The sequence below is a fragment of the Hyaena hyaena genome, unplaced genomic scaffold (assembly GCF_003009895.1).
Source record: "Hyaena hyaena isolate Hyena2069 unplaced genomic scaffold, ASM300989v1 scaffold_450, whole genome shotgun sequence".
NCBI lineage: Eukaryota > Metazoa > Chordata > Mammalia > Carnivora > Hyaenidae > Hyaena > Hyaena hyaena.
In genome coordinates, this window is record NW_024081084.1 from 567,325 (window position 1) to 814,076 (window position 246,752).

A 246,752-nucleotide genomic window follows, 5' to 3' on the forward strand; every position below is an offset into this window, starting at 1 on the left:
TGGTACTGAAGTGTGTGGCTAGGTACTAAATAGCAGATATTTGATAGATATAACTATTATAGTTTTACTGCTTCTGCTAAGCAGTGTGCTAATGACTGAGAATAAATATCTCTCTGTACTGAAGGGAATTTCCTTTCCTCTTTGAATTCACTGTTCTAATGAAAGGGGAGATATGTGGTTGATCACCTAAAATTGTATCTCAGAATATTTTAATTTTTATAATATGATTGTACATAGATAGTATTGTGATCAAGAGAAGAAATATATACATAGCCTATTTATATATATGTGTGTACATAGCCTGTTTATATGTGTGTGCGCACACACACATACCCCAATTTATGTATTTATATATGCCCCAACTTGGAAAGAAAATTGTCTTCATCCCTTCCTTCCACTCGCTCTTTTCTATAAAGACACAAATAGTTTTGTTGAGCACCTACTTTACACGAGCTGGACATAAGTGTTCCGGGGGTATAGCAGTGAACAAAACAGAAATGGCTCCTGCTGTTTAAAAGCCTATTCCAGTGAGACAGACAGATGTAAAGAACTAAGGGAATTAATTTTGTTAAGTTAGTGCAAACATTAAAAAAAGAAAGAAACCAAACACCTTTCAGCATGACATTTCTCAAAATGGGCAAACATTTAGTACTTGTTTCTCCTTCCAAGTTATAGCAGCTTACTGAGACTTTTAATAAAAAGTTCTTAACACAGCAGACCTATCCTATTTCAATGATCTTAAGAAAATAAAATCCATTTCAAGATTAGAACTGAGAAGTTGCAATCGGACCGGCTTACTGTAGCTGTAATTAACTTTGTGTGACAGTGGCCTGTAAGGCCAGTCTGTATTATGTGATGAGGAAGTAACTCCCACTTGCCTGCTGACTTAATTGTGCCTTTGAGCCCTTCTTGAAACCTCATGAGTTTCCTTTTATTCTATTTTTGGATTTGGTTTTCTTTACCATATGCCAAAGATAACCTTCATCATGGTGAATATCTTTCTGACAGAAGCAAGTGCACCTCGGTGCTGGCCACACTGTGTCTGCCCTGCGTAGAGGCTCCGAATATCAGACAGCACAGCCAGGACACACAAGTGTTCCCAAGACTCCTGTCTTGCTCTGGTAGCTTTTTCCAAATAATTTTCCCCCAAATTAAAAAAAAATCAGCTTCATTGCAGTTTGTTTTTATATTTTATTTTTGAAGATCATTATAGGATTTTAAAAAGTAGTTGTAAGAGTAAAGAAACCCTAATCCATGCAACACATGTTAGGTATGTGACTTGAGGCGAGGCTCTTAATCTGTTAGGCTTTCCCTTTCCTCATCCATAAAATAAAAGGTCTCACCGAGATCTTTTCTAAGCTCCTTTTTAATTCCCCTAAATTTTATATTTCTATAATTCCATGAACTCTTTTTTCTTAAATTTTCTTATTTCTACATGTTATTCAAATATAAAATGGTATTTTTCTGCTCCAATTCACTTCTATGAAAAACTCATGAATAATGTGTAAAGCATATGCTGTTTATTTAAAAGATTTATTTTGAAATAAACACCGTATATCTTGGCTTTGCTCTTCTATACTTATTTTTTTAATTCTTCTGTCACAAATGTTTGAGTCCCTCAATTAATGTATTTTTTACAAAATTTTTATTCAACATTAGAATTCTGCTTTTGAACTAAGCAGCCTGGGAAAATATATTTTGTGCTAAATCTCTAGCCTAGAACCTGAGGGCCCGAGATCATGGATAGGTTTCAAAGGTTGCATGAATCACTTGAAATTGTAGGTATAACATTCATTGGATGTGCCTTGTATACTTATATGGGCAGAGAGCTATCATCAGATTATCAAAAGAGCCTGCAATCCCCCCAGATTTAAGAACAATTTACTTCAGGAAGATCAAAACAGTGTTACTTTGAGAAATTCTTGGTAGCAGTTAACACAGCCATGGGATCAGGGTGGATAGGAATGATCAGCATACAGTCCCTTTTGAGAAGAGTATGGGCTCTGTCAAGGACCACAGATGCAAATGCTGAAATGTCATTTTAAATGAAATAAAGGTAATTCAGTGCCTTTTTTGTTGTTCTTTTGTTGGTGGTGTGTCAAACTTTTCATTTCTTCCCCCTTTCTACCTTATGTCTAGCATCAAATTTTGATATGTAGTAATGTTTGATTATCTTTGCTAACTAAGAAATTCACTTTGTAGTCAATACAAAGTACTCTTATAGAAGTTGTATATTTTAGAGGCTAAGGCACTTAAGTTTTGAGAACGATATTAAAATGAGCGTGACTAAGTATTACAAAATAGAATGATCTGTCCCTGTACTTTGGAGGGTTTAATTATATATAAATACTGGGTCTTGGAACCAAAAAAATAAAAACAGAAACAAAACAAAAGAAAACCCCAAAAAGCATGCAAGCACAAAAAGATCTGGAAATATTATGTCAAATATGTTGAAAAATATTGATATGAGAAATTGACCTTCATTCAAAATTGCTGGGGGTTACTTTTAATTACTTTTACCTTGAGTTGCTTAAGAAAAAGATACTCAGACATATTTGGAAAATGCTGGGCTGCTATGTTTTTGCACTGATGTTTGTAGTTCTATGTAAATGGTACCCCCTGGAGCTGTGCTGTGATGACTATGGGTAAATGCTATATACATCTTTTTTAGCCTGTTAAAAGCTCTGAGAAGCCATACAGTAACAGTTTAATTTTGTTTATTGATTACACAACTTAAAAAATTTTGTATCTATTAAAATTTGGTGAGGCTAGGGGCACCTGGGTGGCTCAGTTGGTTAGGCATCCGACTTCGGTTCAGGTGAGATCTCATGGTTCATGGGTTTGAGCGCAGCATCCGGCTCTGTGCTGACAGCTCAGAGCCTGGAGCCTGTTTCGGATTCTGTGTCTCCCTCTCTCTCTGCCCCTCCCCCACTCATGCTTGCACACGCTCTCTCTCTCTCTCTCTCTGTCTCAAAAATAAACTATAAAAAGTTTTTTAAAAAATTTGGTGAGGCTAGTGCTCTACAGAGCACCAGAAAATTATTATAGGTAAATTTTACCAGATATCTTACTCTTTTTTTTTTTAATATTTTTATTTATTTCTAGAAGAGAGAGAGAGAGAGAGAGAGAGAGAGACAGCATGAGCAGGGGAGGGTCAGAGAGAGAGGGAGACACAGACTCTGAAATAGGCACCAGGCTCAGAGCTGGCAGTCAGCACAGAGCCCGAAGCGGGGCTCGAACCAACGAACCGCGAGAACATGACCAAAGCGAAAGTCGGACGCTAAACCGACTAAGCCACCCAGGCCCCCTACCAGATATCTTACTCTTGACGTATAGAATCCTATCTATATACCTTGCAATGTTCAATTCAGTTTAATGGATTAGGCAAATACCTAGGCAGTTTTACCAGAATCACTATAAATTTTTGGTCAAATAGTGGTAGGTACATTTATCAAGCAATTACTGTGTACAAGTCACAATTCTAGTTATATGATAGATGCTATTGCTATGACTTATTTTATATATGAGAAAACTGATATATGGAGAAATCAGATGACTTGATAAGATTTGGCTCAGTTAACCAATGGTAGAGGCAGAAATGAATATAGATGGTTTCACTATTACCTATGGAACATAATCCATTTGTACCCCCCCATCTCTAATTCTTATAGCAATAGAGTGCTATTTTTATAAGAGGTCATGGATGCTTGGAGGACAAAAGTTATGCCCTGAAATAACATGGTCTTCCCTTTCCCCACTTGCCCTACTCATGGGGTCTCTCAGTTTCCAAAGTTTCCAAAGGTTTAGATGGGAGGACTTTTTACTTATTATCTTCACCCATGTATCTCATTTTCTTGTTTTTCTCTTTTTCACTGTGCATTTTAGTTTTAATGTTTATTTTTAAGAAAGAGCATGAATGGGGGAGGGACAGAGAGAGAGAGAGAGAGGATCCAAAGTGGGCTCTGTGCTGACAGCAGAGGGCTGGATCAGGGGCTCAAACTCGCAAGCTGCGAGATCATGACCTGAGTCAAAGTTGGATGCTCAACCGACTGAGCCTCCCAGGCACCCTTTCACTGTGCTTTTTAAAATGTTAACTTTAGGGGTGCCTGGGTGGCTCAGTTGGTTAAGCATCCGACTTCGGCTCAGGTCATGATCTCGCAGTTAGTGGGTTTGAGCCCTGTGTCAGGCTCTGTGCTGCCAGCTCAGAACTTGGAGCCTGTTTCAGATTCTGTGTCTCCCTCTCTCTCTCTCTGACCCTTCTCTGCTCACGCTGTCTCCGTCTCTCTCTCTCTCAGAAATAAATATAACATTAAAAAAATTAAAATGTTAACTTTAGACAGATTCATCTCTCCTTATAACTTGACTTCCTTTAGGCCCAGCTGAATTCCTTTGAGGACCCAGTCAACATGATTGGTTTAGATAATGGCTCAGGGAGGAGGTGTTGGGAAGTGACTGTATATAAAATGGGAATAGAAAGTGGCATTCAAGTTCTAAAGACTCCAAAGAGATGGGGAAAGTGTTTTACCTCCTTAAAATCTTGCTTATTTTTGCTGTTTATGGAGTGGAAGTACTGGAGTACATGAAACGGGGATGCTCATGCGTTCCCCTAGATGTGACGAGTTGTTTTATTTAATGCCCAAATGAGGGCTTACACAGATATTTAAAACTTTTTACTGAATTATACACACAATAAAGTGCATGCATCTTATCTGTGCAATAAGTGAATATTTCTATGTGTATATACTTGTGTAACTTTTCAACACTTAAGAAAGACCCCTCGTGCCCCTTCCCAGTCAGTGCCCTCCCTTACACAGAGGTAACAATTATTCTAATGTTCAATACCATAGTTTAGTTTTACCTGTTCCTGAGCTTCATCTAAATTGAAATCATTCACTATTAACTTCTTAGTGTCTGAATCCTTTTGATTATCATTATATCTGTGGGATTCATACACGGTCTTGCATGTGGCAGCAGCATTTCATTCTTTTTTGTATGTAGTATTCCATTATGTGAATATATACTAAAATTTACTAACCTATCTACTTACTATTGATGGATATTTGATTATTTTAATTTTTGGCTATTATGAATTACACTGATATGAACATTCCTACGTATTTTTAATAGACATATGAATTCTCTCTTGGATATATACCTAGGAGTGAAATTGTTGGGTTGTAGGGTGTACATTCATTTTGCTTTAGTATCTTTTGCTCGAGAGCTTTCCAAAGTGGTTTTCTTTCCCCCAATAATATATGAGAGTTCTAATTTCATCACATACTGACCAATTCTTGCTATTGTCAGTCTTACATTTTAGTCATTCTGGTGATTGTTTAGTGATACAAATATTCCATGCCCAGTGAGGAAGTCAAAATTAGGTATATGTAGTTTATTTTTCAGCTCGACAAGTATTTATTTTGAGCTTATGTTCAAGGTGCTAAAATGTACTTCAAGCTTATAGTCTAAACTAAATCATGTTTTGCTTGTTAGAGCATAAAATAATTTATCCTGTAAATGTTTACTAGTACTTGCTAAGTATTAGTATTTGTATTTGTAAGTATTAGTGTTTGTTTGTATGTGATATATTAAGATTTCCTTGTAAGTGATATCTCTGCTTTCATTTTTAGTCTTCTTTATCCATTCTCCTATTAGAATGTTTTTCCTAAAAGCTAGGTCTCATCACTTAAATTTGTTTTCCTAATTAGACAATTGTTTTCAGTTGTTTTGGGGCAAGATCAAAACTCTTCAGCATGTCACTAAGACTTTGTCATAGTCTAACCCTGGACAATATTTCTAGCTTCATATTTTGCCACCTGTCACAGGTATGCACACAATTTTCCATATACCCTGAATTACTTCCATTTTTTCTGAACCCAATGTGACATTTCGTACTTTTTGCATTTGGTATATCTCTTTATGTTTCTCTTCATTAAAGATTTGGAGGGAGGTTTACCTCTTTTAGGAAGCCATTTCTGATCTACCATTTATGTCTGTGCTCCATGTATTCAGAACTCTACATTCTGCTCATAGAATGTTAGAATTTTTGGTTCATTTATTTCCTCTATTAGACTGTGACCTTCTTGCAGCCAGAGCTGCTGTTATTTCTAAATAGATGATCAATTAATATGTAGATGAGCTGGAATTTCAGCCACTCACCATATAGGATTTTTATAGATGAGCAGGATGGAATAACGTATTTATTTCTAAGAGGTAGAGCATATAGCAAAGGCACGAAGGTGGGAATTAAATTGTACGTATGGGAAATAGGAGAAATTAGTGGGAGGGCATTGAGAAGGGTGACCTGTGTTGCAAATACTTGACTACAGTGGATAGTTTACACTGAAGAATACAGTAATAGAGATTTAGGGATGAGGTCAGATTATGGAGAGCCTTAGAAATCTGATAGACATGGTTAGACTTGATGTAGATAGCAAGAGGTCACCATTATAGGTTTTTGAATAGGAGAAAGATGTGATGAAAGCAAGTTTAAAGGCATATTATTTTAGTGGCAATCTGAAGAGTGGATTTTAGAGGAAGGGTTAGAGTCAGATGAAATAGAAGACTTTCAAGATAAGGTAGGTGAGATGATGAGAATTTAGACAATGGTAATGGCTGCATGGATACAGATAAAGAGAGAGGTACCCATAATATTTTAAAGGCTATATTGCTATGACTTATCAATAGACTGATATATGACTTCTCTTTTTTTAAAACTCTCCTCCATTCTGTAACAAGCCAGAGGAGTATTGGCTTACCCAGTTTTACTTAAAGAATATCAAATTGCAGCCTTCTCTCTTGGTCTTATGTGAAGTTGATGTCACTTGAAATACTTATTCTCATTTACTATCCACCCAAATCCATTTATAACTATCATAGAGAACATAACAGGCTCACAGTCTTCCTTTCCCTACAGTTGGCTGCTAACATTCATGCTCATGACTCATATAATTCCTCACTGTCAGCACTTTACATGAGCTGTGCACTGTTAAAGGCTTAATCATCATGTGGCATAAATCCACCTAGAATTAGAAGCTCACTGAATTCCGAAACCAGGATGGGTACATATGTAGTTCATATTCATATTGGGAATGAGAATCTGAAGCCAGAAACATTAAGTGACTTACCTAATGTAACATAGCTAGTTAGTGCTAAGTCTTCTGGATTTTAGTTCAGAATGCTTTCCACTAATTATATCATAATATATTTTGTAATCCTGAATTTTTATGTTACAGAACCTGATTAGCTTTTTGTTAGATCAAAAATGTGGTGACTGCTCCTTTCATTCCTGTACTTACTGAACAAGCTCCTGGTCTTTACCATGATTCCTATCTTCAGGAGCTATTTTACTCCATGAAACACCTTCTCACTACATATGACTGCTTGTTTGGTCTGTAGGACATTTATAGCTATTTTAAAGTTTATTTATTTTGAGAGAGAGTGTGTGTGTGCATGAGTGGGGGAGGGACAGAGAGAGAGAGAGAGAGAGAGAGAGAGGATCCCAAGCTGTCAGCACAGATCCCCATGTGGGGCTCGATCAATTCCTTGTACCATGGGATCATGACCTGAGCCAAAAATCAAGAGTCTGACACTCAACCGACTTAGCCGTCCAGGTGCCCCTTTTTTAAAAATTGTAGTATTATTATTTAATTAATTTGTTAAAGTTATTTTTTTAGTAATTTCAACATGCAATGTGGGGCTCAAAGTGATGACCCTGAGATCAAAAGTCTCTTGCTTCTCTGACTGAGCCAGGCAGACATCCCCCATTTATAGCTATTTTAATGCTTTCCTTACTAATATGCCAAACTTTCTCATCTTTTTAATAATTTTGATGTGATCACTGTGGCTCCATTTTCCTCTTCACAATTTCTGTGTTTCTTTCCTAAAATGCAGATCTAATGAGAAAAAAGTCATGCATTTATGTTGACAAAAACCACTACAGTTTCATGCTGTTGGTTCTTAGTATCACCATACTTCCTTGTCTCCACATTGAGCTAATATTTCTATTTTTCTCTACTTTTTATTAAACTGTAGTGTATGTGTGTGTGTATATATACATTATATATATATAAAAATATATATATTTCAATATACATTGAAAGAATGAAGACCCTCAGGAACAATCAGACTTACTTTCTTTTTTTATTTTGGCTTTAATATGTCACTTTATCCTTACTTTGTCCTTTTTCCCAAAATGAATTTTGTAAAAAACTATTTTCACTTTATGGAAAACAGAATTCCATGTCAAATATATTTTAGAAGTATTTTATATTCCTTTCTTGAATTGAGTAAGCTCTATTGCAAGGTCTCTAAGAAATTTAATAGTAAAGAGTTTTATAATTTTACTTCATCCAGTGTTTTCAAATTTACTTGTCTATGGAACCATTTTTATTCTAACATTCATTAATATCCATCAGTACTAATATACTGTAAAGTGAGTGTAGAAGATGTTTTTAGAGTTCTGTACTTACAAGAATGGTGGTTACTACAGGAGAAAGACAGTTGGTTGGATGAGACTCTAATGGGAAGACAAGCAAATTCACTTTTTAGTTCTAAGATTGAGATGATGGCATATTCATGGAAGTTTATGGATTTAACCCAGTGATCTGCTCTTTTTTGTTCATCTGATTCTGTAGAACAAACCACCCTCAAATTAGTAAACAATCATTTTATATGTTCATGATTCTGTAATCTGGGGTGTTTATCTGGATGGCTTTTTAGCTATTCTTGAAGGTTCTCATCTGGAGTTGGCTGGGGTCTGGACTCCGCCAAAGTGCTGAGTGGCTGGCTTTTTTTTCTCCACTCTCTGTGTCCCCCACATGGTGTCTCTTAATGGTGTTTGCTGTAGGGTAGACAGACTTTTTACATGTCAGTGCATGGTCTCCAGCAGTGCAAAAGTGGAAGTTGTCAGGGTTCCTGAAGGTGTGGGTTCACAATTGGCACAACATCTTATTGCTTCAAAGCAAGTTACAGGTCTAGCTGAGATTCAAGGTGAGGGAACTACAGAAGGTTGTGAATACAGAGTAGCATGGTTTATTTGGGGCCACCCTGCAGCAGACTGCCACAGATGCCATAGAGAAAATGGGACAGAGAGTAGATTGGCTTGAAAAAGAGGTTTTAAAATTTCTGATTTTATTATGTTTTTTACACTAGACCATTGATGCAGGGACCGTATTTGGTTTACTGTTATATTCCTAGACCTTTGCACAGTGTAAGGTACTTAGGAGGAATTCCATAAGCCTTTGTTGAATAATGAAAATTTAAAAGGGAAGAGCAGAAGGTTAAGTATTGAACCTACAGAAATGATTCACAGAGTGAGATTATAGGGAACAGTTAGAGAACCAAAGGGAGAATTTCAAAGGAAAGAATGGTGGATGATAGTATTCATTGTAGCAGAAAAGTCCTGGAGAACTAAGGTAGAGAAAAGCTTAGGGGCTTTTACTAGAGTTCCCTGAAGCTACAACTATCATTCTTTATTTTGTCTGCCTTTGTTGGTTGGTGGAAATGTTTTTAGAGATAAAGTTTTTAAATCTCTAGCCAAATTTTGTGCTTTTAGGCATTTTAAAGTATAATGGCTCCACAGATTCAATATTATGGTAATTAGACTGAAAGAAGTATAATGCTTAACACATAACTAAAACATTTTTTATAACATGTTATCATTTTGTAAAATATAAATATTTAGGGAAAATAAAACTAATAAGATTAGAATAGGCAGACTGTAGAGTTATGATCAGAAGTAGAAATCATATCCATTTTTTAGAATTGAAGTATAATTGAGAGACAACATTATATTCATTTCAGGTGTACAACATAATGGCTTGACATTTGTATACTTGCAAAATGATCACTACATGAAGTCTATTGCTGTTACCATACAAAGTTGCAGAATTTTTTCTTGTGATGAGAACTTCTAAAATTTACTTGCTTAGCAACTTTCAAATTTTTGATACAATATTTAAAAAAAAATTTTTTAATGCTTATTTTTGAGAGAGACAGAGCGCAAGTGGGGGAGGGGCAGACAGAGAGGGAGACACAATCCGAAACAGACTCCAGGCTCCAAGCTGTCAGCACAGAGCCTGACATGGGGCTTGAACTCATGAACTGCAGGATCATGACCTAAGCCGAAGTCAGACACTCAACCTACTGAGCCACCCCTGCACTTCTCAATACAATATTATTGACTACACCTCTCATGCTGTACTTTACATTCCCGTGGTATTTATTTTATAGCTGGAAGTCTATATCTCTTGATCCCCTTTGCCCATTTTGCTCAACTCCCCTCTACCCTGGCCACCGCTAATCTGGCCTCTGTCTATGGACTGGGTTTTGTTTTGTGTTTTAGATTCTTCATATAAGTGAAATCATGTGGTATTTGTCTTTTTGTGTCTGACTTATTTCACTTAGCGTTAATACCCTCTAGACCCATCAAAGTTGTTGCAAATGACAAGATTTCATTCTTTTTTTTATAGCTAAGTAGTATCACACTATATATATGTATACATATTGAATTTAACATTGTATTGAATATATTGTGTTGAATATATATACACACATACACACACCACATCTTTTAGGTTGTTTCTGTATCTTGGCTATTGTAAATAATGCTTCAGTGAACATAGGGGTTCATATAACTTTTCAAATTAATGTTTTCATTTTTTCAATAAATACCCAGAAGTGGAATTGCTGTATCATATGACAGTTTTATTTTTTTGAGGAGCCTCTCTAATATTTCTTATACTGGTTGCACCAGTTTACATTCCTACCAACAGTACATGAGGGTTCTCTTTTCTCTACTTCCTTATGATACCTGATATTTTTTGTCTTTTTGATCCTAGCCATTGTGACATATGTGAGGTGATATCTCATTGTGGTTTTGACTTGCATTTCCCTGATGATTAGTGATGTTGAGCATCTTTTCATGTTCCTGTTGGTCATATGTATGTCTTCCTTGGGAAAATATCTATCCAGATCATCTGCCCCCTTTTTAAAGTGGGTTGTTTGCCTTGTTGCTGCTGAGATGTGCAAGTTCTTTGTCTATTTGGGATAACAATCCCGTATTGGATATATGTTTTACAAGTATCTTCCTCCATTCAGTAGGTTGCCTTCTTATTTTTTGATGGTTTCTTTTGCTGTACAGAAGATTTTTAGTTTGATGTAATCCCATTTGTTCATTTTTGCTTTTGTTGCCATTGCTTCTAGAGTCAGATCCAAAAAGTATCTCTAAGACCAATGTCAAGGAGCTTGTCATCTGTATTTGCTTCTAGGAGTTTGTAATGGTCTTCATTGAAATCATCAATTCATTTAGTATTAATTTGTGTGTATTGTGCAAGATAGTGGTCCTGTTTCATTCTCTTGCATGTGACTGTCCCGTTTTTCCCATCACTATTTATCGAAGAGATTATTCTTTCCCTATTATATATTCTTGTCTCCTTTATTGTAAATTGCTAGACCATATATGTGTGCATTTATTCATGGGATCTCTATTCTGTTTCATTGATCTTTGTGTATGTTTTTATACCAGATCCATTCTGTTTTGATTACTGTAGTTTGAAATTAGGTAGTATGATGCTTCCAGCTTTGTTCTTTATCATGATTACTTTGGATATTTCAGATCTTTGTACAGGTTCCATACAAATTTTAGGATTGTTTGTTCTAGTTTGTGAAAAATGCTATTGTAATTTTGATAAAGATTGCATTGAATTTGTAGATTGCTTTGAGTAACATGGATATTTTTAGCAATATTAGGTCTAATCCATGAACATGGAAAATCGTTCTATTTATTTGTGTCTTCTTCAATTTTTCATCAGTATCTTAGAGTTTTCAGTGTACAAGTCTTTCACCTCCTTAAACTTAGGTATTTTATTCTTTTTGATGTAATTGTAAAGGGAATTATTTTCTCTTTCTGATTGTTATTACTTTATAAAAATATGTCAAATTTTTATATATTGATTTTGTGCCCTGCAACTCTATAGAATATGTTTATTAGTTCTCACAGTTTTTTGGTAGAGTCTTTAAGGTTTTCTATATGTAAAATCATGTCATCTGCAAATAATGACAGTTTTCTTTTTTTCCAATTTGGATGCCTTTTGATTTTCTTTCCAGCCTAATTGCTCTGGGTAGTACTTCCAATACTGTGTTGAATAAAGGTGGTGAGAGAGAGAGAGAGAGCCTCCTTTCTTATAACTGATTTTAATGAAAAAATATTCAGAATTTTGCCATTGAGTATATTAGCTGTGGGCTTGTCATATATGGCTTTTGTTATGATGAGGCATAAACCCTCTTTGCTCATGTTTTGAGAGGTTTTTTTAATTGTTAATGGATATTGAATTTTGTCAAATGTTTATTCTGTGTCTATTGATATGATTGTATGATCCCCCCCCCCCNCCCCCCCCCCCCCCCCCCCGTTAATGTGTAGCCTTGTGATTCATTTGCAGTTGTTGAAACATCCTTGCATTTCTGGATTAAATCCGACTCAATCATGCTGCATGATCCTTATAATGTATTGTCTATTTTAGTTTGCTAATATTTTATTGAGGATCTTTGCATTTATATTCATCAGGGATATTGGCCTATAATTTTTTCATGTGGTATCTTTGTCTTTTTGATATCGGGGAAATGTTGGCTTCATAACATTACAAAATGGGTTTGGAAGCATATCATCCTCTTCAATTTTTTTTGGAGTTTGAGAAGGATAGGTATTAAATCTTTGAATGTTTGATAGAATTCATCAGTGAGGCCATCTGGTCCTGCACTTTTGTTTATTGGGAGTTTTTTGATTACTGATTTAATCACCTTACCATTAATTGGTTCATTCAGATTTTTTGTTTATGATTCGATCTTGGAATATATGTTTCTAGGAATTTATCTATTTCTTTTAGTTGGCCAATTTGTTGGTGTCTAATTGTGTATAGTAATTTCTTATGATCCTTTGTATTTTCTTTGTATCAGTTGTAACTTCTCTTTTATCTCTGATTTTATTTCAGCCTTCTCTCTCTCTCTCTCTCTCAGTGAATGTAGCCAAAGGTTTATCAATTTTTAAAATTTTTTTGAAGAACCACCTCTCAGTTTCATTGATCTTTTCTACCATTATGTGGGGCCTGTCTTTGTCTTTTATTACAGTCTTTGTGTGTCTGACACCAGTATAGGTAGCCTTGCTTTCTTTTGCTTTCCATTTGCATGGTATTTTTCCATCCCTTCACTTTTAGTTTTGTGTGTCCTTACATCTGAGAATGAGTCTTTGGTAACTAGCATGTAGGTGGATCCTGTTTTATTTTTATTTTTATTTTTTTTTTAAATATGTTCAGCCACTCTATTTCTTTAGAAAATTAAGTCCATTTACATTTAAAGTAATAATTGATAGGTATATAATTATTGTCATTTTGTTAATTGTTTTTTGTCTTGTTGGTAGCTCCTTTCTCTTCCTTTTTTGTCTTGGTTTATTCCCTTGCTGTTTAATGAATTCCTATAGTGTTATGCTTAGATTTTTTTCCTTGTGGGTTTTTGTTTGTGGTTACCATGGGGCTCATGTATAACAGCCTATATATATATAAATCTATTTTAAGTTGATAACAAGTTAAGTTTGAATGCATTCAAAAACTTTACATTTTTATCCACACCCTCTCAATGTTTTGTTTTATGTGTTTGATGTCACATTTTACATATTTTTATCTTGTGTGTTCCTTAACTAATTATTGTGCTTATAGTTATCTTTAATACTATTGTCTTCTAACCTTCATACAGACTGATATGTGGTCAATCCATTGTTTTAGTGGTAAGATTTTTACCATTATCAGTAAGAATCTTTTTATATACATTTTTTTCTCGTTACTAATTACTGTCCTTTTCAGGTTGAAGAAGTTCCTTTAATATCTCTTGTAAGGGTAGTTTAATGTTGATGAACACCTTTTGCTTTTGTCTGTCTGGAAAGCTCTTTCCTTCAATTCTGAATAATAACCTTGCCTGGTAGAGTATTCTTAGTTTGAAATTTTTGCCACTCAGCACTCTGAATAATTCAAGCCATTCCTTTCTGGCCTGCAAATTTCCTGCTGAGAAATCTGCTGAAGCCTTATGGGGATTCTCTCTCTTCTTAAAAGTTTTATTTATCTATTTTGAGAGAAAGAGGGAGCGAGAGAGGGAGAATCCCAAGCAGGCTCTGCACTGGCAGTGTGGAGCCCAACATGGGGCTTGAACTCATGAACAGTAATATCATGACTGGAGCCAAAACCAAGAGTTGGATGCTTAACTGACTGAGCCACCCAGGTACCCCTCATGGGGGTTTTCTTCTACATAACAAGTTGTTTTTCTGCTACTTTTAAGATTCTCTCTTTATCCTTAAGTTTTGATATTTTACTTATAATGCATCTTGGTGTGGGTCTTTTTGTGTTCATCTTGTTTTTAACTCTCTGGGCTTCCTGGATCTAGATGTCTGTTTTCTTCACCAGGTCAGAGAAGTTTTCAGCCATTATTTCTTCAAATAGGTTTTCTTCCCTAAATCTCTTTCCTCTCCTTTTGAGACCTCTATAATGCAAATGTTATTTACTTGATGTCCAAAAGTCCGTGAAAAGCTATGTCATTTTTTAAAAATTCTTTTTGCTTTTTGTTTCTCTGTTTGGGGGAGTTCTGCCTTCCAGTTCACCAATTCTGTCTTCTGCTTCATCTAGTTGGTTGTTGAATCCCTCTAGTGTATTTTTCAGTTCAGTTATTTTATTCTTAAACTCTGTTAAAGAATAAAATAACTTCTCTTTGGTATTTTCTTACATTTTCTTTGTTGAAGTCCTTGCTACATTCATTCGTTCCTTTCACCAGTACAGTGACCATGACTTTGAACTCTTTATCAGATAGTTATTTGTCTTTTTTCATTAAGGTTTTTATTTCAGAGGTTTTATTTATTTCTGAGAGAGAGAGAGAGAGAGAGAGACAGATAGACAGACAGCGTGAGCAGGGAAAGTTCAGAGAGAGAGAGACACAGATTCTGAAGCAGGCTCCAGGCTCTGAGCTGTCAGCACAGAACCCCATGCGGGGCTCAAACCCACGAACTGTGAGATCATGACCTGAGCCGAAGTTGGACGCTTAACCGACTGAGCCACCCAGGAGCCCCTATTTCAGAGGTTTTATCTTGTTCTTTCATTTGCAGTCTGTTCCTCTGTCTCCTCATTTTGCTTGACTCCCTGTTTTTTTCTATGTATTAGGCAAAAAGACTGTTTCTCCCAGTCTTGTAAGAGTGACTTTGTGTAAGAGGAGAGCCTCTTCGCTCTTAGGCATCTCTCAAATATTTGTGATTGTCTAAACAGCCTAATTTTTTCCTAGTAGGTCCCTGTTGTTGACGGTTTGATAAGACATGTGAATGTCCAGAGGGAGGGATATTAGTCAGCACCTAATTTGAAGCTGATTGGAAGTAAGACCCTTAGGCAGTAGCTTTTAAGGTATGCAAATATATATAGTCCGGTGGGACTACAATCATAGGCTCTGCTGGCCTCCAGACTAAGTGATCTAAAGGTGTCCCCTTAACAACAGTTGTCAAAATCCAGGCTTTATTAGTTAATGAGCTCCTTTCTGGGAGGTACCAGTGAACTGTACTGAGGTCAAGTGAAAGGTCAAATATAGTATCCCCCAGACTATGTTCCCTGTGAGGACTTTTGTATCCTCTTGATGTGTGGTAAACTTGAAGACTACCTCTCGTGCTGAAGCTCCAACTCAAGTAGATCAGCCTTTGCATAGGGAAGACTGGGAGTATGTTTTAATCTGTTTATTGCCTTGGGGGTGGTAGCTTGTCAAGAACCATTTCTGCAATTGTTTTAGATCTATATGGCCCAGAAATGCAATCACCTTGGAATCACATCCAGGCAATCAAGGGATGTCCTCTGTGTGTTGCATAGCTTGACAGTCTTTGGTGGGGGTGTACAGGGGTGAGGTGCTTACTCACCTGGTTTATGCAGGACTTCAGGGAATGGCATGTGGATGTGAATTGTGGACACTAGAGTTAACAGGTTAGGGAGAAAGCAAAAATGGTGTCTGCTGTGCCAGCGCTAACAGGGTAGAGGGAGAACAGCAAAAATGGCACCCATCAGCATCTTCATCCCGCGAGAGTTCCAACAGGGTCTTGTCCTTCCAGCAGATGTTTTATTATTAGCAAAAAAATCTTCTTCACTTATGATCTAGGCAGTATTCAAACTGATGCTTCTGCACTGGTCTCAAGGTGAGTGAGTCTGCATGTTGAGCCCCTACAGTCCCATTGGTTTTTAAAATCAGATGTTTTGGGAGCTCATCTTTTCAGCGCAGGTCCCAAGAGTTGGGGTGCCTGACATGGGGCACAAACTCCCTTCCTCATCAGGGAGAAGATCCATAATTGTGAGATCCCTCCTGACTGTTGTTTGTAGTGCCAAGGGTGGAGGTTTTGGCTATATAGTGTCTCTGCCTCTCCTACCTGTTTCATTGTGACCCTTTTATTCTTTATTATGGAGGAGCTTGTTTAAGTAGTTTTCAGGTCTTTCTCAGGGAATTTGCCATATGTAGCTGTAGATTTTTTGTGTCTATGGGAGGAGGAAAGTTCAAGATCTTACTTGATTCACCATATAACCTCACACCTGTCAGAATGGCTATTATCAAGAAGACAAGAAGTGTGACAAGTGTTGGTGAGGATGTGGAGAAGAAGGAACCCTTGTGCACTGTTGGTGGGAATGTAAATTGATGCAGCCACTGTGGAAAACAATACGGATGTTCCTCATAAAATTAAAAATAGAACTACCATATGATCTAGAGATTCGACTTCTGGGTATTTTTCTGTGGAAAATGAGAATACTAATTTGGAAAGATAATATGCACCCATATGTTCATTGAAGCATTATTTACAATAGCCAACAATGGCCAAGATATGGAAGCAACCAAAGTGTCCATCAATAGATGAATGGATAAAGAAAACATTATATATATATATATATATATATATATATAATTATACTCAGCCATACAAAAGGGTGAGTTCTTGCCATTTGTGACAACATGTACAGACCTAGAAGGTGTTATGCTTAGTGAAATAGTCAGAGAAAGACAAAGAGTGTAGGATTTCACTTATATATGGAACCTAAAAATATAAAACAAATGAACAAATCAGAAACAGACTTAGAAATACAGTGACTAAACTAGTAGTTGCTAGGGGAAGGAAAGTTGGAAGGTAAGTGACTAGGTGAAGAGGATTGGTACAAACTTCCAGGTATAAAACAAATAAGTCATAGGGATGTAAGTATGACATAGGGAATATAGTCAGTAATATTGTAATAGCTTTGTTGGTGACAGATGGTGACTAGATTCATTGTGATGATCATTTCATAATGTATATAAATGTCAAACCACTATGTTGGATACCTGAAACTAACATAATATTGTATGTCAACTATACCTCAAGAAAAGGATAAAATTTACAATTTGGGTGTACAACTCAGTGAAGTACATTTACATTTTTGTGCAACCATTGCCACTATTGATATTTAGAACTTTTCCATAATCACATTCTGAAGTTCTGTAGCCATTAAACATTAACTCCCCATTTTTTCTTTCCCCCACAATCTTTGGTAATCACTCTTCTGCTTTCTTTCTCTATAAATTTTACTATTCTAGGTTGCTCAAAAAAGGAGAATCATACAGTTTTTTCTTTTGTGTTTGGCTTCTTTTACTTAACATATTTTCCAGGTTTACCTGTGTTCAAACATGTATCAGATTTCTATTCCTTTATATGGTGGAATGATAATCTATTGTATGAATATATCACATTATATGAATATATCACAATTTGTTTATCCATTCACCTATTGATAGATTTTGGATTGTTTCTACCTTTTGGCTATTGTGGCCATTTCTTTTCCTTTAGGAGCATAGTAATTTTGTATTTCCCCCATCCTTGCAGTCTATTTGAGTTCTCCATATTCCTTTTTTTAGTTCTGCTCATTCAGAACATTTTCTGGAAGAGTGCCCTGGAGAGAATAATAAAAAGTATGTTCCCAGATATAGCTAGAAAGCAGGACCATCTTGGAGAAGGGCTTGAACAAGGACATGAGAGAAGATATTTGTCTGGGGATAGGGTTTTATAAAAAGAAAAGGAAAGACTTATGTCACTTAGGTAGCTGTATGAACTTGGAAAAGATACTTGATCTGTCTGAACCTTGGTTTTCTTAACTCTAAAATATAGAAATAATATTCATCTCACAGGTTTAATGCTGGGATCAAATGCTCAGAAATTGTTAGTAAATAAAATGAAGTTTCTGCATGTGTGTTTTTGTTCTTGCATCATGCATAGTGAATTTTCACAAGTATGGGTCAAAGACTTGGGATGATAGAACTTAAAATACAGGTTTGTTAAATAGTCATTCAAGATGCTGGAGAGAGGATAGCAGAAACAGGTAGTCATCTTCCAGCATTGCTGATTATGAGTTCCAAAAAGGGGCAGTTAAGGAGTCATGTATTATGTATGTAAAGCTTCTGTAGGGAGAGAAAATAAGCAACAGGTTCACACAGGGACTCCACAGAGAAACAGTTGCAAGCATTGACTTGCAAATGAGCTTCTTATCCCCTGGGAAACTCAATTTTGCTAAATCCATGGTGATTACCAGCAAGGATTCTTTTTTTTTTATTTATGGTTAATGATTCTTTAAAACAACACAGTAGATAATTTAAAAACTGATAGTAACTACCATTTATTGAGGGTTTATCATGTTCTAGACCTTGTGTAAGTGCATTGCCTGTGTCATCTCCTTTCAATCCTCACAGTCATTCTGTGAAGTGTGTCCCATTACCAATCCCAGACTAAGTAATTTGTCTAGTATTACACACTAGTAAGTGGTGAGGTTGGTATTTGATCTTGGGCTTTTAGCTTAACTTAACTGGGCTTTTAGCTACTATACAAAAATTAATTTTCTCCTTTTATATCCTGATAATTATGATCCATGTTTATTTGGCTTAATTCAAATTATATTTACCCAAAACGTCTCACAGAGCTTCTCAACTACTTTATCAAGAAGTTACTCAATATACTCAGGTTATAAAAAGTATAATCAGGAAGGTGAGAATGAGAATAGTGACAGATGATGACTTGACTTATTGTGGTGACCATTTTGTAATGTATACGGATATTGAATCACCATTGTATACATGAAACTAATACAATATTGCATGTGCAATTCTTTAATTAAAAAAGAATCAGTATTATACTTACTGTTCACTTTTCTCTTTTATTAGAAACTAAGAACTTCCTACATTTCTAAGGAGAGAGACATTATACATCAAAATGATTCAAGGTCAAAGATGTAGCTTTAGACTCGAGAAGATGTTATGAAGTCATTAAATATTATATTTTTCAAGAAATATTGTTATTAAGTTTTTTTCCCTCTGGAAATGTGAACATTAGAGCAAAGGCATAACCTTTGAATTCATTGATCTAGTATATATGTATTAAACATCTACTAGAGATTATGTACTATAAAGGTTTGTAGTATTAAGAAAGACACAGTCTTGTCTTCGTGGAGGTAAGAGTCAGGTGGTGAGAATGGGTAAGCAAGTACTATAATAAAGTACAAGGTCCTGAGGGCACAAGAGGTAGGTATGAACAAGAAGATGGAAAAGGGAAAACTAGAGGAAGCTGAGTTATCTGAGGTTCAGGGAGGAAATTATTAAAAATAGAACAAATAAAATTAAAAACTGTGTAACAAACTTGGAAAAAGATTTACAACATATGTGCTATCAAAAGTTGATATTTTTAGTACATAAACCACTTTTGTAAACAATCTTAAATCCCCTTGGCTGAGACTTGAGTGAAGTTTACAAAGCACACTGTCACTGTCCTTGTGGAAGAATAAAAAGAACAACAATAACAAAAAGAATAAAGAGAACAAGTAATTCTCAAAAAAATTGCAAATAGCCTCAATAGTAACAGAAATTTTAAATGAATACAAAACTGAGATATAGTTTTTCAAATATCAATTTATTAAAGATGAAAAGATTGATAGTAAATAGTATTGAGGCAAGGATAAGAGAAAGAGACACTGCCATTTACTTACTTACAGGTACCAATTAGATTCTTTCTTCTTAGAAGATGCTTTGGCAACATGTAATGGAAGTATTAATTTCTTCTGTCAGAGAAATTTTACTTGCAGTAATTTATTTAAAGGAAAAAAAATAGGGGTGCCTACGTGGCCCAGTTGCTTAAGCTTCTGTGTTTAGCTCCAGTAGTGATCTCCCTGTTCGTAAGTTCAGCATGGGACTCTGTGCTGACAGCTCAGTGCCTGGAGCCTGCTTCAGATTCTGTGTCTTTCTCTCTCTCTGACCCTTACCTGCTTGCTGTCTCTCCCTTAAAAATAAACATTTAAAAAATTATAAAAAAAAAAAATCAGAAGTATGAGCAAAATTTTGAGTAGGGGCTATATCATAGCACTTGTTTACACCAGCAAAATAATTGGAAATCACTTTAGTTAATTAATTAGGTATGTCCTTGTGATTGATTGATGTTCTGCCATTAGTTTTAGGCTGGAGAAGACTTTTACAGAAAATAACAGAAAGTATGAATGATGAATTCCTAGGTGAAAAAAGCCACACACACATACACATATACACATATGTTTCTGTATATTTAAATATTATAGGACATACATAAAAATATTTGCAGTGGCTCTCTCAATGTTAGAACTTCAGGTACATTTTTCTTTGTGCTCTTTGTTTTCCATGTTTTCTGTAATAAACAAGTATATTTTAGTAATTAGGAAGAAAGGAATAGATATGACTTTAAAATAATATCTTGGATTTATAAATTGGAATGATCATACAAGCCAATTTAGCAAATGCCAGTTCCTTTATGTAATTAAATGAATTATAATAATTTAAGACTTTAATATAGCCTTTCCTAATTTCACTAGTTTTGCTCTCAAATCTATACTTTTTCCAAAGAAAATGTCTTGCAGATGTTTGTTATGCAATGTATTCATGTTAAGAAACATGGTAAGCAATGTTCATCTTCCCCCAATGTGATTATTTTTTTATTGTTCATAAAAACAACAGTATAATTATATTTTGTTTAGTGATAAGGATGAAAGGAAATGGGCTTAATTATAGTAAGAAAATTACTTCTCAAGAAAGTCTAAAAAATTTTTGTTCTTGAAGTAAACACTAAATAGTGTTACCAAGGAAGAATTCTCCATTCTCTGTCTTATCTAAAAATAGAATAGAAAAATTATCTGCTTTAGAAGGCTTTGCTGTTAATCTTCACTAAGGTAGAATCGTTTGGCTTAATGACCCCTTGCAATTGCTTATAATTTTGTCATTTCATTTTAAAGCTTGAATAAGAAATATTTTCATTTTTTTGTATCTAGAATAATGAAAAGTATATCTTTGAATAATTATAAAGTTGTTGACCCAAATAGAATCTCTAAATTTGTCTCTTGTGTGAAGTTGGAATTGTATTAGTACTTACTGAGGTTTAATAGCTAAGACCACAACTGTTATGTTCTACTTACTTTCCTAAATTTATTAGATAAAACTGATTTATAATCAAACTATATTTTAAAAATTGTTTTGGAACTATTTCTTTAGTGTTAAGGACAATATGTATATTTTGTTGTTTAGTAGAAATTGACTAAAACATCTTCTGGCACTTTTGTGTCCTTTAGTCTTCCATTCACAACTAACAAATAGCTTACATTCACTATGGATGAATGGAATTTTGTGGTTGGCTTCCATAATTAGGAAAAATTATGAAAACAAGTAAAGTGCTGCCCTATCAGAGATTATTGATTTTCTGGTAATTAAGACTTAAATATCATAGACTTTTAAAAGTGAGATCTTTCCAGGTTATGGTACATTATTTTATTAATGCTTTGCGGCACCAAATTTTTCTGCTAGTAAAACCAACACTGTAGTGGGCAAGCCAACTATGCAATTTAAGTATGGCAGGCCATTGGCGGAATCGTGAAATAAAACAAATACCTTTTTGCACCTTTCACCTTTTCTTTTGGTGCATTCTCATTCCCATTCTTATCTGGTTCTTTCTGGCATGCTCTGCCCTAAGTACCCCATGTTCCCAGGCTACTTAAAATGTTCTTGTTCTTCAAAGAAAGCATTGGATATGGCATATACTAATCTTCAAAATGAAATTAAAAGTTCAATCTAAGCAACATAATTTCTTAAGCCAGTGAAATATGGAATGACAGCTGATGCTGAGAAATTCAGGCACAATGGCCTTTCTCCTGTGTCTTAAATCACAGTGTGTGAACCCACCCAGTCTGTCTCTGTTGTCCCCAAATAACTAATACAGAACCTTGCTTATTTGGTGTTTTTTATACTTATGGCAGGTGCCATTTGTATACAAAATAATCTAAGATCAACACCATAGAATGGATTTTCTTAAACTTGAATTTGAAAGAGGTGATGACCATACTAATATAGATAATAATTTTATTTTCATGTGAATATAGGTTATGTATGTTTGTATATATACAGACTACACATATTTTAAATTGTGCTTCATTTTCTGCAGTCAGATACGATGCAGTGAGATACAAGCATAAACTGTCATTGTACGTAGAGAAAATGAAAAGTACATTCATACAAATATAGCCCGAGTTTATTCCCTTAAAAGAGGAAAATGAATTGAATTAAAAAATGAGAATCTATGTTACTATGGATATGTAATTAATAATTGTCATCATTAAGAAAAGATAAATATTATTGAGCTTTTATGTACTCAATTCTATGATTTTAGAGAATCCTAAAATATATTTCCTGCTCTCAGGGGATTTATAATCTCCTTGAGGAGATAGTCTTTCATTTGATTTTTGTTTATGCAAATTAAAAATCCTTTCTCAAAAAATCTTTTCAGGAGTTTATAGGCTAAGAAATAAAATATGAACGTAAATGTTATGAAACACATTTATCAATGGTAAACTGTCATAATAGAAAGTCAAATAAAATGAAATGTGTTTGGAGGCCGCATGCATAGGCTAAATGCCAAATGAGTAAAGTTAATGACACAGCATTTTAGAGAGAGGAGTAGCCACCTAAGTACAGGGCAGTTGAGGAAAATTTCATTCATGAGGTAGAAGACTTAAATTCTCCTTAAAAGAAAAGAAAGCTAAGTGGAGCCTACATTAACTCCAGAAGAAATTCTTGTAAACCTATAGTTTCGCTTATTGGAATCGGACCTCTTGCTTTTTAAAAAAAATTTTTATTTAATTTTTTAAAAAAATATACATCCACGTTAGCATATAGTGCAACTATGATTTCAGGAGTAGATTCCTTAATGCCCGTTACCCATTTAGCGCATCCTCCCTCCCGCAACCTCTCCAGTAAGCCTCTGTTTGTTATCCATATTTAAGAGTCTCTTATGTTTTTGTCCCCCTCCCTGTTTTTATATTATTTTTGCTTCCCTTCCCTTATGTTCATCTGTCTTGTATCTTAAAGTCCTAATATGAGTGAAGTCCTATGATATTTGTCTTTCTCTGACTGATTTCACTTAGCATAATACCCTCTAGTTCCATCCATGTAGTTGCAAATAGTAAGATTTCATTCTTTTTGATTGCTGAGTAATACTCCATTGTGTGTGTGTGTGTGTGTGTGTGTGTGTGTGTGTACGTATATATATATCACGTCTTTATCCATTCATCCATCCATGGACATTTGGGCTCTTTCCATACTTTGGCTATTGTTGATGGTGCTGCTCTAAACATTGGGGAGCATGTGTCCCTTTGAAACAGCACACCTGTAACCCTTGGATAAATACCTAGTAGTGCAATTGCTGGGTAATAGGGTAGTTCTATTTTTAATTTTTTGAGGAACCTCCATACTGTTTTCCAGAGTGGCTGCACCAGTTTGCATTTCCACCAGCAGTGTAAAAAGAGATCCTATTTCTCTGTATCCTCGCCAACATCTGTTGTTGCCTGAGCTGTTAATGTGAGCCATTCTGATGGGTGTGAGGTGGTATTTCATTGTGGTTTTTATTTGTATTTCTCTGATGATGAGTGACATTGAACAGTGTTTCATGTGTCTATTGACCATCTGGATGTCTTCTTTGGAGAAGTGTCTGTTCATGTCTTTAGTCCATTTCTTGGGTTATTTGTTTTTTTGGGTGTTGAATTTGATAAGTTCTTTATAGATTTTGGATACTAACTCTGTCTGCTATGTCATTTGCAAATATCTTCTCTCATTCCGTCGGTTGCCTTTTAGTTTTGCCAATTGTTTTCCTTTGCAATGCCAAAGTTTTTTATTTTGATGATGACCTCTTGCCTTTTTAAATCAGCACTTTTCAGAGACTTTAACAAATTTTATGTAGCTATCTAGAAATATAAAATTATGTAATTACTCAAAGATACATATAGATAATGAAATATTGCAGTACATTTTCCTATAGGCTGAAATTTTGAATGTTGAACATATTTGACTCATTTCATTCTGAGAAAAATATTTCTTATGTGCATCATGATAGATTTTTGTTGCAGTGAGTTGCACCCCAAGTATTGAATAAGAGGTAGTCACAGTACCTTGTGAGAATTAAATCTTATAGCCAGCACTTAATACATAAAGATATGAAACATTGCTTTAAAGTGACCAAATGATTACCAAATCTAGAAAACGTTTTAATTTTTAATTTTTTGAAGTTAATTATTTATTTATTTTGAGTAGAGGAGGGACAGAGAGAGGGGGACAGAGGATCGGAAGTGGGCTCTGTGCCAGCAGCAGAGAGCCTGGCATGGGGCTCGAACTCATGCACTATGAGATCATGACCTGAGCTGAAATCAGATGCTTAACTGGCTGAGCCACCTAGGTGCCCCTAAAAAAGTTTATTAAAACCAGTTTGAGTATTAACATTGCTAAAGAAAGACTATTTAATCTGAAGGGAGAATAGTAAGCAGCCAAGAGAGCATGGACAAAACAAGGCCACTGGGGCAAATGTTGATAGTCTCCTTCAAGTCTGATATAGGCAATCGAGTGCTTCACCTATGCAATACCTCCAATGACCTACCTAGATATAGGGAACATATTTACTTTACACAATCAAGTATTTGAATATTATAGCTAACTCATCTAAGTTTGACGCTATACTTGGTAAACAAGTCATTATAATTCAGCTTTTCATGGTGATATACTAGAGAGACTATTAGAGACTATTAGAGAGACTATTAGAGACTAGAGAGACTCAGTAGTCATATATTACATATTAATCTTGGCAAGTAAACAAAATTGTATTCCTAAGGGTGCATGTTTAAGGGAAATATTCAAAACTTGACACATTTACTAAGGTAATGCCAATTTTAAGGACTTTTGAGAGAGAGCTGGCTTTTCTAGGTGATACTTTCGTTTTAAAAAAAGTTTTTTAAGTTTGTTTATTTTGAGAGAGAGAGCGAGAGAGAGCACATAGGGAAGAGACAGAGAGGGAGAGAGAGGATCCCAAGCAGGTTCTGCACTGTCAGCACAGAGCCCAACGTGAGGCTCCATCTCACAAACCATGAAATCATGACCAGAGCTGAAATCAAGAGTCCAACACAACCTACTGAGCCACCAGGTGCCCCGCCTTCTTTCCTTTTATTACTCCCCTTTCTTACAATCTCTAATCATTTTGTTTAGAACACATGTGACTTTGAGACACATCATTTATTACATATGACTTGATGTTATAGCTGCTTAGTATAAATAAACCAGATCTGTGGGGTCACGGGAATCAATAATTTGAACTTAGAAATTAACCATGAAAATCTTCACAAGGATCCAGGCCCCTCAACTTTCATAAAATTTGTATGGACAACTCCTATGTTTGCACTGTTATTACCTGTGCACTTCCTCCCCCACCCCCAAATATATTTCAAGTTTCTAAGGCCAGATCCATATTTTACTTTTTATAGACCTCATAGTGCTAAGGCAGCACACAATAAAATGAGTGCAAATCAGAAAGTATAGCAGATTGTTTAAAAAATAGAAGAAAAAAAGGAATAGAGCCTTTCTGTTTCTGTGTATACTTTCTTATAGGAAGAGATTTATTTTAGAAGAAAAGGAAAACCGAACATTGTAAGGGCAAAGAACTCCAGAGAGAAACATGGAAACACAGCAAACTGTTTTGTTGTGACTGTGACCAGAATTATTCAGATTCTTGTTTGATCTGAGCTTGGTACTTCACTTACTTAATTTGAAACAGGATTTAAAACCTTCTTAACCCCATTTGATACTTAAAAGTAACCTTCAGTCAACAGAAAATAAATTTGCAGAATTTCTCTTTATACAGGTAATTGTTTTAGTTTAAAATTACTGCTGGATGTAAATGATATTGAGATAGCTTATTTAAAAATTGTAGTTTGTCAACACCGAATAATTTTTTTGTGTTCTTATGTCCTGTATTCAAAGTCATTATGGCCTTTAGACTATATTTCAATAATCTGTTTAAATCTCCATGTATCTATACACAAAAAGAATCAAATGTGAAATTGTAAGCAAAAATATTTCTGTATGTGAATATGATGTAGGAATTACTTTTTGTCCTCTGTGTAATAATGGTAAGATAATTGAAGTTCGATAAAATGGAGACTGAATAAATATTATAACTTTCAGATACAGAGAAATTAAGAATCCTAAGGTCAGTTGAGTGGAGAAGAGTTTTTCTTCCTTCCCTATTTCTGTGTTTCTAAATTTTTCTGATTTGTGCCACAGACTGAAATTGACTATTAGCATACCTGTAATCAGTATTTATTTTGCCCGTTAATTACAAAGTGACTCTTGTTGCTGATGTTTTATTTATACTGCCTTATTTGCTCTTATATACCCAGCTGGGATTGCTTTTGGAGGGAAGGAGAGAAAAGTAATGTTGATTATTTTTAAATTTTATTTTCTTGATGATTTTGTGTTTAGGAGGTATGATTTTGGCCATCCTCTCAATCTAAAATCCCAGTGATAATAACTGTTAACAATTTAATGGAATTCCTTGAAGACTTTTAGGTATATATTTAAAACTACATATGTTTAACAAAACATTTGTTGGCTAATATTTAGAGTTTTCCAAATATTTGCTATTATAAATATTGCATAAACATCATTGCAATTCTTTCTTTGTGCTTTCACTCATTAGGACATTTTATAGACTATGTTCCCAATAATTAAAATTTAAAATATTATTATGGCTGTATTTACAGTCAGGCTTAAGGAGCATTCTTTCATTAAATTAAAAAAAACTATATAAATATTTAACAGAACAAATATTTGGTGACAGCAAATATCATGGCAGACATTTATTGTTTTTCCTTTGATTGGATTATCTTTGAAACTGCTCTTCTGTTTGCCATAAGAGCACCAGTTTTGAAAGAGCCATCCCCAAACAGGTGTATTATAGTGGTCTGAAAAATGACAATCGGACTTCATTCTTTCATTGATTCTATAAATATTTTCAAGTACGTATTAAGTTCAGGGAACTGTATTAAATTTTATATGAAAGTTAATCATACATAAGTTTTTGTTTTAAAAAGCTTAGTAATTGAGAATGAGAGTGAAGATAAGGCCATATGTAACTTAAAAAGAAAGCACAGGGGTTTCAGAGAAGGGAAGTTGAGGATTCCAGAGCAGAGAGAGAGAGAGAGAAGTAAGACTTCTCATTTGATCAAGGAAGACTTCATGGACCACTGTGTCTTCCTAAATTTTGGTCAAAAGATAGGAGCTAGATCTATGGAATGAGAGAGAAGCATGCATTCTAATAACAACAGCGGTTGTTAAATATTTATTATGTTGTAGGTAGGCACTGGGTGAATTAAGCACTATATATTTTTAATTCCTTTAATCCCCAAAGAATACTGTGTAGACAGGTACTGTTGTTATCTCCACTTTACTAATAGGAATCGGAGGTCCATAAAAGTTTTATAACTTGTAAAATATGCTACACTTAAAAAACGATGGCACCAAGATCTGCACATAATAGCATGAACAATGCTGAAGACTCTCAGGTACAGAAAGATTATTGTGAATGGTGATCTATAGGATATAGGTGGGACATTGGACAACTAACAGAGAGGGTCACTAAGATTGGAAAGGTCTGTCAGGGTAAGATTACGGAGGTCATCAAATACTAGAGTAGGACATTTATAGAGTTTTTGACTAGATAGTAACACAATAATTTTAGATAGGATGAATTAATAAAGACTAAACAAAGTTGCTGGATTTGGTAACCAGCTGATCATTAACATATTGATTACATTTATTTAGTAATTACCTTCTGCCAGGATTGTGAGGTAAATGTTTCCAAAGTTGAGAATAACGAGGGTAGAAAAATGGCCATTGGATATACTAAGGGGAAAGGAACTGATTATATTTTATTATGTACTTCCCCCTCTAACTTTAGCATATCAAGTTTTAAATGATTCATTGATTCTTCTTTCCACTTTCTTAATCTTTTATATTGGTAGGTTATGTTAATTGTCTTATATATTTCACCTTACAAACAATTTTATGAAATATGTAACATTATTAACTATAATTTATAGATGAGAAACTGAAATTTGGAGCTTAAGCAAGTTGCTCATGGACTCTAATTGAGAAATTAAAGAATTAATCAAAGTTTGCCTGACTCCCAAGCCACTATGCTATAAAAGTTGTATTATATATACAACTAAAAAAAAAATCTGTCTACATAGTTATCTGGAGTGTCTACATTGCTGTGTTCAGGTATTAAAAGCTGTACTCAATTATGTATATACTTTTGATTGTTTTATAATCTTATACCATTTTTCTTTCGTGTCTTTTTGGTGGGGGGGGGCGGGGAAGGAATACTAAAACAAGCCAGCTTTCTTAGAATAAGAGCAAAGATTTATTCACCAAATACTCTGTGCCAGGCAGTGTTTTAACTGCCTCATATATGTTAATTGTGAGGATTATCATTACTTCATATGTAAGGAATGAGGCAGGGAGGTCCCAAGGTCATAGAATTAGGATGGGACATATAGTCTGACTCTATATCCTGTGCTTTAACTATAGACTTAAATGTTTGGCAAATAAAGGGTGGGCTATGAGCTGTTTTAATTTTTCTCAGTGTTTTTTTGCCATTAAAAATTATATTTATGACTTGTGACCCAGTCTACATTAGAATTAAAAAGGACAGTCCTGTCTTCAGTTCACCATAACTATTACTTTAAGTACAATGTTAGTATTGCCAAGATTACATTTTAATAATGGGTAAATCTATTAGAAAATTTCACTCAAAAGATCGTTATTTTATAGATTTTTTTAAAGAGTTGTATCTTTTAAAGATCAAACACATTGTGAATTTTTATTTATGTTTCCCCCCCATATACTTGACACTGGAATAAGTGGGGCCTGGAGAAAATAAATGTACACACAACAGTATTTGTCTTTACATATGGTACTTTGGAGACTTAATGGTTCTCCTGAGTGGTTTCTCGGCTAAAGGTATGCTAGATAACCATTTGAAAGATTTCCTAAGACTACAAAAATCCATCTTTCTGTTTGTATGTTTTGTGTTGCATATTTTGTAAGAGCAAAATAACATTGCACTAGATGAATGATTCTTCCTCTCTAGATTGATTCATTTCATAGATGTCACAGAGAAAATGTAAACACTAATTTCATATTTATAATTACATTTTTTAATTGAAGTATAGTCAACACAATGTTAGTTTTAGGTGAACAATGTGATTTGACAATTCTGTGCATTAGAATAGAATTCTATTCTTGCTCAGCACAAGAAGGCTAGTTACCATCTGGCACCATACATGTTATTATGGTATTATCGACTATATTCTGATGCTGCATTGGTTTTTAATTAGTTAGCCTTGCCATATTTTAGTAACGTTTATTCCAAGGTTGCTGTTTTGCTTTACAATCTTAGTGTATGTTCCTTACAGACCAGTGTTATGTCTTTGTGTATCTGTATAGAAACAGGGAAGCTTATTTTTTCTAGGTTTTTGTTACTGTTGTTAGAAAATGTATAAACATAACCGTATTTGGTTAAATTATCCTTAATTTAAGTCTTTGTCTAAATGTATGCCTAGTTTTCATTTATTTTCATATTAACATATTGACACTATTGTTCTACATAAAGTTTTATGATAATACCCAGTTCTGGCAAGACAGTGAGGAAATAAGATTTAAAAAAATTTTTTTAATGTTTTTAATTTATTTCTGAGAGAGAGAGAGAGCGTGAGCAGTGGAGGGTCAGAGAGAGAGAGAGGGAGACACAGAATCCACAGCAGGCTCCAGGCTCTGAGCTAGCTGTCAGCACAGAGACCAATGCGGGGCTCGAAACCCACTAACCTTGAGATCATGACCCGAGCCGAAGTTGGACGCTTAACCAACTGAGTCACCAGGCACCCTGGAAATAAGATATTTTTGTTGGAGAATGTAAATGGATATAACACTTCTGGAGGGTAATTTGGAAATTTTTATCCCAAAACTACAAAAATGTTTATCTCTTTGCTCCAGTAAGTTTACTTATTGTAATTTATTCTAAGGAACTAGAGGATATGTATAAGGCTGTTTCTAGAAAGGTGTTTATTATGCTATTATTTATAGTACTGAAAATTGAAAAGAAAAACCCAAAATGTCAGGATTAGGGATTTGGTTAAATTGTGGTACCTCTATTTGATAGAATACCATTTAGCCATTAAACATTGTTATTGAAAAGTTTTTTCATTTTCTTCATATAACATTGGAGCAGGTGTGAGAGCTGATTTGCCAGAAATGGTCTGTATCAGCTTTAACTCAATAGAAATAGCATGAATATAAACAGTCACACACATGCATATTCATAAATGATAGGCAAGGCACATCAAGAATTTTTAAAGTGTTGATAATCTAATAGAAGTAGATTTGAATATTTTTGTTAAATTAGAGCAGAAATATGAGTACAGCATCACAAAGACTGAGATTTGGTGGATAGTTTTTAGTGGAAAGAGGAAGCACATGAGAAACAAGAGTAGTTGTTCAACTTTAAAATAGTTCTCAGAAATTTTTCCTGTATTCATTAGAAAAATATGGACTCTGATGTATATATATGTGTAAAATCAGTCACATTGGGGGATATCTTTTAAAATTCATTATTTTATCTATTTTTTCAATATATGTTTTACATAGTTGATTTTATACCACGTAAGTATATGTGGGATTTTTCACTTAATATTCTATAATGTATACTTTTCTTTGTCATTAACATCTTTCATAATATTCAGTGGTTCACATGGCATTTCATTTTTGTTATAATTTAATTAACCTTTTCCTGTGTTCCTATTTTTTCACTTCTTATAATGTGGCACCAAACGTCTTTGTGCATAAACCTTAATCTGCCTTATTTCCTTTGGACAGATTCTCTGAAACTGGATATACTGGAAAAGATGAAATATTAAGAAAAAAATTTTTAATGTTTATTTTTGCGAAGGAGAGAGACCGAGTGTGAGGGGGGAAGGGTAGAGCCCCATGTGGGGCTCGAACTCACAAGCCATGAGATCACGACCTGAGGTGAGCTGAAGTCGGATGCTTAACCGACAGAGTCAACCAGGTGCCCCAAGTATGAAGTATTTTTAAGGGTCTTAATACACTGCCAAATTACTTTGAACTAATTTACACTTTCTATAGCAGCAGTGTATAAAACAAAGTGAATTACTTAGGTTTTTCAGAGATATTCTGAAATATCTTATAATAACTTATTCTGAAATAAGTTATCATTAAGTAAAAATAAAAATAGATGCTCTATGATAAAAATATAACTTTAATATATCTAATTAAATTTAATATAAAAAACTTTTGGTTCTTATAGATACATTTCTGAAGTATTTACTATGTTTTTCAACCTATCAAAAGCATATGAAACAATATTAGAATGGAAGTTACCTTATTGAAGATAAAGTACATTATTACAAAGATATAATTAAAAGACATAGTGATTTTATCGTGGAAAATGAACCAGGAATTCTGAATTCTGGCCATGGTTCCGCTACTAACTAACCTTGGACAAGTCCCTTCACTTCTCTAAATTTTAGTTACTTTATGTGGAAAACGAGGGCATTGGATCACATAGTTCTTGAAAGGTGAAAAACAGAAGCTAAATATGCATTAATCATTGTAAAGCTCTTGCTGTGTTTAAGATGCTGATCCTTTATTTTTGATGTGGTCTGATATTCAACAAATCATTAAATACATGAAATTACTTTGATTTATGCTTTTTACCATTTTGGCTCTTTCTTCATTCAGACCAAAGAGTTCCTTTATTATGCTTTGGTTATTCTTCATTCCTTTTATCAAATCTTTGTTAGATTTGTTAGGAAAAATACAGAAGCATTGTGCTTTACTAATACAAGAATATCTAAATAATACTGCTATGAGTAGCACATTGTATGAATATGTTTTTCACAGAGGAATGGTCATCTAAAAAATCGATATCTATTAATTTTAGTTGGTTAATCCATGTAGAATTACAATTAAATGGGTCAAGTAATAAATTATAAATAATTTTTCCACTTACGTGACTTTGCCAACTAGATGGTAGAGAAATTAAAAACTTTGTATTCCAGATTTCATATTTTTATTGCAGAGATTAAGTGTGTAAACACTGAAGAAAATTAGATTTTATATACTAATTAACAATGTCCATGAAAACAAAGTTTATATCCATGTTATGACAAAATATATGAAGGAAAAACTCAATGTTCTGCTTATTTCTCATTTATTTAGTCATTTATGGTAACTTTGTTATATGCATTATGAGAAGACACAGAAGGATGATAAAATGAACCTTCTCACAATTTTCTGGCTATTTTATAAAAACTAAACATGTGCACATAAGGATAAATAAATACAACAGAGCATGTGATGAAAGTATATTGCCTGTCAAAATGAAATCTGTAATAATATAGGAGGTTAGAAACTAATCTTACATTTCTCTCTCCCTTATTTTTCATAGTAGATTCCCCAATTCTATCCCTTTTAACTAAAAAGAAATATCTAGAATCTATCAATTTCTTTCTATTTCTACTGTTACTACTTTGTTTCAGCCATCATTATCCCCTGCCCAAAAGTATATAACTTGTCTCTCTGCCTCCAGTTTTAAAAGTTTTACACACTTGATTCTATGCCACAGCCAGGGTCTTGTAAAACTGAAAAACTGCTTGTTTGATGGCTTCTAATTCCCCTAAGGATAAAGCTTAGTGGTTTCTAAGCCCTAAATGGCTTCTAAGACTTCCTGTGATTGGACTTTGGCTCAGTCTTCTAGCCTTGTCTCTCCCTTCTGTCCAACTTACACTTCATAGTCCAACTACCCTGTGTTTGCCGTTCCTTGAATGTGACCTGCTCCCACTCCTCTGTTTCAGTAGTACCTCCTTAAGGTGATACTCTCTGATCCCTAGACCAAGGTCAGACGCCCTGTTACTGCTCTTACATTGCTTCCTATTTCTACTGTTATAACAAATCATGTTAAAAATATGTTTAATTAATCAGCTTTTGTGATGGTGTATTATTTGTTGTCATGATGCCTCTAGCACGTATACAGTTTATGACACATAGAAGATGTTTGATATTTTATATATGAGAGCGTGAATATATAAAGGGAGATGATATAGCTTTGGAGGGTCTTATTCAGAAAATACATCTACAAGAATGAGTCCTATCTTGATTACAATAACAGTAAATATTGCATAGACACAATAAGAGGTTAAACTGTTTCTCTACATACTATTTTTCACCCAAGCATGTGATTGTATACTTATAGTGGAATTGCAATACTTCACAAGTCCAGTTAGAAGTAATAACTTCTCGAAAGGGATAGTGTGGATCAGGCTATTAAAGAAGCCAAATGTGTTTATTTTTTAAAGAATTGTTTACATTTAAGGTGTAATAAGTGTTTTCCCCAGATATATTGAGATGTAATTGACATATAACACCGTGTAAGTTTAAGGTGTATAACATGTTGATTTGGTACATTTATATATAACAAAATAATTATCACTATATTGCACCTTTCAAGTATGTAATACTATAATCATAGTCACTATGCTGTACATTAGATCCTCAGAATCTATTTTATATTCTAAGTGGAATTTTGTACTCTTTGACCAACATTTCCCCTTTCCTCTCCGTTTCCTTCTCCCTCACCCCTCAGCCTCTTAAAGAAGCCCAGTCTTTAAATTCATCTTGACTAGTCTTCATGATAATACATATCATGCACATCAAATGTTCTGAGTGGGAAAAGGGAAAGGATACTGAGTTATTAGTCTATACTTATCTAAGCATTTTCTGTAAGCACTTTAGCTATCATTAAATTTCCTTTAGTTTGTTTCACAGGTTTATAAACAAAGTGTTCATAAGTATATAAATGAAGTGTTCATTAACTCAGGCTCTACATAATGTGAAGGCTGTCCTAGGATACTATGTTGTACTTGGTGTCCTAATTTTGAATTCAATTAAATTGATTACAATTTTAGCCTATTTTTTTATTTCTAAAACAGAATCTTTTGTTGCATGGTAAAGAAAACATTTCCAATATTACACTGTGTGTTAACGAACTGGAATTTAGTATTTAGAGCCCGCCACAAAAGAAAATATTTCCATTTATAATTTTACAGGATGTTGCTTTTCTGTTATCAGTCTTAAATTGGCGATTCTACGAGGTTGTGATGAAAGAAAGCATTATAAGAAACTTGCTGAAGACAAATAAAATACAGTGAAAAATCACAATAAAAATGCTAATAGCTTACGGAAGTTTGTTTCCTAGGTTTAACCGTGAAATTTTGGAATTTGATAAAAGCCGATTATCTTTTGCGTATTAAATGCTTTAGAAGATATTAAAATATAAAAGATATTTTGATTTGAAGCACGTTGGTTTAATGAATATGAGATAAAAGTGAAGTTTCTAAGAATTAAAAGTGAATATGTGTTTACCTATTTATTGACTGTTAAACACAATTTTCAAAGATTATTAGAATAAAAATTATTCATTTTAAGGACTTCTAATTCTGATGGGTTGGATGAGTGATGATACATATGGTTTGGAGGGAAGATTCTTTTAAAAGAGAGGACAATTTGCTTATTAAATCATTATCTAAAGCTTAGTCATGTACGAAGAAAACTGCCTAATAATTAAGAGTTGATATTTTAACATGGTATTTGCTAACAGACACATTTGATACTTAATTATGTAGAACATTGCTTATTTTTTTTAAAGGATTGACAAAACCAAACTCTTCTTGGCAAGTGAAATTTTTATAGTAGCAGAAGTGGGAAATCTAAAGGATGTGGCTCATTCTCTGTTTGGATGATGCAGAATTGCTCCAAGCAGTAAGCTTACTGTTTTCAGACAGCATTAGCAGCTTCAGCAAATACAACTGTGTCATCGTCCCTTAATACGGGGGTGTCTGTAACCGCAAAGGGGAGATGATAAACAATATATGAGATTTGATATCTTCTTGATGGCTTAAACAGATACTGATGGACAGATCTGCTGTTTGATGTTTTCTTCACTAGCCCTGAAGATGCTGAAACATAGAGATGGCTGTGATTATCTTTTATAAGACAGGAAATGCAGTCTTTAGGGGTTTCTGGAAATAGAAAGGTCATGCAGTCTGGAACCTGTGAGCCTTTTCAATCTCTAAGTCATCAGGTATGCTCTCATGATTTATGATACTGTTAGATTGTAGAGTTCTTGCTTTTTATAGCTCTTAGTCATGTAGAATATATTATTCAATGTGATTGTTTATTATCAGATTTTTCTTAGGAGATTTGGATAAGTGATATTTATAGTAATAGATGCCAGCTGAACAATATGAATTTTAGAAATGCATATGTGTCTGTTTGAGTTCATGTTTACTTTAGGTGTCTTTTTTTTGAGGGGGGGAAGTGAGGAGTAAGGAAAGAGATCCTTTATTTGTAATTAAAACCAAGGTTTGGGGCTCTCCAGATTTTTTCGGATTAAGCCTGAATACAGTCATGTGCATCTCTTATTTCAAATAAAAATAGCACAATTTGTTCAATCTGATAAGGATACATCATAGCGGGCTGCTTATAGATAGTGAGATAGTAAAATTTTTCTGACTGGAATTTCTTAAGCATAGAAATAGATATTGCTACCATTGTAGTGTACAACCACACAGCAATACAAGTTTGATGAGTAGAATCATATTTACCAGCCTCTGAGCTCTAAGCTAATTTCCTGAAATTTATATTGCACTATCTGAATTGTTTTAAAAGGCCTAAGTTTTAATTATTTCTCAGATGTATTGAAATAATGATACTCTTATTCCTCTTAATGTAGATGTCTGCTAAGGCATTTCTTGTAGCTGAAAGCAGATGATAAATCTGTTTTTTGTTTTTGCTTTGTTGTTCTTACAAAGAATGCTTGTGACATTGAAGCTTGTTTCAGATTTTTTGATATAGAGATACTCCACATTAGCTTACTTTCATTTTCAAAATGAAAAGACTTGACTACATTAAACATGTTAATTACAAAGAATAGGGAATCATCACAGCAAAGAATTGGGATTTATATGTCCATTTTATCCTGAAACTGTGCTATTTATTTTAAACCTTTTATTAAGTTACAATGCATTTAGCTTGGTTTTGTTATAGCATATATTCAGAATTGCATACTTGGGTAAGACACTGTTCCTGTGTTTGTTCCAATTTTGAAGAAAAGGATATTTTATTTTTTTATATTATACATATTCCTTCCTTAGTTTTAGAGGACTTCTCAGATATTTGACCAGATATGCCATATTAAATAAGCAAAAAGAATGTTTCAGCATTTCTCAACATATAGTTTTGTTTTCATGATTTTGTAGCATGATTAGGTCTAATGCCTCATTGGTGTGATGCTATAGTAATAAAAATAAGTATGTTTATCAAAAGACAGAAGTAGGAGTCTGAAACAGTGATTTGCTTCAATTAAGGGGTTGGTTTCTCCTTTTTAATTAAAAACACATTAAAAATTATACCTACTGATATTGGCTATAATTTATATGTTATTCAGGCTACTTAGCCAGCTTATATTCTTATTAGTAGGGAAGATTGCCATATTCTTAAGCTTGATTAGTTTTGGAATGATTTGGATATACCTTTTAGTTGCTACAAAACCTGTTTAATCTGTTAGAATTTATTTCCAGTATTTGCATGTATTAGTCACTATGAGTACATTCTGTTTCTTGGCATTGCTTTGGGATTCCTCTAGGTATTGGTTTTACAGCATTCTGCTATTTTTCACTGTATTTATGACCTTTCAAAAGAACTAAACCATAAACATTTTTGGTTACTTTCCTTTAGTGGCATGTAAAGGACATCTCAAGAATTTTGTAAGGTAAAAAAGTTACTGCCTTAGAGTTGTCATTTCTTTTACATATTGGAGAAAAAGTTCTCTCTGTTGCTATTGTCAGAATGCATTACCTTACAAGTAAAGATTAGTCAGAATGTCATGGACAGTTAAATTTAATGTCAGCCCTAACCGTTTTACCTGCGTGGCCAGATTATCTTGACCTTTAGAATGGAATTGATTGTATGTCTGCCCAGTAATGATTAGTCGTCTGCTTTTTACAATGGCTGCCTCTGTCTTTCCTATTTTACATGAGCATTTCATTTTACATAATAAACGTTTCTAAAGGTAAGCTATCTATAAGCAACGATTTGAGTAATTGTTCAGTTTAGTCAACAATATGTGGAAGCTGAACATTTGCACAATACTGTATTTGACGTTGTAAGAAATACAGGAAAGAAAAAGTTGTGTCTTGCTTTCAAGGAGATTCTGAGAAAATGTACACAATAAGCCATGTTCATGTTTTGAATTGACTTTTCAAAGATGGTCTGTTACAATCAGTTTTAATTTAATTTATAAACTAATGAAGCCTTGGATGAGTTACATATAACTCATTTTCTTTTCATGTAAGTTTCTTGGTATTAGAGAAATAAAAGATTGTACAATGTGTCCAATTAAGCATTTCATAATTTTAACAGCTGCATTAAATTCTTTTATAATGCATAATTTATTGTACCAAGGCATTATAAAATATTTTTGTATGTTTTATAAGCCACAATTGGCAACTTATGTTGAGAGTAAAGGTGGATGTAGCCCGTTGGCAGGAAACAGAAGCAGGGACCTTAAGACTTAGCTCAAAAGAGGGATGTGACCAGTCCAGTCTAATTGTGTATTATGGAAAGAGGCTTTGACTTCATAGGGATTAAACTTTGGAAATCCAGACTAGCACGTTCCAGAGCGTTTGATGCTAATTAGGTCACTAGGGAGTTTTTTTCAATAAAATGGGGGAAATGAGAAGGAACTGAGAGAAACTTGTATGGATGTAGGCCTTAGCCAGCTGGCTGTTGGACTTCGAGGCACCACTTCTTTTCTTTTTCATACCAGCATTCTGGCTACAAGTAGCAGGGAGGTGGGTAGAGTAGACACAAAACCGTTGTTTTCCCCAGAATCCTAAAGTGGGACATGCTGCCCAGTAGTGCCTCCAAAGTGCTTGTTTTCTTGTATTAGAGCAAGAGAAAAATTGACACACAAATTCTTCTGATTTGTAAAAGCTAGCTGGCTGAAGTTAGAGGTGGTAAGTATGGTGGTTGAGTATGTGGACTGCCATGTTCACCGGGTTCAGAGCTTAGCTATACCGTTTACCAGCTATATGATCTTGGACAAGTTACTTAATCTTTCTGGGTATCTGTTTGCTCATTTGTAATATAGGGGTAATAATGGTATCTACCTCAAAGAATGGTTGTGAAGATGAAGTGAGGCAATATATATAAAACATTTGCAAAACTACCTGGTATTCATAACAAACATTATTGCCAAAATTATTTGTTGACAGACATTAGTATGTACATTCTCTGAGCTAGGATGGGCTATCGACAGGTGTGAGTAATAGTAGTCATGTAGTTTAATTTTGTTACCTGTCCTTTGTTCTCCTTATCAAATATATTCAGTCAAAAACCTATGCTTTACTGAAATAAAGATAGCTATAAAATTGTAAACAAAGGAAGACATCCTATATCTGATTAAATTCTAACATTTATTGACTATAGGAATTGTGATTTGATGAAAAATGTTGTGTTTAAAGGTTTTTTTTTTTTTTTTTTTTTTTGCATCTGCTTACTAGGCTGACTTAAGTTTCTATTTGTATTCTGTGTATAGATTCTTTGCTTTCTTCTATTATGCCAACTACTTCATTCATGACAAATAAGATTACTGGGCCTTAGCAGGTCTTCCTTAGTTGTAGTTGAAGGTTAAAATTTAGGAGTAAATATCCAGATTTAAGAGATATAATAGAGAAGTTATATAGTTTAGACTTAATGACCTGAGTTATTTTTTTAATCATTAAAAATGTCCAGGGGGCCCCTGATTGGCTCAGTCAGTTAAATGTCCAACTTCGGCTCAGGTCATGATCTCGTGTTTCGTGAGCTTGAATCTGCCATCAGACTCTGCTGTCAACATGGAACCCAATTTGGATTCTGTCTCTCTGTCTCTTTGTTCCTACCCTGTTCATTCTCACGTGCGCGCGCTCTCTCTCTCTCTCATAAATATTTAAAAAAAATGTCCAGGACAAAAACCTTCACTGACAGTTAGACACACTTGTTTTATTTGTTTTAATTTTAATTTTATTGGTTAATGATTTTATTCTCGACGAAGACTAAAATGACATGTGTTATAAATACAGTACTGTAGGTGAAGAGACCAATTCAAGTTCCTATTTGATAGAGTATGTTATTTTGAATTGCTTGTGTTTATTTACTGTAAAAATGTCTATAGTTGACCTCTGAACAATGTGAGGGGTGGGGTGGTGCTGACCCCCTTGCACAGTTGAAAATCTGTGCATAACCTTTACTTCCCTAAAACCTAACTGCTAATAGCCAGCTGTTGACTAGAAGTCTTATCGATAACATAAACAGTCAATTAACACCTATTTTGTATGTTATATGTATTACATTCTGTATTCTTATAATAAAGTAAGCTAGGGAACAGAAAATGTTGTTAGGATAATCATGAGAAAGAAAATATATTTATAGTACTGTACTGTATTTATATATAAAAAAATCTACATACAGGTGGACCTGTGCACTTCAAACCTGTGCTGTTCTGTCAAGCTCTAGAGTCCAAGTGAGTAATTGGATATTTGGATGAAATATACATGCTTAAGTGTTACATTTTATGATATCATTGCATTTTAGTTCTCTTGAGCAATTTTCTCAATGTGCAGCTATTTCTTTCATATTGGCACAGGGTCAATCAAACCTAAGCACAATGCAATTTCTCCAAACAAATATACAAAATACTATGACGTTCTAGAAGCACAGTACTGGGGAGAGATATAAAGACCAATAAGTCCCTGCTTTATGAAGTGACAGGTAGTGATTCATAAACACTAAATACAAGGCACTACAGCAGAATGTAGAAAGTAGTGAGTGCCTTAGAGATTCAAAAGAGAAAAGAAACATAAATCATGATGCTGTGAATTCAGTGGGCAGAATATTTCAAGCTGAGTGGGGAGGGGAGAGGAGAGAAGAGTCTAGATGAGGAGTTAGGGAAGTCTGGAAAAGGCAGCATTTGAGGTAGAACTTGAAGACTGGCAAAGATGGGGAAAGGTCCTTTGGGGCAGAAGAAACAACATGGACAAAGACCGAGGCAGAAGGGGAGGCAGAAAGCAAATAATATGTTTGACTAGTATGGACTAGTTCATTTTGGCTATCGCCTGGTGGGGTAATTCAGGACAACACAGGAGGGTTTGTTGGGACCAGATAGTACAGAGTCTTGAATGTTAGGTTATGATTTCTAAACTGAGAATATGTCTATGCTGATCTACTTATTCTTAGGAGAAAATAAAATAAAAAAACCAAAAGAGCAGCACCTATATTTTGCAGTCATTCTTAGAGCTCAAACCCTCTTGAGACTTTGAAAATGAAAATTAAATTCCTGAGTAGATTTAGTAGTTAGTAGACAAGGTAGGGGGTAGAAGCAAAATGAAGGATTTTAATAAAATTCTCTATCAAAATTCCACGTGAGAGCATTTCTGTCTATCCAGAACCACTCAAAAGTCCTAGATTTCAGATCCTAAGAGACCTCCTGCTTGTCCCTGATGTAAACTCTATTTTATTGGTAAGTAATCTGATTTAGCCTTGGCTTTATTTTTGACATTTCATAGACCAAGGACAATCTAGAGGGATCATTTTAATACAATGAATATACATGTCACTATGGTGAATATTTGGATAATAAGGACTTTGTTTTAGGGAAAATTGGAACAAGAAATTCTGTGTATAATCATGGAAGTCTCAGGGATATTTTAGCTATACTCTTCATTTAGAAATGATAATATAAACCATCATTGCTAAATACTTTTAATATCGCCTTTAAATCTCCTCCATACACCAGAAGCATTTCAGTATTGCCTGTGGTTAGTAAAAAAGCTGGGTAACATCCAAGAGCAGATTTCCTTTAGATGTGACAGCTGGGGTGTGACTTTGTTATCAGACCCAGGAAGATGATATTTGTGCCTGGGAATTGTGAAAGGATTGGAATTGAATACCCTTACTTAGCACATTATCCATATAAAGTATGTCAGAAGTGAAACTCATGGAATACCACCAGTGTGTGTAAAAATGAAACCGGACACAGTAGCTCTTCTGGCTCTATTTTTAACAGACCCATATAATTGAGAATATTCTGTTTGTTTCTGTAGAGGTCTGAATTACTCGAAAACCTCATTTTCTAGGTCTTGTGAGGTTTTTACTATTAATCCTTATGACTTCACATTGCCTGGGAAAAGGTAATGTTTATAGTAGGGATCCAGTAAAATTTGATTACTTGTTTTAGAATGATAGATTCATTTCTGGGAGAAACCATTAGAGATCATTGGGCTTTGGGTTGCTTTAAAACTTTTAGACATTTAAACATTTTTTTTCCTCAAAAGAAAAGTAGATAAAAGAAATTTAGTGATACGATCCTTTCCCCACCCCAAGCGTTTCAAAAATGATAATTAAGAATGTAAATAAGAATAAGTTAAAGATAATTGAATATTTCTTTATCAAAATCTTCTTTCTAAAAGGCAAAAAGAGCCTGGTTTCAATGAAGCACATTGCAAAATGTGCTGCATATAAATGTGTACATCTATTCGGATTCCATTTATTCTAAAAAAGTTATTCAATTTCATAAGAATTTGAGTCTATTGCATATTATAAAGGGAGACAGTATAGCATAGTACTTAACAGCTGGAGTTATCAAGCTGGATTCCCTTTGTTGGATCCCATATCTCCACTTTACTGGTAATGTTTATTTTAGGAACATGACTTGATCTCTATTTTCCTCAGTATTGTTGTCTGTAAAATTGGGGTGCTGATGTATTAATGTTTAGATTTCTAATGAAACAAATTGAATTAATTAATGCAAGTAAAGTACTTGAAACAGTGCTTAGCTTAACAAATAATAGTTACTGTAATTACTCCCCACTGGACTAAGTAAAGTTGAGGAGAAAGCTAAAAAAGCCTACAAAAGATATAAAACAAATCCATTTCTTCAAGGAACTTACATTATGTATACACACACATATACACACATATTTAGGACACAGGTGTGTATCCGTACATACACATTATACTTTAATTATATATGGTATACTAAGTAAGAAACTAAGTAGCTTGACTAAGATTAAGATTGCCAGCAAAGAATATGATGTTCTAGAATTTAAACTGGAAAGTCTAGCTCTAGCTTCTGGTCTTAACCACTTTGTTTTACTGCTTAGAATCATATAAATTTGAATTAGATAGCCATGTATATGTTAGTATATTCTAAATGCCAAATTGAGAGAAGAGATGTCAAGGCAAACAGACTTCTAGGGAAGACTTCTTGGAAGAGGTGTTAACTGACTTTCATTATACCCTTTTTTGGGTTTCTCTTCCACTACAAATAATACATGTAAAGTCATTAGCACAGTTCCTGCCATAGTGCTCAATAAATTATAGTCATTATTGCCATAATCTTTCTGATAATTTCTTCTTTATCTCCCCTAATTGGTGCAATGTATTGTTTGAAAATCATGTAGTAATGTATACTCATGACTTAAATTACCAACCAGTGATTCTTAATTGTGACTATGCATCAGAATCAAATGTATCGCTTTTTAAAAACATTTAGTCCCCAAGCTTATCTCAGAAATACTGAAGTCTATGGAGATAGAACCCAGGCTTCTATATTTACAAAAAAGCTTTCCAAGTGAATATCAGAAGCAGCCAAAACTGAGAACTGCTGCTATACATGGTGATTTTAGAATAGAACGGGAGGGGTCTCTGGGTGGCTCTGTTGGTTAAGCGTCTGACTTCAGCTCAGGACATGATTTCACGGTTCATGGGGTTGAGCCCTGTGTTGTGCTCTGTGCTGATAGCTCAGAGTCTGGAGCTTGCCTTGGATTCTGTGTCTCCCTCTTTATGCCCCCTCCTCTGTGCACGCTCTCTCTCTCTCTCTCTCTCTCTAAATTAAACATTAAAAAAATAAAAAAGAATTTAGAATAGAATGGAATTGAGTAGAATAAATAGAATTCCAAATCTGTAATACAAGTAAAGTACTTGCATTCTACATATCTACATTCTAATCTCTGTCCAGTGTTCTAGACATTGCATCTTGTTAGACATCTCTGCTCATCTGTCTTACAAACACCTCAAACTTGGTATGTCCCAAACCAACTTACTATTTTCTCTTTAAAACCTTTGTCTTCCATAGCATGATGACCTGATAATTTTTTTCAACTTTTTTTTTTTTTTTTAATCCTAACCTTACACCCAGTTACTCACCAAGTTATGTAGATTCTTTCTCTTAGGGAATCTAAAGTTTACCCTTTCTTTCCATAGTCTTGACCTTGGTGTGATTTCATATTCATTTTTCACCTGGACTATTGTAATCATTGTAATCATTTCTTAAATGAGATTTCTTTTTGTTCCTGCTTCCCATCCCCAAAGTAACCTACTCATCATCATTCAGCTGCCTTAGTACTCTTTCCAGAATGCAAATTACCTTCAATATAATTTTCAGAAAATTATCAGAAAATGAGAACATACAGTATTTGTCTTTCTCTGTCTGACTTATTTCACCTGGCATAATGCCCTCACTCCTGGGGTATAACTCAGTGGTAGAACATTTGACTACATAATGCCCTCAGTCCATCCAACAACATATGCTGTCACAAATGGCAAGATTTCCTTCTTTCTCATGACTGAATAATATTCCACCATATTTTACCCACTAACCTATGTTGGACTTTTAGGTTATTTCCCTGTCTTGGATATTATGAATAATGTGACAATGAACATAGGAGTGCAGATATTTCTTTGAAATCATGATTTTATTTCTTTGGGATATATACCTGGAAGTGAAATTACTGCATCATATGGTAGTTCTATTTGTAATTTGAGGAATGAGGAAGTGACCTTTAAACTTAACCATCTTTAATTAAACTTAGTCTACATTCTGTTAGTTAGATAGAGACAGACTCTCAAATCTTTAAAATGCTCTCCTTTTTGCCTAGAATGCTTTTAGCCCCTCATTTCTCTTTGTTTTTGCCTGGCTAACTATTTAATATGCCTCAAGATTTATTTAGATTAAGCACTGCCTGCAGTTGAAACATTCCTATTCCTTTAGAGTGATTAGGTGGTTTTCCCTAATGTTCCTCTGGATCCCAGTATGTACCTTAATTGAAGCACAATGCATTCTACATTGTAGTCATTGATTTTCCTGTCTTGACTGTGAATGGTTTCAGGGCAAAGGCACTGTCTCATTTATTTTATTATTTATTATTTATTCATTCATTCATTCATTTTGAGAGAGTATAAGTGGGGGAGGGGTAGAGAGAGAGATGGACAGAGGATCTGAAGTGGGCTCTGTACTGTCAACACAGAGCCCAATGTGGAATCAAACTCACGAACCCCACGAGATCATGACCTAAGCTGAAGTCGGACCCTTAACCAACTGAACCACTTAGGCGCCTCTTATTTCTTTAAAGCTAACACAAATACACTGCTTGGCACATGGTAACTACTTAATACATTTTTGTTGAATAACAAAATAGGGAATTAGTATGAAAAGTTCATGGAAAAATAAGGCTTAGGTTATTTAGGACACCATTAGAAATTTATATTACCTGAGGTACATAAATAGGGTTGAATCAGACTGAAGTATTTTAAAGTTAAAGTAAGGAATTTTAGATTTTATGAATAACTAATATAATGCCTTTGCAGTATAGCATATTGGTTAAGAGTATTGACCTGGCTTCAAACTGGTCTCTAGCCCTTAATAGCTGAGGGCTCTGGGAAAGTTTCAGAGCCTCTTTAAGTAGCAGAATACTCATCAGTTTTTAAAGATTTCTGACTAAATGTCTGTAAAGTTCTAGCATTGTGTCTGGCACATTGCAAACCTTACAAAACCTTTGTTTTGGTTGTTGTTAGTTCTTATTACTACAATTATAAGTAGCACTGAGAAAAGTCGGACAGCCAGGGACTAACAGTTTCAGGATGTAGAGGTAGAATTATCTAGTGATTGACCATTCAAATGGCCATCAGAAAAACCAAAACTTAAGTTTTATTCTGGCTCTACTATTGTCTTGCTGGAAAAGTTGAATGTATCTTATTTTCCCCATACAAAAAAATTACAGTAAAAGTCACAGTACTAATGCTTTCTTCACCAGGATGTTATAATCGTTTGGGATAGCTAAAGAAAAAAAAAACCTGTCATATTAAAGACTGGGGATTAATACCTTTTGAAGTCACTGATATCACCCTGCTTTTGTGCAAGTTGTGCCTTTTTCCTGGAATGCTCTTTTTATTCACCTCAATGATCCTATTTGTCCTTTAAGATTCAGTTTAAGCATTAGTTAGTGGTATTATTTCATTCTCACAAATAGTAATAGAGCTCCAAAATGGGAACAAAAATGAAACAAATAGATTGAAGTCATAGGGAGGCAGGTTTTTGGTCTCATTCACTCAGTCCATTATAAACATAATCATTTATTTAATAATCATCAATTAATATATTAATATATAATTATATAATTTTGTGAGTGAGTGAATAAATCTGAATGAATGAGATCAAAGTCTGTCTTGCCATGATTTCATCTCATTTGTTTTATATAGATAGATGATAGATAGATCGAGCCTGAGAATACAGAGGTGGTCTTATAATCTTACAATATCTCTAAACGTTGTAAGTTTCTGAAGATGGAGAAACTTACATAGTAGTTAGCTGTCCATTACTGGATTTGTTCAAGCAAAAATCAGACATACTGTGATATTGTAAATGGTATTCCTATGTTGGGGAGATATTGGGTCACATGACCTTTATGAGTATGCCTGAGAAGGAGAAGATTTGGAACTTCTCATTGGAAGAGTGGGAAGAACTAATGCCAATAAAATAAAACTAGAATCACATCTTAAAGCACACTTTGTTTTTCCACAGATAATCTATTATACTGTTGAATATGATTTTAAACTATATTCATAACAAGTAGCAAAAAAGCTGTGAAGGTTGCCACATGGGAAAGAGCTGATATTCTTTTTATTTTTCTTCTGTATGTTGACTATAGTAGTTATGATTAGGAAACAATCCTGAGATCCTAAATACAATGATAGTTGATGTATCATGAAGATATAAATTTCTAGTCACTTAATAAATGCTATTATTGGGGCACCTGGGTAGCTCAGTTTGTTAAGCATCTGATTCTTGGTTTCTGCTCAGGTCGTGATCTCATGGGTCATGAGTTCAAGCCACTCATCGGGCTCTGTGCTGACAGTGCAGAGCCTGCTTGGGATTCTCTTTCCCTTTCTGACCTGCAGGCAAGGTCTTTCATAAAACTCTGTAGTTCTTTATAAAATCAGTCATTTCATGACATTTTAAAGTCCTCCCATTTTAATATTTTGCTGACCTCTTGAGTTCCATTGTCTATTTCTAAATTGTGCATCGTCTGGCTTAATCGCAGGGACTATGAAATAAACCTGTTGACACATTTGGCTTCTGATTGGAAGGCTTACCATATGCCTATTTTAAAATTACAAAATTGAAGTTCTGTAAAATACCTCTATGACAAAATTAGGAATCAAGCACAATAAAATTAAGCTAGGATAAACACTAAACACCTGGCTACAAAACACTGTTTCACATATGAATTAGAGCTTTTTGCCATAAAGATGTGTTTTCTTCAAAACATAATGGCGATCAGTACTTCTCAGTTACTTGATGTTAGGATAGTGATAGCTAACTATATCTCACTGCTTGCCAATTATTTGATTGACTGAGTTATGAAATATAATCTTTCTGTAGAATTTGAAGTGTTACGTCTTTCTTTGTTCTTCCTATTCCCCTTCCCTCCTTGAAAATTCTCTAGAAACTGAGAGATACATAAGCATAAACGAAGTACATATACAATGCGTTTTAAAGTATTATTTTCTAAGTTACTATTATTTTTTCCAAGTTAGTATTATTTAAGAAAGTAAATTCTTATATAAACTTTCATATATATAAAGTTTATATTTTAATCTATTAAAAATACTTTTATTTATTGGAGATGACCAGTTCATAATTAACTGGATTTTTTTGTAATGTTTCCACATTTTAAAATACAAATGCAACTACTGTGAACTAAATGTTAATGGATTTTCTATCTCAAAATCAGGCAATTTTATCAGGCAATTGTGATCCTCCTCTGATCTTTTTTTTTTTTGTCTTTATGGACTTATGAAAACTGATTATTTTCCTAAAATGAGAAAAGCTTATCTTCATTGTCCTATAAGTTCATTTCTTGACTTGGTGTGTGTTCTCCAAACTTAGACTGATTTCTTTCACAAACTTCAGAAGGTGGAGGAAACTGAAGCAGAGATAATACGGAAGCTGTGTTGTGTGATTAACTGAGATTTTGTCTTAACTCTTTGGGACCTGAGTTTTCTCATTTTTAAAATAAGGATCATGGACTGGATGATTTTAGATTCCTCTCAGAAGTCATCTGCCAATTCCATTATTCTAAAATTTCCAGTTTTAAAAATTTAATATTGCCCTTTCTTTCACCTACTTATAATGCCTCAGATGTTGGGGGCATCTACATCCCCCCCCCCATTCTTTCCCTCCCTCTAATGTTGACCCTTTCTCTTAGATTTTTTTTCATTGTTTTTTTCTCACAGTTCCATTATTTTCATCCCTTTTCATTTTTAAATCTCTGCTCTCACTTAGCTGTTTCTGCACCAATAAATATCTTCTTTACTATTTGTTTTCTTAAAATTCTTCCTTTAAGACCTTTCTTTATTTCATAAAAAAGCACGTTCTACCATTCTGTTGCATTTTACAGGAGTGCTTTTAAATAATTACCCAGTTGTACTCACTGTTTTGATGTAAAGACAATAACTTATTTATCTATATGCTTCTGTTAAGTTTTCCATCAATAAATATGAATAATAAAAAAATATTTACATTATGAGTAATTAGATAAAAATCTAAGTGGCCAATACTACAGGAAGGATTAATTAAACACTAAACTATATGACATCAACCCAATAAAATATGTGATCACTAGAAAGTATAATTTGAGGAAGTATAAATATAAAAATGTTATCTTTGGGTGCCTGGGTCACTCAGTTTGTTGAGTGACCAACTTTGGTTTGGGTCATGATCTCACGGTTCATGAGTTTGAAGCCTGCATCCGGCTCTCTGGTGTCTGCTAAACCCACTTTGGATCCTCTGTCCCCGTCTCTCTGCCCCTCCCCTCTGCTCATGCTCACACACACACTCTCTCTCTCAAAAATAAATAAACATTTAAGAAATGTTTGTTTTTTCAAAGCCATCTATGAGAAGCCTTCAGCTAACATCATCCTCAATGGGGAAAAACTGAGAGCTTTCCCCCTGAGATCAGGAACACGACAGGGATGTCCACTCTCACCACTGTTGTTTAACATAGTGCTGGAAGTCCTAGCATCAGCCATCAGACAACAAAAGGAAATCAAAGGCATCAGAATTGGCAAAGAGGAAGTCAAACTTTCCCTCTTTGCAGATGACATGATACTCTACATAGAAAACCCGAGAGACTCCACCAGAAGCCTACTAGAACTGATCCAAGAATTCAGCCAAGTTGCAGGGTACAAAATCAACATACAGAAATCAGTTGCATTTTTATACACCAACAATGAAGCAACAGAATGAGAAATCAAGAAACTGATCCCATTCACAATTACACAAAAAACCATAAAATACCTCGGAATAAACCTAACCAAGGATACAAGAGATCTGTATGATGAAAACTATAGAAAACTTATGAAGGAAATTGAAGAAGACACAAAGAAATGGAAAAACATTCCATGCTCATGGATAGGAAGAATAAATATAGTTAAGATGTCATTACTACCCAAAGCTATCTACACATTCAATGCAATTCCAATCAAAATTGCCCCAGCATACTTCTTAAAGTTAGAGCAAACTATCCTAAAATTTGTATGGAACCACAAAAGACCCTGAATAGCCAAAGTAATACTGAAGAATAAAACCCAAACGAGGTATCACCATCCCAGACTTTAGCCTCTACTACAAAGCTGTCATCATCAAGACAGTATGGTATTGGCACAAAAACAGACACATAGACCAATGGAACAGAATTGAGAACTCAGAAGTGGACCCAAAAGTATACAGCCAACTGATATTTGACAAAGTGGGGAAGAGCATCCAATGGAAAAAAGACAGCCTCTTTAACAGATGGTGTTGGGAGAACTGGACAGCAACATGCAGAAGAATGAAACTAGATCATTTTCTCACACCATGCACAAAAATAAACTCAAAATGGATAAAGGACCTGAACGTGAGACAGGAAACTATCAACACCCTAGAGGAGAAAGCAGGAAACAACCTCCTTGACCTCCACCGCAGCAACTTCTTACTTGACACATCCCCAAAAGCAAGGGAATCAAGAGCAAAAATAAACTGTTGGGACCTCATAAAGATTAAAAGCTTCTGCACAGCCAAGGAAACAACCCAGAAAATTAATAGGCAACCAACGGAATGGGAAAAGATAGTTGCAAATGACATATCAGATAAAGGGTTAATATCCAGAATCTATAAGGAACTCACCAAACTCCACGCCCGAAAAACAAACAACCCAGTGAAGAAATGGGCAGAAGACATGAACAGACACTTCTCCAAAGAGGACATCCAGATGGCCAACAGACACATGAAACGATGCTCAGCATCCCTCCTCATCAGGGAAATACAAATCAAAACCACAGTGAGATACCACCTCATGCCAGTCAGAGTGGCTAAAATGAGCAAATCAGAGAACTCTAGATGCTGGCGAGGATGTGGAGAAACGGGCACCCTCCTACACTGTTGGTGGGAATGTAAACTGGTACAGCCCCTCTGGAAAACAGTGTGGAGGTTCCTCAGGAAACTAACAATAGAACTCCCCTAGGACCCAGCAATAGCACTGCTAGGAATTTACCCAAGGGATACAGAAATGCTGAGGCATAGGAGCACATGTACCCCAATGTCCCTAGCAGCACTCTCCACAATAGCTAAAACATGGAAAGAGCCTAAGTGTCCATCAACAGATGAATGGATCAAGAAGATGTGGTTTATCTATACCATGGAATACTACATGGCAATGAGAAACAGTGAAATCTGGCCATGTGTAGCAACATGGATGGACCTTGAGGGTGTTATGCTGAGCGAAATAAGTCAGGCAGAGAAGGACAAATATCATATGTTTGCACGTATAGGAGGATTAGGAGGAACTTGAAGGAGGAACAAGGGGGAGAAGAAGGGAGGAAATGGTGGGGGAAAGGGAGAGAGGCACACCATGAGAGACTCTTGAATGCTGACAAAAACTGAGGACTGATGGATGTGGGGGGGAGGAGAGATGGGCATGGAGGAGGACACTTGTGGGGATGAGCACTGAGTGTTATGTGGAAACTAATTTGACAATAAACTATTTGTAAAAAGATAAAAAATAAAAACAACAAAAAAAATGTTTGTTTTCTTGTTAGGATAGACTAAGCTATGTTGTAGTAACAGCTCCAAAATCTCAATGGCTTCATACAATAAATACGATAAAATATGGGTTAGGGCCGAGATTGGGAACTTCTCTTCCACACAGCTACTCAGGAATTCAGACTGACAGAGGTTCAGTGATTTTATAGCTGCACTACTGGATCACCTCATCTTTTTGGTCTCTGCACCTGGGAAGAGAGGAGCATGGAGAAATCACACTCAGTTTTCTGTATTTTGGTCCAGACATGACACATCATCATTTTGATTATGTTCTTTTGGTCAACACTAGTTACTACAAGGGCCTGAGCAATGTATAATATTCTTCTTGTAGTCCAGGAAGAGAAAGAGGACAGAGTGAAATTGTAAGCACTAGTAATAACCACACTTTAAGATTAAAAAATCAAAGTATTTAACTGCATTTGCATATTTACTTTCTAAAGATTAAAGGAAAATGTAGAAAATTATAAGATTTCAGAAAGAAAGCTTGAATGTTATTTTTTTCTATCTAAAATTTGTTATTTGGTATGTAAAAATTGAGAGAAAAGTGGCTAAGCTTTAAGAAAACAAAGCAGTTTGTGACATAATAGAAGGAACATGAATTTTAAAGTCATATAAAATTTGATTCAAATCCTAACCCTTCCTCATTTTAATTGAACAAGCTATAATCTTGGGCAAGTCGTTTAACCTGTCTTAACTGAGCTTCAGATTTCTCATCTTTGAAATAGGGATAAATATATCTATCTTCTTGAACTGCTGGGAGGATTATATTGGATAATATATATGTATTAACTAATCCTAATATAGAACTCCCTGGTACTGTTTGAAGCATGTTAGCATGCTTTACATTAATCTTCATAAAAATCATACAAAGTAAACACTATAATCTCTATTTTGCATTTGAGGAAATTGAGGCAGAAAGAACTTAAAGTCACATGGCTAAGTAAATAGTAATTATCAGAACTGGATATGAATTCTGGTGATCTGGTTTTAGAGATTTTCTTAGCTGCTATGCTGCTTCCTTTCATGGACCTTGTATAAGTGCCTATTGTTAGCATAAGTTTAATAAACAAGAAACGTTTATAGGTATAAATCAGTTTTGGCTATCTCTATTATGTAATAAGTAGAGGGACAGATTATTCACATATATTTCTAATAATTGGAGTTTGGTTCTTCTAAGTAGTAGAAGAAATTCTCATTTCATTTGAACATCAGTTTAATTCAAATAATAGTCTTTGGTGTTGCGAAGAGAATAAGTATTTGAAGAAATGTAAGAAGTTATCCATCTTCTTAAGAAGTTGATCAGGGGCGCCTGGGTGGCTTAATCGGTTAAGCGTCCGACTTTCGCTTAGGTCATGATCTCGCGTTTCATGGGTTCGAGCCCCGCGTCGGATGCTGTGCTGACTGCCAACTCAGAGCCTGGATCCTGTTTCAGAGTCTGTGACTCTCTCTCTGACCCTCCCCTGCTCACGCTGTCTCTCTCTCTCTCTCCTAGAAATAAATAAATAAAACATAAGAAAAAAAGGTTTAAAAAAAAGAGAGTTGAGCAAAGCAGGGGTTGGAGTGCCAACCTGCACACACAGTTGAAAACCCATGTATAACTTTTAACTCCCCCAAAACATAGCTACTAATAGCTTACTGTTGACTGGAAACCTTACTGGTAACCTAAGCAGTCAATGAACACATATTTTTTATGTTATATATATTATATGATGTATTCTTACAATAAAGTAAGCTAGAGAAAATAAAATGTTAGTAAGAAAATCATAAAGAAGAGAATATGCATTTATTGCATTTATGTAAAAAAATTAATGTGTAAGTGGCCTTACACAGTTCAAACCCGTGTCGTTCAGGGGTGAACTGTACACAGTTTTAGTCATCCTTTGCCTTTTTCTCATTTCCCATTTCTAATCTAATTCCATTCCCCCCCATGCCTAGGGTATTTTTATTTTCTTTCTATATATCCCTTGAATTTTTAGGTACTTAGAAAATTTAAGAGCACAGGTGTTTTTGGTGGGTTGGTTTTTTAAATCTAAAGTGGAAAGTAAAGTGGCCCTCTTCATTGGCTTTCCCACATTTTTGGCATTTGTATAGGAAAATCACTTTGCTTAAAGTGGGTATTAAATATAACAAACCATTTTTTTTTGGTAAATTACATCACTACTCAGATTTCTTCCACTTTACTAATGACATTGTAAAGCACATCACTAAAATACAATCACTGGGGTTAAAGGACAAAAACACCAAACTGATTAGATTTGCTTACTTTGCTTTTTAAGTATTTAAATACCATACTTTTTGTAACTCAGGTGTATACAGAGTATCTCCCTGAACTGCTTGTTTTCTTATCTCTCAAGTTCATCTTCTAATGTTTTGTTTATCTTACTCCTCAGTACCATATTAGATATCTAAAATTATCTTGAAATTATTCTGTTTATTTAATCCATGATGCTTTATAAATATTATTTTACTATCCCCATTCTTTGCCTTGATTTGTTGATTTTGCTTATATTAGGAAACCCTTCTTTCCACCTTCAGTTTGCAAATTTTTGGATATTCAAGTCCAGTTCACCTATAAGTCACTACATTACAGGCACTATGAGCTTATTTCTGTTTAAATAATTCATATATTTGACTATTGTGTATGTAGGCCAACTCAGACTGTCTCAATTTATGAGAAGGTGAAATACTTATGTAGTGCTCTAACTTCATAACTCTTACAAAGTTGTAAGGAACAAGTCTTTACTCACTATGAAAAGACTAAAAATTGCTAATTGTATTTTAAAATGTATGTGTACATGTTTATCATTTTCTTATAATTAATACTAATGATATCACAACTCTATAGTATGTCAGTGAAACTATATCAGGATTTGGGGTGTGAGGAATGGAGAACAGTTGGTAAATGCAAGAGTTATAAATGTTATTATCTCAGGCTAAAGCACAGATAGCTACATGAATAGAGACCAAAAATGACCCTTACTTATACTGAAGTAGAAAACAACTTAATATAAAAGAAAAAATCAACTAGGTGGCTCAGTCGGTTGAGCATCTGACTTCGGCCCTGGCCATGATCTCATGGCTCGTGGGTTCGAGCCCAGTGTCCAGCTCTGTGCTGACGGCTCAGAGCCTGGAGTCTGCTTCAGATTCTGTCTCCCTCTCTCTCTGCTCCTCCCCTGCTCGTGCACTGTCTCTGTGTCTCTCTTTTTCTCTCTCTCAAATATAAATAAACATTGAAAATTTTCTTAAAAAATCAACTAGAAAGGATCTTAGAAATCATGAAGTGGATTTTTTAACTCCTCTTATTTTTATTTTCTTTATATTTGTTTATGTCCTTTAGTTTCTTGGTTTTGGATTCCTTCTTGCATCGGAGACATTTTTTCTGGGGTCATTGTTTTTCTTCCTGAAATATATACTTTGAAATTCCATTATAAGGATGCCTTGGTGATAAATGCTTTCTATTTCTGTTTGTCTGAAGGGTGTTTCTTGAATGATAACTGGGTATCCACCTCTAGATTTATTATGAATTTTCCTTAGTATTCTGAAGATTTTATTTTACTGTCTTCTGGCCTCTATTTTTTCATTTGTCATTCCTTTGTAGGTAATCTTTTCTTTTTTCCTTGTTGCTTAAAAATGTGTCATTCTGCAGTCTCACATGATATGTGGAGGTGTGAATTGTTCTTTAATTATCCTGTTTGTGATTCATTGTGTTTCCTGAATCTGTGGATTCATGTGTTTTATCGATCTTGGAAAGGTTTTATCTATTATTTTCAAATAGTACTTCTTCATTTTCTCTATTCTTATTTTCTAGAAATCCATTTAAGTTTATGTTAAACTTCATATTATCTTAATTTAAAAAATTATCTATTTCATGTTTTTTCATATCCTTGTCATTCTATCCTATGTTCTGGGTTTTTCAGATCTTTTTGACTGTTCATATATATATATTATATCATCTGTCAAGTACTGCTTCATCCATCTATGGAGTCTATTTAAGAATTATATATATAAATACATAAAAATTTTAAAAGGTATATATGTATATACTTTACATATATAAATACTACATATAAAAATATAAATGTATATATATGTATACTTTGTGTGTATAAATTTCTAATTTCTAGGAGTCCTACTTTTTCATATCAAGATTTTCAGCCTTGAGGCACCTGGGTGGCTCATTCGGTTAAGTGTCTGACTTTGACTCAGGTCATGATTTCACGGTTTGTGGGTTTGAGCTTCAGCTCTGTGCTGACATCTTGGAGCTTGGAACCTGCTTCCAATTCTGTGTCTCCGGCTCTCTCTGCCCCTTCCCTACTCTCACTCTCTCCCTCTCGTCTCTCTCTCTCTCTCTCTCTCTCTCTCTCTCAAAAATAAATAAATATTTAAAAAAATTAAAAAAATAAAGATTTTGAATCTCATCCTAGAGTTTAAAGGTTTTCTTTCCGGGCTTTTGGATTGTTAGGCGAACAGAATCGGAGATTGGTAATTTAGTATCTAGTCTGTCTTGCTCTGGATTCAACTAGTATCTTTCACCCTCATTCAAATAAGTAGTCTCTTGGTACTTGTAACTGAACTTTGTTCCCTTGTCTGCCTGGCAAAGATACAATGATCTTTTAAAAATCAGCTGAAGTGTCATTTTTAAAAAATGGAGTCTTTACTGTCTTTCTTGGAGAAAAGTAATAACAATTATGGTTATTAACTGTTATGTTTAATGTCACCTGTATGAATTTAATAATGCCATTATAGGTGAAGTCTATAAGCTCTTTGAGGGAAGCAGCCATGTCTTATTTATTTATGATCTTTTTGACCAATGATACAAGTAATAATATAAATAACAATTTAAATAACAAGTCACCTGACCCACAGATTACAATGACTAATGTTGGAGAAATTACTACCTGTGTTCTCTTCTAGAATTTCTATGTTTTCATGTCTCACATTTAGGTCTTTAATCTTTTTTGAGCTTATTTGTGTGGTGGTAAAAGTGGTCCAGTTTCATTCTTAGCATGTAGCTGTCTAGTTTTCCCAGCACTATTTATTGAAGGATAGATTGGTTTAAAAAATTGGTACAATAAATAGCTCTGGGTAAGAAAGATATTGAGATGAAAATGAACTGCTTTCTCTTTTATTACCTCATTCTTAAATGAGATGAGAACTATCAAAAGGACATGAAAAGTTTGAATTGTTCTGCTCGTGGGATTAACTGTTAGATTTTGTTTGATACAATTAGAAAAGTTTATTTCTGTGAAGATTGTACTCAAGAGTTATGGTAAATTAGAAAAGGCATTTTTATACATTAATAGAGAGCTTAATGATATTTACAAATAATTATAGAAGAAATTGTTGATATTTTAATCTAAATATTTTAAAACTTAAATGTGCTAGCCCATACTAATTGCTCTTTCATGAGAGACTGTACTGGTTCAAGGTCACTTCAAATATGAGAGCTGAGCCAGAAAGCTATTTTTTCTGTTATTGCTCTCTAGTAATTATGCAGTAGAAATAATAACAGCAGACTGTTCCCTTTAAAAACTTTCTTTGCGGGTGCCTGGGTGGCTCAGTCAGGTGAGCGTCTGACTTCAGCTCAGGTCATGATCTCACAGTTCGTGAGTTCCAGCTCCCCATCAGGCTCTGTGCTAACAGCTCAGAGCCTGGAGCCTGCTTCAGATTCTGTGTCTCCCTCCCTCTTTGCCCCTCCCCAGCTTGTCTGCATCTCTTAAAAGTAAATGAATATTAAAAAAAATTTTTTTAAATAAAATAAAAGCTTTCTTTGGAGATAGAAATATTCCCAATTTACATTTACATACATTTGGATTCAACGCAAGTGTCTTAATGTTTAGAAGCAATCAAATTGTAGAAAATTATGAAACGTATTTGGTTATGCCAATTATATAGTGTTTGCCTTTAAAATAGCTGAATACAAATTCAATTTAGTCATAAGCAGGGTTTAACTGTACAGAATCTTAGATAATACTATTTGTTCCTTCTTTCTTGGGAGGGCATGGAGAAAGTTACATGGAACTGTAAAGAGCAAACCATTGTCTCCTGTTTGGAAAAAACAAAGTGAAAATAGTTCATCAAAAGATACATTATGTATATAATTACAGTAATATGTCCCTACATTTAACATGACAAACTTCAAAAATTAAAAAGATATTTCTTTTTAAAGTATAGTATTACTGTTTATTCATTTAGTTAGAGGCCTCTGTAAGTGGATTTAAGATGTGATTTCTGTGTGAACTAATTCCTTTTACTCCGTCCCAGGGCCATAGTCTGTACCAATGATTTTCAAATTACAGGTCATAACTAATCTTTTAAAAAGTTGATTTATTTATTTTGAAAGAGAGAGAGAGAAAGGGAGAGTGTAAGGAGGGAGGGGCAGAGAGAGAGGAAGAGAGAACCTCAAGCAGGCTGCACATTTGTCAGTCAGAGCCGATGAAGGGCTCAAATTCACCAACCCGTGAGATCATGACCTGAGTTGAAATCAAGAGTCCCTAACCCACTGAGCCATCCAGGCATTCTTATAACTCATTTTTAAGTACTGAAATAAATTTAATGGATAGTGACTAATATTTTTAAATGAAATAGTATATCCTGGAATACAAAATATACCACATTGTTTATAGTAAGGGGAAAGTTGGTTTGTGAAACTTTGTTTTGATTACATATATATGATATGTGACTGTGTTGAATATATGTTTCTCACTGTGGGTCATACCCCCACCCCCAAATTTTAAAACATTATTTTATAGTATATACTGGAATAAATGTTTACCCAATAGTGTAACAAGGGTAAATTGTATTGAGAGGCAGTCTAATAGATTTATGTGTTTTCTCTCAGTGCTAAACTTTGTTCTAAGTGAGTAAATACATATGGAAATTAGGATATATTAATCTCTTTGATGTTCAACAAATCTAAAAAGGGTAGCAATGCAAAGGAAATAAAAATGTTTTGGGATTACCGTATAGTCTGGCGCCCAGTGTCCCATGTCCCTGCATTGCCTTCATCACACCCATGCTTACTTGCCCTTGGTCATAGGGAGGAAGGGAATCCTCTGTTAAGTCTTCAGTAGTATTGAAATAATTTTTTGAATTATCACCACAGTAGAGGAATTTCAATATATGTATTAGTATTAAGTTGTATCTTGGGAACTTTCAACCTGTTTGACATTTGTGTTTCTATGGCCTATCTGGAGAGTATTTAAAGTTCTATGAAACTGCAAAATGAGTTACTTACATTGAGTTACATTCATATTCCAGCTTCAAGTTCTTTTCTTTCCATCAATGAAACATTAAAATTAGGGCACTTGAACTTGCCATTCATGTTGTAATTAAATAATCAATTAGTTTCTATTTAGATTACACTTCTACTTCCGCAAAATTTTATTTTATCTCAATATCCTAACGTTAGCGATTCAGTAGAATTATCTTTTGTATGTGGATGCTATATATACTGTATATAAATAAGGAGAAAACCATTTTGTATAAGATGAAAATTGATTTGGGCCCTAAAAATAAAAATTAAATATTTTATATGTAGGGGGAAACATCTTAAATTCTGGGTAAAACTTTCCATTTTGCAATTGTTTTAAAAGGCTGCCACTGTGAGATATGGCAGAGTAATGCTTCTTCTGACCTCTGAACACGGATGCATGACTTATCTTTTGGCATTCTTCCTAACACCGTGAAGGGCAGAGATACATTCCAATGTGGCAGATTCAAATATATCCTGCATAGAGGATAAATGTCATTTGTAAATGTATCAAAAACTGATTCTACAGAGGCTGAGATTTGCATTTGTATAGTTCAGGAAAATTATATAATTATATATTTAGTTTTTTCTATTGCTATTTTGCTCAAACCAACAGATTTTTAAAACTTTGCCAAATACAAGAGCAGTAGGCCCTGAATCATATCTTTATTTTCGTGTTTTCTCTCCTTTGTAGTATAGGTTTCTTTCATTCTGATTCTAGACTCTTTCCCCTGACCTTAGCACATGCTGTCTGAAAGACACAGGACTACAGGCTATAAAACATGTTTTTCTACTCTATGTCTTGCTGCATGTGAAGTGTATGAGAGCTATCTTTCTAGGTTGAATATGACCTTAGTCTGTTATCCTATAGTTTATAATACTAATTTTTTAAACATGGAGGCCAAATCTTTATCAAAACAATGCATGGGAGTGAAAAAGCTTCTGAGGAAGAAACAGAAACCTTTCATTTTTTTCTAAAAGTCATATACTAGAACAGGCTTAGAAATACATGATGGAAGATGTATTCATCTTTAGCATACCTTTTCCTTACCTTTTCTTTCCCTTCCTACCTTTTCTCCTTTGTGTTCAATGTTATTATTTTTTTTTTTTTACAAATAGTTTATTGTCAAATTAGTTTCTACATAACACTCAGTGCTCATCCCCAAAGTGCCCTCCTCCATGCCCATCTCTCCTCCCCCCCACATCCATCAGTCCTCAGTTTTTGTCAGCATTCAAGAGTCTCTCATGGTTTGCCTCTCTCCTTTTCCCCCACCATTTCCGCCCTTCTTCTCCCCCTTGTTCCTCCGTCAAGTTCCTCCTAATCCTCCTATACGTGCAAACATATGGTATTTGTCCTTCTCTGCCTGACTTATTTCGCTCAGCAGAACACCCTCAAGGTCCATCCATGTTGCTACACATGGCCAGATTTCATTGTTTCTCATTGCCGTGTAGTATTCCATGGTATAGATAAACCACATCTTCTTGATCCATTCATCCGTTGATGGACACTTAGGCTCTTTCCATGTTTTAGCTATTGTGGAGAGTGCTGCTATGAACATTGGGGTACATGTGCTCCTATGCCTCAGCATTTCTGTATCCCTTGGGTAAATTCCTAGCAGTGCTATTGCTGGGTCATAGGGGAGTTCTAGTGTTAGTTTCCAGAGGAACCTCCACACTGTTTTCCAGAGGGGCTGTACCAGTTTACATTCCCACCAACAGTGTAGGAGGGTGCCCGTTTCTCCACATCCTCACCAGCATCTAGAGTTCTCTGATTTGCTCATTTTAGCCACTCTGACATGAACAGACACTTCTCCAAAGAGGACATCCAGATGGCCAACAGACACATGAAACGATGCTCAGCATCCCTCCTCATCAGGGAAATACAAATCAAAACCACACTGAGATACCACCTCACACCAGTCAGAGTGGCTTCAATGTTACTTTTAAAACAATTTTTACATAGGTGTTCACAATCAAAACTTGGAAATAATCTATATTTGACTTTTTTCACTATTTGTATTTTGTTGATACTTGCATGATTTAATGGATTATACTTACCTCTGCCCCCCAGTATTTTATTAAATACCAAATCAGTGAGTATATTGTTTTGAGCATATGTACAATGTTCAGAAGAGAGAGTCTCCATCCAGCCACTCTAAATAAGTAAAAGAACCCCCCCAAAACAAACAAAAAACCCCAAACAAAACAAAATACAAAAAATAGTCCTACACACACACACACACACACACACACACACACACAGAGAAAGAAAGAAAGAGACTGTGTAGAGAAAGTGTAATGTATAGGATTATAATTAAAAGTTTAGTTTGAATAAAATGCATTATACTGAAGCAAAGTAATTAGAGTTGTAGTTTACCTAATAATTTCTACTAATTGCTTTCAAGAGATTAGATCCCACCACCCCATTTTAAATGGCAGTGAAATTATTTCAACTTGCCATAGCATTAGTGGTGTTAATACTAATGATTTCCATATTTTCCTTGTATAGTCAAATGTCATCTTGTTCACAAGAAATCTTTATCAGAGATTAAAAAAAATACATGGCACAAAATTGACAGGACAATGGTTTGTTTTCTGTTTTTCATTTCGCTAACAAATGATGGCAACTGGAATGTTTGACTACCTTCGATTTCTTTTTTTTTTTTTTAATTTTTTTTTATTTCTAGGAGAGAGAGAGAGAGAGAGACAGCGTGAGCAGGGGAGGGTCAGAGAGAGAGAGGGAGATACAGACTCTGAAATAGTCTCCAGGCTCTGAGCTGGCAGTCAGCACAGAGCCCGACGCGGGGCTCGAACCCATGAACCGTGAGATCATGACCTAAGCACAAGTCGGACACTTAACCGACTAAGCCTCTCAGGCGCTCCCGACTACCTTCGATTTCATGGAAAGTCAAATGATATTCCTTCTCTGAATACGTGGTCAATTTAATTTTAGTCTCCTTTTTAAACTAACACTCAGTAATCAAATAGAAGTTGTTTACATTTGAGTGATTGGATTAAACCCCTAAAATATTAGATTAAATTGTAGTTTATTTTCTGAAATTAAGGGCCTATATGTAGTGTGGTCCACTTTTATCTGTGGTTGACCTGAGGTCTACTATGGCCAGGAAGCAGATGATCTTCCTTCTGAGATACCATCAGAAGGTCAATAGTAGCTGAATGCTATGTCATAGTGCCTACATACATAATTCGCTTCACTTCATCCCATCACATAGGCATTTTATCATCTTGTATTATCACAAAAAGGATAAATATAGTGCAATAAGATATTCTGAGAGAGACGGACCATGTTCACAAAACTTATTATAGCCTGTTATAATTGTTTTATTTCATTATTGTTAGTCTCTTACTGTGCCTAACTTATAAATTATACTTTATCATAGGTATGTATGTATCACCAAAAATGTAGTTTATATAGGGTTTGGTACCATGTGCAGTTTTAGGCATCCACAGTGGGTCTTGGAAAGTATTCCTGTGAATAAAAATAAATGAAATGTCATTTAATCTTCTTTCTTCCCTCCCATTCTACAGAGAAATGATGAAGAGGCAGTTGTGGATAGAGGTGGAACTCGTTCTATTCTCAAAACACACTTTGAGAAAGAAGATTTAGAAGGTAAGACCTTTTCCCTCCCTTGGGATAGTTTTTGTTATGCTTTCTTAAAGTATTTCAAAGAGAAATATGAAGTTTGTCACAATTTGGAGAATTGTGACAGTTGGTATCAGAGTAATGGTGAGCTGGTGAGTTGTGGATATGATTTTTTTAACACAACCTGAAATGCCACCAGGCAGACCTACAACCTAGTGTTCTTTCTAAGCCTATTTCTGATCCTGATAGGAAAATGTAGTGAACAGCACTGACTCCCTATAATTAGACCAAATCAGGATTGTGGGGTGCCTGGGTCATTCATTTGGTCAAGCATCTGACTTTTGATTTGCACTCAGGTCATGGTCTCATGAGTTCATGAGTTTGAGCCCCATATAGGGCTCTGCTATGACAGTGTGGAGCCTGCTTCAGATTCTCTCTCTCTCCCTCTCTCTGCCCCTCCCCATCTCTGTCTTTTTCTCTAAATAAACAAATAAATAAACAGACAAACAAAAAAGACAGATGGGTTTCAAATCCCATTTACCTGTGAATGTGTTAAAAGGATAATATGAGAGTGTCAGTATTGTACGGAGTCTGAAACTCCATGATGGATGGATAGACATGTGGGGTCAATTTCCACAGGCCCAATAAAAATAACCAAGTGCCCCTTCAGTTACCCTTACTCACCTTGATTGTCTCTTCATTGTCTACCCTGGTCCTACTTTTTCACAACTGATGCCTGTGCTTTTTAAAGAATTTAATAATTTTTTTTCCAGATATGACTATTGTTACATCTTCTGAAGGCATAAGAATAAATTAATGGCAACTGTCTAAAAGCAGTATGTCCTGTTCATAACTAGATGATAATAAAGACAAGAAAATTTAGTAAAGAAGACTTATTATTTTAGTAATTTTGAATAAACAGATTGATTTCCAATCAAGGCAATACTATTGAACAACTGGATTGTTTTTTGCCAAACATTTTTTAAATGCTCTTTTTGTGCTAAAGAAATCACACAAATGGTTAAGGTATGGAATTTACCATCTTAACCATTTCTAAGTATACAGTTCAGTAGTATTAAGTATATTCACATTGTTTTGTAACTAGTCTTCAAAACTTTTTCATCTTGGAAAGTGGAAACTCTATACACATTGAGCAACTTTGCATTTGCTCCCTACTCTTTCTTGTAGCAAGCACCATTCTATCTTCTATTTCTGTGAATTTGACTACTCTAGATCCCTTATATAAGTGAAGTCATGGAGTATGGTTCTTTTTTTTTTTTTAAACTTTTTTTTTTTTAATTTCTGAGAGAGAGAGAGAGAGAGAGAGAGACAGTGTGAGCAGGGGAGAGTCAGAGAGAGAGGGAGGTACAGAATCTGAAACAGGCTCCAAGCTCTGAGTTAGCTGTCAGCACAGAGCCCGACGCGGGGCTCGAACCTACGAACTGTGAGATCATGACCTGAGCCGAAGTCGAGTGCTTAACCGACTGAGCTACCCAGGTGCCCCAGTATGTGTCTTTTTATGACTAGTTTATTTCAGAGCATGATGTCCTCAAGGTTTACCCACGTGGTAGTATATATTAGACTTCCTTTCCATTTTAAGACTAAATAATACTCCATTATATGTATATACTACATTTTGTTTATACATTCATCTGTTGATCAACATAATTGCTTTGATCTAATGGTTATGGTGAATGGCACTGTTATGAACATAGGAATGAAACTATTTTTTTGAAATCCAGTCTTTAATACTTATGAATATATAGCCATAAGTGGGATTGCTGGATCATATAGTAATTCCATTTTTAGTTTTAGGAGAACTGCTGTATTGTTTTCCATAGCAATTCACAATTTTACATTCCCATCAAAAGTGCATAAGGGTTCCAATTTCTCCACACCCTTGCCAATACTTGTGATTTTCTCATATGTGGGTGTTGTTTAAATGTTTGTTTATTTTTGAGAGAGAGAGAGAGAGAGAACGCACAAAAGGGGGAGAGGCAGAAAGAGACAGTGTGAGCAGGGGAGGGGCAGAGAGAGATGAAGACTCAGAATCCAAAGCAGGCTCCAAGCTCTGAGCTGTCAGCACAGAGCCTGACATGGGGCTAGAACTCACAGACCACGAGATCATCACCTGAGCCAAGTTGGATGCTTAACCCACTGAGCCACCCAGGTGCTTGGCCAATACTTGTGATTTTCTGTTTGCTTATTTATTTATTTTTGATAGAAGCAATTCTAATGGATATGAGATGAGAGCTCATTGTGGTTTTTGATTTGCATTTTCCCAATAATTCGTGATAGTGAGCATTTTCGCATATGCTTGTTGGCTACTTGTTCATCATCTTTAGAGAAATGATTGTTCAAGTTCTTGGCTCTTTGTTTAATTAGGTGTTGTGTTGTTGTTGAGTTGTATGAATTTTTATATATTCTCGATATTGACCACATATCAGATGTATGATTTGGAAACATTTTCTCCCATTCCATTTTTTGCCTTGTCACTCTGTTGATTGTGTCCTTTGATACACAGAAAATTTTAGTTTTTTACATAGTCTGATTTGTCTAGTTATTCTTTTGTTACCTGTGCTTTTGGTATCATATCCAGGAAATCCTTGCCAAATCCAATGTCATCAATCTTTTCCCTATATTTTCTTCTAATTTATAGTTTTGGATTGTTTCTATATGGTTTTGCATTAAGTTTGTATATGGTGTAGAATGCTTCCACTTTTACCTTTCATGCTTCTTTGTTGCCTAACATTATAGCTCATACCTCTCCTCACATGTTAAATATTCCCCAAATCACTGATATATAACCCATTGAGTGAGAAACTATTGTTTCCCATATTTTTAGCAAGTATTTCTAATTTTCTACAATCTGAGAACATAGAAGACACAGTAAAACCTCAGGAATATTATTCAAGACTTCTGTTTAATGGCTTCTGGATTGCCCCAAATTGGTGATTTCCCATCTCCACCATTTGCTAGTGATTTCCCTGCACACAGAAAAAGAATGCCCACTCTTCCCATCCATTATTATTACCTTACTCCTCCTAACAGAATAATTAGTTTCTTCCTTCACACCCCTCTGAGTTTACATATTTTTTATATTACTGTTATGTACATATTTCTTATCTTTTTCTTGATTATAAACTCATTGAGGGACAAATCATGATCTTACACATATTTACATTCTCCCATGTTATCTAGCACTTTTTCTTGAATTAGATAGGTACTTAAAATGTGTGCACTATCATTTATATGTAATTCAGTAATATATCACTAATCATGTAAGAAGTTAAATTTATATAATTAGGTGCATAATAAATGTTCATCAAATATTTAATTACCTATGAAATTATTTTACATGTAAATACAGAGGTTTCTAATCATGTTGCACTGCACTAAGATAAATTAATCTAGTTATATTTCAATCTTATTTTTAGGAATTCATAAATTTAAAACTCTAATGGAAAAGTTAAACTTATCTTTAAATCTTGGCCTACAAATTAAAGAGACATTTGCTTTATCCGATATTGCTTTTAGCAGACAGTAAACTACTTATAAGTCAAGGATTTAATAAAGTAAAGTATACCCCTATCTTGACATTCTTTTGCTCATCCTACTTAAGGAAAAAAACAGCCTACTAGTTTATTTCCTTTGGGAATCACTTACTAGATGGTGGATCCAAAGTGCAGTTAGCACAAAATGATCATACAACATAGTTCTATCGATGGTAGTACCCTCCCACTTTCTTCCTTTCACCCCATTTCTGAGCTCTTATGGTAAAACTGAAATGGTTTTCTGACTATAATCATCTACGTCAAATCATAACGTCAAAGTGCTTTACACTAAAAAACTAATGAGTGAGGTCCTATATTTATGACACAGTATTTTGCAACCAAAGTAAAAAGTAATTGAAAAACACAGAAGGCAAGAAAAAGCCAAAAATTAGGTCTATGCTTTTTCTTTATAACCTTTTATCTCCAAAAATTACCAAGAGAAGGAAAAAGTGGATTCTGTTAGGAGAAACCAGAGTTGGCTTCATAAAGACAGAGGTAGGCTTTGAAGGATGAAGGGGGTTCTGAAGTCAAAGAAGGAAGGATTTGTGATATTCTGGAATAGTTAATATGGTGTGGCTAAAGCATTGGGATTTCTGCATGGGGCAAAGAATGACTGCAGATGAAGTTTCAATATTTGCATGAGGTAGTAGACAATGAATTAATTCTTGAAATTACTAAATGGGAGAGTACTATTATAATCTCAATTTTACAGTTAAAGAAACTAAAGCACAGAAGATTAATCTGCCAGGCCAAATGACTAGCAAGTGGTAGAGCAGGTATTCAGAATCACAAGGGTCTGGGCTTTTAACAACTGTATTGCAGAATTAAAGATAATACTGAGTCTTGTGTTATAGAGGACTGAATGGGGCAAGGGATGGGAAGACCTGGGCATACTTACTCATTGATCACGACTATTTTTAAAAAGTTAAGGTTTTCATGTCCTATTATAAAGAAATAAGGGATTCAATAATTAGTACCCATATCACAATAGTTTTACAAATGATTTTCCAAAAATTTTGAGTTTTTTTATAGTTACTAAATTCCCACTAGAGAAATTCATTTCCATAAATAAGAGAGCCTCTCTCCAACTGAAAACCAGTGAAATTATAACCTCATGTTCTGCTATTTTAAATTCTCATCTCTGCTGCACCATAAAATGAATAATCTTATTGTTTCCTTATTCCAAATGTCTTTTCTTTGAAAAAGTTTCATTTTTTCCTTCCATTATTGGTTGATTAGCTTTTGTGCAATTTAACATTGTTGATATTGGTTCAATGTCAACTAATGGGGCAGTTGTAAGTGGTATTTGGTCCATTGGTAATGAGTAGTGAAATTAGTTAATTACATAGGATCCATATGATTGTACATTTTGTCTGCCAAATACTTTGAATATTTGAGAATGGGAATTAGGCACATAAGACTAATGCTGAAGAAGAATCGTCAATATTAAATTTCATTTCCTTATTGAGCAATCTTTGCCACCTGAGCACATTTCATAATGTACTCTTGTATTTTCCCATGGGTATCCTAAGAATAAGAAATGAATGAGAGAATATTGTTTTAAATACTTTTATTTCTAAAATTCTCAGGTGAGCTATATATCATGTTCCACATTTCTTCATGTTAGTCATTTCATATAATTTGTGTATGTGACCCACATCCACATATTTTGATATATAATTTATTCATGATACTTTACCTACTTGAAGTGAGCAATAACTTGATTGTTATTTATAATCTGCTTTTATGGTATATTGTAATTCTAAGTAAATTTGAAAGATCTTAAAGTATTTACAAATTTTGGTTATGGTTTATTAGGCCATTTGGAAATAGTTATAGACATGTATCTGTTTGAGGACAGTAACGTATATTCTACAGTGCATATGTAACTAAGAAATCCTGCAAATTTAAGTTTTCATAATGTCTGGGTCTTAGTTGTACATTTTGTATCCTTTGTTTAGGATGTTAGTTTTTAGGTAGCCAATTTTAGGATAAAAGCCCTTTCTGTTAATCCCTTTTCATTATTCTTTGTAAGTCAAACTCTGTTTAATGCTATTTTCTACCTATCAAAGGTATGGTATAGCAGTTAGGGTTTTTGGTTTCTTTTTTTGGACACAGGTGGGTATCTGCTTTCTACTGTGACTTAATATATAATCTGTGAATGCATAGAACTGTGTGTGTGCGTGTGTGTGTGTGTGTGTAACATTTTCAATCACTTACTATTTCAGAGATATAATAGATGAAAAGAAATTCCTTTTCATTACATTGAGTATAATCCTATAAATATTAAAAGGAGTTTTACAGCATAGAAAGTATCCCTTTAATCCTTAAATATTTGAATCCTTAAATATTGAAAACTTTGAAGACCGATCACAAATGACCAAAGCTTCTTAATATATACCACATAGGTTTATATTAATATAACACTTTAGTTTTGCATTTTCCAGACATCTGAGACTTAAGGGTATTCATTATTACACAGTTTAACAGTGAGGGAGTAGCACTATGAAGGTGACATTGTGAAGTAGATCAACTTAGTCTACTTCTTGGTTAAATTTTTAAATCTCTATGTCAGCTGCTAATCCTTCCCCCAAGCTTGATGCTACTTCAAAGCTCTTCTGCTGCATGTGAGCGTAGCCTCCTCAGATTATTACCTTTCTAGAGGATCGGTCTCATAGTAGTACATGTGGAGATAGGCTACCAGTCAGTTAGGACCTTTCTAGGGAAGTTGTCGTCATTCACCAATATTTAATTAAGTGCTAATGGCATACAAGCACTGGGCCATTTTCTATTTTATATGTTGCATCCTCTAAGGAGGTTTAGATACTGGTGCTGCCAATAGGGCACTTCAGTCCTACATACCTTTGGAAAAAATAAATGTCAGTGGCCACTTTGCAAATAAATGTTTACATTAAAATATAAATTGATATAATAATTGAAAGAGGCAATCTTGATTTTTTTGGATAATGCACACCTGTAATTTAGCAGCACTGGTATCACTGGTACCTTAATAGAATTAATTTCACTTTGGGTACCAGTATTCTGAGATGATTTTTCTGAATGTGGTCCTGTATTTTCTCCCTGGAACCTTATTTACTACCCCATCATTCTTCCTGCTTTCCTGGCTGCCCACTCATTCCTACTGCCTCTAGTCAGAACTGATAAAAGAACAATGAAAAAATTTGGATTCTCTGTCCTTCCTTTCTCTATCATTTCTACCCTTTAATAAGCTTCAGGTGGGATGCTGATAAAGGAAACACAATAATTGAAATTGTGATTAGAAGAAAGTAAAATTTTAATTTTCTAATGATAAATTAAGCTTTTGTCTCTGAGACAGGAAGATTATGAATATTCCTTTTGACTACTTTCAAAACTGCTTCTAAATTAGCTTAGGAGCATTTGTGATAAAATTATTACAGTCTTATTAACAAAAGGATATCTAATTTCTAGCTAAATTGTCTAAAAATATGCCTATGTTCTCCTTTGAATAACTCATTTTTTCCTTGTAATAATTGCCTTGATATAATTAGATGACATAGCACCAAAACATTTTATGACATCATAGCTATTAATACAAAACTATAGTATAAGCAAACCAATGTAGTTAATAATAGTGATCGTGAAAACAAAAGTCATGTTAGTAAGTTGAGATATGAAGTGTTTATGTGAATAGCTTATTTCTTTAAAAATTTTTTAATGTTTTATTTATTTTTGAGAGAGAAAGAGAGACAGTGTGAGCAGTGGAGGATCAGAGAGAGAGGGAGACACAGAATCCTAAGACAGGCTCCAGGCTCTGAGCTAGCTGTCAGCGCAGAGCCTGACATGGGGCTGGAAACCACGAATCATAAGATCATGACCTGAGCTGAAATTGGATGCTTAACATGGAAATAGTAGAGTTCCATATAAGGAAAAAAACCATATTAAGTTGTTAAAATTGCCCTATTGGCGATGGTTGTTAACAATGTTTAGTTTTAGAATGTTGAGCTGGGGTACCTGGGTGGCTCAGCTGGTTGAGCATTTGACTTCAGCTCAGGTCATGATCTCACAGTTCATGGGTTCAAGCCCCACATCAGGCTCTGTGCTGACAGCTCAGAGCCTGGAGACTGCTTCAGATTCTGTGTCTCCCTCTATCTCTGCCCCTCGCCTGCTTGTGCTCTGTCTCTGTCTCAAAAATAAATACACATTAAAAAAATTTAAAAAAAGAAATGTTGAGCCGACTTTATTTAGTTTAGTATTAGAAATGTTAACTCCTATTTATTTTACATGTTAAAATGAGAGGTATTTAATCAGATGGTCTCTGAAGAATTTTCCAGCTCTAAATTCTGTGATCTTTAAAGTGAACTTTGAGAATATGCTTTAAAATATAAATTCCATGTTAACTTGGCTTAATATTTAAATACCTGAAAGTTTTTAAGTTTTCTGACAGACAGGTTTTAAATTTGCAAAGGAATGCTGATTCATTATAAATGAAGGGGTTAGAAATGTCCTATAAATTATTTAACACTATAGAAACTTATAACTATTTTGAAGAAAAGAATCTGCAGTGAAGTAATAGCCCTTATTTTCTGATTATACACTTAGTTACTTAATTTAAACTTTGAAAAGTTTTATAAGGAAGTATAAGTTGCTAAGAGAGTGAATGCAGGCTGGTGGTCATATTAGATAGATATGATGATAGATGTGGTTACATGGTACCATTAAGAGTTCCTGGAAGCAGCAGCAGGAAAGCCAGGGCACAAGTCCTCTCCAAGCCATTGTGTCACACTTGCTGACGTCCTGGAGGTCCACACAAGTCATCCAGCCAAGCTAAGTGTCAAGGATTGGAAGAATAGACTTCACCATGGCTGGGACAAACTGCTGATGTATTTGTGGCCATTAAAAAGAATCTACCACGTTAGCTCTTCTTTGTAAATACACAGAAAGGCCAGGTTTTTTCCATCTTTACTTTCCAATGTAATGTTTTATTCCTTTGGTTCTATAGTTGAATCCCACCTACTCTCTTCATGGAAATCTTTTTCTTCTCAATGACTCTTCAGTTTTCCCGAGCAAATCTCTCTCTCTGTCCTTAATTACCATAATTCCCAGAACGAGCCACTTTCTACATGTGCACATGTCTTTTGGATTAACACAATACAAAACTAAATCTGGAATATTTTACAGTTTTACATTTTTGCTCGTTTCCTAAGCTATTTCCCTAAAGCAAAGTGACAGAGCTGTTGAAAAATCATAAATTAATAAAAATGGGTTGGGGAGGTGGAAGGTACCACCTTTTCTTTTGCATTCATTTTTTAAAGTATCCCAGAACATGTTGATTTATTTTCTTCCTCTTCCTTGCAAAATAGAACAACAAACATAAATGTTTTAAAATAATGGTGAAATTGCAAGCTTCTGTGGTTATAAAAGTACATATTCAATCTTACCTTATTTTTTCCTGCTCTAGCATGCACCTCACATTATCCCCCCAAATTGCTCCTTGTTTTTTGCACACATTATTCTATTCCTCTCCTAATGCAAAACCTACTTATTGTTTAAGTCTCCACCTAAGTTCTACCTTCTCCATGAAACTTCTTGATTGCTCAGTTATTCTTGATTTTAATCTAATATGAATTCCTACAGCATTTGATAGTGGATACCACACAAGAACATTAGTTTTAATGCAGATTGTAATTGTTTACTGCTTTTTATTTGTATATTGGCTGTTGTTTTCTTTGCTGGACTTGAGTCCTCACAAAATAGATGGTTATCTTTTAAGTACAGAGATCATATCTTATAAATATTCCTTATTATCCCATTTCTTGACTGATTTGAATTCTAGCCTCTCTTAGAGCTCTGGAAACATCCAATATCAAGCTCTTTTACAACCTACCAGAACTGGGAATTCTCCTGGCTTTTTTTCCTCTCAGAAAATGCAATATTATTAGGCTTCATTCATTTATTTGAGAAATGCTGATGCTTACATGTTGAGGCTTTTTAGGTTCCAAGATGAAAAATAACACTGCTTGAATTTCAAGATACAAAGTAATTTAGTTGCTATGTTTTTCTCAAACAGTGTCATACACTTGTAAAAATAAGTAGTTTTTTTTTAATATACCACAGTCCCTTCTAAACTAGTAAATCCCAGACTATAGCTCTTTTGATGAGTAACATTAGCACTTGCAAGATTTCTATTTTTTTGATAGAATAATCATAGTCATGTGACCCTTTGCTTTATAATGATGACAAATACAGCCATGAGGTGGTCAGGTGACTGTGACCAGCACTGGTTTCTTTTTTTTTCTTTGAGTGAAACAGTCCAAGAAACAAAAGTGCAGTATCATCTAAACACACACACACTCACTCACACACCCTTGGTCTCTTTTTTTTCTCTCTGTTGCTCTCCCTCAGCAGAGAATTTCTGTTGGATTTAGAATTCTTTGATATATTATGATAAATGATGGCTTGTTGTGTTTTCTGACTCTGTTAGAGTCTCCATGGAATTAAAGATCACATGCTTATTCAGCTTAATGTACTTGACCTTTTCCCATGACTGACACATCTAAATGGCTGTAGCAACTCGTAACTATGCACCAAGCTGTGTTATATTCATTTCATGGAAAAAAACACAATTCTCTTCAAGTATAGGTAGCTTGATCTATTTCCTCCCAGCTAAATAAAGAATAGTTTATTAGTATTATTATTAGTTATAGTAGGATTCCTTTCCATCCCCAAATACACCTCTAATCTCACTGCATTTGGTAAACACTCAGAATGCTTTGACCACAGTCCCATCAAGTGTTGTTTCAGTACTGGTACCTCTTATATAATGAAAATATCTACAGGAGTTCTGTATCTGCTCAATGAGATTGTATCCACAAAATTTTAGTGTCGAAATTCCAGGATTTGTTAGCAACATTTTACTCAGAAAGCAATGTTGCCTTTAATGAACCTTTGTTATTCTGGTGGGGAAACTATTTTCTCTCAAGTGATGCACAGTAAATTCTGAGTCAATTCTAGTGTTCTGTGCTTATCTCGAAAAAAATCTTTTAATAGCACTGTTCCATTCTCACCAATATTTTGGAAATATATTTGTGTCTAAATGATTTTGGATTTTTATTTTGGGTTTTTTGACATGGTATAAAATTAGTTATTGACTATTTTGATTAACTTAAGAAATGCTCATTTGAGAAGTTTCCCTCTTTTAACTAAATTTTTGGACTTCTGTATCATAAAATAAAATTGTTCTCTATATAATCTTAAAAAATAGCTTAGATTAGGTTTAATAATATTCAAGTTATTTCTGAACCCTGACATTTATCATTACATGTCTTGAATGCTTTTTCTTCCTTTAAGTGATCTTGACTAGGATGGAAAATTCAATTTTGAATATGATGTTTTAGGAGAAATTTATGGTAATACTAATCTGGAAATCTTATTTATAGACTGTTATCCATAGGATCTAGTGTGATTCTCTAGTTGCTTCAACCAGGGTTATTATAGTTGGATTAGAAAAGTTGGCATTATAGAGGGGAACAGAAGACCATGAAATAGGACAGGAAGACTTCATTCTGCTCTCTTATTCCTTTAAGCCACCGAAGGGTTAGCTTAGCAGTATGAAGGGAAAAGGGAGCTAATAAGTATGAGTATCTGCTATATAATAAGCCTCATGTCTAATACTTTATATCTATTATATTCTCACATAATCTTTGTAGAAATTCTCTTCAATCCATTGATGTTTTTAATATCTACATTTATTTATTTAGTTCTAAAAGCAAACATGAGGTGGTTTCCAGATGAGGCAGATTCTTACTATTATAGCAATAACCACACTGGTTCTCCATGACGGATTCTTTCCTTTTAAGGTGATATGATGAGAATGAGATGGTTATATGCACAGGTGGGAAGCCCTAAAATTATGAATTATGAAGTTTATATAGGAATTTTTCTACACTGTCACTTCCCCTCTGGAGAGAAGGAGGGAAATCTTATCTCTCTTATGTAATCAAATCTCAAGGAAGAGAAGAGGAAGATCCCTAGTTTAAACCCTTTGGATATAAACCAGTAGCTATGGGGATTTATTATCTTTTGAAATGTAAAGACATAAATCTGGGAGATAAATATGTCTACCTCTCTTTGAAGGTCTCTATCTTTTAGTCCACCTTTAACCTGCAAAGCCTGCCCTTTAAACCAGATTCTAGTTTTCTTTGCTTTAGAAGTCTCTAACCATGCAGACACATGAAATATTTTCTCCTTGGTGTCATAACCATAAATTGTGACCTTTTCATTACTGTTGCTATGAATTTTGTGGTCATCCCTTTCTTCCCATTCTTACATTTCTTAATGTGTTTAGTAGCCAACGCACAATTATGTCTGCTACCTATATATTTTACTTAAAGTTACCATCTCAATTTATACAAAAGATCTATATACTCAGTAAAAATTTATTGAGCACCAAGAAGGATCAAGCACTGCTCCAGATACTTAGGACACATCAGCGAACACCTAAAAAATCCCTTCACTTCTTAGATTGAAAACTTTTAGGGGATACTAGAAAGTAAGTGCTAAACATAATAAGTTGATTACATGGTATGTAAGTGCTATAGAAAAGATAAAAATAGAAGAGAATGAGGAGCATAAAGGGTCAGAAAGGGTAAGGTGGAATAGTAAGTAGATGGTTAGTGTAGGCTTTGCTGAGAAGGTGAAATATGAGCAAAGACTTGAAAGAGGTGAGGAATTTTCCAAGTTGGCAGAATATTTCAGGCAATGAACAAAGACAGGGAAGTCCCCAGGGTGGCAGTGAGAATAGCAAGATGGCCATGTGGCTTCAGTGAAGTGGGGTGAGGAGGAGATCAGCAGCAGAGAGGATCAGAGCGCTAATAGGAATAGGGTGAGCAGATCACAAAGAACCTCAGACAGACCTAGACTAATCTTGGCCTCTTCTCTGAGTAAAATAGGGTAATATTAGAAGGATAAGATGAAGAATGATGTGATCTAACTTGCATTTTAAGAGGACTCCACTTGCTACTGTGTTTGACAGACTGTGAGACTAAAGGTAGACTTACGAAGGCTGACTTTCAGCCAGGTGGGGTATGATTTCGCCCTGACTGGAGTAGTGAAGTGAAATAATAAGTGGACAAATTCTGGATATATTTTGCAAGTTATCCCAACACATTTCTTCTTAGATTGGTTGTGTGCTTAAGAGAAAGAGAGGAGTCTGTAGTGACTCCAAGATACTTGTTCTGAGCAACCAGAAAATTGTGTGGTCATCAGCTAGGATGGACGAGACTGGGGGAGAGCAGTTTTTACAAGGGAGTTGGGATGGAGAAGACTAGGAGTTTAGTCTTGTACATCTTGACTTGAAGATGTATTTTAGATACGCAACGGAGGTGTCAGATGATCACTCAGATATGCCAGTTTGGAGTCTGGGTTTGAGAGAGGTTTGAGATGGAGATTTAAAGTTGGGGGTTACCCACATACAGGTGGGCACATCTGGGTTTTCTGGGGCCTGAAACCTGCATTTTTGAGGGTTTCCTAGGGGGAAGAAAATCAAAATTTGAATATAAATCAAAGATGGATATGTATTTAGAATGAGAAAAAAAAGTCATCAAATACTTATTGGGAAACTGATAAATAGCACAAAATTGTAACATTTGGAGAAATAGAAATAGAAATTTTTAAAATGAACCAACTGACCTACCTCTTAATACTTTTTCCCATCAGTTTTGGATCTCTAATGTCAAGGATTTTTAAATACTATTTTCTGTTGAGGATATAGAAAATTAACTCTATTATTAGTTAAAATGTATGATAGTCTAGAAAGGTTTCTTTCATCTTTACAACTTATTTATAATTTCATAAAAATTTTCAGGGTTGTCTTTTTAAGAAAACTTCTTATCAAGCTTCTTGCATATATAACCTGTAAGATTTAGAAGGGTTTTCCAGAGACTGACTCTGGCTGTATACAATTGAAGCTTTGCTTCTTCTCTGCCACCCACATACTTCCAATGCAAGGCACATTGTGATACCACCTCAGCCCTGAACTTTTGTGTGACAATATCAGATGAATTTGGCACAGTGGGTACAAGGAACATTCCTGGAAGCTATTCCAGCTCCAGGACAGCTAGCAATGACTTACTCCTCTATGGAAGTGACGACAAATCACATAAATATGTTCCATTAAAGGAACCTAATTGTTTCTCCACCTTTATTTCCTATGTTTGTATGTGTGTATTTATGTTTGTATATTTTTTATTCTCAAGTTAGTTAACACACAGTGTAGTCTTGGCTTCAGGAGTAGAACTCAGTGATTCATCACTTACATATGACACCCAACGCTTATCCCAATAAGTGCTCTCCTTAATGCCCATCACCCATTTAGCCCACCCCACTTCTGTTTCCTCTTAGTTTCTCAAAATGTCCAGATACTCAAGATTCCAGATTCCATCATGAAGGAATCTTACATTAATAAATTTTCACAAAATATGTGACCATGAGAACACAGGATTAGTCCTCTGACCCTTACATGTAATCTACCCTGAACTATGAGTTTTGACTTTTTTTTAAATTAAGAGACTTTATTTTTTAGACCAGTTTTAGGTCTGTAGACATTGTACAGGAAGTAGAGAAGCCCCTCTCCTCCCTGCATACCATTCCCCTTTATTACTAATATTTTACATTAGTAGAATAGACCTATTACAATTGATGAACCAGTATTAGATAATTTTTTAACTAAATTGCATAGTGTACATTAGGGGGTCACTCTTTTTTTTTTTTTTTGTATTTCTGCAGGTTTTGACAAATGTATAATATTACATATCCACCATTATAGTATCATACAGGACAATATCACTTCTCTAAAAATGCTCTGTGCTTAAACAGCCTTACTGCCTCTCCCTGAACCCCTGAAAATCTTTGGTAGTTTTACTGTCTCTCTAGTTTCACTCTTTCCAGAATTTCTTATAGTTGGAATCCTACAGTACATAGCTTTTTCAGTTTGTTTATTTAAAGGACAGTTTGTTTATTCATTTAAAGGACATCTTAGGTGTTTCCCCATTTTTAGACAATTATGAACAAAGCTGGCTATAAACATTTGTGTGCAGGTTTTTATGTGGACATTAGCTTTCAACTCATCGGGGCAAATACCTAATGAGTGAATTCAGTATGTAGATTATAGTGTAGACAGACCTTGCACCTATCACACAAAATAACTCAAAGTAGATCATCGACCTCAGGAGCTTGTGCAGCATACAGAAGATAACAGGAGAAAATCTAGGTGACCTTGAGTCTATGATGACTTTTTATTTATTTAATTTTTTAAATGTTTTTTTTTTTAAACTTTTTGAGAAGGCGGGTGCAGAGAGAGAGGGTGACAGAGGAAATGAAGTGGGCTCTGTTCTGATAGGCCGAGAGCAGCAAGCCCGTCACAGGGCTCAAACTCACAGACTGTGCGATCATGACCTGAGCCAAAGTCAGACACTCAACCGACTGAGCCACACAAGTGCCCCGGTGATGACTTTTTAGATACAACACCAAAACACAGTCTATTACAGGAAAATTGATAAATTGGACTTCTTTAGAATTAAAACATATGCCCTATGAAAGACACTGTTAGAAGAATGAAAAGACAAGCTAAAGAGAAAATTCTTGCAAAACACATATCTGATAAAGGACTTGTATCTAGGGGCACCTGTGTGGCTCCGTTCGTTAAGCATCTGATCTTGGTTTCAGCTCGGGTCATGATCTCATGGGTTTGTGAGTTTGAGCCTCGCATCAGGCTCTGCACTGACAGTATGGAGTCTGCTTGGGAATCTCTCTCTCTCTCTCTCTCTCTCTCTCTCTCTCTCTCTCTCTCCCTCTCCCCCCCACCCCCACTTTCTGCCTATCCCCTACTTGCACTGTCTCCGTTTCTCTAAAAATAAACTTTTTTTAAAAAAAGGACGTTTATCCAAAATATACAAAGAACTCTTAAAATTCAACAATGAGAAAACAAAAATCCAATTACAAAATAGGAAAAAATCTGGAAAAACAGGAAAACACCTCACCAAAGAAGAAATACAAATAGTAAATAACCATATGAAAAGATGTTCAACATCATATGTCATTAGGGAATTACAAATTAAAATAATGAGATATCACTACATGCTCATTAGAATAGCTAAAATCAAAATACTGACAACATCAAATGTTGGGAAGAATGTGGAGCAACAGGAACTTTCATTCATTGGTTGGAATGTAGATGGTACAGCCACTTTGGAAGGCAGTCTGGCAATTTCTTATATAGGTAAACATAAGCTTCGTGATCCAGCAAATCAATCATAGGTATTTACCCAGTGAGTTTTGATATTTTAACCAGCCTTGCAAGATTCCGTCTCAGGAAACTTCTTTAGCCTCGTCTTCTCAAGACATCAGGTCAGCTGTGTGTCTTGGCATCCTCTTATCTGATTATGCTTGGATTTGGTTTCAGATGTTATTATTTTTTTTTTTTTTAGCCTTGACTTGGCAACTTTTTAGGATGTTACTTTTGGCAAATACCCATCAAATCTACAAATCTGTATTTCACAAACAAAGATGATATTCACTATACCCAGTCAGGCCCTCTGGACTTGCCCCTTAGGTCCCTGGTGTCCTTTATCTTTATCCATCAGGAAATGGTTATCTTAATCAGTAATTATTAGAAACCTTTGCAATCTTAAGGTTTACTTCAACTACCACAGCCCGTAAAGCCTTTATTTTCAAATCTAGGAAATACATGTTGCCTAAACTTCCTCAATTTGACTCCTTTCCTCATTCACTGAAATTGCTCTTAAGAAAGCAACAGATAAACATTAATTTCCAATCTAATGACTAGTTTTTAGTCTTAATCTTGTTTGACTCTTTTATAGCATGTAAACTGGTAACTGTCTCCTTCTTGAAGCTGTCCTCTCTTGGTTTCTTTTTTTTATGTTTTATTCATTTCTGAGAGAGAGAGAGAGAGAGAGAGAGAGAGGCAGGCAGCATGACCAGGGGAGGGTCAGAGAGAGAGGGAGATAAAGGATCCAAAGCAGTCTCCAGGCTTTGAGCTAGCTATCAGCACAGAGCCCAACACAGGACTCGAACCCACGAACCATGAGATCATGACCTGAGCCGAAGTTGGACGTTCAACCGACTGAGCCACCCAGGTGCCCCTCTCTTGGTTTCTTTAATTTTTTAAAATTAAAAAAGTTTTTAAAAAAATTTTTAATGTGTATTTATTTTTGAGAGAGAGAGAGAGAGAGAGAGACAGAGTGTGAGCAGGAGAGGGGCAGAGAAAGAGGGAGACACAGAATCCAAAGCAGGCTCCAGCCTCTGAACTGTCAGCACAGAGCCCAATGTGGGGCCTGAACCCATGAACCATGAGACCATGACCTGAGCTGAAGTCAGATGCTTGACTGACTGAACCACTCAGGCACCCATGACTTTTTAAATTTTGAAATGAAACATACAGAAAAGAACAGAAAGCTTATGTATACATTTTCATGAATATTACTGAAGTAAAAACTTGTATCAAGAAAACAGAACATTTCTAATGCACCAGAAGCTCCTCATGTGCCTCTCCCCAGTCACAGCTTCTATTCACCTTTTTGCCAAAGGTACCAACTATTCTGATTTTTGTATTAATTTTTTCTTGTGTATGCATCTCTGAACAATATATTTTAGGTTTTCTGTTTTTAAAGCTTTGTAAAGGAAATTACACATACGCTTTTTTATGCAGTGCTATGTCTGTGAGATTCCTCTATGTTGTGCATATCTGTGGTTTGTTCGCTATTATTGTATATATCCCGTTGTGTGAATACCCCATACTTTATTATGCATTCAGTTAATGCATTTTGGAGTTGTTTCCAGCACTTTGTCTTTATAACCAGTGCAGCTGTAGAGATTTTTATACATGTTTCTTACATATTTATACATCTTCATACGATTGTCTAGGGTCTAGGGAAATTGTTGGGTTATAAAGGATGCATATTTCAATTTAAATAAAAATGCTATATTGTTTCAAAGTTCTGTATAATACTAATGGCAGTAGGTGAGAAACTGGTCAGCACCACACCAAAACAGAATTGTCATCCATTTCAATTTTTGCCAAGATGGTGGGTGCATAGAAATATCTCCTTATGGTTTGAATTTCCACTTCCCTGAGAGCTACTGGAGAAGAGCACCTTTTCCTACATTTACTAGTGATTTGTATTTTCTTGTCTATTAAGTGCCTATTTAAGTTTTTGTCTGTGCTCCCATTCAGTTTTTATTTTTTCTTAAATTTGTAGGATTTCTTTTTATATATTGATTATCAGTCCTTTATATGTGTTAGAAATATATTTTTATGCTTCTTCGCCCCCCCACTCTTATAATGAAGACAAGTTATAATTTTTTTAATGGTTTGTGCTCTTTAAGAAATTGTTTCCTAGAGGCACCAGGGTGACTCTGTGGGTTGAGCCTCTGACTCTTGATTCGCTGAGGTCATGATCTCATGGTTTGTGGATTTGAGTCCTGTGTCAGACTCTGCACTGACAGTGTGCAGCCTGCTTGGGATTCTCCCTCTTTCTCCCTTTCTACCCACCCTGCCTTCCCAAAATAAATTAATAAACTTTAAAAAGAAAAAAGAAATTGTTTCCTAACTTGGCATAGAAGATAGTAAACAGAGATAATAGAGATAAAAAGCAGGTATCTAATCCTATTTGTTTGTTTGTTTGTTTGTTTATGAGGAGGGAGAGGTTCAGAGAGAGAGGTGGGACAGATGATCCAAAGTGGGCACTGCGCTAACTGCAGCAAGCCCAGTGTGGGGCTCAAACTCATGAACCATTAGATGTGACTTGAGTCAAAGTTAGACACTTAACCAACTGAGCCACCCAGGGGCCCCTAATCTCCCATATTGAATTGAAAGCCTGTGACTTCATGTTTTTTTATTTTAAATTTTGGTTTCTCTTTTTCTGATTCTTTTTTAAAAAGTTTATTTATTTTGAGAGAGAGACAGAGCGAACAGGGGAGGAGCAGAGAGAGAATTGCAAGCAGGCTCTGGGCTGTCAGCACAGGGCCAGACATGGGGCTCGAACTCACAAACTGTGAGATCATGTCTTGAGACAACACCAGGCATTAGGTACTTAACTGCCTGAATCACCAGCCGCCGTCTTTTTCTGATTCTTAAATACTAGTTTTACACAGGCTGTATCTGAATTCTCTTTCTTGTTTTGCATATTCTCTCTGATTAATAATATTCAACGTATTAGAGAATAACAATGTAGCAATGTTCCAAGTAATTTGAAATTACTAACATTTAGGTGCCCAAATTTGGGAATTAAGTATACAACTTTGTGGTATGTTTTGATATTTGGTAAGGTAAATTCTGCCTCCTTGAGCTTCATCAAAATATTGTTGATTATTTTTCATTCAGTTTTCCTTATACAGTTTAGATTATTTGTTCTAGTTAATGTTGAAATAATAATGTCAGGTGATGGGTATTGATGGGTACTAAGGAGGGCACTTGTGATGAGCACTTGGTGTTGTATGTAATTTACGAATTACTATTACTGAAACCAATATTGCACTCTATGTTAACTAAAATAAAAAGAAGAAATTTGTGATTATGTTGAATGCACAGATTAATGTATGTCTGTTTTGGGGCCACATCTCTTCATTGACTTTGATATATTTGCTCAAGGCAGGGATACACAGGGCAATATATCACACTTGTGAGTTACACTTTTTACACAAGTTGGGGAGGGCTGAAACCTACTGACTTATGAGAATAAAATAATATCTTGTTTATATTTGTATTCTTGAGACCTAGCACAATACCACTCAATGAAATATTTGTTATCTCAGTAAACACTGGTTAGGCATCTGTTGTATGCTAGGCACTGTGTCAGGTGCTAAAGATACAAATTGACTAACCTATCGGCCTTCCCTAAGAAGAAAACTACTTATAGGTAAATAATTACAATCAAGAGTTACTGATTAAGTACTAAAGGGTCCCGTGGTCAACTGTGTTTACAGTAAGAGGGCATAGAAAATTTTATAGATGGCATAATCCTTACAATAGACTTGAAAGATGAGAGGTATTTATCAGATAGTCAGGAGAAACAAGACAAAAACATTTCCTATAGTTGGAAGAATAAGAACTGTATTAAGTAAAAACAGAGACTTGAGAATATCTGGCTATCAAGGGATGGGAGGGGCTTGCACTGGCTCATAGTGTGTGAAGCAGAGTGTATTTAGAAGCCTGGCCAGAGAAATAGGCAGAGGCAAGCTACTGTTTGGCCTTATAAAGTACTTAAAAGCTTTATCTTACAGGCAACAGAGAATAATCAATGAGTTTAAGGCAGGAGAATAATGTAGTCAGATTTGCTTTTTTGAAAACAAACAAACAAACAAAAAGCCATCAGCATTCAAGATTGATAAGAGGTGGGACAAGAGCGCAGCTAGGAAAGAAAAAGGAAAAGAAAAGAGAATGTTCTAATAGTCCTGGTAAGAAATGATCAGAGTACAAGTAACACAGTAGCACTGGGGATTCTGAAGAGAAAATGGATTTAAGAGATGTAAAGGAGGACCTGGTCATAACTGAGATGGGCTTTGAGATGACTGGATAGGTGGTGCACTTACTAAGATAGATGATAGACAGTTGATCCTTGGGAGACACAGAAAAGGATGAGTTCCATGGACCTGTTGAGTTGACGTGCCTATGAAAGGATATCCAAGTAGTATATCTGACAGGTGGATGGATACATAGGCCTGCAGTCCAAGAGAGCAGTCTGGCATCAAATTTTAGGTCTCAAAGCCCATAATAAGTATGTATCAGCTGAAATCATAAAGTCAAAGGTGGAGCCTGGGGATTTCCAACCTTGGCTGGGTAAGTAGAAGAGGAACCCGCAAAGAAAACTGCTAGGAACAAAATAAGGGATGAGGTGGAGTAGTACCAGGAGAAAGTGGTCCTAGAGAAGAGAGTGGTCAATAGTATCAAATGCCACAGATAGAAATAATAGATCTGAAAAAATTTCATGGGATTTGGCATTACTGCAGACCTTGGTAAAATCTATTTTATTAGATAGTGATTGTTTCACATACCTAACTGTGAAGGGAAGGGAACTGGTGAGATAACACTATTGGGGGTTGAGAGAAAATAGAACTTTTTTTTTTTTTTAATGAGAAGACTAATTTTGAACTATGGGGACAGAACTATAGACACAGATTAAGACAATTAGTAAATTAAAGGTTATTATAAAGTATACAACCAAATAATTAGTATAGATTTCTGGTATAGTTAAATAGGTATAAGTGCCAAAACACAGTGCCACGCCCCAAGACGTACATATCACAAACACTCCAGAATGGTTTGCTGGATTCAATTGAAAGGAGTTCCATTAATATGCAAATCATTATTCTCTGTGCTCTGGAATAATTCAGAATTTAATTTGTGCATTTGATTCTGATGAAGGTCATCGGACACTATTTATTGGAGTTCACGTGCCCTTGGGAGGAAGAAAAAGCCATCGACGTCACCGGCATCGTGGTCATAAACACAGAAAGAGAGACCGAGAGAGGGATTCGGGATTGGAGGACGGAAGGGAGTCACCTTCCTTTGGTAAGAATCTTTCTCTTTGCTTTTTATTAAATTTATAATGGTAATAATATTATACTTAATCCATAATTAGCAGTAATGCCTCATACTCATAAACTTGTTTATACTGTTACAAAATCTGTTGATTGTGCAGATGGAGAAAAGTGAGAGAAAAAAACTTGACCGAACACAACTTGTGCTTTGTAAAGCTGAAAATTGGCTTAGTCTTGTAGTTGAGGAAATACATATAAGTAGTAAAGCTTAGTTATATAAACTCTTGATTGTGTGTATGTATTATATATATTTAGGTCTCAAAGCCCATAATACACACACACACATACACACACACACACACACACACAATTAATAGTCATTGCTCTAAGTAGTTAAAAATCCAGAGGTGAGATACCTTTATTAAGTTTCCACATACACCATTACTGACGCTGCCCAAATTTCCCTCTTAGAACATGGATGTTCTACTATTTTTCTTTTAAAATATTTTAACCTTTTATTTATTTCTGAGAGAGACAGAGAGAGGCAGGCAGGCAATGTGAGCAGGGGAGGGTCAGAGAGAGAGAGAGGGAGACACAGAATCAGAAACAGGCTCCAGGCTCTGAGCTAGCTGTCAGCACAGAGCCTGACACGGGGCTCAGACCCATGAACTGTGAGATCATGAACTGAGCCGAAGTCGGACGCTTAACCGACTGACCCACCCAGGCGCCCCGATGTTCTACTGTTTTGAATGCTCTTCCTTTGGAAGTAGATACAGAATATCAAACTATAGTGATACGGTAGCTGTTAACAATTTTTGAGTGCCATAAATGCCTGTGTTCATGACATAACCAAGAACCTGGCTTTCCCATACTTTATGACCCTCTTCTTCACTGGGCCTAGTTCACCTAGGCAACCGTAATTACTTTACTCTGAGATTATCAATGCTTTTTGACCATGTGTCTCTCCTTCTTGTCTGCCTGTGCAACTACTTGACTTCTCTACTTTTTTCTATCCATGCTGCCATTTTTCTTGCATTATTTCCTTATCCTACTCTCATTTCATAGCCTATAATTTTGGTAATACTTTTGCTAATATTCTAAAATCATAGGTTTCCACTTTTAATTTTATTCGTAGCTTTACCTCCACTTAACCATACTTATGTTGGGGGTCCCTCCGCATTCCTAACCTTTCCCTGCCTCCACAATGGGCCCACTGTGCTGGACATAACCATTCTGCAAGGCAGATTTTAACTATTTAAATTCATGATGCAATCAGCCTTCAACAGTGCCTCCCAGTTCTATTGCATTTCTTTGATTTTTAAATTGACTGTTTTTCAAACTTTTTCATCATTTACCAACATCCCCTTTTTTCACTATCATTTAGTGGATGCTTTCTACTTTGGAGGGAAAATATGTCATCAGAATGAACTCATTCAAATTCTCTCCTATTAAACATACCTTTGTGCCTATATCTGCAACTTTCTCTTGATGTAATAAGGGAGTTTTCTTTTCAGTTATGTTTTATTTACTGTTTCCTCCCACCTGGAAATGTGCACAATTTATAATCTAGTTGACTTCTTCCTTGCAACTGGATTATTCTCATTATCTTTTTTTTAAAATTTTAAATAGTTTATTTATTTTTGAGACAGAGAGAGACAGAGCATGAGTGGGGGAGGGGCAGAGAGAGAAGGAGACACAGAATGTGAAACAGGCTCCAGGCTCTGAGCTGCCAGCACAGAACCCGATGTGGGGCTCGAACCCACAAACTGCGAGATCATGACCTGAGCCGAAGTCGGACGCTTAACCGACTGAACCACCCAGGCGTCCCTATTCTCATCATCTTTTAAACAAGCGAAACTCTCCCATTTTAGACAGTCCCTGACCCCTCAAACCCACAGTACCCCTCTAGTCATTACCTTGTATTCAGATATGAAGTTAGTGTCATATAGCTTTGGGGGTAACAATTTTACTTTTAATATTCTATAAATATTGCTTTATTCAATATGTTTTCAGTAAATGTTGCAAATAAGTCTATAGTCTCAATGGTTTTTTTTATTTTTTAAGATTTTATCTTTTAAGTCTAAATGCTTATAGACATTTTTCTGTGTCCCTTTAAGAAATTTGCTAAGACAGGCCTAATTGTGATGTATTAAAAAGCCTTTCCAATGTGCATATACTGATATTTTTTCACTTACAGCACATTTTCCTATTTTATCTGATTCCGTTCCACTTCCTTTGTTATCTTCTTTGTGAGTATTAAGTATCTGCTTGTAAGATTAGTTATATCAACTCTTTGTCATTTCCCCTGTAGTTTAAAGTTAGCCTCTCATATTATCCATTTGATTATCTGCAATATCAGTTCTGCGTTTTACTATTTCTGTTATTGGTTTTCACTTGGTGGTTGCATTTTTAGTTTTCTTAAAGCTCTTTCTTATCACATACTATTTTCTTTACATTTCCTCTTGTCCTTTCCTAGTTTTTGCTGTTCTGCTTGATAGAGTCTCTGTTTTTATAGTCTATTAATGATTCCCAGCTATTTCTGGGCATTTTCTTTTGATCCTGAAGTAGATAATTTTCAGAGGTATGATCTTCCTTTGAACCATTGAGATTATTTTGACTCTATTTTAATTTGTAGTATTTGTATAGTTTCCCAGTTCTTTTTCTTAGAGAGGCACTGGCATCAGTACACTCTCTGTTTCAATCCCTGTGTATAGTTAGAGCATTAAACTTCCCCAGATACCATGTATTTCTGCTAGAGGTAGAATGACTGTTGTCGGAAGTGTAAGGAAAAGTATTCTAGGAATCCTTGCCTGCATGATATAAGGATGGTCATCTCTGAGTCAGTGGGCTCAGAGCTGTAAAAAGGGTCCCTGTCCTTTTCAGGTGTTTTTTTTTTTTTTTTTTTCTTCATGAGGTGGAGTCTGGGAAGGTAATAAAGTCACAATTACATAGATTTTTCTCACTCAATCCTTCACCTGCTTATAGTTAGTATGGATTCTGTCTTAGATTCTGAGAATGGATTATGTGTGTTGGACTAAACTTTAATGGTTACTTTAAGCTTTCATCATCTAAGACTTGAGACAATATATTCACATCACTTTAGAAATGTTTAGTAAATGGACATAAATAAACTTGTTCCCACTGCTTCTGACATCGTTTTTTTTTTTTTTTTTCTCGTAGCCGAATGCAGTTTATGTCACTTTTTCACAACAGTTGTTCTCAACATTGACTACACCTAGGGGTTTTCAGAATATATTAATGGTCAAGCCCCACACCCATCAGAATCTCTGGGGGTGGGTACTAAATTTAGGTCTTTTAGTACCCCCAAGTAATTCTAATGTGCAGCAAGCTTCAGATTCACCATTGTAGAAACTTTGCTATTTAAAGAGTGGCTCATGAACTAGTGATATTAGCATGATTTGGGAGCTTGTTAGAAATCAGAATATGAGGCTCTACTCCAGACCTTTTGAATCAGAATCTGTACATTAATAATATACTTAGATAACTGATATACACACTGCAAATTGACAAAAAAGCTCTAGAGCGTTCTTGTCAAACCCTGTTATACACTAGAATCATCTGAGGAGCTTTAAAAAATATTAATGCCGGGCCCCACCCTCAAAGACTTCAATTAATATTGGATATTTTCTTAGGCACAGTTATTTTTTAAAAACTATCCCAGGTGATTTAATATCTAGGTAGGATTGAGAACCATTGATAGTAAGAAGCTTCTGCCTCTTTATTTGGTGAAACTGGGAAATAAGTCAGGTGGCCCAGATTCTCCCTCTGAGGTATGTGTCAGCCACTATTTTTGGATGCCACCTACTTCTTCCCTCCCCCAATCATCTGAGTATCTCTATTGACATTTAGACCTAAGATCAGTTTTATCAGGGAAAAATGTTTGGCACCCCGGTGGTCTCTAAGCAGTGGAACTTCCTAGATTTCACTTTTTTTCAGCTTCGTCAGGACCAACCATCTGTCTTTATTCCTAACCCGCACTCAGTTTAGGTGCCTTGATAATCAAGTACCCAGTTACATCCATGTTATAAACACCATCCCACTTGATTTGGGCTTTCATATTCATCTTTGATATATCTGTGAGGATATAGGAGACTACTATGCTGAAGGCTTCATAGAAAATTTCTGAGAAAAATTAAAATTTTTTTAACATTTATTCATTTTTGAGAGAGAGAGTGTGAGTGGGGGAGGGGTATTTTTTAAGAGGGCATCTGGGTGGCTCAGTCAGTTAAGCATTTGACTTCAGCTCAGGTCATGAACTCGCAGTTTATGTAAGTGTCGGGCTCTTTGTTGACAGCTCAGAGCCTAGAACCTGCTTTGGATTTTGTATCTTCCTCTCTCTCTCTGCCCCTTCCCTGCTCGTGCTCTGTCTCTCTCTCAAAAATAAAATTAAACATCAAAAAATATTTATTTTACTCGAAAGAATGTCAAAGAAAACATTTTGAAAACATTCTTATAGGTGCCTGAAAATTCTTCAGAATTCAGTTTCCAAAGAGATATAGGATAAAGAATGCGAGGAAGCATAGGTCCCCCTCTGCTAGGACCCTGAAAGATTAGATGGTAAATTGGAGTATGGAGCCATGAAGATACGTGATAATTTATCTCATATTTCTGGAGCAAGCATCAATTTAATGAAAAAGTTTTTGGGTAAATGTTTGTATGTTAGCAGCCTTAAGAAATTTTTGTCACCCCGCTGTATGAGGAACATCAGCCAGATCCCACTTTATTATAGACCCAGTTGTGTAAGGCAGTGCTGTTAGGGACCTGGTTGCATTAGTGCTGCATCCGGATAGAAGTGAACAGGTCTCTACTGTCACCAAAAGAGATTATGCTTCTATCACAGACCTGCAATGGTTCATTCTAGTCTGCCAGATCTGAGGATTGAAATGTGATTCCTTGGTGAGTCCAAAGATAGACCCACCTTTTCAGCTTTGTGGTAGTGGTGTTAGTGATGCTTTGATTATAGAAAACACTTTGCTGCTGGAAAATAAGTTCTACTTACTTTTGTTACTGCACTTAATAAGCATGAGAGTTTGTATAAAGATGTGATGATTATTCTCCTTCCTAACACCATCAATTCTGATATTAGAAAACTGCTAAAAGTTTGCATTGTGTTATTTTTCATGTCATCTTTTATATTTACCTTTCATACTTTAAAATTATATTTTCAACTGGGAATATAAATGGGTTGTTTTTAAATGATAAATTTGAAGGCTAACCATGAAGTGAGTGAAATAAAAGGTAATAGGGGAAATTCAGAACACTTTAATGTTGATTTCTCAGCCTCCCAACAAAGAATAGAACAGGAAAGATGATAGGAGTAGATCAATTACAATTAGTTAATCTATAAGCAGTAGAAATACATCTAAAAACCATAGACTTATAAAATGCTTGGGTAAAATGTGGGACACAGGGGTGCCTGGGTGGCTCAGTCCGTTAAGTGTCTGACTTGGGCTGAGGTCATGCTCTCACAGTTCACGGGTTCGAGCCCTGCATCCGGCTCTGTGCTGACAGCTCAGAGCCTGGAGCCTGCTTTGGATTCTCTGTCTCCCCCTCTCTCTACTCCTCCCCTGCTCATGCTCTGTCTCTCTGAAAAAATAAACATAAAAAATTTTTAAAAAATATGGGACACAAATGCACTGTAGATATTAGCACAGCTATGGAATTAAGCCTAGAATTTTTCTAGTTTTTTTTTTTTAAATATTTTTATTTATTTCTAGGAGAGAGAAAGAGAGACAGCGTGAGCAGGGAGGGTCAGAGAGAGAGAGGGAGATACAGACTCCGAAATAGGCTCCAGGCTCTGAGCTGGCAGTCAGCACAGAGTCCGATGCGGGGCTCGAACCGGCGAACCGCTAGATCATGACCTGAGCGAAAGTCGGACGCTTAACCGACTAAGCCACCCAGGCGCCCCGAATTTTTCTAGTTTTAGATAGTAAATTGTACATATACTTCAGGAAATAAAACAAATATAGAAAACCTAACTTCCAAAAGCTAATTTGTGATAGGCAATGGCTTTTTGTTTCCATTTAACTCCCAACTAGCTGTTATAGAATAGTATTAATATTAAAAAATTATTTTATGATAAAGTCTACCACAAGTATTTCTAAATGAAAGCATGGAAACATAAATGTACAATTCAGTGAATGATCATCAACATATGTATGCTACCATGTTGTCTAGCACTCCACGAAACGCTCTTAGTGATCCCTCCGGTCACTACCTCTACCCCTGAAAGGATCTCTAGCTTGTCTTATTATACTGGATGCTTTGCCAGGTTTTGAACTTTATATAAATGAAGTCATATAGGAGATATTTCTTTCTGTCTTTCTCTATTGCTCAATATGTTTTTGGCCATAGTTTTAGTTTATTAATTTTCATTTTAGTATAGTCTTCACTTGCTTGTATATGCTGTTCATTCTACTGATGGACATTTGGATCATTTGCATTTTGAAGCTACTAAGAATGATGTTGCTGTGAACATTTTTATATGTCCCTTGGTGCACACATGTATTTCTCATACCTATAAATTATTGTTGAGCTGTATGGTATGCGTATTTTCTTTCTTTAAAATTGTTTAATGTTTGTTTATTTTTAAGAGAGAGAGAGAGAGCAAGAGAGCGAGCGAGCATGGGAGGGGCAGAGAGAGAGGGAGACACAGAATTCAAAGAAGGCTTCAGGCTCTGAGCGGTCAGTACAGAGCCCAGTGCGGGGCTTGAATTCACAAACCATGACCTCATGAAGCTCATGAACTGAGCCAAAGTCAGACACTTAAACAACTGAGCCACCCAGGTGCTGTTGGTATGCATATTTGCAATTTGAGTAGATAATGACAAATACTTTTCCAAAGTGGGGTGCATATGTATACTTCCACCAGGAAAGTATGAGGGTTTATGTCATTTTACATTCTTGTCAACACTTGGTATTCTCTTGATATTAGCTATTCTGGTAAGATATATAATACCATGTTGTTTTCATTTCCATTTCTTGAATGCTGATGTGATTGAACATCTTTACATGCAGTCTTTGTCCATTTGGATAGCCTCTTCTGTGAAGTGCCTATCCAACTTTTATGCTTTAAATTTTAAAAATTTAATTAAAATTAATACATTTTAAATTCAAAAAAATTTTACTGGATTTTTTTTCCTATTGATTTATAGACTTTATATATTTGCAATAGAAGTCCTTTGTTGCTTTTACATGCTTTAAATATCTTCTCACATTTATGACTTACCTTTTCACTGCTCTCATGGTGTCTTTTGATGTATCTTGCAGATTCCAAAAGACACTACTAAGAGCCTGAGACCATTATTCCTTAGTACAACTTTATCTATGCTATTATTTGTATCCATTATATATTTTAGTAAATATAGAAATAGGTCCTTATTTTGATCCACCACATTCTATGCTATAGTTAGTATCATAATGCCCTATGTCCTCAGTTACCATCAAAAATAAGTAAAACATCTATCAACATAAGAGAAATATTTATGCCTAGAAAAATCTGATTTTTATAGTACTGTAATTTACTTGCTTTATGTAATGCAAGTTAAAGGTGCATAGACATTAAAAAATAGTCCTTAAAACAGTTGAGCATTTGACATATTGAAACATAACTTGAGCCCCTGTGTAAGGTGTTAAAAGTATGTTGGTAGGATAATCATGAAAAGACTTTTGTGGGCTTTGCTTTGGGGCGCCTGGGTGGCTTAGTTGGGTAAGCGTCTGACTTTTGCTTAGATCATGATCTCGCGGTTCATGGGTTCAAGCCCCGCGTCGGGCTCTGTGCTGACTGCCAGCTCAGAGCCTGGAGTCTATTTCAGAGTCTGTATCTCCCTCTCTCTCTGACCCTCCCCTTCTCACGCTGTCTCTCTCTCTCTCTCTCCTAGAAATAAATAAAAATATTAAAAAAAGAAAAGACTTTTGTGAGCAGTACCTAATACCTATACAATCAATTCTACTCTAAAGAATGAAAAACCAGCTATAGGTTATTTTGAACTTAACAAAATATTTCTTCTCCTTGAATAGATGGCCTTACTTTAATAAATCACTTGTATACTATTGCTGTAATCGTTGTGCCTTAGAGAAGTCTTTTTCTTTTAATTTTTTTTTTATTTTTGAGAGTCAGAGAAAGACAGCACGAGCAGGGGAGGGTCAGAGAGAGGGAGATACAGAATCTGAAGACAGGCTCCAGGCTCTGCACTGTCAGGATAGAACCCGACGGGGTCTCGAACCCACGAATCATGAGATCATGACCTGAGCCGAAGTCAGACGCTTAACCGACTGAGCCACCCAGGTGCCCCTAGAGAAGCCTTTTAAATACTTGATACCCTACCTCAGAGTTTCAAATTCTCTTTATTCATAGCTGTCCTCATGGTGTTTTTCCTTCCATGACTAGTGTTTTTAAAGTATGTGGTCAGTGATCCTGATGCTTTATGAGAGGACATAGTAATGTCTTAAATGTACAGTTCATCTGCACAACAATTAAGTTTGGGGGCTGGAAGCATGATACTCTAGATCCCCAGATTGCTGAGGTAAACTGAAAAAAATCATTGAAAACAGTGATGAGACAAAATGTTTCAAAAACGGGAGGAGCATAGTACCAACGTTGAGGCATGGCTACCTGGGATGAGGTTGCTGACAAGTGCGTGAATAGTTAGAACAGGTGTCTTGCAATACAAAATGGCTCTATCTGCTCACACTGGGTAGGTCTAACAGAAGACTTAATTGATTTCTTAGTATAACTCTAAAATTGCAATTTATGCTGTTTTTTTTAATGGGTATTCAAAGCACTGATTTTTTTTTTTTTTTTTTATAAAACAACCAGGCCCAAAGGTAACAGGTAGATTGGAAGTATTTCATTTGACTCTGAAAGATTTGGTTTAGTAGGTATTAGAAACTCACCCAGGTAGTATACTTTTAGAAAAAACACAGCACGAGGTTCTTTTTAAAGAAATGCTGGATCGGAAATGTATATATTGCACTGTTGATTTTCTTAAGTACATCTGATATTTATAGGAATTCATCAGTTTCATTTCAAAATAAATATTCATGTTCCATCCAGGAAATTGGCATCTTCCTTTGAAGAGGTAGTGAAACACCAGACTTGGCTATTGACACAATCATTGTTCATTTTGTTATAAAATTTAGTTTGACAAACTTCCTAAAATATTTGGTAACAAAACCAAACCTCACATTATTAACATTCTGAAAAAAATACAGCCTCAAGCAAATATGCTATATAATTTCTTCTTCTTCTTCTTGAATATATATATAATCATGCATAAGATATGCATATTGGTGTGAACAATAACATTTAAAAACTGAGGTGCCCTATTTTTTAAGACTCTAGTTTTTAGAGCAGTTTTAGGTTTAGAACAAAATGTAGAGGAAAGTATAGAGATTTTCTGTATATCCCCTGCCCCTACACATGTATATAGCCTCCCTCACTATCAACATTGCCCACAAGAATGGTATATATATATATGTATATATATATATATATATTTTTTTTTTTTAACCAAGGATGGGCCTACATAAACACAGCATAATCACCCTAAGTCCAATAGTTTACTTTAGGGCTCACTCTTGGTATTGTTGTAAATTCTGTGGGTTTGGACAAATGCATAATGACATATATCCATCATTATAATATCATACAGAGTATTTTCAATGCCCTAAAAATCCTCTGCGTTCAGCCTATTCATTGCCCCTTCTGTCCCCTGCCAATCATTGAACATTTTATTCTCTCCATAGTTTTGCTTTTTCCAGAATGTCATATAGTTGGAATTAGACACGAATGTAGTCTTTTCAGATGGGTTTCTTTCACTTAATAATATGCATTTGAGATTCCTCTATGTCTTTTCCTGTCTTGATAGATTATTTCTTTTTAGCACTGAATCGTATTTCATTGTCTGGATGTACCACCATTTATCCATTTACCTACTGAGGAACATTGTGATTTCTTCAAAGTTTGGGCCCTTAACGAATAAAGCTGCTAAAAACATCTGTGTACAGGTTTTAGCGTGGAAATATTTCCAGTTCCTTTGAGTGAATTCTAAGGAGTGTGATTGCTGGATAATAAGGTAAAAACATGTTTTGTTTTGTAAGAAACCACCAAACTGTCTTTGAAGTGGCAGTACCATTCTGCATTCCCACCAGCAATGTCTAATACTTCCTCTGGATCCACGTTGCTGCCAACTTTTGGTGTGGTCAGTGTTTTGGCCATTTTAATACATGCATAGTGGTATCTCGTTATTGTAGTTTGCATTTCCCTGATGACGTATGATGTGGAGAGTCTTTTTGCATGCTTATTTGCTGTTTATCTTATTTGGTGAGGTTTATGTTAAGGTCTTTGGCCTATGTTTATTTGTTTATTCATTAATTATTTCATTCACTTATATTCTTTTTAAATTAAGTTTCTACTTAAATTCTAGTAAAGTTAACATACAGTGTTAAATTAGTTTCTAATGTATGAAATAGTATTTCAATAATTCCATACATCACCTAGTGCTCATGACAAGTTTACTCCTTAATCCCCATCACCTTTTTCACCCATCTCTCCACCTACTTCCCTGCTGGGAAACATCGGTTTGTTTTCTGTAGTTAAGAGTCTGTTTCTTGGTTTCTCTCTCTCTCTCTCTCTCTCTCTCTCTCTCTCTCTCCTCTGCTCATCTGTTTTGTTTCTTAAATTCCACATATGAGTGAAATCATATGGTATTTGTCTTTCTCTGACTTATTTTCTTAGGATTATACTCTCTAGCTTTTTCCATGTCATTGCAAATGGGAAGACTTCATTCCTTTTTATCGATGAATGATATTCCATTGTATATATACCACTTTTTCTTTATTCATATTTTGTTTGACACTTGAGCTGCTTCCATAATTTGGCTATTGTAAATTGTGCTGCTGTGAACATAGGGGTGTATGTATCCCTTTGAATTAGTGTTTTTGGATTTTTTGAGTAAATACCCAGTGGTACAATTGTTGGATCATAGGGTAGTTCTAATTTTAGCTTTCTGAGGAATCTCCAAAGCTGCAGAGTGGCTGCACCAGTTTGTATTCCCACCAACAGTGTAAGAGTGTTCTTTTTTTCACCACATCCTCACCAATGCCGGTTGTTTCTCCTGTGTTTTATTTTAGCCATTCTGACATGTGTGAGGTGATATCTCATTATAGTTTTAACTGGCATTTTCCTGATGATGAGTGATGTTGAGCATCTTTTCATGTGTCTGTTGGCCATCTAGATGTCTTCTTTGGAGAAATATCTGTTCATGTCTTCTGTCTTTGGCCCATTTTAAATATTGGACAGTTTATTTTCTTATTGTTAATTTTAAATGTTCTTTGTGTAGTTTGGATCACAGTCCTTTATCAGATGTATCTTTTGCAAATATTTTCTCATAATTTGTAGCTTGTCTTCGTTTCCTCTCGACGTTAGCTTTCACAAAGCAGAAGATTTTAATTTAATTTTTAAATATTTTTTGGAAATTTTAAATTTTAATGCATTCCAGCTTAACAATTCTTTATTTCATGGATAGTCTTTGGGGTTGTATCTAAAAAGGCACCACCATACCAAACATCATCTAGGTTTTCTAATATGTTATTTTATAGGAATTTTACAGATTTGTGTTTTACACTTAGGAATATGATCCATTTTTAGTTAATTTTTATGAAGGACATAGGTCTATGTCTACATTCATGTTTTTGTTCATTTCCAGTTGTTGTAGCACCCACTTGTTTAAGATGCTATCCTTACTCTACTATATTGCCTTTGATTTTTTGCCAAAGATTAAATTATATGTATATAGGGGTCTATTTCTGTGCTCTCTATTCTTTTCCATTGATCTATTTGTCTTTTTTTTTTTTTTTTTTTTGCCAGTATCACACTGTCTGGATTACTGTCACTTTATTGTAAGCATGGAAGTCAGATAGTATCAATCCTCCAACTGTTCTTCTTTTTCAATATTATGTTGTCTAATATCATTTGCCTCTTCACATAAACTTTGGAATCAGTTTGATGATATCCATAAAATAACTTTCTGAGATTTCAATTGGGATTGCATTGAATGTATAGATCATGTTGGGAAGAACTGATATTTTGAAAATATTGAAACCTCCTATTCACAAACATGAATGTACTGTTGTTTAAGCTCCTTCATTATTTGCACTGATTTTTTTATTTTTATATTAATTTTAAATTTTTAATGTTTTTCATTTTTTTTTTCAGAGAGAGACAGAGAGTGAGTGGGGGCAGGGCACAGAGAGAGGGAGACACAGAATGTGAAGTAGGCTCCAGGTTCTGATCTATCAGCACAGAACCTGATGTGGGGCTCGAAACCATGAACTGTGAGATCGTGACCTGGCTGAAGTCTGACCCTTAACTGACTGAGCCACTCAGCTGCCCCTAAATTTTTTTAATGTTTATTTATTTTTGAGAGAGAGAGAGAGAGAGAGAGAGAGAGAGAGAGAACATATGGGGGAGGGGCAGAGAGAGAGGGAGGCACAGAATCTGTAGCAGGCTCCAGACTCTGAGCTGTCAGCACAGACCCTGATGTGTGGCTCAAACCCTTGAACCGTGAGATCATGACCTGAACCAAAGTTGGACACTTAACCGACTGAGCCACTGGGCTCCCCTGCACTGCATTTTAAGACTGATTAATACCAGTGCTCTTTCAACTAGGTTACTATAAGACATAGAAGAGATAGTAAATACAAATGACTGACTCATAGAAGATATTAATAAATTAAAAGTCTGTTTTGTCTTTTTTCTCTCTTTTTATAATCTTACCATATTCAACTATTTCAATAAGCCATAGGGTTTAAAAGTTAATGACCCATTTATGAATATAAAAGAATTATCATTTGTAAGATTTTTGTAACTGTTACGTTTAATGAATACTACTTATGGGATTTAATCATAAAGTAACTGTTTCTATTCTGCACCATCTCTTTATATTGATTCATTGGGGCTAATTGTTATTCTGCACTCCAGTGAAAACTCTTGTGGCCTCCCCAGCTTTCCTAGTCACTTTTAGGTAACTCCAAGTCCTCCAATCAGTAATTAAAATATTTAGTCTCATGTAATAGTGAAAAGTTTGAACTTGATTTAACCCTAAGGCTTTTTCCTCTTCTCTTGCCCAGGCCTGCTGCAATTGAGGAAGGAGGATGCAGTTCTGTTTTTCTTTTCTCCTACCTTGAGCTCCTTTTAGATGTTCAGTCATCGTTCAGACTTTGGTTTTTTATCCCTTCAGATTTGGATCATAGGAAATGAGAAGACCTAAGGGGGTTGGGGCAGGAAAGTTCTTACCTAACTAGTACTATTGCAGGCATATGTCACACACTCTAGGCTTAATAAGGATTTGAATCCACTCACTGTCCTCTGGAGGGTCTCTCATGTGCACTCTCTTTTGCCTTATTGCTTATTCCTCCTCATCCCCTATGCGTTCAGCTATAGTGACAGTTCCTCTCTGTTGAAGTCTTGTCTCTGCTCCATGGCAGCCTCTTGGGCAGGATCAAAGATAAGCTCACATTCCACATTCTCTCTCTATCTTTGTCTCTCTGTCTCTCTCTTGTGTGGCCCATATGTGATTCAAAGAAAATATACACACTCCCACTGCCTCGGTAAATACTAGAAGAGTATGTTATCTAAAGCAGCAATCTCAGCCATCAGCAGCTAGGAGACTGTGTTTCTCAGGCAGAAATCATACCCCAGGCCCATTGCAGGGCATATATCAAGCCCTTCTGATGTCCTTGGAGTTATACTCACTTTGCTCAAGGGAGAAGTGGACACCCCTCTTCCCTGACTTTGTAGGGGAGAAAGGAGACTTGAGACTCACATTATAGCTTTCTCTGAAAAAATCCTTTCCAAAATGTGTCTATTGTTTTCCACTTATGACCTTTTATAGCCTTAGTGTGGATGAGGAGTTAGATAACTAGGTTTTCAGGAACATGTTTTATAAATTCTGCATGTAGTCTTCTATCCTCTTTGGAGAGAAATACAAACTGGGTCTTGGTGCTTCAGCTGAAATATTATTTCATTAACCTGTTACCCTATAACAGAATGAAGTAATTATCATTAATAGCAATAAATATATTAATATGTAAATGAATTAAATATAGGAATGTAAATGAACAGACTGTATTCTGTAGCAGAATTTTAAAGTTCAAATGAAGGTGGAAAATATTGATCTGCAGAGACTGAAGACATGAATTTGAAACAGAACCATCAAGTGGTCATTATTTCATAATTTCATAGATAGATTATCTGAATATTGATTTACCTAAAGTATAACAAGGATAAAAAGGAAGAAACAAGGAAAAAGGAATTCAGAAACACATAATGGTAAACATTTCATATTGTGGATCTGCTCCCTTGAGCTAAATGTCATAGTGCAACAGGCTTTCAGTCTTCATGACATTAAGATCACATATGTGCAATGCAAATTTTTCAATTCACTTCTGTCATTTTACTTGTTATGTTGTTATGAAAAATATATTTCTCAACATATCTGTTGACTATTCTCCAGAAAGTGCCTGAAGAATAGAGAACTTTGGGACAAAGCCTACAGAAAGGAGAATATTTTCATTCATTTTTAAGAAAACTACTTTATTTTTTAAATATTTTTTATTTTTGTGAGTCAGAGAGAGACAGCGTGAGCAGGGGAGGGTCAGAGAGAGGGAGATACAGAATCTGAAGACAGGCTTCAGGCTCTGAGCTAACTATCAGCACAGAAACTGATGCAGGGCTCGAACCCACGAACCGTGAGATCATGACCTGAACCGAAGTTGTACGCTTAACTGACTGAGCCACCCAGGTGCCCTGGAAAACTGTACTTTAGAACCTGATATTAATATGTGAGTAATTAAAACAATATAAGTAACATAAGTAATAATGAAAAGATGAAACTTTGCTAGGGAACTTGCTTGTTTACAATTACAATTCTATTAGTGGTTTTCCTCTGGGAGTGTAACTTTCTAAGTTTGATTTCCTTAACTAATCATTTGTTGAAAATGTAATCTATATTCCAAATGGAAACAGCCTATTTATTTCTAATTGTAAAATAATACATGTTCTCTGGAATTCCAGGGTGATTGAACATTTGACTAGCCAAATCCTGTAGCTTTTACTTAGTTCTCATCATTGATTCTATAGCATCTGACATTATTGACTTCTTACTCTTTTTAAATCCTTTTCCAACATGGCCTCTGTGATATTACTCTCTCCATCAGGTCTATGCTCTATGAGGACAGAGATTTTTTTTCTGTTTATATCAATCTAATTTACTCCTTAGAATAGTACCTGACCTATGGAAGATATTCATTAAATATATCTCTTTAATGTGTCAATTATTTTACATATCTGTCTATTCCTTTTCTGATTCTTTTGTTAACTTCTTTTCCTTCTCCCAAATCTTTAAGCTGATTATTCCCCTGATGATGAGCCTTTTCCTGTTCCTACTCTTCTTTCATTTTTGAGTCCTCATTCATTATAATCATATGACTTCTCTAGTTAAGTGCCACCCATGACTCACCCTGCCCTTTTTTCAACAATCAAACCTTAACTTCCCTTTGATCATCTTTATATGTTTTTCCCAGAGTCACTTCAAATTCAGCACATCTGAAAGTTTGTTTTTTGAGCTCTCAGCCTGTAATACTGGTTCTCATTCTGACAACCTCCTTCTTCCCCAGTTTTTTGAGAAATAATTGACATATATCACTGTGTAAGTTTAAGGTATACAACATGATGGTTTGATTTACATACATTGTGAAGTGGTTACCACAGTAGGTTAATCAATACCTACCCTCCATCATCTCCTGTAGATACAATAAAAAGAAAAGAGAAAACAAATTCTCCTTGTGGTAAGAACACTTAGGATCTACTCTCATAACAACTTTCCTAAATATACAGAGTGTTAGCTATAGTCATCATGTTGTATATTACATGTCTGATACTTATTCATCTTATAACCGGAAGTTTATACCTTTCAACCACCTTCTTCCAGTTTCCCTAGTCCCCACCCCCTGCCCCTGGTAACTATGAATCTCTTTTTCTGTGAGTTTGGTGAGGTGTGTGTGTGTGTGTGTGTGTGTGTGTGTGTGTGTGTGTTTTCGTTTTTTGTTTTGATTCCACAAGTGAGAGTATATAGCATTTATCTTTCTCTCTCTGACTTATTTCACTTAGCATAATGCTTTCAAGGTCCATCCATGTTACAACTCTTTCTTAATCAATGGCACTATTATTTTCTCATTCTCCCTCTTTTAAATTCTAAATCTATTTTGATAGACCTATATTATCATTATAACCATCACCACTACCACTAGCATTAGCATCAATCATCATCAATAATATTTATTTAATGCTGTATAATTTGAAAAGTGTTTTCACATGCATAACTTTCTCTGTTAGGACTTGTTCCTACTTTTTTCCAAGAGACTAACTGTGACAATTTAAAAATATTTAATTTACTATTGCACAACAGATTTAAAATTACAATTGAGATAAGTGTAACTAGAAGTACAGAGTGCTATGAATTAGGAAAACAAATGCCTAACTTAATTGTTTGAATATGAATGTACTTATATGTGTGTTTCTGCCTGTAATTTACAAAGCTGATTAGGTAGGCTTGCTGAAGTAGATGCTGAAAGATATATAGGAGAGCTAGAGGAAACAGTGTGTGCAATGACCCTCTCATGGAAAGGAGCATGGTATTTTTAAGAATCTGAAAGAAAGCTAATGCACTCTGAATGGAATAACAAGGGAAAGAGTGGCAGAAGATAAATCTAATGAGATAAGAAATTCCTCACCACAAACATTTATTGATTATACAGAAAATATGATGCTATATTGTATTTTATATTATATGTATATTTTCACTTTTGACTTCTGAAATCCTCTCAATAGTGATTATTATAACCTAATCTTTTAAATAACTGATTAATTGGTTTATTTTCACAAGTGAAATACAGAATTCAGTAATTACTAAGCATTTGTTACTGATTTACCCATTCTTTTGTGTTTTACAAAAGGATTTGAAAATACCAAATGTTTTGTTGGAATACCATTGAATTTATGAGATAGTTTTCTATTATTGAGGCTTCTCACTAGTATACATTCATTCATTTATTTAGGTCTACTTTTCTGTCATCTAATAAAGTTTTACAGTTTTCATTGTGAATGTATTACATATTTTTTATTCATTACTAGATAGCCTTGTATTTTTGCTTCTAAAGTAAATGGATTTTTTTCCTACTAGATTTTTAAATAATTTTTACTACAGTATTGAAGTGGAGTGGATTTTGTATCTTGATTTTGTGTTCAGCAAGCAATCTAGTAAAGATCTCTAGGTAAATAATCAGATAATCTTTTAAAACTATAAACCAGAGGAAATAATGAAAGCAAAATCCCAGGTATCTTTTTTTTAATCCTCAGAATAAATTAAAGAATGGATAAATAAAGTTGGGAATATTAAGAAGTATAAAGATGGTAAGAAGGTTTTTAAGGGCTAGTTTCAATTTAATGATAGACTCAAAGGATGTTTTCTGAGAGTGATCACCATGGCCTTGAATATGGTTGTGGGGAGACAGTTCTCCAAGGATCTTTCACGTTCCTATACATCTTGTGAGCAAAGGCATTGACTGCCTTTGTGCCTTTTTTTTCAAGGATGTCACTATAGTGAACAGACTTGGGAGATAGAGATAGTATCTTAGTAAAGATCATGTCTTCCTATGAGACAGAGGTCAGAGAGGCTTACTGTCCCTTATGAAAGAGTTGGGTCCCATAGCATTGGCTTCCCCCCCCCACCCCTTGTTACACAACCCATTGTTTATGCAGCATCTCCTGGCTCTTTGCATATCCTCCTGTGGGAATTGTGGTTGGGGAACCGGTACAAATGATTATATTCTGATGAATGCTATTGTTGTGAGTGATAAACTATGTTTTGTCTCTGATCTAGGAGTCTCCTGTTCTTTGCCAGCATCCATAAAATATCAGGGTAAATGCTGACACCCTTCACAGTTCTTGACAGTTTTGGCATTGAGGAAGGGATGCTGACAGAGACCTGGATATTTGGAGGATGAAGGAAGTGGGCATGAGAGCTGATTAATGGGATGACTAATGAATTGAGAGAAGTCCATTTATATTGGTAGCAAACTTGATCAAATTGTAAATCAGCAGAGCAATAAATATTCCTTTACTTTATTTGCCTGTTTAAAGGAGGAATTGAGGCAGTGTGAGCGGATAGTTGTAGGTTGAAAACCAAAGAATAAATTTAAAAACATCTGCCTAAATGGTTGGTACCAACCCTCCTTTAGGCAACGGGACTTCCTTGACAACCTTCCAGTCAGTCTCAGGTTCATCCAATTGTAACAATTGGCACAACAAATTTGCATTTCCTTTCAGACAACAGTTTCAGAATATGCACTTACACTGAGCATGAGGGAAATTCATCAACACTATGTACACAAACCAGGCAAATCATGAGAATATTGGCTGGTTTTCTTGGGAAATGGATAAAGTGGGTCGTGCAATGCTAGTTACAGAAGAATAGCAGTAGTTGGGCTGTTGTTTAGCTCAGATTCCTCTCACGGTCCATCATGCTAACTTCACATCATTTGGAGATGAAAGTAAGAGTTCTTGGAATTATCTACAGTAGATCCTGTCTGCTACAAGAGAACTTTGGCCGTTACCTGGAGATTTCCCTGAAAGAGACAAACTCAAGGGGAGATCATAGATTAGGCACCAACTAGTATTGGAGTCTTATTGTCCTGGATTGGGTTTATATTGCTGATATAAATTACTTGCCAATGAATTTTAGGTAAATTCTTATAGTTAGCCTTCAGCTCTGGGGAAGTCCTGTAGCCCATACATGGAAACCAAGCAAGAACTTGGGAAATGTTATTTTGATAATAGAACAACTAATGTCTCTAATCTGAGGTTATGGTGTTGCTCTTCCACTATGATCACTTGATTCTAGATACCCCATTGTGTCCCTTGAAACAAAACTGTATTTTGTTTTCAGCTTTTTGAATCATTGGAAGTCAGATAACCATGTTCCTTTTATCCCCAAATTCATTAAAAAATCCAGCGGACCTTCCATAGTCCCTATTGCCCACCGCCATCTATTATTGTTAAGTGTTGGAAGGACATCTTCAAAAATGAAAATGAAAAGCCTTCTGACTCTGCCCTCCTCCTTTCCGCCTAGTCCACATATTACTAAGGCAGTTTGGTAACTACCCCCAGAAAGCAGTAATTTACTTTCAGCCACTTTGTGGATAGTGAACAGATTGAAAGGGATTAATAAACCTACTTTGAATATACAAGATTCCAAAGGCCATTTCTGGATGTGATACATCATTCTTTTCCTTTACAGCAACCTTAGGCCAGCCTGATTGGTACAGTCTCTGAGCTGTAGTCCAGCTAACAGGGAGCCTCAGGAATTCAGTACTTAATTCTGGTTTAGGCACTTAGATATTCTTGTTGGTTTGACATGGTCCTAAATAATAAATATAATCACCACTTGGTTGAGTATACTGCTTATCAAGTCTCCCTACCATGGTCCAAATGAATTCAAGTGGAAGGCATACATTTTTATAAATTTTATGAAAATTTCCCTTTTCTTTTTTACTTCTGACCCTTTCCAACAAAAGATCTGGGTGTGAGTAGGGGATATTTGGTAAGAAGGTGAAGGTATAGCTACTGGAGAGGAATACATTTAATGGTACAGCATGGAAGTGAATTTAATGATCTTCCAGAACTTCCCTGGAGTATTCCTCATAAAGGAAGGTACCTTCATGTGGCTCTCCCAAACTGTGACAGTGCCTTAAATATAATTGACTGTTGGCCTGCCATTCTCTGCTAGGTGACTCTGCCCATTATTTGTATTACCACTGATTTTGAACTTAAGAAGTTTATCAGAAATGCAAGGATGTTCTCAGTGCCTTCATCTCCCACACAAAAACCCTATTAGCACCTTTGATGTCTTCCCTACCCCCTTTTCTGTAGTGGCCACACAGTGGAATGAGTGAATGCCACCTTGTGGGTAGCATGGACAGAGAACTAACTGTCCTCACCCAGTACCTCTAAACACAGGGTCTAGATCCAGCTATCTTAAATGAACTGGAAATCGTAAGGCAAACTAGCAGGACTGGAAGCCTTGTAAGAAGCACTGTCAATCTATGTCTGCCAAATGATGTAGGTCCCTTCTTCATAGCCCCCCAAATTACAGACAACATTTTCTTTCCAGGAGCACCATGTGCACCCTTGAGATTGTGTTGTCTCCAAACCATACATTATTTTATTCCCCTACCAAGAACATAGTGACTTGCATCATAGTCATGGTTATAAAGATCTTTTAATGTCATGGTTATAAAGATCTTTGAATATTTAAGGAAAAACCACCAGTAGATGATGTAGCATTTAGATGATTTTGGACTTAGTTTCCATTTATATAGCATTATGGAAAAGGCAAAACCATAGCAGTGGAGACCAGATCAGTGGTTGTCAGGGGTTGGGGAGGGACAAAAGTATGACTACAAATGAGCCTCACAAGAGAGTTAATAGTGAATTACATTCAGCAGAGTTTTAGTATAAATGAATTTTATCATTGCCTGTTTTGATTATTACCATAAAGTATAGCATATATGATAGAAAATGCATGTATGTGTGTGTGAGGGAAATATAGAAATAGTTTCTATGATGAGTGCTGTAAATAATCCAAAAATAATCATAGCACTTAATGTTATTTTTGATAATATATATACATTATATATCTACATGTTACATATTTTTTGCTCCCAAATTATACTAGACTTCAGGTAATGATAAATTTAGTTTTAATTTCCCAAATCTACTCTGCATGAGTATTGTGGGAGGAAAAGGGGGAGGGCGAGGGAGGTGTGAGTTTGGCGTGGGGTTGGAGTCAGGTGACCAGGAAATTTTAAGCTCAAAGTCATGGTGATGCATGTTCACGTCTCTGGTTTTCTCTAGACACCCCATCACAACGAGTACAGTTTATTCTTGGAACTGAGGATGATGATGAGGAACACATTCCTCATGACCTTTTCACAGAACTGGATGAGATTTGCTGGCGTGAAGGTGAGGATGCTGAGTGGCGAGAAACAGCCAGGTGAGGATTTTTGTTGAAGGGGGAGGTATGCTAAAGAAGTTTCATGCTATTGGAAAAGAGATTTGGAAAGCCACGATTTTGCAAACATCTGTGAGTCCTGTCGATTTCTGAAATTGCTCATCTGGCCTGGGCATATCCTATAATGGGATATGGGTCAGAATGGGATCCGAAGGCAGCAATTATAGTAAACAGTGATGCAGAGCCAGCAACAGCTGCAGCCTGAGAGAGAAACAATAGCATAATTTGTGTGTCATCAGGAACACAATAAGAATCTAAAAGTAATTTATTTCTATCTTTTCAACGGCTGGCCTGTTCTCAAACTAGTCATATTATATGATAATTTGAGTGTGGGGCTTTTTTAAAGAAAGGGAAAGCATTCTAAGAGGCTGTAGGTATACTCCTAGATGTATGTACTATTTGGTGAGGATAAGAATATTTTGTAATGTGTTTCTAGGATGTGTGTACATTTAAACATAGATGTTTTTTCAAGATAACTTTATTTTCAAAATAACTTAATAATTTTTTAAAATTTATTTATTTTGAGAGAGAGAGAGAGTGAGCATGAACAGGGGAGGGGCAGAGAGAGGAAGAGGGAGAACCCCAGCAAGCTCCACACTGTTAGTGCAGAGCGCAGTGCAGGGCTCCAACTCACCTGCCTTGAGATTACCACCTGAGCAGAAACCAAGTGTCGAATACTTAACCATCAAAGCCACCCAGGCATCCCTAAGTAAGGCGAATTTCTAAGAGTGCAACCTATTACCAAGAAGAGCAGGCTTTAAAATTTTTTTAGATATTGCAAAATTGCCTTTATAAAATGTTTTGGTAATTCATACTTTTATGAATAGTGTATGAGAGTGCTTCTTTCCCTCAAAGGCTTGCCAGAGTAAATCATCAAACTTTTAGATTTTTTTTTGCTAATTTTATAGATGAAAAATAAATCTCATTGTTTTAATTTACATTTCTAAAATTACTGGTGAAATTGAACATCTTTTCATGTTTTAATTTTTTTCCTGTGAGCTAACTGTTCATTTCCTTTACCTATTTTATGTCAAATCATTATTTTATTTATTTTCCTTTTTTAATACTTTAAATTAGTGGTATGTTATTTTGTATGAATTACCTTTTTTTAACATTTATTTATTTTTGAGAGAGAGACAGAGAGCAAGTGGGGGAGGGGCAGAGAGAGAAGAAAACACAGAATATGAAGCAGGCTCCAGGCTCTGAGCTGTCAGCACAGAGCCCGATGTCATGACCTGACAAATCGCGAGATCATGACCTGAGCTGAAGTCAGATGCTTAACTGGCTGAGCCACCCAGGTGCCACTGAATTACCTTTTTCAACGAAAAAAAAAAATCATCTAATCATTTTCCTTCTGAAGTTTTCTTTTATAATATTTTAAATATAGAACTCAGTTTGAAATAGTTTTTATATGAAATGGTAACTTTTAAGATTAAGAACCATCCACTTTATTGTTTTCTTCCAACTGCATCAAAAACTAAGTGCTTTGGACTTTTTCAAGTATATAATATATATATTATATATAAATATATAATACAATTGCTCATTATTTGATGACAGAAAAAATTATATGATCTTATCCGCCAATTATCATTATAAATTTTATGCTCTCATGACTAAAGAATTGTTGATAAGGAATTTAAAATGCAGGGCCACATGGGTGGCTCAGTCAGCTAAGTGTCCAATTTCAGCACAGGTCTTGATCTCGCAGTTCATGGGTTCAAGCCCTGCATCAGACTCTGTGCTGGCAGCTGAGAGGCTGGAGCCTACTTTGGATTCTGTGTCTCTCTGTCACTCTGTCCCTCCCCTGCTCATACTCTAGCTCTCTCTCTAAATAATAAAGAAACATTAAAATATATAAAATAAAATGCAAACCTCCCTGCTTAAGGCTAGACACATCTGTCTTGACCTGGTTAAAAGAAATACTAGATATTCCTGGATGGCAGGAAGAAGGGAGATCTATTGGGTGCGATGACTAGGAAGCTCTTGTAAGCTTGAGTCTCCTTATTGTGAGAAGTGTTTTTTGGAAACATTTCTTTTATATTCTTTTCTGTACTCTCATCCTACATGATAGAGCTGAGAAGTAAGATAGGAATGTATGATTTTTTCAGGAGTAACTTCCTTATTCTTAAAATGATTAGTGATGTTTCACCTTCCAGATAAAATAGTGATTTGTTGCTTTTAAGCAGTCACTTCCTTGTGACTTGCTCACTCTCCTGAAATGTCACTGTGGCAGCTCAAGACTAGAATCTACCTCTTTATCTTTATCATAGTTGAGCAGGTAGGATTTTTATCATGCTCTCATGGATTAACCTGAACAACATGTTTATCCTAAACCACCAAAATGTATTGTTGTTCATTGATAAAGAACAGAAGAGTTGATCCAGTTAATTATTAGTATTCTCTAATGCGATTGAATAGGACCTGTGTTCTTAAGCTATGCTTCTGGAACCTTACGTATGGTGTAGCTATTTGAGGTTCAAGGAGACATCTGATGAGCAATCAAAATAGCAACAGACATTGAAGAGGAGGGTAGATGAATTTTGGCGGAGACACAATACATCAGGGAAGAACAGAGTGTATTTATTGAGGACTTAGAAATGTAGTGGGTTTTAAAGTAGCAGAAGTAATTTTGTTCTGGTTGCCCTAGTTCATCTAAAAGGACTAATTTTAATTAATTTAGGATTCCATCCGATTTTTCAAATGCAATTTAATTCTAATAAATCATTAGCATAACTATTTGAAGCATTTCTTTCTTTTGATTAGTATTCCAGGGGGATTAATAATTTTCTACCCTAATAGTAAAAATAAAAAGGATATTTTATCAGCACATTGCACCTGTCACATATCACATCTTGAATAATTCATGCCTATTGCTGTTGCCAAGTAAAACTTCAGCAAAGTTTTAGATTTTGTAGCTAAATTTTTGAATCATAATTATTTAATAAATGTTTGTGAAAACCAGCTGTTCACTTTTAAAAACCCCAAAAGAAGCCATATGACAAGGGCTAATGAACCAGCACAATTACAATGTCCTGCTTATAAATAACATATAATGTTATTAATAGAAAAGCACGCAAAGATACCACAGCTGTGCAATTATGAAGACAACATGCTTGACTCACTGTGGTTGCCCTTTAAAAATGCTTCCCACAAATGAGCTCAGAAGAGGCAAAGCAGGGGGTAGCAGTTGGCCTCTGATACATACATGGTTGTGTCAAAAAGGATTATTGCATCAAAACAATTTTATTGATGCTGTGAAGGCATTTGGTATTCAAAATTAGGAAAGGTTTAAGTCATCAAGATTTTTCCATGAGATATGAGATGTGAAGATAATATGGATTAAGAAGAGCTAATATTTCTAGGTTTGGATATCTTAAAATAGGCACTTTATGGTTACATATATTATTATCTAGCCTGTACCCTAACCGTGTCCCTCTTCCACCATCCGTAGCCTTATCCCTATCCAAAAGAGGGTGTTTTCTCTTAGGAGTCCCTAACTTCTCCCCAGGCTGTAATTTTGGATGGTATTTTATTTTCTGTTTGGGTAGAATCAGAGAATAAAAATTCTTAGAAAAGTTAAAAGGAATTAGCTGGAATAGAATAAACAGGAGTTAATTTCTAAGGAGAATATCTTTCTAATTTGCAGAAGAATTTTGTAGATTTTTAATATGAGTGTTACGGAAGAGATTATCATCAACTTAATCTTCAAAGAATTCATAAAATACCTATTTTATATCATTGTTGAGTAGAAAGAGATTCCAATGTGTTAATCATGGATGAAAACAGATCCAGACATACCGTAGGAAAATCCCATAATCTCACAGTTTTAAATCCACCCCCTCCATAGAAAATGTCATGCAATTGGCTTACAATTTTGATTTTTTTCATTGTTCATTACGTCTCATTCATGCCTGTGAGGCTCTTGTTTGCTGTAGTTTGCTATTCAAACAAATGTCAGCTGAGTTTATTTGAAAACTGGAATAAATTGCAGCACTTTAGGTCATTAACTGCAATCAAGCATTTTGCAACTGACTACAAATCTACAAATCTTTAAACAGGATTTGGTGTGTTCCCAGACCTCTTAACTTCTATCTTTGACATATGAAATGGAATAAAGAACAGAAAAGAGAAATACACTATGTATTTGTATGTGTTTATATGTAAAGAGAGAATGTATGTATATAATATGTATAATTTTTAACATAGTCTTTTAAAAATAATTATTTAAATAGTTCTTAAAACTTTTGACATCATTCTAGAGTAGGCCTAAAGCACTGAATCTTGAAATGTTTAGAAACTTGGTATTTGTAACTTGTGAGTTTCTTTTATGGGAAGTATCTTAGGTTTCTTCCTATAATATTCATAAAATCTATGGCTATATCAAACCATCCATCCATTTATTTGGTTTTCTTAACTACCAAACTGGAATTCCCAGAGACTCCATTCTTCTTTTCTAAAATACCAAGCCTCCAATATGAAGGAAATTATTCTAAAAGAAGGAAGATACCTTTTAGATTTGTGCTTAAAATTTCTCTTTAAATATACACATAGATCAATAGAAAAGAGATCAGAATAGAGAACTAAGAAAGACCAAACCATGTATAGCTACCTGGCTTCTGACAAAGGGCAAAAGCTACTAAGTAGAAAAAGGATGATCTTTTAAACAGTGGTACCTGAACAATTAAAGATCTATAGGTTAAAAATCATTAAGACTTCAATCTAAACCTCAGAGTGTGTACAAACTTAATTCAAAATACATCATAAATCTAAATGTAAAACATAAAGACATATAAATTTGAGAGAAAAATATAGGAGAAAATCTTGAGGACCTAAATCCTAAGCAGCCCTGAGGCTTCTATGATGAATTTCTAGACATGATATTGAAAGCACAATACATAATGGGGTGCCTGGGTGGCTCAGTCGGTTAAGCGTCTGACTTTGGCTCAGGTCATGATCTTGCAGTTTGTGGGTTCAAGCCCCGCATCGGGTTCTGTGCTGGCAGCTTGGAGCCTGGAGCCTGTTTTGGATTCTGTGTCTCCCTCTCTTTCTCTGCCCCGCCCTCGCTCATGCTCTGTCTCTGTCTCAAAAATAAATAAACTATAAAAAATTAAAAAAAAAGAAAGCACAATACATAAAAGAAACTATATTCATAAATTGGACTTCACCAAAATTAATACCTTTTGTCCTGTGAAAGATTTTATTAAGAAGATGAAGACAAGCTACAGACAAGGAGAAAATATTCGCAAACCATATATTTGACAAAAATATTATATCTAGAATATGTAAAGAACCCCCAAATTTCAATAGTATGAAAACAAATCAATTAGAAAAATGGACAAAAAACATAGTCTGGAAATGATGCACATCATTTCTGCTTACAATTCATTATCCAGACCTAGCCAATAGTAACACCGTCTCACCTAGTGCAAAGGGAGGTGGTGATATCCTATTCTTTACCAGGTAGAGAGGGAGAACTAGTTGATGAACAGTACTAATGACCGTCACATGATTTATGAAAGATTACGTCCCTATCAAGACCTGAAAATCATTAAGAACCAATAGTACAAAAAATTCCCAACTGTGTAGACAAAAAAATTCCATAAAATTCCAGCATTGAAGAAATACCATTAGTGATTTGTAGCTTAAATGTAAGTTTTTGCAACCTTCAAGTGTCTTACAAGCTTATGGTTAGGTATAGATATTCCCTGTCTATAAGCTTTTGGTAGGCACAGCTATTCTTCCCTATTGCTTACCTTTTCATTTCCTGACAGTGTTTTGCTCCCTGAACAGCGAGGACAGATCAATAGCTTTCTTTATATTTTTTGGAACTCTGCACATTAATCATTCTGACTAGCCCTTTTGCTTGGTTATTTTTGGCTGATCCACTGATTCCCTAACTAGTTCCTGCAACATCTTTCTCCTCCACTGGAACTGGTTCATTTGATTACATAAAATAATAACACAATATTTTATAGAGAATTTGAGTGAAATTGCATAGAGAGAGAAAGTTAGGGCAAAAATAAATGAGAGAAGAAATGAGGAAAATGGTGGAGAGAAGGAAGTTAAGTCAATTTAGGCTTTATTTAGGGTTCATTAGAAATAGTGGAATTAAGTTGGTCATCTCTTAGGATTTGATAACAAGTCCTTAAAACATAAGAGAGATCTAGGGCTTGGGCCACAGCAGTAGAATCTCTGGTTTCTCTTTATTTCTTCCATTTTTTCTCTTTTTTCCTTCCATTTATCTTATTTAAAGATATTACTCTTCATTTCACTCCAAAAAGGCAGTGGTCTCCCATTTGTCGCCTTGATATCCAGGTTCTTCTGTTCTCCATCCCAGGGATTAGGGACTGAGCTCAGCGCTCCTAGATTCCTGTAAGTCCCCAGGAAATGACTATAGTAAGTTTCATCCAAGCAGGTCTAATATTTATTTTTCTTACAGAAAAGGTTCCCAGTTATACCAGTTTCCCTAAAAATCAAAGGGAAAAATTATCAAGAGACTCAAATATTCTATTTTAAGACCTCCTACTAAAGAAAAAAGAGTATTTTCATTTTCTTTTGCACCTTTTTCAATTGCCATTATCCTTCTGTGAAATACACTATTAATTCTACAGCAGATTCATAGTGAGCAGTAAATAAACATTTAGATAAATAGTTTTTCAGAGCTTGGCAAACTAATAAAAGTAACATTTGAGTTTTTCGTGATTTTCTATACATTTTTCAATGATAAAAAGAATGCTTATTAAACAGAATTACAATGATATAAACCAAATAATTTGGGCTAATTTTTACTTCTAAAACCCGCAAAATCCAGAAGCAATGTGGCTACTGTTCTGTTTCTACTTTTTATTCTTGGGACAAAGGATCATTCATCTACAATATGATATTCAGTGTGCTGATAGTATTTATTTGTGCAGGTGGCTGAAGTTTGAAGAAGATGTGGAAGATGGAGGAGAAAGGTGGAGCAAGCCCTATGTGGCTACTCTATCATTGCACAGCTTGTTTGAGCTGAGAAGTTGTATTCTAAATGGAACTGTGTTACTGGACATGCATGCCAACACTTTAGAAGAAATCGCAGGTACATCTTTTTTTTTGTTTAGTTTATTACACTTTTATGGGCATAGCTGATTTTTGTTATTTTCTTTTCCATATAGCTAGTTTGTCAATGGCAAGTCTAGTACAAAGAAGTAATTCTGACTCCCATTTAGTAGATATTGTTTTCACTATCATGCTTAATTAAGCTGTAGCCATTAGAAAATTGAAGGAAAAAAGTCCATAAAGCTAGAGAATTATTTTTTTAATATTCAAATACATGGAAAAAATCATATTAAAAATTCAGTAGATACAAGATACAAAGGTGTTCATTTAGAATAGAACAGAAAGGTACAGCCATTTATTTTAAACTGGATTAAAATTCATGAATTCCAGAGGGTGGCAAGCAATGCAGTTGAAATTAGTTTGAAATTTAATACTACGAGTAGCCCCTGGGATGAGAGATCTGTATTAGAAGCCTAATATGGCTATAGAATATAAGCAGTTGTATTTAGGAAGCATCTCACTGTCACTCTAGAAATAGACAAAGAACTGTATCTTTTGATAAAAGATATTAAACATGACAAAAGTGTTTTAATAACAAAATAATACAAAAAGTTTGGAAAGAGTATTAATAAAATAGTTAATGGACAATTTAAAAATATAAACAAAAAACCCAAAATTCTGTAAATGGTTTTTTAGTCCATAAGTGAGAGAATATTATATTAAAAAATAATGTACACATTTAATCTTCAGAATAGCCCCTTGAAGTAAGTGTCATTTCCAATTTTCAGTAAGAAAATAGAAATTCAAGGGGTGCCTGGGTGGCTCAGTGGGTTAAGCACCCGACTTTGTCTCAGGTCATGATGTCATGGTTCATGGGTTTGAGCCCCACGTTGGTCTCTGTGCTGACAGCTAGCTCAGAGCCTGGAGCCTGCTTCAGGTTCTGTATCTCCCTCTGACCCTCCCCTGCTCACGCTGTTTCTCTCTCTCTCAAAAATAAATAAAAACATTTTTAAAAATTAAAAAAAATAGAAAATAGAAATTCTGGTATTTTCAGGGTCTTTGTTCCATCTAAGGGCTCTGACATTGTTGTGTATTCCTTCTATTACACTACAACTACTACCTGAAGAAGGAGAATGGCTTGAAGTGGATGTTGCCCAGTTTAAATGATAGTTTAATTACTTTAAAAATTATTTATTTGGTCATAGGTGCTGATAGACATGCATACATTACAGTATGTGTGAAAAGAAAAATATCTTGGCTTACAATGTTAAGCAAAACAAAACAAAACAAGTAGGAAAGAGAAGGCTTCCTTCCCTGGGTTTCTTACTATACCTATGAAAAGATTTCCCTTTAAAATATATATAACTAGAGGGGCACTGTGGTGGCTCAGTCAGTTAAGCATCTGACTTCAGCTCAGGTCATGATCTCATGGTTTGTGGGTTCCAGCCCCTTGTCAGGCTCTGTGCTGACAGCTCAGAGCCTGGAGCCTGCTTCAGATTCTGTGTGTCTCTCTGCCTCTCCTCCACTCATGCCCACATTCTCAAAAATAAACACTTAAAAAATAAAATATATAACTAGAGCCAAAAAGACTGTATGAAGTTAAATACAGTATACTTGTCAGAGGAACACAGGATACAGTAATGGATGATGCTAAATCAAGACTTAAAGGAAATGGTTAACTTAAGGATTATTAGCCAGCTTGTGAATGCTGGAACAGTAGCTGCCCAACTTAATTTCTTAGCTTTACATTATGGGGTCCTGCTGATAGCTCATAAACATTTTTATGTTTTAATTAGGACCAAATGGCTGGGCTCTTCAGGGTACTTTGCAATTTAGGAAGCTCTTTTAAGTAATTCAATACTATCTTCTTGATATTTGAAACAAAATTGGAGTTTAGGATTATTATTGTTATACTTCATAAATGAAGAAACAGAGATTCAGAAAGTTAAAGATCTTGCCCAAAATAAGGAGTTTGTTTCTGCTGTTTATGTTAGTGATGACATTACCTTTGAAATGGATTAATCCAAAATGCTTTTGGATTGACTATATCTAATGAGGCTGTCAAATTCCTCAACCTGGCAAAATTAGCCTCAGAAAATACCCTTCATAGTTTTACCAGGTTTTAAATGTCTCTGTCTCTCTCTCTTTTTTTAAGTTTTTATTATTGAGAGACAGAGCATGAGCATGAGCAGAGGAGGGGCAGAGAGAGAGGGAGACAGAATCTGAAGCAGGCTCCAGGCTCTGAGCTGTCAGCACAGAGCCCAATGAGGGTCTCGAACTCACAAACGGCGAGATCATGCCTTTAGCTGAAGTCAGATGCTTAACCGACTGAGCCATCCAGGCATCCCAGGTTTTAAATTTCTTAAAGCATGTAATTTCTAATGCTTTCTTTAGAAATCATTTCTACCAGGAAACCTTCTCCCATGAATTTGTATAAAACTCTGTTCATTTTATCACCTCAGTTCAGTTTTATTGTCTAAATTTATACTTCCTTTCTCTACCGCTACCCCCTTCCTCAAGCTATGGGAAGATTGTTAGCTGTGTTAATTCTTGCTCTTGAAAGCAAATTACATTTTCTAAGTCTAACCGTACAAAGGAAAGTAGTTCACTGGAAGACTTGATACCCCAAATAGCTTTTATTCTTCTCATTTAATTAGTCTGTATCTTTCTCTAAAGTAGCTCATCTGGAATGTCCTATTTACAGTGTAGAGCAGTCTGTAAAATGCCATCTAGAAGATGTCATTAGTTTAGAGCTAATACCACTTTAAAAAATATGATTACAAATACTTGTTGATCACTATTCCCTTAGATTCCTTATCACTCATTAATGAGAAGAGATTCCCTCTGTTTGAGTAATTGTAATTTGAATTCTTTAATCCAAAGGTATTTATTTCTGCCTTCAATAAAATCTCATTAAAACATTTTCTCCCTTTGGCTTGTAATGATTTTCTGTTTACTTATTGCTATTTTTACTTTGTGGCAATTGAGCTGTATTGCTAAGTGAAATAAGTATGCTTTATATTTTTAAGACTCCTAACTTTATTTTACATTATATTTTATTACCACAGTAATCTTAGGAGATAGGGAGGAGGATATATGCCCTATCCTATAAACAGATAAACAGGAAATGATGTGTCATAGGTAATACTTGCAGACATGGGAATAAGTTCTCTTATTAATCTATAATCATAAGTTTGACTTTATTCTATTTCATGATAATTTGTGACTTATAGTGATCAATAATAAGAGTGGAGCTTATCTTCACCTCTTATTTGTCATGTTTTCCTGTATGTTAGGCACTTACTAACATATTAGTCACTAGTTTTAGTTTTCCAAAAGCTGGATATCATATCTATCTTTAAGGGCTCTAAACTCTTACATTTTGTTAATGTGCAGGCTTTGCAGCATTAATATTTTCTAGACATTTCCTAATAGAGAAACATGACCCAGATATTGTTTTAGAATAATCAAGGATTTTTATATCAATGTTCTGATGTTTTTAATAGAGTTTTAGATAATCTTTAAAGAGATTTTTGTAGACTTAGGAAAAAAATCCCATTTGTATCTGGCAGGTCTGTCAAGATTGTCAGGTATAATTAAAGTAGGATTTTCTTTTGGACAAAGTTAATTTAAAAATGTCTATTTTCCAGCATTTCAGGAAACTCAGAATAAACTTAAATGTCTTCCTTCAAAATATTATTTAACCTTTTCAAATCCTAAATTCTCCAGATATATTTTCTTACCATGATTTATTCTGATACAGAGATTAATTGTATTTAAAATGCTTCTTAATTATATTCATATAAATTACACACGATTTTATGGTCCATGTTAATCTCTTTGAAATTCAGCACTGTAAAGATTAATAATGAAAGTATTCTCTCTGCAGTATGTATACTTTAGCTTAATTCTGTCAATGGGAGTAAGAAATGAAAGCCAAATTAAAGTTAGTACCATGGTCCTATTATCAATCGTAGCTCTCAACTCATTAGAACAACTTTTGTTGTTTAAAATATTTTATTGAAGGAAAAATCAATAGTCTGCTCCACTGAATGTAATCTGCAGATTCGGGTATGGAAATAGCCACATTTTTAAATGTGTCTATACTATTACCATCCTTGATCTGGAAAGTAAGTATTCTTGAGGTAGTTTACATTTTTAGTATATATACTCCTCTTAGTGCTGTCAAGCAAACTGTTGAATTTAGACTCTTCGTATTTCTCACTCCTACCCCCAGCATCTTTTAAAGATAGTACAATGGGCTTTTAAGATAAAATACTTATATGATTATCTTTTAAGAGGCAGAGATTTATATAGAATTGGTAAAATCTCATGATCTCTGGAGGTTTTCATTCACTGCTCAAGATGGATTGATCACAATAAAATAATTGATTAAAATGAAACATAATTTTCATCTTCTCAGGTTTTTTCAACAACTGACACTAGTGTTCCTAGAGTCTGCTTAGTACTAGAAGAGTGTGACTTTTTTATCCTTTTCGTTCTTGCTTCTTCCAATATCACCCAGATCCTGGCATTGTGCTTTGGCAGGCTAGACTGTATTATTTAGACATCATAGCCTGCTGAGATTGTAGGACTTGATTCTGGGCCCAAAGCCATTATGGTTCATTATCCTTTCCTACTTTTCAAGGTTAACACTAATATATATTATAGTGGTGAAGAGAACAATTAAAGTGATTAGTGAATCAGACTCCCATTGGTACTTAAATCTCACCTCAGTATAAGTTATGTTCTTAAACAAGATGATTAACTTTTCTAGTTCATTAGGATATATTTGATGCAGCTATACCTCAGAGGAGTTTACTGTGTATTTCTGTGTGGCTAATGAGCAGATGAGCATTTTTTTCTATTTACTTTCTCTTATGTAACTGTTTCAAATAAAGCCTTTATTTCTGAAAAACTGTGAAGCTAGTACTTACAGGGTTTTGTAGTGATCAAGCTTGGAAAGGCCTTATTTTGGTAAGAACTAAAAATCATAACCATGTACATGTGGTTTTATATGATTCATTTGATTTTGGTTAGAGTATTGAACTGAGGATATACATCATGGCTTATAGATGAAGCTGTGGTACAATGGTATTGTTTTGGTGTTTTAATAACCTACTTTACAACTCCCATTAGAAAGTGTATGCTGCATATTTTATATACATTTTTTCCATATCAAGATTTCAGTGTAAAGTCACACATGTTGGCAATTTATCATTTCCTTTATGTCAAATTAATTATAACCACTTATCTCCAAAGAAGTGAGGTATAGATTTAAATAGTCTACACTATCATACATTTTCAGAATTGAAAGGGACTTTAGAGGTCATTATGGTGAATATTATGGCCAATTCCTGAACATACATTCTACCTCTTTACATTGTAAACAGCAAAGTAATAGAGCAAAGTTTGACAAATTCTAGTCTATGTGCAAATATGAACCACTGGCTGACTTTCCTAGGCCTATGAGCTAAGAATGGTATTACATTTCACATTATTGAAAAATAATGAAAAGAAGATTACTATTTTACAACATGAAAATCACAAGAAATTTAAATTTCAATGTCCATATAAAGGTTTTATTGAGACACAACCATGCTCATTTGTGCACATGTTTTTATGGCTACTTTCATGCTAAAAGGCAGAGTTGAACAGTATTTACAGAGATTGCATAGTTTACAAAGCTTAAAATTGTTATCTGGTGCATTACAGAAAAAGTTTGTCTACCTGTAGTTAGGAAAACTGACTCCAAAGTGAAGGGTAGTTCTTAATCAGCCTAAGCCAGTCATGGGGGTACTATTTCCTTCACCAGGCATTGTCCCAGCATGGACAGGACTTTGTCAGTAGGACTTAAGAGAATTTTTCTCTTAAGGGAAAGTCACAAAAAGTCAAAGAATCTGTGGATATCAACAAAGATATAGATTTCTTTTTTGCTGTTGGTGGGTCTCTTATGACCGTAAGGAAAAATCAGCCTTAGCTTAAACTCACACTTAGAGAAGGGGGAACCTGACAGAGTCAGAAAAATAGAATTAAATCCAGCCTAACTGATTTTCTATTATGTGAGCCAATGAAATTCAATGTTTTATAGTTTGATTGGAATTTTTGGTTTTTAAAATTGAAGTATAACTGGCACACATACTAGTTTCAGGTGTACAACATAGTAATTTGACATTTATGCATATTTTTAAATGCTCACCATATGACACTGGTTACCATCTGTGTCTCTATTATCTATGTTCCTTGTCTTGTATATTACATCTCTACGACTTATTTTCTAACTGAAAGTTTATATATCTTGATCCCCTTCACCAGTTTTGCTCTCCCTCAACCTGCCTTTCCTAGGGAACTATCAGTCTGTTCTCTGAATCTGTGAGTCTGGTTTTATTTTGTGTGTTCATTTGTTTTGTCTTTTAGATTATATATATAAGTGAAGTCTTACAGTATTTGTCTTTCTCTATCTGACTTATTTCACTTACTATGATAACCTTCCAGGTCTATCTATGTTGTCACAAATAGTAAGAGTTTATTCTTTTTTATAGCTGAATAAAGATGTTTTATATATATATATATATTTATATATTTATATATATTTATATTTATATATATATTTATATATATATTTATATTTATATATATATTTATATATATATATATATATATATAAAACATCTTTATTCATTCTTCTGTCAGTAGATACTTAGCTTGCTCCTGTATCTTGGCTATTGTAAATTATGCTGCAATAAACAGAGGGATGCATATATGTTTTTGAGTTAGTGTTTTCATTTTCTTTAGATAAATACCCAGAAGAGGAATTGCTGGATCAAATGGTAGTTGTATTTTTTATGTTTGTTTGTTTATTTTGAGAAAGAGAGAATTCATCAGTGAAGCAATTTGCTCCTGAACTTCTGTTCATTGGAAGTTTTCTTTTTAATACTGATTCACTCTCCTTACTAGTAATCCGTATATTTAGATTATCTATTTTTTTATGATTCAGTCTTGAAAGGTTGTGAGCTTCTAGGAATTTATCCAGTTCTTCTAGATTGCTCAATTAGTTGGTGCATATTCATAGTAGTCACTTATGATCTTTTGTAGTTCTGTGGAATCAGTTGTAACTTCTCTTTTATTTCTGATTTTATTTGGGTCTTCCTTTTTAAAAATTTGGATGTATTTGCTTAAAGATTTGTTATTTTTGTTCATCTTTTCAAAGAACCAGATTTTAGTTTCATTGATCTTTTCTATTCTCTTTTTAGTCTCTATTTCATTTATCTCTGCTCTGGTTTTTATGATTTCCTTCCTTCTACTAACTTGGGCTTTGTTTGGTCCTCTTTTCTAGCTCCTGTAGATGTAAAGTTACTTGAGATTTTTCTTGTCTCATGTGGTAGACTTGTATCACTATGAACTTCTCTCGGAACTGCCTTTGCTGCATTCCGTAGATTTTTTTTAGATGTTCTTTTTTTCTTTTTAATTTCAAGATTTATTTAAATTCTAGTTAACATATATGGTAAATTTGGTTTATTTGGTGTGTGTGTGTGTGTGTGTGTATGTGTGCACGTGTGTATGTATGTGTACACACACATATACATTTATTTATAAATTTACATATATATATGTATTTAGATCACTCCTGATTGGAGTTGCCCCTCAGTCACGTCTCTACATCTCGTACCAGTCTTGATGTGGTGTTTTTATTCTTTGTTGTGGATCAGGTGTTCAGCTAGTTCTCAGGTTTTTTTCACGAGCTATTTTTCCATAGTAGCTGTATATTTGTTTTGTCCATGGGAAGAGGTGAGTTTGGGTCTTCCTAGACCACCATCTTGAATCACCTCCTTTGAATTTTCTGTAATTGACAAACCCTACTCTGCCTTCACTTGATATACCATTATAAAATAAATATGAATATATTAAAACTACCACAAAATCCAAACCAGGGACCTATAACCTACTTAATGGAACTCTTATACTGGGAAATATTTACTGAGGGTTTCAATGTTCTAATCAGTCCATTAGGTGCCTTATATATGGAGGCCTACAGCATATGAGATAGACATTATCTCCATGTTACAAATAAGAACCCTGAGGTTATCCAACTTTACAAGATCACATAGCTAGAATGTGGTACAGTGACCCAAACCTGTTTCCTTAGTCCCTTTCCCTTTTACACTGAAGTAAACATTGTTTGTAGGGGAGAATTATGCTAATATTGAATTTTGGTTGTACTAAGTAGGACTGTGGAAGGCAATTCATTGTGATATGCTTGCTTTACTCCTTATACAAGGAGTTAGTGCCTCAAAATTAGTGAATATTTGATAATCTGAAAGCAGATTAATTATACTGAAGTTGTTATTAAATTATGAATTTAGTTTTTAGAGCCGTTATAGGCTCATAAAAAATTGAGGGGAAGACACAGAGATTTCCCATAAGCCCCTGAACCCACACATGCATAGCATCCCTCATTATTAATATCCCTTACCAGAATGTTATGTTTGTTACAACTGATCAACCCACACTGACACATCATTGTCACATAAAGTCCATGGTTGACACTAGGATTTATTCTGAATATTAAACATTCTGAATGGGTCTGGACAAAAGTATAATGACATGTACCCAATATTATGATATCATACAGAATATTTTCACTGCCCTAAAAATCATATTGTTATGTATTTATCCCTTCCAAATACCCTAGTTTTGAAAAATTAGATACTCATACATTTATTGTTATTATGTGATGAGTGTTCTTTTAGTATTTTTTATTACCTAAAACTCCTCTTGCAAAAAATTAAAATGTTATGAAATTGCTGATATCTGTTTTTGACTTACAAAATGTCAGTTTTATATGGGTCAATATAATGCTAAGGTGAAACCTTACACTTTCTTTTTATTTCTACCCCTACCCACTCCCACACAATTTGGTGTATATCATTACAATGTCCCTTCTCTGTATGTGTGTATATACCATAAATAGAATCATACAATATAAATTCTTTTGCAACTTTGATTGATTCTTTAAAAACAGAATTGACTATGTTTTTTAAATTAAAAAAATTAAAAATATTATCAAAGTATAAAAATTTTGAAGAATAATTGGCATATAATTTTATATTAGTTTCAGTTGTACAACTCGATGCAGCAAATTCTATACATTACTCAGTGCTCACCCCAATTAAGTGTAGTCACCATTCATGCCCATACAATGTTATTATCACAGTACTGACTGTATTCCCTATATTATACTTTTCATCTCCATGACTTTTAAAAAAAATTTTAAAGTTTATTTATTTTTGAGAGAGAGAGACAGAGAGACAGAGTGCAAGTAGGGGAGGGGCAAAGAGAGGGGGAGGTACAGAATCTGAAGCAGGCTCCAGGCTTTCAGCTGTCAGCACAGAGCCCAATGCAGGGCTTGAACTCATGAATCGTGAGATCGTGACCCGAGCCAAAGTCAGATGCCTAACAAACTGAACCACCCAGGCACCCCATCCATGAGATACTTACTTTATAAGTGGTAGTTTGTACCTCTTAATTTCCTTTTTCTATTTCATTCATCTTCCCCTTACCCTTGGAAACCACCAGTTTGTTCTCTTTAAAGAGTCCGTTTTTCTGTTTGTTTGTTCATTTCCTTTGTTTTTTAAATTTCAAATCTAAGTGATACCAAATCTAAGTGGTATTTGTCTCTGACTTATCTCACTTATCATAATATCTTCTAGGTCCATCCATGTTATTGTAAATGTCAAGCCCTCATTCTTTTTTACTGCTAATATTCCAGTGTGTGTGTGTGTGTGTATGACACATCTTTATCCATTCAGCTATCAGTGGACACTTGGGTTGCTTCCATATCTTGCCTATTGTAAATTATGCTGCAAAAAACATGGGGAGAACATTTATCTTTTTTTAATTTAATTTTTATTTACTTTTTGAGAGAGAGAAAGACAGAATGTAAGCAGGTGAGTGGCAGAGAGAGGGAAACAGAATCCAAAGCAGGCCACAGGCTCTGAGCTGTTAGCACAAAACCCAATGTACGGCTCCAACTCACAAAACCACAAGATCCTGACTTGAGCAGATATCTGTCTCTTAATTGCCTGAGCTACCCAGGTGACCTGGAGGCATTTATCTTTTAAAAATAATGTTTAGATTTTCTTTGGGTAAATACCCAGCAGTGGAGTTACTGGATTATATGATAATTCTATTTTTTAATTTTTTGAGGAACTCCATACATTTTTCCACAGTGGTTGCACCAATTTACATTCCCACCAGCAGTGCACAAGGGTTCCCTTTTCTCTACATTCTCTCCAACACTAGTTATTTCTTGTCATTTTTGATACTAGCAATTCTAACTGGTGTAAGATGAGAATTTGGTTTTGAGTTATATCTCCTGATGATTAGTGATGTTGAACATGTTTTCATGTGCCTGTTGGCTACCTGTCATCTTCTTTTAAAAAAAAATGTCGATTCAGGTCTTCTGCCCATTTTTAAATCAGGTTGTTTATTTTTTTTTGGTGTTGAGTTGTGTGGGTTTTTAATATATTTTGGATATTAGTCCCTTCTTAGATGATTGCAAATATTTTCTACCATTTAAGAGTTTGTCTTTTTATTTTGTTGCTGATTTCCTTTGCTGTGAAGAAGCTTTTTCATTTGATATAGTCCCATTTGTTTAGTTTTGCTTTTGTTGGCATTGCTTCTGGAGTCAGATCCAGACAGGAGCTGCTTTGGAGGGATGCTTGGAGAAGCAGGCTTGTTGAGGGGGTGGGTTTGCAGGAGAATGATCAGGTGGGGCCCACAGTGCTAGTAAGGTAGATGGAGAGTGTAGAGCTGGCCCCCACAAATGCCCTGCTATGTAGACAGGGGGAGTGGAAGAGAAACATCTCCTGGCAGAACTTTTGCTCCCAGTGAAATCTCCTGTAGATCCCTGCCCCTCTGGTACATGGCAATAAATCTCCTTCACCTATACACCAGACACTTCAAACTGCTGCTTCTGTGTTGTGTTTTCAGCTGAATTAATTATTTGGTATGCTGGCCCTTTAAGAGTGGGGACTCAGGTTTCCTGTTGCCCTAAGGCTCCCCTGGAATTAAGCCTGCTAATTATAAAGCTCCTGGAATTAAGACCTGCTGGTTTTCAGAGACTTTTCTTCCCAGTGTGGGTCCTTAGTGCCAGGACTGCCTGGTGTGGGGTCTGATCCTCTTGCATTTCCATGTTGGTGATGTTTAGTCCTGTTTGTGATTAGTACTGCTAGGAGTTTCGTTTCCAGTCTTATCTCTGCCTTTCTTACCCTTTTGTATATCACCTTCTCTCTCTGAGTAGCTGTGAAAGGTCTATTCTGCCAGTCTTCGGTCCATTTGCAGAGTCAACTGTGTAAATGTAGATACGTGATGTATCTGTGGGATGAGGTAAGCTCAGGATCCTCCTACTCCATCATCTACTTTCCCTCTTCCTACAATGAGGTTCATTGAAGTGATCTTTGTATATTTCCAAGAAACTTAAAATTGTTTTACTCATCTACTTATTTTATAGGTGTTTCTGACACTACTATGGTAAATATCAATCTGCTTAATTATAGCCTCTGAAATCTCACCTTTATTCTTTGTTTTATGTTTATAGACCTTTTAAATATAAACATATTTTCAAGGAAGCTATGAGGGGTTGACTTAATATAAATGTGAGAGTTGTTTACTCTCCAAATGCAATTGATTAGATGGCTGCCTAAGCCTCCCTGAATCAGATTTTTCCAGATGGACTTTTGTTTACCTAAAGAGGAAATATGGAAGTCATTTTCTGCTAGAAAAAGAGAGAAAAACCATATTAAAATATAAGTATAAAGCCACCTTACAATTTTAAACATAGTAATTATATTGATATTACCCCTGCTACTGTTTCCTCCCATCAGTGTGAATAATTGAGAATATAAAGTGCTTTGCTCTCAATGCAACTATGTCCATTTAAAAAATAACCCTCCATGAAATTATTACATACTTAAAATTGAACAGCTTATAGTAAAAAATTTTCCGTAGACACTTTTGTGCAACATTTCAACAAAGAGAGTCAAATTTCTGTTTGTAAGACCCTATCAAGAGATTCTTAAAGGAGTTCATTCTATTTTAAGATGAATAATATTATCTAGGGTATGCGTATTTGGATTCAGTGATTTGCTGCTTGCATTCTATGCTGTGCTAATCTTTTCTCGCCTTTCCTCTTCAGACATGGTTCTTGACCAACAAGTAAGCTCAGGTCAGCTCAACGAGGACATACGTCACAGGGTCCATGAAGCGCTCATGAAACAGCATCACCACCAGAATCAGAAAAAACTCACCAATAGAATTCCCATTGTTCGTTCCTTTGCTGATATTGGCAAGAAACAATCAGAACCCAATTCCATGGATAAAAATGGTAAATGTTTCTTTATTGTACTGTTTATGTTTGTTATAGGTATCTGAAATTTCAAAGTGCCTCTGAAGTCTAGAACATATTTTATTTGAAAATGTAGTTTTCAGTTGTTGTAGTAGAATGACTTCTTTTATATATGTATATAGTCTGGTTACTAAGCATCAAATTGTAGAAATTTTAACAAAGAATTTAAGTTTCCTGAAATGCTCATGAAGGACTGCAAAAGAAACTTTTATCTAGTAAGAAGTTACCTACTCAAACGCAGTGAACGTTAAACCGAGCATCAGTTGTATCCCAGTCAAAGTCTTAGTCTTTGTCCCACAACCTGAGACGTAATATAAGGCTGGAGTTATGGTTGTTTTAGTTACAATGAATAATGACCATCAATTATTGTTTTCATGGAAAAAAGATATTGATTTCGTGTTGTTCATAGTCAGCAAATTCCATGAGAGGTTATGGTTGGAAACACTAGCCAGTGGCTCTGTGTATATGAAGCCTGATTTCCAGCTCATAGGCTCATTGCTGTCTGTGGTGCTACATCTTCGCTGTCCATGGAGCCGCATTTACTCACTATCTACTCACACCCACAGAGATGACACCAACCACTGTTTTCTAGCAATCAGGACTTACTCTTTGTGGTTTGTGCTTGAGACTGATTTCTCCTTCTTGTGTGTTTTGTTCTCTTCTTGCCTCTATTTGAACCTTCATCATTTACACTAGAAAGTTGCTTAGGAATCTCTAGTTGCATCCATCCTTTACATTAGTGTTGTGAAGGAAAAATAAAGTTATCATGAGGATGATATGAATTTGTTAAACTTTCATCAGTTATAAAAGTTTCCAGCTTTAAAAGACAAAAAAAATTAGCGAAAAGTCATTTCAAATGCTTTACTAGACAGACTCGAATTGCTACAAATGCACTAAAGCATGTATATTACTGTATGGAGTGTTTTATGTCATTTCACTTCTGTCAAAAGCTTTAGTGATGCCTTAACTACAAATGCATGAAAATGAGTTCTAACCTCATTTTGCTTTAAGTGGGGTTTTAAACCAATTTTCCTGCTACTGAATCAAACATATACTTGTAAGAAATGCTTTAATAAGTCACTGAAGATGGTTAGATGTACTATTGTTTCAGAGCATAGAATCAGTTCTTCATGGCAAAATGAGTTTTGAAGTATTTTTATTTGATTTTTAAAATATGCTTCAATAACTGAATATAAGGCATTGTCATTATATAGCAGTCTGTAGTTGTGCCTATACAGGTATCCCCCACTTTCTAAAAGTTCACATTATTCCACTTGACTTTTATGAAAGACTTCCATTAATACCTATTTTCACTAACCAAAAGGAATCCAAAGAGGATTTTGTTTTTATGAAAAAAGCTATTACTGTACTAATGTAGGTCTTCAAAGTGAAGTGGCACAAGGCAAACTTTCAGAAAGTGGGGTATACTCTTCACTTCATGCCACTTTAGCTTATAAAAGGTTTCATACGGACATGCTATGTATGCATAGCAAGGGACACCAGTAGTAAGTTCAGTAAAGCTCTTTATGACATATACCAACTTGTGTTTGTAGATTCACTGAGCAGTTTGAGAATTTATAACTTGCTTTGAATCATAGCACATATTTAAAATATATTCATATTCTAAATCACAATTTGCTTTAAAATATGTCATACATAAAAATGACAAAATGAAGCTTTTATATTCTGAGGCAATCTAAATGTAGTACTTTTATTATGCTTATAATACTAGGGCTTATTTGGGTATGATGATCTTAAAAAAACAGATTTAGATATTTACTAATTTTCACATTGGGTTTATATCTACATGATTCTAAAGACCTTATTAAAATATTTCTGGGAACTAATTCTCTATCAATAAGCACATTTATAAATTCTGCCTTCATTTCATTACTTTTAATAGAGCCCATACTATAAAACATATGTCTATAAGAAGGACATGTGCTTATTTAAAAATTCAAGGCTCATGGGCTGTGAACTGGCCATACTTTGTATTTGAAATTTCACTGGGGATAATGTTTACTATAAAATAATTTTATTGCATTTTGTTCTCAGAGGGAAGAAGGTAATGAATTTACTGGGTGACTAATTTATTGCAATATCATGTAGACCTAGGCACACTACTTGTTACTGCTTTAAACTTCTGGTATACGTGATAGAATTATAGCCTTGAATCACAAGTCCACATATAGACACAAAGGGATACAAAGTTTTCCAAAAGCCTACTTTTTGCCTTACTAAGGCAAATACTTAGTTTTTCTGAAAACTAATACATGAATAGTTCTGAAGTGATTCTGTTACCATCTGTATAATCAGTCTTTATCTAAACACATAGAGATCTTTCTGAGGCACACATTAGGGTAATAAAAACTTGGAAACATTTCTAATAAGATTCATATACCCAATTAAGTATTGTTGTAGGGTATGCTGTCAGAAATGGTTTTCTAAGCCTGGGCTTATAACACCTCCTTGTGACTCTGTTTTGCTTCTTCATACATTTTGCATAATTATGTGTGTTGAGAATTCTGAAAATATGTATAGACTTCACCAGTTTAGAAATAATCTCCTATCCAGAAGTGAAAAAAAGTGTGAAAGACCTTTATTACTAAGGTTCTCAATCTACTTAGGAACTCTAAAAACTGACAAATTCTAGATAAACAAACAAATCGAAATTCATAGCTGTAGATAAAGATTTGACATTATTTCAGCATATACAAAAAGGATTTATTTTTTTTTTGTTCAGTAGTACAGAGAGATGCAAAAGGATTTCAAGAAATCCAAAAGGCTGAAAATAATATTCTTATTATTAAAAAAAATCTCTGCAGCAGGGAATTGCTTGCAAAAAGATCAACTCTTTTCTTTTAAGATTATAGAACAGGAATTAAATGGAATGTGGATTTTCTAGAACCTTGAAAATAGAAATGTTTTCCTTCCCCACCATAGGGATGGAAATAAACCCCTTCTTAGTTAATATACTAAGTTGAAACAGTTGCAATTCCCTCAAAAGGGAGCTGATAGGTATGGAAAGAAGTCTAAAAGAGTCATATTAGATAAGGTTTATGCTGCCTTCATTGACTTTTCCTTGAGCATATTACCTTGGTAGTAATCCCAAGGGTTAATTAAATTTGGATATTTCAGTCTGAGTTTCAAGTGTGGATCTTCCCCATGTCATAGATTTAATTTGCAAGATAGTGGTTTCCAGGCTCCTCTCTTCCCCAAGTCTGCACTATTTTGTTCATAACTTTTTTAGTGATTTGTAGTAATTGTCAGCCTCACCTCTAAATATGTTAGCTTTACTTTCTTGTGTAATTTTTTTCTTGGTGTTTTGCACATTCTCTTAAGGGCCAAGATGCAGGATGCTATGGATCTCCCATGCATTTTAATGCCACCATGCTGTGTTTAACTTTCACTTTTCATTAAGCATCAAAACTGTGAGAATTAAATGTCTGATTCTGATGTTTCAATAAAAAGTGACAGTTACATTTGGCAAAACAACAGCAAAAAATAATAGGAAAATAATATCTTCTTTAACATTAAAACCCCAGAAAAGATATGGGTAGAAAGTACTTGGAATAAATATATCGAGAATATTCAAAGAATTCCTTGAAATGAGAAGGACTTTCAAAAAATAGAAATAAGACTTTTGTGTTAAGTGGTCTAAAGAGTAAATATATCAGTATATGTATTTTTCATTTAGGTCATGCATTCAGTTACGTTTTGAGACATTTGGATTACAAATTTCATATCAAGTATTATTACCCTACTGATAACATTTATATTTTCAAAAATAACTTAAGACTTTGAATTTGCTCAGGTGCAAGCTTTTCTCATTCCACTGTGTTCTAATAATTCTATATTTCTTTTCCTTCATATATCTTTTGTCCCCCCTACTATAAATACTTCCCAGTTGTATCTTTTATTTAGGATCTCAAGGAGTTACAGATCAGAAGGTCTCTGACTTACTCTCAAAACCATAAGTGACTGCAGGACATTTAGATTTGGAATGATGGGGATATGAGTTGATCCTTTAGGCCTGCGTGAATCCCAGCCCTTAAAATAATGTATACATGTCTATGTGAATGATTTTTACTTATGGCTTTTGGAATCAGTTCTATTGCCTTATGATCTCTTCTTTTTACAAATGCTGTCCTTTTTATTTTCATATGTATGATGTTTTGATGTGTTTAGATATTTATATGCTTTCATGTTTTTTAAATGCCATGGTCTCATAAGTAAGATACCAAGAATTTAAAAATGATGTCTCATACTATTCTACCTTTGAAGAAAAAAAACTAGACTCATAATTCTTAGAATTACTTGAGAGAAAACATATTAGAGATTCATGTAGGTGACAGAAGTACACATTGTATAATAAAGGTATTTTCCATTGTTCCAAAAAAAAAAAATCAAGGTGACTCATTGACACCGTGATGGTTCTGTTAAGAGGCTATATCGTTGCTGCTGAGTTTTGAAATATCGAGACTTGATATTAACTAAATATATCTAATATGATGTGTTTAAATTTGTTTTTTCTTATATTACATTAATTATTTTCAGGCATACTAATTTTTCTCCAAGTTTAATTATATGCATACTTTTTATGTTTTTGAAATGTAGCTCACCTAATCAACATTTTCTAAATATTTAGCCTTTCTTTCTTCATGTTTTCTATTCCCATGAATAAATGTATTGTTACACATGTATGTAACTTTGTCATTCATCTTTATATTTCTTTATTTTGCTCTGTCTTGTGTCTGTCTCTAACAGGCTCATCTCATCTCTGTACCTCCCTCATCTCCTACCCTTTGGGTACTCTAAATGCGTTGAAGGTTTCTGAGGTAGTGTAAATCAGCTTGGTCTCTAGGTTAATAGTAATGTACCTTTATGTCTTCATCCCAGTTTCCTTCAATACACATGAGTTTCAGTGGATTAAGCAGTAGCGAATAATGATATACTTGTGCAATGTATTATTCTCCTCTTAATTTGAATTTGGCCAAGTAGAAATGTAAAAGTTGCTGTTTGACAGTAATTACATACATAGTTTATTTAAAGAGGAAGAAAACTGTAGGCAAGGGATTAAATGAATTAATATAATACTTAACAGATATTTTGAGGCTGTATTTTACAGTCGTGTTTCCATTATGATATACTTTAATGATACTAACATTACTTGAAGTTAAAAAAAAATGGTACTTTTAACATAATCTCATGTTCCTTCCCTATAACTTTGTGAAGAGGAAATGACTATGCCAGTCTCACAATGGATGTAATGAAAAATTTATGAAGTAACAGGTAGAAAGGAAGAGCTTTCGTTTTCTAATTAGTAGTTACTTGAACTACTGTTTTCTCCTATGCTTGTCCCACATCTTTTATAATTTTCCTTGGAAAAATACATGGTTTATAATAACTTGTTATCTGCCTGATATATGCTCCCTCATGGAAGTCCAGAGGAAAAACTGAACTCATGACTCAAAAGAAAATCAATTCAAGCAGTTGCTAAAATTAATACTATATACTATACACTATACACTTTAATTAATAAGATGTATGATAAATATTAGAATTTTGATTAAAACGGTGAACTAATTAAATTTCAAAGGCTAGAAAAATAAACATATATAGCATGAATTTAGGTTTCTTACATGTTTATATTGATATAGTCAAGACCATTTCCTAGTCAATACTAATGATGTCCACTCTTCATAAATTTTTGGATAATTTACTCTAGATATAATTAGGTTATGAGTCAATAAATGTCTCTTTTTAAAAAATAGTCATCTTCATGGCTCAAAATTATTTAGATATTATAATAACATGTGATTAAATATGGCAATGACACTTATTTACAGGATACATTAGTGTGAATAGTGATCAGTGGGCAAATTGAAGGTAATATTAAGAAATAGACAAAAACGTGCATGTTCACAAGCATTGTGGCATGTGATTAGAAAAAGTGTCATAAAAATTAGCATTCATAAAGCTTCCACACATATATGTGAGTGCTAATCCTAACTTTATACCATTTTGTCCTGGAGGTAAAAACATTCTGGCAAATTCTTTATTTTTTAGTAAACATATTCACTTTTGGTTGAAGATACAATCCTCCACTTGTAAATTGTCATTCTGTGAATGACTATTGTTTTAAACATCAGAGAGAAAATAAGGAATGCCCTTTCAAAACCTCTGATTTTTCCTATGTAATAGTATTTAAGTTAATAAAAGTTGTGTTGAAATCCAAGTCCTCCCCTTCTTCTAAAAGTCAGTAATTGTTTGAATTAACTAAAGAGATCATTGTTACAAAGATAAAGACTATAGTTATAAATTTTATTTTAATTTAATTTTTGGTCATCCAATAGATTATTATTCATGATTTTAGTTTTATATATATTGAAGTATGCAGAGAGATCTAGATATATAACAAAAATTTAAGTCCCTTCAAGGCTTCTATTGTTTCAAAATAACCCAAAACAAACTCCTCATTTGAATTTTTAAATAACAATATCTATACTTTTTTTTTTGCATCCTGCCAAGTTTTCAGATGCTGCCTTGAAGATAAACATATTCAATGTCTATATTATTTCATTTTAACAAATTAACATACAAATGAAGAAATAAAATTTGTAGTTCTCTTTAAACTTTGTAGGACTGATGATGTGAATAAATATATTTATTACTAATATTTACTATTATTTAACTATTACCTCTGGAATATAAAATATATCAAATTTGTGGTTTATGTTTCTATATCATAGGCTAGTAGTTTCTATGCCTTTTTCCTGTATCAGCATACATTCTGTGTACTTCTCTAGAATCTAGAACTTGAAGAAATTTCCTATCATCATCTACTATGTTTTCTGCTAATTAAATACGGTCCACTAGGTCATTATCCATATCACTTCAAATATTCATAGAAATAGAACTCAAATCTCTTCCTGATTACCACCTTTTTGAGATAATATTTTATAAAATTTTCATTACCTTAGAACAAGAATAGCTCTTGTTCTATAGAACAAGTTCAAGAATAGAACTTTGAATCTCAAAATGTTAATATTTTCGAGAGGAAATACTAGTGCCAATGTTTAAAAGATATCACATGAGCTGGAGGTAATTTATAAAATATTCTGCTTTTAAAGTATATATGTGAAAACATAGGCTATCCAGTTTATTCAGGTATTAAGTTACAGCACACCGTCTATCCCATAAAACCTCTTTGAAGTTGGTAACTTTGAATTGGGTTGACTCTTTTTTGTATGTATTTACTGATTAAATTAAATAATTGTCCCTCTATGTAGTTTTAAACCAAATAAAATTAATTATCACAAAAAAGCTGAAATATGTTTATGTAATTTTTGCATGCCTTGAATTTCACCACTCAATTTTATAGAACATTCAGTAAATTTAGGTTTAAATACATCTAATGTTCTAATTCATGAAAATATGGAGAAATGATGTGAAACTGGTGATTGAAGACATCTGTTAGTTGCACAAATGCATTATGTAAAAGGATTTTTAAGATTACAGTTATTATTTTGAGAATGATAAATGAAATGTCTGCTAATGAAAAGTTCACAGTCATAGCTGCACACGGCAGTTAGAAATGGGAGAACGAAAATAATTGATGCAGCTTCAGTCTGTCATTTCTCTGAAGTTTCCATTTTTCTTGAAATATGATATAATCAGAATGTGCACACATGATCCGAGGTAAATTTACTTTAAAAATTCATTTTTAAAATCTTCACCAAATGTATTATTTTACTTTGTTTAGCAAAAGCAGAGAAATGTTTAAGTTTGGAAGAATCTTAAGTCCATTACTTTCTGGCAAAATAATGATTTTAAAACATAAAAAAAATTGTACCTACTAATAAATGACCACTGCCTGAGAGCCTTAACAGTTCCCAAAACAAAATTATAGTAATATCTGAAAATAAATTACTAGTATTTGAAGTCAAACTAGGTAATTTCTAGGTAACAAAGAATAAGTGGGATTTCAGGAGAGAATTTAAAGAAAAGGTTCTATTTGTATATATACTGGGAGTTTAGAGAAGTTCAGTTAAGCACAGACTCTAGTAAGTGGAGAAGATGAGAGTAAAGGTGAACTTTGAATAAAATTGTAATTTAGGTAGATCCAGAGGTGGGCGAGAGGAGAGAGTACTCCTAAGCCTGAGGAGAATTAGCGCAGTAATTTGGAGTCAGTTTGTTATGGTCATAAATATGGTCAAGGCTTCAAACCTGGGTTGTCATTACTCATTTCACAGCAAAAGTAACAAGTGAAGATGGGGAGAGATTAGGGAAGAAGAAGAGAGATACAAGTGAAATTAAGCAGAGTTTGTTAATTTTTATTATTTGCAGAGTATGGGCAGATTTCAGATAAGTTGTGATTGAAAAAGATGTTTCACATTTAGTGAACAATGGAATTTAATTACGCATTGTCCCATCCCCACCTCTACTGTCCATTTAACCTATGTCATAATCTTCCTAATGGGAAAAGACTACAAAGTAATGAAGTTGCTGGTTAGTGTTAATGGGAAACTAATGCAATACAAGGTTATTGATTTTTTTCTCAAGCAGATCAATATCAGTATGCTTATATAATTGCATAGTAACAAGGATAAAATCATATTCAAAGTGTTAGTACTGTGTAAGTAAAAGGTATTTCTAACTGGACCTCTCATATAAAAATCTCTAAAAGTTATATTCAAATATTCTCATTTTTTAGATGCACTAGAAGTTATAAACAAGCTGTGTTCCTTTAAGATATTTGCCCTTTAAAAAAATCTTTACAGTTAAAATTCTTCAGATTGAGCTTAAATCATAATCGACCTCTATCTTGTCATGTATATATATGTCATATATACTTCTCATTAATTTTTGGATGAAATTTAGAAATCAGTGATGTTTCCAAATCATGATTAGACTTAAGTATTTTGTAGATGATATTCTACATAGAGAATAACTTTTGGTAACAGAGTTTTAATCTAAGAACTGGCTTTCTTTTTCTTGACTGAATTCTCCCATTTCTATCTGTAACTGATAAATAAGAGAATTTGGATTGATATTGATCTATTTATATTGACTTTTCATGCTTACCTCATAAACTCATTAAGAAACCTCTGTTAGCCTACATTCATTTTTCACTCAATCTGTCTAGAATTCTGTAAGTAATTGTTTGTATTCTGTAATAACAATTTCTTTTAGCAGGTCAGGTTGTTTCTCCTCAGTCTGCTCCAGCCTGTGTTGAAAATAAAAATGATGTGAGCAGAGAGAACAGCACTGTTGACTTTAGCAAGGTAAGCTTTTCTCTCTCATTTAAGTAAGTTGCTGAATTATTACTAGACATTACTACCCATTTTAAGAGGTGTTGACTTTCTGCATGTACTGTTTTTGGTTTCTTAGACAAAGCTTGATCTTGTAATAGATGATGTTAGCATTTAAGTTCACACGTAACATTTTGCTTATTCACAAAACCAAATGTGTAAGTTTTATGTGCAGTATTCAGGTTTCAGCCACTTGGTATAATGTATCTCCTGTAGAAAAAAGGATAACTGGACTTCACAGACAGTATCACAGAAGTTTATTGTTGAAAACATTTGCTGGTTATTGTTTATCAAAATCTTTTCCTCTGTGGAAAAACATTATATAAAGCTTCATCGTTGTACTATAGCAAGGCATTAGTGTAGGGAAACACTAGAATATAGTAAGACTGAACAGAATTTTGAATGCAAACGTGGCAAGAACTGACTCTGTTGAGGGATACATCTAAGTAGAGACAATTCAAATGAAATCATTTACTTGAATGTATTCTAAGAAAATAGAATCCATGTGATTTTGGTCTGCAAATTCCTGACATTGTAAATGTTCTATTGTAGGCCATAGCAAACTAACACTTGAACAGGAGAAAGGAGTCACCCTATTGAAAAATAATGACAGTCAACAATTCTCTATCTGAGTGGCTGAAACGATCCTAACCCAGAGTGATTTCTTCCCGCCCCCTCCCCCAAATGCTTAGCCCTGGCATTCACTTCAACAGTGGGAGGAGGTGGGAAAGGGAGGCAGAGCAGAGGAAGTTGCCTGCATCAAGCTTCTGAAGATGAATGGCCATCAGCTCCTTGTTGCTGTTTCAGAATGCCTCTGCCAATGCCTAAGTGGCCTAGGTCTAGTCATGTGCATGTTCTCCCTCTGGTGCCTGGCGGAGTCTCTGTGTGAGGACGGTGTTCCAGCTTAAGTCTGTTAATTATGCGTGCAGGGACTGGGAGGCCAACAAAAGGGACATACTAGTCCCTGTGGGATGAAACAAAGGCATGAAAAAGGACCTCCACACCAGCAAGAGAGAGAGGTGAGGGCACATTCGGGCTCTGTTTCTCCAGTGGTTCAAAGCTCATTTCACCATACGGAGGCATGTGATTCAAATATTAAGCCAGTTCAAATGTATTCCATTTGCCGCTCCAGAAAACACATCTTTTGAAAGCATCACATCTTCATTCATCTGCAAGTTGGAATAAAATTGTCAGAAACTGCCATACATTTAATTTCTGAAATTCCTCATTTGAAACAATATCTTAAAAGCAGTGACATAAAAAGTTGCTTACCTATTTATGTAGGCGCTAACAGTATAACAAGGGCATACTTAACATTCTCAAAAACAATGATAAATCCTTTCAAATAAACTACCTTTTAACTTGTTTAAAGGATATAATCCCTTGACACTAAATTTTATGTCTCCATATCATTTTGCTTTTAGTTCTCTGACCTATCTTTGCAGACTTCACCAATGCTTTATCACATCTGAAAGCAAATGAATACTGTGAACTGGAGACAGTAGTCTTATCTTCAGGTCCCCCAAAGCAATTAGAACTACAGAAGAGAGAAAAAATATATATTCTTTCCTTTAACCCTTTTCTTCCTTGTTGCATTTGCAATCTCTGGCCCATTTCTTCTTTTAACAGGAGAGTGAAATTTTTATAGCCCTATCCTCAGTGCCAACCATCTACATTCCTCAGTGTTTTGTGCAGATCATGGTGCACTGGAAAGAACATAGCTTTTGAGAAAGAACATCAGTTCATGAACTCTAGCATTTATAAGTGATCTGATCTTGGAGAAGTACTCTGAACTTCAGCTTTCTTATTTGTAAAATAAGAATAATAATACCTATTCATAATTTTGTTGTAAAGATTAAATGAGCTAATATATACAGAGAGCCTGGCAGAGTGCTGAGCATATAGTAGATGTTCAGTAAAAAGTGGCTATTATTATTGTTATTATTGTTCTTGTTAGTATTAGTGGATATAGTATCAAAAATAAATACTAAACCAGAATATAATATGTTTTGTTTTCCCCTGGATGTCTAATACCTTGAACAGTGCTTGGGATGTATTTGTTGAATGAATCCTATGAGATTTAATATAATTTAAGCCTTAAGTTCTGGAACTTTTTCCCAAGTAATACTTCTTACCATATAACTGGGGAGGACAAAGTGATAGGGTTGAGGAAAAACACATGTGATACACCCTTATGGAAATACATTTTTGTGCCAGATTTGACAGGTACATGAGTTAAGGTTGTTGTTTTTCTTGTTTTTTTTTGTTTTTTGTTTTTTTTTTAACTCTCATGACTTTAGTTTGGTAGTGAGTTTGTTAAAGCTCGGCTAGTCTCCAGGTTACTGTGTCTATATAAATATTTAAGCTTTAGTGTGTAGATTCTAAATCCCAGTAGAATTTTGAGATGTTAAGGACATGTGACTTGATTCTATATCTTAGTACATTCCATTTACATTAAAAAAATTTTGGGGGGATGTTTACTTTTGAGAGAGAGATAGAGACAGAGCGTGAGCAGGGGAGGTGCAGAGAGAGAGGTAGACACAGAATCCAAAGCAGGCTCGAGGCTCTGTGTGGACAGCACAGAGCCAGATGCAGGGCTCGAACCCATGAACTGAAAGATCATGACCTGAGCTGAATTCAGATACTTAACCAACTAAGCCACTAGGCGCCCATCAATCTATATATTTTTAACCCTTCAATGGATAATAAGCTCATTAAATTTATTAAGGAATGTTTTTGAATATAATAGGAGTTATCAGATTTTTACTTCCCATAATGTTTTTAAAAAACAGATGTGTGAAAATGTTCCATATCTCTTTGTTTTTTAAACTGACATGGAGAAGATGCCTATTTTAGTATTTCTCAGATGTTGGAGGTGTTTCTTTTATTTCAAATGACCCAAAGGGGACTTCATATTATTTTCTATGTAGAGAGAACTTTCCTCTGCATCTATCTTTACTATGTGAAACATTTTACAGTGAGTTAGATTATTAAATCCTTGAACAGCAGAGAACCTTAGAAATCTTCTCATTTAGAAAGTGAGAGAGTAAGAGAGCTGCTCAAGATCACTGGCTGGTTAGTGTCACAACACCATTTCTTCCCCAGAGAATCCCTATTAATTTTCTTGTGCTTTCTATAATGGCCTTAAGACTTAAGCTTTCTCCCTGAAGTCCCATCAGCATTTCCTTGCCATCTCAGCATGCGACTTGTCCAGACACTTCTTTTATTCCACCATGATCTTCTGTCTAACCTTGTTCCCTGGAGATATATCTCTTTCTCACCCACAGCTCAGGTACAAAATGTCCAGAATAAAGCATCTTTCCCTTGTTAGCTTAGCAGAAAGGTCTAGAGAGCCCAGAAGCCTGAGTGTAAATCCATATTCATGAGAGTATAGCTTGATTTCTTCAAGGTCCTATTCAGAGAACAAGAAAAGCCTAGAGTTTCTTTGTGTTCATTCCAAGTGTTTGATTCCACTTGAGGATTGTCTTAGAGACAATTGTTATATTAAAAGGTAGTTTGATTGCCAACTAAGGTTCTTATGAATAGTATATTAGCACAAATACAAAAATATAGGGCTCATCTAGGAGCAATATAATATATAATTGTATAATGTAATAATATAATTAGATAATGTGTTATATAATCTCTTACCCCTAAATATATGACTACTCTAAGAATAATAGAATGTATTCAGTATAATAAAATGGCTACTCCAGATATATATTATTTAACTATAACTTATTACATTTTCAATCAAAAGCTAAATTTGCTAAACCTCAAATTAAATTCTGTATATTTTAATGTTTTTTTCTAAATAAAAGATATAAATCAACGACATATTAGGTATTATGTAATACAAAAATAATTTAAATGCTAGGGCCATATATTTCCTTTTGTAAAATTAGACTATTTTAGCACACTATGTACTCCTTAATTTAATTAAAGTGGATCTTAAGGCATTTTATTTGTATGATTACCACCAGTCTGAGGCACGGACTTCAGTAGTTAAGCCTATGGCATTTGCCAAACAATAAATGAGTTTATAGAAAGTTTTTGGGTGGAATTTAAATTTCTCATTAAAGTTATGACAGGTATTATCAATACAATTCATATTTATCAATTATAGATTTTCTTAAAAAGCTATTTTCTCATTTTAAATTTTGTTCCAGAATATTAACATTGTGTAATTGTTATTTCCATTGGGAGAAAAAAAACTTAGTTGTTTACATGTTAGGCTCTAAAAGACTTATAAAGATGAAGATATACTATATTTTCCTCACAGGGCTAATAGTGCATTTTATTCTCTTCTTCAAAATGTATGCATTATCATAAAATTGTAAAGCATTACTAATTCAAAGCATTTTCAATGTGTGCATTTCTTCTAGCTAGACAAATAAATACAAAAATATGATAATAGTTCCCATGAAATTTAACCTTCCATTATTAAGATAAATAAATACTTTGTAAAAGGAAAATATTTACCATATGATATCCCAATGTATGTTTTATGAGTTTACAGATTTATATTTGGAAGTATATTTGTAGTTTGAAAATTTTGGAATTTATAATACTTGTCATAATTTTTATAGGCAGTTTTGCTCTGTTAAGTTATTTTTCTTTTTCTTTAAAATAGAACATTGGTTCTATTTACTATTTTTAGTAGAGTACTGAAGATTGTTTTTATGTTTAATCCTTGTGATAAAATGTGGATGTCACATAATAGGATTTCTGTTTTATGACACCCATATCTTACAGAAAAATTAAGTAGTTATAAACCTTCCAAATAGTTACGCTGAGGTCTTGATTTCTGAAAGCAACATATTAAATGTAGTCACTGCAATCTGGCTATGGACTTCCTAAGGTCCCCACCCAAAATTTAACTTTATAAATTGTAAACTTCTTGGAAAAAATCTTTTAAAATCATTAGGTTTTCAAAAGAAAACTATCTTAGCCTCACCTGTATTTGCCAGAGCTCTTTTCTCTCTTGCACCTATTCAGACTGTGATCTTGGGCCCTCATTTCATTCGCATGAGAGCATAACCAGTTACTGTAGCAGATAAACTTTTACTCTCCCTATAGAAAGGTATCCATAAAAAGCAACTCAAATGAATTAGAAATAAGAAATAGGCCTGTGAAACTGACTTTAAAGTCATTGCTTAGTTTTCACTGAGGCCCTGTGCATTAAAAATTGATATTTACTTTTAACACTATTTTACAATCATTTTTCAGCCTTCGCCTTTTAAGCATATCTTCTTGTAAACGGTTGCTTTTGTTTTGTGTGCATTCATTTCAAACACAGACATCTCATATCAGAAATTCAACTATGCCTATTCAGCAACTTCAAATGTTAATACAGTATTTTTCTTTACTTTGCTATATTTAAATCCTAATTTCTGATGAGAAATTAAAATTGAAGTATTGTCAAGCCAAGTATAGAATATGAAGGATACAGAAAAACTGGAAGAAAGATGAAGACTAAAATCATAAATTGTAAGGAGAAACATGATTATATTTCTTTTGAAATAAGCATATTTTGAGCATTATATTTCTTTGAAATAAGCATATTTTGAGTATTAATTAATTGAAATATTTTGTGCACAAAATTACGTTAATGTAATATAAAAATATTTAAGCCTCCCCGCAAATATTAATTAAATGATTAAAATATATTCATCTAATTGATCACATATGCTTTTCTCCCTGAAAATTTCAAGATTGCTGATGCTGAAGAAGTTTCTTTTAAAAACATTGCAAAGAGAAACTAGAGTATTCAGCTTATATATGAGAACTTCAAAAAATGCACAAGAAAAAATTATTATTTTTAAAGGGCAAATGAGATGTTTAACTATTTTAAAACTTAATTTACATGCTATTTCTATAAGTTATATTTATTTCACTTATATTTATTGATGGGTTACCACATATGAAACACTGCTGGGATATGACTTAGCAAATGTTGGTTTATCTTATTTTACTCTGTGATGCTCTCAGGTTGATCTGCATTTTATGAAAAAGATTCCTCCAGGTGCTGAAGCTTCAAACATCTTAGTTGGGGAATTGGAGTTCTTGGATCGAACTGTGGTTGCGTTTGTAAGGTTGTCTCCTGCCGTATTGCTTCAAGGGCTGGCTGAAGTCCCAATTCCAACCAGGTAAAAAGTATAAGAGCATCTTTTGCATTTTTCTTAGTAAATTTTTTTAGTAAAATAAAAAAATGCCCAAAACCAAAACAGGAAAACCGGGAGTAAATATAATTTCCTTTGGAAGTTCTTCTAGAAATGAATGTGTAATGCACAAAATTGTTCCTTCTTGTTTGTGGAAGAGGAGGGACATACTTTAAAAATTATTCTGTCCTCTCCTCCTTTTCTCAAAGTCCAGTGTTTTCTGTTAGGCATGCTCCTCATCTCTGAATACCCTGGTCTCTATCACCATACAAATCCTTTCTTGCAATGTTGCTAAAAAGGATGAAGTGTTGGGCTTTCCTCAAAGATTGCATTGTGGCTAAAGATGGATTTTGGTCTAAAGAGGGATCCTGTATATGAGTGTGGTCAGACTCGAAAAGGTAAAAGTTTCATAGCCTATGATTGAATGAGTAGGCTTTTCAAATACATGCTAGTGTCATCATTATGAGAGGCCCTGCTCTAATGTACTGTCTCTGTCCATCCCAGGCGTGTTATGTTTCCCATACATAGAGTCTGAAGAATCCTTGGTGGTAGCATCATGGTACTGTGGTTGAATTCAAACCAAAAGTACAAATTTAATTTGATTACCTAAACATACTTTTCATTCAGCTATACATAGAAACTAACAACTTAGAGTTAATACAAACTGAGTTACACTGTTTATAATTCACCTCTAAATTTTATAGATAAAATATATGCCCATGGGCAAAATTGTGAAAAAAAAAATACTGACTTCAGCATGTTAGGTTCCTAGCAATTCATTCAGGGGCCTTGTTTTCTTCCCTTTTCCCTCCATTAAATGGGATTCCTATATATAGACAGCCATTTGCTCCACTTGCATTCACATCGCAAAACATACTTAGGGAGGGCGCCATTCTCCCCATGACTGGTGCCCTCTGATTGATGCAGCTGTTCCAGATGCTGTTAGTATGCCTCCACTTCCAAACACTGAATGCCTCAGCTACTTTAAAAATGATGAAAAGTTCAGGTTCTAGGTTTGTATAACATGTTTCTTCCATGGACCTTTGACCTTGACTAAAAACATAGCATATTATATCACTCTGTGCTTTGATTATGGAGAAGATATTCCAAAAACGTGGACTAGTTTGCCCAGGAGAGGCCTCATTTCATAAGAGCTCAGCAGAGGGAAGAGGGATCTGGTGATCAAAAACCCATCCCCAAATCTGTGACAGGAACAGATTGGAGGCAGGAAGCTGGTTACCATTCAGGTTGCAGGAAGAAGTATCTATTCATGCTGTTGGATGGCTATCGAGACTTCCGATACATGCCGACTTTCATTAAAAAGAGGGAAGATGACTGGAGCACATTAAAGTGGCATCTGACTGATTAGACTGCATTTTTTCTATATACAACTTGCAATCTATTCAGAGTTGCTGGGAATTTGGACTTCAGATGTAAGATGTCAGACTTACTAATTGTAGAAGTATTATTTTAGTAGTTTAAAGTTCCTTTTCAGTCCTCCAAGCAGTGCATTCTTGTTCCACCATTTAGGAAAGTGTCTGATGAAATTCTGCGTCAATGATGGCTATTTATGACAATGATAGTTCCTGTATTTCAAAGGAGAGAAAAGAAAAATTCCCAGGAGTAGAGAAAAGCCTTAATGGGGTTATATACTCTCACTTTGAAAACTGTCAAGGTTTAGGTGACCTCATTTCATACTGACATAGCAAAATATGTGTAGAGAACAATGGAGGAAAAATTAGGGGCACAGTAGAGCCACTGTGTAAGGGAGAGATTAAAAAGACTAGACTATTTAGTTTGTGAAGGTGAAAAATGGAAGAAGATTAGTTAGACAAGTAGAATAAAGAAAGCTGTTCAAGGTTCCTAATTATTCTTTCTTAGGAGGACAAAAGGGCACACCATGAATATAATAGCACACATAGTAAAAATGTCAAAAAATAATTTTTTAGGACTTTATAAATAGCCCAAGTAGAAACTTGAAAAACAGCAAGATGTACATAAGTTATAAAATTTCTTAGAAGTATTATAGTTGATAAAGCATCTGACACCACATTAAGCTGGCCCTCTTTTAAATGTGCAGTAGACATTTCTGTATAGTAGAAATTGACTTGGGTTCAGGTTAAAACTAATACAAACAATTAATGTCAGACTCTCTAAGACTGTGTAATACATGCTTCATGTAAAAACATGTACAGTCTCTAAAGTTTATAATTAAATGAAAGGTAGGAGTGTAGTATCTGGTTCTGTATACCTTATAAAGCTATTAGTCTTCACACATAAGAACATAAACCATTTAACAAACTAATACCACTGAATGTTGCAGAATATAGGGCATTTAAAATTTTTCGCAATTTCCCTGCAGCATTGACCTTTTTCAGAGACAAGGCAATAACCAGTCCTCCAAAGCTAGAGCATGTATTGATTTCTTCAAAAATTCCAGTTGTGATGAGTTTGCTAGACTTTCAGTATAATTTAGATGAACTATCACAATGTAGCTAGTATTTTTATTCCTCCATAATTGGAATTAACAGATCATTAACTCCCTGTTTCTTCTGCCTAATTTATCTTTGATTCCTGACAGTAATTTTTTATTTAATGTGAATTGTACATAGACCTACTGTTTTTTGACCGTGTTCTTTGTTTATACTATTGTTACCTTTTTCCTCTTTACTCCATTCTACAATTTGCAAATTAGTGAGTTCTCTTCATTATAATTCAGAAAATTTAATCATATTTTACTTTTCTCACCTTCCTCCTCTAACGATTATAGAATCCTTAAAATTCTCAATATCATGTAGGCTCTAAGGGTAACTATATGGGAAAATCCTGAGATCAAAATAACCATGGATTCCCATTGCTCAGGGATCTTAAGCATAAGAGTCAATCATCATAAAATGTTTCCTAACAATAATAAACTGGGAAAAACTATGTCAAGTGTTTTACATCAAATTCTCCATCTTAAATTAGTCCTTTGAGCTGAGTGATTCTGTAACTACTAAAGTTATTTTTTATATTTCTACCTTGAAACTTTTTTGTTTTTTTTCTTCTTAATTACAGATTTTTGTTCATTCTTCTGGGACCCCTGGGAAAGGGTCAACAGTACCATGAGATTGGCAGATCAATTGCAACCCTAATGACAGATGAGGTATTTATTCAAGTTCGTTGGGAACATTTTCCCCACTAGGTACACTTAACTTTTGGAGTTCCTGTATTCATGACTATTTGTTGTGAATCAGATTTCTCTCTATTAAATCCCTCTTCCTCTATGTTTCAAGTATAAAATTTCCTTTGGAAAAATTTGTTTGAAAGGGATAATAAATTCACACATGCGAATATGCCTTAAAATCTCATACTCTAGAGAAAATTCTTTATTTAGTGACATTTAAAAGGTATTTCTTAATATTCCCCTTATAGTGTATGTCCTGCTAAAATGAGTGCCATTGTTGATATCATTACAAATCTTGTTTTGGGCAAAATAATTCTAGGACTTCAAGAAAAAACAATGGCAGTGTATCTGAATAGTATATATGACACCAAAAGCTATGCGACAACTATCAACTCTCTTTACAGTTTTGGCTGAATGCTCTTAACCTGAGAGTCTTTGAACCATTAGAGGAGCTACAGATGGATTTCAAGGGGGCTGTGATCTCTATTATACAGCACACAAATTTTGTATGTACTTTTTTTGGGCTGGAAAATGCTTTTAGCAGCTTCTCAAAGAGGTATATGTCTCCAAAATGTATGATCATAAAAATAAGAACATAAGTACTAACATATAACTGGTTTCTTGTATCTCCAACACCTTATGGAAATCTATTATTTATTGTTTTTTGTTGTTAAAGAAGACCAGGTACAAAAGACCACAGAAGGGCCATCCATTCAAAATTCAGTAGTAAATAATAAACAAGTTATACATTTTCTAGAATCTCACCTAAAGAATTTAATGTATTTATTGAAATACATAGCTTTGGATTGAAAATTAAAAAAAAAAAAACAAGTTAGTATTCTTATATAATTTTTCCTTAGGCTTATGAAATCTGAAAATTTGAACTTTGGGGTTTGATATAAATTCTATTACTTATGTCCAAGTTATGTTTTATGATTTTGTATGGATCTGTTATGGATATTTACACATAGGAGACCAAAAGCTAGAAGAAAACATGTTTTTCATCAGTTTGAAAATCATCTTAATGAATATATTTGTTTCCTATGGTTGCCATAAAAAATTACCACCAGCCAGGTGATTAAGACAGAAATAATTTATTTTCTCACATTTTGAGGAGCTAGAAGTGTGAAGTCAAGGCATTAGAAGGGCCACACTCTCTCTGAAGGCTCTAGGGGAGAATATTTCCTTGTCTCTCCAGCTTCTGGTGGCTCCTGGCATTTCTTGTCTTGTGACAGCAAAATTCCAGTCTTCACCTCCATCTTCTAGGGCAATTTGTAACTCTCTCAGCAGTGGAATAGAGAAGCAGAAACTCAGCCAGGAAGTTACTATAGAAGACAAGAGAGTAATTATAAAGGGCATGTTAATTATAATAGCACATTAATTGAATATCAAAAAATGTTTAAATGTTTCCTCTTTTACAAGAGAAAGAATTTTTTTGTTCAAAACATGGGTAGATAAGTTGTTCTACTTATCTAATTGCTTTGAAGTCAATGGATAATTACACTCATTAAGAACAAAATTTAGTATGTTGATTCATAAAGTTTGTTAAGGAACTGGTGAATCAGATTACAATATCAAACTATAAATTCTGTGACAGAAGTTTCCATTTACTATTCATTTTTGTGCCCTGATGAGACATGATTTTGTCATGTGCTCAAAGAAGTGTTTTGTTCATGGTTTGTTTTTCTCCTCTCCATACTGGAAACTTCTTGTACGTAGTCTGTCTTTTCCTTTTGTATCTTTAGACTTAGCATAATGTCTGGTCCTCAGTCAGGGTTTAATAATATTTTTAATGAGTTAACGACTGAATGTGCTAACAATACCTGATCTCGAATCAATTCAGTAATCTATTTTGTTCCTTTTTGTTAAGCATTACTAAAGATAAATCATATGATTTTACTTATTGGCACTACTACCATTGTATTAATCCCTTTCCATTCTTAAACATTATTAAGCACACCAAAGAGCTTTTGTTTATATAAATAGCACACTGATATTTATCAAAATAAAAATTAAAACTGAGAATTAAAATTTTTTTAATGTTTTATTTGAGAGAGAGAGAAAGAGAGAGATGTGTGAGCTAGGGGAGGGTCAGAGAGAAAGGGAAATACAGAATCTGAAGATAGGCTCCAGGCTCTGAGCTAGCTGTCAGCACAGAGCCTAATGCGGGGCTCGAACCCACGAATTGTGAGATCATGACCTGAGCCGAAGTCAGACGCTTAACTGACTGAGCCACCCAGGCACCGAATACTGAGAATTTTTAAAAATCTGTATTTATGAAATTTATTTTAAAATGATAATAAAATCAATATATTAACATATATTTAAAACGTAGTTTTATGATGATGAAAGGAAAAACAAAAACAAAAAATTACTAAGAATGACATCATTTTTCTTGTTCTTGGTTTTTGAGCCAACAATTTTTTCTCTTACCCAGATTTTAAATCAATACTGACTTTCTGTCCAATCAGAGACCAAGCCCAAATATAGTAGCTATTTAAGAAATACATATTAAATACATGTCCAGGTTTTCTCCATCCTTAAAATGAAATGCCTTACTGCTTCACATAGCATCTACCATTGAAGAACTGTTGACTGAATCTGAATCTCACTCAGCTTTGAAGGAGTAGTGTCTACTTCATTCTCAATATCTTGGCTTCATTCATCTCAATAAGTTACAGTCTGATGTTTGTCACCACCACTGTACTAAAACTGCTTTCAGTAAGGTCCTTATTTACCAAGTATACTATTCCATGTTCTGTACTCATGTCACTTGATCTCCTATTGGCATTTGACATTGTTGAACACCTGTTCTTTCTTTTTGTTTTTTTCTTTCATGAAGAACAACTAAAATTATTTGTTTTGAGACTATAACTATGAAATATGAACTATGGCTTAAATACATTCTTTTATGTTTAATGAGTTTTATACTTTATCTCTCATATACAAGTTTTTAATATACTTGAATTGATTTTTATATGGGAGATGGGTAAAGATCCAATTTCATTTTTATATAATCACTTGGCTTAGTACCATTTATTGGTTAGTCCATCATTTCCTCTGCCCATCACTACTTAAATTATAGGATCTTTACTACAATGAGTCTTGGTCTCTATTAGGTCATATGCCTTCTTCACTTTGTTCTTTATTAATTCAATAAATATTTATTGAATGTGAACTATTTATCAGGCACTTTTGCAGTTGCTGGGGATATATGAGTGAACAAAATAGACAAGGCCTTTTCTTTCATCAAGCTAATAGTCTATTGGAAAGACAGACTAACACATAAAAGTGAAATATATGATATGTGGTGATAAGTGCTATGGAGGAAACTACCAAATAAGGAAGACAGGCATTGGATGGGGACAATTGCAAGTTAAAATCAGGAGCCTAAAAGAGGAGAAGGAACAAGCTTTTCAGATATTTGAGGGACTATTTTCCAAACAAAAGAATAAATAAGGGAAAATGCTTTGAGTCAGGAGCATGCCAGGAATATCTGAGGAACAGCAAAGAGGACAACATGGCTGGGCAGGAGGAAGAAAGGGAGAGTGCAGTAGGCAATGAGGTCAAAGAGACAATGGGCCCCTATGCAGGGTATTTGCAGACCACATAAGGACTTTGAGTTGGGATGCAAATGAAAGATTTTGAATAAAGATATGATATGATTTTTCTCACATCTTAAAAGCATCACTTGGCTTGTGGAGGAGCAAAGGAGAAAGCAGAGAGACCACTTAAGAGGCATTGCAACAATTTGGGCAAGCAGTGGTGGTGAAAGAAAAATCAATGCAATTCCAATCAGAATCCCGACAGGATTTATCAAGGAGCTTGATAAGCTTATTCTAAGAAAAATATAGAAGAACAAAGGCCCAGAAATAGTAAAAGCAGACTTGAAACAAACATTTACTGAGGTTTCTTCCCAATTCACTGATGCTTTTTCCTCAGCCTCTTTTTCTATATCCTTCCTTCTTCCCACCCACTGCATCAATGGGAACTTTGCTCCTTAATTATGGTTCCTACATTATCAGTTTCTCCCTCCTTATTATATCATTTCTATCCCCTTACAAAGATGGTGTACACTCTCCTATATTTTAGAAAGAAGAGAAAGAAATAAAGAGAGGAAGAGAGGCATGGGGGAGGAAAAAAGTAAAGAAGAAAGAAGGAAAGAGTACTTCCTTACTGTGTGATCTTGAGCAAGTTAACCTCCACTCTTTCTGCCTCAGTTTTCTCATCTTCAAACTGGGAATGACAATAATTGTAAATATTTCATGTTCTTACTGTGATGAATATATATTTATTGCCTATTACATATTGGAGATAATGTGGTAGAAGTTAAAGCTTTGGGCACTGGCCTCATGGAACAGCCTGAAGTCATCCTTTTTTTTTTTTTTTTTTAATATTTTAATTTATTTCTAGGAGAGAGAGAGACAGCGCAAGCAGGGGAGGGTCAGAGAGAGAGGGAGACACAGACTCTGAAACAGGCTCCAGGCTCCGAGCTGGCAGTCAGCACAGAGCCCAACGCGGGGCTCGAACCCACGAACTGCGAGATCATGACCTAAGCGAAAGTCGGACGCTTAACCGACTAAGCCACCCAGGTGCCCCAGCCTGAAGTCATCCTTGACTTCTCTTTCACACTCAAGTCCAATCTATCAGTAAATCTTCCTGGCTCTACTTTCACAATATGTCCAGAATCCTACTACTTCTGACTTTCTGAACTGCGATCACCTGGTTTTTACCCCTATCACCTGGCCCGTGCCACCATTTATTATTCTGTTATTGCAACAGAACTTCTACTTGCTCTCTGCCCTTGCATACTTCATTCTGTTGTTGACACAGAGCTAGGCTTGAGCTAGGCTTCTGCTCAAGGCCCTCTAATAGCTTCTTATCTCATTCAGAGTAAAAGGCAAAATGCTTATGATGATCTACAAAATCCTACAGGATGACTTTCTGCCCTTCTGACCTTTCCTTCTAGCTCATTCCTTCCCAGGATTTAGCCTCTTACCTACTTTTCAAGTATGACATGCATGCTCTCACCCAAGAATCTTTGCACTGGCTGTACCCTCTGCCTGGAGAGCTCTTGATTCCAATAACGTGGTTTTTGCTGAAATATCTCATTGAAGTCTTCCTTAATCACCCTATTTAATATCACAGCATCCCCTAGTCATACCCTTATTCTTCTTCCTGCCTCATTTTTCTGCACTGGACTTTACACCTTCCAATAAAATATATACTCCTTATATTGCTTATTCATCTCTCCCCTCCCATTGGAATATAAGCTCCATGAGGGGATGGATAACCGATTTTTGTTGGTTTTATTCACTGCTGTATCCTTAGCATATAAATAGTTTGACAAATATTAAATGAATGTTTAGAGCTCATGTTTTAGCAGGAAAAATAAGCATTAAAGAATGAATTATATAATTAACAATTAATTGTAATAAATATAATTGCAGTGAAAACTATCAAAAAAAAAGGATAAGGAGTTCGGAGTGTATTAACAGGATGTCTAATCTTATTTGAAAGAGGATCAGGGAAAGCTTCTCTTAAAAGTCAGATGTGGGGCGCCTTGGTGGCTTAGTCGGTTAAGCGTCCGACTTTCGCTTAGGTCATGACCTCGCGGTTCATGGGTTTGAGCCCTGCGTCGGGCTCTGTGCTGACTGCCAGCTCAGAGCCTGAAGCCTGTTTCAGAGTCTGTGGCTCCCTCTCTCTCTGACCCTCCCCTGCTCACGCTGTCTCTCTCTCTCCTTCTCCTAGAAATAAATAAAAATATTAAAAAAAAAAAAAAAGTCAAATGTATGTTGAAATCAGAATGTAAGGTTAGCTAAACAAAGAGAAGGGAGAAGAGACCTTTAAAGTAATTAAGCTATTGGGGAAATCGGTGATAGGAAATCAATAGTAAAGAATGTTTTTTAAAAAATATTTTTATTTATTTCTAGGAGGGAGAGAGAGAGACAGCGTGAGCTGGAGAGGGTCAGAGAGAGAGGGAGATACAGACTCAGAAATAGGCTCCAGGCTCCGAGCTGGCAGTCAGCACAGAGCCCGACGCAGGGCTTGAACCCACGAACCGCGAGATCATGACCTAAGCGAAAGTCGGACTTTCGCTTAACCAACTAAGCCACCCAGGCGCCCCGTAAAGAATGTTTTTAATTTAAAATCAAACAAGTTGTGGTATCTGAGGGGTTTTAAGATAATAGGAAATCAGCTGTCCTGGATAAATTTGGAAATTCATATATCTAAAGCAGGTATAGGAGCATGTGATCCCTAGAAGCAATTAAAAAATGTTTGTTTATTTTTGAAGGAGAGAGAGACAGAGTGTGAGTAGGGGAGGGACAGAGAGAGGGGGAGACACAGAATCTGAGCAAACTCCAGACTCCGAGCTGTCAGCACAGAGCCTAATGTGGAGCTCGAACCCACAAACTGATGAGATCATGACCTGAGCCAAAGTCGGAGGCTCAACCGACTGAGCCACCCAGGTGCCCTGAATCAATTTTTTTAAATTAAAAGGTCAAATCAAGAAAGATTTCAAGAGAGTTGCTACTAGAAGAGGAAGAGTAAAGTAGCTAAATTCTTGCTGGGATTAAGAACATTTGCAATTATTAAATGTTCAGATCAGGTCTGATGGTCATATAAAACTCTTTAGAAAAGGAGAGAGATTCTGAGCTATACACTCTGGCTTGTGGCAGGGAAATCAGCGTTGTCAATATTTTAAAAACTATCTTTACTGAAATACAACTAAACCATTAATATACCTTTGGTGTCTTCAAATTATCCCAAGCCAAGACTATATGTTTATCATACCAATGATCTTTTGTGAAAAGTAAAGAAAAAGCCTTTGAAAATAATCATGATCTCTTCTTTAGCAGTTTAGATCGAGCACCAAACCAGAAACTAAAACAAATTGTCTAAAAGTAGAATAGAATATTTGAAAGCACACTTTCCCTGGAGATTTTAGAAAAGGTGGTCAGTGTAATATGTAGCTCAGCTTAAGAATAATTTAGTGATCCCAAGCCTCAAATATCTGTTCTGTTTCATATTATATAAAGTACAAAAAGTATCAGAAATATTTATAATTATGTTTAATATAGATTAAATTTTCCCATGTATCTTTATTTTTACTTTACTCATTACTTAAGTATCTCATTCGTCTCCGTGTTACACTGCAGGAATAACCACCTACAATCTCAATGGTTTAAAATAATGAGGATTTATTTCTATCATGGCCCATGTCTATCCTAAATTAGCATCTGATTATCATCACTCAGGCCCCCAGGCCCATAGAAGCTCCATGTAATCCTGCTTTTTCTCAGTCACTACAGCCGACAAAAGGCAATGGGTTAACTTACATAATTATTGGCCTAACGGCCATCTGAAAGTGTCATATCTGCATCTAAATGGGACACACCTATCCCACTATCAAAGAAGGCAAGGAATGACACCTTGCCCTATGTCTAAAAGAACTGTGATGTCTGTCAATAGCATAAATGACTACCACAGCGTGTGTGTGTGTGTGTGTGTGTGTGTAAATATAACTCATTTTGAATGGAAATATGTCTGTTACACTGGATAGATGATATGCTATATATCCAGAAAACACTAATTTATAACTTTATTATTATTTAAAAATTAAAACAATATAACCTTTTAAATTAGTTTATATGTTCCAGGTTATAAGTATTGCTAAAATTTGCAATATATTCTAGAAATCTGATCTATTTTTAAGCAAGGGCTTCTTTCTGAAAGTTTGATTTCAACACATAAATAGCCTTTGCCAAGCTTGAATCCTTAATTCTAATTGAATAAGATTCCTTTCATACTCCTTTCTCTTTTTCTTTTGTTTCAGAAGTTTCAGCATTCATTCTTGCACTCTAAGAAAAATCTATATCCGTGTGCATTGGTAGAATAAATTATTATAGTTTAAAATAAAAACTTCTTTAGTTAGAGCTGCCTAGTTCTTCAAATTGTTATAATCACATGCAAGATAACTGGGAAATGAAAACTCTGAACACGTTAAGATTTTATGATTACTTTTTATCTTTTACTTATTATTTTTATCTCTTCCTCCTGTAGGTATTTCATGATGTTGCTTACAAAGCTAAAGATCGCAATGACTTGGTGTCAGGAATCGATGAATTTCTGGATCAGGTTACTGTTCTCCCTCCTGGAGAATGGGATCCAAGCATTCGTATAGAACCTCCCAAAAATGTTCCTTCCCAGGTATGTATATTTGAAAATACTCTTCAAAATCCCATCATTTTGTTATCTTTTAAATACATGTACTAAAAAAAGTATAACTTATTGAAAAGACTCAAAATGATTTAAATTATGTGTTATTGTGATTTGTAATAACAAATATAATATTTGGTGTTCATTTCCTTTTGTGGCATGGAGCTCCTAAACTCCTTCAAATTTCCTAAGTGAGGAGCAACATGTTAATGGGGTGGCTTTGGGAACTCACCACAGGATGGGCTGGTGGCCCATGGAGCCAACTGTGTGATTAGAGGGTTGGAGCTTTCTGTCCTACCCTTCCACCTCCAGGAAGTAGAAGGGGCTGGAGATTGCATTCAATCCCCAATGACCAATGTTTTAATCAATCATGCCTGTGTAATGAAGCCTCCATGAACCCAAAACGACAGGGGACAAAGAGCTTCCAGGTTGGTGAACATGTGGAGACTGGGGAGAGTAGCATGGCTGGAGAGGGCATGGAAGCTTCTCACCCTTTCTCCGTATCTTGCCCTGTGCATCTCTTCTACCTGGCTGTGTTCCTGAGTTATATCCTTTTATAATTAACCAGTGATCTGTAAGCAAAATATTTCCCTGAGTTCTGTAAACTGCTCTAGCAAATTAATTGAACCTGAGGAGTGGGTCATGGGAACCTTTGATTTATAGCCACTCAGAGGCTCAGGTGGCAACTTCGGGGTGAGACAGGGGCAATCTTGCAGGTACAAACCCTTAACCATGGAATCTGATGCTGTCTCCCATTAACTAGTGTCAGAGTTGAGTTGGATTGTAGGACACCCAGCTAGTATCTGTAGCATTACTTGTTGGTAGGGGGAACTCCCTGATCTTCACACATTGGAATGGTACCAGAACCTCTATAACATCTAAGAAGGTGAGGACATGAAGTTACAGAATCTTTCTTGATGCTATCCAACACATTTCACTGAGAAATTTGGTATATTGATGGTATGCTACTAAATCAAATGGTCCCATATGCCTGGAAAGATTTTTAACCCACCTTAAAAGATATTATACTGGAGGAAAATTAAAATTTTAACAGAAATGTAAAATATAGCCTCAGAAAAAGCCCATTACTATCTTTTCATATTTTGATATATTACTTTGAAATTGGCAAGTATTAAGAAAATTCAGTCTAAGGAGCCTGTACGGCTCAGTCGGTTAAGCGTCTGACTCCTGATTTCATCTCAGGTCATGATCTTACAGTCCCGGAGATCAAGCCCTGCATTGAGCTTTGCACTGACAGTGCAAAGACTGCTTGGGATTCTCTCTCTCCCTCTCAATCTGCTTTTCTCCCCCCTCCTCAAAATAAATAAACTTAAAAAAAAAAAAAGGAAAGAAAATTCATCCTCCTGCCCAGATGTGGGGTTCCGACCACCATGGGGTTTCACTGGGGTCATTGGCATTTTTCTTCCTCTCTGCCCTCCCTCTCTTATGTCTGGAGCTCGACGTGGGATACCTCACCTAAGAATTAAAGACCGAATTTTGCTGTGTGTCTGGATTTTCTTACTGCTTGCTCTTCTTTAACTGTTTCTGTGACTATCTCATGGCCTAATTCATTTAAATCTTCCCAAGTGTATCTGTAAGAAGAAGAGAAGAATGAAAAAGTAAAGAACTTGTCAGAAAAAAACCCCACAAAAATAAGAGGCATGGGGTGAACAGGCCAGCAGATATGTACATAATGTTCTAAAACCTCACTAGGAAATGAACTTGAGGAAACTGGACAGGTGCTTTTCTCAGAGGACAGGTGAAACCTGGATGTTAAGCAATGGACATAAACCTGAGGGTGATGAAGATTTGGTGCTTGAAAATGAGAGTCAGACATCTTTTGAAACATCAAGTAAAGAAACAATGAAAGATGGAGCTTGCCTAAACCTTTAACCAAAGTGTCACCATCTGTTGAGTAGCCCACACAGAAGGAGCTTCTGTTCTACCTGAGGAATCTCCTGAAACAGCTGAAGAAGTCATTGCTGTTGCTTTCTGATATCGAAGTGGGTCCTGAGAAGAAAAGTTAAGTCTTGCAAGTTCACAGGTCTTATTTGACTGAATGATGAAAGTTGGGTACCACATATCCCTATTCAGTCTTTCTACTTCCTTTCCCAGAAGGCCTCTGGAAGTGGAGGAAGGCTGGTCCCTGCGGACATAGGAATAACTGTGGATACTATACACAGTGTGAGTGAGAAAGAGCAGACCAACTAATTAAGAAATGAGAACTACCTGTTCTACATAAAATCAGTTATGGCATGACCATACAAGACTATAAAGGCTTTACATTAAAGTCATGCAATATTTTGACTGAACTCAAGGTGATAAACACTCTAATATTGATATCCACAGGAACATAGGGACATAAAATATTAGAAAAGGATCGTTCTCCACATATAATAGTTTTTGGACTGTGCCATTTTATAATGTACCAAGTAAAAACTAGATAAAAGTGTATATACAGTAAGGCAATAATTTATATTTTTCTTAGGTGACATCATTTATCACTATGTTGAAAAAATAGTCATATGACTCTGTTTTCTGCCTATTCAATCCACCTTGACGCACTGAACATTTCACAATTCAGACTCTTTGAAGTCTGTTAAGTAAGAATGTTTATTCTGCTGTATTTTTAGAAATTAAACTTTAAAGACATTTCAAAGCTCTTTAAGGCTTTAAAGTTCTTTTTGATATCTGATAAGGGGTTAGTTTCCAAGTTATATAAATAACTTATAAAACTCAATACCCCCCAAACAAGTAATTCAACTAAAAATGGGCAGAAGACAGAAACAGTCATTTCTCCAAAGAAGACATTCAGATGGCCAACAAACACACGAAAAGATTTTCACCATCATTCATCATCAAGAAAATGCCAATCAAAACTATGATGAGGTATCACCTCATACCTATCAGAATGGCTAAAATCAAAAACAAGGAACAACACATTGTTGGCAAGGATGTGGAGAAAAATGAACCTCTTGCATTGTTGGTGGGAATGCAAACTGGTGCAGCACTATGGAAAACAGTATGGAGGTTTCTTGAAAAGTTAAACATAAATTATTCTATGACCCAGTAGTCACACTACTAACTGTTTACCCAGAGAATATAAAAACACTAATTCAAGGGGATAATGCATTTCTATGTCTGTAGCAGCATTATTTACAATAGTCAAATTATAGAGGCAGCCCAAGCGTCCATCAGTAGATGAATGGATAATGAAAAGGTGAATATAAAATGGTATATTACTCAGCCACAAAAAAGAATGAAATCATGCCATTTGCAACAATATGAAACAAACTAGAAAGTATAATGCAAAGCAAAATATGTCAGAGAAAACTACCATATGATTTCACTCCTGTGACATATAAACAAAACAAATGAGTAAAGGAAAAAAAAAGTGAGACAAAGAAACAGACTCTTAACTATAGAGAATAAACTGATGGTTACCAGAGAGGTGGTAGGTGGAGGGATAGGTGAAATGGATGATGGGGATTAAGGAGTGGACTTGTCATGATGGGCACCAGGTGATTAAAATAAAAACTTAACAAAGAAGTAAAAAAATATTTTTTGGTAAGTATGTACTATTTACTTAATGTCAAGATTTACTTAATGTTGTCTTGCATTACACTGGAACATTTACAAGTTCCAGATGGATCAATATTTTTAAAAATAAAACAATGAAAGTGTTAAGAAAAAGAAAATTCCGAAGGCATGGCTTAATCATATTATATGGAAAATTCCCCATTGCTGCTAATCATATTTTAGTAAAAAAATGGGCAGAATTTTTTAAATAGAATTATGTTCATGTAACTTTTGTGTGGACATATAGTATAAAAATGATAAAAAATTGAAAATCCAGTGGGCATTTCACTCATTATATAATCCAGAAAGGTAAAAATAAAAACTATTGCTATTGTTTGGTGGCCTTTTTTAATTGCAGGCCTGACTTTGTTGAGATTGGTAGTCAAATGTTTGATAAAGCCCACTCATATTGCCACCTCTGTTCCTACTGATTATGCCCCCTACAACCCTCCCAGATGTCATCTTCTCAGCCTTGCCCTGGACTTTTGTCCCTGTGGAGTCCAACCTTTCTGACCTTACTGCTTCAGTTGACTAAGTCCTGGACATAGAATGTTCTCCTGGTTAGCCAGAGATGGGCAAAAATGAACAAGTGTACAACTCAACCATGAGTTTTTAAAAAGGTCAGATCAATCTCACTATCAATTTAAGAAATACATACCGATGTCTTATTTGTTTTTTCATTCTGAAGTCATTTCATAATTATTAAAGATTATTTTATTTCCTTTTCTTAACAATTACAATTTTGTGATTCTATAGATGCAGCCACATAGTTTCAGTTGATATACTAAAAAGAAGTTGCTGAAAGAGTAATTTTTGGGACTACAGATTGACTTGTTTTGTACTTGTAAACATCTTTGCACTTACATTATTAGAAAAAGACAATATAATGCTTCCTGAAGTAAGAAACTCTTTAATCAATGTTATTTGGAAAAAAATTCTGTGAAAATATTAATACATCTGAAAATGAGTAAGACTTTAAAGGTCACTTGTTAACACCATTTAGTGTTTTAAACATTAAAACTGAAGTTAAGCAGTTTTGAAAATATCTTGCCTTTGAGGAATGATATTTTTGAGGCAAGTGATGGGCTGGGAGCTCTGTATTTTTTAAATTATTTTTATGAGACTCTTTAAAATCAGGATTAATTACTGGACTCAGAATATTAAGAGGCAATAGTAAGAAGAACATTGAATTAAGAATCAAGGCACTTGGGTTCTGCTATACTTCTTTACAACATTAGTATTTTTTAAATGTATATTGTAATTGAATAATAGATACTATGAAATGTTTTCTTTCACTAAATGGAGCAAGATAAATTTAAAGATATTAAGCACTCTGACTTCATGCTCATTCAAATACTATTTCCCCCATGGGATAATATCCATGGTTTCTATATTCTTTTGAAATGTGTAAGTCACAGAATTTGTAATACTTTTTTCTCTCTGTTAAGAGAAGAACTAGTTGCTTCAAGGGATAACCCTGAAAATTAGTACTTTGTGTCCATCATTTTAATCACTCCCTTGTGTATACCATAAACTTCTTTGCTTTTCTCTCATGCCAATTACTTGCTTGTTAAAACCACAACCCTGTGTGAGTCCAGCTCTTTAATCTGTACCTGCATTGATATGATTGAATGTAGCTGAAGGAAAACAGCTACACTGACTGATCTCGTTAGTTCATGACCATATACCTCAAGTGGGCCCTTAATGTTGCAAGTTCATCATCCTATCTCCCCTGATCCAATAATTCTCTCTAGATGACTATTTCACACCTGTTTTCTCTCCTCAAATCTTCAACACATCCTCTGACCCTCACTTTCAGATTTCCTTCCTACTTCCCTGAAAAATGTGAAATGATTTAAAGGGAACTTCCATAGACTCTCACCACCGCATCTATCTGCCTGTGGGCATCTGCACCCACATACTCTGCCTTGAGAGAGAGAGAGGAGAGAGAGAGAGAGAGAGAGAGAAAGAGAAAGAGAAAGAGAGAAAGAGAAAGAGAGAGAGAGAGAGAAAGAGAAAGAGAAAGAGGAGAGGGAGTCCGGGGCAGGGAGGCAGCAGAGGTGGGGAGGTAGTATTTGCAACATCGAACTCCTCTGGAAAGTGGAGCTTCGAGGTGGCTACTCAGAAGCCCAGAGGTAGAGAGTGACCTCGCTCCCGGCCTCCCAGTTCCCTGTGTGTTTTGGGGTTCCCCTCCAGAGTGAGGAGGTCTGTGTCCACAAAAGAAACCTATATATATATATATATACAGGTTTATATATATATATATACAGGTTTATATATATATACAGGTTTATATATATATATACAGGTTTATATATATATATACAGGTTTATATATATATAGGTTTATATATACATATATAGGTTTATATATATATATAGGTTTATATATACATATAGGTTTATATAATTCAATTATATATATATATAGGTTTATATATATTCATATATATAGGTTTATATAATTCATTTATATATATATATAGGTGTGTGTGTATATATATATATATATATATATATATATATATATAATTGAATTATCCAAAGTCAGCATTCTACCTTTGTACTAGATCCCATCTGTTCAAACCTACTCAAAGACATTACACCACCAATTTTCTTTCTCTCCTATATCGTCAATTCTTTTGTTCTCTATTATATCATTCTTGTTAGCATAAAACCTTATTAATTTGCAAGTCTTAAAAAAAAAACTCTCAATACCTCTCTCACCATCAGCTACTCATCATCCATTCATTTTTCCCCCTCTGCAACCAAATGGCATAAGGATTCTCTGAACTACCTGCCTCCAATTCCTCTTCTCCAAGTCTCTCTCAAACTCTCTTCAGTAAGGCTTTTGCCCCCATCATTTCATTGAAATTACATACATGAAGGTCACCAAGGATCTCTACAATGTTCAATCCCATAGTCAGTTCTTAGTCTGCATTCTATGTAGCCTGCCAAACTACAGGATTTGACAGAGGTAATGACTCCCCTTTCTCTGTACTCTCTTTGGTTCCCAAGACACCTACGCTCTTGGTTTTCCTCTTAGGTCGCTGGTCACTCCTTCTCAGATTTCTGTGCTGGTTTCTTCTTTTTTCCCCTGATTTCTTTATGTGGAGATGATGCAGGGCTCAGTCTTTGCTCATCTTCTCTTTTCTACCCACACCCATTCACTTGGTAATAGCATCCAATGTTACAGCTTTAAATCCTCTCCCAAATTTATTGTTTTCCTTGAACTTGAGATTTATTTACGCAAATGCCTATGTCTCCATTTGAATGTCTTATGGATATCTAAAACTTGATATATCCAGTTGAACTGGATTGTAGATTGTCTCATTTCTATATCTGTATTCATCTTGCATTTATATTAGAAAAGGCAATGTAATGCTTCCTCAAGTATACAAGAAACTCTGATCTTTTCTCAAAGTCTGTTCCATCTGCACCTTCCTCTGTTGGTAGGTCTTAACTCCATACTTATAGTTGATCAAGCCAAAAACACTTACTTTTTAAATTGTTCTCTTAGATTTCCATTCTTCCAGGAAATACTTTTGGCCTTGCCTTTAATATTTATCCAGAATTATACCATTTCTCATTGTTATCTCTGCTGCCATCCTAGTTCAAGCTACCATCATTTTTCTCCTGGATTATTGAAATAGTTTTTTAAAATTTTTAACCAAGTCTTCTTGTTCCTGTCCTCGGCCCCCAAAATCTGTTCTCAGCATAGCAGCCAGAGTGACTCCAAGTGAGATCACGCTACTCCTTTCCTCAAAACCCTAAAACAGTTCCTCAATTCACTGAGAATAAAGGACAAATAGGTATAATGGTCTATTGAACCTATACAATCTGGCTCCCCTTTGCTTCTGCAAAGTAAACTCCTACCACTTTCTTCCTTGCTAACTCTTTTCCAGCCATGTTAGCTTCTTAGCTCCTTGTTCTTCAAACCCTACAGCCCTACCCCTGCCTTGACACTGTCTCACTGGCTGTTCTTTCTGCCTGGATATCCCCCCGTTATTCTCATGGCTTATTCTCAACTCCCTCAGGTTTTTCTCAAATGCCACTTTCTCACTGATCCTACCTGCCCACTTGGTTTATAATTGCCACTCCTTCCTCCATACGCATCCACCCCATACCTCAGATCTCCCTCTTAACTCTGCTCTAAATTTTCATTTTTACATAATCTTTCTAATGCACTGTAGAATTAATTTACTTATGTGTTTATTTGTTGTGTTCCCCATTAGAATGTGAGCTCCACAGACCTGATTTGTCCACTGGTGTCTTGGTGGTGGGGTTGAGTACCCGACACAAATTGGCTCTCAATAAGTATCTGTTGGTTGAATTAATAAATTGCATAATTTGAGTAGTCAAATGTATATACACTCATTGATTTGTTTTAAAATAACAAAATACCTGTGTTTCTGAACAAAAAGATATTTCCTATATTTTCCTCAGAATATTCATCGGTACTGTTCATACATCTCTTTTCACACACCTTTCCCCCTTACTATAAGATGAACACTCCCTGATGAAACAGGGACTTTAGAATGGCTAATATCTTTCGTGGTTTATCATTTGCCTTATCTATGTATAGCTTTTTCCATTGTAAGACAATGAAACATAGCCCGTAATGGATAATTACCCAGAAAAACCAAATAATACTACTTGCTTTCTGAGATTTGTGGAAGTTAAGAAGTGTTTCCCTGGGTGACTATTGGGTCTTTAGGTACTGAGGCCACCCTTAAAGCCCTTTAATGTATATAATAACTATGTGTAAAGGCAGACATCCTCTCTTTTATCTTTGAATTTTATAGTTCAGTGTACCTATTCATATACCTGGGAAATTATTAAAAAAATAAAAATTAAGCGATGAACTTTTCTCTATTTTGTGCATTTCCAAACTGATTTTTCTCATGTTTTAAATCTGTACCATTTTATCTAAACATCCTATTATACGTAAGATCATTTGATAATTCGCATGTTCACATGTTTACACTATTTGGGAATGACAGTGAAGTAATTATTTTAATTGCACCACTTAAACATTTTTTATGATACTTTTTAGCCCTGTTGAACACATTGGCATGCTCTAAGATAACCAATAGGTAGGATTTTCTGAAATTTAAAAATCTCTGTCACTGACAAAAGTGGGTGGAACAGGTTTGCAATAAGACAGCACTTCCATAAGCCTTAGTTAAATTGTCAATGACTGAATGAGAAATCTCCTTCGGTCAGAGTCTTTGGAATCTCTGTGAGTCAGAGAGAACCATATTGTAAATCATTCCTTAGGTAGGAAGCTATCTGCCATAATAACAGAGGGAAATGCCTTAAACATAGCTAATGATAATAGTTTAAGTTGATTGAGCAGCTGAACTATTCCAGGCATACAACACCACCATAACTAGTGTCTCCTCATTCTAACTTAGCCAACCCTGGTCTCTCTTCATCCCCTTCCTTTCCTTCATTTTTCTTCATAGCTGAATGTGTACCTGAAATTAGAGACTCGTTGTTGGTCTCCACTAAAAGAATGCTTTTTCTCGCTTACCATTGGATTTCTAGCATCCATAACAGTGAATGGCAGACCAGGCACCAATAAAGTTTAGTTGAAAGACTGAGTAAATGTCCATCACTTCATTTAATTTTCTTAACCACACTGCTAGGTATTGTTACTACCACTCGTGAATATGGGAGGAAACTGAAGCTTTAGGAGACTTAGATAACTTAGACTTCATGCAGCCAATAAGTAACAGAGCCTGGGTTCTTGGCCACTCTGCACATTGCCTCAAGGGAAAAAAATTGTTTTTGTTATTTACAACTAGCACCTGAAATTAAAAAACCAAAACAAAAAACTTCCTGCAGGAGAAGAGGAAGATTCCTGCTGTACCAAACGGAACAGCAGCTCATGGAGAAGCAGAGCCCCATGGAGGACACAGTGGACCTGAACTCCAGCGAACTGGAAGGTCAGTGAAAAGTACTTGTCTGGGACCTCAAAGATCAGATGACACTGTTCTTTGTGTCAGGAATTGCTGTTTTGAGATGTAATTTGTTTTTATGCTTTGAATACCTGTTAATAAATATCTGTTTGAGTATCTGTTTATTTGAATACCTATTACCTGAACACCTATGTAATGCCAAGTAATTTGATTTCCCGGTATTTACTAATCACTTTTGTTACTATTAAACCAGCACAGTGGATACATCGTTCCATTTTATCTTACCAGTCTTTCATTTTGCTGTGCATAAAATGTGTTCACAGATTTGTAGAATGAATAAGAAAACTGTCAGTGGCCCCTTCTAAAAGGGTCTGTTGAAAGCTTCAAGTTCAGATGGAAATAAAAATAAATACCAAGAACTCAGTCTTATAAAACCTATCTCATTACATGCAAGTAGGATGTATATAATAGTATTTTTTATTTTTATGGTTGTAATTTGAAAGAGCTATATGACTTATTTTTCTAATCACACATCTTTGAAGAGATGAAAGCTTCAATTTATTTCTTAAAATGGTTCTTTATCGTTTTTTGACAGCTTGTCTCTCTCCAAGTAATGTGTGAGCAGAAAAATCAGAAAACCTTGGGAGGGTCTGTCTTCAGGGAATATGTGCACACAGCCTCCATTATAATTGAAGGCAAGGGCAAAGGGTTTACAGGATTGGTACCCCTTCCTGTCAAGGCCATTTCCTGGACTGCTTTCGCTCTGTCCTCTAAGCTGACTTTCGAGTTTCTGACAACTCTGTGCATTTTAATTCTCCTCTGTCCTTTCCCTTTATCTATGTTTTGTCTCTGAGGAAATGTCCTTTAACGTCTTCCTCAGCCTCCATACATAATTTGAGATGATTCAAACAATATTTTCCTTCTCCCTATACTGGAAGCGTGGTTACTCCTTCTGTTTGCTTTCATATTTTCAAATGCTGTCTTTTTATTTTTGGTGGTCTCTCTCACTCTCTCTCTCTCTCTCGGGTGTAATATGCCACATAGCTTAGATTTTTTTCGAAGTTCACTTTTCCTTACTGCTTCCTAAATCCTCCCAGGTCACCAATATCCGGTATCTTCGCTTCTCCAGAGTTCTTCCACAGATTCTGTTGCTGACATGACTTGAAGTATCCATTACTCATCTGCTGTCCGAGAGTTGCTGGTGTACATCTGGGCTGCCCTTGTACTGTTCTCTGCAGTGACCTCCCACTTCCGGATTTAGCTTTTTGCTGCTAAAAGCACATTTATTACACAGTAATATAATAGCTATTGAGACTATTTTATGCCCTAATAAGTAATTAGTTAGAAAACAGTGGTCTAATAGAAAGTGCTATCAAATTTCTAAGTATTAACTGCTAAGCAATAGTTCATAACCAACTCAAAATATTTTGCCGATTTGGTGGGATATAAATGATAAATGAATAAATACTGGATTAAATCTATTTTGAATTGTGACTTTGATAAGTTAACAAATCATTCAGAAACGATCCTCCCCATATTAAACAATATGCACAGGTTTATCAAACAAACATAGGGGACTCTAAGATGATCTTTGTGTGTATGAGTTTCATGGGTTCTCTATAAGCTTCTTTGAGTCCTTTTTTTCAATTGTAATTTCATCCTTCTTACTTTCTCCTAGTCCATATGCCTCTGATGGAAGCAGTCAGTGGGAAAACATAGGGATTCTCTCACTTAGGTAATAGTGAGATAGTCACTAACAGTTACTATTGTGTTTATGTCAGCCAGATCAGGGTGATTAAAAATAAGAGTCAAATTTCCAGTTATTCTGAAGATATATGTTTTTCAAGGCAAACCAGAATTAGCATCTCAAGAGGACAATGATTTTTGAGGCAGTTCTTAGATTGTCTGTGGATATTTCTATCTAGAAAATAAATAATGAAAATTTAATATTTTTGCATAATCCAAATATATCCAGCATATACTGGCAGTAGAATGGAACATAATAGGGTTTTTTTAAACCTCCGTGTAGGAACTTAATCATAGTCTTATTCATTTTAATATGACATCTTTTTTCCATGGAGCACAAAGAGCTTTCAGTAACCAAGTGTTAAATCCACATATTATTATTAAATGTTAAAAGAATGAGAATACCTGTTCCTTAATACTCTCATTCCTAGTAGATTAAAAATATTTTAGACCTCACATTTTAGGGAGCATTTAACAACTTAAAGCTATTCTCCTCCATTCCACCCTCTAAATCCTCTTTGAAGTGTTTCGGTGTAGTTTTTGGATATATTTAGAATAAGTGAATTTATACCAAGTAAGGCCATTATTGTCTTGCAAATCATGGATGTTGGGATATGTTTAGACAATAATGGATCAAAATTACATTTGTCTAGGTTGGTTACTATAAGATCCCCTTCCTAATGTCCTAAAAATGAAAACAACTATGGAATCTACCTGTCTTTGCTAGGTATTACTGTCATCCATAAGGCCACTTAGATGCCTGCTTTAAACAATACGTGGTGAGGAATATTTTGGCAGAGAAAGTAGGTAACTAGAGCCATTATTAAACACCACTTCTTCTCTCTAGGGTGATGTTTACCATTGCCAAATACAAAAGCCACTTTATCCTCCCAAATTTCACTTTCTGGCAAATGAAATGAAATGTAAACAATTAGAAAATACTGCCAATGATTAAGGGTAGTAGCCCTGAGCTTAGGAGGGGTAGATTGATAGAGAAATGGTACAGAGATTAGAGTAATCCTTAAATCTCATTATTTGAATTTTATTTGATGGACAGCTCTAAACCTTGTCTGAGAGAACGTGGGGTTTCCTGGTTGCTGGCATAATTAGTTAGGAATTGAAGAGACACAGTGGTACAAAGCCATCTCTGTAGATCATGGTAATACAATGTAGCAGGTTAAAATGGGTCTCATCTCCACTGATGGAAAACGTATACTGTGACCTGGCAACAAAGGAAATGAGGGTTTTGGTTTGTGGGTGTGTGTTTTTATATTTGGATTTCACTCTTGTGTTTCCCCCATCTTAGGATTTTTGGGGGACTTATTTTAGATATCAAAAGAAAAGCTCCATACTTCTGGAGTGACTTCAGAGATGCTTTCAGCCTGCAGTGCTTAGCATCTTTTCTATTTCTCTACTGCGCGTGTATGTCTCCTGTCATCACATTCGGAGGACTGCTGGGAGAAGCAACGGAAGGCCGTATAGTATGTATTATGCTTTACCTGGAAATTTAAAATCTTACCGGCTTTTAAGAATGATAGTTAGATAAGTGAACATTTAGTTTCACAGTCCTTTATGAGGAGAGATTTCATGTGTGGCCTTACAGTTAAACTTCATAGGGGTTTCCTAGGTGGCTCGTAGAACTGGTAATCTGGAAGTGGAATGTCTCAGAACTGTCATTCTTAGTCTTACACAAGGTTCTGCTCTCATCCCTGACCCCTCTCCACCCCCCAGCCGGTCCTCCAGTAGCTTTTGGCTTCTATTCTCACAAGGAGAGAGATGGACACAAGGAATCCATTTCCCACTTACACAGGCCATGCTTCTGTCTTGACACTGACCGTGAATATACGTAAACTTTTAGTAGTCTAAAGAAAAGCAGGATAAGGTATGTGGAGGGAACACATCCCCATCCAGTACCATTCATATTCTCCTGACTGACTGTTTATCCCTTTTCTTATCCCCTTAGTCCACATCCTGCCCAAGGTCACTAGGTTTTCCATAGCAAAGGAAAAGGAGTATCCCCATGTATTTTAAACATGTACTCCCTAGTTATAATGGTTGCCGGTGCAGCTTAGATAATGGAATTATTTATATCTCCACACAGAGTGCAATCGAATCTCTCTTTGGAGCATCTATGACTGGGATAGCCTATTCTCTCTTTGGTGGACAGCCTCTTACCATTTTAGGCAGTACAGGACCAGTTTTGGTGTTTGAAAAGATTTTGTTTAAATTTTGCAAGTAAGTGTTAAATACTTTTGGCCCTTAGCCCCTTTCTATGTCTTTGCTGTATTTATATTTCTCCCAACATCATGTTTGGGGTCTGCTGGGAGAGGTGGATGTGGCGGATTTGATTCAGTTTGCCATTTTTCTCTCTCCACGGAAACAAAGGAAAAGTAAAAGATGTGTGCAATTTGCTATACAAAATGTATAAAAAATGATGTTCTCTTCTAAGCATGAGAAATCCGTTTTGGTTTTGTTCCCTTAGATGTTCCCTTTTGACAAAAGTCTTGAGTTTAGATACTCCTGGGATGTAAAGGTTATTTACTGTCATTTCTTGAATTACACTTATTCCTATCTACATAAATTATGGTGAGCTGTTAAATGAGCCTATTTCTTCTGTTCTTTCCTCCTTCTAGAGAATATGGGCTGTCATACCTATCTTTAAGGGCTAGTATTGGACTTTGGACGGCAACCCTGTGTATCATACTTGTGGCCACTGACGCGAGCTCCCTTGTCTGCTACATCACCCGGTTCACTGAAGAAGCTTTTGCTTCTCTTATTTGCATCATCTTCATCTATGAGGCCCTAGAGAAGTTGTTTGAACTCAGCGAAGCCTATCCAATCAACATGCATAATGATTTGGAACTGCTGACCCAATACTCGTAAGTAACGTTTCCCCTAGTAGCTGTGGGGCTTTTCTTTTTACAAATTGCTATTGTTTAAAAAAAAATATATGAGGAACTTACATTGAAGATCAAGTGCCTTACATGGATTCAGGATCTAAATCCCTGATCAGACTGTCAGAGGGTAACAGGATTTTAAAAGCCGTCTCATCAGCTACTCATCTGATACTTGAGTTCTCATTATTAAAAAAAAAAAAAGTGAAACTCACCGAATTAAAATGTAATTTTGCTTTTTGGACTGTACAACATTAACAGTGGAGGTGCTCAGGCCTTGCCTGCCAAAGGTGATGCTACAGTTTAGGATTGAAGATGGGATTGTACCTATTGTATTTTCCAGTTTTAGTATGCCAGCAGTTTGGAATTTCTGTAAGGCTGTGTTTGTGGAGTATCTATGGGCATTACATTATTCCTGTCTTTGATTTACTTTTAGGGTTTTTTGCTGCATTTATATGTACATTTTTGTACAACAAATATTTGAACCGGTATATTATTTACAAGGCTGTTAGAACCTCTACATCAACCACCAATGGTCTTCTTATAAACTGCTTAGATATGGCCTAAAATCCTTTGAAGAATTATTATCTTTATTTACCATTGGACTACATCAGAATTGTTGAAACTAGGCCAAAATAGTATCATGTTATGATTTTATTAAGAATAATGTAATGATACAGTGTTGAAAAATAGCATGATTTTTAGTACTTCAAATTTTTCCCGGTCTTTAGAGATCTCTTTCTACCTCTGTCCCAGATAAGAAAAATCAGAGTGGAAATATAAAGTAGCTTTCCCAATAAAAGCAAATAGCAAGAGTGTTGTGAACAAGATCCAGAAGCAGATGAAGGAGGTGTCAGGGATACTCAGGAAGGTGGCACATGAGAAGAATAGTTGGATCAGAATAAAGGATAACATGGATACATGCCCTTTCGTTTCTCTTTAGAGAGCAGTGTCACCTAATTTGGATCTCCTTGCTGGGATGTATAATTATCTGTGTGAATCTTTAAATCTATTACATGCCAAGCACGATGCTAGGTACTAGGAATATATAATTATCTCTGCCTGGATTTTCTTTCTTTTATTTTTTATAGTTTATTTATTTTTGAGACAGAGACAGAGCATGAGTGGGGGAGGGCAGAGAGAGAGGGAGACATAGAATCTGAAACAGGCTCCAGGCTCTGAGCTGCCAGCACAGAATCCAAAGCAGGGCTCAAACCCATGAACCATGAGATCATGATCTGAGCCGAAGTCGGACGCTTAAGCAACTGAGCCACCCAGGCGGCACTGGATTTTCAAACTTATTACATGCCAAGTTCTATGCTACAGGCATGAATAATATATTCTGTCCTCAGTGGGCTTCCACGTTAGTAGGGAATATAGACAGACAACACAATGAAATAAGCACTGTGTTAAGAGATTGGTAGAGAATGCAGTGGTTCCACATTAGCAGAACACCCAACCCAGATGTGGGGTTCATAGAAGTCTTCTTGGAAGAAGTGACATAGAAGACCAACATATCAGGGCACCTGGGTGGCTCAGTCAGTTAAGCAGTTAAGTATCTGGCTTTTGATATCAGCTCAAGTCTTGATCTCAGAGTCAAGAGTTTAAGCCCCACGTTGGGCTCCACACTGGATGTGGAGGCTACTTGGAAAAAAGAAGAAAAGCAGCAGCAGACCAAAATACCAGTAGGAGTTTGGAAGGTGCTGAGGAATAGGGCAGGAGAGTGTTCCAGATGGAAGGAATGCTACAGATCTGGATGTAAGAAAAGCACTGATGCTTTGAAATACTTGTAGACAGTCATATAGAGAGTGGTAAAACAAGAAACTGGATCCAAGTTTTATGGTTTTGATGTAATTTTCAAAACCATAAAATTACATCAAATTTTCATATTACGTAATGAATGTATGTAATATTCAAATTACATCAGTACACTGATAAATACAAATAAGGTCTCCAAAAGAAAGAATAAGGCCCAAGTAAAACATATAAAAGCAGATCTATTCCATTTGAAGCGGTGGGAGGCACTGGCTGTCCACCCTTCCAGTTGTTCTTGAACCTTCAGTGGCAGTGTCAAAGGTGCTTTAGACTGAGGAATACCACTTAAAATCTCCAGGTTTAAAAAGGAAAAAGATCAGAGAAGCAAAGACTGTGCCCTGGATAATGGTTATAGCTTGAAGGTAGAAGAATGAAAACATTCAAGCAATAGGTAAAAAATAAGACAGAAGAATCAGAAAAAGAAAAAAATATCATGGATGGCATCAGGTTGTAGAAGGCAAGTGACAAAGCTGGGTCAAGAAACCTTCAGAGGACAGTGGTATAGAGATAAAACAGAATGAGGGAGAGTGATCATTGTTAACGTAAGAAACAGCATTGGGTGGGGGTGGTGGGCGGGACTACAAGCTAGTTTGCAAAAATTGAAGATGAGAGTAGGCTGTAAAGAAAGGGAGAAAGTATGCAGAGGTCGTTTTGGTCAAAGAAAGTGAAAAACAGTGCCTGCTGGAGAGGGCAGTGAGATCCCGAGAACAGTAATTTGTGCCAGAAAAGAGCTATGTGTGTTTGAAAATGAAGACATAGAGGCAGAGGAAAGAGAGAGATTAGAGATGATGAGTGGCTAAACATGGGATTTCAACCTCCCCAAAAGTGATGAGATCAAGACAAATTGTGGGGTTCAGTAAGACAAATGCTCAGAGGATAATTTGAGAACAAAAATAGCTTTGTTTGTCCATGACTCCTGCTTTTCATGGCAATCGGGAGGAGAGTCGCATGGGTCCTGACTTTCTTAATGTTTCCATCTCCATTTTTCTAAAAATGAATCCCCAGGAGTTTAAGTTCAAGTTATGCTTTATCACAGCGTACACAACTAAAGCCTAATTATGTGAAGGCTGAGCAGGAATATGTGCTAATCACTGTTTTCCATTGCCTGTGTGCCCTTCTCAACAACAATAAGGAAAGTAGCAGAGGTTGAAAGGCGAGTTCATCCTGCTGGGTGGTGAGGTTTTAGTATCATCTGGTGCTGAAATGGGTGGAAGACAAATGGGGAGCTTACCAGTCTCCCTGGGAAATGTGCTGACCAGACCTCTCTACTGAACCGTCTTTGCTTTGACGTTCACACCGGGGTTCCCTGAGTGGCTCTCAGTACCACTCACAGTATGTGCACGAATCTGGTCAGGTATTGCCATTACCCGGTCTTGGAGAAGCAAAACCAACATTTTGGCATGTGTAAAATGCATGTATTTATTAGTGTACTTTTAGTCATGTGCATTTAAAAAAGTAAGTAAAAGTATTGCTAACAATAATGGCTAATGCACAGTGTAATCTCAGGCTTGTGCCCAAAGCATTTTCTGTTTCATGAACTCCATGTGACGCTTGTGGTGGGTTTTCTTGTTCTTGCCACCATGAGCTTTTCACACTAATCAGTCTGTAAGTGTCGTTATACTCACGCTCACCTAAAATTTTCCACTGATGTTGCCGGCCTCATGCTTTTACAGTTTTTATGAGATTTTTTTTGAAAATGTCATAGCAAGGATGCAGTATATCTGAGATTGCAATCCTTGAAAAATTAAATATGCCCATGCTCTCACATGGTTTGTTTAGGTGTAAGATATTGAAAAAGGCATCATATTTAGGATCTGCATTTCAGATACTCTTTACACCCAGGCCTCCTATATTCAGATTTTCTTAAATTCATCATTTTACCAACCAAATAACAAAATGTCTTTGATTTTTTAAAGACTTTCCTAGTTCCCCTGGCATCCTAACCTTATAATGTGGTAATATGTAGACCTTATATTTGAAGCTATAAGCTTTCTTTTCATTGTGCCAAGAGCAAGTGTCAAGATAATCAATTTAGTTTCAAGAATATATTCATTATACCAGATGATCAAGCTGAATATGTCAAGTTAGCAATAAGTAATGAGTTTGTGGGAATAACTTTTTCTAGGTTGCTTTGATTTTAAGAAATGGCAAAGATAGAATAAAACATTCTGCTTATGTAAGATGAAATATTCCTTCAATATACAGTAATAATCTAATGCTTTCAAAGATGGCTAGCTAAAGGAAAATTGGGGTGATATTAATTTTTTGCAGTTTATTGGGTCCAAGCAAACAGCAGGGTTTTCAATATGCTAGCAGATGAGAGTTAAATAATACCCAACAATTACCAAGCTATTAGGAGGACTGATTTTACTATTAGGTTCTCAAAAGGTATTTTTTGTTTGTTTGTTAGATTTTGGTTTTTCTTATTTTTGTTGTTGTTATCCAATTTGCAGCCCTCCACATAACCAAGGGCTGTTCTGGATAAATGTTATTTATTGACTGACATTATACTCATAGAAGGGTATTATTTTTCTCCTCAACTAGATTTGAGCCTCTTTGAAGGTAGAAAACATGTAGTAATTGTATCCCTCCAGTCTCAGCATAATACTGTAACTATAGTAAGTGATACTTAATGCATATTGATTAACTGAATATGTTGTAAAATAATTGACATCACCTGGCCAAGCTTGTTTGGCAGGTAAAGACAAGTGTACTCTTTACAGTATCTTCAACATGACTCTAAAAATTTTCAGCCAGAAGTTTTGAGTAAACTTGAGATGTTATGAGAGTCTTAATGTACTTAAATATGTATAAATCTGTATCCATGAAGCTAGTTCTGACTGAAGATTTAGATGCGGTGCCAAAATGGTGGAGAAGTTATCTGGAAGAATGAGAGGCAGAATTGCAAACTCTAGCAGAGATTCAAAAGTTGCTCTGAGATACATGGAGAAAGGAGATGAGAGGGTAGTTCTCATAGCTCAATGACCTTATAGTACTCGTTAAAAAATAAAGACTAAAACTCAGATTTAGAGAAATGCTGTATTTCAACTTTTATAAATCAGATTTTTAGTACATATACACCTGAAAAATGTATCCATATTTCTTGCAAATTAAATTTGTAATTATATTCTATGTATTTATTTGCGTAATGTATGTGTGACTCCACTAGGTGAATCTCTGTAATGCTAAGTCCGTGACTATTAGACCCACTTTGAACCCACTGTCCTAGCAAAGTGCTTGGCACGTGTCATAAAACGAACATGTTCATATTTTTACATTTCTGGAAATGCCCCTTGCAACTGATATGCATATTTAACATAGAAGTTTTTTTCTCCCTTAAAAGGCAGATATTAAGCAAGCAGATTATCTGACATTTTAGAATCAAATAAATATAATAGTAGGCACTCAGTAAATGACTATTCAAGAGATAAACTTCTGGCAACCCGTCTCATTCTTGATTTTCTTTTTCTTTCATAGTTTATTGTCAAGTTGGTTTCCATATAAAACCCAGTACTCATCCCAACAAGTGACTTCCTCCATGCCCATCACCCCTCATCCCCTCTTTCCCACCCCCATCTGCCCTCAGTTTGTTCTTAGTATTCAAGAGTCTCTCATGGTTTGCCTCCCTCCCTTTCCCCAACTATTTTTCCCCTTGTTCTCCCCCATAGTCCTCCATTAAGTTTCTCCTAATCCACCTGTAAGTGAAAACAATGATATCTGTCCTACTCTGCCTGACTTATTTCACTCAGCATAACACCCTCAAGGTCCATCCATGTTGCTACACATGGCCAGATTTCATTCTTTCTCATTGCCATGTAGTATTCCATTGTATAGATAAACCATATCTTCTTGATCCATTTGTCAGTTGATGGACATTTAGGCTCTTTCCATGATTTGGCTATTATTGAAAGTGCTGTTATGTACATTGGGGTACATGTGCCCCTGTGCATCAGCATTCCTGTATCCCTTGGGTAAATTCCTAGCAGTGCTATTTCTGGGTCATGGGGGAGTTCTATTGTTAATTTTTTGAGGAAACTCTACACTGTTTTCCAGAAAGGCTGCACCGGTTTCATTCTTGATTTTTAATCCAAATCCTTGCTATCTTTGCTTTCCCTTTTGCTTTGAATTAAATTCTTATTTCAATGATAAAGTCTTAATTTCACTAACAATAGTATCCAATATAAGTTTGTTTGCCTGTTTTATTACCATTGTTCCTAATGGATTATGAGCCTATTGTGTACAAGATTAGTATCTCTTCATCTTTCTGCCTCTAGAGGCCAAGGAGGTGATAGATATGAGCAAGCCTTTCTTAACAGTCTTGCAGCAATGTTACTTCTGAGATGTACCTTTAGCTACTATTTTCCTTCTCTATAACTATAGATTTACAGACATTATATAGAATTATCTTTCATGATTTATTGTCAAATAGCTATAAAAGGGCAGAAATTTACATAAGCATCGAAGATTAGAGGGAGAGTGATAAGCAAAAATTGGTGGTTTCTTCTCCAAGATGCATTGCATGGCCACAAGTCATCATTTCACTTTGTTGAGATATGATGACCATTCTCAGAAGGTTTACAGTCTTTGAAGTACTGACCTCATTTCTCTTCATTTCCTGAACTGACCTAGATTTAAGGGTATATTCTGAAATATTAAAAATGGAATATAATGGTGTTTCAATTTATATTAAAATATCTCAGCACAGACACTGCGGTAATATGTTTATGTAGGTTAACATACAGCCATAGGTAGCTGCTATTTTAATCAGGAGTCTAAACTCCAGCAGTAGTCAGCTAACATTAAAGCAGAGAGCCTAAACACCAGAAAAGGTTATCACAAACCTATTAGTTACATCTCAATCAACACTAAGGCTTTGCTGAATACCAGAAGTAGATTTTCATTGCTGAAAGTACTGGATTATTAATTAGTTTAATAAATTGTACTGGTAAGATTAAAAGTAATCTTTCTGAACTAAATGAAGATGAAAACACAGCTTATCAAAAATTGTGGGATGCAATAAAAGCAGTGCTTAGATTTCTAGCATTGAGTGCATGGATTAAAAAAGAAGAAATTATTTAAGCTTCAGCCTTAGAAAACTAAAAAAAGAAAAGGAAATTAATTGGCTAATTTAAAAATTAGCAAAAGAGAAGAAATAATAAAAATTAAAGCAGAAATCAGTGAAGTTAAAAATGGTAAATCAATAGAGAAAAAAATCAAAGGGCCAAAGTCTTGTTCTTTGAAAAGATCAATAAAATTGATAAGCCTCTCATCAAGGTAATTAAGAAAAAAAAGAGTACACAAATTGCTAATATCAGAAATGAAAGAGGGGACATCACTAAAGATGCCATGGTCACTAAAAAGAAAATAAAGTAATACTATGAGTATCTGTATGCCTACAAATTTGATTAGCTAGATAAAATGGACCAATTCCTTGAAAGAGAAAATTTGCCAAAACTCACACAAGAAATAGATAATCTAAATAGGCCTGTATCTATTAAAGAAGTTTAATCAGTAACCATAATTAATAACCTTCCAAAAAAGAAAGCATCAGGCCCAGATGAAGTCACTGTTGAATTCTACCAAATATTTAAGGAAAATATTATACCAATTGTCTACAGTCTCTTTCAGAGAATAGATACAGAGAGAATATTCCCTAACTCATTCTATAAAGCTAGCATTACCCTAATATCAATAGCAGACAAAGAAAAGAAAACTATAGACCGATAGCTCTTATGACCAAATACGCAAAAATCCTTAATAAAATATTAGCAAATCTACTCCAGCAATGTTTAAAAATTATACACCACAACCAAGTGAGCTTTATTTCAAATATGCAAGGCTGGTTCAACATTCCAAAATCAATTAGTACAAAGCATTCCATCAACAGGCTAAAAATGATAAATTACATGATTATATCAATAAAAGCAGTAAAAACATTTGACAAAATCCAACACGCATTCATTATAAAACTCTGACTAAACTAGGAATAGAGGGGAACTTCCTCAACATGATAAATAATACAGAAAAGCCTAAGGTTAACATATTTAATGATGGAAAACTAGGAGGAAGTTTTCCCACTGAGATAGGAATAAGTCAAGAATGTCTCTCTCACCACTCCTTTTAAATATGATACTGGAAGTTATAGCAAAAGTAATAAGGCAAGACAAGAAAATAAAAGGTATAGAGATTGAAAAGAAAGAAATAAAGCTTCTTTGTTTATAAATGACATGATTGTTAATATAGAAAATCTGGGGGAATCGACAAAACACTCCTAGAAGTAATAAGTGATTATAGCAAGGCTGCAGGATACAAGGTCGATGTACAAAAGCAAATCACTTTCCTAAATACTAGCAAGGAACAAATAGAATTTAAAATTAAAAACACAACATCATTTACATTAGCACTCAAAAAAAGAAATACTTAAGTATAAATCTAACATGATTTGTACAAGATCTATATGAGGAAAATGATAAAACTCTGATGAAACAAATAAATACTAAATAAATGCAGAGATAGTACATGATCATTGATAAGAAAACTCAATATTGTCAAAGTGTCAGTTCTTCCCAATTTGATCTATAGATGCCACACAATCCCAAGTAAAACCCCAGAAAGTTATCTTATGGACATCAACAAACTGATTCTAGAGTTTATATGGAAAAGGAAAAGACTCAGAATAGCCAACAGAATAATGGAGAACAAAGTTGGAGGACATAGAACTACCTGACGTCAACACTTACTATAATGCTACAGTAATCCAAACAGTTAGGTATTGGCAAAAGAATGGACAAATAGATCAATGGAACAGAATAAAGAGCCCAGAAATATACCCCCATAAATATAGTCAACTAATCTTTGACAAAGAAGCAAAGGCAATACAATGGAGCAAAGATAGTCTTTCAACTAATAGTGCTGGAACAGCTAGATATCCACATGCAAAAAAAAGGAAGAAAAAACCAAATCTCAATAAAGACTTTATACCCTTCACAAAATTTAACTCAAAATGGATCATATTCATAAATATAAAATGCAAAACTATAAAAATCCTAGAATATAATATAGGAGAAAATCTAGATGACCTTGGGTTTAGCTATGACTCTTTACATACAATATCAAAGGTGTGATTCATGAAAGAAAGAATTAAAGCTGGACCTCATTAAAATTAAAATTTTCTGCTTTGGCGAAAGAGAACATCAAGAGAATGAAAAGACAAGCCAGAGACTGAGAGAATATATTTGCAAAAGACATATCTAATAAAGAATTGTTATCTAAAACATACAAAGAACTTCTAAAACTCAACATTAATAAAATAGGATTTTTAGGACAGTAAAACTACTCTGCATGATACCATAATGGTGGATACATCTTATTGTAAACATGACCAATCCTATAGAATGTCCAACACCAAGAGTGAATCCTAATGTAAACTGTGGACTTTGAATATAATGATATATTAATTTGGTTAATCAGTTACAGCAAATGTTCCACTCTGGTGGAGAATGTTGATAATGGGGGAAGTGATCAATGCATCCAGTTAGGGGGTATATGGTATATGTATCTTCTGCTCAATATTGCTGTGAACCTATAACTCTAAAAATAGTTTTTAAAAAACTTAAATCTAGCAAGTGAATCATATAGCTTCAACTCCTAGAGACAGCACTTAAGGCTTAAGTTCTAACTGATTCAGTGTCCAGCCATTTTTGGTGCCTGATGATAGGCTAAAACAGTATCAGAATTCTGCTTATGTAATATTTCACCTGCTAGGCACATTGCCATGAGTTTTTTTGTTTTTTTTTTTTAAACATTACTCTTTATTTTTTTTAAACCTTTTTTTTTAATGTTTTATTTATTTCTAGGAGAGAGAGAGAGAGACAGCGTGAGCAGGGGAGGGTCAGAGAGAGAGGGAGTCACAGACTCTGAAACAGGGTCCAGGCTCTGAGCTGGCAGTCAGCACAGAGCCCGACGCGGGGCTCGAACCCACGAACCGCGAGATCATGACCTAAGCTAAAGTCAGACCCTTAACCGACTAAGCCACCCAGGCGCCCCGCCATGAGTTCTTTATGAGATGAGTATAATGCCAGTGTTGGCACCTTGTATATGATTTGATAATTTTATTCAGGGTATCTGCCATTCCTCTTGGGAAATTTTGAGCAAATTATTCTTGTTCATGTAAAATGTTGCTACATTATTTATTCATTCATCTCCCTTTTGCTGTATATTTTAAGTGTCACTGCTATGTTCTTTATAGTATTAGTCATGATGAATAAATGCTTAGAGACATTGCTAATAACTTATTTGGGAGGAAGAAACACTTCCCTTTAACTGTTGAAATTAATATGCTAATTGCTCTGAACACTATTCCTACCAGATATTTATAAAACTAACCAAATTCAGGTAGCTTAGCATATTTTTTATAAATGAATTTCTTGATGCTATAAGGCGTTCAGTGTATGCACTTCACATTTACTTTTTTTTAACAAACAGGAAAACATCAAGTGAAGAAGTATGTATCTACAACTCTGGAAAGGAAGCTGTTTATTTCGTAAAAACATTCTATGGTTATAGTTCTCAGTAGCAGGCTGAACAGGATGCCCCCCAAACCTATCTTTATAAACAATCTCTCTGCAAGACTGTTTAAATAGTATGTGAAGGGTAACAAAGTATGTTGCATTCGTGAGTACTCCTTGCTAGTCTCTGTGAAGTTGTGTCCAGGCCAGTTCTGCTACTTCTACGTACCCCACTGTTGCTCATCTCTTCAGTACATAGGGACCTGGTCTATTAGAACTTGCTCTAAAGAAGATTCATAGGAGTCCAATTTTATTTATTCTAAGTTTTTAAAATTTTGATATCTAAAAGAATGAAGCACTCAATGCAGAATTTATTTTAATTATACAATCAAGTTTTTAGAGGATAAGGAAGATGGTCCTAATGACTCTGAAATGATATCACTGGGTGTTACGGGCTGAATTGTGTTCCCTCAAAATTTGTACATGGAAGCCACAAGCTCAGAATGTGGCTACATTTGGAGACAGGGCTTTTAAAAGAAGTGATTTATAGGGCGCCTGGGTCGCTTGGTCAGTTCAGCATCTGACTTCAGCTTAGGTCAGGATCTCATGGTTCATGGTTTCGAGCCCTGCATTGGGCTGTGTGCTGACAGCTCAGAGCCTGGAGCCTGCTTCACATTCTGTGTCTGTGCCCCCCACCCCCACTCTCCCTCTCCTCACCTGCTTGCATTCTCTCTGTCTCTCAAAAATGAATAAACATTTTTAAAATTTTTTAAAAAAAGAAGTAATTTAGGTTAAGTGAGGTCATAAGGGTGAGTCCTAATGACATTTGACTGGTGTCCTTATTTATAAGAAGAGAAAATTTGGACACACAGAGACACTGGGATGCACTTACATAGTGAAAAGATCCTGTGAAGAACAGCAAGAGCCCAGTCATCTGCCAATCAAAGAGAGAGGCCTCAGGAAACCAACCCTGCTGGCATTGGATCTTGGGCTCCCAGCCTCCACAACTGTGAGAGAATAGCTTTTCTGATGTTGAAGCCACCCAGTCTGTGGTATTTTCATATGGCGGCTCTAGCAAACTCATAGGGTAGATGCTTATAGTTTAGTCCTATTTGTGGTAGGAGTTGTAAGAGGAAACTCTCTCAAGTCTCTTCCCCTACTAATGGCATTACCATCCTTTCAGCTGTTTAGACTTAAAAAACAAATGTGTTTTATTTTTGATTCTCTTTCTCACACACCTAGATTTCTCAGCAAATCAAACGACTTTATATAGAACTTGAACACTCTTTACAACTTTCTCTATTTCCATAATCACTTGTGTAAATTATTACAGTTGTCTTCCAACTAGCGTTCCTGATTTTACACTTGGTCTCTCATAGACTGTCCTCTGTGAAGCAGCTGAAATTATTCTCTTATAACACAAATCTCATCATGTCACTCTGCTTCTCAAAGCCTCCTGAGTTTCTCATTATCTTCCAGTTGTTATGTGATCTGTTCTCCTCTCTCATCTCCTACTTTACCACTCTGCTCCAGTCACCCTGATCGGCTTGCCCTTCCTTAAACACACTTGGCCTGTTTCTGCCTCTCCCTCTGCACACTTGGTATTCCTTTTCCCTGAATGCCCTTCTCCAGGTATCTCTGTGGCTTATTCCTTTGCTTTCTTCAAAATTAACTACCAGAGGCCTTTCTATCTAAAATTTAAACTTCCTTCTCTCTCCCTTTCTTATCTAAAATATTATATAATTTACTAATATTTTTAAAAGTAAGGTTTATTGAAGTATTATTTACATACAAGAAAATTTACCCCTTTTTAAGTATATCCCTAAATGAGTCTTGACAAATGAATAGCACCATATTTGAAATATAGAGCATTTCCCCAAATGTTTCCTTGTGCCCCTTTGCAGTGAATCTCTCATCCACCCCACATCTTCTGACAAACACTGATAGGATTTCTGTCTCTAAAGTTTTGTCTTTTCTAGAATTTCACATAAATAGAATTACAGAGTATGGAGCCTTTTGTGTCTAGCTTTTTCACTTATTTTAATGCTATGGAGATTTACTCATTTTGTTTCATGCATCAATTTATTCCCCTTATTTTTTATTGGGTAGTACTCCACTGTATGATCGTACCACAAATTGTGTATCCAATCACAAGTGGGTTGTCATTTGGGTTGTTTCTGCTTTGGGGCTATATTGCTTCACCTGCAGGACTATTTGGGCTATGTTCTCATTTTTTCTTGGGTAAATACCTAGAATCAAGATTGCTCGGTTATATGAAAAGGGTGTATTTTAACTTTATAAGAAGCTGCCAATGTGGTTGGACCATTTTTCATTCTTACTAGAAATGTATGAGAGTTCCCCTTGATCTGCATCCTCACCAGCATGTAGTCTTGTGCTTTTATAGTGGTAACTTTACCTATAAATCTAATTTATTGTCTGTTCCACTCCCAGAATAAATGGTTCATGAGGGGAGGGACTTTAATCTGTTTTGATCCCTGCTTTTCCAGTGTCTGAATCAGTTCCTGGCACAAAGTAGTTTTTCATTGAATATTTGCCACATAAAAAAGTGTTGAATAAACATTACCTCTTTTGAGGGCTAAAAAAAAAACTTCAAACAAGCAAAAAACAAAAACAAAAACAAAAAAACATCCCACCCAAAAACGAAAAGCAGAGACTCAGAAGGGTTTATGAACCCTTCTGGAAGAGCAAGGGCTAAAACCTTCACCATCAAACATCTAGCTGAACATTGTTGACACTGTACTACATTATAGGCCACTGGTTTGCCAGAGTAATTTTTATGATTACTATTAAGAATATAGAAGCATTTGGATAATTTTTTGTGTGTGTTTAGGTCTTTTTATGTTATCGTCAAGCAGCTTTTAATTTCTAACAGGAGTAAAAAATATAAAAATAGAGGGATAAAAAACATAAAATATTTGAATAATAGAGGTAAAATGGATTCCTATTTTACAGCTTATTAGAACATAAAGTGCTTATTTCTATTACCCACAAATGGGCATTTGACAAGGAGGGGGAAAATATCTTGGCTAGCGATGAGTTTTACTACATCATGTTGAAGCCTTACATCAGCTTGTTATTTTTAAGAAGCTTGATAATAACTTGGCTTAAAAGATTGGAGATAGAAATCTGCACCAGTATCTTATTTTGTGTTCTTAAGGTAAGTCCCTTAGAGCAGCCTTCAAGAGACCATGTTTTAAGTCTCAAAAATACACAGGAAGTATATTTGAAATACATTATCAAACCTATAATATTTAGGATGAAGAAGATAAGATTATGAGAAAGAAAGGCTTGTTTTCTCTATGTATTTCAGTGTTCAACTGGAGTCTGGGAAATCCATCCTATAGCAAGTTATAGGATTAGCTAATTAGAGCCAGGTGGTGCCAATCAAATCAGTTCCCTGTAACCAAATTTACTTCCCATTTCAGGAAAATAGCAACCTACAAAGGTAGAATAGAGAAGACTGTTTAAGGTATAGTAAGTAGATTTGCCATTTTTGTCATACATTCTCTTACTCACTCACTGGCTCATTCCTTCAATGCCCATTGGTCTTCTCTGTATTGTGTTAGTGTTGGTAGTATGAAAATGAGCATGATGTGGTCTCCGTTCTCAAGGAGCTCCGTGATTATCAAAAAGAGCCTGCAGATGCACTTTGTACATTGTCTACACATCAAGTAGTTATTGAATCAACAAATGAGAAGGGAGGTAGAGGGAATGCATAATCAAATAATTGCAGCTTAGCATAGTATTTATACTAGATATATGTATAAAATCCTGGAGGAAGAAGTAACAAAATACACTGAGAAGTTGGGAAATATTCATAGAAGAAATATTCACAGAAGAAACACTTGAGTTTATTATATCTAGCACGTCTATGTTTTTGTCTTTCTTTATTGTAAGTTCCACATGAACAAGTCATAATTAAAGTCAAGGGCACTGAGGTAGACAGAATGGATTCCTGGGACCAGTTGGCAAGAATCCTTAAAAGTTGTAATTAATTTTATATGGTAAAAACCTAGGGATAATGACAAAGCTCTGAGAAGAATTATGTGATAATAGATTAAAAAGTGATCATACAAAGTAGAGAAAGGATCAATAACCTAGGTGTGAAATGTTTAAGTTCTGACTATTGACTCAGACGATGGCAATGGGAAGAAAGTGAATAAATGGTGGAAAGGTTGAAGGAAGCAAATCCAAAATTGCCAGGGCTTTATTCATTCATGCAACAAAAAAAATTATGAAATATTTTCTAATTTATGTGAACTATAACGAAATTTTGCATATATAACTTTATTTAAACCTCAAAATATTCTGTAGAACAAGTATTATCCATGCTTTACAGATGATCAATATGAGGCTGCGACAGGTTAACAACAAAATATAATATTTGCCCAATATCATAGAGCCAATAAATGGTAAAAGAGAGTCAAATTCAAATCCATCTGGTTTTAAAGCCCATGAACTTTCTCCTACAACATATTAAAATAATAATAATAGTAGTAAAGGATTTTTCTCCTCCTCCTCCGCATGTGATTTTGTCTTCATCATCGTCATCATCTTACAACTCCTTAAAGGCAAGTACTGTCATATATTTCTATGTATTTCCCCATAGCACTTATAGCAAAGGTACTCAGCGCAAAATAACTTTAAACCATTAAATGAATGAATGAATAAACAGCATTGCCTGCTATGTGCTAGACATTTGGGCATAAAAGTGACAGCATAGATGGGGTCTCTGCTATTATGTAGCGCATTATTGTTAGATATAAAACATCACACAAATAAGTGCTTAATTATAGTTGACATAAGTGCTTACACATAAAGGTGCAGAATGTCATGAGAGTAAGAAATACTTCCAATGGTACGTATCAAGGAGAGGATGTTGTTATTTGAGTAGAAATGAAATTCAGATGAGAAAAAGTTAAAGAATTTAACTTAAATGAGAGAGTATTTATGTTTTTAGTATTAGCTAGTGGTCATGGTGTTTTATGGAGTTATTTTGCATATTTTTGAAAAGCTATTTTTTTCATGATATAGCTATAAGTTTAAATGATTTCCTAGAGAGATAAGTATAAGTACTTAGACAATCCCTTCTAAGAATAAATTCCAAAATGTGGAAATATGTTCATAAAAGACTTATCACTGTGTTATTTAAATAGTCATCTTAATAGAAACAGATTAAATGTTTAGTAATAAAGAATGAGTAAGTAAACTGTCACATCACTAAAAATTATAGTTACGAAGAGTAATGTAGCAACGTGGAAAATGCTTTCATTACAGTGTGATATGAAAAAGATTAAAGACATTGTATGCTTATAAATATACATTGAAAATACACATAAGAAGAACTAAAAGAAACTACTAAAGAAACTACTATGTCAAAAAACTATAACTACTATAATATCAGATTTTTTTCATTTTTCATTCTGTAAATATTCTGTAGTGTGATTTTATTATTTTTGTAACTCAAAATATCTTTTGAAACAGAGAATAAGCCTAAAAATCTGTTTGACTTCTGCAGACAGATCATAATTCTCTGATTTTATGCCTTACGTCAATACTTACTATACAGCACACTGGGGTCTAATTTAGTCAATAAAGAGACTTCAAAAAAAAATGAATCACAAACCATTTTTGTTCAGTGCACACAGGAAGGTAATAATAATAACTACAAAGGCAAAGGGAGAGCATCTGCAACCCAGAAACTAAAATTAGTAATAATGTTGAGGGGAATTCTACCAAATTATGTTTTCCACAAGACAGCCACAGGCTCTTCTCATGTAAGGAAGACTGATCACCTCCATTAGCCCTGAAACAAAAGCAAAGACTTCCGGATGAGGGCATTTAATTATAATGTTTATCTAATCACTCTGTAGCCATTTATATAAATAAGATGGCAGAGAGCACATGCTTTGTTTTGCGCAGAGTAAGTGAAGGATGTGTTTGGTGAAGAGTATATTTTAAGCCAAACAATCTAACACCGCCAGTCAAAATTATTGGCATTTTGTAACTGGTGTTTTTATAAATGTAAAAAAGTACAGATACTGTCATTCTTTTGCCTTTGGATTGTTGAACATCCCAGTCTATGAGTCAGTGGTAGTGACAATTGTATAACAATAATAACAGTGATGATCCCTAATACCTAGTAAGTATTTGCTTACTCTGGACCCTCTTCTAGCTGCTCTTACCCATTTTAACTCATTTTACCTTCATAACACCCCCATGCGGTTGATCGCTTTCCTTATCCCCACTTTAAGAAGACAATATAGAGGTTAAACGACTTGTTCGAGGTCACTCAACTAAATGCGTGGAATTGAATGAAATAAGAATTCTGGCTGGAGAATCCAAAGTCCAGTGTCCTAGGCACCCGGCTATTTTAGGCGCCTGAAGAATTTGTTTTCATGAATACTTCCACCTTACAGCCAGAGTTCCTAAAAATTATTTTGGATTAAATTAACAACAGAACTTATGCCAAACTCATGTTTCATCTCTTCACATTGCTATCTCTAGATTTTCTTTTCTTTCTTTTTCTTTTCTTTTGGTAGTTTTGGATTAGAGTTATTTGGACTAAGTCATCAGTACAGGTAAGTGGGATTTTTCTCATATTATCTTGATTTATTTATTCAATATGTCTGCTTTCAACATTTAAGAACATAAAATCTAAATCTCCAGAGCTGCCTTTGAACTGCTAAGGGTCGTTACAGATACCTTTTTTAAACTTCATGTACAACTGTGCAGCTGAGAGTGAACGGCTGAGATTTCAAGCATTAGAGGTACAGGCTCAGGAAAGAACAATGATTTGATTGGCTATATGTGATATCTGTGATGTATAACGGAAGTCTTTTAGGTTAATAAATACATTTTTTCCTCTTTGGAATTGATTTATGGATGAGCAGCATCTGTGACTAGAGACAGGCCTGACAAGGAGGCTTGAAGTGACTAATGTCCACTTAGAAAACCTGACTCTCCAAAAAATAGTCTCTTCTATAAGCTTAACACTTTTAGACCAAATTGCTTAGTACTTTCAGAGCAAAGTTCAGTACTTTCTTAGTACTTAGTCATTTCACTGTTGAAATGTAAATATACTCCTAGGAATGGAGTAATACATTATGCCTCATCCTCACTAACACAGTGTGATCACTTTGGAAAACAGAGACCATGACCCTGAGGGAATGGTGCGCACAGCAAGCAAACTGCATGGAGATGTGGTACCAGCCCAGTAGCCAGGTTTAGATGAGGCCATGAGAAATAGGAATCTGGACAGTTCCACCAAAGATGTTTTAGGGGGATATCTTCAAGAAGTGTCTTAAAAGCGGAAACTAAGAAGATCATACTGTGTAATATAGATTACTTAATTTATTCTGGAGCCTTCTCACTCTCCTGGCTGTTCTGATGGAAATGGCACTAAGTTACAACTGGAGGAAGCTTGTGTAGCTAAAAGAACAGAGGTCAGGGTCAAGCAGACCTGGGTTCAAGTCCAAACAGTATGGCCTTGAATAAGTTACTGCTCAGTTTCCTCCATCTACAAAATGTAGAAATCAAACTATTAAAGTAAGAAACAAAGTGTCTCCTGCCATGCAAGGGTAGCTATATGCATATCATATCTACATGCATCATAATGTAAGGTAACTAGAGAAAGCATATACATGTATGGATACACACACAGTTATAGGTAAATGTATCCATTCATCTGTCGTAGGGCTACCCCTTCTCCCTTGTTACATTACTTCTGTAAGAAACTTACCATGTATTCTTTATTTTCCAATTTGGTTTCCTTTTATCATATATAAATTTACTTTCACCAAATTTTCAGAATATTCAGATCATTTCCTATTAAACTATGGTGTTGGGTCCTTTTGTTCTCCTGAAGTAAATTAGCAGAATGACCAACGTGGAGAAGTCTAATTGTTAGCTACCTAAAAAGTAGAACATTTGCCACTTGCCATAACAGATTCAGATGATATATTACTAATTTAACAAGAAGTAAACTATTGCTCTTAATGAATAGTGAGTTTTCTTTTCAGCAGTACTACTATGCCATAGTCATGGCATAGCTAAACAATTTCAGGACTATGAAAAATATCTCTTCCCTCACAAGAGGGAAGAGCCCTCAGACCTAACCTATGATATTATTTGAATTTATGACAAGGCTTGGTAAAGATTTGAGGCAGTTCTTCTGCATGTTGAGGTAAAACCTGAATCATAGCTTATATATTACCTAGGTAAATATAATTAACCTCTGTAGCAGTTTAAATATGTTTTTTATGATTCTAAAAAGAAGACTTTAGGGAACATATGTCAGTTTCTAAATCCAGGCACATGTTCACATGGCCCTAAGTTAGGGATCCCTGATCAATGGTTTGGATACCATCTATCAGGAGGACCTTGAAGTTTTACCTGGCAGATCTCAGAGCAGCTCTCCAGGCCATTGACTTCCTTATTCCCACATGCTTAGTTAGCTAGGAATCCCATAGGGGATTGGGGGCAAGACAGGGGGAAAGACAGGGAGTATTTTTGTTCCTCCCCTCAGTGCCTTCCCTTTACTTCGTTCTCAGAACCATCCCCAGAGAGCTAAACAACTTCAGGAATTGTTTAGAGGTAATATACGTCTAAACAAGAGGTAAGAGGTAAAAATACCTCTTTCCTCACAAGTTTGGAGCCCCAGAACTAACCATTTAAAAGGTTTATTTTTACATTTTTTTCAAATTCTAACAATTTATGCAGAGAAAAAGACTTGCAGATACCTGTCTTTTGTACAAAATTTCTTACCATACTTATATAATGAGAGTTTTTAGAAGAATGAAGTTGTTGGTACCTATTTGTTTTCTAAGTATAACTGTGGGCACAGTTATAAATATTTTAGTTTATGGATTAATGCTATACCTTGTCATCTCCTAACCTACCTGGTCTTTCTTGGAATAATAAAATACATATCCTTGGGGCCAATATCCATAGTTCCAGAATATTCTCAGCCATCTGGCTCTGCTACAGAATAAATTTAGACTGGAAATAAGGCAACAGTAAGTAAAAGAAGCTCCCTTTGCCCACCACACCTCCCATGGGCCGTTCCATTTTTTTTTTTTTTAATTTTTGAATGAGAGAGACAGACAGAGCATGAGTGGGGGAGGGGCAGAGAGAGAGGAAGACACAGAATCCAAAACAGGCTCCAGGCTCCAAGCTATCAGCACAGAGCCTGACACAGGAATCAAACTCCTTAACTGTGAAGTCATGATCTGAGCCAGGGTCAGAGGCTTAACTGACTGAGCCACCCTGGACTGGCTCCATTTGTAGAAGTACAGACCAGAAATCCTATGTCCTATTAGATCCTTTCCTTAGTAGCAGCCTGCTGTAGAACTTTAGTTTTCCATTTTTATCTTTATTTTTTAAATGATTATTTATTTATTTTGAGATAGAGAGAGAGAGGATAAGAGAGAATCCCAAACAGACTGTTGTCAGTGCACAGCCCTACACAGGGCTCAATTTCACAGACCAAACTGTGAGATCATGACCTGAGCCAAAATGAAGAGTTAGATGCTTAATTGACTAAGCCACCAAGGTGCTGCTAATTTCTCATTCTTAAATAGTGACAAAGATACCTGTTTTTCTAGTCATAGGAGTGATTTGTAGGATATGGCCTTGCAGGTTTATTTTCTTATACTGTATTTTTCTGGCATTGATATCAGGGTAATGCTATCCTCATAAAATGAATTTGGAAGTGTTCCTTCCTTGTCAGCTTTGTGAAAGAGTTTGAAAAGGACTGACATCAATTCTTCTCTTCTCCTCAATGTTTGGTAGAATTCACCAGTGAAGCCATCTGGTCATGGGCTTTTCTTTGTTGGGAGATTTTTTATTACTGATTCAGTCTCAATACCCTAGTTATAGGTCTGTTCAAAATTTCTATTTCTTCATGATTCAGTTTTGATAGATTGTCTGTTTCTAGGAACTTGTCCATTTCTTCTAGATTATCCAACTTGTTGACATATAATTGCTCATAGTAATCTCTTAAAACTTTTAATTTCAGTGCCACCAGTTGTAATGCCTCCTCTTTCATTTCCAATCTCGAATCTTCTCTGTTTTTTCCTTAGTCTAGCTAAAAATTTGTCAATTTCATTGATCCTTTCTGTTGTTCTATAGTGCCTTTCATTTATTTCTGATCTGATTTTTATTATTTGCTTTCCTATGCTAAATTCAGGCTTAGTCTGTTCTTCTTTTTCTACTTTCTTGTGGTTTAAAGTTAGGTTGAGACTTTTCCTCATTTTAATGTAGACATTTATTGCTATAAACTTTCTTCTTAGTACTGCTTTTGCTGTATCCCATAAGTTTTATGTATTGTGTTTTTATTTTCATTTGTCTCAAAATATTTTCTTTTTTTTAATGTTTTATTTATTTCTGAAAGAAAGATAGAGACAGTGTGAGCAGGGAAGGGTCAGAGAGACAGGGAGACACAAACCCGAAACAGGCTCCAGGCTCTGAGCTAGGTGTCAGAACAGAGCCTGACGTGGGCCTCAAACCCATGAACCATGAGATCATGACCTGAGCTGAATTCAGTGCTTAACCGACTGAGCCATCCAGGCACCCCATGTCTCCAGATATTTTCTAACTTTTCTTTTGATATCTTCTTTGACTCATTTAGTGTTCAAGCATGTATTGTTTTGTTTTCATGTATTTGTCAGTTTTCTGGTTTTCCTTCTCTTATTGTTTTCTCATTTCTTTACATTGTGGTTGGAAAATACATTTAGTATGATTTCAGTCTTTTTAAATTTGGTAGGACTAATTTTGTGATCTAACATATGATCTGTTCTGAAGCATGTTCTGTATGTACTTGAGAAAACTGTATTCTGCTGCTGTTGGCTGAAATTTTCCGTATATGCTGTTAGGTTCATTTGGTCTATAGTGTTGTTCAAGTCTTCTGTTTCCTTATTTCTCTTCTGTCTGGATGCTATACATTGTTTAAAGTGAAATGTTGAGAACTTAAGGAAAAAAAATGAGCAAAGGGGAAAAAAGAGACAGACAGACAAACCAAGAAACAGATTCATAACTATAGAGAATACACTGATGGTTATCAGAGGGGAGGTAGGTAGGGGGATGGGTGAAATAGGTGATTTTTTGTTCTTTTGTCCTTAAATTTTTATACCAGAATTAAAACTGATTTTGGGGGCACCTGGGTGGCTCAGTCAGTTGGGCATTGGACTTTGCCTCAGGTCGTGATCTCGTGGTTCATGGGTTCAAGCCCCTCATCTGTCTACTCACTGACTGTGGAGCCTGCTTAGGATTCTCTCTCTATGCTCCCTCTCCTTATGCCTCTCCTCCACTCTCTCTCAAAATAAATAAATTTTTTTAAAAAAAGTGATTTTTGACACACCTACATTAGAGTAACCTTTTTTGTCTGTACACTTTCATATACTTTTGTGTTACTGTTCAGGGTCTGTTTGTTTTAACTTGAAGAATTCCCTTTAGCATTTTTGCAAAGTAAGTCTAGTGATGAACTCCCTCAGTTTTTTCCCCCCAAGATATGGAATGCTTTTATTTCTCCTTCATTTTTGAAGAACAGTTTTGCCAGACATAGCATTCTTGGTTGATAGTTTCCCTTTCAGCACTTTGACTAAATCATCCTACTCCCTTATACAAAATTCTTGCTGAAAAATCCACTGAAATTCTTATAGAGGTTCCCTTATATGTGAATTGCTTTTCTCTTGCTGCTTTCTGATTCTTTCTCTCTTGTCTTTGACTTTTGACATTTTAATTATAATGTATCTCAGTGTGGATTTCTTTGAATTCACTGTGATTGAAGTTTTAGGGGCTTCTTAAATCAGGATGTTAGTTTCCTTTTCCAGGTGTGGGGAGCTGTCTTTAAGTAAGCTTTTTGTTCCTTCTTCTCTTTCTTTTTATTCTGGGACTTCCATAATGTATATTGGTCTGCTTAACAGTATTTCATATCATTCTTAGGCTTTCTTCATTTTTTTTCCATTTTGTTTTTCTGACCAGAAAATTTCAAATGACTTGTCTTTGAGTTCACTGATTCTTCTGGATTGAGTTTAATGTTGAATTGCTCTAGAGAATTTTTCAATCTAGTCACCATATTTTTCAGCTCCTAAATTTCTTTTCGGTTCTTTTTAGTATTTTCTATCTCTGCAGTATTCTCATTTTGTTTGTGCATTGTTTTCTTGAGGTTATGGGGTACCATTATCATGGTTATTTTATTTATTTATTTTTTCTTTTTCTTTTTTTTTTACAAATAGTTTATTGTCAAATTAGTTTCCACATAACACTCAATGCTCATCCCCATAAGTGTCCTCCTCTATATCATGGTTATTTTAATACTATGACAAGTACTTCATATTCCTTCATTTCTTTAAGATGAGTTTTCAGAGATTTATTTTTCTTTTATTTAGACCATGTTTCCCTATTTCATATGTCTCATTACTTTGTGATGGGATTGGCACATTTGAAATAACAGCAATATCTCCTAGTCTTTATGGACTGGCTTTGTACAGCAGAAGGCCTTAATCAGCCTGACTAAAGATTTTGGGAGACTCTAAACTTTTTTGTTGTTGGGAGGTGGGGGAATGTAACTTTTCTGGAGAAGGAATGTGTTAGTATGTAGTTGTAGAGGGAGGATTTCTGGAATCAAATATATAGTTCAACTCTCAACTAGTTTCGACATTTTCAACTTTACCGCTTACTTTACTTTGTTTAGTATGAGTCTTCTCCTAGTCCAGATTCTTTGGGATTCTACTGGGCAGGCCTCTATTTCAGTTAAAAACCAAGATTTAGAGTACTTGAGTGATCTTCCCATGATCATGAAGCCAGCAAAGAACAGGGCCATACGTACAGTCAGTCTGGGACTCTGGAACCTATAGTTTTAAATAAATTGCCTTAATGTATGTTTGATACTCATCTCAGTTTCCTTTCTCTTTTGCTATAGCTCTCCCTCTATAGTGCTACCATAGGGTCACTACAGCTGCCCATAATAGCTAATGCTTCTATATTTCAATCCCTTGAAACCTTCGTCACCAATTTTCTCACTGGAACACTTTACTCTCTTAGAAGCCCAGACCCAAGTGAGCCCAGCTCACTTAGTGAGAGGAGGAAGCATGCTTTTTGTGTTGCCCAGGTCAAGTAGAGTTTCTTGCAATAATAGACACCTGATATTCTTTGAAGAATAAGTGAATGAAGAAGTGTCTGATGTAGAAGACATAAGAGAGACTATTGCCTAATTAGAGGGATTTACCAAGTAGAAACTATAAGATATTTTTCTACAGAAATGACGTTAATAATGATAGTTAGGTTCTACAGTTTGATTAATATCACTAATATAGCAGTCCAATTAACTTTTAAGTTATGCAATATATATGGGCTAATCTGGGAGTCCAAACACCATTTTTATAAAATGCTTCTATAAGAAAATGTTTTCTGAAGGACAAATAGCCTAGGAATGAATTTTTGGAAACAATTTGTAAATTGAAATTAACATCTGAGACCATTAATCTATTGGTAATTTTTGCGTGTGTTTTTTACTGATTAATTTATAAAGTTATAAAGAATCATGAGATCAAAAACTATTTTCTATTACATAATAACAGCACTATGCCCAACTCTTACATTTTTTCTTTGCTCTTATCCCCACCCAGCATTCATTATGTTACCTTCTAGGTATTCAAAAAGCTTTTCTGTATTGATTGATTTTTTTTTTTTTTTTGCCTAGGGTTCTTGCTTCAACCTAATTAGCAAAACTATAAATAACTTTTAGAATATGAATTAAATAACTACAACTTTAATTGATATAGTTATATAATGTTAATAAAAATAAATTATAATAATGGATTTGATCAGTAATCATTTTTACAACATGACTTATAATTTAGGGGCAAATTGTCATGGTAAAGACTAGAAAGCATCCTGATTTCAAAGGCCCCAAAAGGCTTGTGTTGTAACCAACACTTTTAAGAATTTCTTCTTACTGGGACAGAGAGAGAATGACCTCTCTCATTTGAGGAAATGCTATAGAGTAGTCTAATGTCCTGACAATATATTTATCATGCTTTCGGTCTTGGAGTTTAGGATGACCTAACCACTTTCCTCGCAGATTGAGGAAAATTATAACTGGGGAAAAAGAATCCATCACACATTTGTTCTGAGTACAATAATAAAAAGATATTTAGTTCACAAAACACTATTTTGCCTTTTCAGGTGTAACTGTGTAGAACCACATAATCCTAGCAATGATACTTTGAAGGAATGGAGGGAGTCCAATATTTCTGCCTCTGAGATAATTTGGGAGAACCTAACTGTGTCGGTAAGTTAAACATTGAAAAATAAGTCATATTTTGAATCTTAATATTGTAAGGGCTTTTGTTGACATTTTGAAAGAATTATTGCCACTAAGGTAAATTATTTTGTAAATTTTTTATAAAATTCTGAATGAATTATTGCCAGTGAGGTAAATTATTATGAAAGTAATAGTTTTGTGTTAATTTTAATTTCATTTTTAGGTTTTCATGAGTAACCTGGGGTTCTCTTTTGTTATTAAGTTTTACTAATAGTTAGTAGGCCTGAGTTACTCTAAGAGCAATCATAATATAGCCAGATTAACTGAAGGCACATTAAATAAGACTGGTGTTGACCTAAATGAAACCATATGGCAGAAGTAAGTAGGCCTTCTGTGTAAAGAACCCAGAGCGCTTTTATTTCACTCTGTAATACTGCTCCAGCTGTTCAGAATATGCTGAGGGGGAGGGGATGTTTGTTAATATTTTAGTGTAAATATTGAAGTCTTTAGGAAGAACAAAATCACTATTAACAAAATTCTGGCACCTTCCTCAGGAACGGCTTTCTTACTTACATTTTCTTCTTATCTCTCACTCAAGAAAAGGAATGACGATGATTTTACCCTATCAGGGTTAAATTCTGTACTTAAAAAAAACTTTTGGCTTTCCTCTATTTTGTGATCCCCCCTCTCCCATAGCCGCATTTCTCAATTCTTCCTAATCTCTTGTAATGTTTGTGCACCATTTTCTCCATCTGTATTTGCATCCTTCTGTTCAATCGAATCATAATTGGAGAAATTGAGTGTTCTGCTTTTAGTAAGTATTAGAATCTGAATTATTCTAGTTACAAACATTACAATCCAAAGCTCCTGTCACTTTACTTACCTGTATAAACTCAAATTCCATTTTAACCATCAGCACAACACTATATGGACACTAGTTCATTTTATGAAACACCTATTTTAGCAAGTGAGCCAGTTAGTGGAACATAGACATTTTTTTTAAGTTATTTATTTTGAGAGAGAGAGAGAGAGAGAGAGAGCACGCATGTACAAGTGAGGGAGGAGAAGAGAGAGGGAGAGAGAGAATCCCAAGCATATTCTGTGCTGTCAGTGCTCTGTGCAGAGCTCGACTGAGGGGTGGGGTTAGTAGAGGTGGAGGAGAGAGTGGGTGCTCAAGTTCACACCGTGAGATCTAAGCTGAAATCAAGAGTTGGATACTTAACTGGCTGACTTAGCCACCCAGGTGCTCCTAGAAATCTTTTGTTGTTGTTCAAATATTGTTAAACTCTTAAGTATGATACCTTTAGGAGTATTTGACCTATTGCCTATTTCTTCAAGTTTCCCCATTAAATGTTTTCTTTCAGAATCAAAATAAAATTACTTACTGTAAGTTGAAAATTTATCTTGACCTATATTTTATGACATTTTTTTCTTATCCTAGTTATTTTCTCTAGAATAAACTTTCACTTATTCTTGTTTTCTTCTGTTACAATTAATATTTTTCTGTTCCATCTACTTGTTGCTAGAAAAATAACATTACTGGACTGTTCCCTTTCAGAGAGCCATTTAAATGGACCAATAAAGGGGCACCTGGGTGGCTCAGTCGGCTAAGTGTCCGGCTTCAGCTCAGGTCATGATCTCGCAGTTCGTGGGTTCAAGCCCCGCGTCAGGCTCTGTGCTGACATCCAGCTCAGAGCCTGGAGCCTGTTTTGGATTCTGTGTCTCCCTCTTTCTCTGACCCTCCCCTGCTCAGACTATCTCTCTATCTCTCTTATAAATAAAGAAAACATTTAAAAAAATAAATAAATGGACCAATAAAAAGAAATGTTGAACAAGAAAGAATTCTACAGTTACAAAGAATTTAGGCATGGGATCATGGTTGTTCTACTCAGTAGTGTCTTCCATTTATATTCCCTTTGTGTAAACTATAAAGATACTACATCTAGAGTCCTTTGCTTGTATACTTATCTTCATGTCCTCTTCAGTACAGAAATCCAATAATCCCATCTCTAGATTATTTAACATGATGATTTACTCTATGTGTTATATATTCTCTTAATAACTTAATGTTAAATAATAATTCATTCTATGTAATGGAAAATCCTTAATAATAACCTTCTTAGAGCCTCATAGTACAATTGATCTGGCTGGCAATGTTAATTTTAGATATTAAAAGTTTTAGGGTCAAGCAGAGTACAGTAAAGGAATAGTTTGCAATCAAAGCAAATCTTGCACTAAATAGTTTGCAATCAAAGCAAATCTTGCAAAGTGTTTTTGGTTTTTTGGTGTTTTTTTTTTTTTTTCTGTACTAGGTGTTAACATTCTGGCAGAAGTTTTCATGTTATATTTCATTAGTTAAAAGTAGTTTTTGCAATGGATAATTGCTAATCTGGACCATAAATAGCCTTTATCACCAAAGGGAATGCTACACATTGAAAAAATCTTGTAATTTTTAAGTCACTTAAGACCATTAAATTTTTGTCTTAATTACAATTTTTTTTCAGCATAATCCTCAGCATCACCAGAAGCATTTTTATTAATAAAACACTGTGCTAATGGCTATCATAACTGGTTTTATAGAAATAGTGATATAGCATTTACTTTAAATGTTATTCAGTTGAAAAATTTTTATTGAATTGTTACATATCTCATGAATTGTCACTTATACCTAAATCAGCAAGGGTGAAGAATTTTAGCTTTCTTTGATTCTCCCAAATAGCTATATGCAGAGTAAGTATTCAGTAAACATTCAGTGATTGTTTTGAAACATAGTTCCATATCACAAATTTACTATTTAATGCAAGTGTTTTTATTTTGGTTCATTTTGCTTTTCAGCTTTATTGAGGTATGTTTGACAAAAAAAAAAATTGTATCTATTTGAGATGTACAATATGATTTTCCATATACGTATACATTGTGTAATGATGACCACAATTAAGCTACTTAACGTACTTGTCTTCTCACATAGTTCTGTTCTTCTCTTTTCTTTTTTCTTTTCTTCTCTTTTCTTTCTTTTCTTTTCTTTTCATCCCTCCCCTTCCCTCCCCTTCCCTCCCCTTCCCTCCCCTTCCCTCCCCTTCCCTCCCCTTCCCTCCCCTTCCCTCCCCTTCCCTCCCCTTCCTTCCCCTTCCCTCCCCTTTCCTCCCCCTCCCTTCCCTTTCCTCCCCCTTTGGTAAGAATTATAAAGATCTACTGTCCTAGCAATTTACAATGATATAATACAGTATTATTAATCATCGTCATCATGTTATATATTAGATCTTCAGAATTTATTCATCCCACAACTGAAGCTTTAGACCCTCTGACCAATATTTCTCTGTTTTCCCTTCTTCATCCCCAACAGTCATTGATAATTGTGACTCTACTCTTTGCTTGTAGGATGTTGACTTTTTAGATACCATATATAAGTGAAGTCATAAAGTATTTGTCGTTCCATGTCAGGCTTATTTCCCTGAGCATAATGTCCTTCAGGTTCATCCATGTTGTTTGCAAATGACAAGATTTCCTGTTTTAAGGGTGAATGATATTCTGTTGTATATTTATACCACATTGTCTTCATTCATTCATCCATCAACAGATATATAGGTTATTTTCATATTTTGGCTACCATGGATAATGTTTAACTCACGTCTTTTATGGCAAGCTAGAATACGTAGATTTCATATATATATATATATATATATATATATATATATGCTTCATAACATGATATATATATTAACAGTATCTCAAAATCAGTCATTCCTATGTAACGTTTAAAATATTCACAAGCAATTGACTAAAAGTTGGCTAAGAATTGTCTCAATGCTAGAATTAGATATTTAGCTTGTATACACACACACACACACACACACACACATATATACATATATGGGGGAAGATGATACTGCCAACTTTCATTTCTTATTCTTATTAATAAAATAAATGGTTCGTGTGTGTATGTGTGTGTGTGTTTGTATTTGGGGTATAGTTAGTATAAACCAGAAAATAAATGTAGAATTTTGTAGGTCACAATTCTTCTTTTTAAATAGCATACTGCCCCCTACAAAGGAAGGAAAAAAAAACCCACACTTTTCTAATTTGCTTTGAATTAAAGTAACAAGGCAACCTATTGGCAATTTATCAGATTATATGAGCATTGAATTATCCTTTAAATGGCATCTGTGTTCTTTTTTTTTCCTTTCATAGTTTATTGTCAAGTTGATTTCCATATAACACCCAATGCCCATCCCAACAAGTGCCCTCCTCCATGCCCGTAATCCCCCTTCCCCTCCTCCCCACCCCTATCAGCCCTCAGTTTGTTCTCAGCATTCAAGAGTCTCTCATGGTTTGCCTGCCTCCCTCTCCCCCACTATTTTCCCCCCTTCTTCTCCCGCATGGTCCTCTGTTAAGTTCCTCCTAATCCACCTATACGTGCAAACATGTGGTATCATGTCCTTCTCTGCCTGACTTACTTCGCTCAGCATAACACCCTCAGGTTCCATTCACATTGCTACAAATGGCCAGATTTCATTCTTTCTTATTGCCATGTAGTATTTTATTGTATAGATAAACCACATCTTCTTAATCCGTTCATCAGTTGATGCACATTTAGGCACTTTCCATGATTTGGCTATTGTTTAGAGTGCTACTATGAACATTGGGGTACATGTGCCCCTATGCATCAGCACTCCTGTATCCCTTGGGTAAATTCCTAGCAGTGCTATTGCTGAGTCATCAGGGAGTTCTATTGTTACTTTTTTGAGGAACTTACACACTGTTTTCCCGAGGGGCTACACCAGTTTACATTGCCACCAACAGTGTAAGAGGGTGCCATTTCTCCACATCCACGCCAGCATCTAGAGTCCTCTGATTTGTTCATTTTAGTAACTCTGACTGGTGTGAGGTGGCATCTCAGTGTGGTTTTGATCTGCATATCCCTGATGATAAGGGATGCTGAGCATCGTTTCATGTGTCTGTTGGCCGTCTGGATGTCCTCTTTGGAGAAGTGTCTGTTTATGTCTTCTGCCTATTTCTTCACTGTATTATTTGTTTTTTGGGTGTGGAGTTTGGTGAGTTCCTTATAGATTTTGGATACTAGCCTAGTCATTTTACTGATTGTTTACTTTGCCGTGCAGAAGTTTTATCTTGATGAGGTCCCCATAGTTCATTTTTGCTCTTGATTCCCTTGCCTTTGGGGATGTGTCAAGTAAGAAATTGCTGCGGTTGAGGTCAAGGAGGTTTTTTCCTTCTTTCTTCTCTAGGGTTTTGATGGTTTCCTGTCTCACATCAACTCCTTTATGCATTTTGAGTTTATTTTTGTGTATGGTGTGAGAAAGTGATCTAGTTTCATTCTTCTGCATGTTGCTGCCCAGTTCTCCCAGCACCATCTGTTAAAGAGGCTGTGTTTTTTCCATTGGATACTCTTTCCCACTTTGTCAAAGATTAGTTGGCCATATTCTATTCTATCCCACTGGTCTATCTGTCTGTTTTTGTGCCAATACCATACTGTCTTGATGACAGCTTTGTGGTAGAGGCTAAAGTCTGGGATGGTGATGCCTCCCGTTTTGGTTTTCTTCTTCAATATTACTTTGGCTATTCGGGGTCTTTTGTGGTTCCATACAAATTTTAGGATAGTTTGTTCTAGTTTTGAGAAGTATGCTGGTGCAATTTTGATTGGAATTGCATTGAATGTGTAGATTGCTTTGGGTAGTAATGACATTTTAACTATATTCTTCTGATCCATGAGCATGGAATTTTTTTCCATTTCTTGTGTCTTCTTCAATTTTCTTCTTAAGTTTTCTATAGTTTTCATGATACAGATCTCCTGTATCTTTGGATAGGTTTATTTCTAGGTATTTTATGGTTTTTGGTGCAATTGTGAATGGGATCAGTTTCTTGATTTCTCTATCTGTTGCTTCATTATTGGTATAGAAAAATGCAACCAATTTCTGTATGTTGATTTTGTACCCTGAGTCTTTGCTGAATTCATGGATCAGTTGTAGTAGGCTTCTGGCGGAGTGTGTCGGGTTTTCTATGTAGAGTATCATGTCATCTGCAAAAAGTGAAAGTTTGACTTCTTCTTTGCCAGCTCTGATGCCTTTTATTTCCTTTTATTGTCTGATTGCTGATGCCAGGACTTCCAACACTACGTTAAACAACAGTGGTGAAAGTGGACATCCCTGTCGTGCTCCTGATTTCAGGGGGAAATCTCTGTTTTTCCCTGTTGAGGATAATGTTAGCTGAGGGCTTCTCATAGATGGCTTTTATGATGTTTAAGTAAGTTCCTTCTATCCCAACCTTCTCGAGGGTCTTTATTAAGAAAGGATGCTGTATTTTGTCAAATGCTTTTTCTGCATCTGTCGACAGGATCATATGGTTTTTATCTTTTCTTTTGTTGATGTGATGTATCACATTGATTGGTTTGTGAATATTCAACCAGCCCTATAACCCAGGAAAGAATCCCACTTGATCATGGTGGATAATTCTTTTTATGTGCCGTTGCATTCGATTTGCAAGTATCTTGTTGAGGAATTTTGCCTCCCTATTCATCATCCATATTGGCCTGTAGTTCTCTTTTTTGCTGGGTCTCTGTCTGGCTTGGGAATCAAAGTGATGCTGGCTTTGTAGAATGAGTCCGGAAGTTTTCCTTCCAGTTCTATTTTTTTGGAATAGCTTGAGAAGAATGGGTATTAACTCTGATTTAAATGTTTAGTAGAATTCCCCAGGTAAGCCATCTGGCCCAGGGTTCTTATTTGTTGGGAGATTTATGATAACTGATTCAATTTCTTCACTAGTTATGTGTCTGTTCGGATTTTCTCTCTCTTCCCGTGTGAATTTTGGTAGTGTGTGTATCTTTGGGAATTTGTCGATTTCTTCTAATTTGTCTAGTTTGTTGGCATATATTTTTCATAGTATTCGCTGATGATTGCTTATATTTCTGAGGGATTGGTTGTTATAAGTCCATTTTCATTACTGATTTTGTCTATTTGGGTGCTCTCTCTTTTCTTTTTGAGAAGCCTGGCGAGAGGTTTGTCAATTTTGTTTATTTTTTCAAAAAAACAACTCTTGGTTTCATTGATCTGTTCAACCGTTTTTTGGATTCTATATTGTTTATTTCTGCCCTTGTTTTTATTATTTCTCTTCTTCTGCTGGGTTTGGGGTGCTCTTGTTGCTCTCCTTCTAGTTCCTTTAGGTGTGCTGTTAGATTTTGTATTTGTGCTTTTCTAGTTCTTGAAATATGCCTAGAGTGCAATATATTTTTTTCTTATGACTGCCTTTGCTGCATCCCAAAGAGTTGGATAGTTGTATTTTTATTTGTTTCCATATATATATTTAATTTCTTCTCTAATTGCCTGATTGACCCACTCGTTCTTTAGTAGGGTGTTCTTTAGCCTCCATGTTTTTCGAGGTTTTCCAGACTTTTCCCTGTGATTGATTTCAAGTTTCATAACATTGTGATCTGAAAATGTGCATGGTATGATCTCAGTTCTTTTATATTTTTTGACTGCTGCTTTATGTCCCATTATGTGACGTATCTTGGAGAATGTGCCATGTGCACTTGAGAAGAAAGTGAATTCCATAGCCTTAGGATATAGAATCTAAATATATTTGTCAAATCCATCTGGTTCAATGTGTCATTCAAGTCCATTGTTTCTTTATTGGTTTTCTATCTAGTTGATCTATCCATTGCTGTAAGTGGTGTATTGAAGTTCCCTGCTATTAGCACATTCTTATCCATAGATTGTTTCTGTTTGTGACTAATTATTTTATGTATTTGGGTGCTCCTATATTCGGTGCGTAGATATTTATAATTGTTAGCTCTTCCTGATGGGTAGGCCCTGTAATTATTATATAATGCCCTTCTTCATCCCTTGTTACTGCCTTTACGTTAAAGTCCAGTTTGTCCAATATAAGTGTGGCTACTCCAGCTTTCTTTTGACTTCCAGTAGCATGATAGATATTCCTCCATCCCCTTACTTTCAATCTGAAGGTGTCCTCAGGTCTAAAATGAGTCTCTTGTAGACAGCAAATTGGTGGATTTTGTTTTTTATCCATTCTGCTACCCTATGTCTTTTGATTGGAGCATTTTGTCCATTTACATTCAGTGTTTGAAAAATATGGGTTTAGAGTTATTGTGTTCTCTGTAGGATTTGTGCTTGTGGTGGTGTCTCTTGTACCTTGTGTTCCTTGCAACATTTCCTCACAGAGTCACCCTTAGAATTTCTTGTAGGGCTGGTGATGAATTCTCTCAATATTTGTTTATTTGGGAAGACGTTTATCTTTCCTTCTCTTCTGAATGACAGGCTTGCTGGATAGTGGATTCTTGGCTGCATATTTTTTCTCTTCATTACATTTAAGATTTCCTGCCATTTCTTTCTGGCCTGTCAAGTTTCAGTAGATAGGTCTGCAACTACTCTGCGAGGTCTCCCTTTGTATGTTAGGGCCCTTTATCCCTAGCTGCTTTCAGAATTCTCTCTTTGTCCTTATATTTTGTCAATTTCACTATGATATGTCGTGCAGAAGATGGATTCAAGTTATGTCTGAGGGGAGTTCTCTGTGCATCTTGGATTTCAATGCCTGTTTCCTTCCCCAGACTGGGGAAGTTCTCAGGCATAATTTGTTCAAGTACTCCTTCAGCGCCTTTCCCTCTCTTTCTCTTCTGCGGTTCCTATGATACGGATATTGGTCCGTTTGATTGTATCATTCTGTTCTCGAACTCTCCTTTCATGCTCCTGTATCAGTTTGTCTCTCTTTTTCTAAGCTTCCCCTTTTTCTATAATTGTGTCTTCTAATTTACTTATTCTCCTCTCTGCCTCTTCAAGCCGTGCATTTGACCCCTCCGTTTTATTATGCACCTCATTTATAGCATTTTTTAATTCATCACTACTATTTTTAAGCGCCATAGTTTTTGTAGCAGTAGCTTCTCTGATGTCTGTTATGCCTTTTTCAAGCCCAGCGATTAATTTTATGACTGTTCTTCTAAATTCTTGTTCAGTTATGTTGCTTATATCAGTTTTGAGCAGTTCTTTAGCTGTCATTTCTTCCTGGAATTTCTTTAGAGGAGAGTTCTTCTTTTTCGTCATTTTGGTTAGCTTTCTGTCTCTTGTTAGTTTTAAAAGCTTGTTATGTGCTCTGCACCTGTGAGTACTGCTGTATTAACGATGGCTCATTGACTGTCCAGGGCCTTGTCCATTCAGGAAGTAGTCTTTTAATGATGTCTCTTGGTCTCTCGTTGAGACTTTGGTTATTTTATTTTCCTACTCGTAGTGGTATTTGGGACTCTCCACCATGTGTACTTTGGTTCCTTTATTGAGGTAGCCCTGGAAAGGAAAACAGACAGACAAACATGCAGGGAACAAAGGAACACAAACACACAGACAAATCCAACAAACAAGCAAACAGAAAGGGAAAAAGAAAAAGAGAAAAGCAAAGAAAAAAGAAAAAAAAAGACAAAGGACAGTCTAAAAGCATAAAACTAGAATTCCCAGCTACAAATAAAGAGCAGGGTATATGCATTGCTTATGGAAGAGCATATACAAAGAGAGAAATGACAGGGGCGGGGAGAAAGTGAAATTAGACAATGGCCAGGCAGAGAGACTTAGAGGCTTAATTCAGAGAGAGAAAGAGGAGAATATGGTAGGAGGCCAGGAGAAAGAAATGAAGATAATGTTACTCAGAGAAACTATATAGTCTGATTACTCCAGAGAGAGAGAGAGATAGAGAGAGTAAGGTAGCAGTGGAGGTGTTGAATATACATCTAGAGAATGGCTTAAATGTGGCTGTTTAAGCAAACCAGTAACCAGAGTACCCAGTCCAGCAGAGGGGAGGGTTATGAATGAGACGAGAGAAAATATATCTGAATAGAAATAATTGGTCTGGAATTAATCACAGCAGTGCATGCGTGTTGGTCTTGCCCCAGGTTCTGGTTAAAAAAAAAAAAAAAAAGCTCTCTAGCAGGATGGGCGTGGTTTGGTGTAGGCAGGCCTTAGCCTCCACTGTGACCTGTGGCTCCTCCCTGAGGTCCCGCCTTGGTGATAATGGGAAGAGAAATGGTGGGACTCCAGTCCCTTCTGGAACCAAGCATTGCAAATCACCCTTTTGTGTCGATCTCCCTGTTTTGTGAGCGTAGCCAAGGTGGGCCATGTTCTGTGTCCCAAGCCCTGCCTCATTTCCAGGTCTTAGTCCGCATGCTTTATTGATACTGTCTGAAATATAATCCCCCAGGTTGGGCTGCTTCCCAGCCGAGATAGAGCTGCAAGAGCGGTTTCAGGCCGTGTACCTTCCCTGATGGGGATGGAGCCAGGAGAGCAGCGGAGCAGTTTCTCCTGGCGCCACCTGGGACCAGGGCACCCAGCCCATAGTCAACACCATAGCTAGAAATAGGATCACTCTCCATCCCCAGCCGAGGTTTTTCTCTTCTCCAGGGACAGTTCTATGAGCTGTTTCAGCCTCATTCTCTTCCCCTCGACTCTCCGCAGCGGGGCTCGAGGCGGGGCTCTCTCCCCTCCCTCTGTGTCTCCGGGTCCAGCCTGTTTTTATTTTCCCCAGTTCGCACTCATGCACCTATGAGGTTGTCTTCTTAGTGGACTCTGTCTCTTTTCCTCCCAGACTCCTGCGGTTCAGTGTCCTATGGCTTCAGGCCTTCTCTGTTTTGAGAGATGGGGACAAGCAAAATATTGGCATCTGTGTTCTTAAAAATTGAGAATGAGACCCAGCCAAGTTGAAGGAATATTTAGAAGACTTTTATATCAGCACAAAAGACTAAGGATGGCCACAAATCCATAGATGATGTGTTTGCAATGCGTCTCCTAGCTCCTCTTTGTATTTAGCCATTCTGTTTAATCAAGACTTTGCTTAATAATTGCTCTACCAGCATCTCTGGACAGGAGCAAGAAAAGAGACTAAAAATGCAGGGATGCCCTTTTGATACTTTATCTATGTTTTTAAAGTTTTGAGAGAAGGAAAATTAAAGCCATCTAGAAGGCTGGGAGAGAGTGGTTTCTTTGGTCTTTTATTATCCAAATTATTGTGCTCTGTATTAACTTAATATGGATAATTGAAATTTCAACTTTAGCAAGGAAGATATTTACAGCTAGATTAGACAAGGGGTCAGATTGTTTTCTAGAGAATTATAAGATAAGCTAGCAATATTTCTCAAGAATTCCATTCTTAGGGGTAGTTACCCCAAATAGATTTTATTGGTTGTTGATTTGTTTTTGGATAATGTGGCTATCTGTGACCTATTCTAAAATCTTTTGAAGGTATTTATTTTAGCTATTCAAGCAGTCCAGGACCTGAGGCTTTGTTCATTGGGCAGACTCTGCTGCTAATCAATCCTCACTCCATATTGTCCCCAAGATCCTTCTGTACCGTGGCCCAATCCAGTTTCTGTTTAGGTCCAGAATATCTCAAGTACTAATAAGGTCACTGGATCGCTTAAACCACTATTTTCTGTTTAAAAAAAAAAAACACTTAAGTAATCTGATATTTAATATAAAATAAGAGAAACTAAAATGAGTTTAAAATAATTTTTTATCTCATTTAAAAAATGTTTAAAATGCTGTTTTTCTTGGAGAAAAGAAATTTTTTTGACTTTGCTGCCACCTCCTGGCTAAGGCAGTAATTAGAATGATCTTTCAGGGGCTGATAAAAATACATATCAGGAAAAAAACAAAAACAAGGACAAGTAATAATAAATATGAAATTTGCCTTACTCATGTAGTAACTTTCTCTCCTTGTTCTGTAATATAATTTTGAGCTCCATCTTTGACTCTCAGTTTTATTGTAAGTAGTAATATATCATAGTTTTCTTGTTGCCTTTTTCATTTTTCTTGGTATCTTTTGGACTAGATAATTCTACAAAATCACTGTTCTTTAATCCGCGATAATATTCCCACCATAGGCACCATATTTATATCAAAGCTCTGCTACCCAGCAGCAGTGAGGCCACAGGAAATTACTCAATTTTTCTATGTCTCAGATTTCTCAGACATAAATAGAAATAAGGACAGCTCTCTATTTTATCGGGTGGATGTAGAAATTGATTAAGATCATATGTTTAAATGGTTTGGCATAATGTCGACCCTAGTAACCACTCATCAACTCTGTCATTTTTTCAATAAATCTAGTGTTAGGAACTTAGTGGAGATTAGGTTAAATATACATTGATTGGCAGTGAATTAGTTTTACAGATTTAAATTTAATTCTGAAAAAGCAAAAATGTTACAAGTAGTTCGTGTTCAATTTTAACATAATCTAAATCTCTAAAATTGCTCAGTACCTATCCAAATAGAATTCATAAAGCTTACTCTGCTGTCTCTTCTATCATTGGGAGCCATACATGAAGAGCTTCAGTGTCTCAACTATACTTGGTCTTAAGATGTTTGTTTTCTGAAAGAAACGTGTCCTATCTCTTACTAGTTCCATTTGTTTTCCTTCCTCTGGCAGGAATGCAAATCACTGCATGGAGAGTATGTTGGACGAGCCTGTGGCCACGACCACCCATATGTCCCAGATGTTCTGTTTTGGTCAGTGATCCTGTTCTTTTCCACAGTTACGCTGTCAGCCACCCTGAAGCAGTTCAAGACCAGCCGCTATTTTCCAACCAAGGTACTTCAGCTGCAATTTTACTGATCAACACAAAGCATGTTATAGAGTCATACGGGTTTTAAGGGTTTTAAGACAGAAGAAATAGCAATTGCAGCAATTGCTGTCATAAAAGGAGCTACTGAAATGCCCCCCCCCCTTTTTTTTTTAAAGTGTGAAGGAGCTTGCCAGGTTAGGAGTGAGATGCCCTGAGAGAGGTGCTAGGATCCTTTGTGATCCAGGTGCTAGGACTGCATGTTCCCCCTGGGTTTTTGTTCTAACTGCAGATCCCAAAGATAAGCTTCCACTTTCCCACTTAGGCTTTTGGAAATCAAAAGCACACACTGCATTACTGATTGTCACTTTCTTGCCCAGTGAACAGTGGGAACTATTCCAGCCTGACAGATACCTCATAGAAGCCTCTGCTACATTCTCTAATTGGGAAAGCCCCTGCAAGACTCATTGGAACACTATTCTCTTTTTCGTTTTTAAAGTGTCAGTCCCTCCCCCTAACCCACCACGTTTGCATCTGCATATTTGGAGAGGAAAGTAAACAGAGAAACAGCTTAGTTCAATATTTAACACTGCAAAGTAACACCTATAATGTCTGACTCAGCCAAAAAGAAAAAAAAAAGAAAGAAAAGAAAAGAAACAAGAAAACAAGCTTTTTAGGGATGAGCTAAAGATTATGATCAAAACTCCCCTCTAGGAAAATGTTTTAAGAACTGTTTCTTCCAGATAAAACTTCTTTTTTTGTCACCTCTTCCTTTCCTAAGGTGGAAGATTAGTTCCTTCTCCCCCCTCCCGCCTGAAAGTGCAATATGATTAATTAAAGGTGGCTTTATCAATGAAAAATGGCTGAGGCCTCTGGGTGGCTCAGTTGGTTAAGCAGCAGACTTCGGTCCAGTTCATGATCTCTGTGTCTCTGTGTTGGACTCTGTGCTGACAGCTCTTAGCCTGGAGCCTGCATCGTGTTCTGTGTTTCCCTCTCTCTCTCTCTCTGCCCCTCCCCCACTCACGACCTGTCTCTCTTTGTCTCTGAAAAATAAACTTAAAATTTTTTTTTAAGTACATGAAAAATGGCTTTAAAAACTGGTATACATTTTTCTTGATGAGCACTGGGTGATGTGTGAATTGTTGAATCACTATATTTTACACCTGAAATGAATATAAAACTGTATGTTAACTACACTGGAATTAAATTTTTTAAAAAAAGGGAAAAGAACTAGCTTATAGAGAATAACTTTAAATTTTTTTTCCACTCTGTTGTACACATTTCCTGCTGTCATACTTAACAATCCAGATTAACTAAAATATTCTGCTTCTTCAATATAAATAGATTCTTTTATTGTGCTTTAGGTTTATCATATTAAAATGGTACCATCGGGAGAAAGAATCCTAAACTTCAGCCTAATTCTGGACATGCCATCTTATTCTGTTTTAAATATTCATACACTTAATAAACGTAGATTTTAAATAAATACTGAAAACAGCACAATCACCAGGTAGCTATTAAAGAATGCCTCATTCTAGAAAGGTTGAGTGCATATCTGTCTTAATGGCAGAACACATAAATATATACTCAGGTTCTGACAGAGCTAATTATAATATTATAATATGCACCAAATATGGTATTATGATATTATGTCATAAAGTCTTTATAAATTGTGATTTTGGATTGTCTTCTTGAGTATTCCTTACTGTTTATTGTTCTTTAAGTGAAAAGTGTTTTCATTATTTTTAGGTTCGATCCATAGTGAGTGACTTTGCTGTCTTTCTTACAATTCTGTGTATGGTTTTAATTGACTATGCCATTGGGATCCCATCTCCAAAACTGCAAGTACCAAGTGTTTTCAAGGTGAAGTTATCATAACATTTACTATCTATTTCTCCATCTCTGCATGTCTAACCTTCATTTAGGTGATGGCTGTAATCCTAGTACTTGAGATTTTCATGAAAATATAAAGAATATAGATTAAGAGAGCATTCAATAAAATGCTCACTGCATGACTAAAATTTTGGTCTAATATTAAAAGAAAAAAAAACCCAGAGGTGGAGTCTAGGGGCTAATTGAAAAAATTTTCTGTCAGTTATTCCAGTAGGAATATCTATATACAACACTCTTGAAAGATAAAGACGCATTTTGAAACTAAGAGAAAATACATTACTTTGATGCAAAATTTCACAGTGGATAGGGCTTGGGAAAGAGATAAAGTTAGATCTGGAATGGAATTCTGACCATATTAATAAGTAAGTAACCCGTGGACCAGTTACTAAACCTCTGTGAGCCTCAGTTTTCTCACCTGTCAGACAGGGCTGAGGAGGTCCTCAAAGAATTGTCAAAATGAATTCCTCTGGGACTCATCTCAGGCACCAGCAATGTTCAGAACCATTTCCTGAACTTCTAAAAGGACCAGGTGTCTTTATGCTATTTTCACATAATGGCCTATGCACACATCCTAGATGAGAATTATACACATTTGTCCATGTGCTATTTATAAACGTAAATAAATTTGTCAACTGTAAATGATAAATATTAATATTATTTTATTTACTATAGGTGTTGATTAAGAACATAGAGTTTTGAACCAGTCAAAGTTTAAATTCTGTCTCCACCACTTACTACCTGTGGAACCTTGGGCAACTTACTAGACCCCTGTATGCTTCAATTTTATTATGTGTATCTTCTTTAGAGTGTTTTGAAAAAAAGCTGAGTTAAAATATTTAAAGCACTTAGACTAGTGCCTTTTACCTTATAAATTCTTTGTGGATATTACTATTATTATTAAATATAGCTCACTCAGCATATCAGTGTATAATTGGTGCTTTTCTGGTAGCATCTGTAAGACTTAATTTGATTAGGTATCCATTAATCCAGTAACTAACTATGTACATTCTTTTATTTCTTGCAGCCGACCAGGGATGATCGTGGCTGGTTTGTTACACCTTTAGGTCCAAATCCATGGTGGACAGTAATAGCTGCTATCATACCAGCTTTGCTCTGTACTATTCTGATTTTTATGGACCAACAGATTACAGCTGTCATCATCAACAGAAAAGAGCATAAGCTAAAGGTATGTTTTAACATCCATTTTAATGCAAATCCTTGTGACTTAACGGACATTGATTTGTATTTATTATACTTTGTTTGTACAGTGAAATGTTAAGATGTTTTTGGGTTTGCAATTTTTATTGTCTGTATTCATGACAGTTTGTCTTACAATGAGCTTAAAATTAATTAAGTTTTAATTTTTTAATGAATGTATTTATAGCACTTGGCTAAACCTAAACTCTGAAACCTTACTTCCAGGACTTAAAATAATACACATTGTCAAGGTTGCAACTTTACCATGTTTAAAACACCCTTAGTGAAATAACAATCTATTCTGGTAAGGTGCAGCTTTACCAATTTGTCCTGTATATGTGATTCTTCTACCTCTCTGTTTGACCCTAAGTATTGTCTATTAGGCTTCATTCATTATTGGAACAAATTACATTTTCAGGTATTTCTCATTTGCTTTAGTTATTCATCTTTCTGTAATGTCTGTGATACTATGGGAAACCCAGCTGTAAATGTTATAGTTTGTAAGTGATATCTTTGCTGAGTTTTATTGCAGATTTCAAAAACTTTTTTTATATACAAAGAGAATATATATGAATATATCTTATTAGATTTTGACTGTCGCTTTGCAACTGTGAATAATCAAAATTATTCATTAATGTGCAGTATTTCTGAGATATTTAGTGTAAGCACATACTTACAGGAATATGTTATATAAAATCAACAAAACCAATGAATGGTCAAAAATAATGCAAATCAAACCTTATAAAAGCAGAACATGCACAGTTAATCAAATTGTTTTGTTCTGGTATCTAATATAGTGGGATAAGTCCCTGCTATCTTCACATACTCTTTAAACTCTAGGGAAAGGCTCCTCGTCAGAGCAACAGAAATCCTACTTTACAGGATTTTATAAGTATGTTTGTTAGAAGGATTAAACAACCTCTGACTGAAGTATTTGATAGAAAATAGTAACGGCATGAATGTAAGAAAGCATAATTATTTGTAATAAGTCTTATTAAGAAGGAATTTGGTGTATACTTTGGAGAAAATGTGTGTCTATTTGAAAACAAAGAGCATTCTTCATTCTCTGTAGAAACCAACTCTAGGGCTCAAAGCCTTTTTTTTTTTAAATTTTTTTGAATTGTTTTATTTATTTCTAGGAGAGAGAGAGACGGCGTAAGCAGGGGAGGGTCAGAGAGAGAGGGAGTCACAGACTGAAACAGGCTCCAGGCTCTGAGCTGGCAGTCAGCACAGAGCCCGACGCGGGGCTCGAACCCACGAACCGAGAGATCATGACCTAAGCGAAAGTCGGACGCTTAACCGACTAAGCCACCCAGGCAGCCCTTCAAAGCCTTTTTTAAAAGGAGTTTGTTCAATTCACTTTTTGTTTTTGTCAGATAAAATTCTTAATTATGTGGAACTTAAGAAATAAAACAAATGAGCGGAGAGAAAAAGAGACAAACAAGAAACAGACTCTTAACTGTAGAGAACACACTGATAGTCACCAGATGGGGATTAAGGAGGGCCCTTGTGATGAACACTGGGTGTTGCCTGGAAATGTGGAGTCACTATATTGTACACCTGAAACTAATATTACACTGTACATTAATTAACTGGAATTTAAATAAAAACTTTTTTTAAAAAAGGTAATTTTACAAAAATATCTCAGAAAAGTCTTGGGAGCTAGACAGGTGGTGTGCTGGTACCTGGTTAACAACCAGTTCTCTGCATTTAAACAAGAGAGACCCTGATTTACAATGTTTGCTGGTTTTTATGGCGTGAATACTCCCACCACGACCCATTTCAAGTTACCAAGGTGACATCAACTAGCAGGATAAAATTTGGAAAATTAAACCATTGGTTCTCATAAGCGTATACAAGCTGGATCCAAAATATCACTGAACTACACCATTCAATATTGGAAACTGAGTGATGTACAGGCTTCAAAACAAGGAATTCAGATTTCCAAGTTTAATAGCCTACTTTTTAAGTAACAATTATTCAAAGATATTATTTGCTTTTAAGATAGCAGTCATCTGCAAAAGTAGATACTGTCACAACTTAATTAGGAAAGTTGCATTGTTGATTAAACAGATCTATAAAACATGTGTAAGTACTTTAGGTTGAATATTGTTCGTCTGTTAACTCTGTAAGAAGTAGGAAAACATTTTTCCCAGACACTGATTTATTTTCTAAAACTGAAAACATCTCTATATTTTTCATTATAAAGTCACATATGCTTTTGTTTAAAAATTAGACAATAGGGGCACCTAGGTGGCTCAGTTGGTTAAGCACCCAACTCTTGATTTTGGCTCAGGTCACAATCTCACGGTTCTTGGAATTGAGCCCCACATCAGACTCTGTGCTGACAGCACAGAGCCTGCTTGGGATTCTCTCTCTTCCTCTCTTTCTGCCCCTCCCCCACTTGTGCTTGCATGCGCTCTCGCTCGCTCGCTCTCAAAAATAAACTTCAAAAAATAAATTGAAAAATTAGACAATATGAAAAGTTAAAAGACAAAGTTAAAAACATAATTTCATTTCCTAGAGATTACATTGTTAAAATTTTGATATATACCCAAATATATATTTTCATATGACATATATTATCTGTATTTTTCGTGTAAGAGCATTTATCATGGTAGTCATCCCATGCCAACAATATATATCTGCATTATCATTTTTAATGTCTCTCTATATATTTCATTATATTACTTACTTTAAAACAGGCTAAAAGACTCCTATTTTAGGAAGAAAGTAAGGCTTTCAAACTAAGTTAGATATTTTGTTTTTGTTTTAGCCTTTATAATTAGTCAGAAATCCCACCGATCTCACTAAAAAATTATTCTTTGTGAAGACTATCAGCTAAACTAGTACAGGCAGTATTTTTTCCTATGTATTCATGGAATCATATTGAAACAAAATATAGAAGTAAGTGAAGATTGCTGAGGGTGATATAACCTTTTTGGCCGTTCCATATCCTTGTCCTTTCTGGGTATCTCAACCTTTTGAATTACATAGCACCTTCTCCTTATACTTCATGAGCCTGTGGTAGGCCCTTGACATCCACAGTCTTTCCAAAGCTCCAACTCAGCACGTATACTATATTTCCCCTTTAAATATTATGTAAAATAGCTAAACTATCATATAACACTCTTTAAGTGGGCTTTTCAGGCACTTGTATTTGTAGAATTAAATGTAACATTAAAGCATTTAATTTTTAAAATTTTTATTTATTTATTTTGTGGGGCAGGGGGAGAGGCAGAGAGAAAGAGGGAGAAAGAGAATCCCAAGCAGTCTCCATACTGTCAGCACAGAGTCCAATGCGGGGCTCAAACTCACAACTGTGAGATCATGACCTGAACCAAAATCAAGAGTCAGATGCTTAACTGATTGAGCCACCCAGGAGCCCCAAAGCCTGAAATAAACTTGAGGCCGTATTACCAAAATGTATTACATTATTTGTAATGAAATTTTTATTCTACAAATAAATGAATATGCAACCAAATTTTTATATTTTATCCCTTCATAGCCTGGATTTAGTAAATAATAAAGCAAGTGTGACTTCATGATAGCTCTGCTATGTTGCCATGAGTAGAGGAATTAATCTTTTCTTGGTCACCGTAAGTCTGAACATCCCATCCTCCTCCTTAAATGTGGATATTTGCAAAGCCAGTTCCTTCCAGTGAAGATATAGTTTATCTACAGTGAACACTATCTGTCCTCTATAAGCTTCAGTACAGTGCGGTCTGCTGCTGCTGACTTTCTGCTGCTGCTGACTTTCCTGTTAACAACAATAAAAAAAAAATCACATTCTCAGAACATTCTTGACTCAGAGTAACGGTTTGTTCCATAGCTACTCTCCCCACCTGTTGCTTCACTGAAATGTTTGCACAGTCTCCTGGCTTTGACTTGAACCGCACTGTCAGGAAAAGATATGTGTTTCTTGAGTATACCCCCAGACCACAAGTTAACCACATTTTCAGCTTTTACTAATTTTTTTTATCACTTGAAAACCCATTTTCGCCTTGCTTGAATCATGTCCCCCAAAAGCTTAATGAATCATGTTTTCTAGTTTCTGTAACAAGTACCTGGTTGACCCCACATTGTGTATTTCAGTTCATTTCATATATCCAAGTCACCTTGGAATTCATCATTTTTATGTCTTCCAAACTTACATTTTAGATCTTTCCACCTTTTCTTCACTTGTTTCCAAAGTAGTTTTCTTATAGGGCATTTTTCATGCCATTAAAAATGTTTTTTTTTTTTTCATTTTGAAAGTGTTACTAAATACATAGTAAAGCTGTGTTGAGCTGAAGAAGTTGGCCCAACTCACTAAGTGACTTCCTCCTCCCTCAGAACGAAGAAGCTCAAATTAGCAAAATTCCAACTCACTGCACCTCATGGTCTTTGGGGTCATTCATGAATGGTAGAAGCTACAAAATACAAATGTAAAAATTTGAGAAGGCAAATTATTATCTGCATTATATATAGATACAAACCCATACTCTCTCCAGCACTTCTTTTTAACCAGAGAAGTGGGCTGGGCATAGGTTAGCTGAATCCCATTAAAAAGCATTAGAAATAACTGCTTTTTTTTAAAAGTACATTCTTTAAAAGTGGGAAGAAAGATACTATGTTACAGAAAAAGTTTCTGTTAAGATATAACTGTGGGCTTTTCTACATGTTTCTGTAGACAGTTCAGGCTTCTTTTGACATCATTTTTAATAAACAGCAATACAATCTCAGATCACTTGAGTAAATGAATGCATTTGCAACATTCATTTGGCACCACATTCTCTTGATGATTATGGCATTTGATATGTTCTTTTTTGCCCTCTTTGTCAGCCCGGTTCTTCATGTCAATCTATAGTCTTTTATGTGGTTAACTTGACAGATGCAGGAAATTGCTGCCAAGCGTTAAAATGAATTTTTTCAGCAGTGGCATCTGGGTATCAGATGGTCCTCTTGGCTGGCCTCTTGTCTTGCTGCATGTTGGTTTTAGTGGGGTCTGGTGTAGCATCACCTGTTGCTATACTCCCTTTTCTTCCCATATGTCCATTTCCTGTGATTCATGGATGAAAGTGAGAATAAAAGCCCGGATTCTGTCTGTATTTCAGAAAAATCTACAGAAATATGTTAGAAGGTACAGAGTTCTCTCTCTGACAAAGGGATACTTCTCTTTGGCTGTCATGCCTATCAGCTAATAATTTGGGTACAAAGACCAAGTTTTAAGATATTTAATGAAATGCAAGAAGAGCGATGATGATTAATTAGTAGAAGTGCCAGCCCTGCTTTATTTCCTTTGAGTCACATTAAATTAAGATGCTCCCATTTACTGTACAGCAAAATCAGGAGGAAATTGCATTTTTGTTTTTATTAGATACTTGTGTTTTACAAAGATAGCTCTCTAAATTTAAAAATGAAATTATTTGCTCTGAAGCCATTATTTTGTCTGCTTCCTGCAATTTAGAATTGCACTGTTTATATTTGTATCACATTTTTAAAATCCTAAGTAAGAGCTATAGGAAATCACTATCATGAAGAAGGCCTTCCTTATATTATTAAGCCATAGTGAACATGGACCCTGGGAAGGCCCCGGGTGTACCAAAAATGCAACCCTGGGTCTCAAAGCCCCTGTCCTCTGCCCTCCTCTGATGTTTATCTCATGGCTATTAGCACTTCTTGGGTTCTCTCTTAGCAGTACCCTAACTTTGCAAAACAGTCCAAGGGGCACCTCACATCGTACTCCCTCAGAGGCAGAGGCTTAAATAGTTAGGTCCTTCGCTTTCTGTATCCTTCTCACCCCAGGGTCTCTAGGACACAATGCTCCTCTAGCTGGTTAAGATGTGGTCCTTTAAAGGGACCAAAATCTTGAGTTCTATTCTATGCGACTACATCTTCCAAATCGTTCACTGGATGAGAGGACCATAGTGCAGTCCCGCTGAAGCTCCTTCCTATGCCGTTTTCAGTTAAGCTGACCCCAGAGTGTTTCTCTTCCCATATTTCAGCTCTTAGCAATAAAAATCTTTCCTGGGTTCCTTATAGAAAAAAAGTTCCTAGAGTCATATTCATGAGGGAATTTGAATTTAGGCATTCCAGCTGAGCTGGAACATTGCTATAGCTGAGCCAGCCCAAGGAAGGTTACCACTGTCTTGGTGACAACACAGGAGGAAAATGTCCTTATGTGGGGCGTTTATCTGCCATTTTCTCCTCGCTGTTGCCTCCTGCACTTTCATAATTTGGTAGGAGTAGACAGAAAAGGAAGTACAAGTGACTTTAGGAGTGCTTTTCTTAATAGAATGATTAACAAAACAAAATAGCAGAAAGAAAGCACTACCAGGACAAGTGTGCAACAGATACTCAGTTTATTTCACACTCCAGGCTAAAGAGCTTTCATATTAACTAGAAAGTGCCTGCAGTTTGGTTAAAAAAAATTCCTTTGGAAGAATTGGTAGATTCTGCTCATGTTCATAATAATAAATTTAATGGCTATATTTATTTTAAATTATTTGTTTTGAATCCAATTCTAAAAATGGTTTAAGGATGCATATTTCTGTCTACAAAAGCCAATCCGTTCCTTATTGATTGCTTCTTGTATGCCAGTAATTGCATTAAAAACTACAGGAAAGGGGCACCTGGGTGGCTCAGTCAGATGAACGTCTGACTTTGGCTCCAGTCATGATCTCAAGGCTCAGCTCATGAGTTCCAGCCCTGCATCGCATTGAGCTCGCTGCCATCAGGGCAGAGTTCACTTTGGATCTTCTGTCTCCCCCTCTCTCTGCCCCTATCTCACTCACGCTCTCTCCCTCAAATATAATTGAGATATTACATAAGTTACCTGCCCTTAACAAACATATAATTTTATTGAGGGGCCTTGAAACAAATGAATACAAATAAAAATTTATTGTTCAATAGCCAGAATATAATAGTCCTTAACATTTACTGAATCCTTAATATATATTAAACATGTTCTAAATGATTTTCAGACTTAGATAAATTCTCACAACAACCCAAGGGGGTGCCTCCTGTTATCACCATCATCCTTTTTCAGATAGGGAAGCAGAGGCACAAGAGGTTAAATGATTTGCCCAGGGTCATTGGTTGAGCCAGCATTTGATCGCAGGCCACCTATCTCCAGAACCCAAGCCCTTAACCACTTTATTATACTACCTTTCATGAAGTCGCCATTAATAGAATATAAAATAGGCCAAGCCATTTGCTACCTCTGAAGCTTTATGCTGACATTTTCCTATGGTGGGGGGAGGGAGAGGGAAACACTACTTGCTCTTTCCCACCTTCAGTTTCTTCCCTCAGAGCCCTCAACCACTCACGCCCTCCTAGAGAGCGGTCTCACTTTCCTGCATCTCTATGCCTCATGCCTCCTGCGCCTGTGTTTCCTCGGTTATGTTTCCTGCCTGGTCCTAGAAAGCACGGAAGTTTGCAACACCTGGAGGTCAGTGATAGTGGGGAAGGATCACAGAGAGGTGGAAAACACAAAAAGTTTCATTTTAGGGAGGGGCCAAATATTTCTAGTGCTGAAACTGAAACAGATGAGAATAAGATAGGCAATAAAAGCTGTATTAGAATAAAAACAGGTATATATAAGGAAACTTAGCTTCCATGATATCATTTTTCCCACTAAGACGTTGAGATACCCATCCACTTAGACAAAGGAGGGCAATTGGACACAGAAGAGTTTCCCTTTAGGAGATCTGATGTGAAGGGCTTCTTAAGTATTGTCAGGAAGTAGTTTCTATTCGCAGTCAGGCCATTCTGATTGCTATTATTGATATAATCCTTACTTTGTTTTCTTTTTCTACCTGATGCCTGGTATATGGTGTTCAGTAATTTTTGCTATGAATTAATCATGAATGAGTAGATATATGAACTGTGAATTAACTTGCTTACTTACGGAAACTAAGAGAAGTGACTGTATTTAATAATGACTTTAATTACCCAACAGAAATGGAATGGGAACTAATGTAATATTAACCTAGAAATACATTAAACCTATTAAGGTAGATAGAAGTCACTATAATCATAATTGTAAAAGGAACATTTGCAACTTTTCTTTAAGTGGATTATATATTTTCAGACTGTTACCTTTTTAACTGATTTTGCATTTTAGAATCAATTGTCTAAGACTCAAGATAATAGCTCTTTTCTATTCTTACTGTTCCACTGGTGGTGATATCATTTGTCTCTGTACTAAGTTCAATTCCTGTGAGAATCGTCTTTTCTTTCTTTCAACAGAAAGGTTGTGGGTACCATCTGGATCTATTGATGGTGGCTGTCATGCTTGGGGTGTGCTCCATCATGGGCCTGCCGTGGTTTGTGGCTGCCACTGTCCTGTCCATCACTCATGTCAACAGCTTAAAACTGGAATCGGAATGTTCAGCTCCAGGAGAACAGCCCAAATTCCTTGGCATTCGGGAGCAAAGGGTTACTGGGCTTATGATTTTTATCCTTATGGGTTCATCAGTCTTTATGACCAGTATTCTGAAGGTAATTAAATCTGCTCTATGAAGCTGAGAGAGGGAAGAATATATTTATTGTTGTTTAAGGAATTTCACTTGAATCTATCAGTTTGCAAATATTGTATGACCTGTGACAAAAGTGATGAATTTGTTTACCGTGTTTATATAACTTCTTAACAGGGGAAGTTATAAGCTATATTTCAGAATCTTAAGTTCATAAGAAATTTAGTCTGGCAAAGTAAGATTTCATGTGTAAGTTATTATTGTAATTTTGAAATAGTTACCAAGTTATGGGGACAGGTCACTCATTTCTAACTGATTTGTGACTTGAATTCACTGTAGGCCTACAGGAAGTCAAGTCTCCATTTTATTGTCAGATGTATTTGCAATGAACATTACCTAGTACAAAATAGAGATGCAGAGATGAGCAGTGTAATGATCATGGCCACACATGCAGTTTTGTATATTAAATATTACATGAAGCTACTAAATGGACATCACTATTGTATATACTTATTTTTTTCACAATTAAAATACTTGAATCCATTTTGAAGGGCATTAAAGAGTAATTATTTTGTCACAGAAGTGTGGCAGATATTACCAAGGTATGTCAATTATATTTTAAATTATAGCTCATTTTATTTGCCTATAATTTGAAAATCCTAATGGACTATTTACTCATTTATATAAGTTTACTTATATTTAATCATTTATGCAAGTACATTTGTGAGAATTCATTTCTATGTTATATTAGTAACTATAGAGCTAGATTATGCTGAGCTATCCCAATAAAAAGAAAAACTGAACAGTTCACATGCGTGCAAATATCTGGTATAATGTAGGAACATCAAGATGTTAGCTCCATTCTTCGTTTTTAATCCAAATACCTTTTTTTCTTTATTACTTTATTATGCAAATAAAACCTCATTTTTGTTGTCATATTTAGAAATCAGTGTAAGGGAATGTTTGAAGCCTAAGTCTTTCAGTAATCTGAACATAAATCATCCATTGAACACTTCAGATCAGCTTTATCCAGTAACTTGAACCAACCAAAAATTAAATGGAGAAATGATGAGGAAGGGAGTTAAATCACATTTTAAATGCATATTCTAAGTCATAGTTTCCAAAACTTACAGGGCTTATAAATAAATATTTGTATTAGCCTCATTAACACTTATCTTAATTTTTACATAGAAATTATTTTTTTTTAGAAAAAGAAAACCATTTCCTCATTTAAAATTATATAATTTGGAGAAGACATTTCAATTTTTTAAACGGTTATTTTTGAGAGAGAGAGAGAGAGAGTGAGAGTGAGTGAGAGGAGGAGAGGGGCAGAGAGAAGGGAAGACAGAGTCTGGAGCAGGCTCCAGGATCTGAGCTGTCCGCCCTCATGCAGGGCTCAAACCCATGAACTGCGAGATTATGACCCAAGCCAAAGTCTGATACTTAACTGACTGAGCGACCCAGCTGCCACTGGAGAAAACATTTCAATGCCATAAATAATTACATTTTTTTAAACTACTATAATAACCTGCATCAGCTTCATTTGGAAGTGCTACTCCAGCTCAGAACTGGTAAAGACTAAAGTAACACTTGTATTTATTTAAATAGTAAAAATGAAAACTATAGCAAATTTCACCACACACTGCTGATACCAAGTTTCACTATATTCACGACAGAAAATCAGACAGTTTATAAATAGAATAGGCTTATATCAAGATTGCTTTCATGTTTCTGATAAATTAACTTTATAAAATATATCTAATATTCACCTAAATTATTTCCAGATAGACATAGTTCTCTTTTCAGTAAATTAAGTAAAGTTAGTCTTGTTTTTTCTCTTCAGGTACTAACAAAATTTTTCACCATCTTAAATATACCTGTACCTGAAATAGTCTCAGCACTCTGGTACAGAAAATATCAAACTTTTTATTGAATACATACTTTACATACTTTTTTTTCCCTCTAGGCAAATTACTGTCAACTGATTTGTTCTTTTTGTATAGTTATGTTTATGTGATCATGTACATACCACTATCTTACCATTGTGAAGCAAAATTCAAACTTCTGAATAATAACACAATAATAAGTTAATCTTTATTTTTTGTTTTGTTTTATATATGTATTTTTATGAGCTTTGACCTATTAAAATGCTCAATAACCCAATTATCACCATCTCTTTTAAGATATACATGGGGAAGCTAAGGCACAAAGAGCTTAAATAACTTAGCTATGGTTATGCAGCTGAAAAGTGCTAGAGTGGGGATTTGAATCTGAGTCTTCTGACTCAGCCCAGTATTGCTTCTAAAATATTTATTTTTCTGTGTTTTTCTTTGGTAAGTGAAGAATAGCATGAGAGGTTATTTGAAACTAACTTGTATCTTTTCTCCAATTGTTCTTTTACAGTTTATTCCCATGCCAGTGCTATATGGAGTGTTTCTTTATATGGGTGCTTCATCTCTAAAGGGAATTCAGGTAAATTGCTTACAGTAAATAATGCACATCTGTGATGACTTAAGTCTATTGATGCTACATCATGTGGTAGCTAAGAAAATGACATCATCTGAGGAGCAGCTTTCAGACCACAATTAAGTTTCTTCAAACTGGTTTCTAACTTTAAGGTACTTTTCTTATATTAAAACTGTATAAGGTTTAGACTTTACAATCCTCTTAGAAAACTAATGACAGTACATTTCAAAATATATCCAAATGCTTTTAATCTTTGATACTGTAATCATGTGTATGGAGCAGAAAAGAACTGTATGCACAAAGATGTTCATTGTAACACATACTATCAAAATATTGGAAATAACCCAATTATCCATCAGCAGTAAAATAATTAAGTGGTCTATTGTACAGTCATTTAAAATTGGTAATTATGATGACCATAAAAGGGACATGATAAAAATGCTTATGGCTTAATAATCCAAAGCAAAAAAAGTAGGAAACAAGCTGTACCTACCAGACATTTATAAAGCCGTGAGTATGAACGGACCAAAAAGGAAGGTAGAGAAATAAAAACAATTTATTAAGGTAGTAAGATCCTAGGTGATTTTTCCCCTTTTTATGCTTGTTTTTCTATTCTTATTACAATCATATTTATAGGACTCTTTATTTTTTAATTAAACTCAAAGCAAAGGTACAGGGTAAGGCTATTTCAAGGGATAAAGGAAAACTTAGTTGTTTAAGTAAGCATTGGTTAAATGAATATAGCTCCATGAATTTTCTATTGCATAACAAATGACAGTTAACTTGGTGGCTTTAAACAACAAGCATTTATTACCTCGCATTTTGTGTGGGTCCTGAACTTGGGAGCAGATTGGCTGTGTGGTTCTAGCTCCAGGTGCCTTAGGTGGTTGCTGTCAGGATGTGGACAAGAGCTGCAGGCATCCGAAAGCTTGAATAGGCCTGGGGGACCTGCGCCTGAGAAGGCTGGTCACACAGTGGTGGGAAAAGGCATCCGCTCCTCCCTGGCTGTGGGTTCGATGCCCCAGGTTTCATTGTTGGTGTTACCTCCGCCACACAGGCCTCTCCGCAGGCGACTTAAGTGCCCTCATGGTCCGGAAGCTAACTTCCATCAGAGTGAGCAACCCAAAAGAGAGTGAGGGTGAAGTCACTGTGCCTTTGGGCTTCATTTCCATAGTCACACATGGCCACTTCCATTTTTTTTCCTGTTTGTTAGGGGTGAGTCCTTATATCCAGCCTGCACGTGTAGAGGGAAATTAGACTTCATCTCTTGAAGCGACTAGTGTGGAAGAATTTGGGGACACATTTTAAAATGACCACAGTTGTATTGCAAATCTTTGCAAAGGTGGTTAGCAAATTATTCGTGCTTGTGATACTATAATGGTTTGAATAGTGATCCCCCAAATTCACGCCCACCTGGAAACTCAGGATGTGACCTTATTTGAAAATAGAGTCTTTGAAGATGGATTAGTTATGGATCTCAAGATGAGCAGCTCATCTCCATCCTAAATCCAGTGACTGGCATCCTTCTAAGAAGAGAGGACACAGACAGGGAAGAATGACACACAAAAACAGAGGCAGATTTCCACTTAAGCTTGCCTTTGAATAATCTTATTTTATAACTTAACATTATTGATATGAAGCACTACAGTTTTCTTGAAAGGAGAGTAATTTGAGGGCTATTCATTATAAAATAAATGCATTTCCTTTGGTTGGGCAAAAGGAATACATAAATTGCTGCTTCTTCTGTGTCACAGCTAGTCTTGTTGCTGTTCAAATACGTGAAAGAAAAGTCACCTGACTTATGAATTTGTCAAATTCACACATGTTAATGGAGTACAGGGCACTGAGCTTGGATGTACTTGGATGGCAAGCTGTGGTTCAATGGTAGACTATAAGAGAAATTGAAATAGATAATTCGTCACTCACAGGTCCTAGAGGAAGTACCTGGCACCACCGTAAGGGTCCGCATGAGGAAATCAAAGCAGAGTGCAGACAGAGAAAGAATCAAGACCTGGGCCACATGCCTTTATTCGGATATGTGGATAAAGTGCTATGGGGTTCCTAGGCTGATTGATCAATTTAGATAAAAAGAGCAGGGTTTTGGGAAGCCCTATGGGGGGTCTTTTCCAAGGAGCACACGAAGGGAAGGCCATGGGAGTTAGGGGAGAGCATTGATTGTAAGGACATTTGGGGGAGTCATCTCAGAAACTTACATTTACTTGTTACTCTGGGGGCTGTTATCTAGGGCACGTGTTTACATGAGGGGCTAGTGTCGGTTCCGGTGACCGCAGGCTGCTTAGGCAAACCAAACGGATGCCGAGGCAGCAATACCACGGGAGTAGCTAAATTCTTGGCACTGGGGGGCAGGCAGCACAGAAACTCTCTTCCTGAATGAACAACTAACTAGTTTCTGACTTTGGGAGAAGAAAATAAACACTTCAGCCTCAGGAAAGTGCTGGATGTCAGGACTGAGGCAGAACTTCAATACAAAGTCATTGAAAGATCACTGGACACCCGAAATAGATATTGTGATTGTTCTTTCTGACACTGGGTGAAATTTGCCTGGGAGAGGGACGTGGTTGAGAAGTGTTAGGCATTTAAATTGTACGCAAGTTAGATTTAAGTTGCTCATTTATAATTTCATGTCTGACAAATGTATTTTGAAAGAACTGGTTTGGTAAGGCAGATAGAGAAGAGTATTGAAGAGGTTTTGTTTATTTGTTTTACTGCTTTTTTGCCTTTGGCAAAAGTTCTATGAGTACTAATTTCATCTGTAAGTGAAAAGTATTTATTATTAGGCCCCAGGCTCACATAAATACAGCAGCAGAAGTTTAAGAAACAAAGGAAAATCATTTTGATAGGTTTCAACAGATTTTCCCCCTAACTCCACTCACATGATTTTATACCCATGAGGTTTAGAACTAAACAAGAATGTCAAGTTTTGGAATTATTTGGGGTGTGAATCTTTCAAACGAAAATTGAGGAAAACATTATTAAAGGCCCATGAGAAAAGTATAGTGAGTTTTAAATAGCACTAATGAAACAGCAAGCAGGGTCTCACACTGAGAAACAGGGTTAGTGAAAATTTAAGTGAACCCTGACCTCAGGAATTTGACATTCCTGTTTGGGCTAACTTAGTGGGGAAATGGAATATTGACATTAGGGCAAGATAAAAGCCAAATGCAAAACTCAGGATACATTTGTCATGATTATCATTACTTGAGTAGTAATAAGCATGTGTGGAGTACCAACAGTTCCAGAAGCATGTTAATTAGTAACCCTCTATGTTGAAGGAACCTATATTCTTACTACCTGTTTGGCAATATTATGAAACACATTATCTAGGCTTCTCACTGTGCAACATGGCAGAAAAAACAGATCACAGTGTTCTTATGAATGCTGTTTCTATACTCAGATATATAACCACATCTATATTCATTCCAACACTTCAGGAATCCAAAGTAAAGCAAATGTGCCATTTAAACAATAACAATGGAAGCACCCACACACTGAAGAACACTTATGCAATAACAGCTTCACAAATGGAGAAATGATAGTTGGGAAAAACAAGCTCTATAAAAACTGAAACATTCAGTTATAAGCCAGAGGATTTTACTTTATTTCCTCACTATGCCCCCCTCCAGCAATCACCAAATTTTGTTTAATGACAGGTAATTTAAAGAGATATTTAGGAGGTCAAAATAAGAGCTAATGAAATATTTGGGGACAATATGGAGAAGGTGAACCAAGAAAAAAGAAATTCAGCACTTGGTACTTGGCATAGAAGGTTTCCAATAATTGATTTTGGAAGGTATTAATGAATATAAATAAATACATGAACAGTGGATGAACTAACCTACATATGATTCTGGTTTACATGACTGAGGGAAGAAAGGTCATGCTGTGCCATAAATCAAGGAACACAGAAGAAAAGATGGATTTATGTTGAGTTTTAGATTCACATATATAAACTCAACATTTATATATATATATATATATATATGTATACACACGCACACACACAAGTGTTGGTTAAAAAAAAGGAAAGATGTTTGGCCCTGACATTTGACTCCAATGGATATTTGTCCCTTGGCATATCAATTTTCGAATACCTGATAAGAATTACTTACAATTTTTTCATAAATTAGCTAAGAGATAAGATCAAATATCATTTCTCTGAAGATGCATAATAGATTTTACTGTAGAAAGGGTATGAAATAGAACTGACAGTGATTGAAACCATCATTTTCTAAATAATCACTTCTTGTTGGAAACATTGGAAACTGCAAAAATCGGCCTGAGAAAAAGTAAACAAAATGCTCCACACAAAATAAAACTAATCTGCAATAAAGTATGTTAGTAAGTAAAATGTGAGTGAAGATTTAAACTTCTTGTGAAAATTTCATCTATAAAATTTGAATTGGGAAAATTTGCATTGGTATATGAAACGGACCTCAAAATAAAAATTGTAACAATAATGTTATATAGTCCAAAAATACCTATACTACCTTCATGGTAAAATTTAAACAGAACTAACATTCTTCCAGATGAAAATAATTTTAATAAAATACAATTGAAAAAATTGTAAATGGTTTGATAGTGCACTATAAGAAATTGATCAAGAAATCAAATTAACAAAATTTGCTTTGGAAAATACTTTGTTAACCAGAATCCATCTAGGTTAAGTCTTTGTGGCTTATGTGTTTGTGTTTCTAAAGACAACCTCAAAACCTTGTTGGGAGTCAAAGTGTCAAGGCCAAAACAGAATCAAAACATCCTACTCAGCAGCAGGATCTGGGTCAAGAGCTCTGGAGAGAGAGAGAAAGAGAGAGTAGGCCGAAGTAGAGACCTAGGTCCCAGAGTCTCTACAAGCATGTGAAAGTTGAAGCCTTGGGTATGGATGAGCTCTTTCAGAAGAAGACAGAGCTTGACAGTCAAGGAAGCCCTGGGGCTAAGTGGGCAAATAAAAGCAAAAGCAAGCACTTTGTGGTATGATAATGAGAAAGAGGATGATGATTTTTTGTCTCTCAAGGCCATATTCTTCCAAGTAGCAACATTTAGCATTGACTTTAATAATTTCTTAAACTCTTCTGAACTGAAGTTGTGCCTTTCCCAGTGTATGCACGACAATTCCATTGTCCTGATGCCCAGATGTCAATTTAAGTGTGATCCAGATGTGCCATATTTTGGACCATATTGAACATCTACTTGTCCTACTTGTATTGTTGTCTGTAAAAAGAAATTTAGTCTGTCTATCTTTTAGTTCTTTGATAGAATAAAGCTCTTCTGGATGCCTGCAAAACATCAGCCAGATTTTATATACCTAAGGCATGTACCACTTCGAAAAGTCCATCTCTTCACAGTTATTCAGATGAGTTGCCTTGGCCTTTTGTGGATAATAAAAGTTTCAAGAGCTGCTATTGTCTTTCCCATGATGGTATGAAACTTTTAAGTTAAGTTTTTTTTTTCCTCCTCCTCTGATTTTCTGCTTTGGAAACACATAAAGCTGAAATTGGAACAATAGAGTCATTTTGAACTATTATTGGAAACCATGGCATAAACTTGAGTTACAAAAGCTAGTGACTAAGATAGAGTTTAAGATTATATATGAATTTCAGTGATTCATATTAGTTTTGTCTCTCTCATTCTGAATATTCATAATGGTTTGAATTAATTGAAGTTAGGTAGAAAAATGTAAACTTTGAAAATTTAGTATTAAAGATAATAGTACTAGCAAATCTGAAAAACTAGAGGGATTTTAAAATTAAATCTTATTAAATATGTCAGATAAATGTCAACTACTTCCAAAAATATAATGAATTTGAATGACTATAAATAATTTAAAATATTAGCATAGATAAGAATGGTTTAATATTCATTAAAATAATGCAAGTTATCAATTACATCTAAGGAAATAGTTCAATATATTTTGTAGGATTTTTTTTTAATGACCCCTTTAAGTGACTCCTTTATTGGGTAAAATCAGAGCTATTATTCTTTTCTGGGGATGTGGTAAGAAAAGGAACTGAAGGATGCAAAAATTCAGTGTCTGATTCACACATGCCTTCAAGTGTCACTTTAATCTCAGTCTTAATCGAAGTTGACTTGTTTCCACCAAGAACCAAAGCGACATCTCCCAGTTTTATTTTTTCCCTGTTTTAAAACTACTTTATTATTTACTTCAGGTGTTAGCTCTGGTATTTGTGAGAAAATTGATGGACTTTCTGTTTACGAAACGGGAACTCAGCTGGTTGGATGATTTAATGCCCGAGAGTAAGAAAAAGAAACTAGAAGATGCTGAGAAAGAAGTAAGTCTGAGCAAAATCTGTATCTTATAAAGAGAAGAAAAAGGAGCACTTGCACAGCAAGTGTGCAATTAATCCTGCATTTATCTTTAGATAGTTAGCAGTTACTAACAATGACAGGTGGATTATTAATGTTTCGAGGGTTAATGTTTAAAATCATATAGTTGAAACTTGAGCACAGATCTTACATGAGAAAACCAAACTCTAGCCGGGAATCAGCAAACAGATTGCACTTCATTATCCTCCAAATTGTAAGCTTTGCTCTTCTGTTCCCTCCCTTGTGGATGGAAGAACTTTACTGATGCTTACCTATTTCCAAGTTATGGTCCTACAGTGACTGCTTTTTGGTTGAATAAACAACCAAAAACCAGTGAGACAGAAAAAAAGACATTATTCCTGTTGGTATTTTTCTAAGGAACAAAGTTTTAATGGAAAGATCCTAATTCTAATTCAAAGATATAATTAGTTTTGTTTTTAAATAGTTTAAGTGCTTTTGTTGATCTGATCTGCTTTCAAAATGATTTAAGACTGATTAAGTGTGGTTTGAGAGAGTTTTGGGATTTACTTCCTTGGACTACTGATTTATAGTATTCTGCTTCATGTGTTAATTCAATTTGTTTTAGGTTTTATGGCATAGTTAATGTCCATATGTAAGTCTGGGTCTCTTTTGAAGGCTAGTAATCATAATATTAGAAACTATTTTCTAGATTGAGCCCATAGATTGTAAAACACAAGAACAAAATTTCCATTACTTTCATCTGGAAAGAAAATATTTGGTAAGAATTGTGCATTACTTTTCCCACCACTTCTTCTTCTTGTATTAGGCAGTCAGTAAATGTACTCAGTTTCCTATCTACAGCATAGTTTCTCAAGTTATGGATATATTCCTCTCTCCTTGGGGGGGAATTTGTTTGCAAACATTTCAATGGTTTTAGTTTTTCCTCAGTCATTAGCTGAAGTCAGAGTAGGCCACAAAGTCTAGTGAAATTTCTGCTCAGATGTTTTTACAAATACGGGCTGCATTACATGTGACTTCACTTTTCCAGTGTGTCCTATTGCTGACTACGGATCCCTGCTTTAGAGACTGATCACAATGATGTATCTTAATTTTGCATGATTATTTTAATTTTTCCAAATAATATAGGATGAATACTTAGAATCCTACTTCTAGTAATATTAATATAACATTAAAATATCATATTATAAAAATTATCATTTTTCTTAAGTTTTCTCTCTGATATGTTCTTATTATGAGAGATTAAAATTTTTTTTAACATTTATTTGTTTTTGAGAGACAGAGAAAGAGCGTGAGAAGGGGAGGGGCAGAGAGAGAGGGAGACATAGAATCTGAAGCAGCCTCTAGGTTCTGACTTGGCAACCTAGAGCCCAAAGCGGGGCTCAAACTCATAAACTGTGAGATCATGACCTGAGCCGAAGTTGAATGCTTAACTGACTGAGCCACGCAGGCGTTCCTAATTATGACAGATTTGTGTTGTAAATTTATTTGTTTGTTTTGAGAGAGAGAGAGAGACAAGGGTGCAAGCAGGGGAGGGCAGAGAGAGAGGGAAAGAGAATCCCAAGCAGGCTCTGCACTGTTAGCACAGAGCCCATCGGGGGCTTGATCTCACAAACCATAAGATCATGACCTGAGCTGAGATGAAGGTCAGGTGGTTAACCTACTGAGCTACCTAGATCCCCCTAATTATGAGAGATTTTTTCAAATAATGCCTTAACTATAATAGTGCATTTTGGAGCTTTAGAAAGGTTTGGTCTCCTCCTCAGATATCATTCAAGAAAAATATGACAGAATTTGGTATAAATTAAGTGTAAGTAAGATGGACATTGGAATATAAAAATTCAAAAGGCTTAAATTACTCATACTTGATGTAATTAAAATTATTCAGCGATTATTCTTGAAAACAATACCCAAGAAAGTTTAAATTCCAAAGAAGACGGTTTTGAATATAAAACTCTTTGACCATGAGCTTCTTCTCAGTGTTTCTGATAATGAGAATATTGTTACATATACTAAGGTAGTAACTTCTAAATGCAATTTTGCTTTACCTTCCTGCTTTGATTTCCTATTCAAATGTCTCTACTTCTTCCATAGAGAAAGTTAGCAATAGCCCTAACCATATAATCATCCCCTTCACAACATATTTCTTAGCATTATATAATATATAATATATATTTAATATTCTTTCCTTTTCTCATTTAAAGAAAATTTTAGATTCTCCCTTAATATGTCTGAAATAAGGGAAAATAAATTTGGTAGTCATCATAAGGTTATTAGAATCTCTCATTTCCACTGCTCAGAACCACTCCTGTAGCCATATATGTTTAGTATGGTACATGTATGTGTGCCAGATGTCCATTTTGGAATTTATTAATCTCAGCTTGACAGAGACCCTGTTTACTATGCTTCCAACTTTTTAATGTTATAGGCCCACTGTACTCCAATAGATGCTTACTATTTTTTGGGTTATGAAGATAAATATTTTAGAAGTAATCAAATGTTACTAAATTTCCTAGAATTCATGTCTTTCAAAAGGATACAGAAATAGATAAAAGATTTACTGATAAAAGGCAAATTCACCCTTGTATCCTTCAGATCGGAGTATGAGAAAAAGTGGGAGAGATGACTTGGCAATACAGTAATCAGGCAGATTTACAGACCTTTGAAGTCTCAAATAGATTAATATATTTATGCTTTCATGTGAATCTCAGTGCATGGAAAGAAACAAGAGAATCAATAATACAGTGAAGAAATAATTCATCATTTAATTATATTAAAATATAATCCTGACCAATGCAAAGAAAGGTAATTTCCCATCTAACAAGTTGAGAGAGAAAAGGATGGTTAAAGATTTTCACTTTCTAACTTGGAATTAGTTATTAAACGTGTACGATCAGGATAGAGAATGGGAAGATTTTAGGAAGGATTTAAGAAGGATTTAATCAACTTAAATTCTGGTTGATTTTCTATTTGGTCACCCAGATCTTGGTGTTTCATTTTCTTGAAGCTCTGGACTCCACTGAAGGATCTGATCTTCTTACTGTGGCATCTTATACCAAGGCCCAGTCTTCCAAGAAATTGTACATTCAGGTGGTAAATGGACAAGTTCTCCAGAAATGCTGCATTTCTGTAATTGCTCAAATTAATTGAGTAACTTTGATTGTGATCTGGAAGATGGTAAATAGCAGAAAACGTTCAGCTCCCTGAGACTTGAATTTAAAGTAGGCTCACCTTTTGTCCTTTTGATGATAGTTACAAGCTTGTACCTTTATACTCTAGGGTTTTCTTATCAGTAGCCCGCTTCTGGTCTTATGGCATTGAGAAAACATTAGTTTGACCTTAAAATTCAATAATGAGTTAAGCAGAATAAATAGCTACACAGGCCAGTCCAAGGTCGCAGAGCTTCTGTTCCAAATTTTCATGTACTTCATGCATATGCATATGCATATGCTTCAGTTTTTAGAAAGAAAGGATTATAATCAGGATAGAAATGAATATTGGAACCCTGACATTTTGCACATTGCTCTGTGTAAAGGGAAGACTGCAGAATCAAATTCTGGATGTCCAAATGTGCTCAGAGTACCAACATGCCTTCCTTTCTACTTAAATATTCTCTAGGACGTTGTACACATTTGACAAAAGGGCTGCTGTTAAAAGCAGAATGCCCCAGCAGAATGTTTGCTCCTGGATTGGGGGCAGAAGGTAGTTAATGTTAGATGAATCCTGGAAGTCCAGCCCTGGGCAGTGATCATGATATTGACACTTCTTGGTTTATGGGAGGTTCACTCTAACATATAGGCTATGCGGCGGGGGGGAACAAGAGGCAAGTGAGAATTGTGATCTGTATGAAGAAGGATCATGAGCAAGGCCAAAGAAGATGCAAAAGCAAACTAAGAACAAGTGCAATGAAACAAATTACAGAGGAAGTCTTACTAAGAATGATGTGAGTTGGTTGTGGGTTTGGGAAGCATGGCCCAGTTGTTACACTGGCAAATGTTATTTCTAATTGAATCTTAGAGTGAGGCAAGCGTTTTCTTCTTCCTCAAGCAGTGATTTTCCAAGTGTAGTCCTAGGACCTCAGCTGCATCAGCTAACACCTGGCAACTTAATAGAAATGCAAATTCTCGGACCATATTCCAGACATACTGAATCAAAACTCTGCAGATAGGCCCACAAATCTGTGTTAACAAGACCTCTGGGTCATTCCGCCGCATGCTAAAATTTGAGATAAGACCTTTTTTAAAACCACAGTTTCTCCAGAATAATAATCTTCTAAATCCAAGGTTACTCTATCAAAATTTCTGAATTTTGTAATAATTTAGATAAATCACTTAGAGATACTGAAGCAAATATTCTGATGAAAAACATGTTGCATCCAGTTATTTATATAGATTCTATGTAGACTATACCTTTAGCTTTCATTGCTAAAGTGAGTAGTTGTATGTACTGGCTCTTCTGTCTGTTGGAAATTTTCATACATAGCTCTCAGAAACATCAAATTTTATGGTTTTCAGAGTAATGTGTGTGTGTGTGTGTGTCTGTGTAATGTTTGCAGCATTTTCTATTCTATTAGTAATTGAAGAAGAAAATGGTCTGACACACGTTCTGTAGACTTCGTTTTCCTTTTGGATAAAATAAAGGGGTCTGACTTGATCGCTAAAGTCGCTTCCATTTTTTGAGATCTATGAATTCTAAAATTAATGAATATTTTCTCTAATACTCTAGCCATCTTTGTGAACATTGGCTCTCCGCTTTTGTTTGTATTTTGAGCTACTTGGGGTTCCAAAAGAGATACAGACTTTACATGAGAAGTGGATATAGTAACAGATGCTACCTGTTTCCCTAAAGGTAGAGCATTTGTCATGATATACAAATTATTTTTTATGCTATCACAAAATATAATTCATACTCCTACATCCTGATAATCAAAACACACTGCATTTTAGCTCCAGTTCTATTTTCCATTCACCACAGGCCTTTGGCTCAGGCCAGGCTGGTTGTTCATTGTCATACCAACACACCTTATTTATTTCTACTTTTTATTCTTGGACTACATTGTCTATAGAGTTTCTTCCTTTCTTCTACTAAACTGATCAAATAAGATTGGTCCAGTTACTACTTCCTCTCTTTCTGTATTTTTTTTACAATGATCTTTCTCATTCTCTGAGAGTAGGGTGGATGTCTTGTCATTGCTGTATCATGGGTACCTAGCAGACTATGGTCAGGTAGATTATGTTCAGTATGTATTTGATAAATGGATTCATGCAGAGCTCCTGGATTATCCACTGGGTGCCTAGCACATAATGCATGCTCATTAAATATTTGAGTGCTATTATTTAGATTCAAGTTTTTTTAACCATCAATTTCCCTGCCTTTTACTGGATGTAGCATTAACTATCCTTCAGTTACTTAGTATCTGAAAAATGCTTTGACTATCTTAATGAAAAGATGGCATTCAAATCACAGCCTGAGTAGGCCTTTAGTCAAATGGCAAAACCCTTCGGATGTCCTTGGGTAAACTCTGATCATCATCCTTTAACATCTTCACCATGTTGTAGAACTCAGCATATTTTTTGAAGGACCCTGTGTAAATGAAGTGCTGAATGGAACTCATTTTAAGGTTCTTCTGACTTATAAAGCGATGGATGCCCAGTTAGCTTTGTGCTCTCACCCTCTTTTCCTGTATGATTGAGATAAACTAGGTTGTCATTGTCGTGACGGCCAATGCCTGATTTGACTGTTCCTCCCCAGAAAGTCTCAAATTTTTGGCTTCCTCACAGCACTGCCTGGGATGCAGCCGGCCCTCCATCCCTGAGCTCTGGGGCCCACCCAGCTTCCTTCTGGCACTGAAGGCAGCGGCTGCTTTGCCACCCTTCTCTTCAGATAAGCATGGCTTGGAAATGCTATCTTTAGAGGTGATGAGTTTTTGTTTGGATAGAATTATGACTAGTATAAAGCCCACACATGCTAACAAGCCACAGAGTGCAAAATAATTATTGAAAGCAATTTGAAAGAAAAGTGGAAAATCATCTGAGGAAAAAACAAAATTGTTCCCAAAGCTTTGGTCCAATTTTTTGCTGTTACGTTGAATCTTGAGCCTTCGTTTTCTGCTGCCAGGTAACCTAAGCACTGATGACAGTGTTGTCCTCTTCTGCTTTTGGAATTTTACTCTTTGTTAAACCTTCCCACATGCCTTCTTGATGTTTGATTCTGAGTTAGTCAGAAAACATACTATATACGGAGCTTACCTTTCAGTGGACAACCAAGGAGAGAATTGCATTTTGTTTGTATCTTAGTTTTATTTAAATAGCATTTGGGATTACTAGATGTCTTCTCTTTATGTCCGTCCATGTGCATTAATGTGATGTTTTCTATAGAAAAAGTGAACTTTTTTTTTTTACCTGCAAGAATATGTATGCTTTGTCCACAGCCTCAGTATTGTGCATATAAGTTAATATGACATATGTATTGTGTTCCAAATATAGTGAGTAACCCATTTGCAAGGCATGCCTGATTCCAGGCAGCAGATTTACCCTGCTCAAATGCTAAAATGTGTAATTTCAAACCAATGGTACTGTGTATTCATTTTGAATTAGTTTTAATAGTCCTTCCAATGACAAGAGAAATAGGCATAATACACACGTAATAAAGTATATTAGATAAGTCTTAAAAGAAAAACTATTCCCGAGGAGCAAGAGAGAAAGAGACTAGGATTAGTTCCTGTAACATAAAGGGGCAACAGACACGTGCCACTGGTCCCATGGAGTATAAATGTGACACAGGGTTTTTGGTCTGGGGTGAGGGTGGGAACTTATTAGGAGAGAACTAGCAGAGTCATGCACTCTCTGGCCCCTCCCTTATTACACAGCAGAGGCTGGGCATAGATATCTATGTGCAGAATGGATAAGGTCCCAGCGGAGGGGAGTAGACTGGATGTGTACAGAGAGCGTTCCAAGAGTGAAAATGAGACCTGCCCCCACATTACATTTCATATTCATAGGTTAGCTGAATAGGCTCTAGATAGAAAATATTGTTTCTTTAAGTAACAAGAAATATGACAAGGCTCTTTAGATGAGGCAGTATGCAAATTGAGGCCAAAGTCTGTATACTGAGGATGATGTTAGGAACAGCCTTGGCGGCCAGAAATGTCATCAGCCAAAGAGCAAGTCTTTCTGGAAGCTGACTTAGATAAGCCAAGCTACTGCTAAGCCTGTAGGCCCATCCTGTTTTCTCTCTTCAGTTCCCATTTGGTCAAGAAATCATCTAGCTCTTCATCTCTAACTTAAAATTCCACTTCTATATGATGCACCCACAAAAGAGGAATAAGATCTTGCCATTTGGGACAACATGGATGGACCTAGAGGGTAGTATACGAAGTGAAATAGGTCAGACTAAGAAAGACAAAGGCCATCTGATTTCACTCATATGTGGACTCTAAAACACAAAACATGAATAAACAAACAAAAAGCAGAATTAACTATAAATACAGAGAACAAACTGTTGGTTGCCAGAGGGAAGGGGTGGAGGATGGGCTAAATAAGTGAAGGGGAGTGGCAAATACAGACATCCAGTAATGGAATGGATAAGTCATGGGATAAAGGCACAGCATAGGGAATACAGTCCATGATACTGTAACACTGTTGTATGGTGACAGATGGTGGCTACACTTGTGGTGAGCATAACGTATAGGGATGTAGGGATGTTCAGTTACTACGTGTACACTTGAAACTAGCATAGCATTGTGTGTCAACCGTACTCCAATAAAAATAAATACAATAAAATAAATGAAATTCCATTTTAGGACTTAGAACCAATGATTCTATTTTTAAATGGCCCCAAATTATTCTCTGAACTTAAGCATTGCTAATTGACCCGTTTGAAAAATAAGTGCATTAAATAGAAGCTATAATGTAGAGATAACGAAAATGTTTTTGGTGGGTGGAAAAAAGTTGAAAACATCATTGAAAACTAAACCAGGACATTTTATTTTCTTATTTTTTATTATTTATTTAGTTTTGAGAAAGGCGAGCGGGGGAGGGGCAGAGAGACCGGGAGGCACAGAATCTGAAGCAGGTTCCAGGCTCTGGACAGTTCCAGCTGTCAGTGCAGAGCCTGATGTGGGGCTCAAATCCATGAACCATGAGATTATGACCAGAGCTGAAGTTGGACACTTAACTGAGCCACCCAGGTGCCCCTAAACCAGGACATTTTAATATAGTAGCATAAGATTATCTTTATCATAAAGATAAGCTTTTAACGTGTTATTTATGGAAAAATAAATATATGAAATGTTTCTCCTCATTGGGAAAGGGTAGGATATTGTCATTGTAAGAAGAAATCTGAGGCAAAACAGAAGCCCAAGATGTGTCTAGTGGAAAGCACACCTGTGTTTTGGTCCAGCCAGGAAGACCTCTTCTCCTGTCTCTTTCCAAATCTCTAGAGCAGGAGTTCTCAAAGTGTAGTCCTTAAGCCAGCATAATCAGCATCACCTGGGAAGTTACTAAAAATGTAAATTCTGGGGCTTTACTCCCGACCTACTGCATCAGAGACTCCGGAGGTGGGGCCTAGCGATCTATATATTTTTTAAAGCCCTCTATGTGATTCTGATATAAACTAAAGTTTGAGAATCATCATTCGAAATACATCCACATTCCCTTCTAACAGCGTTCTGGGAATGTAATGTACACTTTCTAACAGTGAAAACAATTACCCATACTCTTTTCCTCTTAAAATGTAGATTATTTTTAAAAATCTGCTTGGAAATTAACCATGTTTTACATTGAGTGACATGAAGGAGATTGTTATTAGCATTTAAATTAGTTTGTGGTAGGAGACTCTTATTAATTACTTATGTTCTTGGTAGCTGATACTTTATTGAAAAGACCTGTGCTAGCATTAATAAATGCAAACAAAGTGGAAGGTCCTGAGGTTAATGAGATGGTGAAACATTAATCTGTGTTTCTTCTTTAATGTAAAATGGAGATTCATCAGGTTCACTTTATCTATTTTGCATTTGTCTTTCCAGGAAGAACAAAGTATGCTAGCTATGGAAGACGAGGGCACAGTACAGCTCCCACTGGAAGGACACTATAGGTAAGACACATAGAGAAGCCACCACTTTGAGTCATGGAACATGTCGTTATATGCTTTACCTAAGAATTTCGAACTGTGTGCATTCCTACAAAGGTTTGTGGAAGCTGTGTTAGAATAGACAGAAATGAAAGTAGGAATTCGATTACCCTGAGTACTAAGTTCTGACCTGGATAGCTGTGTTGGGGATGGCCAAGTAGCCGAAAATGAAAGGGGGCTGGGAACTGGTGTCTGAAGTCTTCTTGTATTTTACAATGTATACAAAAGCTCTCTTTCATATCCTCTAAAAGTAGCAATTGAATACAGGTCACGATTCAATTCCAGAATAAATGAGCTAGGTATTCACTAAAGTGATCACTGTTAAATGTTTGAACTCTGAGAGGTTATCCCTAAAGAATGGCACTTCCAAAGAGATGATCTATTTCCGGAGTTCAAGGATTCACTTATCCCAGTCATTTTAGGAAATATTTATGTAACTCTCCAAAATATGCTAATCTTCTTTATGCACAAAGACATAGCAAAAGAACGCAAACTCCTAGGATTTATAATAAAAACTTATAAAAGTATTTGGCCTAAAATATGTATAGATCTATAGATATCAAAGCACTTACAGATGATTTAAGACCATGCCAATAAAAAAAAGCAGGGAAAAGTTTTCCCTGAGGAAGGAATTTATCATAGTATTTTCTAAAAACAGTTGGAAAAATCTTGTAGATCTTCGGGGTCTGACTGTAAAGTCACATTACCTAGGTTTTAAAAATATAATTATCTACCATGTAAGCATGAGAAGGCATTTTATCTTTTTTTAAACAGTATTTAAGTTTTAAAATCCTGCTGCTTGTTTCATTGAATCAATGCATTCCCATGTGTTTTTTGTAGAAACTTAGTCTCATGTGGTACTCCTCTCAAAAGGATTCTTTGGTTAGGTAAATTTCCATACTGCATTTCCATTTGGAGATTCACTGTGCACACTGGCATATTAAAAAATCTAAGTAGTGCTGTATGGTTTTTTAAGTTTAATTTTCTTTGATCAGCATTTTCTTTTTTTTTAAGTTTATGTTTATTAATTTTGAGAGAGAGAGATAGCGAGCAAGCGAGGGAGGGGCAGAGAGAGAAAGGGAGACAGAATCCCAAGCACACTTCACTCTGTGAGCACAGAGCCCACTGAGGGACTCAAACTCACGAGCCCTGAGATGATGACCTGAGCTGAAGTCCAGAGTCAGACCTCTAACCCACTGTGCCACCAAGGCTCCCCAGTCCAGTGTTTTCTAAACCCTCTACTTACAAGGCTCTTTCTCACATGAAATTGTAAAAAACATGAATTCTATATAACATTCTTTTGGAAACTGGTTGATCAGTGGCTTTGAGTTACTAGGGGCTGCTGGATTTAAGGAACTAAAAAAAACACATGTCCAGACTGGGAAGGGAGGGACCATGTGAGACCCAAGGTTTTGCTCCAGACCTTTGGTATCCTTTGGTATCTCTCTAAAAAGTTCAATTTGTTGCCCTCTGTGAACAACCACCAATGAGGGCCATGTGAGGTCAGCAGAGGATTTCTGTAGAACATGTTTGTTTGTGTTTTTCACAGCAGGGTATCTTTTCCTCCTGCAGTAAAAAGAGTGCTGTTTTCTCACTTGAAACTTTCTCTGACTTGGCCTATGATTTATCTCTGCTTGTATTTGGTTGTATTTAGCAACTGGGAATATACTAGAGAATTCTGGACATCACCTATAAGTGGTGCCATTTTAAAATGCAAACAAAGCACCAGCATGGTACATGCCCTGATATTGAAGGCCTTTCTAGTCATTTGGAAAGATTTCTGCCAGATACACAGACTGCCTTCATTTATTTAACCAATATTTATTGAGTGGGCACCAAGTGTCAACCCTCTGTTTGAGTCTTGGGGGAATAGTAGCAGATGAATGGTCAAGAACCCTCATCCTCATAAAGCTTATATTCAAGTAGAATAGAGGTAGGGGGAGACAAAAGATAAAGGAACAAGTAATATGGTATAGTATTTTAGAGAGTGAAAAGTGCAATAAAAACAAAAAGCAAAAAAGGATGAGGGGTACTAAAAGTGGTTGGAAATAGAGATTTGATTTGATTTTATTAAAAATTGTTTTAATGTTTTATTTATTTCTGAGAGAGACACACACACACAGTGTGAGCATGGGAGGGTCAGAGAGAGAGGGAGATACAGAATCTGAAACAGACTCCAGGCTCTGAGCTAGCTGTCAGCACAGAGCCCAACGCAGGGCTTGAACTCACAAACCATGAGATCATGACCTGAGCCAAAGTTGGACACTTAACTGACTGAGCCACCTAGGCACCCCTAATATTTATTTTTGAGTGAGAGAGAGAGAGAGACACAGAGTGTGAGTGTGGGAGGGACAAGAGAGAGGGAGACACAGAATCTGAAACAGGCTCCAGGCTCTGAGCTGTCGGCACAGAGCCTGATGCGAGGCTTGAACTCAAGAACCTTGAGATCATGACCTGAGCTGAAGTCAGATGCTTAACTGACTGAGTCACTCAAGTACCCCTTATTTTTTTAAGTTTATTTATTTTGAGAGGAGGTGGGGGAGAGAGAGCATGAGTGAGGGAGGGGCAGAGAGAGAGAGAGAATCCTAAGCAGACTCCACACTGTCAGTGCAGACCTGATGTAGGGCTTGAACTCACAGAGAGATCATGACATGAGCTGAAATCAAGAGTTGGACGCTTAACCGACTGAGCCAGACAATTGGCCCAGAAATTTTAAATAGTCAGCAAAGGCCTGAGTAGGTGACATTTAAACAAAGGAGGGAAAGAGTTGTACCATGTGAAGGAACATTATACGCAGGAAGGAAGGGCAAATACAAGGCCTTGAGGCAGCAGCAAGTCTATAGTGTTCAGAACAGTCAGGAGACCACTGCTTGTGGCCAGAGAGGAGGAGCAGGGCTGTAATGGCAGGAGATGAACTTGGAGGGTGAGGGCAGGGACAAAGCCTATCAGTCTTCCTCTCTCTCTTTTAATGTTTGTTTGTTTATTTGTTTTGAAAGAGAGAGAGAGAGAGAGAGAGAGAGATAGTGAGCAAGCATGAGAGTAAGCAGGGGTGAGGCAGAAAGAGGGAGACAGAATCCCAAGCAGGCACCATGCTGTCAGCACAGAGCACGATGCGGGGTTCGAACTCACAAACTACAAGATCATGGCCTGAGCTGAAACCAAGAGTCAGATGCTTAACTGATTGAGCCGCCCAGGCTCCCCTGCCGGGCTTTTTCTGAGCACCTGAGAGCCAATGTAGAGTCTGAACAGGAGACAGGACTTGATCTGCTCTGTTACGAATGTGGGGGCAAGAGCCCGACCAATCAACACACAGAAACTCATCTCTGTAATTTGAAATGAATTAGGAAAACTGTAGCCAAAACCAGTGTCCATATAACTAGAATCCTTTGTTGAGATATTTGTTTTTCATAGGTTTTGAAAAATAATTGCGAGAACTATTTAATACTTCTTAATTTTTAACTATGAAAAATACTATACAAAGGTGTAAGACTGTCCTATATTTAGTTTCTATCACTAGATAACTGCAGTTACTTATTTTTTTTTTTATTTCATTTTGGGTAAACTCCTATGTAGAGATGATCCATCTGTGATCAATATCTCTGATGAAATGTCAAAGACTGCCTTGTGGAGGAACCTTCTGATGACTGCCGATAACTCAAAAGATAAGGAGTCAAGCTTTCCTTCTAAAAGGTTTGAATTCCAAAATAATGTGGATTTGTACTGATCCCAGTCATTTTATGACATGAATCTCTTAGGGAAAGAATAGTATTGGTTTCCATTGAATTTAGGTCTAAATTATTTTAGAAAGTTCTTTTTAAAAGTAGGGGGGAATTATAATTGACACATTTGTTGGTATGTTCTTCAACATCTCCCTTTCAGATTAAAAGATCACTCTGGAACTATGACAATGGGTAGAAATGGTGTTGTAAATGAGTCCCAAGGCATGGCACTTTGGGACATTCATTTAGCCATACGCTTTTGCAATAAGCTTCCATTATATTCCCTCATCACCCACTTCCCAGGACCCTCTTAGGTATCTGCCCACATTTTGCACTCCCCCATTATCCTTTCTTAATTAAGCCCCATATGCACATGTGATGGTGATTTTGTACTGAGTATATTTTCAGACCCCTATTCCAACCCCCTGAAAATCTTCCCTAACTTCCTTATGCCAAAACTTTCAGCTCCAGAAAGTTCTATGCATTCTTATTTCTCTGTACACAAACATTACAAACAACTCCTATAGTTGTAGATGCTAAGTTGTAAATGCATGCTGGGGGCAGACTGTGTCCTTAAATATGAAGAGTCATCACAGGATTTCCAACTGAATTTTCCAGAATTTATAAGAATTCAAACCATCCAGTCTTCTTAGATGCTGATCTGAAGAAAATTCTCTGTGTTATGCTAATAGCTCTTCTTATTAAAGAGTGATCAAGGGATTTGGGACAGTGTTTAATTATTAAGTTCCTTTATTTTCATGATCTCAAATTAACTTTTTCTACTTAATTTTTATATTACATTTTTGTCATAAGCTCCCCTTCCTAATCACTATAGAAGCTGATTCCCCAAAGGTAAGACCCTCTCCCTCAAACCTATCCCTTGGTTGTATTTCCTGTGTTAAATGGTGTCTTCTAGAAACCTGGTCAGCCTGTGTTCTCTGTGTGAGTTTTGGGGAGGCAAAAGGCATGGAGGGTCTTGGGCTTAGATCCAGTATCCGACTCAGTGTTTCTGGTGTCCCTGTAACTACTCAGCTCTTTAAGAAGGTCTGAAACTTGAGTGAACTTTTTTTCCTACATGACTTATACAAATGCATCATATACAAATCAACAAAGCTCACAGAGCCGTATTTAGTAATGACATCAAATTTCTATATTGGAAAAAAGAAAATTTATCCCTTGAATTAAGAAATTGCAAAGCTGGGAGCTTCCATTTATGCACCACATGCTTCCAAACCTGCAAGCTTTATCTAGCTTCATGAGAAATATTTGGAAACATGGGCTCAGAAAAGATGATACATTAGACTTACAGAATATCTCTTGTTGCTGGTTTTTGTCACCCCAAAATGGCATGCTGCTTTAGTGTCAGCTCTGTCCCAAAAAGACAAACAGTGGATGTGCGGAGTCTTCATCCCAGAAATCTGGAATTAGTCCTCTCTCTCTCTCTTTCTCTCTCTCTCCCCCCCTCCTTCCCTCCCTCCCTCCCTCTTCCCCCTCTCTCCCCCTCCCTCCCTCCCTCCCTGACAACTACCTCTAATGCTTACCCCAAGGGAGGTTAATACTACTCACTAGGCTCCCTCCAGACTTTTGATTGATGTTTTCTGTCTTTTAACAGGGCTTTAAAATCTTCATGTATTTCTTTGCTTGGCTCAAACCGAAGTAATATTTTATTCTAAAACACGCTTTATCTTCCTTCCCCAAAGATCCCTGCTAGAGTCTGATAGAGTCATCCTCACAGAAATTCTGTTTTGGTCTTGGAAGAAAATCAGAATTATGAGAAGGGTAATTTCTTAAACCCATTGGAATATGTGCTTGTGGACTCATTCACATTAAAAATATGGCATTTCTCTGATTTGTTTAAAAAAATGGGAACTCCAGGTTTATGAGCTCAAAATAAAATGCCAGCCATGAGAATATGTAGAAAATTTGAGACAACCAACTTATAGATTGCTTTTCTTCCTGTACTAAATGGAGCCATAGTACAAACTCTTTCTCTGCTTTTCTTTGGTTCAAGCAAAAGATTTTATGTCATAGTATTTTAGGTACTCCTTACAGCAAACAGAATAGTCCAGTGATGCTTTTCACCAGAAAAAAACTAGTTGTTTTAAAACAACATAGTGTTCTTAAGCAGGTCCAGTCTTAATTAGGACCATCCTTTATATTTTGCTATCACCACTTGTTTCTTACTCTTTGAACATACCTCCTCCTAACATGAGATTCAAACTATTGCACAATGAAAGTCTACCTTTAGATGTGATCATCCGTAGCTTTCCACGTGAAAAATATCTCTTGGTTAATGGTTAATGTCTTTCATCTTCATAACAGTGGAAACTGGCCGAAAGAGCGTGGCTTCCAGAAAACCTGAAACCACCAACACTAATAACAGCAGTACCCTTCCAAACCCATTGCTTTTTCAGGGGGTGTCTGCTGAAGGCATTGAAGTCTGATGACCAAGAACTCTAAGAATGTTGTGCCTGCTAGAGTATCTCTTGGCACACAAAACAAAACAAAACAAAACTAAACCAAAACCTCAAGACCAGGTTACCAGGGTCTGTATCTCTTGAGACCCAAGTTGACTTCCTTGCAGTTTTTGACACCACCCCTCTCAGTCTCCATCCTGGCCCTTGCTCTTGGTCCTGCTTGCCTGTTAGAGAAGGAGCTGGGAATAGCAATTGTATCTTTTCCATCCTTTTGTTCACTGTTCATTGTCAATATTTTATCAGCCTGATTGAAAGAAGGATCTAAGAACTAAATGAAAATTTGACCACATCTGTAGGATGTCTAATTTGACCCTTGCTCAGTGGTGCTACACATACATGTGACAACCTCCTCGGTGGCTTATTGAATTGGATTGGCAGAAATAGGTCTCATTAAAAACCACACATTGCATCAAAATAGGTGAATAACTGCTACGCTTTATAAAGCGGACACCAAGACTGACATTTCTTGGGAAGGTACCCGGCAACATTAAGACAAACAGTGCTTGGTGTTGTCCTGGTGACAGAGGCTAGGCTCTGGGACCATCTTCTCTGCTCCCGTCTGGCCGCCCACTTCCACTACCTTCTTCTATCCTGGATTCTCCTCCTTTGCTGTGATTTCCTAGCCTATTCCCTCTCATGACTGCTTCGTAAATGTTGTTCATAACAACTATTTCGGTGTGATTGAAACATAACAGTTTCATAGATCACTACTTGGCAGCATGAAGGTAGTGGGTCATGTTCTGCTCTCTCCTGAAATATTATTTCCTTAGATTTTAAAATGTAAGTCCTTCAAGGGCAGGGCACTATCTCACATCTCTTGTATCCTTCAGTCTTTGCAGAGTACCTGGTACATAACAGCTATGTGATACATGTCCACTGCGGTGGCACATCATAGATGTGATGCATTTTTAGTAAAGATGTATATTTATCACAATGAAAGGTTAGAATTTATTGGAATCCTGAAAAATAAGTGTAACAAGGAATAAAGACAGTAATAGCCATACAGTAAGAAGACAGGTTCAAGTCAGTAGTGTTTTTCATAGAAGTTTTGAGCTGGTTATAAAATTTCTGCTTTATAAGTTTGTTGAAACCTAATCTGATGCCAAAACCACTAGTTTTAAAGAGGGGAAAAAAGCCCTGATCATTTAATGGGTTATTGTTTTGTAATCAACCAGTGTGACCAAAGGAGGACATCAAGAGGAAACATATCTGTGAATTAAGTCAACATCTTGAATCTGTTCTCACCACTCGGTGACTAATAGTGCCATTGGGAACATGCTCGTTTATAAAAACCTTATGGAACAGAGCATGATGTACACAGGAACTGGGCTGATGTAGACAGACCTGTGTGTCTCCATCCCTATGGCCTCTTACAGATAGGATCTTGTAGTCTGTCCTTCAAAAGACAGGGCTCCATTGCAGTTGAGAATGCCAGCTTCAGAATTCTGGCCTTCCAGCTACAAGTGAATTTAGGGACTCATATAGTCCAAAACCAATTTACAGATGAGGAAACCAAGTCCCAGAGAGCTTAAATAACTAATCCAATGTTACCGAGTTCCTTCTTGGCTTCCGGGAACTGAATCTAACCTTCCAGGTCTAAGTCCAGGCTTCCTCCGCTGCCCCATGCCTGCCCTTTTTCACCGGTTTTGTTGGGCGGATGAGAGGAGGAGGCAGGTAAAGCCCAAGGAGAAGTTAATTTGAAAAGTAGGATAGCAGCCACTTGTCATATGAAAGGCACTTAAAGTAGAAGGAAGTGAGTCATGCAGATAGAGGAGTTAAAAATACAGAGTTAAGGCTCTCAACACATCATGTGCACACTGTCATCTCTTCTTGCGGAAGGAGAAAAGACAAGGGAGAAAAGTTGCTTTGCTCTGACCTGTAAGTAGTGTGTGCTGAGAAGTGTGGCAGGCATAAACCCGGGTGCCATAGACGCTCGCTCACACCAGCTCTCAGTGCTGGCAGCACGCCACGGACGGCAGAAGCTCCAGCACTTCTTACCTGATGGCGCCGGGTGGTGGTGACAACTGAGAAGGGCTGTTTCGAGCTTGAATTGGAGGAAAAACAATTTGAAAAACACACCCGTAGAATGTGTCTAAGTTGTTGACCACTAAGAAAGCTGCGCAGGAGGCCGCATAGAGACAGAGAGAGAGAGCAAGGTTTTAAATGTCACTTTATTACTTGGAGAAGAGTTATAAAACCAAGGGTTTCCCCACTGTCAACTATTCCATTAATTTAGGTTATGGGAAGACGTAACCGGTAAAAGTGTGTGGGTTCTTCCAGCTCAGGACCCTAGAGGCCAGCTGCGAGTCACCCCTTGTGTCAGTGGCAGGGATGGACAGGAGAGGCCCCAGGTGTGGGTGGCTCTGCCCCGGGCTGGGGGTCACCAGGGAGTAGTAAGCCATTCTGCCTCCCCCGCCGCCCCATAAGTCTGTATTCTTGCTGTGAGCTTCCCGCATGTGAGCACACTATTTGGGTTTTTCATGAAAACTGTCAACATGAGAGCAGAAATAGTGTTCTTTGGGAAAATACCAAAAAAAAAAAAAAAAAATGCCCCACAAAGACAGGAATGGTAGAATTTCATTACCTGCTTGCCCACTGATAAGGTTAATTGGACAACAGATAAAACAGAAGTCACTTGGGAATGAGTTTATTCCGGAAGCAGTGAGGTGAAACCTTGTTCCTCTGATGGACAGGATGAGGGTCAGTCTGCACAGGGGTGTGGAGGGCAGTGTGTGGGGCGACCACCTCCCCTATGGTAGCAGTGGTGCATCTGTTCTACCCACTACGACACGGTTCTCACCAAAGACCAGGATCCGGTCTGTGCACAAAGGATGAGCCACTCGAGTGAGCCCTGAAATACCTACCATGACATCTCTTTGGTGTCACTATGATGTCAGTGCTTTCTTGAGATGGGGATGGGACTGGCATTTTCAACCATTATCAGTAACTCCTTTCCCCAAAGGAGGACCATAGTATTAATCTTGCATGCTTTTGGAACTGTTTAAAAGTGTCTGATTTTTATGTTTTAGTTCCTGTTTTTTGAAGTTCCCCCTTTCTGCAGTTCTTGGTTCCCATCTCACCGAGTGAGAGGGTTTTAATTGCTGCTATCTCTCTATGCTTCGCAGCATGAAAGAGCGATGCTAAGGGCTCATGCGGTACTTTGGGGCTGATAGGTTTTGTGTCTGAGCAAGCAGACCTCACAGTCTCCGTGCTCCATTGCAGTAATAAATGTCTCCTTTTCTTCCCTCTGTAGCATCGAAAGCCGAAAAGAGAAGAAAGCGGACTCAGGGAAAGGTGTTGACAGGGAGACTTGTCTATGACTTGATCTTCAATTTATTTTTTACATATATATGAGAAGAGCACCACAATTATTAATAAAACTGCTTTGATCATGTATTGTAAATTCTGTCTCTCATCCCAAATCCACCCTCATACTGTAAGTAGTGCAATAACTTGTTTCATTTCTGTGTTTAAACTTCTGAACAGTAAGACACCCTTGTGAGCATATATAATAGCTGTTGCGAGAATCTGTGTGCTCCTTGCTGTATGTTAGACATTTGTAAACACTGGATTCTCATCGTTAGTTTTATGAGAGCAATAGCTTTCTTAAAGAGATGTCATACTTACCTAGTTTGTATTTTCCTACTCTAGTGACCTGAAGCTACCTGATCATTTCATTCAGAAGAATTTTGAAAGGTAGTCTTACTTCTTATTTTTTTTATAGCTCAGCGTTAGTGACTTCTTTCAGAAGACCCCAATCAAAGAGTTTGTTTGGAAACATTTTTTAAAAATTGTATTTATGCATTTCCTTGATTTATTACGACACATTTAATACGTAAGAGTTTATATGTAACTAAAACTTAAATTCATTTGAAAAAAATATATAGAACCTGTTGACAACTTGTTTAAAAGAATCAGAAACTAATGCAAAGAGTCAAGTAGTGGTTGCTTAATGATTCAAGCTGTGATTGTAACATCAAATACTAGGCTTGTATGAAATACTTCCGGAAAACTTTGTAAGTTTTGTGAGATTTTCAGTATAAATCTTTATCAGAAATATGCTGTTAAATTTCTCTCCCATTAAAAACAAATGTTTTCCAAATAAACCTATTCTATACATACTTGTGGAAGGCCACATGGTAAATCCTTGTACGTGAGATTTCACTCCATAGTTACTCTGCTGCTAAAGGTCACATACTGCTTAATGCTGCTTCTGAATCATGTTCTAATGTTAGGCTGACAGGTCTCCAGCTGTAATTTTTTCCTTCTGCAAAGCTCTGTTCCACTTTTTAATTGAATGCATGTTGTAGAAAAATAATCTTTTAAATGAAAATTTCAGATTCTGTTTGAGAGGGTTCTGTAGATATTTCAGTCCATCTGAAAGAATCCATTTTTACTGAGCTTGTACAAGAGGAAGGAAAGTTAAAAATTTTTGAGCATTACTAAAAATACAGTATTTCATTTCTTTTTAGATGAATGTGAAGTTAATAAAGATGGAATATTATAGTGCTCTTGCTTCCTAAGAATGACCAGTGATTATCAACCTTATAACCTGCAGTGATCTGTTTTACAGTAATTCAAGCCCTGGGGTTTTTCCAAACTATTAAGTATATATTTTGTGTATAACTGCACATGAACAGTGGAAAATAATCCTCTTGTGATTAAGCTTATGAGGGAAATTTTAAAAACCCGACAAAACTTCCATTAGGTTCAACATTTTGATACTTTCTGAAAAATTCCTCTCACAATCTTTTGAGGAGCCATCTCTTTTATGGAATATAAACCTAAACCATATACAGATAATTTGCAGTTAATACAGTCTGTGTTTATAAAAGCCAAGGAAAAATACAGAAATTTTCCATTCCAAATGTGTTGCCTTTGTGTGTTTTATAATACAGATACTACATTGTAAGCATTTCCATTGTTTTATGATTTCGACTAGCTGTACATGCCAGTCAGTCCTAAAAGCAGCCTCCTAGTGTTTTAATATATTAATAACTGTTCTGTTACAAATGATCATAGTGAATTAAGACCTTCACATGATCACTTATTTGAATAAGCAATCATATCCAATGAAATTCTGTATTTCTGAGTATTTTTATAGTTATTTTGTTCTCGTGTGAATTTTAATGCTATCTCTATGTTAATCTTAATATTTTGAAATCATATAAAATATAAGAAAAAATGTAGTGTTATATATTTCCTCCTAATTTCAGATTCCTGGTCAAAATTGCTGAATATCTTGAATGTAATTTATTGCAAACTTCAAGTAATGTGTAAATGTGACTAGGATATTGTGTTTTTCACAACTAAGAAATGTTATGTGGAAATAAATATTTATCCTAATTAATTTCCTTGCACATTTTAAATTGTGATGCAAAGTGTCTTGTCTTTTTTCTCCTTAGTGTTAGTCAGTCAATCGATGTAGAACATTTTGATTCTTTGAATATAATATTTATATTTAAACACCCCTGTGAAGAAAAGTTGGTGATGCAGTTGTTTCAAGAGCATTCAGGTAATTTGAACCTATGAAAAGAATATTGTGAGAGCTATAGTAGGTTGTATGTCTTCATTTTTCCAGCCCAGTGAGTTGGGTACAAAGGGCATTGCTCCCAAGACTAGTAAAACCTTCCAGCGTCTGTAGTAGGATTTCCCATTATCAGAGCTCCATAGACTTCAGTTTTTACCCCCCTCACACATACACACACACACACACACGCCATGGAAAAAGCATTTCCTAAAATTTCTCTCCTCCCTGTTTGTTACAATGGGTCAGATGGGACCATTATTCTTTTGTAGCCATCTGGCAGTATGTTATAGAAGTAATTACATTCAGAACTCTAATGTACTGGTTAGTATTTTTCTCTTGACTCATGAGTATACTTTATAATTGCTACCATCTAACAGCCTTTGATACTGGGAAGCTTTTCCCTAGAATTAATCGAATAGCTCCTTGGTGTGTAGTTTGAATCCATAGCTTGATAGAAACTCTCCACTGACAATTCACAAGCAACTTCTCTTTCAACACAATGCCTAGATCTTTTAGGATTTTTCTTGGCTCCTAAAAGTATAGCTCTTCCCCGCGCCGCATCTGCACTGATCTACCTCTGTTCCTATTTAGCTATAGCTGTTCACTCTTGGTCCCCTGACTATTTTACTGTTGTTTCAAGATTGCTACCCAAATGTTGTAATAAGCTACCTTGTGTATTCAACTGAAAGGGAATGAGATTAAAAGCATTTGAAAATTGTCGGAGAGCAGTTTGGATGATTCTCTAAATATCCATTGGGAAAGGCCCCTTGAAGAAGCCCAGTATTCAAGGAGTAGTGGTAATACTTTATTTTTGAGATCTCTTTGGGTGTTTTCCTCAGAAAGCTGCAGTTCACTGGTACAACTGTAGCTCAGCTCCTTTTGGTATGCTGGCCACCACTTTTGACTTGGGGCTTTGAAAATAGAACTGTGGTCGTCGCGTCTAAGGGCACAGTAGCCACATAGCAATAGCATGATGCGGTATGTACTGAGTTGGCTGCATAATGAAAGCAGAGAATAACTCAAAGATGGAACTTTGAGTAGGGCAGAGTTTGAGGAAAATGTTATGTAAGAGGTAGCATATGAATTAGGATGGAAATAGGGAAGGAAACCTACTCCAAGAGCTGTAGAGATTCTCAAACACATGCCAGTATTGAAATAAAAATGAAATAAAAAAGTAAAGCTATATGGTGTAACTGGAGCCTGACCTATTTGATATGTGGCATATTTGGAACCAAGCAAACAGCCCGGGATGGTGGAATGTTAGGAGAGTAAGGAAGACCTGAAGAAAAGGTAGCAAAACAAGTTGATCACATTATAAAATGATGTTAAATTGTATATTAGGATATTAAAAGTTTTGAGTAATGGAAAGGCATGAATTTTTGGAAAGATTACTCTAGCAGCACAGTGGAGAGGATAGTGGGGGAAAAAAGGAATCATTTCCTTAGGAATCCAGGAGGACTCTGAGGCTCAAGCCAAAGGCTCTGTGAGTGGTCTCTAAACTGTTACTGTGACTGAAACCAAACCGGCGTAAGCAGACTCCTTAGGTAGGTTAGTAACTCCAAACACAATAGTTTCATTATAAATCCTTTCATGTAGAATATTTCTTTATATGATATGGTTTGGGTTGTATTGAAAAAAAGATGTTCTGAAAAGCATGATATCAACAGTAATCCTGAGACTATTAAAGAAATTTAGGTGTAGTATAAAATTCAGCCAATGGCAGCTCATATGAATCCAGAAATCACCTTTCCCTGCCCACCTTTTCCCCCCACTCATCTCAGAGCTCTTACCATAGACTTAGCTTTGTTTGTTGGTTCTCTTGCTTCCAGTGTGTGTAGTTATAGATTTCTGCCGTGTGACTTATTCTTTCCATTTGTCTATAAGCTTCTTAAAAATTAGGAATAGTGTTTGATCCCTTTTTTGTAACTTTCCAGAGCCTAGGTTGGTGTTTGGATTTTTCTCCAGGTGGGAAAGGCTACAGACAGAATCCTAAGTAAAATGTATCACAAAATGCTGCTGCTCAATTTATTAAGAACGTATTAAAGATCCAAAAAAAGACTCTCACTGGTACGTCAGTATAGAAGCAAAAGCGAATGCTTACTGAACACCTTCGTGAACCCAGCACCTGCAGACACAGGCGTCTAAGGTGGGGAACTGTGTAATCTATGCAGTCAGAAATGGAGTGACAAACCAAGATAAAAAGCTAACTAGCTGTGAATAGGAGGAGGGGGAAGGGTCGGGGGATGAAGGTGCCCGCATGGATACAGTGCCGGCATAGCATATGCACAAATCTTCACAGTAAGGCAAAAATTATGTGAGGTTGGCGTTTTTGTACTTCTTTCAAATTAAGAAACTGGGGTCCAAAGACACTAAGTTGTGTTCTTCAAAACGTTTCTCACTGTGAATGGTGCTGCCGAGAATCTAACCCATGTCTACCTTATCCAGGCTGCAGTGCGCTGAGTCTCCAGCAGGAGGCGAGGAGTGACTGCCTTCCTCCTTAACAGGGTACTCATTCTGGGTCACGCAACCAGAATCAAGTGAAGATGAGTAATGTTTCTTCTCAGTACGCTACATTTTCTTTGTGACTCCTATTTTTGTGATTAACGCTGGAAACCAAACATGCCCAGTGAAATTCTTTGCTCACAAGTCACAAGTATCATGACTTTGGAGAGGAGAAACTTCATGAAATAATCAGGGTTTTAGTTATTTGATGGGTCCCACTTCTCACCAAATATGTGTTTTAAATAATCTGACAAACTTGGGATAAATTGTTCAGATGAAAGATTATGAAGAACAAAAAATTTCACTGGGTTTGTTGAAGTTTAAAGTCTGTAACACCGGAAGAGATGCTCTTCTCAATTTAGCAGTGGGGAAATTACTGTTTTTATTACTTCCAGTTCTCAAGTTTAAATGTTAATATTGTCGCAGAAAGGTGACATGGAGAAAGGTGATAAATTTCTACTAAGCACGACATTGGTCTTATTAATAATACCACGCTCTGAGCATTTCTTATGGGCAGTGATGTTATGCTTTATTACTTACATTTGTCTCTCATTCTCAACCACCTGTGTACCTCAGACATACTGAATACACACTCCAGACCATTGAGGATGTGTGTAAAAGGGGTCTCGGACACTGCTGAAAGACCTGTCACAAAGTCGCCAACAGAATTCTCTTACCTTATGAAAAAGGCCATCCTTGTGTTTTGGTATGTTTTTCACTTAGAACTTACTGCATCTTAAATATTGTGCAGATCTAGTAGTTTTATAAATTGGAATTCTCACTTCAACTTGGATCAAAAGCAGCGACTGCCGAGTAGTAGCACTGGTAGCTTCAGTGACCACCTGTGAATAAGACAGACAATGCCTGGAATGACACACAGCCTGATGTGACCATTGATCTTTATGGTGGTGGCATTGAGTCCATAACAATGCACTGAATTATGTTCTATGCCTTCGGTTTAAGGAAGCATGGAGATATATCATCCTTTTTAGCAAGATTTCTAAAAATGTTCATAAATAATTTTTATGTGACTTTCTAAAAATCTTGAGCAAAACTTAAACTCTGGATCCATAGAAGAGATGTGACTCTCGCTCCTTTCCTTCAGTGTATGTGCTGCTGCTGGGCACTGGTGCGCTCCAACGGGTTGCGTGTGATAGGGGTCATAGTACCCGTGCACCTGCTGAGGCCGCAATGGTCAATGGCAGGCAAGTCTGCATATTTTAGTGCTGCACACTTGGTTCCTGTGTGTCTCCAGCTTAGCCTCAGATTGTTTATGTCTAAGTTATTTGTCAATATCTTTATTTGCCTTCCTTTTCCAATAAGCCAATTAAAAACCCTTATTAGAGAGTAACAGTTGCCC

The 246,752-nt window shown here is 35.6% G+C and overlaps 1 protein-coding gene and 1 pseudogene across 1 annotated transcript; both read left to right on the plus strand.

Annotated features, from left to right (window-relative positions):
* The first annotated feature begins 35,527 nt into the window (after positions 1-35,527).
* Positions 35,528-242,715, plus strand: SLC4A10 (solute carrier family 4 member 10). The gene is made up of 26 exons (XM_039253448.1): positions 35,528-35,608; positions 61,785-61,866; positions 82,813-82,959; positions 103,924-104,062; positions 110,998-111,158; positions 123,315-123,503; positions 132,720-132,811; positions 133,768-133,857; positions 138,830-138,987; positions 142,057-142,144; positions 150,230-150,376; positions 159,815-159,915; positions 162,941-163,115; positions 163,736-163,869; positions 164,268-164,513; positions 189,059-189,164; positions 201,567-201,728; positions 203,449-203,562; positions 204,617-204,778; positions 213,022-213,273; positions 215,652-215,720; positions 220,978-221,151; positions 221,900-222,022; positions 231,061-231,128; positions 234,738-234,854; positions 240,614-242,715. Exons 1-26 carry the CDS (start codon positions 35,528-35,530, stop codon positions 240,678-240,680), a joined length of 3,444 nt encoding a protein of 1,147 aa, XP_039109379.1. The 3' UTR covers positions 240,681-242,715.
* Positions 151,758-152,596, plus strand: LOC120246108 (annotated as a pseudogene).
* Positions 242,716-246,752: the final 4,037 nt, after the last annotated feature.

What these genes read in the sequence shown, in the direction of transcription:
- SLC4A10 (XM_039253448.1), top strand. Translation starts at nt 35,528, where the DNA reads ATGCAGTCTTTAGGGGTTTCTGGAAATAGAAAGGTCATGCAGTCTGGA. An exon ending in GAAGTCCCAATTCCAACCAG is followed by an intron (nt 138,988 to 142,056) that starts GTAAAAAGTATA and finishes TCTTAATTACAG; the next exon opens with ATTTTTGTTCATTCTTCTGG. An exon ending in TTATGACCAGTATTCTGAAG is followed by an intron (nt 213,274 to 215,651) that starts GTAATTAAATCT and finishes GTTCTTTTACAG; the next exon opens with TTTATTCCCATGCCAGTGCT.